At 49.4% G+C, this 284,160-nt stretch overlaps 9 protein-coding genes across 12 annotated transcripts in view; 7 read left to right on the forward strand and 2 right to left on the reverse strand.

Moving 5' to 3' along the window:
* Positions 1 to 4,820: 4,820 nt before the first annotated feature.
* On the forward strand, positions 4,821 to 52,223 carry LOC120395007 (caspase recruitment domain-containing protein 8-like). The gene is made up of 16 exons (XM_039519178.1): positions 4,821 to 4,898; positions 14,443 to 14,514; positions 14,887 to 14,952; positions 17,634 to 17,705; positions 22,023 to 22,061; positions 22,961 to 23,014; positions 23,921 to 23,974; positions 33,330 to 33,389; positions 36,992 to 37,074; positions 37,439 to 37,503; positions 38,314 to 38,537; positions 42,553 to 42,809; positions 45,043 to 45,171; positions 46,026 to 46,167; positions 47,676 to 47,717; positions 51,709 to 52,223. The coding sequence occupies exons 1-16, from the start codon at positions 4,889 to 4,891 to the stop codon at positions 52,005 to 52,007; spliced, it is 1,668 nt and encodes a 555-aa protein (XP_039375112.1). The 5' UTR covers positions 4,821 to 4,888; the 3' UTR covers positions 52,008 to 52,223.
* Positions 52,224 to 70,666: 18,443 nt separating this feature from the next.
* On the forward strand, positions 70,667 to 124,128 carry LOC120395008 (NACHT, LRR and PYD domains-containing protein 1-like). Its single transcript, XM_039519179.1, has 21 exons — positions 70,667 to 70,736; positions 70,860 to 70,999; positions 71,817 to 71,827; positions 84,711 to 85,057; positions 85,638 to 85,833; positions 88,599 to 88,664; positions 93,488 to 93,553; positions 93,932 to 94,023; positions 95,159 to 95,212; positions 97,847 to 97,897; positions 102,646 to 102,696; positions 103,780 to 103,845; positions 104,063 to 104,122; positions 107,519 to 107,601; positions 107,967 to 108,031; positions 108,836 to 109,059; positions 112,368 to 112,624; positions 115,177 to 115,305; positions 116,109 to 116,250; positions 121,288 to 121,329; positions 123,680 to 124,128. Exons 1-21 carry the CDS (start codon positions 70,667 to 70,669, stop codon positions 123,934 to 123,936), a joined length of 2,469 nt encoding a protein of 822 aa, XP_039375113.1. The 3' UTR covers positions 123,937 to 124,128.
* Positions 124,129 to 128,086: 3,958 nt separating this feature from the next.
* On the reverse strand, positions 128,087 to 131,535 carry LOC120395009 (NACHT, LRR and PYD domains-containing protein 1b allele 2-like). The gene is made up of 5 exons (XM_039519180.1): positions 131,299 to 131,535; positions 130,669 to 130,794; positions 130,174 to 130,315; positions 129,635 to 129,676; positions 128,087 to 128,621 (listed from the first exon to the last, which is right to left on the reverse strand). Exons 1-5 carry the CDS (start codon positions 131,533 to 131,535, stop codon positions 128,365 to 128,367), a joined length of 804 nt encoding a protein of 267 aa, XP_039375114.1. The 3' UTR covers positions 128,087 to 128,364.
* A 1,402-nt stretch (positions 131,536 to 132,937) lies between these two features.
* On the reverse strand, positions 132,938 to 146,635 carry LOC120395026. The gene is made up of 9 exons (XM_039519202.1): positions 146,248 to 146,635; positions 140,594 to 140,803; positions 139,040 to 139,102; positions 138,256 to 138,465; positions 137,316 to 137,477; positions 134,782 to 134,850; positions 134,455 to 134,517; positions 133,891 to 133,947; positions 132,938 to 132,989 (listed from the first exon to the last, which is right to left on the reverse strand). The coding sequence occupies exons 1-9, from the start codon at positions 146,516 to 146,518 to the stop codon at positions 132,964 to 132,966; spliced, it is 1,131 nt and encodes a 376-aa protein (XP_039375136.1). The 5' UTR covers positions 146,519 to 146,635; the 3' UTR covers positions 132,938 to 132,963.
* A 1,909-nt stretch (positions 146,636 to 148,544) lies between these two features.
* Positions 148,545 to 166,216, forward strand: LOC120395010. Its single transcript, XM_039519181.1, has 11 exons — positions 148,545 to 149,415; positions 150,333 to 150,415; positions 151,603 to 151,664; positions 153,087 to 153,328; positions 153,665 to 153,927; positions 155,505 to 155,630; positions 161,493 to 161,634; positions 161,931 to 161,972; positions 162,240 to 162,408; positions 165,392 to 165,705; positions 166,080 to 166,216. Exons 1-11 carry the CDS (start codon positions 148,545 to 148,547, stop codon positions 166,214 to 166,216), a joined length of 2,451 nt encoding a protein of 816 aa, XP_039375115.1.
* On the forward strand, positions 166,217 to 166,551 carry LOC120395027 (apoptosis-associated speck-like protein containing a CARD). Its single transcript, XM_039519203.1, has one exon. The coding sequence runs from the start codon at positions 166,239 to 166,241 to the stop codon at positions 166,539 to 166,541; it is 303 nt and encodes a 100-aa protein (XP_039375137.1). The 5' UTR covers positions 166,217 to 166,238; the 3' UTR covers positions 166,542 to 166,551.
* Positions 166,552 to 182,597: 16,046 nt separating this feature from the next.
* On the forward strand, positions 182,598 to 247,272 carry LOC120395019. Of its 4 annotated transcripts, none has more exons than XM_039519188.1 (19): positions 182,598 to 182,914; positions 189,712 to 189,954; positions 190,861 to 191,109; positions 198,928 to 198,981; positions 199,270 to 199,431; positions 207,566 to 207,778; positions 208,964 to 209,017; positions 209,598 to 209,822; positions 214,674 to 214,877; positions 222,432 to 222,494; positions 223,433 to 223,489; positions 224,001 to 224,080; positions 230,392 to 230,456; positions 231,584 to 231,807; positions 235,440 to 235,693; positions 239,302 to 239,430; positions 242,714 to 242,855; positions 244,631 to 244,672; positions 244,968 to 247,272. In XM_039519188.1, the coding sequence occupies exons 1-19, from the start codon at positions 182,632 to 182,634 to the stop codon at positions 245,222 to 245,224; spliced, it is 3,000 nt and encodes a 999-aa protein (XP_039375122.1). In that variant the 5' UTR covers positions 182,598 to 182,631; the 3' UTR covers positions 245,225 to 247,272. The 4 variants fall into 4 exon arrangements, 3 of the variants coding, with proteins under 3 accessions (XP_039375122.1, XP_039375123.1, XP_039375124.1); XM_039519189.1 differs by having other exon boundaries at positions 222,441 to 222,494; XR_005592461.1 differs by lacking the exon at positions 244,968 to 247,272 and having other exon boundaries at positions 242,763 to 242,855.
* A 7,338-nt stretch (positions 247,273 to 254,610) lies between these two features.
* On the forward strand, positions 254,611 to 267,306 carry LOC120395022 (caspase a-like). The gene is made up of 3 exons (XM_039519198.1): positions 254,611 to 254,998; positions 265,084 to 265,389; positions 267,074 to 267,306. The coding sequence occupies exons 1-3, from the start codon at positions 254,722 to 254,724 to the stop codon at positions 267,109 to 267,111; spliced, it is 621 nt and encodes a 206-aa protein (XP_039375132.1). The 5' UTR covers positions 254,611 to 254,721; the 3' UTR covers positions 267,112 to 267,306.
* A 7,232-nt stretch (positions 267,307 to 274,538) lies between these two features.
* LOC120395011 overlaps positions 274,539 to 284,160 on the forward strand; it is a 57,936-nt gene continuing 48,314 nt past the window's right edge. The window contains exons 1-3 of the mRNA XM_039519182.1: positions 274,539 to 274,625; positions 279,786 to 280,028; positions 280,437 to 280,761. Coding sequence (XP_039375116.1) covers positions 280,479 to 280,761 — 283 coding nt within the window. The 5' untranslated portion in view covers positions 274,539 to 274,625; positions 279,786 to 280,028; positions 280,437 to 280,478. The remainder of the gene's footprint in view (positions 274,626 to 279,785; positions 280,029 to 280,436; positions 280,762 to 284,160) is intronic.

Raw genomic sequence — 284,160 nt, forward strand, 5'->3', positions numbered from 1 at the left:
GCAAGTGACCGTGGGGAAATGCCCCGAGCACACGTGCAGCTTTGAGAACAGTCACATGTGGGAGAACGGCTTGGTTCAGTGCCTGCCCTCCCTCTTCCTGTGCACCAGGCTTGGGGAACTGGGTTCTAACCTCTTTGCAACAGTTTCCCAGTGAAGTCCTTTAGGCTCTTAGTTCCCTTAGAGAAGGCAACCAAACCAGGGCATGATGCACTGAGAGCATCATCACCAGTGGCTTACATTTGTCCATTACATCTCTGCCACCATCTCCTCCTGCCCCTCCCCTGGGTTTTTAATGTAGGGCCAGAGAAGCAAACAGGATTGCATGGCAGCCTAGTGATAGCTCAAAGGGGAGCAGTGTTTGCTGTAAATCATAGAAGATCAGGGTTGGAAGGAACCTCAGGAGGTATCTAGTCCAACCATCCCTGCTCAAAGCAGGGCCAATCCCCAGACAGATTTTTGCCCCAAATGACCCTCTCAAGAATTGAACTCACAAACCTGGGTTTAGCAGGCCAATGCTCAAACCAGCAAGCTATCCCTATGGGACTGAAAATTAGCTTGCTGGTTTCCTTTCAATCTGCATGAGTTTTGCCTGAATAAGACCTGAAGTGCTCAGCATCTCTGAAAATCAGGCCCAGAATGATACTGACACCTCTGCCCTGGGCCAGAACTGTCTGAGTAAGGGGCTTCAGCAGTGATTGGTGTGGGGCAGAGTAAAGCAACCAGGACCGTCATGACAGAGGCTGGAACTCTGTCCTCACCTCGCACCTGTGGGGAAGACAGGCCTTCAGACACCCCCTCCCACCTGCATTGCACTTTCCAGCGCAGGAGCAAGGAACCATTTCACACCTGAAGCCCAGAATGGGAAAGTAACTTGCCTGAAGTCATCCAGTGAGTTGGTGGTAGGGTGGAGAATAGAAGCCAGATCCTGACTCCCAGCAATGTGCTCTGACCCCCAAAACCCCCCTTCCCGGATCCATGGTTTGGGGTGGGGTGGGGTGGAGGGTGCAAGGAGGGACTCTAGCCACATGCAGGAGACCCAAGGCCATTTATTTTCATTAAATATGTAGACTAAATAATGAAATTAATAAATTTTCAAGCTAAGTGTGTATTAATTCTAATGAACATTGCTACATTATGCAGTATTCATTTTGTAAAGTTTATAATAAGCGATGCTCCGGGGGGAAAAGAGGGGGAGGGGGGGCACAAGGTGGAAGTTTTGCCTAGGGTGCAAAATATCCTTGCACCGGCCCTGAATATGGTGCATTCAGAATCACTCAGTAGGGGAATAGTCTTATGTGTAGAGTGATATCACAGACATGATAGTCTCCCTTTCCCAGTGTTGTTAGATGTTTGTCTGCGTATGTGTGTTGGGAAATTTATGATCATTTTCAGTTATTTGGTGTTTTAGCTTTAATTATTTTTTTGTGTGATAGCACACTTTTTTTGAATGGCATGTGCACCAAACTGGAGAGGTGGTGGTTTTTACATTATATGTTTGCTTGTTTTGTGATTGCAAAGCAGTAGCCCCTGCCCACGGGCCATTGGATGGTGGCCAGCCTGGGTCATTTTATGTGTTCCCAATGCAGTATCCATTCCAATTATTCCATGTTCCATCTTTTAATTTGGCGAGGGTCCCCTGTTTTTATTTTTGTCCCCATCCTGCAGGCACTATAAAAGCACTTGAAGTCTGGTGTTGAGTAACAGGGGATGGCAATTTTTTTTTGGCAGGTTTTTTTACAGATAGTTCTGATTTTTTAAAAAAATTTATATATATATATTTTTTAATTCTCCTGCTTTATCTGTTTGAGCACATCATGTGTCTGGATTGCCTGCTGCCCTGCTAAAAGAGCTTAGGCTTTCTAGTGCTCAATAGACTGGGATGCTTCTTCCAAAGCCTGGGTTACCTCTTCTATTTCCCTGTGTTTTTCCATTACTTGCCTCACCAGTAGTGTGGCATGTTGTTGTTTAAGCCATCTTACTGCCATGGCCATTGTGACGGGTTCAGTCACAGAGATCCCCTTGGGACTGTCACCTGTGTTCTGAAATTACCTCTGAGCCTGTTTTCCCTGCCAACTTGGGACTCCAGAACCCTGCCTTGTTGAGCCAGACACGCCAGCCTGCTGCAACACAGACACAGGGTCTGGCCCATGCTCCCAGAGCTGCAGACTTTAAGTAAAACAGCTCAGCGGTTTACCTGTCTCCAACACCCAGACACCCAGCTCCCAAGGGGATCTAAACCCCAAATAAATCCATTTTACTCTGTATAAAGCGTATACAGGGTAAATTTGTAAATTGTTCACCTTCTAGATCACTGATAGAGAGAGATGCACAGCTGTTTGCTCCTCCACCTACTCTGGGTTTAATAATAAACAAAAAATTATTTTATTAAGTATAAAAAGTAGGATTTAAGTGGTTTCAAGTAATAACAGCACAAAGTAAGTTACCAAGCAAAAGAAAACAGAACACAAAAGTCTAAGCCTAATACATTAAGAAACTTATTACAGGTAAATCTCACCCTCAGAGATGTTCCAATAAGCTTCTTTCACAGACTAGACTCCTTCCTAGTCTGGGCCCAATCCTTTCCCCTGGTACAGTCCCTGTTAGTTCCAGCAGACATCTCAGGTGGTAAGCAGGGGTCTTCTCATGACTGGCAGCCGCCTTTGTCCTGCTCCACCCTCTTTTATAGCTTTGGCACAAGGTGGGAATCTCTTGTCTCTCAGGGTCCCAGGGGCGGCTCTAGGCACCAGCAAAGCAAGCACCTGCTTGGGGTAGCCCATTTGCAGGGGCAGCAGCCTGGGAGCTGAGAACCAACAGGGGGCTCTGGGAGCTGTAGTTCCTTGGTTAGCTCCCTGCCTATAGAGCCAGCCCTGGAGCAGGGAAAGAACTACATTTCCCAGCATTCCCTTGGCCACTACCAACTGGAAAGGAAGGAGGGGAACCTCATGCAGCAGCATGCTGTAAGTGCTGTGAATGGTAGGGAGACCATATTTTAACATTCAAAAAACAGGACACTCCAGGGGAGGGAAGCCCCAGCCTACCACCATCCACTCCCTCCGACTGCCCCCCACAGAAACCCCAACCCATCCAACTCCCCCCCCCCCGCTCCCTGTCCCCTGATCACTCCCTCCCGGGACCCCTGCCCCTAACTGGCCCCCCAGGACCGCACCCCCTATCTAAGCGCCGCTGGTCCTTGTCCCCAACTGCCCCCTCCTGAGACCTTCCCCCCCAGGACCCCACCCCCTACCTGTCCCCTGACAAACCCCTGGGACTCCCATGCCTATCCAACCGCTGCCTGTCCCCTGACTGCCCCCCCGAACCTCTGCCCCATCCAACCCCCCCTGCTCCCTGTCCCTTGATTGCTTCCCCCAGAACCCCCGATCCCGTCTCCCACTTCCCAGCCCCCTTACCGTGCCACTCAGACCAGTGTGTCTGGCTCCACGCACTGCCAGACATGCTGCTGCATACATGCTGCCATGCTCCCCCCGTGGAGCCACAGCCCGTCCCCCCCCGCCGCCATCCAGCACCTGCCTTCCAGATTGAACACCTCAAAATTCAGGCGAGCTCAAGCTCAGTTTGGGCAGCTGTTACTTCATTTCTCCCAAATCAAATATACTGATCCACTGTAACTTGCTGTAGAAAAAGTAGGATAACATTGAGCAAGAAATGCTTCCCAGTGGTTATTAGGATTGGAATTGCTATTTTCAACAGCCATTACCTTTTTTGTTTGTTTGTTTAAAAGGAAGACAGTGATATTGCATTGGCAAATTCCCCATAGAAACAAAGAGTGGAACAAAAGAATAATAAAGGCACCTCAACTTTTCCTCATTTATGTAGGACAGTTTTATAATATGCATCCAGATATCCTCCAGTCACACAAGCTGAAAATTGTTCCACTTTACTGCAGCTCTGTAACCATATGGGAACCAATCCTGTCTGTGTTTTGTGCATGTCTAAAATTCCTGCTGAATGACCCGCCCTGGGAGTGAGTTACCAGTGACCCAGGGCTGTGGTGGAAGGAGGGTGCAGGTGGTGGTGGGGGAGAGCCCAGGGCTGGGGCGGCAGGAGATGTGGGGGAGACTCTGGGCGGGGTAGCCCAGGGCTGGGGTGGCAGCGGGGTGGGGAGAGGGCACTGGTGGGGGAAGGGGTAGCCCAGCGCTGGGGCGGCAGGGGGTGGGTGGGGCGAGCCGACGGCTGGGGCAGCAGGAGGGTATGAGGGGGAGCCCAGGCCTGGGACGGGGGCAGCCAAAAATTTTTTTTTTGGTTGGGGTGGCAAAAAACCTAGAGCCAGCCCTGCTGGGTCCCCACCCCTCCTTCTAAATGGAAAAGTACCAGATTTAAGATGGATTGAAGTATCATGTGACATGGTCACATGTCTCTGTAAGACCCCAAGTCTCCTTTCTTCCTAGGTAGGTTGGCCCACATGTACACAGGAAGGCTTTCAGGTAAATAAACCATTTACAAGCAATTGCCCTAGTTAAAGGGAGCCATCAAGATTTTAAACCACCGATAATGGCCCACACTTTGCATAATTACAATAGGACCTCAGAGTTATACTTCATATTTCTAGCTTCAGATACAAGAATGATACCTGCATACAAATAGGAGGAATATATTCAGTAGTTTATAACTTTTGTTATTGATGAGTGTGGTTCTGGCCTAGTTCAGCTTATCAACTAACCAAGGCCCACTGAAAAATTTACTGGCTGGGGTAGATAAGACAGCTGTGTGACCTTGCTAGATAAGAGAATGCTTATAGAGGCTTGGAAAAAATGCTTACAGACACTTTTTAAAGTCACGTATTCTTTTTTGTACTAAGCGTGAAGTTATGAAGAAGTAACACTTGTTCTTTGTTTTGTCTGCTGGGAACAAATGTTGGGAAGGTACAGTGATGACGCAACGTAAGTGATGACGCGACGGAATAGCTAATAAAAAGCAGTTTGAATTTGTGAAGGGGGGCTGGTTCTGTATGGAGTGAGATGGGCAGTTCTCTGTTGTAGGCATGCTACAATAAAGAACTTGATAGTGGCAGGGCCGGCTCCAGGCACCAGCTGAGCAAGCTGGTGCTTGGGGCGGCAGATTCTAGGGGGCGGCTTCCGCCCATTCCTAGGGCAGCACGGCCGCTTTTTGTTTTTGTTTTTGTTTGTTTGCTGCTCTGGCCGCCCTGTAGGGGGTGGAGGAGGGGAGCGCCCTGCAGCAAACTCGGCAGGGCAGCCCGCATCCTTCCCTCCCTGCCTACCGGAGCAGCGCGGAGCCCTCCCGCAGGCGTCGCGGCGGTCCGGTTGCGGGGTGAGCTCCCCGCTGAAGCGTTGGCCGCCCCCTTCTCTCTCCCCCCTGTCCGTCCCCCTCCCCCCCACTAGACCGGGCGTGCACTCTGCAGCACAGGGAGTCCCCCTGCACCCTGGCTCCGGCCGCCCTGAGGGTTTTTTCTGTTTTTTTTTTCCCCTGCTTTGCTAGCCACGCCGTTGTCCCTCCCCCCACCCACTTCACCGCTTCAGCCACGCCGTGTTTTTGTTTTGTGTCCCCCTCCCACCCCGCAGGTTTTGCCGCGCTGCAGGGTTTTTTTTCCTCCTGCTTTGCTGCTCCAGCCATGCTATGTTTTTTTTGTTTTTTGTCTCCCCCCGCCCCCCGCTTTACCGCTCCTGCTGTGCTGCAGGTTCCCTCCACCCCGCTTTGCCGCGCTGTGTGTTTTTTTTGGGGGGGTTCCCCTGCTTTGCCGCTCTGCCGCCCCCCCCCCTTTTTTTTTTTGGTTGGGGCGGCAAAAAAGCAAGAGCCGGCCCTGGATAGTGGGATTCTTGCTGGTTGTTGCCTGTCTCTTTGCGGTCGGACAACGAAACCTGAGCCGTCTGGGATAAGAGAGATCCCCAACATTATGATACCTTACAAGAGACCTTTTGCATAAGGCATAGTCCGGTTACATTATATTCACACTCATAAGCATATTTCCATAAAACATATGGAGTGCAACATCACATCCATTAATTACAATATTCTACATTTTTTACTTTTGTTATTGTTTTTCAAAGTTTCAGTTTCTGCCATTGCTTTACATATTCTACTCCATATTTCCCCAGTTTCTTTTTTAAATTCATATGGTCCCCCCCCGCTGGCAATCCATCGGGTCCAAATTTCATCCAACTCTGTGGGGATTGGCAGGGAGTGGATAAGAGAGTTCCCTAGCTTGTGGTTTTTCTGTCACATTAGATTGTGATTCCTACAGAGGACAGTTTGCTTACTTATCAGATTAGTGGTCATGGGCCACCAGTGTGGTTAGATGTTTGGCTGCATGTGTGTGTTCTTCTTGTGTGCTGCCCCAGCTCTATGCAGACAGCTGGCACAGCAGACCTCCAGCAAACGGCCCAATGTCTACAAGATCTATTAAGGTATGAAGGCATCAAGCCAGGTTTATTGTTGACAAAGCACGATAATAGCACCAGGCAGACTCTACAAGGATAGTAAGACACGTATGCCCATGACAATGGATGCAGATCAGTGAATTGTAGGACTTTCTATCCCCTTCTTGGCTGGACCAAACCACTTTTTTAGAAATACCTTCTTATACCCTAATACAAACCAGTTGCGTACTGCTTCTCTGACATAGTTAGTTACTGACCCCTGACATCACTAGTTATTACCCATTTTATTGTACATGTTGGTTTAATTAAAATATTTTTATTTATTACTTAGGAGGAGTCAGTGTGACTTATTTTGGGGGAATGTTTTTGTACCATTTTTAATATTGAGATGTTTTGGTACCACTCTTCTGAAATGTGTTTGCATAAGTACTTTGTGCCTAGCACTTCTTAAAATGTGTGGGGTTTTTTGTTGTTGTTTGTTTTTTTTGCAATATTGGCCCTATTTTTGCCAGATTCTGTGAACTTGTGAGCAGGCAGAGCCTGGTGTTTGTTGCAGCCCGATTTTTGCTAACTTTTCTTTATATCGCTTGCCAACTACTTTAGCTCAGGCCTTATACCAGCCCTCTGATACTAGGGGTATGGCTACACTTGAGAGTTGCAGTGCTGGGAGTTACAGCGCTGGTCGTACAGCTGTGTAGGGAAAGCGCTGGTGTGTGGCCACACTCACAGCTACCAGCGCTGCAGTGTGGCCACATTTGCAGCGCTGTTGGGAGTGATGCATTATGGGCAGCTATCCCAGCGTTCAAGTGGCAGCAACGTGCTTTTCAAAAGAGGGGGGTGGGGGGCAGTGTGACAGGGACCGGGGGGCGGAGAGAGAGAGAGTGGATTTTTGGAGCCGACACTGTGTATCAGCTCCCTGCCTTGCAAAATCAGAAAATTTCCCCGACCCCTTACTCTTAACTGCAAACAGCCTGCAGACCAGATAAGCAGCTGCTCCAATGGACTCCCTTTCTCCCCGCTGTTTCTCTCATCAAGCAAAAAAGCAAACACTCATCCCCCTGCCTGCCTGATTCACAGCGGTTCTCTCATTTGATTGTTCACAGTTACAGATTGATCACAGCAAACAGGAGCTGTTTGTTTTTTTAGATAAGCAGCTCCCGGAGCCCTGAGTTCACAACAAAACAAAGAGAGGCTGCATAACAAAACAAAGGGAGTAATTTAGTTAAAAGCATTCTGGGATACATCCTTATACCCTGGAGGCCAATAACAGCGCTGGTGTGTGGCCACACTTGACGACCAGCGCTGCAGCACCAGCACTGCAATGCTTATACCCCAAGCAGACACAGGTGTACGGCCAGCGCTGCAGCCAGGGAGTTGCAGCGCTGGATGTGCCCTGCAGGTGTGGACAGTTCTTCTTCGAGTGATTGCTCATATACGTTCCAGTTAGGTGTGCGCGCGCCACGTGCACGTTCGGAAGATTTTTACCCTAGCAACACTCGGTGGGTCGGCTGGGCGCCCCCTGGAGTGGCACCGTTATAGCGCCAGATATATACCCCTGCCGACCCATCCACCCCTCAGTTCCTTCTTACCAGTCATTGGAACAGTGGAGCGCGGCTTAGCTGACCTCCACTTCCCTAGCTACTCGTAGTTTCTCTCAGATATAGTTCAGATTTATATAGTTGTAGTTAACTTTATTTGTTTGTAGTATAGTTAGTGTATATAGTTCACAGGGGTTCGGGGCTTATCCCCTTCCCCGCACCCGGTGCCGGGTACTATGCCCGGGTCACAGGGTTTCACACTGTGCTCGGCCGGCCACAAGCCGATGCCGACAAGAGATAATCTCCTAAGTGCCTCGAGGAATCTCACCTAACAGATAAGTGCCGCATTTGTAAGGCCTTTAAGCCGAGAACAAAAGGGGAGCGGGACTTTCATCTCAAGCAGCTCCTGAGGGAGGCAGCTCTTACTCCTCCGCTCTCGGCACCGAGCGCTGGTCAGTCTTCAAGAAGCGCTCCCTCGGCACCGGATCACCGGTACCGCCAAGGCCTCTCGACACCGGCCGTCGCTGGCTTCGACGTCCGTTCGGCACGGATCCCTCTCCTGGAGGATGAAGAGGCACAAGACTTCTGCTGCGTCCGAGCCGCCTGCTCCGCAGCCCAAGCGCTATACTAAGTCGGACCGCCCGGCACCGATATCTGCCGCGGCACCGACAATATCGGCACCATCGACTCTGGCCACGCAAGAGCCATCGAGTCCAGTGCCTGAACGCTCCCCGGTACGAGCCGTGGTTGAGCTCACTATTAAGCTGCGTCAGAGCTGCCTGCTCTGCAGCCCAAGTGCTATACTAAGTCAGACTGCCCGGTTCTGATACCTGCCGCGGCACTGACAATATCGGCACCGTCGACTCCGGCCACGCAAGAGCCATCGAGTCCAGTGCCTGAACGCTCCCCGGTGTGAGCCGTGGTTGAGTTCACTATTCCCTCCATGCCAGAGACATTTCCACGGCGAGGGAGTTGATTGCAATGACAGCGCCTGCGCTGCCTCTACCTCCGGCACCGCCGGTGCGGGTTATATCGTCGCTCAGCAAGCCTGCCTTGATCAGACCACCCTGCGTCTGCACCGCAGAACGGCACCGTTCACGATCGCGGTCCCACGGATGTTCTTGGTCCCATCACTGAGCCAGGTGCCGACGCCGCTCGCAGTCCTGGCACCGTTCTCCATTTCGGTACCGGTCGTACTCGCGGCACCAATCAGCATCCCGTTCGCCGACCCGGTACACTCGGCGCCGATCCAGCTCCCGGCACCACTCCAGGCACTGGACTCCCGTAGCCACTCCCGACGTCGGGCCTCGAGATCTCAGTCAACCTCCCGGCACCGCTCCGGTCGCAGGTCCCGTTCTCACTCCCGATACCGGTATGCCTCCCGGTACCGATCCCCGGTGCCGCATCGAGCGACGTCAGCTAGAGACGGAGACTCTGCCCAGGGCTTTTTAGCTCCTCCATGGCCATCCATTTGGATGTGCACACCAGAGTCTTCCAGGTGCCCCAGGCCCAGGACCCTGACCCCCATCAGTGGCCACCCTGTACATCTTGGGCGTGCCATCAGGCCAAAGGCCTACCTGTGATCCCATCTCGCTCTGTTCCGTCAGAGTACTGGGTGCCAGAGGCGACAGTTAGCCTCCCCCCTCTGACCGGTATGGAGGAAGCCCCGGTTCAGCCACCGGATTCCCACATCCCACCGGATCAGGAGGTCATCCAGGAGCATGAGCCCACACAGGACCCGCTTGTCCCCAGCCTTTCTTCTCCCTCCTCCCCAGATGAGGCAGTGGCAGGAACGTACTCCTCGGGTCCTCCTCTAATCGACTTGGGGGCCCATCAGGACCTCCTGAGACGGGTGGCACTAAATATGAATCTCCAAGTGGAGGAAGTCTCGGAGATACAGGATCCGGTCGTAGATATTCTGTCGGCTGACGCCCCCACTAGAGTGGCCCTACTGTTCATTCGGACGATCCAGGCCAATGCGGATACCATCTGGCAGCCTCAAGCCACTATCCCGCCCGCAGGCACGGGAGTCGAATGCATGTACATGGTATCCTCCAGGGGCGACGGGCACCTATATGTACATCTTTCCCCCTGCTCCCTTGTCGTCCAGTCCGTCAATGAGACGGAACGCCATGGCCAGCAGGCACCAGCCCCTAAATCCAAGGAGGCTAGGCGAATGGACTTACTGGGCCATAAGATGTACTCGGCAGGTGCCCTGCAACTTCGCGTAGCACACCAGCAAACCCTGCTTAGCCACTACTATGGGCGGCGGTGGGCAAATTTACGGAGTCGGTTTCTCAGAACTCCCATCAAGAGTTTCAGAGTAGCAGCCGTGTTAGTCTGTATCCGCAAAAAGAACAGGAGTACTTGTGGCACCTTAAAGACTAACAAATTTATTTTAGCATGAGCTTTCGTGAGTTACAGCTCAGCATCCGAAGAAGTGAGCTGTAACTCATGAAAGCTCATGCTAAAATAAATTTGTTAGTCTTTAAGGTGCCACAAGTACTCCTGTTCTTTCATCAAGAGTTTGATGCCCTCCTGGAAAAAGGGACGAAGGTGGCGAGAGCTCCCCTCCAGGCCTCGTTGGATGTAGCTGACTCCGCAGCCATGACTCTGGCCTCGGGTGTTGCCACGAGGCGCATTTCATGGCTCCAGTTATCGAGCCTTCCCTCGCAGCGGCTGCACACTATACAGGACTTGCCCTTCAATGGCAAAGGCCTGTTCTCAAAAAAAAAACAAAAAAAAACACCTGATCCTAGGCTGCAAGGCCTAAAGGACAGCAAGGTCACTATGCTCTCCCTCTCGGCATGCACACGCTGGTGACTCAGCGCCGCCCTTTCCGCCCCAGCCTCACCGCCTAACCCTGCGCCTAGACAAAGACAGGACTTTGCCAGCAGGCGTCGCTGAGGAAGTCTTAGGCGTCGGTCAGGACCCCAAAGGGGCCAAAATCAGGGTCCTCCTAACCACCCAATCGGGCCAAAGCCTATCCCTCCTCGTCCCTCTTAGGCACCCCTCTCGCAATCAATTCCTCTTGAAAGAGGTGTGGACGCTCCTCACCATCGGAGCTATAGAGGAGGTTCCAAAGGACGAAAGGGGCAAAGGGTTCTACTCCCACTAATTCCTAATCCTCAAGGCGAAGGGAGGTCTCCGACCTGTCCTAGACCTGCGGGAGCTCAACAAGTTCATGATAAAGCTGAAGTTCTGCATGGTATCCATGGGGACTGTCATCCCATCCTTGGATACCGGAGACTGGTATGCCGCCCTCGATATGAAGGGCGTGTATTTTCACGTCGCCATTTATCCTCCACACAGAAGGTACCTCCGGTTTGTGGCCAACCGTCATCCTCTCCAGTTTACGGTCCTCCCGGTTGGCCTCTATACAGCCCCAGGTGTATTCACAGTGTTTGGCTGTAGTCACCGCCTCTCTCCGCCACCGTCGGATACACGTTCTCCATATCTAGACGATTGGCTCATTCGAGGGACCACCGGGGCCCAAGTTACCAGTCATGTGGGCGTCAACAAGGACCTATTCCTGCGTTTAGACCTGATGATCCATATAGAGAAATCCACCCGGATTCCCACACAGGGAACAGACTTAATTGGGGCCATCCTGGACTCCAGTCTCGCCACAGCCTGCTTACCTCAGCCTCGGTTTCATGCAATGGTAACCATTGTACAAGGTCTACGGACCTTCCCAACAACATGGCTGCCTGCACGTTTGTAACCAAACATGCCAGGCTTCGCCTCCGTACACTTCAATCGTGGCTCACCTCGGTGTACCACCCGGGCAGAGCCAGCATGGGCATGATCACCTCGGTCCCCCCCAAAGCGTCCTAGGCTCCCTCGACTGGGAGTCAACATCCTCCCTGGTGTGTGCAGGGGTGCTGTTCCATCCACCTCACCCCTCGGTGTCCCTCATGACGGACGCCCCATTTCTCGGCTGGGGTGCTCACCTGGGTCAGTTTCGCACTCACGGCCTTCGGTCGGCTCAAGAGCTGGCCTTGCTCATCAATGTCCGGGAGCTGAGAGCAGTCTGCCTTGTGTACCAGGCATTTCAGCAGTACCCGCAAGGCTGTTATGTCTCGGTGTTCACAGACGACACAATGGCCACGTGTTACATAAACAAGCATGGAGGAGCACGGTCCTCCCCTCTTTGCAGGGAGCTATCCAGCTCCGGGACTTCTGCACAGCCCAATCGATGGACCTGGTAGCGACCTTCCTCCCAGGGGTCCGGAACACTCTGGCGGATCGCCTCGGCAGATCCTTCCTGTCTCTCAAGTGGTCAATTCCTCCGGACGTTATCCATTCAGTTTTCCGGAAGTGGGGCTTTCCCCACATAGTCCTCTTCGCTCTCGCGAGAACAGAACGAGAGAGAAGTTCTGCTCATTCCAAGGCCTCTCCCCGGGCTTGATCTTGGATGCTTTTCTGATGCCGTGGACGAGCCGCTGGTCCACAGGGTCCTGCTAAAACTCCGCAGGGACAGAACGTGCCTGATCATGATCGCTCCAGCGTGGCCCAGGCAGCACTGGTACACCATGTTGCTAGACCTGTCGGTAGCCAACCCAATTCCCCTGCCTCTTTGCCCAGACCTCATAACGCAGGATCACGGCAAACTTCACCACCCATGCCTGCTGCGGGACTAAACCAATCCAAGTTCCGTTGTTCTGCCTCAGTTCTACAGGATTCTCCTGGGTGGTAGGAAATCTTCCACTCCGTTAATGTATCTGGCCAAGTGGAAGCGTTTCTCCTGCTGTTACGAAACGCACAATGTTTCTCCCACCGAGGTTCCGATCCATTCCATCTTGGACTACCTCTGATCTTTCAAACAGCAGTGCCTGGCGCGGTCATCATTAAGGGTACACTTGGCAGCCATCTCTGCCTTTCACCCAGGGGAGAGTGGCCGCTCCATATTCTCACACCCTGTGGTTTCTACGTTCCTCAAGGGCTTGGAGTGTTTATACCCCCAGGTTCAGCGCCCTGCCAAAACCTGGGTCTTCAACCTGGTTCTAACCAGACTTATGCCTGCCCCATTCGAGCCACTGACGACATGCTCGCTGATATACCTGTCCTGAAAGACAGTTTTTCCTTGTAGCCTTTGCATCGGCCAGACAAGTCTCCGAGCTTCAGGCTCTCACGGTGGACCCACGGTATACTGTGTTTCTCATGGACAAGGTGCAGTTGTGCCCACGTCCGGCTTTCCTCCCCAAGGTGCTGTCGAACTTTCATATCAACCAGGATATCTTCCTTCCGGTCTTCTTCCGAAGCCACGCTCATCGCGAAGGGAGCACATTTGCCCTCCCTAGACGTCCGTAGGGCGCTCGCTTTTTATATCGAGCGGACAAAGCCCTTTCGTACGCCCCAACTCTTCGTCGTATTGGCCTATCTGTCTCCTCCCCGAGGTTTTCATCTTGGGTGACGTAGTGCATTTGCACCTCCTGTGTCTTGGCCCATGTTCCATCGAGCCATCTTACTGCACGTTTCAACAGGGCTCAGGCTTCTTCTGCTGCCTTCCTGGCTCACATACCCTTCCAGGGGCTATGTCGTGCACTTACCTGGTCCTCGGTCCACACCTTTGCCTCATTGGTCCAACAGTCCAGAGATGATGCAGCCTTTGGCTCAGCAGTTTGCATTCTGCAACATCTCACTCCGACCCCACCGCCTACGTAAGGCTTGGGAATCACCTAACTGGAATGCATAGGAGCAATCACTCGAAGAAGAAAAGACGGTTACTCACCATTGTAACTGTTGTTCTTCGAGATGTGTTGCTCATATCCATTCCAGACCCGCCCTCCTTCCCCACTGTCGGAGTAGCCGGCAAGAAGGAACTGAGGGGCGGATGGGTCGGCAGGGGTATATATCTGGCGCTATAGCAGCACCACTCCAGGGGGCGCCCAGCCGACCCACCGAGTGTTGCTAGGGTAAAAATCTTCCGACGAACGTGCACGCGGCGCGCGCACACCGACTTGGAATGGATATCAGACACACATCTCGAAGAACAACAGTTACAATGGTGAGTAACCGTCTTTTACTAATTGCAGCGCTGGAAAGCCTCCACCAGCTCTGCAACTCTCAAGTGTAGCCATACCCTAAGGCTTATATTTTAGGCTCTCTTCCTACTACACCCATTACACATGAGCTGACTGTGTGTGTGCACATATGCACCTCCTGCTGATACCTGCCTACCCTGAGTATTCACACTGGCCTCTCTACCAGACTGTCTGAGCACCTGACAACCTCTATGTGTGTGTCTAGCACACTCTGCTGAGCACAGTTCTGCGAGACAACCTCTCTTTATCGCCCCCCATAGCCCTGTGAGACAGGGCGGGACTATTTATTGTCCCCATTGTGCAGATGGGGATACACAGACTTGTCCAAGCTCCGTGGTGGAGTGAAGAATTGAACCTGGTCCTTCCAAAGCTGCACCTAGTGCTCTAACCACTAGACCTTCCTTCCTATGAGCCTCTCTGTTCAGTCAGACCGTGTGTCTGTGCAGTGCCCCATGTGCAGAGCTGCCCTGCTCTGTGTGACTGACCCTGGCTTTGTCTCTGTAGCAGCCTGTGCGACATCAAGGAACAGCTGGTGGAGGAATTTGATTTGCTGCTGCCCCTCAGCCACAGATGAAGGTGAGTGAGGTCCAAATTTGCCAGGGATCATTAGTAGGCGCTGCAAGGCCCTGACTGAAGGGAAGCAAAACCCAGGAATCAATTCCTTTTATCTAACACTGAAAGGGTGTGTCTGTGTGGTGCCCCGTGATGAGCAGAGCTCTGCATAACTCAGTGTGTGTGCACGAGACGAGGTGGGTGAGGTAATATCTTGTATTGGACCAACTTGTGTTGGTGAAAAAGATGAGCTTAGGAGCTAGACAGAGCTCTTCTTCAGACATGTGTTCCTTACTCACGTGTGTAACAGCCTCTGCTGAGAACAGTTCTGTGTGTGTGTGTGTGGGGGGGTGCCCCCTGCTCTGTCTGACTAACTCCTTGCGTTTGTCTCCCTAGCACCCTGTTCATGTTTCAGGAACAGCCGGTGTGGACTTTGCAATTGCTGTCTGTCCTCAGAGTCAGGTGGGTGAAATCTAAATTTCCATGGGGTACTGACCGGGCACCGCAAAGTGCAGCTGGAGGGAGTCAAAACTCAGGCCTGGATTCCTTTCCCCCAACAGGCTCGGGCTGTATCCTCGGTTGAACATCCTTTTTTCCCAAATATTCATATTGTTGAGTAGCAGAGTTCCTGCCAAATGAGAGCCAGGGACAGAGGGCAGGTGTGTTTGGAGAGCTTAGAGCCAGATTCTGATCTTGGTGGCACACAAATCCAGAGTGACCCCTGTGTAAATCGGGAGCTACCCCACTGACGTCAATGGAGTCAGGGCTGGATTCTTATCTCGGTGACCACTGTGTAGGAAGAGAGGAGCAGCAGAGCCTTTTGAAAGGAGGACAGAAGGAAGGTGGGAGTTGCCGGCCCTTTGAATAAACAGGGAAGGATTAGGGGCAGTAGAGCTACTATGCAAAGCTGTGGCCTTGCATATGGCTGGACTCATTAAGTCCCATCCTAAGCATCCTGTTTCACCTTGACATCCTCCAGGAGGGGCCAGGATGGTTAACTTTCCCCTCCATTGGCCTAACAAAGGGGTGAGTTCTTCCCTACACAAACCACAGCCACTGACCTTCAGTGAGGACAGCATGTAATTTAGGCTAAGGAGAAAAACAGTACAAGGAAAAACAAAAGTAAAGTCTCTGTAATATTGAGCGAGCGAGAGCGCAGTGTGTCTGTCACATTCTGCACTGTAACTCAAACACAAAATGGCAGCCCTTAACCTTTACAGCACAAAAAATACCTGTAGGAAATAAACAGTTGTAATGTAACAGTTTGAAATGTCACTTGCCCCCATAGCTGGTTTAATAGCAGAGCCTCAGGAGAGAATAAACCCGTTTTACATGGGTGGCAGGTTTGTAGAAATTTTGGTGGTGCCCAGAACTCGCCCCCTTCAACTCTGCCCACCCCAAACTCCACCCCCACCTGCCTAAGGCTCTGGGAGGGGGGTTGGGTGGGGGGAGGAGATCTGGAGTGCAGGTCCTGGGCTGGGGATTAGGGTGCAGGAGGGGTGCAGGGTGCAGGCTTTGGGATGGAGTTTGAGGGCAGGAAGGGGTGTGTGGGAAGGGGGAGGGGGTGAACGCTCTGGGAGGGAGTTTGGGGATAGGAGGGGGTGTAGAGGAGAGGGCTGTGGGGCTGAGGATGAGGGGTTTGGGGTGTGAGAGGGGGCTCAGAGCTGGGGCAGAGGATTAGAGTGCAGAGGGATGAGGGTTGGGGCTGAGGATGAGGGGTTCATGATGCAGGAGGGCTGGGGTTCAGGGTTGGGGCAGAGGATTAGGGTGCAGGGGGATGAGGGCTCTGGCTGGGGATGAGGAGTTTGGGGTGTTGGAGAGGCTCAGGGCTAGGGTGGAAGGGCAGGGTAAGGGCAACCTGCCTTGCCATTAGTGATGGGGGTCACTAGGACCCTGGGGCAGCAGAGAGCAGTTGCTGCCAGGAGCGGGCTCTGCCTAGGAATGTGCTCCTCCGGCAGCACAAGCAGGCATGGAGAGGCGCGTGCTGCTTTCTTTCGGGCAGGGATGCACGCGGTGGGGAGCGGTGGGGGCAGGTGGAGCCAGGGCCCGCTCCAGGCAGGGACGGCGGGGCTGGGGAGACCCACAGGGGACGGGGCCTGCTCAGGCAGGGCTGGGGGAGAGACCCAGCTCCAAATATTGCTGGAGCAGAGTCCCTGACCCTAAATATTGCTGGAGCTCGGGCACCACAAAAAAATATAACCCGCCGCCTAAATAGTGTACCCCCGCTGAGATCGATGCTAGCGTCTGTTTCATTAGGTCCCCTGGCTGGGACTGTGAAGACACGATGGTGGCAATTTTGGGAGAGAGAGACACATCTGACTTCTGAGTGTCAGCGCCCCAGGCCGGGAATGTCTGTCTAGCAGCGCTTCCTCTCCACAGTGAAGGAGACAATTAGAGTTCCTATTAGAAGACTGATTTTATTAGTTCTTCTGTTCCCCTATGGTTCATTTAGCATCACTTAGTGGGGAAACAGTCTTATGTGTAGAGTAATATCACAGACATGATCATCTCCTTTTCCCATTTTCTCTCACAAACACACACACACACAGACTTTGTGTGTTCACACACGCACCTTCTGCTGTGAGCGAGATGTTCTGAGTATTCACACTGGCCTCTCTACCGCATTATCTGAGCAAGTCACAATCTCTATATGTGGGTCTAGCAGCCCCTGCTGAGCACGGCTCTGTGATGTAGCAGAGCACTGAGCCTGGTTCTTCCAAAGCTGCAGCTAGTGCTCCGAACCACTAGCCCCTCCCTCCTATCTAAGATCCTCTCTGTTCAGGCAGAGCGAGTGTCTGTGCAGTGCCCTGTGTGCACAGCTGTCCTGCTCTGCGCGACAGACCACAGACGTGGGAACTAGCGGTGCCATGGTGATCCAGCTTCCCCAGTGTTCACACAGGGCTCTGCTCCTGGCCCCACACGAGGAGTCCCAGCTGCTGGCTCTGCACCCACCCCCAGCTGTGGCTCCAGCCTAAACCCCCTTACACCTGTCCGGGTCGCCCCCCGTCCTGGAAACACCACTCTGCTTCTGGCCCCAGCTCTGAGCAGGGGTGCAGACAGGGGTAAGGGGCCTGGCTTTCAGCATCTCCACTATTAAAAGTGTTCCAGCGCCACTGTGACTGACCCTGGTTTTGTCTCTGTAGCAGCTGGTGTGACATCAAGGAACAACTGGTGGAGGAATTTGATTTGCTGCCGCCCCTCAGCCACAGATGAAGGTGAGTGAGGTCTAAATTTGCCAGAGATTGTTAGCAGGTGCTGCAAGGCCCTGACTGAAGGGAAGCAAAACCCAGGAACCAGTTGCATTTCTCTAATCTAGAAAAGGCATGTGTATATGGCCCCCTGGTGAGCAGAACTCTGCATAACTCAGTGTGTGTGCACGAGACGAGGTGGGTGAGGTAATATCTTGTATTGGACCAACTTGTGTTGGTAAGAAAGATGAGCTTCGGAGCTAGACAGAGCTCTTCTTCAGGCGTGTATTCCTTACTCATGGGTGTAACAGCCTCTGCTGAGAACAGTTCTGTATTTGTGTGTGTGTGTGTCGGGGAGTGGTGGTGCCCCCTGCTCTGTTTGACTAACTCCTGGGGTTTGTCTCCCTAGCACCCAGTTCATGTTTTGGGAACAGCCGGTGTGGACTTTGCAATTGCTGTCTGTCCGCAGAGTCAAGTGGGTGAAATCTAAATTTCCATGGGGTACTGACCAGGCACCGCAAAGTGCAGATGGAGGGAATCAAAACTCAGGCCTGGATTCCTTTCCCCCAACAGACTCGGGCTGTATCCTCGGTTGAACATCCTATTTTCCCAAATATTCATATTCTTGAGTAGCACAGCTCCTGCCAAATGAATGCCAGGGACAGAGGGCAGGTGTGTTTGGAGAGCTTAGAGCCAGATTCTGATCTTGGTGGCACACATGTAAATCCAGAGTGACTCCACTGACATCAATGGAGTCAGGGCTGGATTCTGATCTTGGTGACCCCTGCGTAAATCTGGAACTACCCCACTGACGTCAGTGGAATCAGGGCTGGATTCTGATCTCGATGACCGTTGTGTAGGAAGAGAGGAGCAGCAGAGCCTTTTGAAAGGACGGAAGGAAGGTGGGAGTTGCCGGCCCTTTGAATAAGCAGGGAAGGATTAGGGACAGGAGTGCTACTGTGCAAAGATGTGGCCTTGCATATGGCTGGACAAATTAAGCCTTATCCTAAGCATCCTGTTTCACCTTGAAACACTCCAGGAGGGGCCAGGTTGGTTAACTTTCCCCTCCATTGGCCTAACAAAGGGTTGAGTTCTTCCCTACACAAAACACAGCTGCTGACCTTCAGTGGGGACAGCATGTGTAACTTAGGCTAAGGAGAAAAACAGAAGAAGTAAAAACAAAAGTAAAGTCTCTGTAATAGAAAGTGAGGGAGAGTGCAGTGTGTGTGTGTGTGTGTGTGTGTGTGTATGCGACCCACTCTGTCACATTCTGCACTGTAACTCAAACACAAAATGGCAGCCCTTGACCTTCACAGCATGAGAAACCTCTGTATAAAATAAACAATCGGGCCAGCTACTGACCTCACTATTAGTGTAAATCGGACCCTTATTGATTTCAGTTCAGGGCACCCAAATTTATACTGTAGTACAGGCCTGCACAACTTGTAAGCGGCGAGGCCATATTACTCCAAAGAAAACAGCTGAGGGCTGAACCCCAGCGCTGCCCAGCCCCCCTGAAATACTCCTCCCCCTACCCCCATCGCCCACCCTGCAAAAACAAACTCTCCTTCCCCAGAGCTGCCCCACCAAAACAGCGGTATTGAACCTTGGTAATATGTTATAGCGGGCCCCTAAGGTAGTATAATTAAGGTAAAAGAAAAATGTCTTTTTGCTAGAAGTAGAATAAGATCTTCCCCAACTGCCCTGTTGAATGAATAAGGTGTGACTGAGGAAGGCGTGGAAGGCAGCACCTCCAGACAGCTGCAACCCTTGTAGAGGAGATGGGAGCCAGACCAGATCAGTAAAACAGGTCAGCCACTGACTCCTCGCCGCCTACTCACCCCCGCCCCTCCTGGCTTGCCTACTCAGCCCCCACCACTGCCTGCCCTCCCGCCCGCCTCCTCAGCCCCCAACCCCGGCTCACCCTCTGTGACGATGCGGTTCTGGCAGGACCCAACTGAGAGTGTCAATTCAGGACCAATTGCTCAAACAGGGCAGTCACAGCCCTAGGCTGGGGTTTTTCCACCTCTAAGGCAAACCAAACCAGCCAGACAAAAGGGACTTCGGTTTCACCCCACTGGCTAACCACAAGTCACACAAGCAATTCCCTTAGACACTCCAGTCTCCCAGTATCACCACCAGTGCACTCGTCCTGGGGATGAATGGTTATGAAAACCAACACCCCAATAAAAGAAAAAGGTTCTCTCGATTCCAAAGAATCAAGCCCCAGACCCAGGTCAATATACACATCAGATCTTACCCACAAATCACGCTGTTGCCAATCCTCTAGAATCTAAAATCTAAAGGTTTATTCATAAAGGGAAAAAGGTAGAGATGAAAGCTAGAATTGGTTAAATGGAATCAATTACATACAGTAATGGCAAAGTTCTTAGTTCAGGCTTGTAGCAGCGATGGAATAAACTGCAGGTTCAAATCAAGTCTCTGGAGTACATCCCCCGCTGGGATGGGTCATCAGTCCTTTGTGCAGAGCTTCAGCTTGTAGCAAAGTCCCTCCAGAGGTAAGAAGCAGGATTGAAGACCAGATGGAGATGAGGCATCTGCCTTATATAGGCTTTTAAGAACCTCTTTGTCCTTACTGTGGAAAATTACAGCAAAATGGAGTCTGGAGTCACATGGGCCAGTCCCTGCATACTTTGCTGAGTCACAAGGCGTGTCTGCCTTCTCTCCATGGGTCAATTGTGTAACTGATGGTCCTTAATGGGCCATCAAGCAGACTAGGCAGAGCTAACACCAACTTGTCTGGGATGTTTCCCCAGAAGCACAGCACCAACTTGAAATACAGACAGTATAGAGCCAATATTCATAACTTCAACTAAAAATGATACAGACATACAGACAGCATAATCATAACCAGCAACCCATAACCTGGTCTTAGACACCTTCTATGACCCCCTTTACTTAAGATTTGCAACCAAGGTCCTGTACAGGACCTTGGTTGCAACCCATGTTCTATATGGTCCCAATTTATATCAATAACGTCACACTCCCTCACCCTCCACTACTGTCCGCCTGTCTCTTCAGCCCCCCTCCTTCACCCGCCGCTTGCCTACTCACCCCCCACGGGCCGCACTGTGAGCAGGGCCGGCTCCAGACCCCAGCGTGCCAAGCGAGCGCTTGGGGCGGCGTGCCGCGGGAGGGTGGCAGGAGGCTTCGGTGGACCTCCTGCAGATGTGCCTGCAGAGGGTCCGCTGGTCCCGCGGCTCAGGTGGACCTCCCACAGACGTGCCTGCGGAGGGTCCGCTGGTCCCACAGCTCCGGTGGAGCATCCACAGGCACGCCTGCGAGAGGTCCACCGAAGGTCCAGCGGACCCTACGCAGGCACGTCTGCAGGAGGTCCACCTGAGCCGTGGGACTGGCAACCGCCAGAGCACCCCCCACGGCGTGCCGCCCTGCTTGGGGCGGCACAAATCCTAGAGCCGCCCCTGACAGTGAGCCCACCCGGGCCGCATGTTGTGCAGGCCTGCTTAGTAGATGAGAGTTGAATCTAGCCCTGACTCCATTGGCTTCAGTGGGGCCACTCTGGATTTACATTCGAGTAACTGAAAAAGGAATCTAGCTTTGATTCATATGACTTTGTGGAGTCACTCCAGATTGACACCAGTGTGACTGAGACATGAGTTTAGTCCACAGATTTTAAAATTCCATTAATTTCTTCTTTTTCCTCCCAGAATCGTCAACACCACAGTCAATGAAATATGAGTTTAGAACAGAATGTATAGAGCTACAAAGAGGTGGGTTGTGCTGATGACAGCTCTACTCTGGGAAGACATTTCAGAAAACTTTCAGATTTTACTGCATTCCCTGTTTTTCTTTTCCTTACTGAAAATGGCCAACATGAGAGATTTGCATAACAAATAAACACCTTCAGCAACATTTGGAGCTCCAGTACTCCAGTGTAAATCCAGAGTGACTTCCTAAATTTGATGGCATTAGGGACAGTTTTAAACCATGGTAATAGTGATCAGAATCTGACCATCATCATACCTTTGATTTTACTGGGGTCAATCTGGATATACTAGGCTCACTGAGATTGGAATCTGGCACTGTTTCCACTGGTGTCAGTCGGGTCACTCTGAATTTACACGAGGGTCACTGAGATTAGAATCCGGCCCTGACTCCATTCATGTCGGGGTTTCCTCCTGATTTTCATGTTGTCTCAGAAGTCAGATATTGGCTCACATTAATCTTGTGCCTTGATTCTGAGTAAAGTCTCCATAGTAGAAAGCGAGGGAGAGCGCAGTGGATTGACACCAGTGTAGCTAAGACATGAGTGTGGCCCACAGATTTCAGAACTCCATTAATTTCTTCTCTTTTTCCTTCCAGGACCGACATTGGTATTTGAAAACTTGCCCCCATCAAGAGGTGGGTTGTGCTGATGACAGCTCTGCTCTGGGAAGACATTTCTGAAAACTTTCAGATTTTACTGCATTCCCTGTTTTTCTTTTCCTTACTGTAACCAGAGAACATGAGAGACTCCCATAACAAATAAACACCTTCAGCCACATTCAGAGCTCAAATACATCAGTATAAATCCAGAGTGACTTCCTGAAGTTAATAGAGATAAGAACAGATTTACACCATGGTAATAGTAATCAGAATCTGACCATCATACCTTTGATTTTACTGGGGTCAATCTGGATATACCAGGCTCACTGAGATTGGAACCTGACACTGTTTCCACTGGTATCAGTCGGGTCACTCTGAATTTACACGAGGGTCACTGAGATTAGAATCCGGCCCTGACTCCATTCATCTCGGGGTTTCCTCCTGATTTTCATGTTGTCTCAGAAGTCAGATATTGGCTTACATTAATTTTGTGCCTTGATTCTGAGTAAAGTCTCCATAATAGAAAGCGAGGGAGAGCGCAGTGTGTGTGTCTGTGACCCACTCTGTAACATTCTGCTCTGGAACTCAAACACAAAATGGCAGCCCTCAACCTCTACAGCATGAGAAACCTCTGTGGAAAATAAACAGTCGGGCCAGATTCTGATGTCACATATAGGATTGTAAATCTGGCCCTTACTGATTTCAGTTCAGTCCACCCAAATTTATACTGTAGTAAATGAGATCTGAATGTAGCCCTGACTCCATTGGCTTCATTGGTGCCACTCTGGATTTACACTGGAGTCACTGCAAAAGGAATCTGACTTTGATTCATTCGACTTTGTGGAGTCAGTCCAGATTGACACCAGTGTAGCTAAGACATGAATTTAGCCCACAGATTTCAGAACTCCATTAATTTCTTCTCTTTTCCCTTCCAGGATTTATTCAGATAGCCGAAGACATTTACTTTCCTCCGCTGGAGACAACAGGAGGTGGGTTGTGCTGATGACAGCTCTGCTCTGGGAAGACATTTCAGAAAACGTTCAGATTTTACTGCATGTCCCATTCCGCTTTTCCTTACTGTGACCGGCCAACATGAGAGGCTCCCATAAGAAATAAACACTTTCAGCCACATTCAGTGCTCAAATACATCAGTATAAATCCAGAGTGACTTCCTGAAGTTAATAGAGATAAGGAAAGATTTACACCATTGTAATAGTGATCAGAATCTGACCATCAAACCATTGATTTTACTAGGGTCAATCTGGATATACCAAGTGCACTGAGATTGGAACCTGACACTGTTTCCACTGGTGTTAGTCGAGTCACTCTCTGAATTTACACAAGGTTCACAGAGATTAGAATCCAGCCCTGACTCCATTCATGTCGGGGTTTGCTCCTGATTTTCTTGTTGTCTCAGAAGTCAGATATTGGCTCACATTACTTTTGTGCCCTGATTCTGAGTAAAGTCTCCTTAATTAGAAAGCGAGGGAGAGCGCTCTGTGTGTGTGTGTGTGTGTGACCCACTGTCACATTCTGCTCTGGAACTCAAACACAAAATGGCAGCCCTCGACCTCTACAGCATGAGAAACCTCTGTGGAAAATAAACAGTTGGGCCAGATTCTGATGTCACATATAGGATTGTAAATCTGGCCCTTACTGATTTAAGTTCAGTCCACCCAAATTTATACTGTAGTAAATGAGATCTGAATGTAGCCCTGACTCCATTGGCTTCATTGGTGCCACTCTGGATTTACACTGGAGTCACTGCAAAAGGAATCTGACTTTGATTCATTCGACTTTGTGGAGTCAGTCCAGATTGACACCAGTGTAGCTAAGACATGAATTTAGCCCACAGATTTCAGAACTCCATTAATTTCTTCTCTTTTCCCTTCCAGGATTGCTACCATTTGATGATGTCTCTTACTCTTCTTGTCTAGAGAGAACAGGAGGTGGGTTGTGCTGATGACAGCTCTGCTCTGGGAAGACATTTCTGAAAACTTTCAGATTTTACTGCATGTCCCATTCCGCTTTTCCTTAGTGTGACCGGCCAACATGAGAGGCTCCCATAACAAATAAACACCTTCAGCCACATTCAGAGCTCAAATACATCAGTATAAATCCAGAGTGACTTCCTGAAGTTAATAGAGATAAGGACAGATTTACACCACAGTAAAAGTGATCAGAATCTGGCCATCATACCATTGATTTTACTCAGGGCTGCCCAGAGGGGGGGACAAGCGGGGCAATTTGCCCCAGGCCCCGCAGGGGCCCCCACGATAGTTTTTTGGGGCCCCTGGAGCGGGGTCCTTCACTTGCTCTGGGGGCCCGGAAAACTCTTGCGGGGCCAGGGCCCCCGGAGCTTCTTCCGCTCCGGGTCTTTGGCGGCGGTGGGCCCTTCCGCTCCAGGGCGGAAGGACCCCCCACCGCCAAATTACTACCAAAGCGGGACCCGCTGCTGAAGTCCTGGGTCTTTGGCGGTAAATCGGCGGTGGGGGGCCCCCCGCCGTGGGTCTCCAGGGCACTTCGGCAGCGGGTTCCAGAGCGGAAGGACCCCCCGCCACCGAATTACTGCCAAAGTGGGGGCCCCCCGCCACCGAAGATCCCAAGCCCCCTGAATCCTCTGGGCGGCCCTGATTTTACTGGGGTCAATCTGGGTATAGCAGGCTTGCTGAGATTGGAACCTGGCACTGTTTCCACTGGTGTCAGTCGGGTCACTCTGAATTTACACGAGGGTCACTGAGATTAGAATCCGGCCCTGACTCCATTCATGTTGGGGTTTGCTCCTGATTTTCTTGTTGTCTCAGAAGACAGATATTGGCTAACATTACTCTTGTGCCTTGATTCTGAGTAAAGTCTCTGTAATAGAAAGCAAGGGAGAGTGCAGTGTGTGTGTCTGTGACCCACTCTCACATTCTGCTCTGGAACTCCAACACAGAATGCAGCCCAGGACAAGTGTTCCCGGGTTGCATCCTGGAACTGGAGTACCTCTGAGCCCTCTGTCTCACCAGCCTGGGCTCCCTCTCGCACTGTGATGCTGTGACAAGCTGCGGGATCTCTCCTTGTCCTGCACTCACACAAACATTCAGAGGCGGGGACACTCCTCACTGAGTTACATGAATGCTCTTGCCAGCCACTCATGAAACAACAATAGTGGGGCTCCAGCCAATTTCCCACAGCTCCCTAGCCTTGCAACCCTGAACTGTACTGTCCTGCCCTGGTTAGAATCCTGACCAATGTAAGTTTGTAACCCAGTCTGCCCCATCCCTCAATGTGGAGAGGACATACACAGGTTTTTGTTAACTCAGCTAAGATTTTGTCATGCACTTCAGTCACACCACAGTGTTTTACGTAAAATCTAAAACAGATTTATTAACTACAGAAGGATAGATTTTAGGTGATTATAAGTGATAAGTGTACAGAACAAAGTAGATTACCTAAGAAGTAAAACAAAATCACAATCTAAGTTCTATGAACTAGACAGGATTTGAATCAAGCAGCGTCTCACCCTGATGGTACAAACAGCTCACCAATCTTCCATACACAGGCTGGGATTCCTCCTTTCCTGCCTTGGACCACTTCCCCCAGTTCACTCTTTCTTTCTGAGCTGTTTCCAGGTGTTGAGTTGTGGCAGGGGCATGAGGCCAAGTGATGAAATCACTTCCCCCTGTTCATAGAATCATAGGACTGGAAGGGACCTCAAAAGGTCATTTAGTCCAGTCCCCTGCACTCGTGGCAAGACTATGTATTATCTAGACCATCCCTGACAGGTGTTTGTCCAACCTGCTCTTAAAAATCCCTGATGATGGGAGATTCCACAACCTTCCTAGGCAATTTATTCCAGTGTTTAACCACCCTGACAGTTAGGAAGTTTTTCCTAATGTCCAACCTAAACCGCCCTTGCTACATCCCAAGACCTCATTAGCTTTTTTCATGGCCATATCACATTGGCGGCTCATAGTCATCCTGTGATCAACCAATACTCCGAGGTCCTTCTCCTCCTCTGTTACTTCCAACTGATGCGTCCTCTGCTTATAACAAAAAATCTTATTAATCCCTAAAAGCATGACCCTGCACTTTTCATTATTAAATTTCATCCTATTACTATTACTCCAGTTTACAAGGTCATCCAGATCTTCCTGTATGATATCCTGGTCCTTCTCTGTATTGGCAATACCTCCCAGCTTCGTGTCATCCACACTTTATTAGCACATTCCCACTTTTTGTGTCAAGGTCAGTAATAAAAAGATTGGTCCCAAAACTGATCCCTGAGGAACTCCACTAGTAACCTCCCTCCAGCCTGACGGTTAACCTTTCATTATGACCCATTGTAGTCTCCCCTTTAACCAGTTCCTTATCCACCTTTCAGTTTTCATATTGATCCCCATCTTTTCCAATGTAACTAATAATTCCCCATGTGGAACCGTATCAAATGCCTTACTGAAATCAAGGTAAGTTAGATCCACTGCATTTCTTTAGTCTAAAAAATCTGTTACCTTCTCAAAGGAGATCAGGTTGGTTTGGCATGATCTACCTTTTGTAAAACCATGTTGTATTTTGTCCCAATTACCATTGACTTCAATGTCCCTAACTACTTTCTCCTTCAAAAATTTTTCAAAGACTTTGCATACGACCAATGGCAAACTAACAGGCCTGTAGTTACCGGATCATATTTTTTTCCTTTCTTAAAAATAGGAACTATGTTAGCAATTCTCCAGTCATACGGTACAAACCCTGAGTTTACAGATTCATTAAAAATTCTTGCTACTGGGCTTGCAATTTCATGTGCCAGTTCCTTTAATATTCTTGGATGAAGATTATCTGGGCCCCCGATTAGTCCCATTAAGATGTTCGAGTTTGGCTTCTACCTCGGATGTGGTAATATCTACCTCCATATCCTCATTCCTATTTGTCATCCTACCATTATCCCTAAGCTCCTCATTAGCCTCATTAAAGACTGAGGCAAAGCATTTGTTTAGATATTGGGCCATGCCTAGATTATACTTAATCTCCACTCCATCCTCAGTGTTTAGCGGTCCTGCTTCTTCTTTCTTTGTTTTCTTCTTATTTATATGGCTATAGAACCATTTTCTATTGGTTTTAATTCCCTTTGCAAGGTCCAACTCTACATGGCTTTTGGCCTTTCTCACTTTATCCCTACATGTTCTGACCTCAATAAGGTAGCTTTCCTTGCTGATCCCTCCCATCTTCAACTCCTTGTAGGCTTTCTGCTTTTTCTTAATCACATCTCTGAGATGATTCCAAGTGATAACAGACAAAACAAAGTGAATTACCAAGCAAAATAAAATAAAGCAAGCAATTCTATGCCTAATACAGTAGGAAAACTGAATACAGATAAAATCTCACCTTCAGAGATGTTTCAATAAGCTTATTTTACAGGCTAGCCTCCTTCTAGTCTGAGTCCAGCAATCACTCACACCCCTGTAGTTACTGTCCTTTGTTCCAGTTTCTTTCAGGCATCTCATTGGGATGGAGAGGCTATCTTTTGTGCCAGCTGAAGACAAAATAGAGGGGTCTCCAGGGCTTTATATAGTTTCTCTTTTGTGTGTGGAACCCCCTGTGTAGAATCCCCTCTACAAGATGGAGTTTGAGTCACATGGGCAAGTCACATGTCCATGCATGACTTAGTTCTCTACAGGAACCTTCACAGGAAAGCTCAGATGTGGACTGGCATCTGTCAAGTTCATTGTTAGCTCAAGTGCTTCTTAATTGGACACTTACTGAGAATAGTCTATTCTCAGTAAGCTGACCAACTGCTTCACTGAGGCTACTTAAAATCAAACAAGTACATAGCCAATATTCATAACTTCGAATACAAAAATGATATATGCATGTAAATAGGATGACTATATCCAGTAGATCATAACCTTCACAGAGATATGTTACATGGTATATCTAGCATAAAACATATTCCAGTCATGTCATATTCACATCTATAAGCATATTTCTATAAAGCATTATGGGGTGCAGCATCACGGGGGGCTGAAAATTGGACACAATACTCCAGATGTGGCCTCACCAGTGCCAAACAGAGGGGAATAATCACTTCCCTCAATCTGCTGGCAATGCTCCTACTAATGCAGCCCAATATGCTCTTAGCCTTCTTGGCAGCAAGGGCACACTGTTGACTCATATCAAGCTTCTCGTCCACTGTAATCCCCAGGTCCTTTTCTGCAGAACTGCTGCCTAGCCAGTTGGTCCGCAGCCTGTAGCAATGCATGGGATTAGTCTGTCCTAAGTGTAGGATTCTGCACTTGTCCTTGTTGAACCTCATCAGATTTCTCTTGGCCCAATTCAATTTGTTTAGGTCACTCTGGACCCTATCCCTACCCTTCAGAGTATGTACCTCTCCACCCCCTATCTTAGTGTCATCCACAAAATTGCTGAGGATGCAATCCATTCCATCATCCAGATTATTAATGAAGATGTTGAACAAAACTGGCCCCAGGACAGACGCCTGTGACACTCTCCTTGATACCAGCTGCCAACTAGACATGGAGCCGTTGATCACTACCCATTGAGCTCAATGATCTAGCCAGGTTTCTATCCATCTTATAGTCCATTCATCCAGCCCATACTTCTTTAACTTTCTGGCAAGAATATCGTGGGAGACCGTATCAAAAGCTTTGCTAATGTCAAGGACTATCACATCCACTGCTTTCCCTTCATCCACAGACCCAGTTATCTCCTCATAGAAGGCAATCTGGTTGGTCAGGCATGACTTGCCCTTGGTGAATCCATGCTGACTGTTCCTGATCATCTTCCTCTCCTCCAAGTGTTTCAAAAGGGTTTGCTTGAGGACCTGCTCCATGATTTTTCAAGGGACTGAGGTGAGATTGTAGTTCCCTGGATTCTCCTTCATCCCTTTTTTGAAGATGGGCACTATATTTGTCTTTTTCCAATTGTACAGGACCTGCCTCATGAATTTTCAAAGATAATGGCCAATGGCTGTGCAATCACATCAGCTAACTCCCTCAGCCCCGTCAGATGCATTACATCTGGTCCCATGGACTTGTTTATGTCCAGCTTTTCTAAATAGTCCTTAATCTGTTCTTTCACCGCTTAAGGCTGCTCACCTCCTTCCCATATTGTGATGCCCAGTGCAGCAGTCTGAGAGCTGACCACCTCTGTGAAGGCCGAGGCAAAAAAAGCATTGAGGACTTCAACTTTTTTCACATCATCTGTCACTAGTTTGCCTCCCCCATTCAGTAGGGTCCCCCACTTTTTCTGACCTTCTTCTTGTTGCTAACGTACCTGTAGAAACCCTTCTTGTTACACTTCACATCCCTTGCTAGCTGCAACTCCAATTGTGCCTTGGCCTTCCTGATTACACCCCTGCATGCTCGAGCAATATTTTTATACTCCTCCCTAGTCATCTGTCCAAATTTCCACTTCTTGTAAGCTTCCTTTTTGTGTTTAACCTCACCGAAGATTTCACTGTTAAGCCAAGTTGGTCTCCTGCCGTATTTGCTATTTTTTCTGCACATTGGGATGGTTTGTTCCTGCACCCTCAATAAGGCTTCTTTAAAATCCAGCCAGCGCTCCTGGACTCCTTTCCCCCTCATATTAGCCTCCACAGGGAAACTGCCCATCAGTTCCCTGAGAGAGTCAAAGTCTGCTTTTCTGAAGACCAGGGTCTGTTTTGTGCTGCTCTCCTTTCTTCCTTTTGTAACGAAGAAAAATATTGTTGAAAAGGAACCTCTAGATATTGAACCTGGCCCTGGTTGCTGCTGGGTCGACCTGAGAGTAGGATTACATGTATAGCTACATTCAAGCTGGAAAGTGCAATTTCCAGCTTGAAGGCATGTACTCACTTTAGCTCTGATCATGGTGTTGGTTTAAAAATAGCAGTGTAGCCACAGTGGTGCAAGTGGCGGGACAGGCTAGCTTCCCTGAGTATATATGTAGGGTCTCAAATGGGAATGTATTCGTGGCAGCTAGCCCCTTCCACCGCTGCTACACAGTTATTTTTAGTGCACTAGCTCCATTAGTGCTAGCATGAGTGTGTCTCCTCAAAATGCAAGTTCTGTCTCCCAGCTGAAATACCTGTAATCTCTCTCCATAAGGACATTTCACAGAGTTTGATTGCAGGGGGAGTTCCTCTTGTTCTGCCTGTAACACACTAAAGCAGGGGAGGTCCTGGTGGCATAAAAACATTTTATGTCAGATTCTGATGTCAGTGACTCCAGTAAAAACCTGGAGTCACCTTACAGTAACTTTGATCAGAATCTGGCCCTGACTCCACTGACCTCAGTGGGGTCCTTCCAGATTAACACGGGGGTCAATATGATCTGAATCATACCTACAGACTTGAGTAGATAGACTGCCATTGCAGGAAAGTAACCGAGCTCTGACTTTGCCCCCTCCCCCGACTCTGCGGCTTATAGATAGATCTACCTGTCATGTGTGACACACTTTCCAATTTAGCATAATTCAGCAAAGTGTTGACTGTAACTATATCGATACAAACCAGGTTGAAATTGGCTGCGGAGCATCCACACTGGGTGGGAAAAAGCTCATTTTAAATAGGGTTTTTAAACTGATTTAAAGTAAAGCTGTTGTAGCATTGAATGTTGACAAGGCCTAAGGGAGTGTAGAATTCTTATGTGCTAGTGTTCTATGTCTGCTGCTGCTTCGAGTGATTGCATATCTGCATGCCACTCTTGGTGTGCATGTGCCCTGAGCACAGTGGTTGGAAATTTTCTCCTCAGTGGTACCTGTTGGGGCAGCTCAAGCACCCACTGCTGCCACATGCCGCTGGCACCGGTATTACGCATGTGAAATCTCTCTCGAAGAAAAAATGGTTACTGACCTTTCGTAACTGTTCTTCGAGCTGTGTTGCACATGTGCATTCAGTGACCTGGCCTCCCACCCCTCTGCATCAGAGCTTCAGGAAAGAAGGAACTGAGGGGGCGTACAGTTGGCTTGGTACTTTATACCAGTGCTAGCAGCCCCAGTGGGCACCACGCAGGGAATACATTCCGTAAACTGAGCGCAGGGTGTGCGCACACCAAGAGTGGAATGCATATATGCAATACATCTCAAAGAACAACAGTTACAAAAGGTCAGTAACCCTTTTTTTTCCTGTCTACAGAATAATTGACAGTGCTCAGGCTGCTGGTGTCCTTTGATCACTGCCCACCGGGCTGACCAGGATTTTCTCCTTGTTCTCCCCTATTTGTACCTGTTGCTCCTGTCTTCTACTCAGCTTGTCAGCTCCTTGGGGTGGGGACTGCCTTTTTATTCTCAGCATTGTGAAGTGTTCGCTCCATTCAGGGTCCAAGTTCTCCTCCAGGGAGAGCGCCACAATTTCACGAGGAAGTCTCCTTTCCCTTCATGCTTTCTCCCATGCTGCCTCTCAGGCTTGGGAGGAGCTCCCATAAACATCTGCAAACCTATCTTGTTATTGTTGGTAAGGACGCATGGCCGTCCCTCCTTGTCAATTTCTGAGGCAGGCTATGTCTCTTTGCAGTCATGCCCCTGTCGTGGCACGCACTCAGAGGGGAATTAGCTGTCTGTAAAGCTGAGGCTGCCCAAGGTGGGCCAGGCAGCAACGAGCCTAGGCGCCAGGCCCTCAGGAAAGGTGGGGCAGAAACAGTCGGTTGGCTCTGGCCTGCAGTCAGGGCAGAGCAGCCAGAAACAGTCAGGTGTCCTGGCTTTGGTGGACTGCCAACAAACACAGGCCTTGCAGCCTAGAGTGGGGAGGCTGCCACCCCAGGGTTAGGGTGACAGGGGGTAGGGGGACCCGGGCGCACCCTATTCCACCAGATGCCAGCCCAGGGCCCTAACAGTGGCAGAGTGCTCCACCACTGGGTCAGCAGGGATCCACCGGCAACAGGCTGACCTAGTATCAGGCCAAAGCCCAACCAGACTGTCATCTAGTTCCCCTGGGCTTCTTCCTACTTTCCCCTTGATGGTTACCTCCGTTCTGCGGGTGTGCTCCGTCTCCCCGTGACAGGTGGCCAGCGGCAGCCCCAGCATCTCCTCCGTGTCTCGGTTGACCAGCAGCTCTGGCACGTCCTTGGTACAGCTGGGGTCCTTTTCAGGCTCCAGCACCAAGTGGGATGCGTCCGTCTCCCTCAGCGGCTCCAGCTCAACTGAGCTTCAGGGCTCGCATTTTATACTTCCACATCCTATCCTGCCCCTAAGTCTCCAGTGGAGTGGGTATGGTCTTCCTAGCTCTGCAACCCAAGGGGTGGGTTGTGGTCCCTCCTTGTCAATCTCTGAGGGAGGTCACTCCTCCTTGTCACATTGTCATAGACCAGGACACAAGCAGTCAGGCCTAGTAGTCACAGCTGTAGTTGTCATACCTATTGGTCAGAGTGGGAGTCAGGACGCAGAGCTGGAGACGGAGTCAGGAGTCAAGCCAAGGGTCAGACCTTGAGTCAGTAGCTAGGGGTGGGTCGTAGAAGCAAGAATCAGGTACAGGCCAGGGTCCAGTACAGCAGCCAGACAGGGCTTCACCTATTTGCTCCTATGCCTCCTTCTGTCTTAAATAGTGGGTGTGAGCAATCAAAGAGAGTGGACATCTCCTCCAAACGGGAGCTTACTGGGCGCAGTGATGGTTGACCAGCCCACGTTCCTTGCAGTGACTTACAAGCGGCTGGGTGGTGGCTGTGATCTGCGGACACCCAAACCTGGGACTGACCCCTCACAATTATTCTTTTTTAAAACTCTCATTTGCCATGATGACTATGTAAAACTCAACAGCAGCGAGGCTGCTGCTGGGCTGAGACTGCAACTTGTGATGCTAATCAATATTGCCTCATTGTTTACTTGTTCTCCCCTGTCGGTCTGTCCGTCTCCACCTGGTGTCTCTTGTCTTAGATTATTAGTTATTTGGGGCAGGGACTGTCCTTTTGTTCTGTATCTGCATAGCACCTAGCACAATGGGCTCCTGGGCCATGACTGGAGCTCCTAGGTGCTACAGTAATACAAATAAATAATAATAATAATAGTAATAATAATAATTATACTTTGCCCAGGTGTAAATGATGACAGGAGGCGCAAAGTGCTGGAGAATCAGCTCCTCTATTTAAATTTAAGCCCCACTGTTCCAAAGGAGCTAGAGATTTTGGGAGCTTCCATTTTTGACACACCACAAAGAGCCCTAATTTTCATGGGGCAGGTGCTCCTCACTTTTTGACTATCCCCCTTTAATGTATGTCAGGCTGGGCACCCTGGAAATGTGAAGCATGTTGTGGACATCACTGGTCACTATGGGAAATCTTGTTCTTCAATTGAATTGCTGTGTGTTTATTAATAATTCCTTCCTCTCACTCTCAGAAATCACCTGTGAGAAGGTGCAACCTCTTTCCACTGCTCCCGTGGCAGAAGGAGCCACAGGTGAGCAAGACTGACCTTACCAGGGATGGGAGGGGTATTGATGACATCTCACGGGAGGTTGTATGGAGGCCAGTGCTCTGTCTCCTCTGGTTGACCTTACAGCTCTGATCACGTCCATCCTCTAGTCAAGATCCCTTCACTGACTCCCATTTGCCGCCTGTATCATACTCAAGGCCTTGATTCCGCAAAGCACTTATGCACATCTTTAGCATTAAGCACACGAGCAGCCGCATTCACTTAAAGTTAAACCCAGGCTTAAGTGTTTTGCTTAGTCAGAGACCAAATCACCTTCCAAGTTCTGCCCTGGTCACCATTCCCCCTCCCACTGCTCCACACAAAGTATGTGACTATTAGGGCTGTCAGAAATTGGATTTTTTATTTATATTATATAATAATAATTAATATTGGAAAAAGTGTCTGTTTCCTGTGGAAATGTTTGTTTTTTCATAAAAAATCATAATGCCTGAAAACTGAAAAGTTTTGGGGTTTGGCCAAAAACAAACATTTCACCCAAAAACTGTAATATTTTGATTCTGAAACGCCACTGCTGTCCCTCATGGGAAATGTAGTTTGGGTGTCTCATGCTCCCATTCTCATCTGTGGGCCAGGTCCCAAGGATGGACTACCTCTCCCATAATGCACCACCTCGCTTTGCCCAGAGGCGAGACCATGGTGCATCATGGGAGATGTTGTCCAACCAAACAGAATAAATTGTCTCCTGCCCTTTTTGGCTTCTTTAAAACAGATAAAAGGAGTCTGAAAGGGTTTATTTTTCATTAGCTTAGTTTTCTGGATTATTTTTTGCATTAGAAACTCCAACCCTGTTTACATTGCAAGATGTCATGGTGACTGGAGATCTAATGAAATGATGACGGCATGTAACAAGATACCATAGCGATGGGCATGGTAATAGAATAGAACAGGTTTGAAATTTGGTAGGTGAAAGAGAAGCAGCTAGAGTATGAACAGGATTGATTCTGGGCTTTTATAGACCTAGAGAAGGCAGACAATACAATGGACAGAAGGATGTTCACACCAGTGCTGTGGAAATAGGGAGCATCCGAGGACTTAATAACGCTGGTGAATGCCCTATATAGATCCCCTAGAACAGTGATCTGAGCATGCTTTGGAATAACAAGCTCCTTCGAAGCATAGCGTGACTGCACAAGGGGTTGTCCCTCAGTCCACTGCTGGTGGATTACATCAGCAGGAAGATTTCAGTGGGGAAAAAACAAGAAGCTGCCATAAAGAGATGACATACCAGTAAGATGTAGAGGAAATTGTAAACCAGAGGTATGACCAGCTAAGATGTTATGGGATGAAAATAAGCATGACTACGGCTGAGGTCATGTGGATTGATAGAGATGCCAAAGGGAAGCTGGATATGGAGATTAATGGAATGAGACTAAACTAGGCTGATCAGTTCAAGTATCTTGGTGACTGGGTCACAAAAGATGATAAGACTGAACATGAGATGCAGCTGAGAGTGGGGAGTGCTGGAAGAGTGCGAAATAACACATCAGTTGTTGTGTCTGGCAAATGTATACCACTGAGACAAAAAGCCCAGCTGTACAGAACAGCGATGTGCCCCGCAATGCTGCACAAGGATAGGCAGTAAAGAGACGGCAGGTTAAATGCCTACAGGGGTTGACGCTGAGATGTCTTTTTGCAAGAGTAAAAAGAGGTCTACGAAGAGACAGATTTTGAAATGAAAGCATTAGGATAGAAGTGAAAGTCTGACGTGGCAGACAAAATGCAGAAGCACGACTTCACTGGTTCAGACACACACAAAGGATAAAGAGGACCTAGTGAAGCTAACACCCAGGAGAGGATTCTTTTAGAATTATTTCAGGGTGTCCGCAAACATGGACAAGGATGATCCAGTGGATACAGTGTATTTAGATTTTCAGAGAGCCTTTGACAAGGTCCCTCACCAAAGGCTCATAAGCAAAGTAAGCTGTCACGGGGTAAGAGGGAAAGTCCTCTCATTGATAAGTAACTGTTAAAAGATAGGAAACAAAGGGTAGGAATGAAGGTCAGTTTTCAGAGCGGAGAGAGTTAAATACCAGGGTCCCACAAGGATCTGTACTGGGACCAGTGCTGTTCAATATATTCGTAAATGATCTGGAAAAAGGGGTAAACAGTGAGGTGGCAGAGTTTGCAGACAATAGAAAATTACTCATGATAGTAGTCAGCTTTGGACTTAACTAAGAGTTACAAAGGGAAGTCACTAAACTGGGTGATTGGGCAACAAAATGAAAGATGATATTCAGTGTTGATAAATGCAAAATAATGCACATTCGAAAACACAATCCAAACTAGAGTTACAAAACGATGGGGTCTCAATTAGCTGTTACCACTCAAGGAAAAGATTTTGGAGTCATTGTGGATAGTTCTCTGAAAACGTCCACTCAATGAGCAGCGGCAGTCAAAAAAGTGAACAGAACGTTACGAACCATTGGGAAAGGGGTAGATAATAAGACAGAAAATATCACAATGCCACTAAATAAATCCATGGTGTGCCCACACCTTGAGTATTGCACGCAGTTCAGTTGCCCCATCTCAAAACATAGATATGTGAATTGGAAAAAGTACAGAGAAGGACAACACATATGATTAGCGGTATGGAACAGCTTCCATATGAGGAGAGATTTATATGATGGGGCCTGTTCAGCTTAGAAAATCAACAACTAAGGGAGGATAGGACAGAGGTCTGTGAAATCATGAGTGGTGAGGAGAAAGTGAATAGGCTAGTGTTATTTACCCCTTCACATAATACAGGAACCAGGGACCGCTCAATGACATTAATAGGCAGCAGGTTTAAAACAAACAAAAAGAAGTACTCCTTCACACAACATACAGTGACCTGGTGGAACTCATTGCCAGGGGATGTTGTGAAGGCCAAAAGTATAACTGGATTCAAAAAAAGAATAAAATAAGTTAATGGAGGATAGGCCCATCAATGGCTATTAGCCAAGATAGTCGGGGACACAACCCCATGCTCTGGATTTCCCTAAACCTCTGACTACCAGAAACTGGGACTGGACAATGGGGGATGGATCACTCGATAATTGCTCTGTTCTGTTCATTGCCTCTGAAGCACCTGGCATTGGCCACTGTTGGAAGACAGGGTATTGGGCTAGATGCACCATAGGTGTGACCCAATATGACCATTCTTATGAAAGAGAAGCTGAGAAAGTAATGGATGGATTTAATCAAAGAAGGTGGATGTTAGTGTTGCCTTGAACAGACAAAGCTGGTGGAAGCTTGCACGACTTGACTCCAGATGATGGATAGAATAGACTAGAATGAAGGTAGGAATAGATTAGAATAGAACCACAAGAATCAAGTCAGCATTTGACAGAGGAAGAAATTTTCAGACTGTTTGAAATAGTTTGTTTGACTGTTTTTCTTAATCCTCATTTAATTGCAGTGCCTAATAAACAGTTGACAGAAAGCAAGTCTGTATTAAAGATTCAAACACGTGTGCTCACAGCACACATTCACTAAGATTGCCACATTTTACAAGCCCAAAGAATGATTGCATGAGAGAAAAAAAAGTTATACTTGAGATGTGTTAGATGAAATATTTTCCCCTGTAGGAGGAGTAGAGGTGAACATCAGAGAAGATTCCACAGCAGGTCAAGGAAGAAAGGACAAATGCAAGTTATGTCCAACAGAGGAGGTATCTGTCCATCTCCCTCCCTAGGTTCATCCAAATCCATCCATCCCTAACCTCTGTCTGTCCATCCATCCATCCATTTCTCCCTCTATATAATCCCCACAGTCCTTCTGGCGTGCTGCTAATCACCTGCTCCCCCAAACTAGGATCTCTTGGTCACCTGGGGAATACCCCATGGGAATGACTGAGCGTGAAGCTAGAATCCAGCTGATCATGGAGTCCCCTGTGCCAGCCATGCTGCCAGGGTCCCAGGCCACGGAAACAGCTCCAAGCTCCTGGCCACAGCTGCCCAGGTTACCTCCTCACAAGTGCTGTGCAAGGGGAGATCCCCAGGGAAGCTGCCTTAATGCCTGTTCCTGTGTTTTAGGATCCTCCACAAGAAATGAACCCAGAGATTTTCCAGGGCCCAGATGGGAACCAGGAGACATACAGGTGGGACCTGGGGCTGGGAGTTCAGTGTCACCCCCTCTGCAGGAGCCTGTGTCTGGGAGCGCAGGCCAGCTCCTATTGCACTGAGTGTGCAGTGTCCCGTGGGGAAGGGCTCCATGTAACAAATACAATTACTACAATAGACTCAGCAAAGCACTACTGAGTGTGTGGATGAGGCTGCTCCTCCACTGGAGAGGATCTCTCTAGTTGAGAGGGACGGAAACTTGAGTTCGTAGTGCCATCCCATAACACAGGGCTGTAACCCCCTGCAGACTGTGCCAGGGTGGGGACGAGAGCCTCCCTTTGTTACACGAGGGAGCTATGAATTCTCTCACTGACTGTGGGAGGGGAGTGAGGTCTAGCAGCTTAGAGTGGTAGGGCAACAGTCAGGACACCGGGGTTCAATCCCTGGCTCTGGGAGAGCAGTGGGGGCTAGTGGTCAGAGCTGGAGGACATGAGTCCTAGGTGACATTGACAGCTCTAACACTGATTAGCCGTGTGGCCTTGGTGACAAGTCATTTCCCCCTTCTCTGCCTCAGTTTCCCCATCTGTGAAATGGGGGTAATGTTACTTACCCAGTGGGATTTATGTTGCTTAAGTCATGATCACATGTAAAGCCCGTAAGTCCTTTGATGGTGGGTGCTAGGCAGGGGAGAGGGGTGTTACTAATTTCACCTATTTCCCTTTCAGTTAGAAAGTCTGGGATAAATAGAAGTGATGCCACCCGTTTTGAGTGAGATCAGGAGCTGGGAGGATCCATCTAGCACTGCTTAACCTTGCTCTTCCCTCTCCCTTTCTCCCCGTGCCATGCAGGGTTCACCTCCCTGGGGCAGGCTCGTTCCGTTGCTCTGAAACTGAACTGGGATTTGAAGTGAGGGCAGCCGTGACCGTCCAATACAGATACAACTCCTGGGATCAGCATCTGAGAGAATGGAGCACTCCTGAATGGTTGGTGATTGGCCCTTTGTTCAACATCCAGGCAGAACCGGCCACGGCCGTGGCAGCCGTTCACCTCCCACACGTCCTGTGCCTGGCAGGTACGGTAGCTAAGAGCTATAAATGGCTTCCATGCCCTGACTGACCCCACTGTCACCACTACATGTGCTGCAGGCAGCTTATTTATTGATTTTTAGTGTGGTAGCACCCAGAGCTGCTGGTCGGGATCAGGGCCCTGTGGTGCTGGGTGCTGAACAAAAACACAGTCTTTGCGGACACAAACACTAAATCAGCCTGTCCAGTTAACCTTGTGTTGAGGGACGTAGTTTGTATTTTTAATTAGGTCAGAGCAACAAAGTTAGTGCTCTCGGCCTGTCCCCTCAGCGCACGACAAGCTGCCCATTGCTAACAGTCGGCAGTTTAATGGTCACTATCTCGAACCAGGGGTTGCTAGAGTGAGAAGAGTGAGCTGCCATGACTTGAGCTAAAGAGGCAGGCTCTGCCCTTGGACCTGTAGTCGACTCGTACACTCTTTGGATGGGGCACAGAGGGGGCAGCATGACCCACACTGACCAGTGGCTCTGTGTGCATGGCGTTAGGATGTACAGTAAGGCCAGTCTTGTTTCTGCCTGTAAGCTTGTGTAACCCTTCTGCCCCTCTGAGTTGGCAGCAACAAGGGCCGGGTTCAGTATCCAGGGGTTCCGTTTCAATAACGCAATGCAAAACCGGCTCGAGCCCCCACCCAGTGACCTGGGACAATTACCTACCACCCTCCCGGGCGCCTCCAGGAGGCAATACTTCCCCACTCGCAAGCGCGAAGTCTGAGTGTAGCAAAATCCTTTTAATAAAGGAGGAACAAACCAGAAGCAAAACCCCCCTCCAAGTACATTTGGCACTGTCCTTAGGGTCTTAAGTCCAATCACCCCAAAGTCCAACAACCCAAAAGTCTCAGTCTCTGGTCAGTGCCACCCCAGAGTTCAAAAGTTTATCTGCAGAGTTCCCCCCCCCCAGGTGGAAATGGGGGGAGGGGTCGCACACACAGGGTGCTAAGGGACACCTTACGTGGGCCAGGGCCGACTGCCCTGCTTCTCCGTGGAGTTCTGCTGCAGCCTTCACCAGTACTGGCTCCACACCACCAGCTGTGCTGCTCCTCCAGCAGACCCGTGAACCACGTCAGCCGTCCCCCACAAACCGCTCCACACTGCTCACTGTTCCATGGGCTGCTCCAACGTGCTGCAGACTGCTCCACTCTGCCAGCTGCTTGGTGATAGATCTTCAGGCTCTCCCACTACTTAACACAGCACTCAGTGATTTCCGCTCAGTAAGCTTAGTTCTTTTAGTGACTTCAGCTCTTAGTGATTTCAACTTGTAGTAGGAGAGCCCCAGTGCCACATGGCCCAATGTGAATTCAGGTCAGCAACCTCTAGATAGACTCCTAAAGGATTCAAAATTAGCTCTGCTCTTTAACAGTGGAGAGAGGAGGAAGTGCAATTGGTGTTCCAGGCCCTCAAAAGGGGCCCATACCATCAGGTACACACACCAGTCCCCACCCTCTCTCCCTTCACTGGGTTTTGGAACCCATGTCCCTTGGCTAGCAAGTACTATTTAATGTAGGTTGAGTCATTTCTGTCATAAAGCAGTCTCATAGTTCCTCATTCACATAATTAAGGTAACAGCCCCTTTTTTTCCTTCCTGCCCCAATAACAAGGAAATTGGGGATTCCACAGTGTGAAAATAACCATCCCATGCTGCTGTGTGTTATGCTAAGTGGAGTGGGTTTTCCAATGCAAATGTACATTCCTAAAATTCCTTTGCCCACTCCTCATAATGTACCACCAGATGTCAGGGTAGATCTCATCCTGACTCTGCTTACACTTGTGTGGCCGTCCCTTGCTGTCAGTCTCTGAGGGAGGCCACGCCTCTGAGGGAGGCCACGTCATGCACCTGGAACAAGGCAGAGTAAGCGATCTAGGGGCTGTGGGAAGGATGAGCACCAAGCAATCTAGCGTCCAAGCTCAGAGGACAGTAGACCAGCCCAGGTCTCCTGGCCTAAAGTGTCGAGGCTGCCACTCCAGGTGGTAGGGGGACCAGGACCCACCCGACTCCACCGGGACCCAGCCTAGGGTCCTAGCAGTGGCAAAGCGATCTGCCACTGGGTCAGCAGGGATCCAGCTGCAACAAGCTGACATAGCCAGTCATGTAGCCAGACAGTAGTTGGCTGCTCGTGGGCTACTTACTACCCTCCCTGCAGGGTGTACACTGCCATTGGCAATCGCAACCGCTCCTCTGTGTCAGGTCACTTGGGTGCATCCTTGGGACAGCAGAAGTCTTCTGAGGGCTCCAGCAGCTGGCTGGAAGCATCTGTTTCCCTCAGGGGCTCCAGCCCAACTGAGCTACAAGGCCCACCTCTTATACTACCAGTTCCTGTCCCACCCTTCTGCTTCTGGCGTGGTGGCTGAGGCCTTCCTGGTTACTTTCTTGCCTACTTTGCATGGCCAAGTTGTTACCGCAGTTTGAAACTCTGTCCCTTACACTGCGGTCATGAGGTTTCAGAGTCAACATCTCCTTCAGGTGAATTGGGGCAGTTGGCACCTTTCCAGGGGCCAAGATTTTCAGAAATGTATGTCTAAAGTTAGATTCCTAATTCCATGTTTAGGCAGGGCCGGCTCTAGACCCCAGCGCGCCAAGCACGCGCGTGGGGCGGCATTTTCCCAGGAGGGCGGCAGGCGGGTCCAGCGGACCTTCCGCAGCCATGCCTGCGGGAAGTCTACCGGAGCCGTGGGACCAGCGGACCTCCCGCAGGCGTGACTGCGGAGGGTGCGCTGGTCCCGCGGCGCGGGTGGACCTCCCGCAGGCATGACTGCGGACGGTTCCCTGGTTCCGCGGCTCGGGTGGACCTCCTGCAGGGATGCCTGCGGAAGCTCCACTGGAGCCGTGGGACCAGCGCACCCTCCGCTGGCACGTCCCCCGGAGCCGCGGGACCAGTGCCCGGCAGCACGCTCCCTGCGGCATGCCGCCCTGCTTGGGGCGGCCGGATTACTAGAGCCGCCCCTGTGTTTAGGCACCCAAACAAGTGGCCCCCTTTTCAAAGGGCTGAGCGCATTGACTTCCATGGGAGCCGTATGTCTGGAAATCAGACTGCTGATTTAGGTTCCTTAAATTGAACTGGGGATGTGCTGTATGGAACTGGGCATTGCCTGGCTTTTGTAAGTTTCTCGGTTCCTTATTGCAGAGAGGTGTTAACTGAAAATCTCCTAATTTTCTAACATTCCCAACACAGGCTCCAAAGCCATGGGGAGGAGGTATCTGTGCTCTGCATCTGCAAGCTTCATTGCTCCCTGAGAATATTTTTTTGTAAATGAATAAATGTAAATATTGAAAGCGAAGAGAATCACAAGGTGAAAGAAACAATTCTGACACTGACCTTAACACCCAACGTACTGCTATATACAAGTAAACCCCATTAGCCTCCTCTTTGCTGTTCAGCAGTTCTGTGTTATCCCTGTTTTCCAGATGGAAAACTGAAGCTCAGAGGCCCAGCTATGTCCTGGATGTAGAAGAAATTTTTATCTGAACTTGGGTTTATTGCAGGACTATGAAAATGAATGTAATCCAAAAATATCAACATTCTGTGTTACTGGACGTTGAAAGGGGAAAATATTTGTTGATAACAGCTTGAAGGGTGCATTTTTTCAGCTCTCTGATATTTTTGCAAGAATACCGTTTTTGTCTTCCAGTCCCATCGCACTGGAAAGGATTGCATGGGGTTACATTGTAAAATAATTTTCTTTAGTTGAAGCCTGTTTAATCCTGCAGCTGGCACCAGCTAATGGACTAGATGCCTTTATAAAATAAGACCTTTCCAAATATGTCATACTTAGTTTAAAAGGTTCTTAACAGGGGGCAGAGTTAAGGGTGATTGGCAGCTGGTAACTCCGACTGTCCCCAGTTAATGGACTGTGTGGATGAACAGTGTGTTAAGGCTGGCATAAGGACTGTGTGTCACATTAGTTTGTGATTTCCATGGATTTGTGTTTGGGTGGATTTGACGACTGTTTAATGGTGATACCCTTGTGAACCCTTGTAATCACAAGAATTCTCTGTATCCACTGACAGGGGGACAGGCTGACATTTCTCAGATGCGAATCGCCCATTTCACTGATGTGGGGATGACCCTGGAGGAGCCAACGGGGGTGAGGCCGTTCCACGCTGTGCTGGAGAACCCCAGCTTCTCCCTGTATGGAGTTATTTTTATCTGTTCTGGATTCCTGTCTATTCCAGTTCACTCCATGATGCTGATCTACCAGGCACTCTGGGCTGCAGACACAACCCTTCACCTCTACCTGATCCCCAATGACGGCTCGCTAGAGAAGGTAAATGAGAACCTCGAACAGCACTGGGGGGAGCCAGGCTCACCAGCCACCATGGAGCAGAGACAAGGGGAAATCTCAGGGCAGGGCGGGGGGGGCTGTTGTGAGAGAACTGAGTCCCCAGTGCTGGGTGAGGCAGGAGTACAATCTGGGGTAATAATCCTGCAGTGGAAAGGTCACTGCCTGTTAGAGTGCAGGGCTCTGCACTTCTGACATTCACCTCCTAAACCAACTCGGTGTCCTGGCCATTTGGACTCCTCATTCCCTCCCTCGCTCCCTGCTCGTTCGTTAAAGGGTTTTTCCCCTGGTATTAATCCCTCTCTCACTATATATGTGAGCTCCTGAGTATTCACTCCTCAGGCATATTTTTCTTTTACCTTTTTATATTTGCTGTGTGAGCCTTTATATTCTGATGCTGGCTGTCCGGCCCCTCCCTCTGTTTCCCTTCATTTCCCAGGCCCCAATCCTGCAAACACTGCTGCTGCATGTGCTTTACGCCTGTGAGGGGTGCCATTGAAATCAATGGAGCTGTTAATGGCAGTAATGTTCAGCACGTGTGTATGTGTTTAGCAGGATCGGTGCCCCAGCTGCATGGAGACATAAGGGCAAAATTGTCCCAGAGCCAGAAAATCCCACCTGTCCCACAGGTCTCTTGTCTCTTCTTTCCTTTGCAGGAACTCAGTGTCATTCAATGGCAGTCACCCTGCAGGGTAGGGGGCTCTCTAAGCTTCTGGCCCCACGTTTTTAAGGTATTCAGGTGCTGTTGAGCTCAGCGATCTCGAATCTAAGAATTGTGCTGTGGAAGGGTCACAGCTCACTGGAGTGTAAGGTGCTGGACAGCCGCCTTTCATGTCCTATACCAGCCCTGTACCTTGGCCATTTGGGCTCTTTGTTCCCACAGCCCCCACTTGTTTCTTCCCCACCCCTCTGTTGACAGTAGATGGGAATAAGACTTCTGAGTACCTAAATCCCTTTTGAAAATGTTAGGCTCCTAAATCAGCTAGGCATGGCTATGCTGAGCAGAGCAACGCCTAAATATCTTTACACACGTGGGCCTTGTGCTGGAGTCCCAGAGTTCAGTGCCCTGGGGTCTTGGGACCATTTTCCCTGCTGTGTTGATAAAAAGCCTCTTCTGTGTGAGGGCTGCCGTGCAATGAGAACTGGGGCTGCCTGCAGAGCGAATCAGAAAATCTTTTCTTTTGTCTTGGAGGAAATTTTGATTTCTTTGGCAAAAACAAAAAACAACAACAAAACCCAAACCAACAACTAAAAGTATTTTTTCCATTTTTTGGCAACTGGAAAACATTTGGCTTACCAAACTTCAGTTTTCTGACAAAATCACCTATTTCAAAAGAAATTTAAAGTTAAAAACCCAATTTTCTGTCAAAAATAGAAAGTTGATGGAAACACTTCTACCAGCTCTACTCCCAGCATCTCCAAACCAACTAGGCGGAAGCAAGGGGGAGAGGAGTAGTACGTGTGTGTGGTGTGAAGGGGTAAACTCATGGAAGGTGGCACCTCCTTGTGAGTGCTCAGGGGATCAGCTCTCAGGTGGTCTGGTGCCATCTCCCATCAGTTACTCAAGCTGTGACCCCCTCCTCTTCACAATTCAGGGTGGTCCTCCAGCCAGGCCACTGTATTGTCCTCCCCTTTGGGGTAACCAAGCCTCTTCAGACCAGCTGTCCAGTTGCCATCTCCAATGCTCCTATGCCACTCCCTAGGGGCTGGTAGGGGAACCCAGACCTGCCCTCTACACTGGATTCCAGACCAGGGACTCTATAACCAGCAACGAAGGTTTGCGCAGTCATACCCCTTGCTGCTGTTTCCCTGGGTGGCTTCCTACCCAGTCCTCTCAGGCTTCCTTTTCCTCACTACTCCTCTGGGATTGACTCTTCTTCCAGAGCTAGAACCCTGGGGCTCATCCTCCCTCTTGGGTTTTTTCCCTCCCCTCCTCTCTGCTCCCAAAGAGCGACTGCAGGTTCTCTTCCTGCAGCCTCTTTCTGCTACAGACTTCCTGGCTGTATAATGCAGCCTACTCCTGCCCAGCTGGGCTTCTTGTTCAGTTAGGTTTGGCTCTCCCTCCAGGTGCAGCCAGTTACCCTCATCGGCCCCTCAGACCCACATTAACCCCTTCAGGGCTTGTGGGGGGTGGGGGAGGGTACACACCCCATTACAGGAGGAGGGGACGGGTTGATGATTGTATCTTCCAGAACTGATGGTTCTTGAATTTTTTCAGGCAATCAGAAAACACGAGGAGAAGCACCAGTCAGTTTCTGTGGACAAATCTCCTCAAACCAATGGGCCCCTGTACTTTGGCACTGATTATACGGTGTGCTGCTCTCCAGAGGCAGAGATAACACCCAAAGTAGGTGACATGACAAAGGCTGGGTCTTCACTAGAAATGCTGCAGCGGCGCTACTCTAGCGCTTCAGTGTGGATACTCACTGCAGTGTTGGGAGGTTACTTAATCCACCTCCCCTAGAAGCATTTACTAGGTCGATGGAAGAATTCTTCTGCCAACCTAGTGCTGCCTACATCGGGGATTAGGTTGTCTTAACTATGTCATTCAGGAGTGTGGATTTTTCACATCCCTTAGCGACAGAGATGGGTTGAGCTAACTTTTTAGTGTAGACCTGGTCTTATTTATTCTGAGGTTCATAAAACATTTGCCCAGCTAGGAACTCCCTGGGTGCAGGTATGATCTAATTAACCACAAAATATAGTGTTGGCAAATCTCAGCCCCGACAGACACGCCTGGCACATCTGCCCAGTTGATCTCACATGTTTCACCTTTCTCAGAATAACTGCTGAGTGGGAGTTTAGGGAGAGAGATCCCATCTGAAATAGCCAGGGCCAAACTACACAGGTCTGTAGAGAGGGGATCACCGTGGAGATGTCCCACATATAAGATGAAAAGCCTTGGACAAACACAGATGGAAAAGAGCGCGGCTGCATAGCTGTGAAACAACTGCCGTGCACCACCACTGAGGCAGCTTCATTTCAGTGCTGGGTGAGTGATCCCTGCTCAGTTTGGGATTAAAGTGCTAAATGCAGTAAGTGAAAGATATTATTAATAATTCATTAACTCCTAATTAATATGGTAAAGCTGTCCTGGTGTGTCCAGCTGGATCACTCATTAGGATCCACATGCCTTATTCCTTCCTGCCCTGCTGGCTCAGGTGAGGTCTCCCCTGATGCAACTCCTTGTCTTTGCCTCAGAAACTGACATTTTCCTATACAAGTTGGGAGAATCGGCAGCCCTTCATTGAAGTCTTCATCGAGGAAATGAAGAGGAGTGTGCAGCTCAGCGTGACAGAGAGCTCATCCGATGAACCTCGCTGGGAGGCCACATTGAGACCAAGTAGGCCCAGTGGGATGCTGTATTCTCTCATGGGAAGGCTTCATAAAACCCTCTTGGTGTTCCCAGCAATGAAGTTCACAATTCAGTCACAGAAAGGTTTTTGCCCAGTTCTCGTTGCAAGGGGATTCACTCCTGTGGGGTTTGGGTGCTTTGTACAACTCAGCAGCTCCTAAGCGTGGAAACCTGAAACCTTTTGTGGTGCTGAGAGTTCTGCAGGAACAGAGCTTCAGTCGGTGCAAGTCTGAAGGGTTGGTGGCAAATAACCTATGTTTAACAGCTGTTCTGAAAATTGGGGCTGCCTTCCAGTTCATGGTCTGAGTAGCTGTCTGTGGGAATGGCCTTGGGAGACATCGGCGTGCAAGACACCTGACTGCAGGGTGCTCTGTGCCTCTCCTAAGAGTGGGCCAGGCAAATCGTAGAAAGAATTGTCAAACTCAGCTTCACTAGGGACTTTAACAGTCTTTTTTCCCATGTGTTTGTACAGTGCCTGGCACAATGGGGTTCTGGTGCATGACTGGGTCTCCTAGATGCTACCATAATACACCTAATAAATAACATCCAGAGCCTAGCACAATGGGTCCTGGGCCATGGTTGGGGCTCCTGGGCACTACCACAATTCAGATAATTAATAATAAAAAATGGGGAAAATACACTACAATTTAATATCCATTAAGGTGTTATAGTTGTGGTACAATGGGTTTCACATGTCGTTATGAAAACAATGTACTATGGTGTTGAGTGGTGGTAAAGTATCAGAGGGGTAGCCATGTTAGTCTGGATCTGTAAAATCAGCAAAGAGTCCTATGGCACCTTATAGACTAACAGACGTATTGGAGCATGAGCTTTCGTGGGTGAAGACCCACTTCGTCGGATGCATGGTGTTGAGTGGTGGTAAAGGCAGCCATCAGAGGTAGTGTTTGCAGAACCATCAGAGATCACTGGGGATACTTAAGTATTCACCTTTGTTCCTAACAGCAGGTACAGTTGAGACTGTTTTATGGTTGTTGCATTTGATTTTTTTGTTGTTTTTCTTGAAAAAGAAATAAGGAACATTTTCTAAAAACACGACCATATTGGAGACAATGGACCACAGTCAATGGTGACATAAGTGCTGTTGTTCAGTGACATGTCTGTGGATGCCATATCAGTGTGTGTATGTTTTTACATTTCCACTATTTGGTGTTCTGGGGCGGGGCAGGGACCCAGTGCAGCTGTCTGTCTAAGAACAGAGACAATGCCATGCTGGACCAGCCCATTGGCCTGTTGAGTCCAGTATCTGAGTACAGTCATTGACAGCCAGTGACAGATGCTTCAGAGGCAGGTGCCAAAGAGGTGAAATCTGAATAAGTCATTAACTGTTGTATTATTCTCTCAGCAATAAAGATAATCACACTGTCATGTGACTGGCTTAGCCAATCAGATCTGAATAGGCCCTGCGTAGCGTCACTGGAGCAGCAGGAGCAGAAAATTATGAAAAAAGTTAGTTTCATCCTTTTTCCCTCTTTCAGAAGATGTTAAACGTGATGCATCGTCAGGAGAACACCACGCAGGTCAGTTGTCCTTCAAGTGATTGTGCACATGTACATTCCACTGCAGGCGTACGTGTGCCCAGTGTATGCAAGTCAGAGACTTTTGCCACCAATACCACTAGATGACACAATCACCCCTGCTCTCACCGCTTTTAGATGAGGCCATAAAAGGAATGTGTTTGCCACCTCCTTCTCCATTACTGCTTGCCGCCCGTGGCGAGAGCTGAAGCTTCCTGCAGCATTTGCTTCAGTTAGCCAGTGTTTCAAATTCCTATCATGTATATAGTTATAGATTGCAATATGTACATGAAATACTACGGTGTTTTGGTAGCCGAGTTAGTCGTAGGATATTAGATAGACAGGATGGGTGATAAAAGATATTACCTCAGTTGCCTTGTCTCTTTAATGTGTATAGTTAGTTTGTTGGTGGATTTATTGTGGGAAAAAAAACAAGACTAGACAATGGTCCCTCCCCAATCCAGGAAGAGATTCTAATTTAGAGCAAGCAGGGGGAAGGGAGTCAGGGACAGGGACATCAAGGAGGGGAATTCCCTATGGAAGGAACAGAGGCCTGGAGTAGGGAAGGTATCACAAGGAAGAGAGGAAGAAGGTAGAGGTACCAGGGAAGGGAGGGGTCACAGTTCTGGGATTAACTGCACCACTGTCCCCTCCATGGTCTGCCCAAGGGCACCCTTTTAGGGCTCAGGTCTCCAGCCATCACCTCTCTGTGGGTGAAGACCTGAATCCCTCTCCCCCCAGACCAGATTAGTCTTGCAGTCACTCTGTAATTCACTTTGATTATCCCAGCAGGTCTGACCTTAGTCTCTGCTGGTCTGCTCTCTACCAAGGGCAGAGACCCCATGACAGAGGCCAGCAAGCTTTTACAGAGCACAAGACATTTATTTCAGGACAAAAGCATTACAGAGAAAATAGATGTGCTTGGTAGAATTTTATTTCTGTTCATTTTATATAATGTGAGATTATGCGGTGAGGGAAGGGGTATCAGACAGTAATTATTTAATATAATAATTGGAGATATACCTATCTCCTAGGACTGGAAGGGACCTTGAAAGGTTCACTAGCAGGACCAAGTACTGATTTTTGCCCCAGATCCCTAGGGGGCCACCTCAAGAATTGAACTCACAACCCTGGGTTTAGTGGGCCAATGCTCAAACCACTGAGCTATCCCTCCCTGCAAATGACTGCAGACATTGAGAATCAAAAAGTTGAAGTTTTATAAACATTAAAACAAAGTGTCAACTTCACATGCCAAAATATATAAAGTAAACATCCTTAAAACAAACTTTAATAAGTTCTCATGTGGTATTTTTAGGGCTGTTGATTAATCGCAGCTAACTCACGTGATTAACTCAAAAAAATTAATTGTGATTAAAAAAATTGTTAAACAATAGAAATCGATTAAATATTTTGGATATTTTTCTACATTTTCATGTATATTGTATTCTGTGTGGTAATTGAAATCAAAGTGTATGTTGTTTTTGACTACAAATATTTGCACTGTAAAAATCATAACCAAAAAAAATAGTATTTTTCAATTCACCTCCTACAAGTAGTGTAGTGCAATTTCTTTATCCTGAAAGTGCAACTTACAAATGTACATTTTTTTGGTTACATAACTGCACTCAAAACAAAACAATGTAAAACTTTAGAGCTTACAAGTCCACTCAGACTTCCTCTTTGTTTAGCCAATCGCTAAGTCAAACAAATTTGTTTACATTTACAGGAGATAATGCTGCTGCCACCTTATTTACAATGTCACCAGAAAGTGAGAACAGGTATTTGCATGGCACTTTTTGTAGCTGGCATCGCAAGGTATTTATGTGCCAGATATACTAAACATTCATATGTCCCTTCATGCTTCGGCCACCATTCCAGAGGACATGCTTCCATGCTGATGATGCTAATTTAAAAAAAAAAATGCATTAATTAAATTTGTGACTGAACTCCTTGGAGGAGAATTGTATGTCTCCTGCTCTGTTTTATTTGCATTCTGCCATATATTTCATGTAATAGCAGTCTCATATGATTACCTAGCACACGATGTTCTTTTTAAGAATACATTCACTGCAGATTTGACAAAACTCAAAGAAGGTACCAATGTGAGATTTCTAAAGATGGCTGCAGTGCTTGTCTCAACCCAAGGTTTCAGAATCTGAAGTGCCTTCCAAAATCTGAGAGGGACGAGGTGTAGAACATGCTTTCAGAAGTCTTAAAAGAGCAGCATTCTGATGTGGAAACTACAGAACCCAAACCACCAAAAAAGAAAATCAACCTTCTGCTGGTGGCATCTGACTCAGATGATTAAAGTGAACATGCATTGGTCCGCCTTGCTTTGGACTGTTATCGAGCAGAACCCATCATCAGCATGGACGCATGTCCCCTGGAACAGTGGCTGAAGCATGAAGGGACAGATGTACCTTTAGTGCATCTGGCACATAAATATCTTGTGACGCCGGCTACAACAGTGCCATGAGAACACCTGTTCTCATTTTCAGGTGACATTGTAAACAAGAAGTGGGCAGCAGTATCTCCTGCAAATGTAAACAAACTTTCTGAGTGACTGGCTGAACAAGAAACAGGACTGAGTGGATTTGCAGGCTCTAAAATTTTACATTGTTTAATTTTTAATGTAGTTTTTTTTGTACATAATTCTATATTTGTAAGTTCAACTTTCATGATAAAAACATTGCACTAGAGTACTTGTATTAGGTGAATTGAAATATTATTACTTTTGTAGAAGCAGCAAAGAATCCTGTGGCACCTTATAGACTAACAGACGTTTTGCAGCATGAGCTTTCGTGGGTGAATACCCACTTCTTCGGATGCAAGCAGTGGCATCACCCACGAAAGCTCATGCGGATTCTTTGCTGCTTCTACAGAACCAGACTAACACGGCTACCCCTCTGATTATTACTTTTGTTTTTTTACAGTGCAAATACTTGTAATCAAAAATAAAAATAAAGTGAGCACTGTACACTTTGTATTCTGTTGTAATTGAAATCAATATATTTGAAAATGTAGAATGCATCCAAAAATATTTAAATTAATGGTACTCTATTATTGTTTAACAGTGCAATTAATCACAATTAATTTTTAATTACACGATTAATCATGATTCATTTTGTTAATCGCTTGATAGCCCTAGTATTTTTCTTATTTTGCCTATCCATAATTTTCAATTATTAGCGATGGTAATATTTCTTGATCATTTTTTGTGTGTGCGGTGAAATCACTGATAAAAATTGAATCCTTCCAAGCCTAAACACAGATCACAAAACAATAAACATTGTCCATACACACTAGCTTACTACGTTTCACACGTCTTCCACACAGAGACCCTGGCAGCGTCTGGCCCTTCCAACCCATCCAGCAGTGCTTTGCCCTTCTTGGTTAGCATCTCATGTCGGTTTCTGTATCAAAGCCTGGGCCCTCTCAGCCAGTTGTGGTGAACCCTTTTTACCACAAACTTCCCTTTGTCTTGTGGGCTTCTTGAACCCAGTGCATGCAATTCCCTCCAGTGGTGGTAATTCTCTGGAGATTTTACTTGTCCCATATGGTCTGCAACAGACTTCACTGATTTCACTTCTTGGGCAAAGCTTTTCCCATGGAGCTAGAATACAACTCCTAACTCATGAAGATACATGTAACACCTGTACACAAGTCTGACTAATCCTGGTGCCTGTAGCATTTGGCACAGCTCCATATAACAGTCTTTTGAAGTTTCCATCCTTCCAAAGCCTCACATCTGTCGTAGGAGGGATCCGTGGAAGGGGGAAGTAGAGGCATGGGGTGGGGAGTGAGAGGGAAGGGGAGGCCAATGGGATGAGGTAGAGGCAGTGATGCTCTGAGTACAGGGCAGAGGGCACTCGGATTGAGAGGAGGTACCAAGGGTTGCAGGTAGACAAGGGAAATGCAAGATGCGAGAAAGAGAGCGGGGAATGGTACCTGGGTGGGGAGTGGCTGGACTGTACTTTGCTGGCTTATGTTCTAGGAGGCAGCACAGGGAAGACAATGAGAGATCACCTCCTGGACACCCTGAAAAACCTCCGAAAGGGAGAGCTGAAGGAGTTCAAGAGCAAACTGACTGACATTGAGCTGGAGGAGGGATACGACCACATACCGCGAGGCCACCTGGAGAGTACAGAGCCTGTGGAGATCCTTGACCTGCTGGTCAAACATTATGGAAATGATTATGCGGTGAAGGTGACCACGATGGTGCTGGAAGCCATCAACCAGAGAGCCCTGGCAGAGAGATTGAGAAGTGCAGTGAGGTGTAGCCTAAAGGATTAATCTGCGTGCTTGCATAGCTATATCTTTTCTTATAAATTGAAGTATTTGATGTATTGTAATAAGTTTACAGATTATTAAAATAAGTTTGGCTGTAATGCAAGAGAACTACAGGCCAAAAACCTGTATGTTAAGCTAAGGAAAAATTAGCATATCTATATTAAGACCTTTTACCCAGAAAGTAAAGTTGACCTACATCTTGTTACCTAAATAAATAAGTACCCGGGCATATGTCTAAGAACTTTTATCCAGGGCCGCCCAGAGGGGGGGGGGGGCAAGAGGGGCAATTTGCCCCAGGCCCTGAGCCCCACAGGGGCCCCCACCAGAGTTTTTCGGGGCCCCTGGAGCGGGTCCTTCACTCGCTCCGGGGGGCCTCGAAAAGTCTTGCGGGGCTGGGCGCAGGAGCTTCTTCTGCTCCCGGTCTTCGCCGGCGGGGGGTCCTTCCGCTCCGGGGCGGAAGGACCCCCCGCTGGCGAATTACCGCTGAAGACGGAGTGGGACCCACCGCCGAACTGCAGCCCGGTCTTCGGCGGTAATTCGGCGGCGGGGGGCCCTTCAGTTCCGGGACCCGCCGCCGAAGTGCCCCGAAGCCCCGCGGCGGGGGCCCCCCTCCGCCGAATTACCGCCGAAGACCGGGCTGCCCTTCGGCGGTGGGTCCGGCTCAGCGGTAATTTGGCGGCAGGCGGGGCCCCGCCGCGGGTCTTCGGGGCACTTCGGCGGTGGGTTTGGAAGGGCCCCCTGCCGCCGAAGACCCCGGGCCCCCGGAATCCTCTGGGCGGCCCTGCTTTTATCTAGACCAATAGACAGTGGAGAATGGCATGGGGGGGGGGTTTCAATTTGTACCCACAGACTTAACAGGTACACCACAAGGAAACTTATGTGCCTATGTACATGTCATCAGTATGCACAAACATACTAGCCTATGGGGTAAGTGTACCCTAACATTTCTGTGAGTGAGGAATGAAATGTGGGCATCGGAGGAAGGATTTCTGGCATTTGTGCCTTATAAAAGAGGTGACCTACCTCACTAGAGTATTCTTCTATTTCTATTCTGTCTCTATTCCTCTTTTTTTCCCTATTGTATTCTATCTATCTACTATATTAGGCTGTACTTGTTCTTCTTAAACTTTCTAAATTCCAAGGGGACTAGGCTAAGCTTGGTTTCCCTAAGCTTTTATTCTTAGTTTGTGTATTAGGTTTTGATTTTAAGTTTAAGTTAGCCAAGTAAACCCTAATTTAGCTTTGATAGCTCTTAGCATTAGATTCTGCATCTCTCACTCAAGAATTGAGAAACGTGAACCACGAGGCTGGTCCTGTGTCTCTTACCACCAGGTTATCGGGGAAGGGTGTGAGTATATTAACCAAAGTTTTGTGTCATATCATACTATATTACCATATGTATCTTTTGAGTAGTAGAAATGCAATTGTGACTTTGTAACTGATTATTTTACCATTTCATTACTATTTCATTGATTTTAATAAAAAATCTTTAAGGCTATATCTGTCTCAGTGTAAGCTTCCTGTCATACCCCCAAGGGTCCTTTGTAAATTCTGTGGAGCCTGATTTGGGACAAGAACTTTTATCTTCTGATCAAACAGACTGGTGAACCTAAAACCCGTACTATCCAAATTAATATTATTAACACCCTAAATCAGGCTACAGAGGGCAGGTCAGGAATTGAGCCAGTGGGATAAGATCAGCTTCCTCCCTACAAGGGGATCGTACATCTCCATCTCTGCCCTCCCTCTGCATTCCTGATTCTGAGCATCATCCCAGCTAGGTGTTCATACATCCCAAGGCCAGAAGGGACAATTGTGTTCATATACAGGAGGCTAGACTATAACACAGGCCAGAGAACTGTCGCCAAAGAATGCCTAGAACAGAGCTTTTACAAAAACATCCAATCTTGATTAAAAATTGTCAGTGATGGAGAATCCCCACGACTCTTGGTAAACTGTTCCAATGATATAAACTCCTCCCTCTCCATATGCAGGAGCCACTGGGAGCCAGATTCAACTCGATTCCTTTCAGAGTTCCTGGTTTTCTGAACCTTAGACTGAGGTGTCACTTTCATTCTCTCTCTGTGCTCCTTTCCCCTGAACCTTTTCAGCCCCTACTCCTGTCTGTGATCTACAGTTTCATCACTTATTTTATTTCCCCTCCACTCTCACTTTAATACATGTTGTCACAGAGCCAGTTGGGCGCCCCCTACCAGCCTGCTTTGAGAGGAATCCAAGCCTCTGCTGCTCTGGATCTCCAGGGGTTTCAAGCTGCCGAGGCCTGCAGTCCAGCTACTGCCCCAATCTTGGGGTCTGTAGGCATACTCTTCGGGTGCAGATCTGCTGTCCAGCACCCTGTCCTGAGAACTGGAACCTGCTGTCTCTCTGCCTTGCCTGGGGCCCAGCGCTGACACTTCAGATGTCCCCACACAGTTTTTGTCTGGTGCCCCAATGCTGCAGAAGGGATTTGCCAGGGCCCCAAAGGAGTGAAGAGTGATTTCTGGTACATTTAGTAGACATGGAAATGTTTATTGTTTTGCATATGTTGTCTCTGGTTGGTCTTACCCTGAATAAATGTGTTTAATTTGAAAGAGCTGTTTGGTTCACTGGCAAATCATTGTCATTGTGTAACCTTTGGGTGGGCTAGAGTTCACTTCATTACACTTCTCCAGTGCCTAACCCCCCCTCCCCAACTCCCATAGAAGAGTAGCTGGAGACCCAGCATTCAGTCTCTAAGGATTTTCAGCAAGGATTGCACAGGGTTGACCTCCCCACATTCAAGTCCCAAAAGGAACTAAAGTAATGAATTTAATTAAAGAACTTTATAAAATCTTATGACAAAGAAACAAACAATCTAATTTTTACAGCATGACACGGCTATATTATAATTCACGGACATTACCTTCACAGTTATTCAGAAACATAAAGAAAACAAATGAAAAGCTGAACAGTTCAGTCCCCACAGAAATACAGTGAGAAGAAACTGAAAGTTCCCAAAAGCTTAGGTTTTGTGCACCTAAGTCTCAGTTAGAGTCTTTGATCACCAAATCTATACAGTCTGCTGGGTCTAAAACATCATCTTCCCTCCCCTTGCTTGTAGGAATCTTCAGCTGGAGTCCATCCAGACTCTTCCTCTGCTGAAATCACTGCTCATGGGTACAGTTTAGATGTATGAGAAATAGTTCTAGCCCTCTGGTGGGAAACAGGCTGGCTTACCAGCCCCACACTGCATAGGGCATGTACACCACTTCCCCTGTCTGTTGGAACCTCCTCATTTATAGCCTGTTCTGTGGTCTCCGAGTGCCTTCTGCACTGGTGAAGCTGGGGGTGGGGTAAACAACATTTTCCTCACAGTGAATCACAGGGATCAGTGTGTGGTTCGTGCAAAATTAATCAGTTGGACTGAACCACTATGAGGCTGTTGAGAGAGCGATGAACAAAGAAGGTTGCCACTGTATTATCAGGAACATGGAATTAGGCTCCTCATAGAATGGCTGAGGGCCTGACCCAAAGCCCATTGAAATCAATGGAAAGACAACACAGGAAGGGAGGGGTGCACAGCTGTGACTGACATGGGGGCTCCAGTCCCAACGAGGGCCCAGCTCTGCTCCTGGACTCCCAGCTCCCATTCCCAGAAACCCCAGCTCCGGCCCTCCCCATGCAGCCAGCTCTGGGCACAGCAGTCTTCCACTGCCCCTGAGCCCACAGCATCTGCCTGGGGCAGCCTCCCCCTGCCACTGCCTGGGACCCTGCAGCCAAGGCTCCTAGCACAGGCACAGCCCTGCCAGGGTCTGCAAGCCCTGAGCCCTGGGGAGCCCTTCAAAGCCCCCTGGCACCCAGCCCAGCCCCTGATTGGCTGCTCCAGACTCCTTTATGCAAATAAGTCCCCATCCCCTGAAGCAAACAAGGGCCCAGGTGGCCCCTTGGGGGGAGGGAAGCTCAGAATGTCCCTGAGGTGACAGTTAAACTGACATAGCTGACCCCCAGGGGAGCAGGGGGGAGGTTGAGCTCAGGGACTCCCTCAGGGGCTAGGGGGGGTTTCAGAAGGGGGCCAGGGAGGAGCTTGGTCGGCGGGATCATTGGGAGCGGGGAGGATTTGGGGGGGTCAGTTGGCTGAGGGGAGCTTGGGAGGGGTGTTAATTGTGAAGGGTGTGTTTTGTAGGGTTCCCAGCTGCCTAATCCGAAAAATGCAAAAACACTTGCCCTGCCCCTTCTCAAAGGCCTCACCCCCACTCACTCCATCCCCACCCTCACTCACTTTCACCGGGATGGGGCAGGATGCAGGCTCTGGGTTGGGGCTTAGGAGTTCGCAGCGTGGGAGGAGCTCTGGGCTGAGGCTGGGGAAAGGGGTTAGGGTGCAGGAGGGGCTGAGGGCTGGGAGTTGGGGTGCAGGAGGGGCTCGGTGCGGGAGGGGGTGTGGGTTCTGGGAGGGAGTTTGGTTGTGGGGGGGCTCAGGGCTGGGATGCAGGAGGGGGTGCAGGGTTGCGTGCTGTGACTGGGTGGCACTTAAATGTATAGATTTAAAGAAAACCCTGTTACAAGAAAATACAAAACTGAGACTAGCAAAATAGAAATGACTCTGTCCCCATTCCTACGTTTACAGAAAAGTTGGTGACTCCGACTAGTTGAGACAATTTAACTAGAACAGTTTGGCTAAAATTGAAACCAGATTCAAAGCACAGAATTAAAATAGAAATTGTTATTTTCCCCTCTCAATTTTCCCTGGCTATAATTAACGCTGCCAGGGCTTCCCTGTTGGAGGGTAACATTATCACTAAACTGCTGCAAAATGCTCCAGGGTTAAGTGCACCAGCCTGCTTCCTGCTCCTGGGCTAAGCTTCTCCCAACTCATACAGGGCACATGGCCCTTTGCAAAGCAGCTCCCCTGACTGCTCCCCCTCATGGAGTCTGACCTCAGCAACGGGGAACCTATTGGAGCAGACCCAAAACTACCACACCCAATTCCAGTAGCTTCTGGAGGTGGAGGGCTAAATCTGCCCAGCAACAATGACCCAGACACAATTCACTCCTACCCTCCCCAAAGAGGGTCTCTTAAAGAGATATTCACTATTAGACACGGATTACAATTGCCGTTGGAGAGAAATTATAGAGCAGGGGCTGTCTATTCATTAGAGCTGCTTGGGATAGTCACAGTGAACTGGTCTGGAGGGTGAGGCATGTGGTTCCCTGTCTAGAGAGAGGTGATGGCTGGAGGCCTGAGACCTTGAAGATCAGGGCCGCCCAGAGGATTCCGGGGGCCCGGGGTCTTCGGCGGCAGGGGGCCCTTCCGTTTCTGGACCCGCCGCCGAAGTGCCCCGAAGACCCGCGGCGGGGGCCCCCCCACTGCCGAATTACCGCCGAAGTGGGACCCGCCACCGAAGCGCAGCCCGGTCTTCGGCGGTAATTTGGCAGAGGGGTGCCCCCGCCGCGGGTCTTCGGGGCACTTCGGCGGCGGGTCCCGAACGGAAGGGCCCCCCGCCGCCGAATTACCGCTGAAGACTGGGCTGAACTTCAGCGGCGGGTCCCGCTCCGTCTTCGGTGGTAATTCGCCAGCGGGGGGTCCTTCCGACCCGGAGCGGAAGGACCCCCCGCCGGCAAAGACCAGGAGCGGCAGAAGCTCCTGCGCCCGGCCGCACAAGAGTTTGCCGGGCCTCCCGGAGGGAGTGAAGGACCCCGCTCCGGGGGCCCCGAAAAACTCTGGTGGGGGCCCCCGTGGGGCTCGGGGCCTGGGGCAAATTGCCCCTCTTGCCCCCCCCTCTGGGCGGCCCTGTTGAAGATATCCCTTGAGCAGACCATGCAACGTGCCAAAGGTGCAATTATCTTGCAGCCGTGACACATGTGAGCTCTATTTCCATATTTAAGAAGCAATAATGACACTGCTGATCATTTGGGAAAGTTTCTTCCCCCTCTACTGTATAAGTTGCTTTAAACAGTTCTGGCCAAGTAACTCCTCTGGTAGCTCACCTGAACATGTCACCAACTCACAGTGATCCAGTCTCTCTTTCTCTCTCTGCTGTAATCCAGTCTGTTGTAACTCTGAATGTTCTCGTTATCTAGATAAGGGATCAACCCTTTTTGAATTTTGCTTAGCTCTTGGTCTCAATGGCATCTTGTGGCAGTGAGTTCCACCGGTTACTGGTGCATTAAAGAGAACAGAACATTCACCACCTCTGAGAGGTTATTAGAAGGGATTTGAATATGTGACCACTTAATACCAATGATGACACTTTCCTCTGCTCCACTCTGCTTGAACAACAGCAGGTAAGGAGAACCGTTTGAGTGTTAAGATGCTTTGGGCGGGAAGGCAGGGGCAGGGAGAGGGAGGGAAATTAAAAGGAAGACCAAAGCCATAAAATGCCAGATGCAGTACAGAAGCAGATGGAGACTGTCCCTACCTCAGAGCGGTTATAATGTAAACAGGGCTGAGGCCCAAGGCAGCAGTAAGAGAGACGCAGGTTTCATACATTCCTAGAGAAGGTTGCAAGCTGGAGACTTCAGAGCTATGACAAAGAGAGAAAATGCACAGCCAGGAGACAGTATTCATAAGTCATGTATTAGATCCTGCCTAACAGTCATCACTATTCAGTTTCCCATGGGGGTCAAGGTACAAGGGGGTGTTAAGAAGGGACAGGAAAGGGAGCAGGACAGTTAGTGGCCAGGTGAATTACTTAGTGGGGAGGGCATTCAGGGCATAGGGAGCAGCATGGCAGAAGGTGTGAGCGTGCTTGTGGGCAAAGCAGGCAGACAGTGGAAAATGAGGGATCACAATGGGCTGAGATGAGTCATTTATTTCTCCCAAATCCCCAATTGCATTTGAGACTTCCCCTCAGACCCAGAACCAGCATTTAACAGAACAGACCATTTCTGCTCTTTGCAAACCTGACAGTTAAGAGGGCACCGATCCTACTTTCATTTAATTTCAGTGGATTCCTCCTGATTGATCATGGGGGGAGGAGAATCTGGCCCTAAGAATCTCTCCTGCACTCTGCCCAAAACAGCCATCTTCCGCAACCCACATCCAGCTCTATATAGTAAAGTTTAACCCCACCACACCCTGTAAATGTTGCCTTCAGACCCAAGCCCTGGCACCTCCATCTCCCAGGCAAACAGAGATTGTGTTAGCTCCCTAGCCCTTATTTCAGAAGCAATAATGACCCCACTGATCAGTTGGGAAAGTGTCACACGCACACACACATGCACAGGGAGACACACACACACACAAATATTGTCTTTTTAGCCCTAGCTGCCAATCAAAGTGTTCAAAAATACCCCCTCGGCCCTATACATAGGGTGACCAGACAGCAAGTGTGAAAAATTGGGACAGGGGGTGGGGGTAATAGAAGCCTATACAAGAAAAAGACCCCAAAATTGGGACTGTCCCTATAAAATCAAGACATCTAGTCATCCTATCCATACATTACCTGGACACCTCACCATTCAGTTTCTCTGACTTCTCTTTCCTGCCATGGATTTCTCTTTGTCAGGTGGGAGTTCTCCCAGGGCTTGGTGACTAGCTGACTGACTGCACACCAGTCCCTATTTTGGAGAGGCAAGGGTTTAACCCCAGGGGAGGGACCATGCTTAGCACTAGGTCAAGCCTTGTGTCTGTTGGGAGCAAACCCTTGTTACTATCAGAGTAAATTCCAGGGGCAGACCCCTAATTCAGGCACAGGTGTCCCCACTCCACCCCACCCCACTGCACACTAGCTAGATTCAGTCCCCATGTCTGGATAGACATGGTCAGCCTATCTGCCCAACCAGCTGCTCTAGGCAGTGCAAACCCCTCCTCTCCATCCAAGCCTGTAGCTAGAGTGCAGCATGCATGCAGGGGGTTGGGGAAAATGGCCCTGGGTTCAGGTGCATCACTCTGTGGCTAGTTCAGGTTGCTGGTTGCAAGCAGCAGCCTTTAGTTGTTGTAGTTTGCTGCTGCTGCTGCTGCTCCGGCTTTCCAACCCCATGTCCTGCCTATTCATTGGCCTTGTGGTGAAGTGACTCCCATCACCTGCAAGGCAAGGGGAAGAACCCCAATTAGGCATGTTCCACACCTGGGAGGTGATTAATGAATTGCCTCCTGGCTAGAGGAGGCACAACTAGGCTTTGTGAGGGGCTGGAGGAGGTCCATTGAGGAAGAGTGACCCAGGAGAGAGGAGCTGAAGAGAGTTCCCTCTCCCTGGAGAATGGGCTAGTAGCTTGGGGTTGGCTGTGGCTGGAAAGTAGAGTTACAGAAGTAAGGTTAACTCCTGTGGTGGGGCCCTTGAGTGGAGGGGACTCCAGAGCTAGGGGCTGTGAGGATTAGGGAATGAGACAGAGGGCCGTGACGGGGTGGAAGGCCAGTTTTAGTGGTACTTGGACTCCCAGCAGGGGAAATCTGGGGGAGGGGGGCAACACCCTGACAAAAGGGAGGAACTGAAGTCAAACCCAGGAGGGGTGAGTTTTTGTTTTTTTTTAATACCAGCTGGGATTTTGTTACCCTGGTAGTGAACTGAACTGAAGTGTTACATGACTTGAGTGGAGGGCGGAGCCACAGAAGACCCCAGTGAGGGCATTGTGGAGAAGGTACCAGCTGGGACTGGTCATCACAACCAAGCATGTGGCCACTGGGGAGGTTGTGAGACAAGAAGTTACCCATGTCTGGGCATGATGGATTGCCCTACAGGTAAGACAGTCCCCTTATGGGGCTAAACCCTCCCAGATGGTCTGCAGCCAAGCTCATTGACCTTGTTTTGGAGTGGTGTGCCCTCCCTGCTATCAAGGTTTATATACATATATTTAGGCCCTACCAAATTCACGATCCATTTTGGTCAATTTCATGGCCAACATAGTGAATGCCAGTGAAAATGAGTTAGGATCAGAGGCTAAAATAGGGAAAGAACAAGTTGAAAATTACTTAGACAAGTTAGTTGTCTTCAAGTCACCATGCATCCTAGAATACTCAAGAGCTGACTGAGGCAATATTTGAGCCACTCATAGATCATAGAGATCATAGAATCATAGGGCTGGAAGGGACCTCAGGACGTCATCTAGTCCAACCCCCTGCTTAGCACAGGGGTGAGCAAACTAAGGCCCGTGGGCTTCATCCAGCCCAGCAGACCTTTAAATCCCGCCCTCGAGCTCCTGCCAGGGAGCGGGGTTGAGAGCTTTCCCTGTTCTGGTGCTCCAGCCAGGGAGCAGGGTTGGGGGCTTGCCTTGCTCTGCTCTGTGTGTGCAGCAGCTCTGCATGCCTCCTGGAAGCAGGGATAGCCAGGGGGCTCCGCACACTGCCCCCACCCCAAGTGCTGGCTCTGCAGCTCCCATTGACTGGGAACCATGGTCAATGGGAGCTGCAGGGGTGGTGCCTGTGGACAGGGCAGCGCACGGAGTGGCATGGCCCCACCTTTGTGTGGGAGCTGGAGAGGGCATGGGCCACTGTTTCCAGGAGCAACTTCAGGTAAGCGCCACCCAGATCCTGCACCCCTGAGCCCCCCCCCATACCCCAACCCCCTGCCCCAGCCCTGATTGACTTCCAAACCCTTTGATCTCAGCCTGGAGAACCCTCCTGCACCCAAAGCCACTCATCCCCAGCCCCACCTCAGAGTTTGCACCCCCAGCTGGAGCCTCATCCCCCCTTGTGCCCCAATCCCCTGCCCCAGCCGAAAGCCCCCTCCCGCCCTCCGAACCCCTCCATCCCAGCCGGGAGCACCCTCCTGCACCCCAAACCCCTCATACCCAGCCCCACCCCAGAGTTTGCACCCCCAGCCAGAGCCTCACCCCCACAAGCACCCCAATCCCCTGCCTCAGCCGACCCTTCATACAATTTCCATACTGATATGTGGCCCTCAGGCCAAAAAGTTTGCCCACCCTGCACTAGTAAGTCTTTTTGAAAAGTCATGGAAGACAGGAGAGATTCCAGAAGACTGGAAAAGGGTGCCACGTGCCAAGATATCTTCAGGGGCCCCCGCATTTAACACAGCTCTCAGTGATTTCAGTTGTTATTGGGGAAGCCTCACTGCTGGTGCACACTGGGCAATTTCTTGCAATAGAGACACTGTCCTAAACTAGATCTAATATTTAGGCCTAGGTATCAGTGTCACGGAGTGTCGGGGATTCAGAGCCTTGCACCCCTCTTCCTGGGATTCACAGTGGCTCTCAGCCAGCCAGTAAGATGGAAGGTTATTGGACATGTCATAAATAAACAGATCAGGGTTAAGGTCTCTTTTACCTGTAAAGGGTTAACAAGCTCAGTAACCTGATGAACACCTGACCAGAGGACCAATCAAGGGACAAGATAATTTCAAATCTCTGTGGAGGGAAGTCTTTGTCTGTGTTTCTTTGTTTGGAGTTAGACTCTTTTGGGATTTAAGAGAGGCCAGTCATATCCTTCAAGTTCTCCAAGTTTCCTGAAATAGCCTCTTCTATTCAATATAGTGAGTATTAGTTAAAAAGGCGGATTAGTCTTTTGAGTTACTTTCTGTATTTGCAATTGTGTGTTTGCTGAAGGAAATTCTTTAATTCTGTTTGCTGTTACTTTGATATTTCTGAGGAGGAGGGAGGGGGAAGTCTCTCCAGGTTTATAAGTCAGACCCCTGTAATATTTTTCCATCCTGGTATTACAGAGATAGTGTACTTTCTTTCTTTCTTTCTTTTAATAAAATCTTTTCTTTTTAGAACTTGATTGATTTCTTCCCTTGTTTGGATTTTCAGGGGAAGGGGAGGGGGAAGAGTGAATCCCTCTTTGTTTGATTCAAGGCATTTGAATCCAGGTATCTCTCCTAAGCACTAGGAGAGGGGAGGGAGGAAATGGTTTGTTTTCCTTTGTGTTGAGATTCAAGGTGGTTGGATCTGTGTTCCCCAGGGACAGGTTGGGGGAACAGGGAGTGTGTCAGACACTTAAAAACTGATTGGTGGCAGCGAGAACCAGATCTAAACTAGGATTTTAGTTTAGGGGAGTCCATGCAGGTCCCCATCTTGTGAACCCTAAAGTTCCAAGTGGGGAATAAACCTATGACAGGACAATAGGAACTCAGTCTACAGCAGAACTTGTAGGCACAACCAGGACCCCTCAATCAAGTCCTTCTGGGGGTTCAGGGTGCTTAGACCCCAGCTTGGGGTTCCCTGGATTGTACCACGCAGCCCAAACTGAAAACAAAAATCCCTGCAGCAGCTGTCTTCCCCCTCCCCTCTGCTCCTCCTCCCTTTGTTCAGTCTCCCTAGGCAGACAGTGTGAATTCTCCCAAGCCCTCTTCTGGCTCAGGTAGATTTCTTCCCATCCCCAATGTAACCTCCCTGCAGCATTCCCAGGTCAAATCCACCCTGCTCGTCACATCTCTCCCCCCTTGGAGACTGAACTGAGCGGGGTCACTCTGCCCAGTGACCTGGGGAAGTTCAGGGCCCCCTCTCCGGGACAATGCGTCCGCTATCAGGTTGGCACTTCCCTTCACATGGACCATGTCCATGTCATAATCCTGCAGGAGCAGGCTCCACCTCAGGAGCTTGGCATTGGCTCCTTTCATCTGGTGCAGCCAGGTCAGGGGAGAGTGGTCGGTGTACACAGTGAAGTGTCGCCCAAAGAGATATGGCTCTAGTTTTTTAAGGGCTGACATCATAGCCAGGCATTCCTTCTCGATGGCCACATAGTTCTGCTCCCAGGGTAGCAACTTCTTGCTCAGGTACACAATGGGGTCTCTCTCCCCCTTTTCATCCTCCTGCATTAACACCGCCCCCAGTCCTGTGTCTGAGGCATTGGTGAACACCATAAAGGGCTTGTTAAAGTCTGGGTTTGCCAGAACTGGGCCACTGACCAGAGCCTCCTTCAGCACCCGGAGAGCTTCCTGGCACTCCTCGGTCCAGACCACCTTGTCTGGCTTCCCCTTCCTGCACAGCTCAGTGATGGGGGTGGCTATGGCACTAAAGTGGGGCACGAATCTTCGATAATACCCCGCCATCCCAATAAAGGCCTGGACCTGCCTTTTGGTTTGGGGAGCAGGCCAGTCTCTGATCATCTCCACCTTGGCTGGTTCCGGCTTTAGGCAGCCGCTCCCCACCCGGTGACCTAGGTAGGATACTTCAGCCACCCCCACCTTGCACTTCTCAGCTTTTATGGTCAGCCCGGCCTCCCGGAGCTGGTCCAGCACTTGTTTAACCTGGAACACGGGGTCCTCCCAAGTCTGGCTAAAGACACAGATGTCGTCAATATACGCCATGGCAAAACTCGCCATCCCCCTCAGTAGCTGATCCACCAGGCGCTGGAAGGTGGCCAGCGCTCCCTTGAGGCCAAAAGGCAGGGTCAGGAACTCAGAGCTCCAGAGGAGTGATAAAGGCCGATTTTAGCCTGGCATCTGCATCCAGTGACACTTGCCAGTAGCCCTTTGTAAGATCCATGGTGGTGAGGTACCGAGCGCCTCTCAGCTTGTCTAGGAGCTCGTCAGGCCTGGGCATGGGGTAGGCATCAGATACAGTGATGGCATTGAGCTTCCGATAGTCCACATGGAACCGGATCAACCCATCCTTTTTGGGGACCAGTACCACCGGCGAGGCCCAAGGGCTGGAAGAAGGCTGGATCACCCCCAAAGCCAGCATGTCCTTGACCTCTCTTTCCAGGTCCTGAGCAGTTTTCCATGTGACTCGGAAAGGGGATCATCTTATAGGAGGATGTGACCTGGTCTCCACCCGGTGAACAATCAGATTAGTGCATCCAGGCTAGTTGGAAAACAGCTGTTGGTACAGATGCAGCAGCCCTCTGATCTCAGCATGCTGGGCTGGGGTCAGCTGATCAGAGAGGGAAATTGCTTCCAGGGGGGAACCAGCTTTTGTCCCAGCGAATAGATCTACTAAAGGGTCATCTCCCTGCTCCTCCCAATGTTTACACACGGCCAACACCACATTCCTCCTGTCATAGTATGGCTTCGTCATATTGACATGGTACACCCGGCGGTGGTGCGCCCGGTTCGACAGCTCCACCACATAGTTTACCTCATTTAGTTGCTTGACAACCTTGAAGGGCCCTTCCCAGGCGGCCTGGAGTTTGTTCTTTCTCACGGGGATGAGAACCATCACCTGATCTCTGGTGGCAAAGGCACGGGCCCGTGCTGTGCGGCCATACCAGACCTTCTGCTTCCTCTGGGCTCGGGCCAGATTCTCACCGACCAGGCCCATGAGCTCAGCCAGTCTTTCCCGGAAGATCAGGACATACTCCACCACCGACTCTCCATCGGGAGTGGCCTTCCCTTCCCATTCGTCTCTCATCAGGTCTAGGGTCCCCCTTACCCATCTTCCATATAACAGTTCAAAAGGTGAAAAGCCGGTAGTCTCCTGGGGTACCTCCCTGTACACGAACAGCGGGTGAGATAAGTACTTGTCCCAGTCCTGCGGGTGCTGGTTCATAAATGTTTTTAGCATCCCATTGAACCATTCCACCAGCCCATTGGATTGGGGGTGATACGCTGAGGCCCAGTTGTGCCGGACCCCACATTTCTCCCACAAGCACCGGAGCAGGGCCGACATGAAGTTGGACCCTTGGTCTGTTAAGACTTCCTTGGGAAACCCCACTCGGCTGAAAATGGTCAGCAGTGCATCTGCCACAGTGTCTGCTTCGATGGACAATAAGGACACTGCCTTGGGGTAGCGAGTGGCAAAATCTACCACCACCAGAATGTATTTCTTCCCCGACCGGGTCGTCTTGCTGAGAGGTCCCACTATGTCCATAGCCACCTTCTGGAAAGGCTCTTCCATGATGGGCAAAGGCCTCAACGCTGCTTTCCCCTTGTCCCGGGCCTTCCCTGCCCTCTGGCAGGGGTCACAGGATCGGCAATACTGTCGGACATTAGCGAAGATCCCAGGCCAGTAAAAGTTCTATAGCAGCCTCTGCCTGGTACTCTGGATTCCCTGGTGCCCTACGAGAGAGATGTCGTGGGCCAGGTACAGTAGCTTGTGGCGAAACTTCTGGGGAACTACCAGCTGCCTCCTGATCTCCCATGACTCCACTTCCCCTGGGGGAGCCCATTCTCAGTACAGGAACCCCTTCTCCCACAGGAACCTCTCCTTGCAACCTCTCCTCATGGTCTGTACCGCACTGAGGTCAGCCAGGTCCCTTGGCTTCCGCAAGGTGGGATCTCTCTGCAACTCGGTCTGGAACTCAGCAGCTGGGACAGGGATGTGCACCTGCTCTCCCTCGCTGGCTGGGGCTGAGGCTGCAGCCTCTCTGAGTTGTGTCCTTGGGCATCCCCTCCCCACCGGGTTAGGGTCCTGTGCCTCGGGTGAAGTACCCTCCCCAAGGTCCAGGCGCACTGCCCCTTGCCGGCTCTTGCTATGGGTCACAACTAGGGCACCCTGGGGGTTGCTTGGCCAGTCCTCCAGGTCCACCCCCATTAACACCTCAGTGGGCAAATGCGGATGTACTCCCACGTCTTTGGGGCCCTCCTTGGCCCTCCACTTCAGGTGTACCCTTGCCACGGGCACCTTGAATGGGGTCCCGCCCACCCCCATCAGGGTTAGGTAGGTGTCGGGCACCATCCGATCTGAGGCCACCACCTCGGGCCGGGCCAGCGTCACCTCTGCACCCATGTCCCAGTACCCACTGACCTTCCTCTCATCTACCTCCAGGGGAACAAGGCACTCTCTCCGGAGGGACAGCCCCGCGCCCACCCTGTAAACCAAAAGCCTGGAGTCTGGAGCATCCAGCCCCCCAGAGGAGCTGACCTGGGGCCCTCCTCCCTCCTTAGCAGGTGGTACGCTGCCAGCCCCCCTTTTCTGGGAACGCTGCCCCTCGTCCGGCTGGGCCTTTACCCAATCAACCCTCTGTGGGTTGGGTCTGCTCAGTCTGTCCCTGAGCTTGGGGCACTGGGCCTGTATGTGGCCTCGTTGGCCACAGTGATAGCAGCCCTTGTCCTGTGGGTCCCCTCGAGTGGGTTGGATGGACCTGACGCTGGATGTTCCCCTTTGGTGGGGGTTCTTCATAGGTCCCTGCTGGGAGGTCCCATGGTGACTCTCTCTCTGCATTGAGGCAGGCCTGCTCCTTTGAGATTCCTCCTTGTTATCCCCTGCCCGACTGTTCACAATCTCGTCAGCCAGCTGGCCTGCATGCTGCGGGCTCTCTGACTTTTGGTCCATCAACCATCGCCTCAGGTCAGGTGAGCACTGCTCATACAGGTGCTCCAGTATGAATACGTCAAGCAGGTCCTCTTTAGTTTGGGCCCCAGCTGTCCACTTGCGGGCATACCCCTAACCTCTCCACAACGTCTGCAGCGGCAACAGATCAAAGAGCTGTGCACTCGCTTCACCCCCTTGTTCTCAGCCACCCCAGGACGGACTGAACGGGCATACCACTCCATTGACACAGGGTAATGCTCACCCAGTTAGAGCCCCACCCCACCGGGAGTCTCCTCATGCCCAAGCTGCTATAGAACGGGAGATCCAAAGCATGCTACAGATGGGTATAATCCGCCCCTCTAAGAGTGCATGGGCATCTCCAGTGGTTCTCAAAACCAGATGGGGAAATACGCTTTTGCATGGACTACCGTAAACTAAATGCTGTAACTCGTCCAGACAACTATCCAATGCCACGCACCGATGAGCTATTGGAGAAATTGGGACGTGCCCAGTTCATCTCTACATTAGACTTAATCAAGGGATACTGGCAAGTATCGCTAGATGAACCTGCCAAGGAAAGGTCAGCCTTCATCACCCATGCAGGGGTGTCTGAATTTAATATGCTTCCTTTCGGGCTGCGAAATGCACCCGCCACCTTCCAAAGACTTGTAGATGGTCTCCTAGCAGGATTGGGAGAATCTGCAATTGCCTACCTCGATGACGTGGCCATTTTTTCTGATTCATGGGCAGAACACCTGGAGCACCTGGAAAAAGTCTTCGAGCACATCAGGCAGGCAGGACTAACTGTTAAGGCTAAAAAGTATCAAATAGGCCAAAACAGAGTGACTTACCTTGGACACCAGGTGCATCAAGGAACGATAAATCCCCTACAGGCCAAGGTGGATGCTATCCAAAAGTGGCCTGTCCCAAAGTCAAAGAAACAGGTCCAATCCTTCTTAGGCTTGGCCGGGTATTACAGGCGATTTGTACCACACTACAGCCAAATCGCTGCCCCACTAACTGACCTAACCAAAAAGACCCAGCCGAATGCAGTTCAGTGGACTGATGAGTGTCAGAAGGCCTTTAAACAGCTTAAGGCGACACTCACGTCTGACCCTGTGCTAAGGGCCCCGGACTTTGACAAACCATTCCTAGTAACCACCGATGCATCTGAGCGTGGCGTAGGAGCAGTTTTTTAATGCAGGAAGGACCGGATCAAGAATTCCATCCTGTCGTGTTTCTCAGCAAGAAACTGTCTGAGAGGGAAAGCCACTGGTCAATCAGTGAAAAAGAATGCTACGCCATTGTGTATGGCCTGGAAAAGCTACGCCCATACGTTTGGGTAAGAATGGTGTCCCTAGCCTCTGTTCATCAGAGGATGGAGATGGATGGCAGGAGAGAGATCACTTGATCATTGCCTGTTAGGTTCACTCCCTCTGGGGCACCTGGCATTGGCCACTGTCGGTAGACAGATACTGGGCTAGATGGACCTTTGGTCTGACCCGGTACGGCCTTTCTTATGTTCTTATGTTCTTGGGGACGGTGTTTCCAGCTACAAATTGACCATGCTACGCTAAAGTGGCTTCATACTGCCAAGGGAAACAACAAAAAACTTCTTCGATGGAGTTTAGCTCTCCAAGATTTTGATTTTGAAATTCAACACATTTCAGGAGCTTCTAACAAAGTAGCTGATGCACTGTCCCGTGAAAGTTTCCCCTAGTTGACTGGTTAAATTAGCCTTAAAATGTAAAAAATCTTGTAGTTTTACATACTTAGTAGTATATGTAAAGGTGCATGTGTTTTATTAATCTGCTTATTCTAAAGTTCTAGGAAGAAATCACCGCCAGTGTGGTTCCACACTGTCTGAGATTTGGGAGGCGTGTCATAAACAGTGTGGCAAATTGCCGGTACTGTTATGCTGGGTCTCGCGCTTTCTCTTCTTTGGGGAAGGTTCAGGGCGCCATTGCTTGCCTCTGAACCGGTATGTTTAATTACCCCACTAGTGTCCTTGAGGAGTGGAGTGGAGAGGGAGGGACCTGGGCCCGCCCTCTTCTCCAGGTCCCAACCCAGGGGCCCTGAGGTTAGTGGTGAACCACTTGAACTGGGCTACTTCCCTCTCCGGCCCTTCAGCTTGTGGAGGGGCTTCTTGCCTTCCTTCTACACAAGCCAGTTGCTCCTTACCTAGGGTTTTTTGGACTTCTCAGCCCACCGCAGCACTCCTCCAAACTTTCCTTTTGTCTCTCTTCAAAACTGTTCTCTGCTTCAACTCCTTCAAACCACTCTCTGCTCCAACCAAACCTTCCTGCTCAACACCCTTCCCCACCCACCCCGTCTGACTGAAGCAGGGGTTTATATCATGTGACTGACTGCTGGTGCTCTAATTGGCTTCAGGTGCTCTAATTGGCTTCAGGTGCTCTAGTTAATCTATAGCAAACCTTCCTCCCCTTGCAGGGAATAAGGCTCTCTGCTAACACTCTCCTGCTGCCCTCTGGCCATGCTGTATCACAACAGATAGTTAAGGGTTAATGCCTCTTTTGCCTGTAAAGGGTTAAAAAGTTCACCTAGCCTAGCTGCCACCTGACCAGAGGAACCAATGGGGGAACAAGATGTTTCAAAAGGAAGGAGGGAAGTTTTCCTTTGTTTAGAGTTTCAGTTTGAGCCGGAGTGAAAAAGATCAAGGAGCCAGCCTCTTATCAGAGTAGTAAGTTTTAGAAAGGGATAAATAGGTTTATGTTTATTTTCTTTGTAACTTGTCTTGGTACCATTAAGGGAATTATCAAAATTTGGGTATTCTTGTGTGTATTACATTTTTGCCCAGGGGAACGTCCTCTGTGTTTTGAATCTGTTGTCTGTGAGACTAGCTGATATGCTAATCTCTCCCAGAGGGTTTTCTTTTACCTTTCTTTTCTTTTATTAAAAGCCTTTTTTCTTAATACCTGATTGATTTTTTCCCCTTGTTTTTAGATCCAAGGGGATTGGATCTGGACTCACCAGGAATTGGTGGGGAAAGGGAGGGGGGATGGTTAAATTCTCCTTGTGTTAAGATCCAAGGGGTTGGATCGGTGTTCACCAGGAACTTGGTGAAAAAGCCTCTCAAGGCTGCCCGGGGAGGGGAAGGTTTTGGGGGGACAGAAAGTGATCCAGACACTGAAATTTCTGGATGCTGGCAGTGTTACCAGATCTAAGCTAGTAATTAAGCTTACAAGTGTCCATGTAGGTCCCCACATCTGTACCCTAAAGTTTAGAGTAGGGGAGGAACCTTGACACCTGTCAACTAGAGGAACCCATAGAAGAGGAAGAATGACCCACAGAGGAAGACATTCAGCCTCTTTGCCTATCTCTGCCTCCTCTCCAGAAAAGAAGAGAGCCCTGAGGGACACCAGTGGAGAGCTAGAAAGGGCCCATCAATGGAGAAGCCCAAAGAGAGAACGAGGAGAGATCAGAGTCCCTGAAATGGGTGAAGGGAAGAGGGGAGTGTGATGGATTGGGCCAAATGAGACAAAATGATCCATCGTGGTCCATGGGCTTTGTTCCTGTCTGCCCTACAAGGTTGCCCCTAACAGGCCTCTCCTTCCTGCAGGGAGCAGGCATTCTGCCAAATGAACACCAAGCTGGAGCAGCCACACCTGGAGATCTACAGCCGGCATATGCAGGCCTCAGTGAAAGCAGGTAGGTTGAGCTCAGCAGGGTCACCACTAAGTCCCTTGTCTGCAGCCACCGAGGGGTTCATGGAATGGCTCTTCTTCTTACCCAGAGAGCCGAGTTGTCAGCTTCTTCTCTGTGGCAGTCCAGGACTGGCCACAGAGAAGACTGGCAACCCACTGCTCCAGGGGACAGAAGACCCCCGGGAGAGACCTGAGGAAGAGCTGCCTGACCATGAGCTTGTGAACCAGACCCCAACAGTGATGGAGCATCGCCAGCAGAAACTGGTGGTAACAATTTGAAAGTTGATTCTTTTTCTCGCTGTGAACATTCTATTTTTTCCTCCTCTATGGTTACAATGGGGAGTTCCAGCTCCTTCTTCTTCAAAGGAACTGGTATCTCCCATGTTTTGCCAGCTTCTACAGTGGACAATTTGGGTGGGGAGTTTTATTCTAACTTTTTACATTCCCTTTTGGCTGGGGTAGGCACCTGCACCTTATGAAGGCCTGGCCTTGGCAGGTTTTTCTGTGTGTATTCTAGTTTTGGCCAAGCCTCTTGGTTTAAAATGGGCATATGGGAATCAGAATGAAATATGCCATTTGTTCTCTTCATTATTGGTCCTGGCTTGGTTGGTTTAAAGGCATTAGAATCATCTGTTGGGGTTACAAGCTTCAAGGACTTTTGTCTCTCATGGCAAGCATCTATACTTAAGATTGCCTCCCTTAATGCACCTGCAGCAAGTTTTATAGTTCCCTGAGTTTCTTCTAATAAGTGGCACAAGCTTGGATGGGCCTGCAGCACTTCCTGATTTTTCCTCCTTCCTCCACTTTTCCTGTGACTGAAGCTCTCTTCCCTTGTTCTCACGACAGCTGCTAATCTCTGTCTTTTCTATCTTCTGTTCCAACCATTCAACATCTAACTTTTGATCTGATGTTTCCTTAGGACTTCCTGTTTGTCTTTCTTCTTTCCGTTCTTTACTGCTGACAGCCTCTTCAAATCCACCTTGTGCTTCTACCGCTCGACCTTCTGTGTCTAGCACTTCCTCTTTTTCTGACTCTCCAGAGCATTCAGTTGTCCCTTTCTGCTCTTCTTCCTGTCTGCATTTAGCCATTTACTGGGTAAGTGGTGGTGAGGGTCTATATCCTAATGCTGGCTGGTCTTTCCCAGGTCCCACCGTAGCTACCGGGCTTTGGGAAGTTGGGTCATCTGGTACTGTATTAACAACATGTACAGGTGGCAGCTGCATCTCTGTACACATATTGTCTTCATTCTACCTCTAGGACATCTTGGGCTTCCAGTCCAGCCTCACCTTCTTTATTTACTACCTGATGACACACGTCCTCCAGAATATCACAAATTTGTTCTAATGCTTCAATTCTCTGTACTAATTCTGCTATTTTCACTTCTTGCCGAAACAAACATTCCTGCCCCATTGTTACCCAGCCTCTCTGCATTGTAATTTCATAACCAGCTCTTTGTAATTGCTGCTTATGGCAAGCCAGTTCTTTTGCAAGACCAACTCTCTGATAAATAAGCACTGAATTTATTTCTAGTTTCTGACTAAGCTGTTCTCTCAACTTCTCATGCTCATCCCTTTCTCCTGGGCTAAGGCTTGTTATGCCTGATCTTGCTGCTCTATTTTCCTCCTCAACTTTAATTTTAAAATGTTACCTGCAATATATAAACAATCCATAGCTTATTAGTGATGGTTGACCATCTGCCTCTCTATGCTGTGCCAGATAGGGTTTCTACCCATACACGAGTGATTGGTCCCTCACACACAACGCCCTGGGCTCTTGGAAATCAGGACTCATTGCCAGGGAGACAGAGGTGGGGATGCAGAAAAAGGAAAGACAGATACAAGAGGATGGGGAAGGAAGAGAAACAAAAGGCAGGAATAAAGGATAGGTTTCAGAGTAGCAGCCGTGTTAGTCTGTATCTGCAAAAAGAACAGGAGTACTTGTGGCACCTTAAAGACTAACAAATTTATTTTAGCATGAGCTTTCGTGAGCTGCAGCTCACTTCTTCGGATGCATAGAATGGAACACACAGACAGGAGATATTTATACATACAGAGAACATGAAAAGGTGGAAGTATGCATACCAACAGGAAGAGTCTAATCAATTGAGATGAGCTATCATCAGCAGGAGGAAAAAAAACTTTTTGAAGTGATAATTAAGATGGCCCATAGAAGGTGTGAGGAGAACTTAACATAGGGAAATAGATTCAATTAGTGTAATGACCCAACCATTCCCAGTCTCTGTTTAGGCCACAGTTAATTGTATCTAGTTTGCATATTAATTCGAGTTCAGCAGTTTCTCTTTGGAGTCTGTTTTTGAAGTTTTTTTGTTGCAAAATTGCCACCTTCAAGTCTGTCACTGAGTGGTTAGAGAGGTTGAAGTGTTCTCCGACTGGTTTTTGAATGTTATGATTCCTGATGTCAGATTTGTGTCCATTTATTCTTTTGCGTAGAGACTGTCCGGTTTGGCCAATGTACATGGCAGAGGGGCATTGCTGGCACATGATGGCATATATCACGTTGGTAGATGTGCAGGTGTACGAGCCCCTGATGGCGTGTCTGATGTGATTAGGTCCTATGATGGTGTCACTTGAATGGATATGTGGACAGAGCTGGCATTGGGCTTTGTTGCAAGGAGTTGATTTTCCCCACTAAGCGATGCTGAACGTGATAAGTCACCTTGCAAATAATCAGTCATACTAACTTTGATGGACTGCCCTGGGGTACAGCCTGGAACTGGGGTATCACTCAGCCCTTTGTCTTACCAGCCTGGGCTCCCTCACTCACTGTGATGCTGTGACAAGCTGCAGTGCAGGCCACTCCCGGTCCTGCCCTCACACCAGCATTTACACAGGCAGGGACACACCCAGCTGCGGTTACATGAACGCTTGTCCTCAGACACTCATGAACTAATAATAGAGGCATCAGACAGTCACACCCTTCCCCCAGCTCCTGAGCTCCCCAGCCTAGGACCCTGAGCTCTACTCTCTTACCCTGGTCATAAGCCTGACCAGTATAAGTTTAATACCTAATCCGCCCCTCTCCCAGAGCGGAGTGGACATGCACCAGTTTTTGTTCACTGGGTAGATTTCCAAAGCACTCCCAGAAAAACACACTGTTTTAGGTAAAAATATAAAACAAAGGTATTAACTACAGAAAGGTAGATTTTAAGTGATTATAGGTAATAACATACAGATCAATGTTGGTTACCTAAGCGATAAACAAAATCATAATCTAAGTTCTAATAATTAAACAGGTTTTGGATCAAGCAGTGTCTCACCCTGATGGTACAAACAGTCACTAATCTTCCATACACAGGCTGGGTCTCCCTTCCCCAGTTCAGCCTTTGTTCCTAAGGTGTTGTCAGGTGTTTTATACAGGGATTAAGGCCAAGTGCTGATGTGACTTCATCTCTTTTATAGCTTCTTCCATCTTCCTGGAAAGATCTTTGCTTGTGACGTGGGGGGGGGTCCACCCCCAATATCCCCTCTGGTCAAGCATCCTCTATTGCCTCCATGCTCCCTCTGGAAACAATTCCTGAGATAGTCCTTCAGCTTGTGGATTCCCTTTAATGGGGCCATTAGCACTGTCTAGCTTCTTCATTGTTGTACCTGAAAGGCTAGTTGTGGGTGTTTTCAACTTTACAACATATTTCAGTAACACACACATTGTTTCCAAAAGATTTGGCAAAAATGGGAAGCAATCTTTATTAAGAACCCCCTGTCCCTGGAAATTTCCACTACTTGCATCCGAAGAAGTGGGTATTCACCCACGAAAGCTCATGCTGCAAAACGTCTGTTAGGCTATAAGGTGCCACAGGATTCTTTGCTGCTTTCCCAGGTTGTGTCCCTTGAATTAGTGTCTATCACCATGGATGGTTAATTATAATAAGACACTAAAGATAGTTAGGATGCAAACAAAACAAGGGCTTTATTTACAAAACACTTCGTAGTTAACACCCCAAATAGGTATGAAGCCAAGACCCAGAACTACAAATGTGGTTACAAATACTAACAGAACTGTTCACTTCACCACTCTTGCCCAGGAACTATAGGGAACCGAACCACAACCACAAGTCACAGGTGACCAACAAAACAGGAACCAGAGTGAGGACAACGGCGAAGACTACAGGAACAAGGTAGATGTCAGGAACAGGTATTGTCTGATCTTCTTTCTTCAGATCTTCTTTGATGGAACCGAATGCAAGCACGGGCTGCCACTGGGGTACTGTGTACTGTGGAGAGCCCTTAAGTATCCTTCTATCGCTTGGCAGATTTTCTCTGAGGTCAGGTAAACCCTTCCTGCCTTCTCTCCTAGGTTTCCCGCCACTATCCCTTTTATCTTAGGTTTGTCCAATCAGATGCAAGGGGTAACAAAGAAGACATCGTGAAGGTGAAAAATATGGAGGGTAACAACAAAACAAAACCCTGAAAACAAACATAGCAAAACTTCATAATTTCATATACAGGGACAGCACATACAGTACAACAGGATATTAATATTCAATGGATCAAGACTTTTAGAATGATACCTCACAAGGCATCCTTTATACAAAACATCAGTACTATATGATGATCCTATCATAATCATAACACTGTGGTGAATGTGGGGTGCAGAGTGTCTCACCTCCTCCGTTAGTTTACTGCAGGAGTGTTAGTCACTGACTAATGCGGAGGCAGTGGGCGTAAGGTCGTCTTTAGCTTTTGACCGTACAATTCCCGAGTGTTGCTAACCATTGTAGTGTAACCCACAGGTGTTCTTGTAGAGTTTTGCGTCCCTTTTACCATTTTGTAAATCAGCCTCGTGATCTTAAAAGTGAAGAAGTGTGCCTCTTCTGGGTTGCTAGAAAACATCTCTTTGTATATATGCAGCATGGTTAACCACTGTGCCTTTCCAACTGGTGATCACTTAATACAGATATTCATCAATGCCAGGGGGTGATGTGCCTCAGTTTCCCCTTTCACACAGCAGCCCAGGTTTATTATGGTTTCTCTGCTGTGACCAGCTTTAAGTCTGTTTACAGGAATTAGCTGAGAAGCAGTATCGTTATAGGGCTTCCTAGATTCCACTCCTAGCATGTTCAAAAGCTTTTTCCAAAAATCATGAATGTTACACCTTTTCACTGAATTTACCATCAGTACCAAATTCTTTCTTATAAGGTTTGCCATTAGCGACAAACTTTGTATCATGAGATTTAAGAGTAATGCCAAATCTTTTCTCCCGGGTAGGTGTTTCCAATTAGTTCTATCATACCACGCCTTCTGCTTGGAGAGTTTGGTTTGCTCAATACCCATCGTGTCTTTCAACTCCTCCCTGAACCTTAGCATGTGTTCAGTTACTGGTTTTTCTTTCCCCTTGATGTGTCCCCTTCAGTGTGGGATCTCAGTCTAAGGTTATCTTTGGGGTCTTGGTATTCCAGGGTCTGGTGAGGAAAGGACGTAAGGGGACTTTGCAAGTTGGCCAGCCCTCTGTGGAGCTGTATCTGAACATCAGGGTTATGCCCAGGCAAAAAATCCCCTCCCCGCCCCCCGGTTTAGCTGTGATCTCTACTCACTCCCAGCACTGGGACATTCCTCTCCCCCCTTTTCCTCTAGAGCAGCGGTTCTCAAACAGGGGTCCACAGACACCACTTCAGGGAATCCACGAGTCATGTCTGAGGATGCTGGCCCTGCTGATCAACTCTCCCTCCCTCCTAGTGCCTCCTGCACACCGCAAACAGCTATTCAGCAGCGTGCAGGAGGCACTGGGAGAGACAGAGAGGAGCGGGGATGGGGTGCACTCGAGGGAGGCAGCAGAAAGAGGCGTGGAAAAGGAGGGACGAGGTAGAGTGGGGGGGGGAGGCGGTGGGGTGGGGGTGGGGCCTTGGGGAAGGGGCAGGGCCGGTGCAACCATTTAGGTGACCTAGGTGGTGACCTCGGGCACTAGGATTTGGGGGGTGCCATTGTCTTCGGTAGCGACTGTGGGGGTGCAGGGAGGGCCGCCTGCAGCAAGAAGGGGGGGCATGCAGGGGAACTCCCCGCTCCAGCTCACCCCTGCCCCGCCTCCTCCCCGAGCACGCCGTGGCTGCTTCACTTCTCCTGCCTTAGGTGCCGCACGCCGGGGTGGCGGGAGATGTGAAGCAGCGACGGTGTGTTCGGGGTGGAGGCGGAGCAGGGGTGAGCTGGGGTTGGGGGGTGCCTCAGGGCAGAGGGTGGAGGTGGGGAGCTGCCACAATGTGGGTGCCTCAGGGCGGAGGGGGAGCTACCGTGGCGGGGGGCGCCTCAGGGCGGGGGTTCAGGGACGGGGGAGGGCGCAAGGTGGAAGTTTCGCCTAGGGCGTGAAACATCCTTGCACCGGCCCTGGGAAGGGGTGGAGTGGGGGCAGGGCCTGGGGCTGAGCAGGGGTGGAGCACCCCCAGGGAAAATTAGAAGCTGGCTTGGAGGTCCGTGAAAAATTTTGAAATCAAAATGGGGGTCCTCGGGTTGCTAAAGTTTGAGAACGGCTGCTCTAGAGGCTTGTGATCTGTGCTCTCTGGGCTAAGACGTGTGTCTTGAATCTTCTCTCAGCTGCTTTCTGTGATTCACCAGGCCATGGGATGATTCCCTGCTCCCCTCTGTCAGATGAGTCATAATTTATAAGCATTTTCGCACACAGGATCTCCACTCTGTCTTAAAGAGACAGAGTTAGTTTCCACAAGCATGTTAGGAACAAAGTCCTGAAAAATTGGGATCTGGATTGGTGCCCCCCTCCATCACCCCTCTCTCAGTCCCTGAGAGTTCAGTTGAGTGACTGCTTCCTCTGGGAGGTAAGTTACAAAGTTCCTTCTCAGAACCTGAGCCATAGTTTGGGTGTCTGGATGCACAGAGGCTGAACCAGCCACTGTGTTCTGGTATCTGCCCCCCCCCTGTGATCAGCAAGATTTTCCTGTACCTCCACTATTCCTTCGCTAGCTTCCTTCTCTGTGCCCCCCTCTAAGACACACACCTCTGTGATCTCTGGAGTGGGATCCGTCCCCTGTCCAGCTGTGGAGGGCTAACAGCCTGGACAGTTTTTCTCACTGACAGGCAACACACTCCCCTCCCCGCTGAGGAGACTCTGCCTTCAGCTTCAGGGCAGGAGCTAGACTCAAGTACCCTCACCCCTGGAAGCACGCAGCTTCCCACTGCTGCAGAGGAATCATGGAGACTTTCTCCCATTCCTTCAGCGGTTCCTGGGACTTTTCCCTTTTCCTCTGGGGTCCCAGCATAATTCTTCTTCTTGCTACAGGCAAATACCTTAGCCTGAGCTAGGCTGAAAAAAACCTTCCCAAGTAACATGTGCACTGGGATGTCTTCTGTTACCCCCACAATGAAATCGCTTTCCAAACCTTCCCACGCCACATGGACTCTAGCTAGTGGCACGGGGAATTGGGGCTGGGCCATCCCCTTAATCTTTGCCATTTGGCCAGGTAACATGTTGGCCTTTGGGACCACACTTGATTGAACCAGAGAAATCAGGGCCTCTGTGTCCTTCCAACCCAGGCGTTCTCTGCCCTCAATCTCAACAATCTTAATGGGCTCAATATCTGATTTTGCAGAGATTAATTCCACAAAACCAATATGATAAGTCTCAACTGCCTGAGAGGCTGCTATCCTGAGCACAGAAACATTCACATGGGGTACCTGCTGCTTGCTCCCTCCCAGCAGAGGGTATTTATTCCTCAGGTGACCCGTGGATTTACAGGGATAGCACCTTCTGGGCCCTCCTGTTTTTATGGGAGATTTGGGATGGGGATTAGAGGAATGGTTTGGGAGAGGTGAGTGCCCAGCCTTCCATCCACCCTTTTTCTTCACGGGTAAAATGGGAACCCTGCCTCCCACCAGGTTTAAACCCCTCTCCCTGTGCTTTATTTGAAATAGATGCTTGTCTGCTCAAGAGCATCAGCTAGAGCAGCCATCTCATCCATTTGTCACCTTTTTGTCCCCTAGGCACTGTTTCACAACATCTTTACATTTGAACATAAGAACGGCCATACTGGGTCAGACCAAGGGTCCATCCAGCCCAGTAGCCTGTCTACCGACAATGGCCAATGCCAGGTGCCCCAGAGGGAGTGAACCTAACAGGTAATGATCAAGTGATCTCTCTCCTGCCATCCATCTCCACCCTCTGACAAACAGAGGCTAGGGACACCATTCCTTACCCATCCTGGCTAATAGCCATTAATGGACTTAACCTCCATGAATTTATCCAGTTCTCTTTTAAACCCTGTTATAGTCCTAGCCTTCACAACCTCCTCAGGTAAGGAGTTCCACAGGTTGACTGTGAGCTATGTGAAGAAGAACTTCCTTTTATTTGTTTTAAACCTGCTGCCCATTAATTTCATTTGGAGGCCCCTAGTTCTTATATTATGGGAACAAGTAAATAACTTTTCTATATTCACTTTCTCCACACCACTCATGATTTTCTATACCTCTATCATATTCCCCCTTAGTCTCCTCTTTTCCAGGCTGAAAAGTCCTAGCCTCTTTAATCTCTCTTCATATGGGACCCATTCCAAACCCCTAATCATTTTAGTTGCCCTTCTCTGAACCTTTTCTAATGCCAGTATAGTTTAGGAAATGCTCCTGAGCAACAAGGTTAAACATTCCTTCAAAGCTTGTAACCCCTTTTCCCCTCACCCACTTTTCATCAAATCTTTCATTTGTTTTACATAAGCCACATTACTCATCCCAGCCCCTTTCTTAGGATTTCTAAATTTCACCCTATATGTTTCAGGGGTAATCTGAAATTATTTAAAAACCATTTCTTTGAATTTATAATAATTTAAAGCATCCCCTATTGGCACCTTATTGAATATATCCAGAGCTTTACCAGTTAACTTTGCAACCAAAGTTGCACGGCTAGTTTTTGAGCCTTAACTTCTTTGTCAGCCTCTATCTGGTGGAGTTTCAGAGCTCTTTGATGTGTTAATTCCATAGTTTGCTTCTGTGCCTCAATTTCCAGCTGTTTTAAACGCCAAAAATTGTTGGTGATCTTTTTCTTTTTCTTTTGCCTGAAATCTGAACAGCTCTAACTTTGCAATTGTTTCACAATTTTCAGACATCTTGCTGCTTCTCTGTCCATACGTCCCTTTCCCAAAATAAGCAAACAGCAAATAAACTGGTAACCTCTTTGACTGATCTCTAGCCACCACACGTAAATCTCACTTAAAACCTCTATACTTGTGTATGAAGTGTAAATCTTACTCAGAACAAGAAGTTATGCATTACACTTTGCTTGCTGCACCACTGTGACAGACTGCCCCGGTGTGCAACCTGGAACTGGGGTAACAATGAGCCCTCTGTCTTACTAGCCTGGGCTCCTTCATTCACTGTGATGCTGTGACAATCTGCGGACTGCTTTGAGTCCTTCCCTCACACCAGCATTTACAGAGGCAGGGATGCACCCAGCTGAAGTTCCATTAATGCTTCTCCTCAGCCACTCATGAGCTAACAATAGAGAGGCTTCAGACAGTCACCCCCCCTGTGATGGGTTCGGTCACAGAGACCCCCTTGGGATTGTCACCTGATGTACTGAATTTACCTCTGAGCCCATTTTCCCTGCCAGCTTGGGACTCCAGAACCCTGTCTTGTTGAGCCAGACACACTAGCCTACTGCAACACAGACCCAGATCTGGTCCATGCCGCCAAAGCTGCAGACTTTAACCAAAAAACTGCTCAGCAGGTCACCTATCTCCAGCACCCAGACACCCAGTTCCCAGTGGGATCCAAACCCCAGATAAATCTGTTTTACTCTGTATAAAGCTTATACGGGGCAAACTCATAAGTTGTCTGCCCTCTATAACACTGATAGAGAGAGATGCACAGCTGTTTGCTCCCTCAGGTATTAATCACTTACTCTAGGTTTAATAATAAACAAAAGTGATTTTATTAAGTATAAAAAATAGGATTTAAGTGGTTCCAAGTAATAACAGACAGAACAAAGTAAGTTACCAAGCAAAATAAAACAGAACATGCAAGACTAAGCCGAATACATTAAGAAACTGATTACAGGTACATCTCACCATCAGAGATGTTCCAATAAGCTTCTTTCATGGACTAGACTCCTTCCTAGTCTGGGCCCAATCCTTTCCCCTGGTACAGTCCTTGTTAGTTCCAGCAGGCATCTTAGGTGAAAAGCAGAGGTTTTCTCATGACTGGCACACCTTTTGTTCTGCTCACCCCCCCATTTATAGCTTTGGCACAAGGCGGGAATCCTTTGTCTCTCTGAGTCCCCACCCCTCCTTCTAAATGGAAAAGCCCCAGGTTTAAGATGAATTCCAGAATCAGGTGACACGTTCACATGTCCTGTGAGACCCCTATTCTCCATTTTTCCAGGGCTGGCCCGCATGTACCTGGCAGGTTTGCGAGTAAACAGAGCCATTTACAGTCAATGGCGCCTATTGACTAGAATAATCAAGATTCTAAACCACCATTAATGGCCCACACTTTGCATAATTAAAATAGGACCTCAGAGTTACACTTCACATTTCTAGTTTCAGATACAAGAATGATGCATTCTTACAAATAGGATGATCACAGTCAGTAGATTCGCAAAAAGAACAGGAGTACTTGTGACACCTTAGAGACTAACAAATTTATTTCAGCATGCTCACTTCTTTGGATGTGTGTTCCATTCTATGCATCCGAAGAAGTGAGCTGTAGCTCACGAAAGCTCATGCTGAAATAAATTTGTTAGTCTCTAAGGTGCCACAAGTACTCCTGTTCTTTTTGCAGATACAGACTAACACGGCTGCTACTCTGAAACTCAGTCGATTATAAGCTTTGTAATGATACCTTACAGGAGACCTTTTGCATAAAGCATATTCCAGTTACATCATATTCACACTTATAAATATATTTTTATAAAGCATATGGAATGCAACGTCACACACCCCAAACCCCAGCTCCCCAGCCTAGGACCCCAGAGCTGTACTGTCTTGCCCTGGTCAAAAGCCTGACCAATATAAAATTAATACCTAGTTTGCCCCGTCTCAATGTGGAGAGGACATGCACCAGTTTTTGTTCATTGAGAAGATTTCTCAAGCACTCCCACAAAACACACTATTTTAAGTAAAAACATAAAACAAATTTATTAACTACAGAAAGAGAGGTTAAGTGATTATAAGTAATAACGTACAGATCAAAGTTGGTTACCTAAGCAATAAACAAAATCACAATCTAATTTCTAATAACTAGGCAGGTTTTGGATCAAGCAGTGTCTCACCCTGATGGTACAAACAGTCCACTAATCTTCCATACACAGGCTGGGCCTTCTTTCCTGCCTGGGACCCCCTTCCCCAGTTCAGGCTTTGTTCCTAAGGTGTTGTCAGGTGTTTTGCTGTATGGGGATTAAGGCCAAGTGCTGCTGTGATTTCCTGTCTTTTATAGCTTCTTCCATCTTCCTGGAAAGATCTTTGCTTGTGACGTGGGGGGTCCACCCCCCATATCCCCTCTGGTCAAGCATCCTCCATTGCCTTCCGGCTCCCTCTAGGAAGCCTCAATTGTAAACAATTCCGGAGGTAGTCTCTCAGTATGTGGATTCCCTTTAATGGGACCATTAGCACTGTTTAATTTCTTCATTGTTGTACTTGAAATGTTGGTAGTGGGTGTGTTCAACTTTAGAACATATTTCAGTAACACACACATAGCAAAACTTCATAACATCACATACAATGATAGCACTTACAATCCAGCAAGATATTAATGTTCAAGAGATCAAGACTTTCAGAATGATAGCTCACGAGACATACTTTGTACAAAACATATCATGACTATATGTTAATCATATCATAAACCTATCACTGTGGTGAATGTGGGATGCAGAGTCACACTAACCAAAACATTAGATTCTACATGTGACAGGTTGGATCAGAGAAACCCCCTGGGGGCTGCCAACCGATGTGCCAAGACTACTTCTGCCCCTGCTTTCCCTGACAGCTTGGGACTCCAGAACCCTGCCTGCATGTGCCAGCCACAAACACAGACCCAGGTCTGAACCGCGTCCCACAAACTGCAGGCTTAACTGAAAGCAGCTTAAGAAGTGTTCTTGTCTTTAACACTCAGATGCCCAGCTTCCAATGGGGTCCAAACCCCAAATAAATCAGTTTTACCCTGTATAAAGCTTATACAGGGTAAACTCATACATTGTTCGCCTCTATAATGCTGATAGAAAGATATGCACAGCTGTTGCCCCCGCCCCCCCCAGGTATTAATACATACTCTGGGTTAATTAATAAGTAAAAAGTGATTTTATTAAATACAGAAAGTAGGATTCAAGTGGTTCCAAGTAATAGCAGACAGAACAAAGTGAATTACCAAGCAAAATAAAACAGAACACGCACGTCTATGTCTAATACAGTAAGAAAACAGAATACAGATAAAACCTCACCCTCAGAGGTGACCCAGTAAGCTTCCTTTTACAGACTAATCTCCTTCTAGTCTGGGTCCAGCAATCACTCCCCCCCCCTCTCCGCCCGTGGTTACTGTTCTTTGTTCCAGTTTCTTTCAGGTATCCTTTGGGGGTGGAGAGGCTCTTTTGAGCCAGCTGAAGACAAAATGGAAGGGTCTTCCAGGGGTTTAAATAGACTTTCTTTTGGGGGTGGAGACCCCTGTGTAGAATTCCAGCTACAAGATGGAGTTTTGGAGTCACATGGGCAAGTCACATGACTCAGAACTTACAGGTAGCAGGCATGGTTCACATGCTACCTTGAACTTCCTCATGTAGACTTCTTATGTGGATTGGAGCCTTCCAAGATCCATTGTCTGTTAAAGTGCTTCTTGATTGGGCACTTAACTTGCAAATTCCTTTCTAAAGAAGCTGTCCAAATGCCTTACTAAGGTTATTTAAAATCAAACAAGTATACAGCCAATATTCATGACTTTGAATACAAAAATGACACATGCATACAAATAGGAGGAGTAGATTCAGTATATCATAACATTTGCAGAGATATGTTACATGGCATATGTAGCATAAAACATATTCCAGTTCTGTCATATATACTTTCATAAGCATATTTCCATAAAGCCTTATGGGGGTGCACCCTCACACCCTCCTCCTGAACTTACTGCCAGAGACTTGGACACTGTCCATGGTGGAGGCAGTACATGTAAAATCTGTTTGTCTTTGGTCACACTCTCTTTCAGTACCTTTAAACCATATGATGTCATTCCTAAGTGTTCTAGCAAGTTTTGGGGTTCCTGGTCCCTGGATGCCTGAAAACTGGCTGGGGTGTAGTATCGCTAACAGAATGCAGACAGCAATATCTGTTAAAATGTAGGTGTTTTGGCATTTAGCCACCAATGCCATGAGGCAGCGTGCCTCAGTTTCTCCTTCCACACAGCAGCATTGGCCTGTTATGCTTTTGCTGCTGTGCCTAGCTTCCAGTCTGTTTACAGGTGTAGGCTGAAAGGTAACATGCTTGTGGGACTGTTTTGTCACCATCCCTAGCACGTACAACAGTTTTTCCCACAAACCAGGTATGTCCCCCATCTTTAAAGGGTTTACCACTAGTATTAATTCCTTTGTTTTAACCCATAGATGAAATAGCAAAAAACACAAGATTAACAGCAAATCTACGGTGGACAGGCTTTGCTCACACAATTTAGCATGTTTAGCGTCTACTGCATTTTCCCATTTATTTGTGCCCCCTGGTAGACACTCTGCTGCAGATTCTTCTGCCTCTTTGGAGAAGGCTTTTAATTCAGGCATGTGTTTGGAGCTTTGGCAAGGAAAGGGTGCACTGCAACCGTGCCTGCCCTCGGCCCCTAAGCCAGTCTCCTTGTGATTTCTGAAAACCTGCTCCTGATTCCAGCAAAGAGCTGTGTAGAATCCTAACGTATATCCTGGCCAACAGCCCATGATTAAAATTAAACTTTGCAGTTTTACAGACGGAGTCTGGCATTCATAGGCTATTTGTCAGGGGTTTCCTATCACTCAACTTCCTGACTCCTCTGCACACAATTCTTGGTACTCGTTGCAGCCACATTCACAGATTCCTGACTCTCTCTGCTATCCAGGCCCGTGTGATCAGCTTTGTCCGAGGAGCCAGCATGGAGAGGCCGAGGAGAGATCTCCTGCTGGAGACGCTGGAGCAGCTGGAGGAGGAGAAGCTCTGGACATTCAAGGACAAACTGAGTGAAATCGAGCTGAAGGAAGGATACGGACGCATCCCATTAGCGAGACTAACACATGTGGATCCCCCAGCCCTCGCCGACCTGTTGCTCAGCTCCTACGGGGAGGACTATGGCATGGAGGTGGCTGCAGAGGCTCTGAGAGCCGTCAGCCAGGGAGACCTGGCAGAGAGACTCGTTGTCCCACCGAGAGCTGGTAAGGAATGAGCTGGGGAGGGGAGCTCAGATCCCAAGGGAGTCCCAGTGCCTCTGTCCTTGCTCTTTCACATTGCTGTGCTGGAAACTAGCTAGAGAAGGGACCATTCCCCACCTGATCAGAAGCATTAGAAATTCCAGGGGCTTGCTGGGACAGGGAAATTCCAGGGACATATTTCTGTTTGTCTGTCCAACTCTCTGTCTAAACACTTGCGCGCAGGGGGGGGGGGGAAGTATACACTATTATTTCCCAGGTTTATAAGAAATAGCCAAAGAGCAGTGAGCTTTCAGTGGTCCAGGACTTGTGTCTAATAGCCAGAAGGAGGCTGAGACTGCAAATCCATGCTTCTCTGTGGCTGGCTGAGATCAGAGCCCCATCGTGCTGGCCAGCGCACAGGCACCTAACAAAACAGTTCCTGCCCTGAAGAGCTCACAGAGTAAATGGACCAGGCAGGGAAAGGAAAGATGATTTCCCAAGTGGAAAAATGAGGCTGTATCTATCCTAGGCAAATGCAGGCTCCAGAGCCCCATTGACGCTGCTTCCTCAGGGATAGCTATTGTATATGTGGGGCTCATTGTAGGGGGACTCAACCGAGATGTAGGCTCCATTGTGCTAGGCACTGCCCTTACACAGAGTAATGCCTCGGCCACGCTGCAGCGGCACAGCCATGGTCCTGCAGCTGTGCTGCTCCAGCGCCAGAGTGTAGCCACTGCCTGCATCGGCATAAAGGGCTTTCCTGTCGCTATAGTTACTCTGTCTCTGAGAGACAGTAGCTAGTTTGAGGGAAGAACTCTTCCATTGACCTAGCTGCGACTCCACTAGGGGTTGGGTTGTCCTAACTCTGACCCCGAAGACGTGACATTTTTCATAGCCCCGAGTCATAATTAGGTTGATGTTTTCGCTTTAGCGCTTTAGGCAACACCCATTTTTTTGCTTTTATTTTACCTGGGTGTTGGCCACGGGGAGAGTATTTTAGTTCCTTTGTTTTTTACTTCCCTAATTGTGTTTGCATCTTATTTACAGGGGTCCCTTTCTCTTGTTTGACAGCAATATTTATTATTTTTAATTTACTTATATCGAGGCATATTTTTACCTTTATTTTTATACCAGGCATTTTTTTATTTTGCAACGTTTGGAGGCAGTGCTTGTAACACAATTTGATTTAACATTTTAAGATCCATTTTTCCTGCTCTTTAACATAATACATGTTTGAATTTTGTTAGCCAGCTTAGTAGGAGCTTTTTTGATATTTTTATACTTTTTAAAAAATGTGGCTAACTCACAAGATCGCTTGAAATGCTTTTGAGCCGTACATTTAGCCATTTGAGTAACATGATTGTTAAAGCCAATAGTGTGACTATTTAATGGTTCTAGCAAAGTTTGCACTAGCATTGGTTTTTGTACAATGTTAATGCCCACTGCATTTAACAATCGTGTACAGTTGTGTAACGATGCCAAACACTTATTACAATTTTGAGATGGGAGAGGTGGACCAAAAGCTTTACTAGGGCAGTTAATTTATTGATTTTTAAGGCACTGGGTCTGGCTGTTAAACCACTAGCCCGAGGTGGGTGAGGTGTGTAGTGGCCATACTGAGGCACAATATTTCCCCTTTTTTTCATGATTACTACTGAGCGATGGCCCTTTCAAGTTGTTTTTTAATTTTTGAGTTCTATGGGGTTTTTTTTAATAGTTTTAATCCACTTTGAATTATTTGAGGAGTGACATCAAGGGTGAGTTGAGGTATTGGTGAGGTGCTGTGCTTCATTTTCAATTTGGGGCTCCCCTTCTCTTTACCTGGTGTTCCCGTTTTAACAGGAATTGACTTAGGTTTTGGTGAAGGTTTTTTAAAAACCTGGTTCTTATTATAAGGTGGTGGTTGTGAAGCAGTAGCCCCTGCCCACGGGCCATTGGATGGTGGCTGACCTGGGTCATCTTACGTGTTCCCAATGCAGCATCCATTCCAATTATTCCATGTTCCATCTTTTAATTTGGCGAGGGCCCCCTGTTTTTATTTTTGTCTCCATCCTTCAGCCACTATAAAAGCACTAGAAGTCTGGTGTTGGGTAACAGGGGATGAGTCTTTCTTTCTTTTTAGTTTTTTACAACCGTTTCCAGTTTTTTATTCTCCTGCTTTATCTGTTCGAGCATATCATGTGCCTGGACTGCCTGCTGCCCTGCTAAAAGAGCTTGAGCTTTCCAGTGCTCGACAGCCTAGGATGCTTCATCCAAAACCTGGGTTACCTCTTCTCTTTCCCTGTTTTTTTTCCCATTACTTGCCTGGCCAGTAGTGTGGCACATCTTAAAATGTGTGTGTTTTTTGCAATAATATGCCAGATTCTGTGAACTTGTGAGTAGGCAGAGCCTGGTGTTTGTTGCAGCCTGATTTTTGCTAACTTTGCTTTATATCGCTTGCCCACTACTTTAGCTCAGGCCTTATACCAGCCCTCTGATACTAGGCTCTGTTCCTGCTACACCTATTACACATGCGCTGACTTTGTGTGTGCACATATGCACCTCCTGCTGATACCTACCTACCCTGAGTATTCACACTGGCCTCTCTACCACACTGTCTGAGCACCTCACAACCTCTCTGTGTGTGTCTAGCACTGTCTGCTGAGCACAGTTCTGTATGACAGCCTCTATTTATCCTCCTCCCCCATGGAGATATACCTATCTCATAGAGCTGGAAGGGACCTGAAAGGTATTGAATCCAGCCCCTGCCTTCACTAGCAGGACCAAGTACTGATTTTGCCCCAGATCCCAAAGTGGCCTCCTCAGGGATTGAGCTCACAACCCTGGGTTCAGCAGGCCAATGCTCAAACCACTGAGCTATCCCTCCCCCATAGCCCTGTGAGACAGGGCAGGGCTATTTAGTGTCCCCATCATGCAGATGGGGATACACAGACTTGTCCAAGCTCTGTGGTGGAGTGAAGAATTGAACCTGGTCCTTCCAAAGCTGCACCTAGTGCTCTAACCACTAGACCTTCCTTCATACCTAACAGCCCCTCTGTTCAGTCAGACCGTGTGTCTGTGCAGGGCCCCGTGTGCAGAGCTGCCCTGCTCTGTGTGACTGATGCTGGGTTTGTCTCTGTAGCAGCCAGTGCGACATCAAGGAACAGCTGGTGGAGGAATTTGATTTGCTGCCGCCCGTCAGCCACAGATGAAGGTGAGTGAGGTCCAAATTTGCCAGGGATCGTTAGTAGGCGCTGCAAGGCCCTGACTGAAGGGAAGCAAAACCCAGGAATCGATTTCTTTTATCTAACACTGAAAGGGTGTGTCTGTGTGATGCCCCGTGATGAGCACAGCTCTGCATAACTCTGTGTGTGTGCACGAGACAGGTGGGTGAGGTAATATCTTGTATTGGACCAACTTGTGTTGGTGAGAAAGATGAGCTTAGGAGCTAGACTGAGCTCTTCTTCAGACGTGTGCTCCTTACTCACGGGTGTAACAACCTCTGCTGAGAACAGTTCTGTATTACTGTGTGTGTGTGTGGCGCCCTCTGCTCTGTCTGACTAACTGCTTGGGTTTGTCTCCCTAGCACCCTGTTCATGTTTGAGGAACAGCCGGTGTGGACTTTGCCATTGCTGTCTGTCCGCAGAGTCAGGTGGGTGAAATCTAAATTGCCATGGGGTACTGACCAGGAACCGCAAAGTGCAGATGGAGAGAGTCAAAACTCAGGCCTGGATTCCTTTCCCCCAACAGGCTCGGGCTGTATCCTTGGCTGAACATCCTATTTTCCCAAATATTCATATTGTTGAGTAGCAGAGCTCCTGCCAAATGAGAGCCAGGAACAGAGGGCAGGTGTGTTTGGAGAGCTTAGAACCAGATTCTGATCTTGGTGGCACACATGTAAATCCAGAGTGACCCCACTGATGTCAGCGTAGTCAGGGCTGGATTCTTATCTCGGTGACCACTGTGTAGGAAGAGAGGATCAGCAGAGCCTTTTGAAAGGAGGACAGAAGGAAGATGAGAGTTGCCGGCCCTTTGAATAAGCAGGGAAGGATTAGAGGCAGGAGAGCTACTGCGCAAAGCTGTGGCTTTGCATATGGCTGGACACATTAAGCCCCACCCTAAGCATCCTGTTTCACCTTCACACCCTCCAGGAGGGACCAGGTTGGTTAACTTTCCTGTTCTTCCAGCTAACAAAGGGGTGAGTTCTTCCCTACACAAACCAGAGCCACTGATATTTATTGGGGAAAGCGTGTAATTTAGGCTAAGGAGAAAAACAGAACAAGGAAAAACAAAAGTAAAGTCTCCTTAATATTGAGCAGGTGAGAGCACAGTGTGTGTGTGTGACCTACTCTGTCACATTCTGCTCAGGAACTCAAACACAAAATGGCAGCTCTCAACCTTTACAGCATGAGAAACCTTTGTAGAAAATAAACAGTCAGGCCAGATTCTGACCTCACTTGTAGGAGTGTAAATCTGGCCCTTATTGATTTCAATTCAGTCCATCCAAATTTATACTGTAGTAAATGAGATCTGATTCTAACCCTGACTCCATTGGCTTCAGTGGGGCCACTCTGGATTTACAGTGGAGTCACTGAAAAAGGAATCTGGCTTTGAGTCATTCGATTTTGTGGAGTCAGTCCGGATTGACACCAGTGTGACTGAGACCTGAATTTGGCCCACAAATTTCAAAACTCCATTAGTTTCTTCTTTTTCCTGCTAGAATCGTCAACAACACAGTCAAGCAAATTCAAAATTAGAGCACTATTCCCAGAGCTATCAGGAGGTGGGTTCTGCAGATGGTAGCGCTACTCTGGGAAGACATTTCAGAAAACTTTCAGTTTTACTGCATATCCTGTTCTGCTTTTCCTTGCTGAAAATGGATATGAATAAGATAATCATATTCAACAAACCATAACGTTTCCATTGACACCTCACGTGACATACTTTGTACAGGATACATCATAATTATATCACCATGATAGATGTGGGGGTACCAGGCTGTTGCTTTGGGGTAGAGAGCATCACAAAGCCATCAACCTTTACAGGAAACACCTGTAGGAAATAAACAGTTGGGCCAGGTTCTGACCTAATTTATAGGAGTGTAAATCTGGCCCTTATCGATTTCAGTTCAGTCTCTCCAAATTTACACAGGGGTAAATGAGATCAGAATCCAGTGGGGCCACTCTTCATTTACACTGTAGTCCAGAAAAAAGGAATCTGACTATGATTCCATTGACTTTGTGGAGTCACTCTGGATTGACACCAGTGTAGCTAAGACCTGAATTTGGCCCACAGATTTCAAAACTCCATTAATTTCTTCTCTTTTTTCTTCCAGGATTGTTATTACCAGAGTTAAGAGAATACCGTTTTGGAAACAGAGTTCGATATGATATATCAGGTCCCCGAGCTGGGACTGTGAAAACGCGACCGTGGCCATTTTGGGAGAGAACGACACGTCTAACTTCTGAGTGTAAGCTCCCCAGGCGTCTGTCTAGCAGCGCTTCCTCTCCACAGTCAAGGAGACAATTAGAGTTCCTATTAGAAGGCTGATTTTATTAGTTGTTCTCTGCCCCTATGGTTCATTTAGCATCACTCAGTGGGGAAATACTCATATGTGTAGAGTAATATCACAGACATGATCATCTCCTTTTCCCATTACACACGTGCTGACTTTGTGTTCACACACGCACCTGCTGCTGTGAGCGAGATGTTCTGAGTATTAACACCGGCCTCTCTACCGCATTATCTGAGCACCTCCCAATCTCTGTGTGTGGGTCTAGCAGCCCCTGCTGAGCACGGCTCTGTGCTGTAGCAGAGCATTCAGCCTGGTTTCTTCCAATGCTGCAGCTAGTGCTCCGAACCACTAGCCTCTCCTTTCTACCTCAGAGCCTCTCTGTTCAGTCAGAGCGAGTGTCCGTGCAGTGCCCTGTGTGCACAGCTGTCCTGCTCTGCGTGAGTGACCACAGACATGGGAACTAGCGGTGTGGGGGTGCTCCAGCTTCCCCAGTTTTCACACAGGGCTCTGCTCCTGGCCCCACACGAGGAGTCCCGGCTGCCCCCCCCCCCCCGAGCTGTGGCTCCAGCCTCTGCCCCCTTACCCCTCTCTGGGTCCCCCCCCATTCCAGAAACACTGCCCTGCTCCTGGCCCCAGCTCTGGGGATGAGGTTGGGGGTGTGAACAGGGGTAAGAGGCCTGGCTTTCAACACCCCCACTATTAAGTGTTCCAGCGCCACTGTGACTGATGTTGGGTTTCTCTCTGTAGCAGCCAGTGCGACATCAAGGAACAGCTGGTGGAGGAATTTGATTTGCTGCCACCCCTCATCCACAGATGAAGGTGAGTGAGGTCTGCATTTCCCAGGGATTGTTGTTAGGCGCTTCATGGCCCTAACTGAAGAGAAGCAAAACCCAGGAACCAGTTCTATTTCTCTAACCTAAAAATGGCGTGTGTACGTGGGCCCCTGGTGAGCAGAGCTCTGCATGACTGAGTGTGGGGGTGTGGGACAAGGTGGGTGAGGTAATATCTTTTATTGGATCAACTTGTGTTGGTGAAAAAAATGAGCTTTGGAGCTAGACAGAGCTCTTCTTCAAGCGTGTGTTGAACATCCTATATTCCCAAATATTCATATTGTTGAGTAGCAGAGCTCCTGCCAAATGAGAGCCAGGGACAGAGGGCAGGTGTGTTTGGAGAGCTTATAGCCAGATTCTGATCTTGGTGGCATACATGTAAATCCAGAGTGACCCCACTGACGTCAGTGTAGTCAGGGCTGGATTCCGATCTCGGTGACCCCTGTGTAGGAAGAGAGGATCAGCAGAGCCTTTTGAAAGGAGGACAGAAGGAAGATGAGTTGCCGGCCCTTTGAATAAGCAGGGAAGGATTAGGAGCAGGAGAGCTACTGCGCAAAGCTGTGGCTTTGCATATGGCTGGACACATTAAGCCCCACCCTAAGCATCTTGTTTCACCTTGACACCCTCCAGGAGGGACCAGGTTGGTTAACTTTCCCATTCTTCCAGCTAACAAAGAGGTGAGTTCTTGCCTACACAAACCAGAGCCACTGATCTTCATTAGGGAAAGCATGTAATTTAGGCTAAGGAGAAAAACAGAACAAGGAAAAACAAAAGTAAAGTCTCCTTAATATTGAGCAAGTGAGAGTGCAGTGTGTGTGTGTGACCTACTCTGTCACATTCTGCTCTGGAACTCAAACACAAAATGGCAGCTCTCGACCTTTACAGCATGAGAAACCTTTGTAGAAAATAAACAGTCAGGCCAGATTCTGACCTAATTTATAGGAGTGTAAATCTGGCCCTTATTGATTTCAATTCAGTCCATCCAAATTTACATGGGGGTAAATGAGATCTGATTCTAGCCCTGACTCCATTGGCTTCAGTGGGGCCACTCTGGATTTACATTGGAGTCCAGGAAAAAGGAATCTGACTATGATTCCACTGACTTTGTGGAGTCACTCTGGATTGACACCAGTGTAGCTAAGACCTGAATTTGGCCCACAGATTTCAAAACTCCATTAATTTCTTCTCTTTTTTCTTCCAGGATCATTATTACCAGAGTTAAGAGAATACCATTTTGGGGACAGAGTCCGATGTGATATATCACGTCTCCGATCTGGGACTGTGAAAAGACAACCATTGCCATTTTGGGATAGAAAGACACGTCTAGCTTCTGAGTGTAAGCTCCCCAGGCGTCTGTCTAGCAGCGCTTCCTCTCCACAGTCAAGGAGACAATTAGAGTTCCTATTAGAAGGCTGAGTTTATTAGTTGTTCTGTGCCCCTATGGTTCATTTAGCATCACTCAGTGGGGAAATACTCATATGTGTAGCCTAATATCACAGACATGATCATCTCCTTTTCCCATTACACACATGCTGACTTTGTGTTCACACACGCACCTGCTGCTGTGAGCAAGATGTTCTGAGTATTCACACTGGCCTCTCTACCGCATTATCTGAGCACCTCCCAATCTCTGTGTGTGGGTCTAGCAGCCCCTGCTGAGCACAGCTCTGTGCTGTAGCAGAGCATTGAGCCTGGTTCTTCCAATGCTGCAGCTAGTGCTTCGAACCACTAGCCCCTCCTTCCTACCTCAGAGCCTCTCTGTTCAGTCAGAGCAAGTGTCCGTGCAGTGCCCTGTGTGCACAGCTGTCCTGCTCTGCGTGACTGACCACAGGTGTGGGAACTAGCGGTGCAGGGGTGCTCCAGCTTCCCCAGTTTTCACACAGGGCTCTGCTCCTGGCCCCACATGAGGAGTCCCGGCTGCCTCCACCCCCCAGCTGTGGCTCCAGCCTCTGCCCCCTTACCCCTGTCGGGGTCCCCCCCCCCCCCGTTCTGGAAACACTGCCCTGCTCCTGGCCCCAGCTCTGGGGATGAGGTTGGGGGTGTGAAAAGGGGTAAGAGGCCTGGCTTTCAACACCCCCACTATTAAGTGGTCCAGCGCCACTGTGACTGATGCTGGGTTTGTCTCTGTAGCAGCCAGTGCGACATCAAGGAACAGCTGGTGGAGGAATTTGATTTGCTGCCACCCCTCAGCCACAGGTGAAGGTGAGTGAGGTCCAAATTTGCCAGGGATCGTTAGTAGGCGCTGCAAGGCCCTGACTGAAGGGAAGCAAAACCCAGGAATCAATTTCTTTTATCTAACACTGAAAGGGTGTGTCTGTGTGATGCCCCGTGATGAGCACAGCTCTGCATAACTCTGTGTGTGTGCACGAGACAGGTGGGTGAGGTAATATCTTGTATTGGACCAACTTGTGTTGGTGAGAAAGATGAGCTTAGGAGCTAGACTGAGCTCTTCTTCAGACGTGTGCTCCTTACTCACGGGTGTAACAACCTCTGCTGAGAACAGTTCTGTATTACTGTGTGTGTGTGTGGCGCCCTCTGCTCTGTCTGACTAACTGCTTGGGTTTGTCTCCCTAGCACCCTGTTCATGTTTGAGGAACAGCCGGTGTGGACTTTGCCATTGCTGTCTGTCCGCAGAGTCAAGTGGGTGAAATCTAAATTTCCATGGGGTACTGACCAGGCTCTGCAAAGTGCAGATGGAGGGAATCAAAACTCAGGCCTGGATTCCTTTCCCTCAACAGGCTCGGGCTGTATTCTCGGTTGAACATCCTATTTTCCCAAATATTCATATTGTTGAGTAGCAGAGCTCCTGTCAAATGAGAGCCAGGGACAGAAGGCAGGTGTGTTTGGAGAGCTTACAGCCAGATTCTGATCTTAGTGGCACACGTGTAAATCCAGAGCAACCCCACTGACGTCAATGGAATCAGGGCTGGATTCTTATCTCGGTGACCCCCGCCCAGGATATTTCTGGAACTACCCCACTGACGTCAATGGAGTCAGGGCTGGATTCTGATCTCAGTGAACACTGTGGAGGAAGAGAGGAGCAGCAGAGCCTTTTGAAAGGAGGACAGAAGGAAAATGAGAATTGCCGGCTCTTTGAATAACCAGGGAAAGATTAGGGCAGGAGTGCTACTGTGCAAAGCTGTGGCCTTGCATATGGCTGGACACATTAAGCCTCATCTAAGCATCCTGTTTCACCTTCACACACTCCAGGAGGGGCCAGGTTGGTTAACTTTCCCCTCCATCCGGCTAACAAAGGGGTGAATTCTTCCCTACACAAACCACAGCCACTCTGGGGATAGCATGTAATTTAGGCTAAGGAGAAAAACAGAACAAGGAGAAACAAAAGTAAAGTCTCTGTAATAGAAAGTGAGGGAGAGGTCAGTGTGTGTGTGTATGTGTGTGTGCGCCCGTGTGAGAGAGAGAGAGAGAGAGAGAGACACTCTGTACTGTAACTGAAACACAACATGGCAGCTCTCGATCTTTACAGCATGAGAAAACTCTGTAGAAAATAAACAGTCAGGCCAGATTCTGACCTCACTTATATGAGTGTAAAAGTGGCCCTTTTTGATTTCAGTTCATTGCACACAAATTTATACTGTAGTAAATGAGATCTGAATCTAGCCTTGACTCCATTGGCTTCAGGGGGGCCACTCTGGATTGACAGTGGAGTCACTGAAAAAGGAATCTGGCTTTGATTCATTCGACTTTGTGGAGTCAGTCTGGATTGACACCAGTGTAGCTAAGACACGTTTGGTCCACAGATTTCAGAACTCCATTAATTCCTTCTCTTTTCCCTTCCAGGATTGCGATCGCTCGATGGAGGCCTTTACCCTTCTTTCCTCGTGAGAGCAGGAGGTGGGTTGTGCTGATGATAGCTCTGTGCTGGGAAGGTATTTCTGAAAACTTTCAGATTTTATTGCATGTCCCATTCCACTTTTCCTTACTGTAACCGGCCAACATGAGAGGCTCCCATAACAAACACACACATTCAGCCACATTCAGAGCTCAAATACATGAATATAAATCCAGAGTGACTTCCTGAAGTTAATAGAGGTAAGGACAGATTTACACCACAGCAACTGTGATCAGTATCTGGCCATCATATCACTGATTTTACTGGATATTCCAGGCTCACTGAGATTGGAACCTGGCACTGTTTCCACTGGTGTTAGTTGGGTCACTCTGAATTTACATGAGGGTCACTGAGATTAGAATCCAGCCCTGACTCCATTCATGTCGGGGTTTGCTCCTGATTTTCATGTTGTCTTAGAAATCAGGTATTGGCTCACATTACTTTTTTGCCCTGATTCTGAGAAAAGTCTCCATAATAGAAAGTGAGGGAGTGCAGTGTGTGTGTGTGTGAGTGATCCACTGTGTCACATTCTGCTCTGGAACTTGAACACAAAATGGCAGCTCTCGACCTTTACAGCATGAGAAACCTCTGTGGAAAATAAACAGTCGGGCCAGATTCTGACCTCACTTATAGGAGTGTAAATGTGGCCCTATTTGATTTCAGTTCAGTCCACCCAAATTTATACTGTAGTAGATGAGAGCTGAATCTAGCCCTGACTCCATTGGCTTCAGTGGCAGAGCCGCCTAGAGGATTCAGGGGGCCTGGGGTCTTCGCACTTTTGCGGCAGGTCCCAGAGCGAAAGGACCCCCCCGCTGCGGGTCTTCGGGCAGGACTTGCCGGTACTCCAGAGTCCTGTGGAGGGAGAGGGGCCTCATCCAGAAAAGGCGTGGCCTCTATCGGAAGAGGTGGGGCCTTTAAATCCCCAGGCTTTTAAATCAGGATTTAAAGGGCTCGGGGATTCAGCTGAAGCTAGGAGATGGACCCTTTAAATCACCACCGGAGCTACCAGCTGCAGAGGCGGCTGGGAGCCCGGGGTTTGGGCAGGGGCGAAAGTAATTTACATTTCTTACCCATATGGTCCAATCGCAAGCAACCCACCTCTCCTACATACTTCATGGGTCCCCCCCACTGCATGACATAGATAGAGAAAATAAAGCTACTATTACTACTACCAGTCCTGTCTGTAATAAAACTTTACTATTGGAATAAGCCTGAAAAAGTGAAAACTCACTGTCACCTTTTTCTCCGTGTCTTCCCTCCTCCTCCAGCCAGGCTGCGGACACTAGGCTCCATGCTTTCTCCCTGCCTGGCACTGAGCAGCAGCTGCAGGGGCTTCCCTCTAGCTTGCAGCAGGGAGACTGGCTGAGGGAGGGAGAAGCCTGCCTCCTGCATAAGAACAGTTTAAACTCAGCTATTCCCTGCATGGTTCAGTAACATTTCAAAGAGGATCTGCAAGCAGTTTGGACATCACAACCATGATCCTCTGCTGGGAAGGGAATGGGATAGATTTGAACTTGGAAATGGTTCCTGATTTTGATTGTGTTTTTTTGCGTATAGGAGATCCCCTCATCCCGGGGGCAGAAAAGAACTGCCCCTGCCATGGTCACACACACCCTCCCCCACCCCCAACAACAACTGGGAGTGAAATTAACAAGGATGCCAGAAACAGCTTCTAACCCTGGGGGCTGAACTGCGCAGGGAACAGCTGAGTTTAAACTGTTCTTATGCAGGCAGCAGCAGCAGGCATCTCAGCTAGTCTCCCTACTGCAAGCTAGAGCCTAGAGGAGAACCCCTGCTGGGGCGGGGGTTGTGGGGAGGATGAATGCAGAGCCTTGTCTGCAGCCTGGCTGGAGGAGGAGGAGGGAAGAGCCGAGAAACCAATGTGACAGTGAGTTTTCCCCTTCCACCTGCTTTTATTAGCTCTGGATTTAAGCTGTGCAGCCAAATGCTTGTATTTGTGGTGTATATTAGTATTGGAGAGATCCCCTCATCCCGGGGGCAGACAAGGACTGCCCCTGCCATGGTCAAACACACCCTCCCCACTCCCCCAGCTACTGTGAGTGAAATTAACAAGGATGCCAGAAACCACTCCTAACCCCCAGGGCTGAATCACTCAGGGAACAGCTGAGTTTAAACTATTCTTATGCAGGGGGCAGGCTTCTCCCTCCCTTAGGCAGTCTCCTTTTCTTATCGGTCCTCCTCCGTACTGGCCTGTACCTGCTTACTTTCACCTCTGTCTTTGGGACACTTTGGAGGTGGGTCCCGGAGCAGAAGGACACCCCCCGCCCCTGCCAAATTGCCGCTGAAGACCCGGAGCGGAAGAAGCTCCGGGGGCCCGGGCCCCACGAGAATTTTCCGGGGCCCCCAGAGTGAGAGAAGGACCCCACACCAGGGCCCCTCGAAAAACTCTCGTGGGGGCCCCTGTGGGGCCCGGGGCCTGGAGCAAATTGCCCCACTTGCCCCCCCCTCTGGGCAGCCCTGTTCAGTGGGGCCACTCTGGATTTACACTGGAGTCACTGAAAAAGGAATCTGGCTTTGTGGAATCACTCCGGATTGACAACAGAGTGTCTGACACCTGAGTTTGGCCCACAGATTTCAGAACTCCATTAATTTCTTTTCTTTTCCTTTCCTTACAGAATCGTCAACACCACAGTTAAGCGAATACGATGATGAAGAGCCACCAGGAGGTGGGTTCTGCAGATGATAGCTCTGGTCTGGGAAGATATTTCAGAAAACTTTCAGATTTTACTGCATGCCCTGTTCTGCTTTTTCTTACTGAAAACGGCCAATATGAGTGATTTGCATAACAAATAAACACCGTCAGCCACATTCGGAGCTCCAGTGTTAATCCGGAGTGACTTCCAGAAGTTAATGGCATTATGGACAGATTTACACCACAGTGACAGTGATCAGATTCTGATCATCATACCACTGATTTTTACAGGGGTCACTCTGGATATACCAGGCTCACTGAGATTGGAACTTGGCACTGTTTCCACTGGTGTCAGTCGGGTCACTCTGAATTTACACGAGGGTCACTGAGATTAGAATCCAGCCCTGACTCCATTCATGTTGGGGTTTGCTCCTGATTTTCTTGTCTCGGAAATCAGATATTGTCTCTCATTACTTTTGTGCCCTGATTCTGAGTAAAGTCTCCATAATAGGAAGTGAGGGAGAGCGCAGTGTATGTGTGCGTGACCCACTCTGTCACATTCTGCTCTGGAACTCAAACACAAAATGGCAGCTCTCGACCTTCACAGTATGAGAAACCTCTGTGGAAAATAAACAGTTGGCCCAGATTCTGACCTCACTTATACGAGTGTAAAAGTGGCCCTTTTTGATTTCAGTTCATTGCACCCAAATTTATACTGTAGTAAATGAGATCTGAATCTAGCCTTGACTCCATTGGCTTCAGGGGGGCCACTCTGGATTTACAGTGGAGTCACTGAAAAAGGAATCTGGCTTTGAGTCATTCGACTTTGTGGAGTCAGTCCGGATTGACACCAGTGTGACTGAGACCTGAGTTTAGCCAGAGATTTTAAAACTCCATTAATTTCTTCTTTTTCCTTCCAGCATTGCCAGCACCACGACAATATCATTTTAGAAGAAGACGCCTAAAGCGACACAGAGGTGGGTTCTGCTGCTGATAGCTCTGCTCTGGGAAGACATTTCTGAAAACTTTCAGATTTTACTGCATGTCCCGTTCTGCTTTTCCTTACTGTAACCGGCCAACATGAGAGGCTCCCATAACAGACACGCACCTTCAGCCGCATTCAGTCAAGTACACCAGTGTAAATCAACCACAGTAGCGAAGCTGTGGTGGCAAGGCATTCAGGAGGAGCTGGCAGTCTGAGTATATGAGGCACAACTCAAGGTAGCTGTGCCTAAGATCTCAGTGGTGTTTTGGACACCAAAATTGGAGTAACTGAGGAACAGCCCAGGGTGCCTGTGGCCCAAGATCCCAACTGATACTGGAGTCCAAACCTAGAAAACATGCTAACTAGATGAGTATGCCTACCCACGCTACAATCATGCCTTCGCTGTGCAGTGAAGACGCACACTATGTATCTGTGCAGTGCCCAGCACAAGGGGGTTCTGACTTCAGCTGAAGGGTCTCCAGGTGTTACTGTAGTATAAATAATGAGTCAAATCCGCTGACGATTGCAGCACTCTCTCTCTGCTCCTCTGTGGACAAAGGAGGACGCATGCTAGAAACTGCATTAATGAGAAAAAGAGGCACCAAAACCCGTCGCCAAAGTCCATGATGTTGGAATTCGTAAGCGAGTGATATTGCACGGCCTGAACAAGGTAACCTAGGCAGTGTCTATCCTAGGCAAATGCAGGCTCCAGAACCCCATGGACACTGCTTCCGCAGGGATAGCCATTGTATACATGGGGCTCATTGCCTAGAGACCTCACCCGAGATGCGGGCTCCATTGTGCTAGGCACTGCCTGTACACAGAGTAATGCCTCGGCCACGCTACAGCCGCTACAGCGGCACAGCCATGGTCTTGCAGCTGCGCTGCTCGAGCACCAGAGTGTAGCCACTGCCTGCATCGACAGAAAGGTGAAAGGTGGTAGCTAGTTCGACGGAAGAACTCTTCCATTGACCTAGCTGCGACTCCACTAGGGGTTAGGTTGTCCTAACTCTGACACTCAGGACATGACACATTTCATAGCCCCAAGCTACATAGTTAGGTTGATCTAATATTTAAGTGAAGACCTATTCCTGCCCCGAAGAGCGTACAGTGTAAACTGGCCACATGGACAAAGGAAGGATTATCCTCTCCATGTTACAGACACAGCCAGGTGAAGTGATTTGCCCCCAGGGGCTCTAAGGAAGAGCTGGAAATTGAGCCCAGGGCTCCTAAATTAACTAACTTTCTACATCCCACGAGGGGTTTGAAATGTAACTTGCCCCCATAGCTGGTTGAATAGCAGAGCCTGGGGAGAGAATCAACCCGTTTTAGTGCTCCCCTGCTCAGATCCATGCTAGCGTCAGTTTCATTAGATCCCCTGGCTGGGACTGTGAAGACACCACGGTGGCCATTTCGGGGGAGAGAGAGAGAGAGAGAGAGACACACACACACATCTGACTTCTGAGTGTCAGCGCCCCAGGCCGGGAATGTCTGTCTAGCACTGCTTCCTCTCCACAGTGAAGGTGACAATTGGGGTTCCCATTAGAAGGCTGATTTTATTAGTTGTTCTCTGCCCCTATGGTGCATTTAGAATCACTCAGTGGGGGAAATAGTCTTATGTGTAGCATAATATCACAGACATGATCATCTCCTTTTCCCATTACACACATGCTGACTTTGTGTGTTCACACACGCACCTGCTGCTGTGAGCGAGATGTTCTGAGTATTCACACACGGCCTCTCTACCGCATTATCTGAGCAAGTCACAATCTCTGTGTGTGGGTCTAGCAGCCCCTGCTGAGCACGGCTCTGTGCTGTAGCAGAGCATTGAGCCTGGTTCTTCCAATGCTGCAGCTAGTGCTCCAAACCACTAGCCCCTCCTTCCTACCTCAGAGCCTCTCTGTTCAGTCAGAGCGAGTGTCCGTGCAGTGCCCTGTGTGCACAACTGTCCTGCTCTGCGTGAGTGACCACAGGCATGGGAACTAGCGGTGTGGGGGTGCTCCAGCTTCCCCAGTTTTCACACGGGGCTCTGCTCTCGGCCCTGCATGAGAAGTCCCAGCTGCTGGACCCGCCCAGACCCCCCGCTGTGGCTCCAGCCTCAGCCCCCTTACTCCTATCTGGGTAAATCTAAATTTCCATGGGGTACTGACCAGGCACCACAAAGTGAAGATGGAAAGGAATCAAAACTCAGGCCTGGATTCCTTTCTCACAAGAGACTTGGGTGTATTCTCAGTTGAACATCCTTTTTTTTCCAAAACATCATATTGTTGAGTAGCAGAGCTCCTGCCAAATGAGAGCCAGGGACAGAGGGCAGGTGTGTTTGGAGAGCTTAGGGCCAGATTCTGATCTTGCTGACACACGTGTAAATCTGGAACTACCCCACTGACATCAATGTAGTCAGGGCTGGATTCTGATCTCAGTCACCCCTGTGTAAATCTGGAACTACCCCACTGACGTCAATGGAGTCAGGGCTGGATTCTGATCTTGGTGACCATTGTGGAGGAAGAGAGGAACAGCAGAGCCTTTTGAAAGGAGGACAGAAGGAGGCTGCAAGGGGGGGGGGGGGGACTCCTGATTCATACTGAGAAAGCAGGGAAATTGGCTAGTTATCTTAGGGTGCATGTATACAAACGCAATAAGCCCGGGAAACAAGCAGGAAGAATTGGAAGAACTATGATGGCACAGTCGAAGAACTATGATGTGATTGAAATAACAGAGACTTGGTGGGGTAGCTCACATGACTGGAGCACTGTCATGGATGGGTATGAATTGTTCAGGAAGGAAAGGTGCAGGAGTTGCTCTGTATGTAAGAGAGCAGTATGATTGCTCAGAACTCTGGTATGAAACTGGAGAAAAGCCCATTGAGAGTCTTTGGGTTAAGTTTAGAAGCGAGAGGAACAAGGGTGATAGCGTGGTGGGCGTGTGCTATAGACCACAGGACCAGGAGGATGAGGTAGATGAGGATTTCTTAAGACAATTAAGTAAATTTCCAGAACACAGGCCGTGGTTCTAATGGGGGACTTCAATCACCCTGCCATCTGCTGGGAGAGCAATACAGCAGTGCACAGACAATCCAGGAAGTTTTTGGAGAGTGTTAAGGACAACTTCCTGGTGCAACTACTGGCGGAACCAACCAGGGGCTATTTTCCTCTTGATCTGCTGCTCACAAACAGGGAAGAATTGGTAGGGGAAGTAGAAGTGGGTGGCAACCTAGGCAGCAGTGACCATGAGATAGTTAAGTTCAGGATCCTCACAAAAGGAAGAAAGGAGAGTAGCAAAATACGGACCTTGGACTTCAGAAAAGCAGACTTTGACTCCCTTAGGGAACTGATGGGCAGGATCCACTCGGAGGCTAATATGAGGGGGAGTCCAGGAGAGCTGACTGTATTTTAAAGAAGCCTTATTGAGGGTGCAGAAACAAACCATCTCAATGTGCAGAAAGAATAGCAAATATGGCTGGCGACCAGCTTGGCTTAACTGTGAAATCTTTGGTGAGTTTAAACACAAAAAGGAAGCTTACAAGAAGTGGAATCTTGGGCAGATGACTAGGGAGGAGTATAAAGATATTGCTCAAACATGTAGGGGTGTAATCAGGAAGGCCAAAATACATCTGGAGTTGCAGACAGCTAGCAAGGAATGTGAAGGGTAACAAGAAGGGTTTCTACAGGTATGTTAGCAACAAGAAAAAGGTCAGGGAACATGTGGAACTCTTACTGAATGGGGGAGGCAACCTAGTGCCAGATGATGTGGGAAAAAGCTGAAGTACTCAATGCTTTTTTTTGCCTTGTTATTCACAGACACGGACAGTTCCCAGGCTGCTGCACTGGAAGAATCAGGAGGAGGAGAAGGTGAGCAGCCCTCTGTGGTGAAAGAACAGGTTAAGGACTATTTAGAAAAGCTGGACATGCACAAGTCCATGGGTCCAGATCTAATGCATCCGAGGGTGCTGAGAGAGTTGGCTGATGTGATTGCAGAGCCATTGGTCTTTCCACACCAAGAGTGGAATGCACAGGTGCAATACATCTCGAAGAACAACAGTTACAAAAGGTCAACCTTTTTTTTTCTTGTCTACAAAATAATTGACAGTGCTCAGGCTGCCAGTGTCCTTTGACCACTGCCCACCGAGCTGACCAGGATTGTCTCCTTGTTCTCCCCTATCTGTACCTGTTGCTCCTGTCTTCTACTCAGCTTGTCAGCTAGTTGGGGTGGGGACTGCCTTTTTATTCTCAGCATTGTGAAGTGTTCACTCCATTCAGGGTCTAAGTTCTCCAGGGAGAGCACCACAATTTCACGAGGAAGTCTCCTTTCCCTTCATGCTTTCTCCCATGCTGCCTCTCAGGCTTGGGAGGAGCTCCCATAAACATCTGCAAACCTATCTTGTTATTGTTGGTAAGGACGCATGGCCGTCCCTCCTTGTCAATTTCTGAGGCAGGCTATGCCTCATTGCAGTCATACCCCTGTCGTGGCACGCACTCAGAGGGGAATTAGCTGTCTGTAAAGCTGAGGCTGCCCAAGGTGGGCCAGGAAGCAACGAGCCTAGGCGCCAGGCCCTCAGGCAAGGTGGGGCAGAAACAGTCAGTTGGCTTTGGCCTGCAGTCAGGGCAGAGCAGCAACAAACAGGTGTCCTGGCTTTGGTGGACTGCCAACAAACACAGGCCTTGCAGCCTAGAGTGGGGAGGCTGCCACCCCAGGGTTAGGGTGACAGGGGGTAGGGGGACCCGGGCCCACCCTATTCCACCGGATGCCAGCCCAGGGCCCTAACAGTGGCAGAGTGCTCCACCACTGGGTCAGCAGGGATCCACCTGCAACATGCTGACCTAGTATCAGGCCAAAGCCCAACCAGACTGTCATCTAGTTCCCCTGGGCTTCTTCCTACTTTCCCCTTGATGGGTACCTCCATTCTGCGAGTGTGCTCCGTCTCCCTGTGACAGGTGGCCAGCGGCAGTGCCAGCAGTTCCTCTGTGTCTCGGTTGACCAGCAGCTCTGGCAAGTCCTTGGTACAGCTGGGGTCCTTTTCAGGCTCCAGCACCAAGTGGGATGCGTCCGTCTCCCTCAGTGGCTCCTCAGTTTTCGACTATCCTCCTTTAATATGTGTCAAGCTGGGCACCCTAGAAATGGGAAGCATGTTGTGGACATCACTGGTCACTATGGGAAATCTTGTTCTTCAACTGAATTGCTGTGTGTTTATTAATAATTCCTTCCTCCCACTCTCAGAAATCACCAGTGAGAAGGTGCAACCTCTTTCCACGGCTCCCACAGCGGAAGGAGCCACAGGTGAGCAAGACTGACCTTACCAGGGGTGGGAGGAGTATTGATGACATCTCACAGGGGGTTGTATGGAGGCCAGTGCTCTATCCCTTCCGATTGACCTTACAGCCCTGATCACGTCCATTCTCTAGTCAAGATCCCTTCACTGACTCCCATTTGCCATCTGTATCGTACTCAAGGCCTTGATTCCGCAAAGCACTTATGCACATCTTTAGCATTAAGCACATGAGCAGCCGCATTCTCTTAAAGTTAAACCCAGGCTTAAGTGTTTTGCTTAGTCAGAGCCCAAATCACCTTCCAAGTTCTGCTCTGGTCACCATTCCCCCTCCCGCTGCTCCACACAAACTATGTGACTCTTAGGGCTGGTCAGAAATTTTCCATCAAAGCTGATTTTCAATATAAAATTGGGTTTTTTATTTATATGATATAATAATAATTAATATTGCAAAAAGTGTCTGTTTCCTGTGGAAATGTTTGTTTTTTCATAAAAAAATCATAATGCCTGAAAACAGAAAAGTTTTGGGGTTTGGCCAATAACTGAAACATTTCATCGAAAAACTGTAATATTTTGATTCTGAAATGCCACTGCTTGGCCTCATGGGAAATGTAGTTTGGGTGTAATTTTTCGCATTAGAAACTCCAGCCCTGTTTACATTGCAAGATGCTGTGGTGACTGGAGAACTAATGAAATGACGGCATGTAACGAGATGCCATAGCGATGGGCGTGGTATTAGAATAGACTAGAACAGGTTTGTAATTTGGTAAGTGAAAGAGAAGCGGCTGGAGTATGAACAGGCTTTTATAGACCTAGAGAAGGCAGACAATACAATGGACAGAAGGATGCTCACACCAGTGCTGTGGAAATAGGGAGCATCCAAGGACCTAATAACACTGGTGAATACCCTATATAGATCCCCTAGAACAGTGATCTGAGCATGCTTTGGAATAACAAGCTCGTTCGAAGCATAGCGTGGCTGTATAAGGGGTTGTCCCTCAGTCCACTGCTGGTGGACTACATCAGCAGGAAGATTTCAGTGGGGAAAAAACAAGAAGCTGCCATAGGGAGATGACATACCAGTAAGATGTGGAGGAAATCGTAAACCAGAGGTATGACCAGCTAAGATGTTATGGGATGAAAATAAGCATGACTACGGCTGAGGTCATGTGGATTGATACAGATGCCAAAGGGAAGCTGGATATGGAGATTAATGGAATGAGACTAAACCAGACTGATCAGTTCAAGTATCTTGGTGACTGGGTCACAAAAGATGATAAGACTGAACATGAGATGCAGCTGAGAGTGGGGAGTGCTGGAAGAGTGCGAAATAACACATCAGTTGTTGTGTCTGGCAAACGTACACCACTGAGACAAAAAGCCCAGCTGTACAGAACAGCGATGTGCCCCGCAATGCTGCAGAAGAATAGCCAGTAAAGAGACGGCAGGTTCAATGCCTACAGGGGTTGACGTTGAGATGTCTTTTTGCAAGAGTAAAAAGAGGTCTACGAAGAGACAGATTTTGAAATGAAGTGAAAGTCTGACGTGGCAGACAAAATGCAGAAGCACAACTTCACTGGTTCGGACACACACAAAGGATAAAGAGGACCTAGTGAAGCTAACAACCAGGAGAAGATTCTTTTAGAATTCTTTGAGGGTGTCTGCAAACAAGGACAAGGATGATCCAGTGGATACAGTGTATTTAGATTTTCAGAAAGCCTTTGACAAGGTCCCTCACCAAAGGCTCATAAGCAAAGTAAGCTGTCACGGGATAAGAGGGAAAGTCCTCTCATTGATCAGTAACACGTTAAAAGATAGGAAACAAAGGGTAGGAATGAAGGTCAGTTTTCACAGCGGAGAGAGTTAAATACCAGGGTCCCACAAGGATCTGTACTGGGACCAGTGCTGTTCAATATATTCGTAAATGATCTGGAAAAAGGGGTAAACAGTGAGGTGGCAGAGTTTGCAGACAATAGAAAATTACTCATGATAGTAGTCAGCTTTGGACTTAACTAAGAGTTACAAAGGGAAGTCACTAAACTGGGTGATTGGGCAACAAAATGAAAGATGATATTCAGTGTTGATAAATGCAAAATATTGCACCTTCGAAAACACAATCCAAACTAGAGTTACAAAACGATGGGGTCTCAATTAGCTGTTACCATTCAAGGAAAAGATTTTGGAGTCATTGTGGATAATTTTCTGAAAACGTCCACTCAATGAGCAGCGGCAGTCAAAAAAGCGAACAGAACGTTACGAACCATTGGGAAAGGGGTAGATAATAAGACAGAAAATATCACAATGCCACTAAATAAATCCATGGTGTGCCCACACCTTGAGTATTGCACGCAGTTCAGTTGCCCCATCTCAAAACATAGATATGTGAATTGGAAAAAGTACAGAGAAGGACAACACATATGATTAGCGGTATGGAACAGCTTTCATATGAGGAGAGATTTATATGATGGGGCCTGTTCAGCTTAGAAAATCAACAACTAAGGGAGGATAGGACAGAGGTCTGTGAAATCATGAGTGGTGAGGAGAAAGTGAATAGGCTAGTGTTATTTACCCCTTCACATAATACAGGAACCAGGGACCGCTCAATGACATTAATAGGCAGCAGGTTTTAAACAAACAAAAAGAAGTACTCCTTCACACAACATACAGTGAACTGGTGGAACTCATTGCCAGGGGATGTTGTGAAGGCCAAAAGTATAACTGGATTCAAAAAAAGAATAAAATAAGTTAATGGAGGATAGGTCCATCAATGGCTATTAACCAAGATAGTCGGGGACACAACCCCATGCTCTGGGTTTCCCTAAACCTTTGACTACCAGAAACTGGGACTGAACAATGGGGGATGGATCACTTGATAATTGCTCTGTTCTGTTCATTGCCTCTGAAGCACCTGGCATTGGCCACTGTTGGAAGACAGGGTATTGGGCTAAATGCACCATTGGTGTGACCCAATATGACCATTCTTATGAAAGAGAAGCTGAGAAAGTAATGGATCGATTTAATCAAAGAAGGTGGATGTTAGTGTTGCCTTGAACAGACAAAGCTGGTGGATGCTTGCATGACTTGACTCCAGATGATGGATAGAATAGACTAGAATGAAGGTAGGAATAGATTAGAATAGAACCACAAGAATCAAGTCAGCATTTGATAGAGGAAGAAATTTTCAGACTGTTTGAAATAGTTTGTTTGACTGTTTTTCTTAATCCTCATTTAACTGCAGTGCCTAATAAACAGTTGACAGAAAGCAAGTCTGTATTAAAGATTCAAACACGTGTGCTCACAGCACACATTCACTAAGATTGCCACATTTTACAAGCACAAAGAATGATTGCATGAGAGAAAAAAAAGTTACACTTGGGATGTGTTAGATGAAATATTTTCCCCTGTAGGAGGAGTAGAGGTGAACATCAGAGAAGATTCCACAGCAGGTCAAGGAAGAAAGGACAAATGCAAATTATGTCCAACAGAGGAGGTATCTGTCCATCTCCCTCCCTAGGTTCATCCAAATCCATCCATCCCTAACCTCTGTCTGTCCATCCATCCATCCATGTCTCCCTCTATATAATCCCCACAGTCCTTCTGGCCGTGCTGCTAATCACCTGCTCCCCCAAACTAGGATCTCTTGGTCACCTGGGGAATACCCCATGGGAATGACTGAGCGTGAAGCTAGAATCCAGCTGATCATGGAGTCCCCTGTGCCAGCCATGCTGCCAGGGTCCCAGGCCACGGAAACAGCTCCAAGCTCCTGGCCACAGCTGCCCAGGTTACCTCCTCATAAGTGCTGTGCAAGGGGAGATCCCCAGTGGAGCCGCCTTAACGCCTGTTCCTGTGTTTTAGGATCCTCCACAAGAAATGATCCCAGAGATTGTCCAGGGCCCAGATGGGAACCAGGAGACATACAGGTGAGAGCTGGGAGTTCAGTGTCACCCCCTCTGCAGGAGCCTGTGTCTGGGAGCGCAGGCCAGCTCCTAGTGCACTGAGTGTGCAGTGTCCCGTGGGGAAGGGCTCCATGTAACAAATACAATTACTACAATAGACTCAGCAAAGCACTACTGAGTGTGTGGATGAGGCTGCTCCTCCACTGGAGAGGACCTCTCTAGTTTAGAGGGACGGCAAGTTTGGTTCATAGTGCCAGCCCATAACACAGGGCTGTAACCCCCTGCAGACTGTGCCAGGGTGGGGACGAGAGCCTCCCTTTGTTACATGAGGGAGCTGTGAATTCTCTCACTGACTGTGGGAGGGGAGTGAGGTCTAGCAGCTTAGAGTGGTAGGGCAACAGTCAGGACACCGGGGTTCAATCCCTGGCTCTGGGAGAGCAGTGGGGGCTAGTGGTCAGAGCTGGAGGACATGAGTTCTAGGTGACATCGACAGCTCTAACACTGATTAGCCGTGTGGCCTTGGTGACAAGTCATTTCCCCCTTCTCTGCCTCAGTTTCCCCATCTGTGAAATGGGGGTAATGTTACTTACCCAGTGGGATTTATGTTGCTTAATTCATGATCACATGTAAAGCCCATAAGTCCTTTGATGGTGGGTGCTAGGCAGGGGAGAGGGGTGTTACTAATTTCACCTATTTCCCTTTCAATTAGAAAGTCTGGGATAAATAGAAGTGATGCCACCTGTTTTGAGTGAGATCAGGAGCTGGGAGGGTCCATCTAGCACTGTTTAACCTTGCTCTTCCCTCTCCCGTTCTCCCCGTGCCATGCAGGGTTCACCTCCCCAGGGCAGGCTCGTTCCGTTGCTCTGAAACCGAATTGGGATTTGAGGTGAGTGCAGCCGTGACCGTCCAATACAGATACGACTCCTGGGATCAGCATCTGAGAGAATGGAGCACCCCTGAATGGTTGGTGATTGGCCCTTTGTTCAACATCCAGGCAGAACCGGCCACGGCCGTGGCAGCCGTTCACCTCCCGCACGTCCTGTGCCTGGCAGGTACAGTAGCTAAGGGCTTGGCTACACTTGCAGATGTGCAGCGCTGGGAGTTACAGCTGTGTTTGTGCAGCTGTATAGGGAAAGTGCTGGTGTGTGGCCACACTCACAGCTACCAGCGCTGCAGTGTGGCCACATTTGCAGCATTTGCAGCGCTGTTGGGAGTGGTGCATTATGGGCAGCTATCCCAGCGTTCAAGTGGCAGCAACATGCTTTTCAAAAGAGGGGGGTGGGGTGGAGTGTGACAGGGAGCGGGGCAGAGAGAGAGTGGATTTTTGGAGCTGACACTGTGTCAGCTCCCTGCCTTGCGAAATTTGACCATTTCCCCCACCCCTCATTCACTCTTAACTGCAAATAGCCTGCAGACAAGATAAGAAGCTGCTCCAACGGACTCTCTTTCTCCCCCCCCCCCCCCGCTGTTTCTCTCCTCAAGCAAACACTAGCTGTAGACATTCATCCCCCTGCCCGCCTCATTCACAGCAAACAGGAGCTGTGTTTGTTTTTTAGATAAGCAGCTCCCAGAGCCCCGAGTTCTCAACAAAACAAAGAGAGGCATCATAACAAAACAAAGAGAGTAATTTAGTTAAAAGCATTCCGTGATATCTCCTAATACCCTGGAGGCCAATAACAGCGCTGGTGCGTGGCCACACTTGACGAGCAGCGCTGCATCACCAGCGCTGCACTCGTTATTCCCCAAGCAGACCAGGTGTACAGCCAGCGCTGCAGCCAGGGAGTTGCAGCGCTGGATGTGCCTTGCAGGTGTGGACAGTTACTAAGTTGCAGCGCTGTAAAGCCTCCACCAGCGCTGCAACTCTCCAGTGTAGCCAAGCCCTAAGAGCTATAAATGGCTTCCACTCCATGACTGAGCGCACGGAGCTTGGGACCCCACTGTCACCACTACGTGTGCTGCAGGCAGCTTATTTATTGATTTTTAGTGTGGTAGCACCCAGAGCTCCTGGTCGGGATCAGGGCCCTGTGGTGCTGGGTGCTGAACAAAAACACAGTCCTTGCGGACACGATCACTAAATCAGCCTGTCCAGTTAACCTTGTGTTGAGGGACGTAGTTTGTATTTTTAATTAGGTCAGAGCAACAAAGTTAGTGCTCTCGGCCTGTCCCCGCAGCACACGACAAGCTGCCCATTGTGAACAGGATGGAGGTTTGATGGTCACTATTTTGTACTGAGGGCCTCTAGCGTGAGAATAACGAGCTGCCATGACTTGAGCTAATGAGGCAGGCTCTACCCTTGGACCTGTAGTTGACTCGTTCTCGTGGATGGGGCACGGAGGGGGCAGCATGACCTCCACTGACCAGTGGCTCTGTGTGCATGGAGTTAGGATGTACAGTGTGGCCAGTCTTGTTTCTGCCTGTCAGCTTGTGTCCGCCGTCCCTTGCTGTCAGTCTCCGAGGGAGGCCGCGCCTCTTTGCTGTCATGCACCTAGAACAGCAGGGGGGAGTTAGGTGTCTCTGGGGCTCAGACCCTCAGACAGGGCAGAGCAGGGAATAATCTATAAACCCAGGCCCTCAGCAGGGTGGGGCACCAAACAGCCTACGGGGCTCTCGCTCTCAGGCAAGGCAGAGCAAGTGGTCTAGGGGCTGTGGGAAGGATGAGCACCAAGCAATCTAGCATCCAAGCTCAGAGGACAGTAGACCAACACAGGCCTCCTGGCCTAAGGTGGCGAGGCTGCCACTCCAGGGGGTAAGGGGACCGGGACCCACCTGACTCCACCAGGTCCCAGGCTAGGGTCCTAACAGTGGCAGAGTGCTCTGCCACTCGGTCAGCAGGGATCTAGCTGCAACAAGCTGATATAGAGTCAGCCAGCCACGTAGCCGGACAATAGTCGGCTGCTCCTGGGCTAATTCCTACCCTTCCCGCAGGGTGTATCTGAATCCCGGGGTCATCCTCCATCTCCCCAGATGGCAATCCCAGCAGCTCCTCCGTGTCTGGCAGTTCTGGTCACTTGGGTGCATCCTAGGGACAGCAGAAGTCTTCTGAGGGCTCCAGCAGCTGGCTGGAAGCATCTGTTTCCCTCAGGGGCTACAGCCCAACTGAGCTACAAGGCCCATCTCTTATACCATCTGTTCCTGTCCCACCCTGGCGTGGTGGCTGAGGCCTTCCTGGTTACTTTCTTGCCTACTTTGCATGGCCAAGTTGTTCCCGCAGTTTGAAACTCTGTCCCTTACACTGCGGTCATGAGGTTTCAGAGTCAACATCTCCTTCAGGTGAATTGGGGCAGTTGGCACCTTTCCAGGGGCCAAGATTTTCAGAAATGTATGTCTAAAGTTAGATTCCTAATTCCATGTTTAGGCACCTAAATAAGTGGCTTCCTTTTCAAAGGGCTGAGCGCATTGACTTCCATGGGAGCCACATGTTTGGAAATCAGACTGCTGATTTAGGTTCCTTAAATTGAACTGGGGATGTGCTGTGTGGAACTGGGCATTGCCTGGCTTTTGTAAGTTTCTTAGTTCCTTATTGCAGAGAGGTGTTAACTGAAAATCTCCTAGTTTTCTAACATTCCCAACACCGGCTCCAAAGCCATGGGGAGAAGGTATCTGTGCTCTGTATCTGTATTGCTCCCTAAGAATATTTTTTGTAAATGAATAAATGTAAATATTGAAAGCGAAGGGAATCACAAGGTCAAAGGAAAAATTTCTGACACTGACCTTAACACCCAGTGTACTGCTATATACAAGTAAACCCCATTAGCCTCCTCTTTTCTGTTCAGCAGTTCTGTGTTATCCCCATTTTCCAGATGGAAGACTGAGGCTCAGAGGCCCAGCTATGTCCTGGATGTGGAAGAAATGTTTATCTGATTTTGGGTTTATTGCAGGACCATGAAAATGAATGTAATCTGAAGTTATCAACATTTTGTGATAACTTGAAAGTTGCATTTTTTTTATATTTTTGGAAGTGTACTGTTTTTGTCTTCCAGTCCCATCGCACTGGAAAGGATTTCATAGCGTTACATTGTAAAACTGTTGTCTTCAGATGAATGCTGTTTTATCCTGCAGCTGACACCAGCTAAGGGACTAGATGCCTTTATAAAATAAGACCTTTCCAAATATGTCATACTTAGTTTAAAAGGTTCTTAACAGGGGGCAGAGTTAAGGGTGATTGGCAGCTGGTAACTCCGACTGTCTCCAATTAATGGACTGTGTGGATGAACAGTGTGTTAAGGCTGGTATAAGGACTGTGTGTCACATTAGCTTGTGATTTCCGTGGATTTGTGTTTGGGTGGATTTGACGACTGTTTAATGGTGATACCCCTGTGAACGGCATGTAATCACAAGAATTCTCTGTATCCACTGACAGGGGGACAGGCTGACATTTCTCAGATGCGAATTGCCCATGTCACTGATGTGGGGATGACCCTGGAGGAGCCAACGGGGGTGAGGCCGTTCCACGCTGTGCTGGAGAACCCCAGCTTCTCCCTGTATGGAGTTATTTTTATCTGTTCGAGTTGCCTGCGAATTCCAGTCCACTCCCTGGTGCTGATCTACCAGGCAGTCCGGCTTGCAGACACAACCCTCCACCTCTACCTGATCCCCAGTGACCGCTCGCTAGAGAAGGTAAATGAGAACCTCGAACAGCACTGGGGGGAACCAGGCTCACCAGCCACCAGGGAGCAGAGAGGAAGGGAAATCTCAGGGCAGGGCTGGGGGGAGTTGTGAGAGAACTGAGCCCTCAGTGCTGGGTGAGGCAGGAGTACAATCAGGTGTAATAATCCTGCCGTGGAATGGTCACAGCCCGTCAGAGTGCAGGGCTCTGCACTGCTGCCATTCACCTCCTAAACCAACTCGGTGCCTTGGCCGTTTGGCCTCCTCATTCCTTCTCTTCCTCCCTGTTGGTTAGTTAAAGGATCTTTCTTCTGGTATTAATCCCTCCCTCAATATATGTGAGCCCCTGAGCATTCACTCCCCTGGAGTGTTTTTCTTTAACCCCTTTATATTCCCTCCATGAGCTTTTATATTCTGATTCTGTCTGTCAGCCTCCCACCCCCATTTCCAGTAGAAAGTTCTTCTTTCAGCCGTAGATTATTGAATGTAAACACACCAAAACAAAACACGGATAATGACGTGACTGTACAATGGGTCCCATATATCCCCCCGTACCTGTAAAATCACAGGTCGACTCAGCCAAGGCCCCGCTCCTGCATGTGCTTTATGCCTGTGAGGGGTGCCGTTGAAATCAATGGAGCTGCTAATGGCAGTAATGCTCAGCACGTGTGTAAGTGTTTAGCATGATTGGGGCCCCGGCTGCATGGAGACATAAGAAAATCCCACCTGGCCCACAGGTCTCTTTTCTCCTTTGCAGGAACTCAGTGTCATTCAATGGCAGTCGCCCTGCAGGGCAGGGGGCTCTCTAAGCTTCTGGGCCCATGTTTTTAAGGTATTTAGGAGTTGCTGCACTCAGGGATCTCAAGTCTAAGAATCTTGCTGTGGACAGGTCACAGCTCATCGCATTGAAAGGCGCCTTCCATGTCCTAAACCCAGAGCCGGCTCCAGGCACCCGCTGAGCAAGCAGGTGCTTGGGGCAGCCAAGGGGAAGGGGTGGCACGTCGGGCTCTTTGGTGACAATTTGGCGGTGGGTCCCTCAGTTCCTCTCACAGGGCAGGACCTGCCGCCGAACTGCCGCCAAAGAAGAAAGCAGCACGGTGGAGCTGCCGCCGATGGCGATCGCGGCTTTTTTTTTTTTTCTCCACTTGGGGCGGCAAAAACCCTGGAGCCGGCCCTGCCTAAACTAGCTCAGTGCTTTGGCCATTTTGGCTCCTTATTCACTCCCCCAGTTATCATTTGTTTCTTCCCCACCCCTCTGTTTACAGTCAATGGGTTTAAGGCTTCTTAGTCCCTAACTCCCTTTTGAAAATGAGTTAGGCTCCTAAATCAGCTAGGCATGGCTATGCTGAGCAGAGCAACGCCTAAATATTTTTACACACGTGGGCCTTGTGCTGGAGTCCCAGAGTTCAGTGCCGTGGGGTCTTGGGACCATTTTCCCTGGTGTGTTGATAAAAAGCCTCTTCTGTGTGAGGGCTGCCGTGCAATGAGAACTGGGGCTGCCTGCAGAGCTAATCAGAACATTTTTTTCTTTTGTCTTGGGGGAAATTTCGATTTGTTTGGCAAAAACAACAAAACCCCCAACAAAACCCAAACTTACAACAACTAAAAGTTTTTTTCCTTTTTTGGCAGCTGGAAAACGTGTGGCTGAAGAAAATTCAGTTTTCCGAATTTTTTTTTTTTTTTAAAGAAAGCAGACTTTCTTTTCGTGAAATTTTCATTTATTTGAAAACTGAATTTTGATGGAAACATTTCTACCAGCTCTGCTTCCAGCATCTCCAAAGCAACCAGACAGAAGCCTGGGGGGAGAGGAGTAGTGCGGGTAGGTGGGTGGGTGGGTGTAAAGGTGTTCACTTATGGAAGGTGGCGCCTCCTTGTGGCTACTCAGGGGATCAGCTCTGGCACCCTCTTCTGACGGTTACTCAAACTATGACCCCTCTCTCTCTCTTCATGACTCAAGATGCTCTCTCTTTGTTACTCAACCCTCTAGCCAGATCACTATATACCCATTTGTGGTAACCAAGCTTCTTCAGACCAGCTGTCCGGTTGGCTTCTCCAACGCACCTGTGCCACTCCATAGTGGCTGGGAGGAGAACCTGCGCCTGCCCTCTACTCCGGCTTCCAGCCCTGGGACCCTATAGCCAGCAGTCAATGTCTGCAGAGTCCTATCCCTTGCTGCTGTTTCCCTAGCCAGCCTCTTAGGCTTTCTTTCCCCCACAACTGACCCTTCTTCCAGAGCTAGAACCCTGGGGCTCATTCTCCCTCTTGGGTTTTTTCCCTCCCGTCCTCTCCGCTCCCAAAGAGCGACTGCAGGTTCTCTCCCTGCAGCTTCTTTCTGCTACAAACTTCCTGGCTGTATAAAACAACCTACTCCTGCCCAGCTGAGCTGCTTGTTCCTGGCTTCTTGTACCTGGCTCTCCCTCTAGGTGCAGCCAGGTACCCTAATCGGCCCCTCAGGCCCACATTAACCCCTTCAGGGCCTCTGTGGGGCAACATACCCCATCACAGGGGAAGGGACGGGTTGATGATGGTATCTTCCAGAACTGATGGTTCTTGAATTTTTTCAGGCAATCGGAAAACACGAGGAGAAGCGCCAGTCAGTTTCTGTGGACAAATCGCCTCAAACCAATGGGCCCCTGTACTTTGGCACTGATTATACGGTGTGCTGCTCTCCAGAGGCAGCGATAACACCCAAAGTAGGTGATATGACAAAGGCTGGGTCTTCACTAGAAATGCTGCAGTGGTGCTGCTGTAGCACTTCTGGGTAGATACTCACTGCAGTGTCAGGAGGTTACTTAATCCACCTCCCCGAGAAGTAGTAGCTATGTCGATGGAGGAATTCTTCTGTCAACCTATCTACCTAGCACTCCTATACCAGGAGTTAGGTCAGTTTAAATATGTTGCTTAGGCGGGTGGGATTTTTCACATCCCTGAGTGACATAGCTGGGTTGAGCTAACTTTTTATTATAGACCTGGCCTTATTTATTCTGAGGTTCATAAAACATTTGCCCAGCTAGGTGGGTGCAGGTGTGATAATTAACCACAAAATATAGTATTGGCAAACGTCAGTCCCGACAGACACGCCCGGCACATTTGCCCAGTTGGAGCCTAAGGAGAGAGATCCCATCTGAAAGAGCCAGGACCAAACTACACAGATCTGTAGAGTGGGGGAATCACTGTGGGCGTGTCCCACATATAAGGGGAAAAGTTGAAAATCTTTGGACACAAACAGATGGAAAAGCTGCACTGCTGTGAAACAACTGCCGTGCACCACCACTGAGGCAGTGCTGGGTGTGCGATCCCTGCTCAGTTTGGGATGAAAGCTCTGAATGCAGTAAGTGATAGATATTCTTAATAATTCACTAACACCTAGTTAAGACGATAAAGCGGTCCTGGTGTGTCTGGCTGGCTCACTGATTAGGATCCACATGCATCACTCATTCCTACCCTACTGGCTCGGGTGGGGTCACCCTGATGCAACTCCTTGTCTCTGCCTCAGAAACTGACATTTTCCTATACAAGCCGGAAGAATCGGCAGCCTTTCATTGAAGTTTACATCGAGGAGATGAAGACGAGTGTGCAGCTCAGCGTGACAGAGAGCTCGTCTGATGACACTTGCTGGGAGGCCACACTGAGACCAGGTAGGCCCAGTGGGACGCTGTATTCTCTCATGGGAAGGCTTCATAAAACCCCGGCGTTCCCGGCAGTCAGAGGAGTATATCATGAGTGTATTGAACCAGTTGCCAATGTGCTGTCACCCGTCTCTCTGGACAGAGATGATCCTCACCCAAACATAACCCATGTTCTAAACGTCTCTTAATGGGGCCTTTATTGCCAGTCCACAAAGCACTCGGGATGTGCAGTCAGATCCTGAAGGACTCTGGGGATGCCCGAAACCTTTGTAAGATCAGGGGGTTCTCCTCACCGGAAGCTTTAGCCCTGGACTGAAGCACATTCCTGCAGAACTCGTAGGCTTCACAAGAGCATAGATGCAAGTGGAACTGAGTGGCTAGTTGATTTTTAGGTTCTGTGGTCGAACAAATCCAAATGGGTTTGTTTTGCATTTCCTCCCAGTTTTTTCACCTGAAACGATTTGCCGAATTCAACCTGCAGTCACAAATGGTCTCAGAGACCCAAAGAGTGCATTTCCCAGTGGCATTTCTATTCAGCAGAAATGTTTTTGCCCAGCTCTTCTTACAAGGGAGATGCTCTCCTGCGGGGTTTGGGTGCTTTGTACAGCTCAGCAGCTCCTAAGCGCGGAAACCTGAAACTTTCTGTAGCTCTGAGAGTTCTGCAGGAGCAGCTTCTGTCGGGTGTAAGTCAGGAAGGTGGGTGGCAAACGACCTATGTTTTACAGCTTTTCAGAAAATCAGGGCCGCCCTCCAGAGCATGGCCAGAACAGCCACAGTGGCAGCTGTCGTTGGGAATGGCCCTGGGAGACATCGGCGTGCAAGACACCTGGCTGCAGGGTGCTCTGTGTCTCTCCCAAGACTGGGCCAGGCAAATTGTAGAAAGAATTGTCCAACCCAGCTTCACTAGGGACTTGAACTGGGTGACAAAGCCCTTTGGGGCAGGGATGTTCTTTCTGTTCTCTGGGGTGCCTAGCACGACTCTAATACACCTAATAAATAAAGTGCAGTGCCTGGCACAATGGGGTCCTGGTTCTTGGATGGGGCTCTTGTGTGCTATCATAATTCAGATAATGAATATTAAAAAATGGGGAAAATACACTACTATTTGGTATCCATCAAGGCGTCATTATAGTTGCGGTACACTGAGTTTCTGTGATAGGGTCATGTGGCGGGGCAGTGACTCACTGGCATAGTGCCTCCTGCTGGTCATCCTGGGAATTAGCTCTTCCAGCCCGGAGCGCCCTCTGCAGGGCAGTGTCTCGCCTGCCCCTGGACCCATGTCCTTCCCAGACCCCAGTGCCCTTTACATCAGGGTTCTGCCCCCCCCCACAGCAACCCACAATCTCTGGGTCTCCCCTCCCAGGGGAACCCCCAACCCTCTATCCCCACCTTGCCTCAGTGGCTACTGCCAGTCATCATTGAGCCCCTCACTCCCTGGGGCAGACTGCAGTCTGTAAACCGCTCATCATCGGCAAGGGGGTTAGGACCTGCTGCCCCTCCGCAGCCCCAGTACCTTTTTGTAGGCCTTTAACGAGGCCGCAGCCTGGGGTTTTGCTAGGCTGGAGCTTCTCAGCTTCCTCTGCCCTTCCCCGGCCCTGCCCCACCGTAGGTACCCTTCCCAGCTCCCAGGCAGCCAGGTCCTTCTCTCTCAGAAAGCTAGAGAGAGAATGCCTTCCAATCGCCGGCCCTCAGCCCTCTTATAGGGCCAGCCGTGGCCTGATTGGGGCGTGGCCCCACCTGTGACTGCTTTCCCCCAATCAGCCTAGCTTTTCCCCCACCTCAGCCCTCTCCCAGGGCTGTTCCAAGCCCTTCAGGGCATGAGCGGGGTGACCACCCTGCTACAGGTTCCCAGGGTGCAACCTGAACAGTGGGACTGCTAAGCCCTCCCCAACCCACCAACCTGGGCTGCCTCTCACACTGTGATACTGATGTCAAGCTACAAGCCACTGAGAGGCACTGCACTTACACAGCCATCCACACACCCGACTGAGTTACAGGAACGATCTCCCAGCCATGCATGAACCATCAAGAAGGAGGCTCCAGCCAATTCTCCCCAGCTCCCCAGCCTTGCACCCCAGAACCGTACCATCTTGCATGGGTCAGAAGCCTGGCCAGTGCAAACGCGTTAGCTAGTTTGCCACTCCAACAAAAGGGTAGTGGGCTTGCAACACCCCTCGTTAACCTGAACTAAGATTTCCCCGGCACTTCAACCCAAACACACTGTTTTAGGTAAAATGTAAAACTGATTTATTTACCCCAGAAAGATTTTAAGTGATTATAAGGGGTAGGTGTAAAGATCAGAGATAGTTACCTTAAGAAAATTAAAAGTAAACACACTTTCTAAATCCTAAACTTTTAGGTCATGTCTACACTTGCAAGCTGACAATGGCACGGCTGTACCGATACAGCTGTGCCACGGTGAGCACGCTCCTCTAGCCGCATTATGACAACAGGAGAGAGCTCAACAAGCAGTGGTAGCTGTGTTACCAGGAGAGCATGTCCTGCCGACATAGCACTATGCACACTTACGTCGCGTAGGGGGGTATTTTTTCATACTCCTGTGTGACAAAAGCTTTGCCGACATAAGTGCAAGTGTAGATATGGCCTTAGTCTAAGCAAGAGTTGAATCATACCGTTTTTCTCACCCTGACAGATGTTACAGGTCCTCAATACACAGGCTGGACGCCCTTTCACCCTGTGACCAAACTTCCCCAGTTCAAAGCCTTTGTCTTGACATGTGGGGGCAGGGGAAGGGAAGAGAAGCCAAAGGATGATGTCACTGTCTCCCTTTTATATTTTCTGCCAGATTCCTGGAAAGATCTTTGCTGTGACGGTGTACGTGCCTCTGCTGAGAAGTCTCTAGTATAGTGGATTGTGTGTTGATGAGTCATTAATGTTGTCTGGCTATTGATGACTACTCTTTTGTGGTAACTGGTAGGCGGGTTGTGGGTGTGCCCAACCTCAGAATGTATTTCAGTAACACACATAACAATATTCCATAACATCACATCCAATTATAGTACATACAATCCAGCAGGGTATTAATGTTCAACAGATCAAGACTTTTAAAATGATACTTCACAAGGCATCCTCTGTACAAAACATCATAATTATATCACCATGCTGAATATTGGGGATCCAGGTTGCTACTTTGAGGTACAGAATGTCACAATTTCACATGTTGTTATGAAAACACCCTATTCTGGTGCTGAGTGGTAGTAAAGGTAATCATCAGTTGGTGTTGGTCCTGCTTTGAGCAGGGGGTTGGACTAGATGACCTCCTGAGGTCTCTTCCAACCCTAATCTTCTACAATTCTATGACCAGGGGTAGTGGATGCAGGACCACCAGAGATCAAAGGGTGCATTTAATTATCCACCTTTGTTCCTGACAGCAGAAGTTGAGACTGTTTTGTGACTGTTGCTGCTGGGTTTCTTTGTCATTTTCTTGAAAAAGTAATAAGAAAAAAGATTTAAAAAACAAGAGCCCATCGGACACCAGAGGTCACAATCAGCTGTGACAAAAGGGCTTTTGTACAGAGACGTGTCTGTCAAGCTTTTCCTGCAATGGATCAAGACAATGAGTACCTATCTCAGGGCAGACTGTTAAGATACAGGGCACAAACCCCAGATTGGCTGCGACTTCTATCCTTAGATTTCACCTACCAGTTATGAAATGTAAACTCCTCAGGCGCTATACAACCTAACCATGGAGTCACAAACAGTCCCCTTGGGTCCTCCGATCTCCTAGGAAGCCCTATCTTTGTGATAGATAGTCCCTCACAACATAAATCGCAGTAATATTCACTGTAGTCCCAGTCCCAAAGGACCACTTACCCTGGTCAATTGCACCATAGATCTCACACCAAAGATGACTCTTGTAGCTAATCCTATAATAAACTATCTAAAGAGTTATGAAAAAGGAAACAAGAGAATTATTTACAAGGTTAAGCAGGCAAACATATACACACACACGCATGAATTACCATCTTAAGTTTCAAGAAGTAATAGAAGTTTCTGTAATAAGCAAGCTCAATATGTCCTTTAGGCCTGGTCTACTCTGGGGGGCGGGGTGTCAATGTAAGATATGCAATTTCAGCTACGGGAATACCATAGCTGAAGTCAACATATCTTATTCCGACTTACCTCCCGTCCTCACGGCATGGGATCAACGGCTGCAGCTCCCCCGTCGACTCCACTATCGCTGCTCGCTCTGGTGGAGTTCCGGAGTCGACGGGGAGTGCGTTTGGGGATCGATATATATTGATCCCCAATACCCGATACGGCGGGTAGTCTGGACGTACCCTTAGGCTAACTCAGGCTAAAGAGTGGGGATCTTTTGCTTATGCCTAGAAAACCTTGCCTTCAGCAGTCCAAGAAGCATACAGATACAGTTCCTCCTTGTTAGGGTTTTTTCCCTTTCCTTCCTTCTGCTTCGAGATGCAAACTCAGAATTCACTCGCATCTCTCTTCTTCAGGGGTGGGGGGAGCAATCAAAAAAGTCTTTTGTCCTCTTTAATGTTCCACGATCATTCATCTGGTGTCAATGGGGCTTCCTTTTGGACTTTCTGTTGGAGGACAGCATTTCACTGAAATATTCCTGGTGCCCAGGCACCATAGGCCCATAGGATTCACCACCCACAGCTGAGTCCCAGGGTGCCTGTGGTAATTTGCACTCACTTGAGGTCAGATCAGTGCACATGTTTTTACATTTCCACTATTTGGTATTCTGGGAGCCGGGGGAGGGACACAGTGCAGCTGTCTGTCTAAGAACAGAGGCAATACCATGCTGGATGAGCCCAGGGGCCTGTCAAGTTCGGTACAGTCATCAACAGTGGTCAATAACAGATGCTTCAGAGGCAGGTGCCAAAGAAGTGAAATCTGAACAAGTCAGTAACTGTTGTATCCTTCTTTCAGGAGCGTCACACTGTCATGTGACTGGCTTAGCCAATGAGATCTGAACAGGCCCTGTGTAGCGTCACTGGAGCAGAATAAACAGAAAATTACAATAAAAGGTTGGTTTCACCCCCACCTTTTTTTTTCTTTCAGGGGATGTTAAACGTGCAGACCCAGCAGCAGAACAACACACAGGTCAGTTTTTCTTCAAGCAATTGCACACACATGTACATTCCACTGCAGGTATATGTGTGCCCAGTTCACTTGAGCCAGAGACTTTTGCCAGTGTGTGATTGGGTGTACTTGCCCCGCACTGGAGATGAAGGGGTTAAGCCAGCACACTTGGTGGCAGAAGCCACACCCCCGCACTTCTGCTGGTCATGCTCCAACTGCTGGTGCAGTATAAAAGGGAGCAGCTGGGCTCAGTCTGGGCTGACTGCTGAGGAGAAAGGATGAAACTCACCAGCTCCAGCTGAGGAACAGCTGGTATCCCAGACCGTGGGAGCAGGAGACACCGATACCCAGACAGGCGCCCAGTTACCTGTGGACGCCCCAGGGAGATTGCAGTTACCGGGAGCAGCCCGGAGACTCCGAAGATGCCCAGACTTCAATTGCAGGAGTCATGGTAGGAAGTAGCCCAAGGAGAGACTGGTGGCTTGGCTTGCCAGGATTGCATATGCTTGTAAGCAGAGTCAGGGTGAGCTCTACCCTGACATCTGGTGGTGAATTGTGGCGAGTGTGGAAAAGAACTTCAGGGGCTGGTCTTGTTTGCATAGGCACACCCACCCCACCTAGCATGAGCCGACAGCAGCCCCAAACAGTCACTTTGGCTGCTGTGGGATACCCAGTTTCTATTATTGAGGCAGGAACAATAAAGTGTTGTTACCCTGATTATGTGAATCAAGGCCAGTGGAACTATTTTATGACAGAGGGACTCATTATCAACTAAGTAGCAGTCGCTAGACAAGGGACATGGGTTCCAAAACCCAGTGAATTGAGAGAGGCTGGGGACAGGTATTTGTACCTGATAGTATGGGCCCCTTTTGAGGGCCTGAAACACCAATTGCACCACCTCCTCTCTCCAGTGTTGAGTAGCTGAGCTAATTTTGATCCCATTAAGAGTCTAGTTACAGGCTGTGGAACTGAATTCACTTTGGGCCAATGGTGCACCAGCACTGGGGCTCCCCTACTACAAGCAGAAATTACTAAGAGCTGAAATTGCTAAAGAGCTAAAATTACTAAGAGCTGAGTGCTGTGTAACTAGTGGGGCAGCCTGAAGATATATTGCTAAGTGGCTGGTAGAGCAGTTTATGGGACAGTTGGAGCTGCCCATGGGACGGCAAGTGGAGTGAAGTGGTGCAGAGCGGAGCAGTTTGTGGGATGGCGAGAGCTGCTCACAGGACAGCTGGTGGAGTGGAATGGCTCATGGTGCAGCAGACCCCCATGGAGAGGCGGGACAGTCAGCATTGGACCACATAATGTGCCCCTTAACACCCCGTGAGCCCCTTTCTCCCCCCCCATTTCCACCTGGGGGGGGCGTGTAGATAAACTCTGCAGATAAACTTGAACTTTGGGGCTGCACTGACCAGGGACAGAGACTTTTGGGTTGTTGGACTTTTGGGGGGATTTTTGGGCTGCTGGACTCAAGAGACTCTTGGGGTGTTGGACTTTTGGGACTTTGGGGTGATCTTTTGGGTGGTTGGACTTAAGACCCTGAGGGGAAAAGGACACTGCCAAACTAGCTTGGGGGTGGGTCTTTTGCTCATGGTTTGTGTTATGAATCCTGTTTGTGGTGTTTCCCCAATGTAATGCCACATTGTTTCCCTCTTTTATTAAAAGGATTTTGCTACCCTCAGACTCCGTGCTTGCGAGAGGGGAAGTATTGCCTCTTATACGCACCCAGGGGGTGGTATGTAATTGTCCCAGGTCAGTGGGTTGGGGCTCAAGACGGTTTTGCATTGTGTTATTGAAACGGAACCCCTGGATACTGAACCCGGCCCTTGTTGCTGCCAACTCAGACAGGCAGAAGGGTTCCATGCCAAATAATAAATTATGATAAACTAAATTCATTCTGTTATAAAATGTAACCAGATTAGCCTTCACTTCCTGTCCTAAACTGTGTATGTGCGCGGGGAAGAGGCTAAACAGGTGCTGTGTCCCACACCAGAAACCGCTGTGTTTCAGTGCTTAGTGAGTGATCCCTGTGCAGCGTTGCTATGTGGCTGCGAATCAGCTGCTGTGCCCCACCCCAGAGCTGTAATCCATGTCAATACAGTCTGTAATGGCATGGAGATCTGTCATGCTGAAAATTACTAGAGGCATGTCAGATATCCTAGAATATTAGGGTTGGAAGGGACCTCAAGAGATCATCTAGTCCAAACCCCTGCTCAAAGGGGGACCAATCCCCAAATAGCCCCCCTCAAGGATTGAACTCACAACCCTGGGTTTAAGTAAGCCAATCCTCAAACCACTGAGCTATCCCTCACCACAATGATGATAATCGATTCACAACTTTTGGGTGTGTCTCTTTCTCTACCCTCCCCAGAGGACTGTTTTGTTGACCGGTACAGAGAACAGCTGATCCAGCGGGTGACGGCAGTGGATTGCATCCTGGATAAATTGCATGGCTCTGTTCTAAGTGGAGAGCAATATCAGTGGGTGAGATCTGGGAGCACCAACCCAGAGAAGATGCGGAAGCTGTATGAACTAGTGCCGAGCTGGGACACGGCATGCAAGAACCAGTTATATCAGGAGCTGAAGGCCACACATCGACACCTCGTTGATGAGCTAGAGGGGAAATAGTGGGGAGTACCCAGAAGCCATTGCTACCAGCCATCCTGGAAGCTATTCCTGCGTCTCCTGATTCCAAAGAGTTTCCTGGACAGTTGACAGCTGATGGACAATGATACAAAATAAAACCTACTAGATGACTCTGGTTTAATGCTAACCAGCAGATGGCGGACTGGGAGCTCTTTGGCGTAGCTCGTCTGATTTCTCCCCGTAGATTTTCAATGAAATGAAAAGGGGGAAAAACATTTAGGTCAAAATTATCTCTGGAATATTTTTGATTTTTTTCAATGGAAAATGGAAACATTTTGATTCAGAAATGCTGCCTCTGTGCCTCATGGGAGTTGTAGTTTGGGAGCCTCATGCTCCCAGAGGCGGAGAGTGCCTGGTGGTTCTACATCTCCCATGATGCGCTGTGGTCTCCCCTTTCGGGAGCTGTGCATCTGGGGTCCTTAGCCATGGAGCATCTTGGAAGATGTAGTCCAGCTGATGAGCCCGGCCCACCCAGGAGAATGTGGCCACGAGGGAAATAGACAAGACAGAGGAACAGAAAGAGACAGGAGGGGCTAGATTCATAAAGAAACTTTTAGGGGCCTAGTGGGGGATTGTGAATCCCAGAGGGGCCTGATCCTGGGATTTGGGTGCCTAACATGGCAGGTAGGCACTTTATCTATATAAGAACGGCCATACTGGGTCAGACCAAAGGTCTATCTAGCCCAGTATCCTGTCTTCCAACAGTGGCCAATGCCAGGTGACCAAGAGGGAATGAACAGAACAGAGAATCATCAAATGATCCAGCCCCTGTCGCTTATTCCCAGCTTCTGGCAAACAGGAGCTAGGGACACCATCCCTGCCCATCCTGGCTAATAGCCATTGATGGACCTATCCCCCATGAATTTATCTAGTTCTTTTTTGAACCCTGTTATGGTCTTGGCCTTCACAACATCCTCTGGCAAGGAGTTCCACAGGTTGATCTAGTGCAGTCTGAACCTGACTCCAGTCTGTAGTGTGGGAAGTGCTTGTCCAGCTCGCTCCTTGCTGTGGGGTTGTGATAGCACAAAAACTCGCTGGCACTCAGGAGAAAGGGGCTCTGCCATGGTCTGATGCTCTGACTTTTGGTGAGTGCCTCAGTTTCTCCATGTAGATGGAGTGTAATCTGGGTACAGTTGTGTAAAATATAATAAAAGCAGTGGAAGGGGTGTTGGGCAAAAGAGAAGTTTTGTGTGTGAATCCTTTTGTGTAATTATGTGAGATTTTAAGGACCTAAACCAGGGGTGGGCAAATTTTTGACCCGAGGGCCACATCGGGATTGCAAAGCTGTATGGGGGGCCGGGAAGGGAAGGCTGTGCCTCCCCATACAGCCTGGCCCCTGCATCCTACGTGCCCCCCCCCACTTCCCGCCCCCTGACTGCTCCCCTCAGAACTCCCGACCCATCCAACCCCCCTGCTCCTTGTCCCCTGACCGCCCCCTCCTGGGACCTCCGCCTCTAACCGCCCCTTCCTGGGGCCCCACTCCCTATCCAACCCCCCCGGCTCCCTGTCCCCGACTGCCCCAACCCCTATCCACACCCCTGCCCCCCAACAGGACCCCAGGACTCCCAAGCCTATCCAACCCCCCTGATCCCCATCCCCGACCACCCACCCAGAACCCCCAAACCCTTCTGCTCCTCGTCCCCTGACAGCCCCCTCCCAGGACCCCCCATCCCTAACTGCCTCCCCCCAGGACCCCATCTCCTCCCTGTCCCCTGACTGCCTCGGCCCCTATCCACACTCCTGCCCCCTGACAGTTCTCCCGGGACTCCCACACCTAACCACACCCCACCTGTCCCCGGACCGCCCCCGACCTCTGCCCCATCCAACCGCCCCTGCTCCCTGTCCCCTGACTGCCCCCCAGGATCCCCTGCCCCTTATTCAACTCCCCCGCTCCCCACCCCCTCACCATGCTGCTGAAAGCGGCGGGAGCTCGCAGGCGTGTGGCTCGGCCGGAGCCAGCTACACCCCCCAGAGCACCGGCAGTGCAGTGAGGTGAGGCTGCGTAGGAGGGGGTCTGGCAGGGGAGGGGCCGGGAGCTCACCTCTGATCTAAACCAACACTCCTGGTTTGTAAAGTCCTGTTTGTAGGTTTAAGATGAATGGGTTTGGTTTTGTTTTTAAATAATGCCACTAAAAATCCATTTGAATCTTTCATTCAAAGTTGCAAAATTGACAGATACTTTTTACCAGACACAGGTAACTAGTCTTGGTGGCGATGATATTTAGCATTTAACCCTTAAGATACCTCAGTGCTTTATGAAGTTTACTATGTTTTTAAATAAAGACCGAAGTCGTGGCTGTGGTGGGAGGCAGCCGGGGCCGGGGGATGGGGGAGACATTCTGGGTCTTTTTTTGTGTGCGCACAGGAAAAAAAAGAGAAAGGAAAGGGGAGAAGTGTGGGGGACACTGCACCCTGGGGTGGCTCTGGGGGATCAGACTGTCTCTTTGGGGGTGCATGAGAACTCTGTGGGCACGGGGGAGGCAATTGCACCTTGTGTGAAAGTTGATGTGGCTAATATAATGTTGCAGAGTTGAACTGTGGAGGGAGGTGCATTTCCCCAGGACATGTGCAGTGTATATTGTAGAAGGGGTGAAAGAAACGCAAACAAGAGCTGTGTGTTTTAGAAGCAGGAGTTAAAAGTGAAAAATCATCAGAACTCTGGTAGAAGTTAATTGTCTCTCTTTTAAGGCAGAGGACTAGTCTACACTGGCAAGGCTAAAGTCCAACATCCACCTTGATTGAATTGACCTCGTTAGCACTACAAAAATTTAATATTCCCTCGTTGATATTCACCCCTTCTTCTCAACTGTTGGGAATGGGCCACATCCACCTTAATTGAATTGGCCTCGTTAGCACTGACCCCCCCCATTTGGGAAGGCGACTCCCATCTTTTCAGGTGCTGTGTATTTATACCGGCCTACTGTATTTTCCACTCCATGCAGCTGATGAAGTGGGTTCTAGCCCACGAAAGCTTATGCCCAAATCAATGTGTTAGTCTCTGAGGTGCCGCAAGGACTCCTCCTTGTTTATACTGAAATGTGTAAACAAGGGGAAAAGACACCGGGGTGTTGATTCCGCCTAGTCAGCTGGATTTGTTAGTACAGTGGGAACCGAGAAGTGCAGGTAAAGTGTGACCTGGGAGCACACTGGAAGACTGTCTCAACCCCTATCTCAAGGCAAAGTCAAGCAACCAGTCGGGAGGGGCAAAGGGGGGAGGTATAAAACACTAAAAGACCAAAGAAATGTCTGTCCCTGACCGGGGCACTGCCTCACGCCTGACCCCTCCCATGGGGTGGGATGAAGACCCCCACACTCAAAATGGAGCATGCCCCTAAGTTGTAAGGGGTGGGACTATGGGCCTGCATTGCAGGTATGTTTGGGCCTGCTAAGGAGGAGGAGGTGGGAATTGGGGAACAGGAATGGGGACACAGGCAAAGCTCTGCGGTGTCAGAGCCGGGAAGGGGGACACGGGGTAAACGCTCTGCGGTGTGAGGGCTGGGGACGGAACAGCGGGAAACAGACTCTGCCGGCGTGTAGAGCTCTGGATACGCTTGTTTGGAACTAACCCCACTAAGCATCGCATTGTCTGCGCTTTGGACTTCTGGTCTTTTGCTGCTTGCTGTCTGTGACAAGAACCAGGGAAGTGGGAGGGTTGAGGGAGAGCCCTCTAACACCTTCCAGCCTGGGACCAAACTTCCCTCAGTTCAAAGGGCTTCTCTTCCAGATGTGCTTCCGGGGTTTGAGATGGGGAGGGGGGAGAGGCCATGTGATGATGTCACTTCCCCACGTTTATACTTTCTTCCAGCTTGATGGAGAGATCTGTGCTGTGACGTGGGGCTCAGGCAGTCCCCATTGGCCAAGCAGTCTCCATTACATACCTGCCTTCTCAGAGAAGTCTCTGGAATAGTGGGTTGGATGTTGACGAGCCATTAATCGGCCATCTGGCTATGGATGGCTACTCCTTCGTTATAAGTGAAAGGGTGGTTGTGGGTGTGCCCAACCTCACCACACATTTCAGTAACACATTCAGCAGTACTTCATAATTTCCCATACAATGATAGCACACACAATCCAACAGGCTATTAATGTTCAGCAGAACAAGACTTTTAAAATGATACCTCACAAGGCATTCTCTGTACAAAACGTATAATAATTCCATGACTGTGGTGAATACAGGGGTTCCAGGGTGCTGCTTTTGAGGTACAAAGTGTCACAGCCAGGAAAGGTTTTAAGGAAGCAGAATGGATTTCCCAGTTGGGGACACTGGGTTTCACCCACCATGGGCAGATTAGTGCAGAATTGTCAAGGAGGAGGGTCTTGCACCTTCCTTTGAAGTAGCTGGTACTGGCCCCTGTCACAGACAGGACACTGAGCTAGATGGGCCCCTGGTGTGAGCCAGGGCAGCCAGTCTTACGGCCCCTTAAGCTCTCGGATGAGGAATTTCTGCTTGGCCTCCAGCACCTGGTAGAGCTGGTCCTTGCAGGCCCGGTTCCAACTCGGGAGCAGGTCGAAGAGCTTCCGCATTTTCTCCGGGTCCGTTCTCTCGGCTCGGATGCTCTGGTACTGCTCGTCGTCCAGCACGGTGCTGTACAGTTTATCCAGCACGCCGTCCACTTGGCGCACCCGCTGGATCAGCTGCTCTCGGTGCTGGTCGATGAAATGTTCTCCTGAGGGGAGAGAGAGAGAGAAGAGAATTGCTATTTCTCAGCATGCCGTGGAACAGTCAGACCTTCCGTTTCTCTAGGGCCTAATGGATTCCAAGCTTTGTACAAGATTTACAGGCTTCTGATGCAAGCATCCCATCACTCATTGCCACGGATTGCTCCCCCAGCCCTGAATTGCAGCTACCTCTGGGGTGGAGCACAGCAGCAGTGCTACAAAGGGATTGCTCACTGAGCACTGAAATGCACCTGTCTCTGGGGTGGGACATGGCAGCTATTTAGTAACAGTAGTGCACAAGGATCACCCCTGAAGTGCTGAATTCCAGCTGCCTCTGGAGTGGGGAAGGACAGAGAACAGGGGCTAGAATCGATCTTGCAGGTGAGTGCCCGAAACACTGTGTTATTGAGTCTTTCTCGTGGTCTCTCTTTGGTCCAATGACTATTCAAGTATTTTATAGACAATGGAACAGCTTCAACCAGAGACTAAAGGCTTCCTCAGAATAGACGGTAGCTTGGTGCTTAGGGTGCCCCACTGGGATGTTGGAGACCTAGGTTCAAATTCTTCCTCCAGAGCACAGATTTTAACCAAGGTCTCCCCATCCCAGGTGAGTGCTGTAACACTAGGTATAAGGGCTTAGAGCCCCACCCCTAGTTTGTGAAGCCAGCCCTGCATTTCCTTTGCTTTATTAAAAAGAGCTGAAATCAAAACGTTTCAATTTCAGGTCAAATGAAACATTTAATTCGACCCGATATGAATTCCACCCCCACCTGGCCAGGTTTTCAGAGCTGCCAAAGCAAACAAACAAATCCATTATTCATGATCCAGAACAATCTCGCAACTTTCCAAGGTGGAGAGTCCCCAGGCTCCAGAGATTTCAAGACAAGTCGACATGCTGGGAGGATCAATAACGTGGACACCAAATGATCACAAAGGGTCACAGGGGCTTTCACAAGCATTTTGTGTCCAGAAGTGCTGGGATTGGAGAGCAGGTTTTGCGGCTCAGTGAATCCCTACTAACCTGTCTGCATTTGGGCAGATGAAACACAGACCATCACGTCTTCTGGAAGAGAGAAGGGAAGGGGAGTCAGGGGGCTGGAGCCAAAGGGTTTTGATTAATGCTGCTGGTGGTGGTGGTAACATCCCAGCGGGGACTGTTCAAGCTGATTGGTTAAAGTCACATTGTAGTTAATGTTTTTGTTGCCACCATGTTGCAGCAAAGCATCCATCCATCGCTAGCCCCTAGGGTGCTGGTTTATTTAACTAGCTACATCTCCGGATCCTCATATGCTGATCTGGCTAATCTAACTAATCGTATTTCACTGGCTGCTGGTCCATCTATTCATCTGTCTATCCATCTCCATCCACAACTATCCAGCCCTCCATCTCCATATTCACCACTCTGTGCATCCATCCACCCACCCACATGCACTTACCCATCCACCCCCAGACACACCCATTCATGCCTCCATCTGACCATTCACCATTCCATCTCTCCACCCATTGCCCCCCATCCCCCTCACACACTTCTGTCCCCATCTCCTGCTGGGCTGAGCCTACCTGGTCTCACCAAGGCCTTCCAGATCGGTTCCCCTTCTATCTTTTCCAGCAGGCTGAGCTGCAGCCCCTCCTGCATGTCCCGGGTGTAGATCTCCAGGTACGGCTGCTCCAGCTTGGGGCCCAGATAGCAGAACTCCAGCTCCTGATGGGAAGGGAAGATGGTCCATTAGGAATGACCCTGCCTGAGCCAGCAAACCCTCCCGAGCTCCCCCCTACACTTCATTTCCTGCAGCGCAGTGAGGGCGCGCCATGCTGGGGCATCAGGTCAGCATTGGTTGTGAGGGGAGAGCGCCCTACTGAGCCTTTCCCTGCTCCCTACAGCACAGTGCCCCCCAGTGCCACCGTGAGGTACTGAGGTAAAAAATGGCTGTGAGGGGACAGTGCCCCCTACTGAGCCCCTGCCCTGCTCCCTGCAGCACAGCGCCCCCTAGGGCAACATTGGGACCGAACAGAGTAAGGACTTGAGGGGCTGGTGATTTTAAGCCTGTCACTCACCTCAGGTATCACCTCAAGCTGGGATGAGCTGGACACCACACAACAGGAGCCAAATTTCAAGGGCTTGGTCCTGGAAGGCTTGTGCACACGCACCGAGGGGCATTTGGACTCATGGTCACTAACGGCCTGTAGGGCACAAGCAGAGCCATGGCTGGGGGATACAGGCAGAGCCCTGTGTACAGGTTCCTGCCATCAGGGTCCTGCTTCCCCTGGCCTTCCCGCACAGCCGCCCCCAACGCGAGGGAAAGGTTGGCTTGTGTTAAGGCACTGGGCTGGGACCCAGGGGAGCCGGGTTCAGCCCTTGGCTCTTCCACAGACTCCCTGTGTGGCCTTGGGCTAATCTCTCTGGGCCTCAGTTTTCCATCTGTGAAATGGGATGAATAATCCTCCATTGATCTATTTAGATTGTTAACTGCTTGGGGCAGTGACTGTCTCCCTTGATGGGTCAGTGCAGTGCCTGGCACAAGGAAGGCCCAGGTCTGGGTTAGGGTCTATGCAGCGCCTGGCACAATGGATTTCCTCTGCTGCTCTGTGGGCAGTGCCTGCATGCCCTGCTATCTGCTTTCCCACACTCTAGGTTGACTGGTGGCTCTGGCTCCCCCCGGGTGTGTGCGGGCGGTTCCCGGTTACCTGTCTCAGGGAGCGGTCGTTGGGGATCAGGTAGAGGTGCAGGGTTGTGTTCGCAGCCCTGAGTGCCCGGTAGAGCAGTGCCAGGGAGTGGACTTTTGCCTGGCATTTTGACTGTATTTTCCTCCAGAGCACGCCCAGAGGGGAGAAGCTGGGGTTCTGCAGCACGGCGTGGAACGGCCTCACCCTCGTTGGCTCCTCCAGGGTCATCTCCCCATCAACAAAATGGGCGATTCGCATCCGGGAGGCATCAACCTCTCCCCCTGTGGGTGGATTATACAGCAAACAAAGGTGAAGCGTGGATAGGTAAGCAGAGTGGCCAGGTGGGAGCTGTCCCTGGCCCTGAGAGGGGAGTGGAATCTAATGTGTTGGAGAAGTGAAGGCTGGGACCCAGGACTCCTGGGTTCTGTCCCTGGGAGAGGAGCACAGGCTGGTGGGTGAGAGCAGGAGCTGGAGGCCAGGATTATGAAGATCAGGAGATGCTCTATGATTAGGGCTGTTTCAGGCTGTGATGTAGCTAAAACCCTGATTGGTCTAAGATTACAACTCACAGTGTCACCGTGGGTCCGACTCAGGAGACGGTGGTTATGGGTCAGTGTGAGTCTGGGTTCAGTGGCTGGGTTTCTAGGGTTACCATTCCCACGGTGATTGCAAGCACACCGGCACCTGGGATTGCCATTACCACGCACAGTTATTGCTACATTGATTATTTCCAGCCATACCCGCGAGGCACAGGAAGTGTGGGAGGTGAACGGCTGACACGGGCCCGGCCGGTTCCACCTGGATGTTGAACAAAGGGCCGGCCACCATCCATTGCTGCTTCTCAGATGCTCTTAGATGTCGATCCCAGGAGTCATATTCGTACTGGATGGTCACAGCTGCCCTCACTTCGAACCCCAGTTCGGTTTCAGAGCAAAGGAAGGAGCCTGCCCCCAGGAGGTGAACCCTGCACAGTGCAGGGAGAAAAGGGTTAAACAGCACTGGCTAGAACCATCTCACGTCCTTTTCCAACTGACCCCAGGTGCCCTCACATTTATCCCCTTAACTCTGCCTCCAGCTCAAGCCTGTGCTTCAATATCAGGGTTACTCTGTAACCAACAACTGAAGTTGGGTGACAGTGAGAGCAGTTGGTCCCTCCGAGGAGCGAAGGAGAGTCAGACTAAATGAGTGGATTCATTATGCTCCTCCATGACCTCCCTGTCACATATGGGAACACTGTCTCCACATTTGGGGAAACTGAGGCACGAGAGGAGAAGTGACTCGTCCTAGGTCACTCAGTGAGGAAGTGACAAAGTTGAGATTAGAACCCACGTCTCCTCAGTCCCAGCTCCCCTGCTCTGACCCACTTAACCCCCACTCCCCTCTCGCTGCTGGGGCTAGAACCCAGGAGTCCTGATTCCCAGCCCCTGCCCCTCAGCTCTGACCCAGTAGACCCCACTCCCTTCCTAGAGCTCTCAAGACTCCTGGTTCATTCACCCCCTGCTCTGCTCTACCCACCCACACGAGCATCTCTTTACATGGAGCCCACCCCTATGGGACGCTGCGCACTCCCTGTGATAGGAGCTGACCTGTGCTCCCAGACACTGCTGCGGAGAGGGGTGACACCGAACTCCCAGGCCCAGCTCTCACCTGTACGTCTCCTGCTTCCCATCTGGGCCCCGAACAGTCTCAGGGTGTATTTCTTCTGGAAGATCCTAGAACACAGGAACTGGCGTTAACTCAGCCTCACTGGGGATTTCCCACTGCAGAGCCCTTTGCGGAAGGAACCTGGGCAGCTGTGGCCGAGTGTTCAGCTGGGGGCTGTTTCTGTGGCCTGGGACCCTGGCAGAGTGGCTGGCAGGGGGGACTCTGTGATCAGCTGGATTCCAGCCCCACAGTCCCCAAGGGTGTTTCCCAAGTGGCCGAGATGCCCCAGCCCTGAGCACTGGTGAAATACTCAGAGGTACGGCTGAGGGGAGGGAGAGAAAGAGAGAAGGGAAGAGGTGGTAGATGGACAGACAGACAGACAAGGATCTGAGTGATCCCACAATTCCTTACCTCCACTCTGGGACACAAGTCACATTTGTCCTGTCCCCAGGGGTCTCTGCTGGGATCCTCACTTGGGCTGGTGTCTCCTGCAGCTGAGAGAGGGAAAGGCGCTTTCACATCTCACATTCTCCCAGTGTTGAATAAGGAGCCCCCATCCCCTGTGCAGAGCAATGGGACCTGGGCATTTCCATCAGCAAACTCCCCTGCGGATGGGTCTGTTCTGTGTGTCTGCCCGGCCCTGCTGCTGCCGCTCTGCGTAGAGTGCGGGGCTCGCAAGGCCCGTGGGGAGGGCTCTACGCTGGGTCAGAGGGTGGGGTGGGAAAGACGGGGTCAGGGAGGGGGATCAGGGCATAAAGGGGAGAGGACCGGGAAGGATGTGGGGGAGAGGAGACCCCAGAGCGATCCTGCAGACAGTGGAGATTAAACCTGATGCAGGTGCTGGGGGCAGAGAGAAGGTCTGATCAGGGGATGGTCAGAGCCACAAGTGGACATTTGGTTTCTCTCCGCTCCACCAGAAGCGAGGCCCTTCAGACCACCCGCCACCTGGTCCATTTCACCCTCACTCACCGGCAGCCCCAGCCGCAGCCCCAGCAGAGAGAAGCAGGGTCTGTTCGCAGATGATCCCTGGGGAGGGATGAATTTTAATAATGTCAATAATGTTGTCATCATCTATTTCCAAGGCCTCTTCCATCCCCAGCTGCTTTCCAGGGATACATGTGCAGCCACCTCTGGGGTGGGACACAGCAGCTGTGTAACTGCCTCACAGCAACACTGCACAGAGATAGCATCTCCAATGCTGAAGCACAGCCACCTCTGGTGGGTGAGAGCTGTACAACATCGTCGCACAGGGAACGTTCGCTGAGCAGTGAAATGCAGCTGCTTCTGGGGTGGGGCGCAGCAGCTTGCTAACAGCCGCACGGTGACGCTGGGGGTTAGGGGCCGGCAGTGAAGGAGACTCCTGAACCTAGTGGACTCAGTGGCTGTGCACAGGCCTAGTTGCTTGTACAGAATTATGGTTGCCAGGAATACGGTGGCCCCAGTGGCCCTGGGAGGGCAGAAGAGCCTCTGGATGTGATGGGCCAGTGCGTAGGGTAGAAGCTGAGGAGCAGAGCTATGATCGGTGCCGCCCACCTTCAGCTTCAGCTGTCCCTGCCGCAGAACTAGGGGGGGTCTCATCCTCTTCATCGAAAAATCCTGCGGGGCAAAACAGAGGGAAAGGGCCAAAATGCTGGAAAAATTAAGCCACATTCTGACCTCAGTGACCGTGGTGTAAATCCGGAGCGACCCCACTGGTGTCAATGGAGTCAGGGCCGGATTCTGATCTCGCTGACCCCAGCTTCCCTTAGGGGAAAGTCCAGCAAGGCTGCGGTGAGACACAGCCCCCGGCGCTGTCATTGGCCACCCTGCAGCGAGTTCCCACTGGGCCCGTTCCATCCCTCTGGGCAACGCCGGACTCACCTGCTGATGCCAATGCTGGGGTTTCATCAAAGATTAAAGCACAAAACTCTGTCTCGTGACTTTCACGTCCTGTGGATGAGAGAGACCAGTAGTACTTGGCTGTTCATCAGTAGATCGCAACGACTTCACTGCTTAGCTTGCCAGCCCTTTGGGGGTGGGACTGTCTTTTTGTTCTGCGTCCATACAGCACCTAGCACAGAGGGATTCTGGGCCAGGACTAGGGCTCCAAGGAGCCAGGATAATACCAATAACAAAATACATCAGTAGAGCTCAGGGGGGAAAATGACAGAAATGGATCAACCCCCGCCCTTGTTCTTCATGAAATTAATAGAGAGCAGCTTTAAAACAAACAAAAGGAAGTATTTTTTTCACACAACACACAGTCAACCTGTGGAACTCCTTGCCAGAGGATGTCGTGAAGGCCAAGACTATAAAAAGATTTTAAAAAGAACTAGATAAGTTCATGGAGGACAGGTCCATCAATGGCTATTAGCCGGGATGGGCAGGGAGGGTGTCCCTAGCCTGTTAGCCAGAGGCTGGGAATGGGCGACAGGGGATGGATCACTTGATGATTACGTGATGCTCATTCCTTCTGAGGCACCTGGCATTGGCCGCTGTTGGTAGACAGGATACTGGGCTAGATGGACCTTTGATCTGACCCACTATGGCCGTTCCTATGATCTTGTGTTCATTCAAACTCAAAATGTTGTTGAACTTTGACACATTTTATCCAGCAGGACTTTTAGTGCTGACCATGACCCTGACGCCAGTTGTTTGGTTGAAAACCAGAAAAAAGCTGTAATGGCAAGAGCTTTTCTGATGCAACGTTTTTCTGTCGAGTGATGCCCGTTCATTGGAACTGAAATTGCGCAGATTTTGGCACCTTTTTGGAAGGAGGACGTGGAGGAAGAGGCTGAGGTCTGAGTTTCAAGCAAAATGGAAGGTTTGCAAAAATTTCCATTAAGGGAGGTTTGGCAAAAGATTTTGGATTTGGTTCCGATTTGGAACGGAAATCAAGGGTCAACCTCATGCAGAATTTCACAAAATGGACATTCCCATTTCCAGCTGGTTCTAATGATGGCTTTAAAAAATTCTTCCATTTTTTCTGGTCAAAATGCCAAGTAAATTTTTAAATCCAAATTTTGAACTCTGGAAAAATTCTGACCGAGCTTCAGTTGAGTGATTAAAGCTGCGGCTCTCAACATTTTGAGACTTCTGTACCCCTTTCAGGAGTCTGATTTGTCTTGTGTACCCCCAAGTCTCACCTCACTTAAAAACTACATCAGACATAAAAATACAAAAGTGTCAGCCACTATTACTGAAAAATTGCTGACTTTCTCATTTTTACCATATGATTATCAAATACATCAACTGGGGGGATCCTTCCTGGCCCTTGCGGGCAACCAGCTGAAGTCCAAAAGCATGAGATTGGATTCAAGTCAGTGTCTAACTGTGGAGGTAATTGGCTGGGACAATGAGGTCAGCCGCCCGGGGCGTATGGGGGGACTATGACTGGGTGGGAGAGAGGCAAACGGCCAATCAGAGCAGAGGAAAGAATATCCAGGGTTGACCATGTAGCAGGCAGATGCCACTGACATGGGGCACTGGTGGTGACCAGGCTTGGGAGCAACTGCGGCTACATGTGAAGGGATGTGATGTTATCTGATTGAAATATGAACTGGGGACATTGGTTTTAAGAACCACTTATCCCTATATGGAGTGCTGCTGGTGGTGATACAGGGAACTGGAATATCTGAGGGAATTGCTCCTCTGACTTCTTGATAGCCAGTGCGATGAGACAGAAGTTATTTTTGTGGGTGCTGGTTGGGTGTATCTTATAAGTGGAGGGCCACCAGTCTTGGGCTGGGCCTGTCCTGTTTCTTGGCAGTTCGTCCTGAATTGGATACTCTCAGCAATGTCCCCACTAGAGCACATCTGTTTACTGGGGGTCATTCCTGTCTTCAGAGCAGGCTCCTCAGCTGAGCCCGGCCCCTCCATCTGCTCCCAGGATGGGAGGGGGAATCTATGCCTTTAAAGGGGAGCCCTCCAGAGCCCATTTGGCTGCAGGGACCTTGTGCCCCAGACATAGGCGCTGACTCTGTGGGTGCTCTGGGGCTGGCTCACCCATGGAAAAAAAATAGTGGGTGCGTAACACACCCACCAACCAGCTCTGCCCGCTCCCTCCCTGCGCCTCCTGTCCGCCACTGATCAGCTGGACCAGAGGAGATCCCGCTGCCTGTCATGGGCTGATGGCTGGAGAGGTGGGGAGTTCACTGATCTGGAGGCCCTGTGCCCAGCTGGGTCACTCTGAAAGCAGAGGGAGAAGAGGAGGTGGCATAGTTGTCTGTGAGGTGGTGTCCAGCCCTCGGGGATCCACCCCACTTTGTCACCGCTTCACCCACGGATGCAGTCACAAGACACCCAGCTCACGCCCCTGGGGATCTGGGGCAAGAATGGGGCAGACTCAGGGGCCCAGCTTGTCTGGTATCCCACCCAGGGGAGCTCCTTGCCCAGTAACTGCTTTCCCAACATACCTGACCTCCCACCGAGTGCCTCCAGCTGAAGGGGAGCAGGTTTCTTTTTCTTCCCTGTCATCTGTGTGACTTTTCCCACGGCCCCAGGTCTCTCTGACATGCTGGTATAAATAGACTCCTCCTGCGGGTGCTGCACAGTGCTCTCGGAGCCTTGGGGGAAGGCTGCTTCCACCGCAGGGTTCAGGCAGAGAAAGAGAGAGAGAGAGAAAAGCATCAAAGAATGGGCCCATCTAGCCCGGCCTCCCGACTCCTCCCTACTGCCCTGAATCAGACCCCTGGGCCCATCCAGCCCCCTGCAGCAGAGCAATGGGCCCATCTCGCCTGGTTGCCCCTGCCAAGACCCAGCGAGTCCCACCCTGGGATGCTCACTGCTCAGACGCTGCTTTTCCAGCACAGCCTCCAACCAGCCCTAGAGCTCTTTCCACGACGTCCACCCCTGCGTGTCGTCTTCCAGGCCACCAGCCGCAGCTGGCGGGGACATCCCCATGCACTGTTATAATGGGCCATCCCCCTCCTCCCCGTCATTCTCCTCCCCCGGCTCCTCATTCTCCTCCGCCTGGGGACTAGCCCCACCGCTCTGGTTGTACAAGGGGTCCAGGTCTGTAGCTGGGTCCCGAGAGAATGAATGCATCAAGCAATAATCCCTTCTAGACCGGTATCCCTCCCCCTGCCCTCCCAGATTAGACCAGCGGGCCCATCTAGCTCAGTCTGCCATCTCCTGACCCCCAAACTTCCTGCTGTCCTCATTTGGAGAGGGGCATGATGGATGCTTAGAAGACACACAGCAATGCCACACGGCACCGAAATGCAGCCTCCTCTGGGGTGGGGCACAGCAGCTGGCTAACAGCCGCCCAGTGACAGGGTACCGACAGGAGTTCGGGACAGGAAGTGAATGAGAATCCTGAGCCAGGAAAACCGTGCCCTGGCCAGCTGCACTCACTGCCTGGGGCGGCCTGACGCTGCTTCCCCTTCTTGCCCGTCAGCTTCCTGAGCCACTGCGGAGGTGTAGGTAGAGTCATGCTGGGGAAGATGCTCTTCATCCTCACTGTGCGTCCTGAAAATCTGCTCCTCGCGGGCACCACCAACCCCATATCCCGCAGCACGTTGGTGTTAGAGGGCTGTGAGGCAGGGCCCTGTTCCCTTATGGGGTCTGGAGGGAGACATAGACGGAGCGCGTCACACACACCGCCCAGTACCTTCCCCCAGCCCCCGACTAATGGCTCACCTAGCCTGGGTTCCCACCCTGCCTCTGCTGCCCCAGATCAGACCCCTCGGCCCATGTAGTCCAATATCCCTCCCCGCTTTTTTTGCTGTCTTGATTCGGTGGGGTGTGATGACTGTTTAGAAGCCACGCAGCAAAGCCACACAGCATTGAAATGCAGCTGCCTCCAAGGCGGGGCAGCTAGTTAACAGCCTCACAGCAATGGTGCACAGGGATCGCTCACCTGCTGCTGAAATGCAGCCACCTCTGGGGTGGGGCGCGGCAGCTGGCTAACTGCCGCACAGTGACCGTGCACAGCTTGGCGTTTGGGACAGGATGTGAACGAGAAGCCTGAATCCAGTCGATTTTAGGCTGTACGTAGGCGTAGTTACTTGTACAGAGTTGTGGGTGCCGGGAGTAAGGTGGCCCTGTTAGTACTGTGAAGGCAGACACACTTTTTGCTGCCATGGGTCAGTGTGTAGGTGAGGCAGACAGAAGCAGGGCTATAGTCAGCGCTACCCACCTCCTGCCGCCTCTGTCCCTGTACTAGACTTGGGGGTGGATCGAGTCTCTTCACTGAAGGATCCTGAGAAGAAAAACAACAAGCCACTGAATATCTACTGAAAAATGGGAGCCAAATTGTGATAGCAGTGACCCTGATGTAAAACCGGAGTGAATCCACTTTCAGCAATTGCGTCAGGGTTGGATTCTGAGCTTGATGACCTCGGGGTAACTCTGGAAGGATCTGGTCCCAAGCAGGCAGGGCCAGGTGGGCATTGCCTGGTCTAGGGTTACCATACGTCCGTATTTTCCTGGACATGTCCAGCTTTTTGGTTCTTAAATCGCCGTCCGGGAGGAATTTTTAAATATCTAAAAACGTCCGGGATTTTGACATTATTATTTTTCCCCCAAGAAGAGTTGATCATTCAAGAACAAGAGCGAATGTTGACCACCTGAGAAAGAAAGTGAATGCGGATCAGTCGCGCGAGTGCCGGCTTTTTCCCTCTAGCTCCCAGCACTTGCACCGCCAAACAGCTGTTTTGCGGGGCTGGGAGTGGGGGAGGAGGCGGGGAATGCGGCGTGCTCAGGGGAGGAGGCGGGGTCAGGGTGGGGATTTGGAGAAGGGGTCCAATGGGGCAGGGAGGGGGCGGAGTTGGGGCGGGGACTTTGGGGAAGGGGTTGGAATGGGGGCGGGGCCGGAGGCTCCCGTGGAGTGTCCTCCGTTTTGAATGTTCAAATATGTAACCCTGGCCTGGTCCTCACCCCCTTTCCCAGTCACTGCTGCAGGGCAGCCTGTGTCTCTCTCCCTGGCCCATGGGGGAGCATCCCCCCACCAGCGCCTCCCCCTGGTTCCCCACAGCTAACTGATTGGTGCCATCGGCTAGGTCGTCTAGGCACTGATGCGGTCGCCTACAGGCATCACTTTACAGCCGGTCAGGAGTTTTTCCATGAGACCCTTTTTTCCCAGTGACAATAAAGCCTTGTTTGTTAGTAATGAGAACTGCCAGGTTTTCCGGTTCGAACTGTCTCTCCGTTTCCAAATCTTAGCTAATTAGACTTTCAAAAAAAGGAGGTGGGGCCCACCCACTCGAAGAGCAAGAGGAATCCAAACCAACCTGAAATGTCCCGAGGGACCTGAACGGAAAAAGTGTTTGGTTTTTCACTCTGCAGACATTTTTGAGATTTTGCTGTCTCATCCCAATGGGGACGGGAAAACGTACTCGACGGCTGGAAAATCTCCAGGGGATGGGAAAACCGTGGCCTGGCCAGCTGCACTCACCGCCTGGGGAGGCCTGATGCTCAGGGCCGGCTCTAACATTTTTGGCGCCCCAAGCAAAAACAAGGAGCGCCGCCCCCCCTCCGAGCGTCACACTGCCCAAGGCCCCGCCCCCTGACCGTCACCCAAGCCCCGCCCCCCGAGCGGCACCCCGCCCAGTCCCCACCCTGAGCATTGCCCCGCCCACGTCCCCGCCCCCACCGAGCACCGCCCAAGTCCCCGCCCCCACAACACGGCACCACGCCTCCTAAGCCCCGCCTCCCCCCAGCGCCGCCTGGCCAAACAAAAACAAAAACAAACCCCGGGTGCCGCCCCCTCCCAAGGTACCGCCCCAAGCAGGTGCTCGGTATTCTGGTGCCTGGAGCCGGCCCTGCTGATGCTGCTTCCCCTTCTTTCCTGTCAGCTTCCTGAGCCACTGTGGGGCCAGAGGCAGGCGGGGGAAGGATTTTGCCTTGTCCAACTCAAACTCTGAAAGACTCCGCATCAGCAGCTCATCGAGGACCTCAGAGCCTACAAAGAGTCCAAGAAGGTGTGTGTCATACACAGGGCCTAGTACCTGCCCCCCATGCACCCTGAGGCCTGATTGGCCCTCTAATTAATGGGCCCATCTAGCCTGGGTTCCTGCTCCCTCCCTGCTGCTCCAGATCAGAGCCATAGGCTCATGTAGCGTAGTATCCAATCCCTCCCCCTCCCACACACACTTCCTGCTGTCTTGATTTGGTGGGGTGTGACAGCCACTTAGCAGAGACACAGTGATGCTAAACAGCATTCGAATGTCGCTATCACTGAGGTGAGGCTGCTGGTTAACAGCCACACAGCAATGGTGCACATGAATCACTCATCTTAGGTTAGCAACAAGAAGAAGGTCAAGGAAAGTGTGGACCCCTTACTGAGCGAGAGAGGCAACCCAGTGACAGAGGGTGTGGAAAAAGCTAATGGACTCAATGCTTTTTTTGCCTCTGTCTTCACAAACAAGGTCAGCTCCCAGACTGCTCCACTGGGCAGCACAGTATGGGGAGGAGGTGACCAGCCTTCTGTGGAGAAAGAAGTGGTTCGGGACTATTTAGAAAAACTGGATGAGCACAAGTCCATGGGGCCAGATGTGCTGCATCCAAGGGTGCTAAAGCAGTTGGCGGATGTGATTGCAGAGCCATTGGCCATTATCTTTGAAAACGTATGGTGATCAGGAGAGGTCCTGGATGACTGGAACAAAGGCTAATGTAGTGCCCATCTTTAAAAAAGGGAAGAAGGAGGATCCGGGGAACTACAGGCCAGTCAGCCTCACCTCAGTCCCTGGAAAAAATCATGGAGCAGGTCCTCAAGGAATCAATTCTGAAGCACTTAGAGGAGAGGAAAGTGATCAGGAACAGTCAGATTCACCAAGGGCAAGTCATGCCTGACCAACTGAATTGCCTTCTATGATGAGATAACTGGCTCTGTGGATGAGGGGAAAGCAGTGGATGTGTTATTCCTTGACTTTAGCAAAGTTTTGATATGGTCTCCCACAGTATTCTTGCCAGCAAGTTAAAGAAGTATAGGCTGGATGAATGGACTATAAGGTGGATAGAAAGCTGTCTAGATCGTCGGGCTCAATGGGTAGTGATCAATGGCTCCATGTCTAGTTGGCAGCTGTTTCAAGTGGAGTGCCCCAAGAGTCGGTCCTGGGAATGGTTTTGTTCAATATCTTCATTAATGATCTGGAGGTTGGCGTGAACTGTACCCTCAGCAAGTTTGCAGATGACACTAAACTGGGAGGGGTGGTAGATATGCTAGAGGGTAGGGATAGGATACAGAGGGACCTACACAAATTAGAGGATTGGGCCAAAAGAAACCTGATGAGGTTCAACAAGGACAAGTGCAGAGTCCTGCACTTAGGACGGAAGAATCCCATGCACTGTTACAGACTAGGAACCGTGTGGCTAGGCAGCAGTTCTGCAGAAAAGGACCTAGGGGTTACAGTGGATGAGAAGCTGGATATGAGTCAACAGTGTGTCCTTGTTGCCAAGAAGGCTAATGGCATTTTGGGCTGTATAAGTAGGGACATTGCCAGCAGATCGAGGGATGTGATCATTCCCATCTATTCAACATTGGTGAGGCCTCATCTGGAGTACTGTGTCCAGGTTTGGGCTCTACACTACAAGAAGGATGTGGAAAAATTAGAAAGAGTTCAGCGGAGGGCAACAAAAATGATTAGGGGGCTGGAGCACATGACTTATGAGGAGAGTCTGAGGGAACTGGGATTGTTTAGTCTGCAGAAGAGACTAATGAGGGGAGATTTGATAGCTGCTTTCAACTACCTGAAAGGGGGTTCCAAAGAGGATGGATCTAGACTGTTCTCAGTGGTAGTAGATGACAGAACAAGGAGTAATGGTCTCAAGTTGCAGGGGAGGAGGTCTAGGTTGGATATTAGGAAACACTATTTCACTAGGAGGGTGATGAAGCACTGGAATGGGTTACCTAGGGAGGTGGTGGAATCTCCTTCCTTAGAGGTTTTTAAGGTCAGGCTTGACAAAGCCCTGGCTGGGATGATTTAGTTGGGATTGGTCCTGCTTTGGGCAGGGGGTTGGACTAGATGACCTCCTGAGGTCCCTTCAAACCCTGATATTCTATGATTCTATGATCTGCTGTTGAAATGCAACCACCTCTGGCGTGGGGTGTGGCAGCTGACTAACAGCTGCACAGTGACAATGCACAGAGCAAAGTTTGAGACAGGATGTGAGCGGGAATCTTGAATCAAGTAGATTTTAGGCTGTACATGGGCCTAGTTACTTGTAGAGCGTGTGGCTGCCAGGAGTAGCACTGGGAAGGGGGACACATTTTTGCTGCAGTAGGCCAGTGCGTATGTTAGATGGAGAAAAGCAGAACTCCCCTGCGGTCACTGTGTGAGCAGCAGAGCTAGGGGTGGATTCAGCTTCCACTGATCAATCCTGAAAAGAAAAACAAAATGCGACTGACATTCTGAAAAATGTTAGCCAACTTCTGAGCTCAGTGACCCCTGGTGCGAATCTGGAGTGAGCCTCCTGGTGCCAATGGTGACAAGACTGACCTGGATTCTGATCTCAGTCACCACAGTGTAAATCTGCTGAGTGGAGGTTGCAGGGCGTGATGGTGGGGATAGTGGTGTGGAGAAGAGGTTGCATTGGGCAGGTGGGTGGGTTGTGGTGGGCAGAGTGCAGGTGATGGGGCGGGTTGCAGTAGGCAGAGTGCAGGTCACTCTGGGGTGATGGGGGGTGTAGGGCAGACTGGACGTTGTATGGCGTCACACAGACCTGGTGGGATGTGTGATGACTGGAATATTGCTCTAGAGGGGTTTAGCTTGTTCAGGAAGGCCGGGCAGAGAAAAAAGAACGACAGGGTTCCATTGTACATCAAGAGTGTATACACTTGTTGTGAAGTCCAGAAGGAAGCGAGAGGTAGAGGAGCTGAAAGTCTCTGGGTCAAGATAAAAGGGGTACAAAGTAGAGGTGATGTAGGGGGTCTTCTATAGACCCCCAGATTAGGAGTAGGGGGTGGATGAGGCATTTCCGGAACAAATAACAGAAATACCCAAAATACAGAACCTGGTAGTCATGGAAGACTTGAACTCTCCAGCCAGCTGTTGGAAAAGTAATACAGGAAAACACAAGCTGTTCAATAAGTTCTTGGCATGTATTGGGGAAACTTTTTGATTCAGAAAGTGGAGGAAGAAACCAGGGAGACAGCTGTTAGAGACTTGATTCTGTCCAACCAGGAGGAATTGGTTGTGAATCTGAAGGTGGAAGGCAATTTGGGTGAAAGCGGCCGTGAAAGAATAGATTTCACAATCCTAAGGAAAGGAAGGAGCGAAAGCAGCAGAATGAGGACAATGGACTTCAAAAAAGCCGACCAACAAACTCAGAGAACTGGTAGGTGAGGTCCCCTGGGAAGAAAAGCTAAGGGAAAAAGGAGTTCAGGAGAGCTGTCAGCTTCTTAAGGAGACCGTATTAAAGGCACAACTATCACGATGAAAAGAAGAGAGAGGAAGAACAACAACAGACCATTATGGCTTCAGGAGGAGGACTTGAATGACCTGAAAATCAAAGAGGAATCTCACAGAAAGGAGACAGATGGACGAATTGCTACAGAGGAGCGCAAGCATGTAGGGAAACAATCAGAAAAGCTAAGGCACAAAATGAGTCACACCTGGCAAGGGACATAAAAGGCAGAAAGACAAGGTTCTTAAGAAAGACGAAGGAAAGTGTAGGTCCTCCAGTCCGTGGGGAAGGAGAACTCATAGTGGATGGCATAAAAAAGGGTGAGGTGTTTAATGTCTATTTTGCTTCAGTTTTCACTAAGAGGTTAATGGTGACCAGATACTTAACACAATTAATATTAACAGCCAGAGGAAATGACCGCAACCCCAAATAGGGAAGGAAGCACTTAAAGAATAGCTAGATAAGTTTCAGGTTTTCAAGTTAACAAGGCCTGATGAAATTCACCCTAGGGTACTTCAGGAACTAGCTGAAGCAATCTTGGGACCATCAGCAATTATCTTTGAGATGCCCTGGAGGACAGGTAAGGTTCAAGAGGACCGGAAAAGGCCCATCGCAATACCTGCCTTTAAAAAGAGGTGCAAAGGGGACCTGGGAAATTATAGAACTGTGATACCTAGAAAGAGACTGGAGCAAATTATTAAACAATTGGTTTATAAGCACCTAGAGGAGAACAGGGTTATAAGGACTAGCCAGCAGGGATTTGTCAAGAACAAATCATGACAACCCAACCAAACTTCCTTCTTTAACAATATTACTGACCTAAACAGCTGTGGGGGAAGCAGGCAGCCATGATATATTTTGTTTTTAGTACATCGTTTGATAAGGTCCACATAACATTCTCATAAGTGAACTAGGGCTAGATGAAACTACTATAAAGTGAATGCACAACTGGTTGAAAGACCTTACTCAAAGAATAGTTATGAATGGTTCACTGTCAAACTGGCAGAATGTATGTAGCGGGGTCCCGCAGGGGTCTGTCCTGGGTCCTGTTCACTATTTTCATTAATGACTTGGATGATGGAGTGGAGAAGATGCTTAGAAAATCTGCAGATGACCTCAAGCTGGGAGCATTTTGGAGCATGGGATTAGAATTCAGAAGGGCCTTAACAAATTGGTCTGAAAGCAATAAGATGAAATTCAGTGAAGACATGTGCAAAGAAGTACACTTTGCAGGGAAAAGTCAAATGCACAACTACAAAGTGGGGAATAACTGGCTTGGGTGTAGTACTGCTGGAAAGGATCTGGCTGTTATAGTGGGTCACAAATTGAATACGAGTCAACTCTGTGATGCAGCTGTGAAAAAGGCTAATATTCTGGGGTGTATTAACAGGAGTGCTGTGCGTAAGACATGGAAGGTAACTGTCCTGCTCTACCTAGCACTGATGAGGTCTCAGCTGGAGCACTGTGTCCAGTTCTGGGTGCCCACTTTAGGAAAGATTAGGACAAATTGGAGAGAGTGCATGGGAGAGCAACAAAAATGATCAAGTATCAGAGGGGGAGCCGTGTTAGTCTGGATCTGTAAAAGCAGCAAAGAATCCTGTGGCACCTTATAGACTAACAGACATTTTGCGGCATGAGCTTTCATGGGTGAATACCCACATCTTCGGATGCAAGAAGAAGAAGTGGGTATTCACCCATGAACGCTCATGCTGCAAAATGTCTGTTAGTCTATAAGGTGCCACAGGATTCTTTGCTGCTTTTAAAAATGATCAAAGGTTTAGAAAACTTGACCTACAAAGAAAATTTAAAAAATGGGGCATGAGAAAAGAAGAGTGAGGGGGACCTGATTACAGTCTTCAAAGATGTGACGGGCTTTTATAAGGAGGACAGAGATCAGTTGTCTGTGTCCACCAAAGACAGGACAAGAAGTAATGGGCTTAATCTGCTGCAAGAGGCACTGGGGACCCACTGGGTCAGGTCTCTTCCTGCCTGGTAACTCACCAGCTGCGCTTGAGACATCTGTTGCCGCTTGTTCTGCACTGCATAAAGCCTGTGCTAGTAAAGCCAGCTGCAACCCGTACTCCTCCCCGTAGTAGCTGAGCAGCAGCTCGGCCAGGGCCCCCGGATCGGCTCTCTCCAGCAGGGCCTGGGGGATGCGCTGGTATCCCTCCTTCAGTGGTATTTTGCTCAGCTTCTCTTTCCATCTCTGGAGCTCGTCCTTCCCCAGCCCTGCCAGGGTCTGCAACAGGCGGTGTCTCCCCGTCCCCTCCATGCCGTCTGCGGCCCCCTGGGAGGGCAGCGGAGCCAAGCAGAGAAAGAATCAGGAAGCTGCACCAGGCAGTGCTGGAAGCGATTGCTCCACTTTAACCAACCCCGTTGCCACAGACCCCTGCTCCTCCGGCCTGTTCCGTTCTCTGCTCCCCACAGCGCAGCCTGATGGCTCTGCTCTGCTCCCGCCAGCCCCTCCTCCTGCCACCAGCTGGAGAGGAAGATCGCAGCCCCCTTTGCACACGCCTGATGCAGCCTGGCCAGAAGTTAGGGCTCTTCTCTGTCCACGCTGCCTGCCAGCGGCTACAGCAGCTTAAACCAGCAGGAGGAACCGATCCAGTGATCCTAAAGGGAAAGCAGATTTAGGACAGGATTCAATAAACCCCGAATCCTGCTGTGACTCCATTAACATCAGTGAGGTTATTCTGGATTTATACTGGGGTCACTGAGGTCTGACTCCATTGGCATCTTGGGGCCACTCCAGATTTACACTGGAGGCTGCACAGTCACATAAGAAGGAAAAATTCTTACCCTGAACAGCAATAGACAAAGGATTATCGTCTCCAGTGTACAGGTGGGGAAACTGAGGCATCCGGAAATTCCCACGTGCTAAGTGGGCTGGTTCTGGGATACTGAGAAGATGACCCCCAGCTCTGGTATTTCCACCATCCTTGTGGATCCGGTCTGCTGACGCAGCGGATTTAGCTACTGCAAGGGTGAAGACTGTCTGTACAGGAGGCGGGGCCTTTTCAGGCCCCAGATGGTGGAACTCACTGCCCCTGGAATGAATTGCTAGCACACACCCCACTGCTGTCCAGCCCTAGTGCATAGTGAACAAACTCCTGCAGTCTTCACTGACAATTTCACATCACTAGGGCCCTACCAAATTCACAGTCCACTTTGGTCAATTTCACGGTCATAGGATTTAAAAAATAGTAAAATTCATTATTTCAGCTATTTAAATCTGAGATTTCACGGTGTTGTAACTGTAGGGGGGGTTGTGGTGGTGGGGGGAGGTTTGCAAGGTTATTGTAAGTGGGGGTCATGGTATTGCCACCCTTACTCCTGTGCTGCTGCTGGCAGCAGCGCTGCCTTCAGAGCTGGGCGGCCGGAGAGCGGCAGCTGCTGGCTGAGATCCCAGCTCTGAAGGCAGTGCCGCTGCCAGCAACAGTGCAGAAGTGAGGGTGGCATGGTGTGGTATTGCCATCCTTACTTCTGCGCTGCTGCCTTCAGAGCTGGGGACCTGGCCAGCCGTCACCGCTCTCTGGCCACCCTGCTCTGAAGGCAGCGCAGAAGTAAATATGTCAATACTACAGCCCCCCTACAATAACCTTGTGACCCCTCCCCTCCCGTGGCAGCACGTTGATGTGTGAGTGTGGTCACGAGAGCTCTCCCAGGGCTCCTGGTAATCCACCTCCACAAGAGGAATAGCTCTGAGCACTGGGAGCCTGTCCACACTGGCACTTTGCAGCGCTCAAACTTGCTGCACTTGAGGGGGGGCTTGTGATTTTTCACACCCCTGAGCCAGCAAGTTGGAGCGCTGTAAAATGTAAGTGTAGACAAGCCCCAAGTCACTGCTCACTCTTCTTTCTGATCCCCTAAACAGATTAAGCTCTTTAAGTCTCTCACTCGCAGGCACTTTCTCCAGCCATTTTTGTGGCTCGTCTTTGTACCTTCTCTGATTTTCCAACATCCTTTTGGAAATGGGACCTCCAGAACTGGACCCAGCACCCCAGCGTTGGCCTCCAGTACCACACACAGAAGTAAAACCACCTTCCCGAATTTGCTGCCTGAAGAAGAGAGAGGGTGGTCCACGTGTGACAGCTGTGGGTCACGTTGCTTCTTGAATGACTGGATACCATGGTGAAGAGGGCGGGATTAGAACATACAGAAAAGAGAGGGCGGGGCTAAGGGACCTTGTCGAGGGGGGTTGGCCTTGTAGCTCCTCCCCTTGCTTTCTGAGCATCAGTGCCTCAGCTGCTGATGCAGAGGCATCTTCCTGCTCTTGTCTCTCTGCTGTCCCAGATCCAATGGAGAAGACAGGCAGGCAGCACCTGCTGGAAACCCTGAAGGAGCTGGGGGGCCGGGAGCTGAAGGAGTTAAGGGCCAAGATCAGTCAGGTCTGGCTGAAGAGGGGGCTGGAGGGCTGGGGGCTGCTGAGCGGAGCAAAGCCCTTCCACCCCTCTCTATGGCTGACGGTGGATGCTGGGCTGGAGGTGACGGTGGAGGGGCTGAGAGCTGTGAACCGGGGCGATCTGGCAGAGGAATTGGCTGCATTACTGGACACTTACGAGGAGCAGCACCGGGAGCAACGACCAGCCGCCTCCAGAGCCAGAGGCCGCCTGCTCTGCACCTTGAATGAGCTGGGGGAGGACGAGCTTGGGAGGTTCAAGGTCAAGCTGGCTGATATGGGGCAGAAAGGGGGTTACAACCCCATCCCCTGGGGCCGGCTGCAGAGAGCAAAGCCTGCAGAGGTCGCTGCGGAACTGATCAACCACTACGGGGTGCGCTGTGGCTTGGAGACGGCTGGGGAAGTGCTCAGGGCCATCAGACGGGGGGAGCTGGCAGGGGGACTGGCCGAGGCTCTGGAGACTTACGAGGAGCGATGCAGGGAGCAGAGACTGGCCCTCTGCAGAGTGAGAGAGATGCAGGCACGAACTGTGGGCAGCTTGTGCGAGGAAGATCTCAGGAAGATCCAGGAGAGAGCGGCCGAGACCCATCCACAGAGAGGCCCTACGGTTAACCCCTGGGGAGGGCAGGAGAGAGCAGAGGTCATGGAGCTGATTGAGGAGCTGGTCAGCACCTACGGAGAAGGCCATGCTGTGTGGATGACCCAGGAGATGCTGAGAGCCGTGAGCCAGGGACCCCTGGCCGAGCGACTGGCTGAGGCCACCGGGATCGGTAAGGGAGATCTGCCCCCACATCCCAGCTCCAGAAAGGCCCTTTCCCCATCGCTAACTGGGAGTGATGGAGGTGCCAGTTGTTTGCAGCTGGGAGGCTGGTGCCAATCCCATCCTGTTTTGCTTTAACCCCTTTCCCCGCGCTTGGCTTTTCTGACCCGTGCGATGCAGATTTCACTGTTGCTTCTCTTCTGAAAGTGGACATTTCCCCATACTCTGCACCCAGAGTCACTCTGCAAACTCTGCTTCCCCTTTTATAGTTCCTGCAATTGCTCTGTTGCCAGGCAGAGGGTTGTTTGCTGGGGCTTTCCTGTGCAGCACAGAAGAATCCCAGCCACAGAGACGGTGAATTGGCTAGAAATCAGATTAATGGGGGATTTGTGCCATTGACTTTGATTGGCTTTGGATCAGGCCCTGAGTGATTGACTGTGTTTTTAACTGTTGGCTCTGCCAGCAGGGGCCGGTGTAGGGATCAGGGCAGGAGCACTGGCTGAGGATAGCTCTTGGCCAATCCAGCCCTGGCCTCTGCCAGCAGGGGGTGCTGTAGGGACCAGGCAGGAGCTCTGGCTGTGGGGCACACCGGCTATGTTTCTGCCAGAAGGGGGTGCTGTAAAGACCAGAGCAGGATCGCTGCCTGCTGGGGGGCGCTCTGGCTATGCTGTCTCCAAGTCCGGCCTCTCCCAGCAAGGGGCGCTGTAGGGACTAGGGCAGGAGCACTGCAGGCCTGTCCCCTCCAGTCCCAGCCTGTCCCATTGTATAAACTGGAAACCCTGCCCCATGGAGGCGCTGTGGGTCAAGCTGTATCATAGCTGCTCAGGCTGCTCCTTTCCTATGGCGTCAGCACGGCAGCCCGGATGATGATCCCACTGAGCTGGGCCTGGGGATGGGCTGAGCTGAACTGATGTTTCCTCTCTGCAGCAGGAGATGGACCCAGCGGGGAGGACCTCACCCCGGACCTCTCGGGGAAGCAGGAGAAATGCACGTGGTGTGTGACAGAGGAGGTAGGGATGGGGACCTCACACTCCCTGCTGGGGTATTCTAGCGCCTCCAGCTGGTCGTTCAGAAGAAGTTACCTGGCTGGGTTGGTGCAGTGCAGTCTGGAGAGGGGAAACAAGACCAATCAGTGGGATCAGAAACTGATCCGATACTAGGGTGTTTGCGGGAGAGAGGAAATCCACATGGGCTCCTTCATTCACTGATTTCAAAGCATTTTAATAATTCTCACCTCACTACTCATTCCTTCTCCATATCGCCGCATGGGTAACTCCCGCCTCTTCCCTCACCTTCCTATTCCAGGATCTAGTGGGTTAAAAGGGGAGTCAGGACTCCTGGGTTCTAGTCACAGCTCTGGGAGGGGAGTGGGGTCTCTGGGTTAGAGCAGGGAGGGGGCTGGGAGTCAGGACTCCAGGGTTCTAGCTCTGGCTGTGGGAGGGAAGTGGGGGCTAGTGGTTAGAGCTGGGCGAGGCCTTGACATTAGGGGTGCTGGGTTTTATCTCTGGCTTTGGCAGGGGAGTAGGGTGTAGATCAGGGGTTGGCAACCTTTCAGAAGTGGTGTGCCGAGTCTTCATTTATTCACTCTAATTTAAAGTTTTGCGTGCCAGTAATACCTTCTAAAAAAGTTAAAATGTCTCTTTCTACACATCTATAATATATAACTAAACTATTGTTGTATGTAAAGTAAATAAGGTTTTTAAAATGTTTAAGAAGTTTCATGTAAAATTAAATAAAAATGCAGAGCCCCCTGGACCAGTGGTCAGGACCTGGGCAGTGTGAGTGCCCCTGAAAATCAGCTCGCGTGCCACCTTCGGCACCCGTGCCATAGGTTGCCTACCCCTGGTGTAGGGGATGAGGGTGGAAGCTGGGAGTCAGGACTCCTGGGTTCTATTCCCAGCTGAAATTAAGTACCTTCTTCAGCCAACTGAACAGGAGCAATGGTTTGCAAAACTCTCCCCCTGAGCTCCTGTGTGTGTGTCTCTGTTAACTGGGGAACCCCCTTCCCCCCAGGGCAATGACTGACTGTGCCACTGGATTCCAGCTCTTCAGGAATCTGCTCTGCCAGCCACGTTGCCAGGGTCTCAGGCCAGGGAATCAGCCCCCACCTGAACACTTGCCCACAGCCGCCCGGGTTCCCTCCTCTAAGAGCTCTGCCCCCAGTGGAGCCACCTTAACGCCTGTTCCGGTGTCTTAGGACCTGCCAGAAGTGACGCCAGAGCTTGTGCTAGAGTCCGAGGGGAAGCCCAGATCCTACAGGTAAGAGCCTGGAGCCTTCTCCGTAAGACACTAGATGGGGACTTAGGAGACTGGAGTTTAATTCTTGCCTCTGTCACAGACTCCTCGACCCCTTGGGCCAATCATTTAATCCAGGGGTTCTCAACCTTTTGCTTTCAGAGGCCCCCACAATGTGCTTCGAAAACAACATGGCCCACCTGCATATCCAGTAGACTTAAAGCCAGGGCCCGCGTTAGCAGGTAGCCAGCAGGGCAATTGCCTGGGGTCCCGCACCACAGGGGGCCCTGCAAAGCTAAGTTACTCGGGCTTCGGCTTCAGCCCCAGTCCCCGGCGAGTCTGACGCCAGCCCTGCTCTCTGGTTTATTTTGGCAGAGCTCCTGAAACCTGTTCACAGCCCCCAGGGGAGTCCCAGGTTGAGAACCACTGATTTAATCCTCCCTGGGCCTCGGGGACCCATCTGTAAAATGAGGAGAACTTCGTTCTCTGGGGCAAGGACTGGCCCTTGTGATGTGTTTGTGTGGCGCCCTACACAAGGGGGCCCTGATCTCAGCCGGGGTCTGTGACGCGCCCGGCACAAGGGGGCCCTGATCTCAGCCGGGGTCTGTGCAGCGCCCGGCACAAGGGGGCCCTGATCTCAGCCGGGGTCTGTGCAGCGCCCGGCACAAGGGGGCCCTGATCTCAGCCGGGGTCTGTGCAGCGCCTGGCACAAGGGGGCCCTGATCTCAGCCGGGGTCTGTGCAGCGCCCGGCACAAGGGGGCCCTGATCTCAGCCGGGGTCTGTGACGCGCCCGGCACAAGGGGGCCCTGATCTCAGCCGGGGTCTGTGCAGCGCCCGGCACAAGGGGGCCCTGATCTCAGCCGGGGTCTGTGACGCGCCCGGCACAAGGGGGCTCTGATCTCAGCCGGGGTCTGTGCAGCGCCCGGCACAAGGGGGCCCTGATCTCAGCCGGGGTCTGTGACGCGCCCGGCACAAGGGGGCTCTGATCTCAGCCGGGGTCTGTGCAGCGCCTAGCATAAGGGGGCCCTGATCTCAGCCGGGGTCTGTGACGCGCCCGGCACAAGGGGGCTCTGATCTCAGCCAGGGTCTGTGCAGCGCCTAGCATAAGGGGGCCCTGATCTCAGCCGGGGTCTGTGACGCGCCCGGCACAAGGGGGCCTCTGATCTCGACTGGGGTCTGTGCAGCGCCCAGCACAATGGTGCATGGATCTCAGCCAGGGTCTGTGCAGTGCCTGGCACAATGGGGCCCTGATCTCGGTGGGGGTCTTCGCGACAACCGGCACAATGGGGACTCCGTTCTGATCTGAGTCTCTATGCAATGATGCTCACACAGACAATGGGGATTAACACACCTGACTCCAGCTGGTGTCAGTGGGAACAGGAGGTTGGCTAGTCCCATCTCACACTGATTAATTCCCCCTCTCCCTTTCTCTCTGCGCCGTGCAGGGTTCACCTCCCGGGGCCAGGCTCCTTCCGCTGCTCTGAAACCGAACTGGGGTTCGAGGTGAGGGCAGCCGCGACCGTCCAGTATGGATACGGCTCCTGGGATCGGCATCTGAGCGCAGCTGAGAAGCAGCAATGGATGGTGGCCGGCCCTTTGTTCAACATCCGGGTGGAACCGGCCGTGGCCGTGGCAGCCGTTCACCTCCCGCACTTCCTGTGCCTGGCTGGTACGGCGAACAAGAGCAGTAAGTGAGGTCTAAGCTTTGACTGACAGCTGCGATCCCCATGGCAGACACAGACACAAAGGGGCTGGAGACAGAGCTCAGTGCAGAAGCAGGACACTGATCTCTCTGTCTGTGTATCTAGATACCTTCCATTATAACCCTCCCAGAGTCAGGGATGGAACCCAGGAGTTCTGGCTCCCAGCCCCCCCTGCTCTAACCCACTAGACCCCACTCTCCCACCTGAGCTGGGGGTGGAACCCAGGAGTCCTGACTGCCACGCTCTGCTCTGCCCTCTGTGGGCGTGAGGAAGCGGTGAAGCAAATTGGAGCCTCCTTTTCCCTTCTCCTCCCGTGACAGGCAGAGATGCTGTTCTGTCCCAGATGCGAATCGCTCACTTCGTTGATGGGAGGATGACTCTGGAGGAGCCAACGCAGGTGAGGCCGTTCCACGCCGTGCTGGAGAACCCCAGTTTCTCCTTCATCGGGGTGCTCTGGAAACCCATCTATGCCGTGTTTCCGTTCATACCCATCCACTCCGTGGTGCTGATCTACCAGGTAGTCAAGGCTGCAGCCATCACCCTCCACCTCTACCTGATCCCCAACGACCGCTCGCTCATACAGGTAACCGGGAACCGACCACACAGCAGGGGTGAGCCAGAGCCACCAGCCATGGCAGGGCCCATAGGGATTGAGAACTCCCAGCGGGGCAGGCTGCTCTTGTGAGACAACTAAACAGACATCTGGAGCTCTCAGCTGAGTCAAACCTAGAGGGAGTCCGGCTCCCTGAGCATGTTTTTCCAGCCTGTTATCTGTTCACTGTGTCAGTGACCGGGTTGTGAGTGGTCAGGCCTAGTGGTTAGAGCAGGAGTCAGGCCTAGTGGTTAGTGGTAGCCAGGACTCGGCACCCGGGGTCAAAGCTGGAGTCAGGAACCAGGAGTCGGAGCCCAGGTCTGAACTGGAGTCAGAGGCCAAATGCCAGAGCCTGGCCCAGAGCTGAATTCAGAAATCGCAGCTGCAGATTAGGACTGAGTTACTTGGAATAAGGTAAAGCTGGAGGCACTGCCAGAGTAAGGCTGGGAACAAGCAGGCTCAGGAGCTATTGCAGCCTTCGGGAAATGCTTTGAGCAGCCATTGAACTGCTGTGTCTGCTGGGCTTAAGTGCCGGTCTGCTGATTCTTCCCACCCATCAGGCGGTATGGCCAGTCCAGCAGCCTGCTCAGACCAGCTGGGCTCATTAGGTTGCCTGCAGACTGGATCTGCAGCAGGCCCCGAATTTCTGAGACCCTGTGAGCCTGAAAATTGTGGGTGGGGATTTCAAAGTGCCCAAGTGACTTAGAAGCACACATCTCATTGACTTTCAACCACACCTGGGATTTTCCGAACGGTGTAAGTGAATTAGGCACTAGAACTGGTTGGAAATTTTCCAACACAGCTCAGTAGAGTGCAGTGTTTCACTGCATCTATCGCAGATTCCTTGACTCTTCCATCCAAACACCAGCAGGTTTCCATTCAGCCACAGCAGTGGTGAAACTGACAAGAATGTCAGTTGTACACATTTCGGGGGATTGTTCCTTCACAAAGCTTTTCAGTGACTTTGGTTTTGAGCTGATTTGATCTGATTTGGAACAAAACCAAATTCCGAAATCCCGAAACTTTTTGCAAACAGAACCCTCAACATTTTAGCCTTTTCTGTTAGGCGTCTCACTCCCATATGAAATCAACGGGAGGTAGCCTCTTAAATCCCTTAGGAGCTCAGGAAAATCCTTTCCTGTATTCAGTCCTCCAGGATCCCTCTGATCTTCGAGGGTGAACAGTACCCAAGTCCTATGTTGCTAGATGGTCTTTACAGCCATTTCCAGGACCCGCTGGAATTCCATCACAAGATTCTCTCTCACCCTTCCATCTTTGAGGGTGAAGGAGGGTCCGTGACTTGGTTGCCTCATGGGTCCTGTTAGATCCCCTTGTGTTCGTAAAATCCTGCTCTTAAGAACCACAACCCTTGCCCAGCATATGCAGAGACCTTGAGTGCTGGCATCTGGATACCATCTTCCCTAGCTTGGTGACAAGCACCTTTCTGCTGTGTGTGGCGATACAGGACTTCCCAGTCCAGTGGGAGGATGGAGGAAAGAATTGGGCTGTTCCCCATATTTTTTCTGTTGGCCAGTATCTCCTGGAAACACCTGTTTGAACTCTTATAGGCAGTGGAAGAAGAGGAGAAAAAGCACCAGTCCATACAGGTGCTCAAGCCCCCTCAGACGAAGCCCCTCTACTTTGGCTCTTGTTACACTGTGTGCAGTTCACTGGACTTAGAGGTAACCCCCGAGGTGAGTGACATTTAGCTATAAGTCTAAAGAGTGAAAACCACTGGCTGCGGGATTAATAGACTTAACAAGAGCATGTTGTTAGATCTCACCCCAGATCCCTCCTTACTACAGCTGGTTGAAAATGTTCTGGTGGAGCAGTTTTCCATCGGCGGATGCTGACTGGACAAAATTGGGACTATGTCCATATCAATGACTTGTCATTGCAATGATTCTTTTCTATAACATCAGAACATTTGATTTTGATTTTTCATTTTGAAATGTTTTTCATTTAGCAATTTATATTATATTATTATAGTAAATTAACACTTCCCTTCCTGACTCCTTTTCCCGTTTACACAGGGAAATTCTTCAGCTCTCCTTGCATGGCATGCGCTTGCAGGTCATGGGTTCCACTCCTTTTCTCTTTGGACGTCTGTAGACAGAGTCTTTCCAGCCTATCCTCAGCCTCCCTTGTCCTTTCTTGCTGTTCTCTTCCTAACATGCTTTCTTTGCTAGTTGTTCTTCTCCCATTCTTATCACATGTCCAACCTACCTGAAAAAGCAGCAAAGAATCCTGTGGCACCTTATAGACTAACAGACGTTTTGCAGCATGAGCTTTCGTGGGTGAATACCCACTTCTTCGGATGCAAGAAGAAGTGGGTATTCACCCATGAAAGCTCATGCTGCAAAACGTCTGTTAGTGTATAAGGTGCCACAGGATTCTTTGCTGCTTTTACAGATCCAGACTAACACGGCTACCCCTCTGATACTTGACAACCTACCTGAAATGTGCACTTTGCAGCCTATCGCTGAGAGTCCCAAATTCATCTTTCTCCTTATTTCTTCCATGCACACCCTGTCTACCCTCCACTTGTCTCCCATTGTCCTCCGTGTATTATTTACTACTACCTCTATCTTCTTTTCCTCCATCTCCATAAGTCCCACCATTTCCAAACCATACAGCAGTTAGGGACAAACACGCAGAATACACTTTTCCTCTGTGTTTGTTACATCACTGCTGGTCCCTCAGTGTTCCTGCCACTTTTTTCACTGCTGCCCATGCACACTGGGTTCTTCTTTTCAAATCTTGAGATCTCTCTCTGATGGCACCAAGTGTCCTTCCCACCTACACAAACTCTTCTGATTCAGCTTCTCTCCCGAAACTTCAATCAACAGCTCTTGCTTCCACCTTCCCTGTGTAATTTCAGTTTTCTTTGTGTTTACCTTCAAACTAGGGTCTTCAGACACAGATGCCCACCCTGATACCATATTTACCAATTCCAAGTTCAGCCAGAAGGGCCAGGTTGTCAGCATACATTCGTTTTCTCTGTGTCTACACAAGCTTGGTTCTCCTACTGATTAACTCCACAACTAGAATGGAGAGAAGTGGACCCAGCGCCCTGCCTTGTCTCAGTCTCACATCAAAACTCTCAGAGTTACCACCTTAACTCCTGACCCTCACTACAGCTCCTCTAGCAGCTCTGCTTTTTGAGGTCCCTCTCCCGTCCAGCTCAATACTCCAAACACCATCTCCCATGGAACCACGTCATGCTTTTCAAGACCAATACATTTTACGTCACAATGATGACTTCTAGTTACTGTTCTTTCAGACTTCTGTCTCATTGCAAATATTGCGTCTCCTTCCCCTTCTAAAGCCATGTGGCTCCTCTTCTATATTTTCCTCCACCTTCCACCTCAGCCTTGCCTCCAAATCTCTCGCAAGGACTTTGAGAGGTTGGCTTAGCAGGGTGATGCTCTAGTAGATGTTGGATTATTTGCATCACCCTTACCCTTCCGAAGTGTTGGGAATTGGGATGTAGGCAGTCCAGCCTGCTGGTCAGAGTGGGAGTCAGGTCTAGTGGGCGGATGCAGCATCCAGATGGAGGAACAGAAGCGGGGGTCAGAGCCAAGGGTCAATCTAGGGTCGGAGTCAGAAGTCAGAGCTGGGGATCAGAGCCAGGAATGGTAGGTCATGGCCAGGAGCGAGGTGTAAGGGCAGGAACCAAAGGAGAGGCAAGAGTCAGGCATGGAACAAGAAGCAATGGTCTCAAGTTGCAGTGGGGGAGGTCTAGGTTGGGGATATTAGGAAACACTATTTCACTAGGAGGGTGGTGAAGCACTGGAATGGGTTACGTAGGGAGATGGTGGAATCTCCATCCTTAGAGGTTTTTAAGGTCAGGCTTGACAAAGCCCTGGCTGGGATGATTTAGTTGGGGATTGGTCCTGCTTTGGGAAGGGGGTCGGACTAGATACCTCCTGAGGTCTCTTCCAACCCTGATATTCTATGGAGAAGGAGCTAGGTGGTAGCTAGGAGCAAGGGTAGGGGTGAGGCAGGATGGGAGCAGGAGTCAGGAAGAGGGTTGGAAGCTCATTGTAGGAGGCAGACAAGAGCTGGTTTCAAAATGGCAGCAGCAGGGAGTCTGTGCAGCTCTTGGGTTCTAGACCCACACCCTTGGATCGTTACACAGAGGCACAATCAATCCCATTCTCCAGTCATCTGGTATCCTGGCTTGTTCCGAGTAACCAAAGAGTAATCTATGAAGCCGCTTTACTCCAGTATCTCCAGCTGCCTTCATCATATCAACAGTTTCTCCTCTTCACCAGCTGCTTTACCATTGTCCTTATCCAGTGCTGCTTCTAACTCCTCTACAGAGATTGATACCCTCTGAGGCTTGCCCATAGCTGCTGGCAGTGCTTGCCCTCCCAGCAACCTCGTCCCATTTAACAGCCTCTGGAAATAGCTCTAGTACCTTTTTTGGGGTCATCACCTCACAGATCCCATCCTTCACGCAGAAAGATTTCTTCACATCTTGTGTTACATTGTTCCTCTTTTTTTACCAACCCCAAAACCAATTTCCTGCCATCGTCCTCCTCCAGTTTTCTGTAATATTCCTCTTCAGCGTTCATTCTTGATTTAGCAACTGCCCTTTTAGCCTCCTTTTTTGCATTTGCAGTTTTGATGGTCTCATTATCACAGGCTGCTTCCTCAAACTCTTGGAACAATTCTTTCTTTTTAACTTCCCTTGTACATCAGATTTCCACCACCGGCTTGGTCTCCAAAAGCACCCCATTTAACCGCTCGTTCTGCCTTGTTACCTCTGCCACCTTAATGAAACATTTGTTAGTTTGAGGGAATTCTGCGCCAAAAATTGAAAAACTCTGCGCCAAAAAAAACCCCCTGCACATAATATTTTCAAATTCTGCATATTTCATTTGTCAATAAATAAATGTGGAGTCTCTAGCATGGCAGTGGGGAGCACAGGCCACTGACTGCACAGAGGTGGGAGATCACCATGGAGTCCCCTCGCAGGATATGGATTAAGCGGTGAGGCTGCACCCGACCCTGACACAGCACAAGGGCTGGGCCTGCCCCAGAAAAAACCCAGGGCCCTGCCACTCCACACCAGGTGCACCAAGATAGCAAGTGAGAGGAACAGTCACGGACGCTCAGCCCTGGCCCCTATCCAGGTGTGGGGCAAGCAGACTCAGGCCAGCAGGATCCAAGTGTGGAGGGGCTTAGTGTGGGGTGAGAGGGTTCTGTGTGGGGCAATCTGGGTGCAGGAGGCTCAGTGGGAGATGTGGATGCACAGGAGGCTTGCGGGGGCGGTGCAGGAGGAATGGGACTCTGCATGGGGGTCCCGGTGAAGGTGGTTGGGGCTCAGTGGGGGGCTCCAGATGCTGGGGGAGTGGGGTTTGGTGGGTTGGGGGTCCAGATGCAGCTGGTTGGGGCTCAGTGGGGGGGGGATCTGGGTGCAACAGGCTTGTTGGGGCGGTCCAGGTGCACAGGGGGGGTGTTGGAGTGGGGCTTGGAGTACAGCGGGCTCAGTGGAGGGTGGTCTTGGTGTGGGTCTGGATGCAGGGGATTTGGGGCTTGGTGGGGGGCTCTGAGTGCAGGGAGCTCTGGGTGCAGGGGGTGAGGCTCGGTGGGGTGGGGGTTTGAGTATGAGGGGCCCAGATGCAGGGGTTTCGGTGGGGGAGGTTCTGGATGCGCGGCGGGGGGGGAGGCTTGGCATGGGGGTCTGAGTATGAGGGGTCTAGATGCATGGGGGTTGGATGGATAGGGGAGCATTGCCCCATACGACCCCTCCCCCTGTGGCTGAGGAGCGATGGGGGCAGGAAGCAGGTGTGTGTGTGTGTGTGTGTGTGTGTGTGTGTGTGTGTGTGTGTGTGTGTGTGTGTGTGTGTGCGCGCAGAGATTCCTGTAGCTGGAGGAGGTTTCTGGGGATGCATCTGACCCAGCCCCAGCCATTCCTTCCAGGGGAAGAGGAAGCTAGCAGTTGAGCCCAGCACAGGGTAGGAACTACCAGCTGGGGCATCCTCAGCCCCGTCTCACCCCCGCCAGCTGCTCCGGGCACCTGAAACGACATGCCCACACTGCTAGAGAGGGGACACGTCATCGATCTTGTGGCTTCCCTTTGCTTCCTGGCCAAAAAGTTTGTTTTTTTTTGCAGAGAAGCAATGAAATCTCTGGGGGACATGAATTCTGCACTCACACATTTCATTGCCTGGGAAAATCTGAATGTCAACATTTCTTGCCGATTCAGCACATTTCCAAGTCATAGCATTTCCCACTCCATGCAAATTCTGGTTCCTGCAGAGCTCTGCCTGCTGCATCCCACATGGTCGCCCTTTCCAGGACAACAGCTCAGAGGAGAGCGGCTGCCTCTAATGCAGCCATGTCTGAACCACACTGAAAAGGCCTCTGGATATGTCTGCACGGCAGTCATGGGGCGTGATTGCAGCTTGTGCAGACGTACCCAAGCTGGCTTTAATCCAGCCCGCTCAGGGGCCGGAGCAGTGACGATGCAGCTGCACGAGGCTCAGCACAGGCTGTACAAACCTGCCCAGAACCCTGGGCAGTTACTTGCAGGCTTGTCTGCGTGCTGTGGCTTCACTGCTCCGGAGCCCAAGCTAGCCAGATTAAAGCTAGCGTGGGTAGGGGTGATCACACCCAGTGACTGCCGTTTAGACCTACCCGTAGGGCTCACCAGTTGAACGTGAGCTCCCAGTGCAATGCTGTAGCCGACAAGGCAAACGTGATCCTTGGAGATCTGAGCAGGGCGTATCCAGTGGGCGTTGGGAGGTGATATTGCTTCAGTATACGGCGTCAGTGAGACCATTCCTGGAGACTGTGTCCAGATCTAGCATCCACACTTCCGACACTTCCGAAAGGAGGCTCGGGCAGAGCGGAGGTGGGAAGAGGCAGGGCGAGGGTGGGGAGGTGGAGGCAGGGTCTGAGGCTGATCAGGGGGTGAGCAGCCCGGGGAAAGGAGGAAGCCAGAGCCTGTGCATGGGATATGCCCCCAGCTGTCTGAGCCCCACACATGGGTGAGCACCAGAGAGGACACGGTGACTTGGTGCCAGAGGGTGGCCATGCCCAGTGCTTGGGGCAGGAGTCAGGCTGAGTGGTCAGAGCAGAAAATCAGCAACCAAGGTCAGAGCAGGAGTCAGGAGTCGGAGCTGGGCGGGGCATTGCAGTGTGGCAGCTCACATCCGGGCTAGGTTAACCCTGTGTTCGGACCCAGGTGCCAGTCACCTGAGTTCACTCTGCAGCACAGACATGCCCAGAAGGCAGAGCGGGGGTTTGGGGACAGGGAAGAGGGGCCTCGTTAAGGCAATCTGCAAAAGGCTTGGCTTCTGTCCAAGGAAACAGGATAGGGACATACTGCAAATAAACAAATGATGCCAAAAATTGCTCCATGTCACCGATTTCTCATCCACATGGAAACCACTTTACCGCAGAGACACCCATACATTATTATTTAGCTGCTGCCAGCTAATGAATTAGGCAAAGACCTCAATGAGTTATTTAGGACGGGTGCATCCCTGCATTGCGGGCTCAGGTGGGGTCTCCCCTACAGCAATGTCTTGTCTCCACACCAGGAAGTGGACTTTCGCTACATGAGTCCAGAGGACCAGCAGCCGTTCATGGAAATCTACACCAAGGACATGAGGGAGGGACTCAAACTCATCGTACTGATGAAACGCTACGGGGAAGTTGTCTGGAAGGTCTTGGTGAGACCAGGTGAGGACCGTCGTTTTGGTCTGTGTTTATACAATGTGAAGCACAATGGGGTCCTGAACCCTGACTTGGCCTTTAGGTGCTATGGTGACACAAATGATAAATAACAGAGTATTCTTTCAATGGGTGGGGTATTCCAGCTGTAATGCCCCTTGGTACTCCAATCACTGGGGCTCTCTGCACCATCATATGTGGCCATTCAGACCTGAAAGTGCTCGCTGTGATGTGAAGTGTCTGATCTAAATGGGAAATGATTGTGATGGACAGGTTGACTGACCTTCTCTTTGTTTCTCTCCTAGAGGACGTGATGCTTTCGGGTTCATCCTCTGAAAAGTTCAAGGGTCAGTTCTTCTGGGAAAGATCCATGGGTGAATCAGTGGCAAAAGCAGGAAGAGAACCTGGGAATCCCCCCTATTCTAACCCACCAGACCCCATTTCCTTCCCAGAGCCAGGGGTAGAACCCAGGAATTCTGACTCCCAGCCCCGCTCACTCTAAACCACTAGACCCCCCTCCCCTCCCAGAGCCTAGTAGAGGGGGAGCTTAGAAACCTGATTTAAACCACAGATCTCCTAACTAGGAACGTTAAATTTAACCCTCTGTTTTCCAGGGCTTCGGAAACTGCTCCCTGAACTGAAACAAGGGTTTATTGGACTATGCAGCCAGAGAGAGCTCAGAGTGTCACCCCCAGCTGCCTGGAGCTCACCGGCATGGCCTGTGGACGAGGAAGCAGAGGGAGAGCCAGGCAGCGGTGCTACACTCAGGACAGTGGCTAACGAGTGAGCAATGAGCAGCTGAGACGAGGGTGAAATTGACACCCAAAACTGGGCTACGCAGGAGGTCAAACTAGATGATCAGAATGGTCCCTTCTGGCCTTATCTATGAAACCACATTGCTGCTGCTCCTGAGATGAAGTTATTATCCCAGGCAAAGGGCCTATGTGGTGGCTCCCTTACAAACACTCTCTTTCAGCATTTTTACATTTATAGGCCAGAACGAACCATTCTGATCTAGTCTGACCTCCAACCGGATCTCAGCCGGTGATTCCTGCATCCAGCCCTATAACTCCAGTGTTTGAACTAGAGCTTGTAAGAGACTCCAGAGATAGGTGTAAAGATTCCAGGTGCTGGAGAATCTACCACAGCCCATGGGGAGTGGCACCAATTGTAACAGGTGTTGTGGTTGTACCTAGGAGCTTAGCCATGGCCCACCCCTCCTAGCACGTGGTGCTGGGAGAACCCATTATGTATTTTTTTGGAGTAGAGCTGGGTGGGAAATGGTTTTCCCATCTTGTAAAAAATTTCAAGATAGCAGCAAATTTCCCCATTCCAAATCGGGATGAAAAGTCAAATCTTGAAAATTTTCAAGAACCGGAAATCTGAAAAAAAAAAAAAAAAAAAAAAAAGATTGGTTCAGATCAACCAGAATGCTTTGTTTCAATTGTGACTCTATCTATCTAGCTTCAGTTTCAAACTGAAATGTCATTTTGAACCAGAAAACCAGAATTTTTTTCTTTTAAAAGATGTTGACATAAAATGTTTCAACAATTTCAAAACTTTTCATTGACATTTTTTTTCGAGTCACTAAAAGTCATTCAAAAATGTTCCCGCAAAAAGTTTTAGTTTCAAAGATATGGCTGTCACAGTTCAGGGCAAATGCATCCATAACCCTCCCCCACATGGTCCCTTAGGGGCACCCACCCCTAGGGTCCTGGCTCCCCGGCCTTCACCTCCTTGGGCAGAGACCCGTATCGCTCTCCCTCCTGAGTAGGATTTTTCCAGGCTGTGCAGTTCCCTGCCCACACTGCGATATTCCCAGCAAGCCTGTCTGCCTAAACAGGCCAGCGTCTGTGCTTTGCTTTCTCCTCAGAGGCGATGAACAATGTAATTGCCAGCAGTTATAAGTTACTACACAGCCCTTTATAAGCAAGCACATTTATTCTTAAGGTGAAAGCATTACTGCACCGACATTAAAATCAATCCAAGTTCCTATATGCAGGCTACAAGCTTCCCAGAAGTTACCCATTAGTCTTATGGGGCCTCAGTAGGCCAAAATCCTTCCAACCTCTCCCAGCCCTCTTGGACTGACGGTCCTGTCTGTTTGCTGGATCAGGAAGAAGGCCCTGAGTCAGTTTGAAGTCAGGCTATTTATCCAACAGTCCTTTCTTTGTCTGTTGGGCTCGGCATAGACCAGTCCGAACTAGTCTATGGCAGCCTCTCCAGGTGCTGGTGCCTCACTGGAGGTAAATTTGCCTAATCTTCCCCCCCTCCCCTCAACACACACACTGTTCTTAGTTCCTGGCAAGACTGTGGTTAGCCTCTCCCATGGAATTACATACGTTCTCTGGTCCACAATGCCACATAATCTTAGACCAGTAAACGCTCCCAGAGACAGTGCAGGAAATTGCCAGATCTGTCACATCAGCACTTTTCAATTAAAAAAACATTTTCTCTAAACGTTCCTGATCATCTGGTCACGGACCAGGAGCCCAGTGCACTCAGGATTGTACAAACCTGGGACAGCTTCCTACCCCAAAGAGTAGCTGAACATCTAGATAAGGGTCTAAGAGTTAATTCCCTTTCCTGTTAGAAAACATTGCACTTCCCTTCCTGTTTGCATTTGTCCAGTGTCAGCGTCCAACCACAGGGCATGGATGGCAAGGACAGAGCCAGGCTCAATTTCCTGCTCTGCCACAGACTTTCTGCATGACCTTGGGCCAATCACTTAGCCTCTGTGTGCCTCAGTTCTCCATCTGTTCAATGGGGATAAATAGTCCTGCCCTGCACCACAGGAGTGTGTGTGGATAAATACATGGAAGATTATAAGGCACTCGGATACTATGGAGATGGTGCCAGATAAGTACCTTAGATAGATAGAGCATAAGAGGGTCAAAACACTCTAGTTCAAATAGGAATTAATCCAGGGACGTTCTACAGCCTGTGTTATTCAGGGGTCAGATTAGAAGATCTTGATTATGGTTCTTGCTGGCCTTAGACTCTATGAATGAATATTTATCAATTTCTTGATGGGTGGAAACCCTGAATGAGCAGAGAATCTAAAAGTAAAATTTATTTTGGAAAGCTGGAAAAGTTAAATATTAAGGTTGGATTTAAAAAAAACAGTGATTTTTTTCCCACCACTCAGGAATTGCCAGAATGGGTCAGACCTGAGGTCCATATAGTCCAGTGTCCTGTCTCTGAGCGTGCTGGTGCCAGATGGTTCAGAGGAAAGCATAAGACCCCGCAGTAATAGATGCGGAGTAATCTACCCACCACCTTCCGTCTCATCCTGGTCTGTAATAGTGAGACATCAGCTTAAGTCCTGACGCACAGGGTTTGGTGTCCCTTCCAAAATTGTTCTCAGTTACGATAACTGGATATTCTTGATTGCAGTGGTGTTGTATCCCTGTTGGTCCCACGAAATGAGAGAGATAAGGTGGATGAGGTCATATCTTTTATTGGACCAACTTCTGTTGGTGAAAGAGACAAGCCTTCAGCTTCACAAGACCTGAGGAGCTCTCTATGGCTCGAAAGCTTGTCTTTTTTACAAACAGAAGTTATTACCTCACTCATCTTGTCTCTCCGGATATTCTTGTTATCTATCTAAAAGGCCAGTCCCTTAGTGAATCTTGTTAAATTCCTGACCTCACTCAATGGCTAATTACTCGTTATGTGATTAAATCCCTAGATACCAGCATATCTGCAGGGAACTACCACACATGCAGTTGTCTTCTTGTACAGATGTATTTCCATTCCATTCCAGGCACTGTGACTGGCCAGCAAAGGTGTCGAGTGGGGGCTCCTGGGAAGTGATCCAGCGGCTGAGAAGCGAGTTAACGACAATCCTCCAGAGCGATGCAGAGGCTGTGGTCAGCGCTGCCGACGCCCACCTCCTCCTCACGCAGGGAGAGTACCTCGCCCTGAACCGGCTGGAGGATCCGGAGATCAGAGTCGCCACACTGATTGATATGGTGCTGTCCAAGGGGGACCAGGCCCATCAGCTGTTCCTGGACTGTCTGAGAAACCTGTTCTTCACCTTCCCTGCCCTGGAGCCTATCGTCACGGGGTTACAAACCGGTGAGATTCATCAGTGGCACTTATATTTTTTATTAAGTTAAAAATAACATGGGTTTCTATCTGGGCCAGATTTAGTTTCCTGTGCTCTGCCCTTAAGAGGACAGACTTCCCATTGACCTCAGAGAACCTGAGTCAGGACGCTGAGGGCTTGAGTTAAGGCTGATTAAGACCTGCAGTTTTGCCTGAACACCGTAGCATGGTGAAGGATGCGTGGGAAATAAAGGCCCCTCTCTGGGTTGCTGCAGCCCCGGGTAGCCTGTTTCCTGCAGAAACAGCTCCCTCAAGTGGTAGAATGTTGAAACTGCAGAGAGAGAAGCCACTGTTGTGACTGCAGAAAGCTGGTGGGTCCCCCTCCTTTGTGGTTTGCCTGTAAGCCCAAAAGGCACCAGTGGCTTTTGTAATGGCTTCTTCTGGTCTCCTCCTACAGGCTTCCAAGCAGATGTGGCTATCCCCAGGCCCGGAGCACAGACAGGAGGCCCAGCCAGTGCTGAAGGTGAGATATGGAGCTTAGGCACTCCAAGGAAGCAAACGGCATGAGACACTGTATCAGTTCATTGCCTTCTGGTGTCTTCTCTGCAGGGGAACATTTTGTGGACCGGCACCGAGCAGAGCTAATTCAACGGGTCTCTATGGTGGATGGGGTCCTGGACATGCTGTGTGGCACTGTGCTGGATAACGAGCAGTACCAGAGCATCCGAGCCGAGAGAAGCAACCCGGAGAAGATGCGGAAGCTGTACGAGCTCATGCCGAGCTGGAACCGGGTCTGCAAGGACCGGCTGTACCATTCACTGAAGGCCAAGCACAAGTTCCTCATTGAAGAACTTGAGGGGAAATGAACGCAATAAACTGTCCCTCCTCTGGAGCCGCTGTGCCTAGAGTCCGTTCCATGGCTCTCAGGAGTCCAGTTCTGGTTCTTCTCCCTCTTCACCCAGGATCCATTGTGGTGAGGCTCCGGAATCAGGTCCTTCAACCTGCCAATCAGTGCTTGTCTGGTCTTTATCCACCCCACTATGCACATCCTCTGTCATCGTCATAGCTGGGTCTCCAACAAGGGGGCTCCATCCGTGCCCCTCCCGCCGGCCTCTCCTCAGGCTGAACTTGGGTGGAGAGTCCATCAAAGGTCCCAGTTCCCTGCTCACCTTCCTCGGCAACGGCACCAGCAGCACCATCTCTGTTCTCTGCTATATAATGGCACATGCCTCAAACCCAAACACGGTGCGTACTCTGGGAGTTCCCTGAGCCTCCCACCTCCTCCCCTCCTCCAACGCCCTCGGGACATTCTGTGTGGGAGGGTTTATCGATCCAGGAAGCCGATTAACTAGAACTCGACGTAGTTCACTTGGAAAGTGAGGCGCTCACCCTCACCTTCACGGAAGCTGGACAAAACAGGGACTTGGGGTGTTGTTTTTTTTAAAGAATAGTTGATGTATTTTTGTTAGAGAGAAAAAAGTCATGAATTGGGGGTGGCCACCACAGACATGTGACTTGGACTAAGGTGGGCTGCAGAGCACGGGATCAGCAGATGGGAGGGGAAATGGAACACAACGACTGGCCTTTTCCCAGCTTTCTGGGGTGGCGATGGGCCCTGGGACCTGCTCCGTTGGGAAATGGAAGTGGTTCTGCAATACGCCCCAAAGATCATCTCTGGGCCAGCCCCTCCTGCTCTCAATGTAGCCAGATCAGAGGGCAGGGGCAGCTCTGGGCATGGAGAACTAGCTGCATGAGGACAGGGGCTGCTTTCCCCTCCTTAAGACCTGTTGCCATCCCATCTCAGAGCCAGGGAGAGGAACCAGCGGTATGTCTACACAGCGGCTGGGAGCATGCCTCCCAGCCCATGTCAGCCGTTTCGGCTCCTGAATCAGTTAGTCAGCACAACGCTGAGCGTAGCGTTGTCAGTTGGCTGCGTGCGTGTGTTCTCGCTGTGTGCTTTTCTGGCTCGGGCCAGATAGCCAGCACAGCAGACCTCAGTCAAACTGCCCCAAAAGAGCACAGACTCGGGTCAGTGGCGAAGGTGCTCGGCCAGGTTTATTGCCAATAAGGCATGGAACTAGCACCTGGCAGACTCTACAGGGCCAGTAATACATGGATGCCTGTGACAACAGACTCAGCTCAGGCAGTGGTGGGACTTTCCACTGTCTCCTCAGCTGGACAAAGACACTCCTCCTGTGACCTCTCTTTTATACAGATACAAACAAGTTACCTAGTACCTTTCTGATGTGGTTAATGACCATCTTACACCTTGTACATGTTGGTTCAGTCAAAACATCCCCATCTGCTATCCTGCCATCCTGACCTTCTCTTCGGGAGGGTCAGTGTGTCCCTGTACCATTTTCAGGGAGTGTGTTTATACCACAACGGTATTCTGGTACTACCCTTCTGGACTGTGTTTATATGAATACCTAGTGCCTAATACTTCTTAGGAGTGTCTGTGTTTTAGCAACGCCAGCCATATTCTTAGCAAGTTCATGTACCGGACAGTGAACGCGTAAGATGGCATATGCTTTAGAGCAGGGCCTGACTCTTGCTCATAACCTTACTCTTGCTGATTTTGTTCAGGCCTTATGTCTGGTACCAGGCCACGTGTTTCAGGCTCACTCTCTTTCTACTACATTTGTCTTTTTATGGGGAGGATGTTTACCCATCATCCCGGAAAAGCATAATGCATGGACCGAAGATGAACAAATGGGCTAAACACTGTTATATGGCCAAATTTCATGACCATCCACATATTCATGCCCCATCTGTCCTTTGGTCTGCACATTCCCTCATACAACCAACAGACAGATTTTAGTTTCCAATTGTTTTAAGTGCCTCATGGTGGGCCTGGGAACATTAGGTCCAGGACTTTGAGGAATGTAGTTATGCTTGAGACTTGGAAAAACATTCTTATAAGTATAATGAATATAAATGATCGTTTGTAACTGTAAGTACATGAGTGATGATAATTAATATATGAATAATAGATATAGTAGGTATATGTATATGGGTATTGTAGCAGGGTGGTTATTCTGCCCTTTAGGGCTTAAAACAACCCAGGAGAAGGCTGTGGCTGGGGCACGAAGCCTGGGCTGATTGGGGAAAGCAGGCTCAGCTGGGGCCATGCCCCAATCAGGCCCAGCTGGTTCCATAAGAGGCTGTGAGCCAGGAGCCCAGTCAGTCTCTCTCTGTCTGTAGAGGGAGATGGGCCTGGCTGCAGGGAGCTAGACACTGGATACCTGAGTGAAGCAGGGCTGGGGAAAGGCAGAGGAGCTGGGGAGCTCCTGCCTGGGAAGCCCCAGGCTGAGGCCTAGCATAAGACTAACTGGTCCTGGGGGTTGCAGAGGACAGCCCAGGGGTAGGCCAAGGCAGCAGGTCCAAACTCAACCGTGCTAGTGCTGAGTGGCTGATACTGCAGCCTGCCCCAGGGTGTGGGGCTAGACAATGACTGGCAATAGCCATATACTGAGGTGAGGTGGGAATAGTGGGTAGAGGATTCCCCAGGGAGGGGAGACCCTAAAACTGAGGGGTTACTGCCAGGGGGCAGCACCCTAGGTAAAAGGGCACTGGGTCCTGGGAGGGACATGGCGGCCAGAGGACAGGCAGATCATCAGCCTGTAGAGAGCACTCCAGAGCTGGAAAGAGCTAATTCCCAGAAGTCACCAGCAGGAGGTGCTACGGGGGTGAGTCTGCTCCTCTACAGGTATATATATGAATAATATATGTATTGTGTATATGTCCCATAAATGCCATCCAAGCATCCCATATAAAAACACATTACATGACATAAAAATGCCCAGCAAACATTAATAATCATATAGGTACAAACATTTAAATCTTATTCATTACCATGGCAGTGTTAATAGCTAAAGCCATGCCTTGTCCAATCAGGAAGTATAATCTAGCCTTTCTGGTTAGATACTGCAGGACAAGTCTACACTAAAACAACGAGGAGTCCGGTGGCAGCTTAAAGACTAACAGATTTATTTGGGCATAAGCTTTTGTGGGTAAAAAACCCACTTCTTCAGCTGCATGGAGTGAAAATTGCAGATACAGGCATAAATAAATATTGGCACATGAAGAGAAGGGAGTTACCTTACAAGTAGAGAACCAGTGTTGAAGGCCGATTCACTCAGGGTGGATGTGGTCCACTCCGAGTAACTAATGAGGAGGTGTCAATACCAAGAAAGGGAAAATTGCTTTTGTAGTGAGCCAGCCACTCCCAGTCTCTATTCAAGCCCAAATTAATGGTGTTAAATTTGCTCCTCCCAGACTCCTCGTTGTTTTTGTGGATACAGACTAACCCGGCTACTCCTCTGATACTTGGTCTACACTAGAAACGCTACATTGACACAGTTCTAGCGCATCTGGTGAAGATACTCTATGCTGACGGGAGGGTGCTCTTCCATCAGCATAATCAGGCTATGTCAGTGGGAGAGCGTCTCTCGCCAACATAGCGCTGGTGTGGACAGTGCTTAGGTCACTGAAACTTGCATTACTCAGGGGGTGTGTCTTTTTCACACCCCTGAGCTACGTAATTTGCATCGATTTAAGCGGTAGCGTCAACCAGCCTGCGGCTAGCAACACATTCCCATTAGGGCAATTACAGTAATTGCCTGTATTACCATGAACAGCAGGCTGAGTGTTCTAACTATTGGGTGCAGGGTAACATCCTCTAGAATTGCCCACCAGGGTGTTTGAACTTCTCTTTGTACAGTCATTAGTTCTTTGATTTGCTGTTGGGTTAGATTAGCTAAAGCTTCTTTGGTTCTTGTTACCAAATCACGCATATCCAATGGCAATTGCACAAGTCGGGGGGGACCAGTTTGACCAGTAAATCATTTATGTCACCAGAAGGAGTGGTGAGTTGACAGAGAGTGCTCGCGCCACTTGTTGGCCAGAAATCATAAGCTCCAATCTGGACTATGCTGGTTAATTGAAACAGGTTTGGAAATTACAAGCTGCACAGTGGGATAATGTTTCACATATTGTTTATCAAGTTTCCCAGACTATTAGCATAATGTACTTCAACTGGGGCTTGGCTCCACCTTGGGAGAGCCACTATGATATAAAGACTCTTAGTGTTACTGTCCACGCCTGAAACCCTATCACATAGCAAACTGTAAGGAATCTGAGCTGATATTTTCTATACCCTGTTCCTGTGCTTGTTTTACAATAGCTGTGCAGTTTAAGAAGTGTGGCCAATTTTGTAGTCTAATTTGTAGCAAACTTTGTTTGATTATCTCAATCACTCTACCTCTGTAAGCCAGAGGCCATTGCCGATGAAACAGTATTATTCTCCAAACTATTAATAATTGAAAGGATAGTAGCATTGAGATGTTCAAATCCTTGAGCAATTAGATGTATATTCTCAATGGTGAGTGAATGTTGATTTAGCAATAGGCTGCTAATACCTCCCCCAGTTTTCACTGCTTTTCCTAGTCCATTGATGGTACTGTTTATTTTAAGATTAAGACTTTCAATATCTGTTGAATTTCATATGGGCATGCCAAGGCTTGAGCCTCCAAACACTGTGGCTACATCTACACTACCACGGTAAGTTGACCTATGCTACGCAACTCCAGCTATGTATATTCACGTAGCTGGAGTTGAAGTACCTTAGGTTGAGTTACAGTGGGGTCGATGGAAGAAAATCTCCCATCAACTTACCGTACTCTTCTTGTTGGGGGTAGAGTACAGGGATTGACTGGAGAGTGATCTGCAGTCAATTTGGCGGGTCTTTACTAAACCTGCTAAATCGACTGCCGGTGGATCGATCTCAGAGCATCGATCCCCGCGGTAGTGTAGACCTGCCCCGTGTCAATGACACCTCATTTTCCCCCCAAACTTGTTGTTTCATTAAAGGATTTTGGAAACCATTCCAAAATTGTAATTGTACTTCAATTTCTGTATTAACAGTAGCAAGGTAAGGTCGGTGTCCTGGTTGGGCAGATACCTGCACTTGATAAATACGTCTGCAAATATCTGAGGACATTGTCCAAGTTCCTGTGTATGTACCCGTATCTTCCAACTGGAGATAACTTAGACGAATGGACGCACTCCATTTATTCTCTAAATCTGTAAAAGTTGCTCTATTTGACCATACCCCATATGTTCTAACAACTCTTCTTATCTAGCTAATTATTATAGTGACTGCTTTAAACCAGTCAGTCCATACCTCAGCCTTTTCACCTGGGTACAACTGAATGTTACATGGCAGAATAAGGTTACCCCCAACTCATGCATTATTTGATGTTCCACTATTTGCTGCATTATTTGTAAAGCTCGTTCCTTTTCTGGAACTTCTACTTCTTGTTCCCTAATCTGTGGGGGTTCATTTCCAATGGGAGCTTTAATTTCAGGTGTGTTAATATTTTCCACCAAGGAGTGATCAGTGTTAGGAGCTAACATAAGGGCACAATGTCCTGATCACAATTAATAACATCATCAACTTTTGAACAACATGCATAGTCCCCGTATCTCTTTAGTCATCATCAAGTTCTTTTTCAATTTCACCAAACAGCTTTGTTGATTTCTTGATTGGGAGCTTTTTGGCAGGACTCACATCTGCAGTAGTCCATCCCCAGGCCATCTTTATGGGTAAGGGTGAGTCTCTGAGGGTATATTCCAACTGCTTCAAGGAATCCTGTGGCACCTTATAGACTAACGGACGTTTTGCAGCATGAGCTTTCGTGGGTGAATACCCACTTCGTCGGATACCCACTTGCATCCGACGAAGTGGGTATTCACCCACAAAAGCTCATGCTGCAAAACGTCCGTTAGTCTATAAGGTGCCACAGGATTCCTTGCTGCTTTTACAGATCCAGACTAACACGGCTACCCCTCTGGTACTTGATTCCAACTGCTGTCTTCCTTCTGTTTTACATATGAATTTAAACCATTCCTGCAGGATAAGCTTGGCTTGTCACTCCTAGTACAGTGGGGTTGCTCAAAACCTCCGCTCAAAGCCTCTTGGCTACAAGATGTTTGATTCAATCTCTTGGTGTTGGAGAATCCCTCTGCACATTGGATCAGTGCCACTGCACTCAATAGTCCATGTATGCAGATTGGCTTTATGATCTATAAAAACATAAGAACAATCGCTTCTCGGGTTTTTTTTTAAACAGCAAATATATTTGTGCAATTAAATTTGTGCTTACATATTAGCCGCTTTTTCTCTTGGGTTTGCTTATGAATCCATTTTCCGGCCAGTAATCTATGTCCAACACAAACAAGATTTCCTGATCAGTCTTGGGATTTCCAAAAAGACATCTTGTGTTTGGTTGAATGGTAGGCCCTGTACTTGTCCATCTGATCCTTGGGCCCCACATGCAAAGAGTTTCTTTCCCTTCTTCTTCTACTTTCCAAATGGATGTGTATCTAGTATTTCACCAGATAGCAATTACATTGATCTGTCCCACTGCACCTAATTATCTGACTGCATAAAGCCTGCTCAATTCAAATCTTTTCATTTGCTTCCAGGCTATTTATATTAATGCCTGGGGTGTTGACTCGGCTCGGAAGTCCAAGTTTAGGTAGATTTTCATCATTCATTTGAAATGATTCCCTTTTGCTTACCTTAAACAAAAACGAGGAGTCCTTGTGGCACCTTAAAGTCTAACAAATTTATTTGTTAGTCTCTAAGGCCTGGTCTACACTAGGGGGCGGGGGATCGATTTAAGTTATGCAACTTCAGCTATGTTAATAACGTAGCTGAAGTCGACATACTTAGATCGATTTACTATGGTGTCTTCACCATGGTGAGTTGGCTGCTGCCCCTCCCCCGTCGACTCCGCCTGTGCCTCTCGTGGTGGTGAAGTACAGGAGTCGACAGGAGAGGGCTCGGGGATCAATTTATCGCAGCTAGACTAGATGTGATAAATCGACACCCCCGCTGGATCGATCGCTGCCCAGCGATCCGGTGGGTAGTGTAGACATACCCTAAGGTTCCACAAGGACTCCTTATTGTTTTTGTTGATACAGACTAACAAGGCTACCCCTCTGAAACCTGTTACCTTAAACAGTAATCCTTTAAAAATCTATTGGGAGGGGCGGGGGGGGGAGCACAAAACATGTAACATGCAGTTTAAATTTTGTATTCCTTCAGCTGCATGGCATGTTTTCACTCAGGCTGGTCTTTCGCTTTACTTGGTGGAAATAAAAGTCTCACTTTATCTATAATTGGCCACGGATGTGGCCATTCCCCTTTTGGAATTTTTTTTCTTGGGTGATGGTTCAATCTTAACCATTACATGGTTTCCTATTTGCCACGGTTTGATATCACTGGTCTCATCAAACACTAGATTTGGTTGTTGCTGTTTAGCAGCTGCTTGTTGCTGCGGCAGCTCCCTGGACTGTACCCAACCAGGACTGTACCCAACCAGGTGGTTGTTGCAAGTGTTTTTTATAGTCTCCCAGTCTGGAGGATACAATAAATGTTCACATCTGGGCATAGGTCTCCCAAACAATATTTCATAGCAACTAAATCCTGTTGTGCAATTTGGGCGACTCCAGATTCTCATAAGAACCTAGGGGAGCACCATATCCCAGTTTGTTCCTAATTCATTCCACACTTTGGATAATTCAATGTGGAGAGATTTATTCATTCTTTCTACTTGACCTCCAGCGTGGGGGTGGCATGGGATATGTAGTGGCAAAGGAACACCAGCCCAGGTGTCCATGCTTCAGTACCCTTCCCCAATAAAGGCCGGTCCATTATCAGAATCAATACTAGCAGCAAAGAATCCTGTGGCACCTTATAGACTAACAGACGTTTTGCAGCATGAGCTTTCGTGGGTGAATACCCACTTCTTCAGATGCAAGAAGAAGTGGGTATTCACCCACGAAAGCTCATGCTGCAAAACGTCTGTTAGTCTATAAGGTGCCACAGGATTCTTTGCTGCTTCTACAGAACCAGACTAACACGGCTACCCCTCTGATACTTGACAGAATCAATACTGTGTGGTAAACCCCATTTAGGAAATATCTCTGTTATTAAAACCTTAGCAGCTGCAAGATAGCTTTCCATTCTAGTGGGGAATGCCTCCACCCACTTGCTAACACTGTCCACAATAGCAAACAAATACATCTCTACCTCAATATAACGCTACCCGATATAACATGAATTTGAATATAATGCAGTAAAGCAGCGCTCCGGGGTGGGGCTGCGCACTGTGGTAGATCAAAGTGAATTTGATATAACGCAGTTTCACCTATAACGCGGTAAGATTTTTTGGCTCCTGAGGACAGTGTTATATTGAGGTAGAGGTGTATTTGTTTTTTCTTGGTGTGGTGGGCAGTGGGCCCATAAAATTCACCTGTAAGAGTTGAAAAGGACCCTTTAAAGCCTGATGCATTTGTTCATCTCACCTTTTTCTTCTGGCCAGGTCTTGTTTTGCATGTTATACAGCTGTGCATATGTATATTTAAATCTTCTTTTATCCCATGCCACCATCCCACATTTTAAGTTTTTCCAGTGCCTCTTCCAACTTGGGATGTCCCCTTACTAACAGAACAATGGATCCATCCTAGGATCAGGTGATGCATTTACTGAGGTATAACTAGGACCTACTCATTATCTGGTTTTGCCGTATTTAAACTTTCTTCCTTTTCTATGGGGACCCCCTGCCATTTGAAGGACATTCTACAACCCATTGCTGTATCAATTCATCTTTTCCTTGAATGTCTTGCAATATTTGCAGCCCCTCTTGATTTCTCTTATTTATTTTTTGTTCTTCCTTTGCTTGTGCCTGGGTAGTTACCGCCACGGGCACAGCCTCCCAGAGCATACCAATAATTGCTGGCTTCCTTGGCAAGTTTATCAGCCTGTTCATTTCCTCATTGCAGCAGACCTTTTCCCTGATGTGATTTTATTTTGACCATCTTAATCTTGTTATAATTTGCTGCCAAATGTTCCACCCTTTCCCAGAGGGCTTTGTGTTTAATTTCAGTGTTCCAGCATGGAAAGTAAATGGTACCCGCATCTACATAATCGGAATCAGTTCCAAGAATTCTTTGTTTGTTTTCCTTTTGTTTGTTTCAATACTTGTACTACCGCAGCTACTGCTGCAGATTGAGTTCCTCCTTTTTCCAGTTGATACTGAAAATATTCTTTTATGTGCATGTCTCCCGTAAGGCATACCCCTGTAAATTCTGTAACTCGCTTTCTTTCTGCATAATATGAGCTGCCATCCACAAACCAGATTGTTTTCCCAATTAGCTGTTCCCCCGGAGTTGCCTTAAAGATAGGGGGTGCTTTAAGAAAATAACCTCAAATGTATTACTGTGGTTTTAAACTGGAGCTTGACTCATTATTTTCACACAGCTGGGGTTGGCAGTACTGCTAGAAGTGAACAACGGTGGCTGCCACCGGGGCAGAAGGGGATACAGGGTGGTAAGATAATAGATTGCATAAGTGAAGTCATTTTTTTCCCTCCTCCTCCCCTGCCAACTGCATTAGAGGCTTCCTCACAAACCTGCCTCATGCCAGAAACATCATGTAATAGAAGGAACCATTTCCCCTTTCTTTGCAAGCCATGAAAGAAAGAAAGAGGGGGAAAAAAAAAAAGCTGCCCTGGTCCCAAACCACAGATCCCCTCTGCTGATTTCAGTGGATTCCTCCTGATTTACAACAGGGGGGAGGAGAATCTAGCCCTAAGAATCTCTCCTGCCCTCAGCCCACAGCAACCGTCCCCCTCACCCCACGTCTGGCTTCATAAACTAAAATTTACCCCCCCCCCACCGAGTAAACATCCCCCATAGAGCCAATCCCTCCTGCCCTCGTGCCTCCATCCTGCCGGCACCTCCCTGCCCCAGCAGCCTCCCCAAGGTGCTGCGGGGGGAGAGACGCAGAGCCTGGGGAGGAGCCTTTCCAGACCCACTGGCCCAGGATCTCTCCGCCCTGATGGGCAGGAGCTGCCAGAGGGGGCAGGGGATTATCCAGGGCCCTTTACAGCCCCCAGGCCAGCCCTGATTGGCCGCTCCAGCATCCTCTAGGCAAATGAGCCCCCACCCCCATCCCCCGAGGCTAACGAGGGCCCAGGTGGCCCCGAGGGGGGAGGGGAGCTCGGAATGTCCCCAAGGTGACAGTTAAACTGACACAACGGACTCACCCCGGGAAGGGTTGAGTTGAGGGGGACACTCAGGGGAGGGGGGGGGGCTGTTTGCGCTGCAACCTCTGCCCCTGCTGAGTCCCTGCCCCTGGGGAGCTGCTGCCCCATCCCCTCAGGCCGAGATGTGGGGGAGGGAGCCTTGAGCAGCCTGAGGGAGGGGGCCGGGGAGTCCCAGTCCTGGCCCCTCAGCAGTAGGAGGGGAGAGGAGCCTGGTGCTGGGACCCTTGAAGAGCCGGAGCTCCCAGGTGAGATACGTGGGGCGGGGAGTTAGTGGACACTTCGGGTACGTCTACACTGTGCTAAAAACCCACCGAGTCGCTGAGTCGTGACTTGGACTCGTGGGCTCGGGCTGGAGTCAGGGCTCTGAGACCCTCCCCTGCTGTGTGGGCTCGGGCGGGAGCCAGGCTCTGAGACCAAACGTCTACACTGCACGTCTATAGCCCTGCAGCCCCTGCCTCGCAAGCCGGAGTCACCTGACCCACCCAGGGCCTTTTACTGGCATACAGACCAATGCTGAGGGAGCTGTGTCTGCCTGGCACAAAAACTGGAATCAGCTGCACCAGAAAAAGGCCCACGTATTCCGCACTAAGGCTATGTCTACACTGGCACTTGAACGACAAAAGTTTTGTCATTCAGAGGTGTTAAACCACCCCGCCCCACCCCCCGCAAAAGACAAAAGTTTTGCCATGACAAGTGCCAGTGTGAACAGCGCATTGTCGGCAGGACAGCGCTCTCCTGCCGGGAAAGTGAATGCGGCTCATTGGGGGCGGAAGTATTTTGTCAGCATAAGAGCTGATAAACAGCGGCTATACCGCACAACTTTTAGCAACACGGCTGGGTCAACACAGTTATGTTGCTGAAAGCTGCATAGCATAGACAAAGCCTAAGAGTGTCCACATGAGGCATTACACCAGTATCACTATAGAGTGGTGAACTCACACCTTGCCTTGCACCAGGATTGGTATAATAGAGTGAATTCATACTGGATCTTACCCTGTTATAGTGATACCAGTGTGAATTCTCACTGTACCTTACACCAGTATCACTGTAACAGAGTAAATTCACACCTTACATTACAATGGTATCACTGTAGTGGGGTGAATTCACACCTTGCCTTCCGTAATGCACTCTCTCTGAGCCTGAGCTTGATATGTGCTGCTGAACCTGATGACTTATCTCTGAGCCTGATTAACTGAGGGCTTCATCTCAATCAACCAGGGCTCAGCCAATCCACAGGCAAACATCTATCCAGGTGACCCCAAGGCGCGCGCTCTCTCTCTCTCTCTCTCTCTCTCTCTCTCTATATATATATATATCTTTATCTATATCTATATATATGTGCTCAGTGTTATTACCCTGCTGCAAGTATTTCCTGCTGCTTGGTGGTTTTGACAGACCGCCCCAGCCCCAACCCCAACCCCATCCTGCATCTGCACCTGCTCCTGCTTCAGCCCAGTTTCAACCCTGCTCTTGGTTCCTGATTCCTGCTCAAGGCAGGTGGGGAGAGATGGTCGGGAGATGGCCCGTGCGCTCTGAAGGCAGGGGGTAGATGGTCAGAGGGTGACCTGTGTGTCTTGCAGGTGCGGGGAAACAGTCGGGGGATGGCCTGCGTAAGGGGGCTGTGGGCCCTTTAATGAAACTTAGTGGGGGGTTTTGGTCACCCTCTCCCAGTACCAAAAGAAAGGGCAAGGGCTGAAGAGAAATCGAGACTCTGGGGACCGTCAGTCTCAGGATCAATGGAGAAAGGCTAATGTTCCAGCTCAGCCTGATTGACAGGGCAGGCAGGCCAATGAGGGCGTCAGGAGCCCGGGGTCCTGTCCTCTGTGTGAGCTGGAACTGCCTCAGCCAGAGCTGGTCAGAGTTAAGGGGAGAGCAGCAGCAGCCTGGGCTAGGCTGGAGGCAGAGCAGCAGCAGCAAGAGGCAGAGGGGTCAGGGCTGAGGAGCTGGAGCAGCACAGACCAGTTGTGCTGACGGGGAGCGAGGGCTGAGCTACACCAGGGAGCTGTGGGCCCAGAGCTGGGATAGCTGATGCCAGCCATATCACAAGTAACACTGCAGCCAAGCACAGTGAGTCGCTGGGGAGAGCGAGTGAGGGGCCTGGGCAGAAGGCCCAGTGCAAGGAGATGTCTTTGAGAGGGTTTTGAAGGCCGGAGTTGGAGGGGGGACATAAACCTGACAGGAGGGCCAATACTGGGGAGAAGGATCCTGGCACCTAGAGCCTGAGCGGGTGTGGCCACCACCACAGCAGGTGTCTGACCCATGGTAACACCTCAGCACAGCCAGGGCCTGGGAGGGAGGCCTGGGATGTGTGAGGAACAGACTGTGACCTTTCCTTAAGTTGCGGAGATGGCTGCTTGTGGCATTCCCTATAGGGTGAGGTCCCTTGTTTCTTTGACCTTTTCCATTTTTTTCCTTTATTTTTCTTACCGTTTCTGTTTAATAAATTGTATTTGGTTTGAACTTAATGCAGTGATAAGTGGGTCAGGGAAGCAGCTAGTGTGAAGAGAGCACCCTGGATTGGGGACACCCTAGCTCCTATCCTAAGTAGCCATCAGGAGGATGGGGGAGAAGCTTCAAGTCTTGTCAGGGTTATGAGGACTCTGCCACACAGGAGAGTGGTAGGGGAGTCCTTGAGGACAGGCAGGCCTCTGTCCTCCCTCTTCTTGGGAGTGTGTGTAAAAGAATATTTCACTGCATCAAGTCTCCTGCAGCATAACTCCTCAGTATGTTATGTCGGAAGAGCTGCCTTGTCTAGTCACTGAGATAGGGACATCTCACGGGATGGAAGCATTAAGTCTTTGGCTCTTAACTTCTTGATAGAGGATTGTAAAAAATAGAGTGAGGTCATTTTGCAGCTTTATTTACTGTGCTAACAATGTAGCATCCTGACATTGATACTTCTGCCTAAGTGACCTGTGGGTTGGATTCATTGTAGTGGGACACGGGACATGTGGAGGCTAATTTAAACTCTTATTTCCTTAGGGTTTGCCTTCAATATACTTCTATGCCAGTGCGATCTCTGACCATTACAGTTCATCAGCTCAGCAGGGAGGCACAGGCAGCAATGCACTTGTCCTGTTGCCTTGACTGCAAAAGGTTCTGATCAAAGGCAGTGTAGATTCCAGCAAGCTCCTGGGGTAATACCTCATTGGAGATGAAATGGCTTCTCTTTACTGAGACAAATTATATGGAATCCAAAAGGCATAAGAATAAGACCATCCTAGTGCATTAACATGATTACTTTTTCTTGAAATGCACTTGCAATGTACTAAAATAACTTCGAAGATTTTGAAGCAATTTGCAGCTTTCAGGATAGTGCATTCTCCTTACTATTAATACTGTAATTTTCCGAGCCCTAAAATTACCTTTTGATGGATTTGTTTGTATTTTCAGCCAATCCATTGGTTTGTGGTGGTATGGGCTGGTGAAGCTACATTGTATGCCCAATTTTTTTGCGAATCTCCAGGTTATACTGAAAGAAAATAAGTTATACCATAAAATTTCCTTTGGACAGGTATGGTGGGTAAAAAGAGACCAAAGAATAAAAAGTTATAGCAACTGTGATAGGGCGACCAGTAGTGCTATTTGCCAAAGTTGAGTGGCAGTTAGAAACTTGTCAGCAAAAATACCCATAATGAAAAACTCACAGGTCAGTGAAGCCCATGTTCACCATCGACTATCTGTGACCTGAAAGTGTGGTTGAAGACATAGTAAAAAACAACCTTAGAAATAAGTATTTACCTCCTTATTGAATTCTGACCTACGATCTGTCAGTATACGCTGTGGACATCCAAATCGCATAATAATTTTGTACATTTCGTTTGCCACCACAGATGCCGACTTATTTAGAAGTGTAAATACTTCAACCCATCTTTTAAGATAGTTTGGAAGGAAGGTTAAAAAAATTTCTGAAGAAATTTAGTAGATGTCTCAGAGTCCAAAATTCATCTTTATGCTTGTCAAGGTGGTATCCAGATTTAATTCCTTTCTCACTTTCTGGCAATGCAGACATCATGAAACCTAGTTTAGATGGAATAATAAGATGACTAAAATTCTTGCATGAAAATATTACTTCAAGGGAAGGGATTGTACATTTTACAGCAAAGGTATAATTATTGTTCTTTGCAATGTAAATGTAAATTTTGCATTTAAAATGTAAATGACATATTGCAGGATTTAATTTTATTCCAGTACAGACCCAATTGGCGATGGTTTTTGTCATCCCAGGCCAATAGTATCTTGTGCTCAGGGCCATTGTTGGTTTGACTGTTCCTTGATGTCCACCCCATGGACTGTCATGATACCGTTCAAAGAGTTGTAGGGCTTGTTTCATGGTATGCATGACAACCTTTCTTCCTTTGGCAGAATGGAAAAGTGCCCCCTCTGATAATCAGAGAAGATGGGGATGTGATGCTGACATCACCTGCTGCACTTAAGCCATGATCAGATATTTTCAAAGTCATAGTTTCATTATAAGGCATATGCATATAAAAGATATCTGAATGCAGAATGGGTCATCCTGCCTTTGGTAAGGTGGGGCGGGATCAATATCTGACTATAAGCAGATGTTGAAAAAAAATAAACTAAAAGTAATTGCTCAGTGAACATAAATGGACTGTTTGTAGGATACACTGGATAACATACTTAGGAAATACAAATACGTTTTAGGCTTTTCTGGTAATATTTACATTTCATGCACTTTTGTCAGGTAACTGAGAAATACATTGCTATAGTGCCTACATATGTATGTAGGCAAAGGAGATTTTCTTGGAAATGTGAAGAAAACTGTGATCCTAATCCTGGTCCCAGAGAAGGTAAATTTAACACTTCAAATAATCCCCGTGTTGGAGGATCAGGACCACCAAGTACATGCTGAAGGGTCCGTTGTGTTATGTGTCTTTATTACATGAGAAAAAGAACCTTCCAAAGAAAAGTTTGCAGCAAATCGACACAGGTTATTATTGGTTTATTCATTCCTTCAGGAGATGTTACGCCTCTTATTTGTGCATTTAAGAACGGAGCCCTGGGAAGCCCATGCTGAGAGGTACTGTCTGAGGGGAAACAAACAAACAAACAAAACCCCTCTGTCCCCTCCCATTTTTGCAAACACTGGTGTCTCAGTCCACCAGGGTAACTTGCCCCCTTTGCCCCTGCCTGTGCCAGGGTTTTGCCCTCTGTCACCCTCTGCAGCGCCTCACCCCTGGGTTTAACCCTGGCTCTTTCCCTCCATCCCTGATTTTACCCTTCAGCCCCTATCCTAACCCAGGCTCCAGCTTGACACTTCCTCCCAATCCTAGTGAATTCCCACCCCCTGCTCAGATCCTGGCCACCCCCCTCCGATTGGCTCCCTTTGGCCTCTTTTAACCCCTGTAAAACGAAGTCTGCAGCAGGGCTGGCTCTGGCTTTTTTTTAATTTTATTTTTTATTATTTTTGCCACCCCAAGCAAAAGAAAAAAAAGGGCAGCCATGCTGCCCTAGGATTGGGTGGAATGCCGCCCTGTAGAATCTGTCGCCCCAAGCAGGAGCTGGCTTGGCTGGTGCCTGGAGCCAGCCCTGGTCTGCAGAGTCTTATGCCAAGTGATGGGAGGGTGAAGGGCAGTGGCGTTAGCAGATGTTACTGAGCCTGCTCAGCTCCTGTGCATGCCGACTGCACCCTAAGTAGCAAATTCATGCATTTTCCAGCTGTTGCTGGGCATGCTCAGACCACTCCAGCAAACCAGGAGGGGAACTGAGCAATGCGTAATTTCCTGCTGCTGGTTTCTGTCTTGGATGCAACAGCCCTTCTCTGTCTCGGCAGTTCCTGTCTCCTTGATGAACCATCTCAAGTGGTGCTGGCAGCATGGAGTGGGCCGAGAGTCAACTGCTGGAGATCCTGGGGGAGCTGGGAGAAGGGGAGCTGCAGAGATTCAAGGACAAACTGAGTGAAATACAGCCCAAGGAGGGATACCAACATATCCCCTCTGGGAGCCTAAGAAATGCGGATCCTCCAGCCCTCACGGACCTGCTCCTCCTCTTCTATGGGATGGACTATGGGGCGGAGGTGGCTGCGGAGGTGCTGAGAGCCATTGACCAAGGAGCCCTAGTAAAGAGAATTGAGAGACTCATTGATGCACTGGAATGTGGTAAGGAATGAACCAGGGAGACTGGCCCCCAGGCTGTCTCCTTCCCTGCAGCCTCCCTCTACAGGTGGGATACTGGTTAGAGCTGTTTGCAGTGCTGTTGTCACCCTGTTGGTGCCAGGGCATTAGAGACACAAGGGTGGGGCTGAGGTAGTATCTTTTATTGGACTAACTTCTGTTGCTGAGAGAGACCAGCCTTTGAGCTGCATGGAGCTGTTCTTCAGCCCACAGCTCTGTGGAGCTTGGAAGCTTGGCTCACTTAGTTGGCCGCAGAATTTGTCCAATAAAAGATATTAACTCCCCCACCTTGTCTCTGTCATTAGCTAGAGCAATGGTGGGTGTGTGTGGGAGGGGACGGATACCCTCTCAGCAAAAGAGGTTCTGGGGGAGGGAGGGCACAAAGAAACTGGGATCCTGTGGGTCCCACAGGACCTGCTGCCATAATAGCAGGAGCCGGATAAAACTGGAGAGGGTATTGCAGGGCGGGACAAGAATAGCCTTCCTGTGCTGCAAACAACATGAACTCCCCAACCAGCAGCTGCTGCCTGGGAACTGCCTTCAGCAGTGACACAGGAGTAAGGGATTTTTTCAGTTTACAAGTAAAGGGGGGAGGGGACAAATGGGGGGGATGGCTCCCAAACCTTCCTGGTTTACCTACCACCCTCTCAAAAACTGGTGGGTGAAGTGCCACATGCAGATTTCTCCTTTTTGTGAACATTTGCAATCTTAACAAGTTGAATTAAAGTATCAACAGATCCCTAGTAAAGTAAGTTTTGATTGTGGCCGGTGGAGTTCTGCCTGGGGAAAGGTTTCAGAGTGGCAGCCGTGTTAGTCTGTATCAGCAAAAACAACAAGGAATCCTTGTGGCACCTTAGAGACTAACAAATTTATTTGGGCATAAGCTTTAGTGGGCTAGAACCCACTTCATCAGATGCATGGACTGGAAAATACAGGAGCAGGTATAAATACATAAAAAGATGGAAGTTGCCTTACCAAGTGTGAGGTCAATCTAAGGAGACAATTCAATTAACAGTAGGATACCAAGGGAGGAAAATTAACTTTTTTTGTAGTGGTAATGAGAGTGGGGAGAGTGAGAAGAGGAGGGAGTTTGGTCAGGGAACTCCAGGGGGACAGTTAAGAATGGACATTTTTGAGCTGGTCAGGAATTTTGTTTGTTTGTTTGAAATAGGGAAATGTCAATTTCAAAAACTGAAATTGTCAGGAGCTGATTGATTCTGATAAAACTTTCCTCAGGGCAGGTTTGTCAGGTCCAGCCTGGGATTTCTGCACAGAGAGAGACCCAGCCCAGAATAGCCAGGTGGTCAAGGCACTCGCCTGAGTCAGGTAGAGCAGGGACTTGAACATGAGCCTCCCCCTTCCCAGGTGAGTGGCCTGACCACTTGGCTGTTGGCTACTCCGGGATGGGTTGCTCTTTCTCCCCCATCCCCCCGGTTTGTGCTGAAACCCCTTGAAATGTCTCAGTTCATTCTGATGCAGAACAGGAAACTTTTGAAACCACAGAAACAGTTTCCAGCCCAGCACTAAGGAAGTGAGACTGAGGGAGGTGATACCGGCTGGAGGGCAGAAAGGGCTCTGGGGTGTGTGTGTGTGAGTGGGGGAAGGGCAGGGAGGGCTCAGAGGAGAGGGATAGAGAGGTGGGGGTGTTTTGGCTGGAATTGGGGTCTTTATTGGGGAATGAGGCAAGTTAGAGCTCCAAATCACCCTTCTTTCAAGACTTCAATTTCCCAGTTCCCCTCAGATTCCCTCTCAGCCAGCGAGATCTGCCAGTCCCACTGCTACCCTGGCCTCTCTGTAGAGTCTTTCCTTCAGATCTGCTCCTACTCTGCTCTCACGATTTCTCCCTCTTGGGTATGGCTACACTTGCAGCTGTACAGTGCTGCTGCGGGAGCGCTCTGAAGTGCGAGTGTGGTCGCGGTGCCAGCGCTGGGAGAGCTGCAGGTACTCCACCTCCCCAAGGGGATTAGCTTACAGCGCTGGGAGCTGTAACTTGCTGCACTCAGGGGGGTGTTTTTTTGCACCCCCGAGCGAGAAAGTTGCAGCACTGTAAAGCACCAGTGTAGCCAAGGCCTCAGTTGAGGAGCCCCACAGCTCTCCTCCATGGGGCAGACAGTGTGTGATTCAAGCAGGCTGCCTCTCTGCCCTCTCTCCTTTAACCTGGGGAAATTGCAATCGTTTTCTCTCTGCTTTGGGGAAAGAAGCTGCAGTGATTTACAGAAGAGTGGAGGGGAGCTAACTCCTGGCCCCACTCCATTAGTATCTCACACAAAGGCAATTTTAATTCAATCAATTTAGCATGTGCTAAGTACACCTTGCCTTGGCTTGACTAGAACTTCAGCAGGCATTGGTCAGATCGAGCTAGCTAACGTGCTCTAACACACCTTTAATTCCTAGTCAAGACAGGGCCAGTGGGAGGGGAAAGAACAGGGATCCCTCCATCTCAGGGATTCCTAACAAAGAAACTCCCCCCTCCCATTCCCAGCTCGGCAATCTCCTGGGCCCTTTCCTGCGCAGAACCAGCAAAAGGGACAGGAAAACAAACACACATTCCCAGAAGATGCATTGCTCATGCACATTACTTTTCTGCACATTTTGATTCCTGTGATAACGCGCTCTTCTGGAGTGTGGTGTGCAGTACTGCTCACCCCTTGTCATGAGGGAGGTTGCAGACTTCGAGGGACTTCAGAGAAAGGTGATAGGAATGATCGAGGTTCTGGAAGGCTGGACAGGGACTGCTCACCTTACAGAGGTGACTTGTTCACTCTACAAAACAAGGAAGGGGATAGAGAAGAGTGATCAGGGGTGTCTGTTCTCCCTCTGTCACATCTGCTACTGCGGGATTCTCACATCTTCCTCTGCAGCATCTCATCCTTTCCACTCCCAGAGACAGGACACTGGACTGGTAGGACCTAGGCTCTGATCCTGTCTGGCCATTTCTGTGTTCCTAGAGCTTGGCATCTGTTGGTTGACATATGTTTGAGTGATTGCATGTGCCCATACCACAACAAGTATGTGTGTGCCCAATGCAGTTTTTGCTGGAGACTTTTTTCCCCTCACTGGTACCCATCAGGGTGGCACAAATGTCCTCTGCCACCTCACACATCTATGTGCAGGTATAAAGGGCAGTATTGGTTGAGGGTCTGAATGTCCTTCCCTTTCAGACAGTACCATCTACAGATGCTACCCCACTATTTGGCCATCGACTATGTCCATTCTACTCTACATGGATGTCAATCATGATCGACCGTTGGGTCTTACAGGTCCATACAATTGGGCTATGCTATCCCCCTTCTCTCCTCCCCATCTACCTTACCCCCCACCCCATCCCTCTTCAGGGGCCCTTCTCACTAGCATCTGCTGTGAAAGGAAGTGAACTATCTTCTCCAGCTTGGTGCTGTGGGATCTGTACCTCTGCAACACAGGGGAAAAGGTTTCCATTCCCACTACTTTCTGACCCAGAAGAAAATTGGAGGATAATGTCCCATTCTCGACCTACCTCAGGAAACACAACCAATTTGTCTGATTCCAGAGGTTCAAGATGGTCACTCTAGGCATGATTTTTCTGGCGCTGGAACAGGGGGACTGGTTTTCAGCCCTCGACCTACAAGACTAAACTGAGAGGAGTGGTAGATATGCTGGAGGGTATCAAATAGTGATAGGATATAGAGGGACCTAGACAAATTAGAGGATTGGGCCAAAAGAAATCTGATGAGGTTCAAAAAGGACAAGTGCAGAGTCCTGCACTTAAGACGGAAGGATCCCATGCACTGCTACAGACTAAGGACCAAATGGCTAGGAAGCAGTTCTGCAGAAAAGAACCTAGGGGTTACAATGGACGAGAAGCTGGATATGAGTCAACAGTGTGTCCTTGTTGCCAAGAAGGCTAACAGCATTTTGGGCTGTATAAGAATGAGGGATGTGATCATTCCCCTCTATTTGACATTGGTGAGGCCTCATCTGGAGTACTGTGTCCAGTTTTGGGCCCTACACTACAAGAAGGATGTGGAAAAATTGGAAAGTCCAGGGGAGGGCAACAAAAATGATTAGGGGGCTGGAGCACATGACTTATGAGGAGAGGCTGAGGGAACTGGGATTGTTTAGTCTGCAGAAGAGAAGAATGAGGGGGGATTTGGTAGCTGCTTTCAACTACCTGAAAGGGGGTTCCAAAGAAGATGGATCTTGACTATTCTAAGTAGTACCAGGTGACAGAACAAGGAGTAAGTGGGGGAGGTTCAGGTTGTATATTAGCAAAAACTTTTTCACTAGGAGGGTGGTGAAGCACTGGAATGGGTTACCTAGGAAGGTGTTGGAATCTCCTTCCTTAGAGGTTTTTACGGTCAGGCTTGACATGCCCTGGCTGGGATGATTTAGTTGGGGATTGGTCCTGCTTTGAGCAGGGGTTTGGACTAGATGACCTCCTGAGGTCCCTTCCAACCCATATATTCTGTGACATGTACTTTCATATTACTGTACATGCCACTCACAGATGATTCTTCCATTTCATGATAGGTAATGACCACTATCAATACAGGATGCTCTCCTTTGGTCTATCTACTTCACCTAGGGTCTTCTCCAAGACCCTCATAGTTGTCACAGCACACCTTCGGAAACAGGGAATAATGATTTTTCCATAGCTCAATGATTGTCTCCTGAAAAGACCTACACAGATCCCTGCCTGCATGGTTTTCCATAAAGACAAAGTTTACCTTCACCCTCACCCAAAATTCCTTACTAAGGTGGTTCCAATTTTCATCAAGCAATTTACATACTTACTTCCTTTCCAAAGCTCATAAACATAAAAATGAGGAAAAGTTCCACATTTAGATATTGGAAGAGCTTTTGCGTTTTACCTTGATCTAACCAAGCCACTAAGATCTCCCTTGCAACTGTACACTGTGGTTTCAGACAGAATGAAGGGCAGTCCAGTGTCCTCACAAAGAATCTCTTCTTCAATTTCCTCTTGCATTTGTTCATGCTACCATGTGGCTAATGTGACTCCCCTGAGTAAGGTATTCGCCCAGGCAACCAGGACTCATGCATCTTCTGCAGCCTGTCTCGCTCATGCTTGGCCATCTGTAAGGTGGCAGCTTGGTCATTAGTCCATACATTCACTCTCATTATGCCATCTCTCAGCAGTCCAGGGATGAGGCCAGAATTAGTTGTGTGATTCTCCAATCCCTGTTCCAGTAGCCTCCGAGCCACCTCCAGTTTGCACTGCTTGTGAGTCACATGTAGTGGAATGGGCATGTGCAGTCACTTCAAGAAATGGTTACTGACTGACTCATACCTGTTGTTCTTTGAGATGCGTTGCCTGTGGCTATTCCACAACCTGCCCTCCTTCCCCTCTCTACACTTATCTCTCCGGGAAGAAGTAACTGAGGGAGTAGGGGATGGCTCCACCCTTTGTACCCGCATATAGTGGTGTGAGGCCGCAGAGGGTGCTCATGCTATCCTGACAGGTACCGCTGAGGGAAAGAATCTTTGACAGCTGAGTGCCCATAAACCTACAGTGGAATGGACATGTGCAACACACCTCCAAGAACAACAGTTATGAGAACATTATTAACCTTCCATCTTTCTGCTTCTCTCCTTTCATTCCTTTTATTCTGTCTTTCCCTGTGCTATGTTCTTTCCCTCCTACTCCATCTTTTCTGTCTCTTTTAGGTGTTGGCAGAGCACAAGTCACTTAGTATCTCGGCATTATCAGATTCTCTCTCCCCATCCCCAGTAATGAATCCCTGATTCCCAGACCTTTGTTCCCATCCAACCTTGATCTTTCCCTCTCTCTGCACTCACCCCTCTATCCCCATCTATTCACCCTACCAAATACCTACACAACCCCGCCACATTCCTACCGCTCTCCTCAGCCAAATGTCACACCCCTCTCACTCCCAGCACAGACACTGTTCCCAGCATGTCCCTCTATGTGGTCAGGAGCTGGGGGAGTGACGGTGACTCCTCAATGCATAATCGATCCTCAAACCCTGCTCAGGTCTCTAGCTAAACAGCAGCAAAAGCAACCAAAAAAAGGTGAGGGTGAGGATGGTCTGGGAACCAGAGAACGTCCCTCTGGATGGCAAGGATCTTAGACCCTAGACTGGGGGTTCCCTGTGTCTTCATAGCCAACCCAAAACTGAAACCAAAACCCCTCCAGCAGGCTCTCTCCCGCTCCTTCTCTCCCCCTTTTCCTTTTTCCAGTTTCCTGGGCAAAGGTGTCGCCTTGCCTCACCCCCTTCCTGGCTCAGGTTACAGGCTCAGGTACCTTCCCTCAATTAAAGTCATCCCCTGCTCGCCCATCCCCCATGCAGACAGTCCCAGTAAAACTAGACTACATTCCCAGGTCAATCCGCCCCGCTCCCTACTGCCTCACAACCCCCTTAAAAGTGTGCATGGCTGCCTAATTCTGTGTGTGTTTGTGTGTATATGTGTCTCCTCTCTGCTTTGTGCCCACCCCCAGGAGGAGGTAGCGCTGCAGCCTCTGGTCTTCCTCCTCCCCTGCAGGATCTGATCCCGGCCACATCAAAACAGCCAGAACCAGCAGTGGGGGGAGGGAAACAATCAATGGTTTGGTCCAGGTGAGCATTAAGTGGGGATTCACAACAGGAGGAGGAAGCTTTAGAGGAAAAATCCTTTTAATTGTTTCCTCCCCAGCCACAGAGGAGGCAGAGTTGGGGGAAAGGCATGATAAGTTGGGAGGACGTGACTACCCCATCCATTGCCTGTGCCACAAAACACGTTCCCTAAAATCATTAGTTCAGGATTTATTTTTAATGACTCCTCAGAGAAATATTATTTCGAGTGGCAGCTGCAGCAGCTACGGCAGCATCACTTCGCAAGAGGAGGTTTCATGTATGTGAAATGCACACTGAACGATGAGCAGTACCAGACAATCAGAGCTGAGAAAACCAGCCAGGAGAAGATGCGGAAGCTGTACGAGCTGGTGCCGAGATGGGACAAACAGCAGAAGGACCGGCTCTACCAGGCACTGAAGGAAACAAACAGAGACCTGGTTGAAGAGCTGGAGGGTAAATAAATGACATCAGGGAAATCCGCTTCCCATGCTCCCCATCATGAACCCTGATCCCATCCCGAGGGCGACACTAGATCACCTCTCTGGCTGTTTATCCCTCGCCCAGCACTGCAGCATCAGAGCTGGGCACAGATTATTACAACACCCTCACAGCAATATAATATGCAGTGAGTCTATGGGAGCGTTTGCCCCCATGTCTGAGATTACTTGGTGCTGTCGGGTCCATTCCAGACAGAGCCGGCTCTGGTTGCACAGTGTAGAGCTGGGCTGCACATTGCCCTATTGGCTGGGCCTCAGTTCCACTCCCCTTCCCATCCATAGGAGCTACACACCCACTCCTAACTGCGGGATTGCGTCCCTGGGGCTTGCTTTGGCTTGTTATGTAGGTTGGGGTATTTGTAACACTCAGTCAGATTCTAACCCCTCCAGAATATGGGAGGGGGTGAAGTTTGGCCCAGGCCAAAACCCCAGATCCAGTCTCTTTAACCAAAGAGGGCAGGGGTGTGAAGTAAATCGGGCAGTGTGGGGTGGAACTAGAGTAAGTGGGGGGTTGTATTTACCTTCCCCTTCCTCTCTACCTGGGACCACCTACCTTCTTTGTTGGATAAGTGACATTTGCCCCCATCCCTGCTCATGCCTCTTTCAGGGTCTGGATTCCTTGTGGTGACGAAGCAGGTGAGGGGAGAGAAGGAACTCCTGGTCCCAGAGAGAGGGGCAGGGCCCGCCCAAGGGTGGGGAATCACAGAATTGCTCTCCATGTGACCCTGGGGGACAATTCACTCTGGGAGAGGTTTTCAGGGGCAGGGAGGAGGTGGAGCCAAGGCCCTGCATGCCCCCCACTACTCTGTGGAGCACTAAAATCAGCAATTGCCATTTATCTTAATGAAATGTCTCTCTCCAGGGGGACACTTTGTTGACCGGCACCGAGAGAAGCTGATCCAGCGAGTCTCAGAAGTGGACAAAGTCCTGAAGCTACTTCGGGGGCACACGCTAACCCCTGAGCAATACCAGAGCATCAGCACCGGGAGATCCAATGTGGAGAAAATGCAGAAGCTGTATGAGCTGGTGCCGAGCTGGCGGAGGGAGCAAAAGGACTGGCTCTACCGGGTTGTGTGGATAACAAACAGAGCCGTTTTTTATGAGTTTGCAGGTAGATAACTATAATCTCTTTCCTCAAGGCAGAGTTTTCAAACTGTGGGGCACATTTCTCCCCCCCACCTTGGGAGGGTGTGAAGGGATATTTGGGGCATGAGTGGCAATGCCAGGGGGCTAATGCCAGTCCCACACTGACTCACCTCAGCAGGTACACCCAACCTGTGGGTTAGTGTCAACATCTGCCATGACTGCACCGATTTCTGCTCCCCGGCAGCCTCCCAGTCCAGCGCTGGCCACCCTGAGAATCCAACACGGGAGGGGCAGGCATTGACCCTGCCATAGCAACCGCAGTTACCCTTCTCTACTGGGGAGGCCACCAGGGACTCTGCAAGTGGAAAGTGGCACCACAGGTCTAGTGACTGTCCTGCCACCAGAGCCCCTTGCCCACCCGGCCCTTCACCTCAGCTCCAGGGCACAGAGCCCTGTCCTCTGCTGGAAAGAGCCTGTGCAGGGCAAGCAGATGGGGCTGCGCTCAAGTGCCAGGGACAGTAGCGAACTCTGTTCCACAGGGAGCCAATGCTAAGTGGGTGCAGCTGTCTGCTCCCCTCCTGACCCTGGACTTTCAGCTCAGCCCTGCTTGTTTCCCATAAACACAGTCAGTGGTTTCCCCAGGAATTGAAATTAGGGGGGGGTGTTTGAATTTACAGGGGGGGTGTCAGGACCAATGAGATATATAAAAAAGATATGAATAAAGTAAATGTTTTGTTAGGATTATGCAAATTTAACATAAGAATAATGCAAGTTACACCAAAACACATAACAGGTCTAGATTTCTAAAAAACCATACATTTAAAAAAAAAGTATTGAATTTAAATTGACTTTTGAAAAGTAAGCCATCATAGGGTAAGAGGGAAGATCCTCTCATGGATCAGTAACTGGTTAAAAGATGGGAAACAAAGGGTAGGAATAAATTATCAGTTTTCAGAATGGAGAGAGATAAAAAGTGGTATCCCTGAGGGGTCGGTACTGGGACCAGCGCTGTTCAACATATTCATAAATGATCTGGAAAAATGGGTAAACAGTGAAGTGGCAAAATTTGCAGATGATACAAAACTATTCAAGATAGGTAAGTCCCAGGCAGACTGCGAAGAATTACAAAGGGTTCTCATGAAACTGGGTGACTGGGCAACAAAAATGGCAGATGAAATTTAATGTTGGTAAATGCAAAGTAATGTACATTGGAAAACAATCTCAACTATACATACAAAATGAAGGAGTCTGAATTAGCTGTTAACACTCAAGAAAGATCTTGCAGTCATTGTGGATAGTTCTCTGAAAACATCCACTCAGTGTGCAGCGGCAGTCAGTGATTCCCAACATTCTGTTTGCTTTTTTAAAAAGAACAGGAGCACTTGTGGCACCTTAGAGACTAACAAATTTATTTGAGCATAAGCTTTCGTGGGCTACAGTCCACTTCATCGGATGTAGCCCACGAAAGCTTATGTTCTTTTTGCAGTACAGACTAACATGGCTGCTACTCTGAAACCTTTGCATTTTAAAGAAAGTGATAGATAATAAGACAGAAAATATCATATTGCCTCTGTATAAATCCATGGCACATGTACACCTTGAATACTGTGTGCAGATCTGGTTACCCCATCCCAAAAAAGACATACTGGAAATGCACAAAGTACAGAGATGGGCAACTAAAATGATTAGGAGTATGAAATAGGAGAAGAAATTAAAATGACTGGGAATATTCAGCTTAGAAAAGAGATGACTAAGGGGGGATATGCTAAAGGTCTATAAAATCTTGACTGATGTGAAGAAAGTGAACAAAGTAAATGTTTTGTTAGGATAATGCAAATTTAACATGAGGAAAATGCAAGTTACACCAAAACACATAACAGATCTAGATTTCTAAAAAAATATATAATTTAAAAAAAAAGTATTTAATTTAAATTGACTTTTGAAAAGTAAGCCATCATAAGGTAAGAGGGAAGATCCTCTCATGGATCAGTAACTGGTTAAAAGATGGAAAACAAAGGGTAGGAATAAATTATCAGTTTTCAGAATGGAAAGAGATAAAAGTAGTATCCTGGAGGGGTCAGTACTGGGACCAGTCCTATTCAACATATTCATCTGGAAAAATGGGTAAACAGTGAGGTGGCAAAATTTGCAGATGATACAAAACTATTCAAGATAATTAAGTCCCAGGCAGACTGCGAAGAGCTACAAAGGGATCTCACACAACTGGGTGACTGGGCAATAAAATGGCAAATTAAATTCAGTGTTGATAAATGCAAATTAATGCACATTGGAAAGCAATCTCAACTATACATACAAAATGATGGCATCTGAATTAGCTGTTAACACTCAAGGAAGAGATCTTTGGAGTCATTGTGGATAGTTCTCTGAAAACATCCACTCCATGTGCAGCAACAGTCACAAAAGCAAACAATGTTGGGAATCATTAAGAAAGGGATAGATAATAAGACAGAAAATATCATATTGCCTCTATATAAATCCATGGTATGTGCACACCTTGAATAGTGTGTGTAGATCTGGTCACTCATCCTAAAAATATATATATTGGAATTGGAAAAGGTACAGAGATGGGCAACTAAAATGATGAGGGTATGAAACAGGAGGAGAGATTAAAGTGACTGGGAATTTTCAGCTTAGAAAAGAGATGACTAATGGGGATATGATAGAGGTGTACAAAATCTTGACTGGTGCGAAGAAAGTGAATAAGGAAATTTTATTTAATTCTTCACATAACACAAGAACTAGCAGTCACCCAATGAAATTAATAGGCAGCAGATTTTAAAAAAACAAAAGAAAGTATTTCTTCACACAATATAAAGTCAACCCAGGGAACTCTTTGCCAGGGGATGCTGTGAAGACCAAAACGATAACAGGATTTTAAAAAGAACTAGATAAATTCCTGGAGAACAGGTCCATCTGTGGCTATTAGCCAGGATGAGAGGGATGCAACGCCATGCTCTGAATGTCCCTAGCCTGTTTGCCAGAAGCTGAGAATGGGCAACAAGGGATGGATCACTTGATGATTCCCTGTTCTATTAATTCCCTCTGAAGCACCTGGCCTTGACCACTGTTGTAAGACAGGATACTGGGCTATATGGACCATGGGTCTGACCCAGTATGACCATTCTTATGTAAAAATTAATTATAATAAAAATGTTTAGTACAGAAACTCCCCAACATAATGACCTCCCAAGATAGCAACAATGTGAGATAACAACCTTGGCAAATATTGCATTTTAAAAATCTTGGCCTACTGGGAAACATATTTATATAAGTTTCCATTCCCAGTCACAAATCTAGCATTCTGGAGCAAAGTGACTAAAATATAGTCCAACAAACAAATGTTTATTTAACATGCCCCTCGCTTTCCCCTCCACCACTCCACTCACCGGTGTTGTCCTTGGTCAGTGGAGACTCAGAGTTCAGAGGTGCTTTCACGTGAGTACACCTTCCAGGTGGGGGACAAAAAGGCACAGTTTGCTCTGGCCACGGCTGTTCGTTGTGCCACCGTTCACTCCACCACTCTGTTGCCAATGGCCCTGCACAGTCACCTTCTGCTGTCACCTACCACTGTGACCGCTGCGAGTTGGTCTCTTGAGGTTCCACCAGCTCTCAGTGATTTCAGCTGAGCTCTCAGTGCGAGAACCTCGCTGCTAGTGCAGTCTGGGCTGTCTCTTACACAAAAACACTGTCCCCACAGGAACACTGTCCCCACAACAGGACTAAGCACTTAGACCTGATTGTCAGTGATTTCAGCTGCAGTGGTCACTTAACAGAACAAAAGACTATCTATTGGAGCCTAATCAGCTCTGTCTTTAAACAGTGGAGAGGGACAGGTCCCCACCCTCTCTCTTGATGCCTTCAAATCATCATAGGCTAAGCACAGTTCTACTGCCCTTTACTCATACAATAAGAACAACATTTCATTCCTTTCCCCCCCACATTCAAGTGGTTTGTAATCCAACCCCAGCCAAAATCTATCACTTGGACAACACAGCTCTGTTTGCTGCATACCTAGGTAGATTAGGTGTGAATGTAAATATAATCTGGCCCTGAAGCCTTAGCCCCCAGCTCATCACTAGCTGTCAGGGAGAACTCATTTAGACTTTGCTTACAAATCAGCATTTGAAATTATTAGGTTGGCCAACATCACCGAAATGAATGCACTGACATCATAAAAAAACAGCTGTATAAGGAAGCTAGTCTATGTTCATACTTTTCAAATCTATTATACTTTTTCAGATACACATATTTTATCATACACTATATAAGCTTTTAAAGTGTGTATTAATGTTTCAGTTTAAATTCAGATTTCCAAACAGTCACTAAATTGGTATGTAACTAGCTCACAAAACTAGGGGGGGTGTTGGGAAAATTCAGGGGGGGTGTAGGGAAATCACTGAACACAGTGGTGGGTAGGGGACAGACAGGGGTCTGGGTCATAGAATCATAGAATCTCAGGGTTGGAAGGGACCTCAGGAGGTCATCTAGTCCAACCCCCTGCTCAAAGCAGGACCAAACCCAACTAAATCATCCCAGCCAGGGCTTTGTCAAGCCTGACCTTAAAAACCTCTAAGGAAGGAGATTCCACCACCATTCCAGTTCTTCACCACCCTACTAGTGAAAAAGTTTTTTCTAATATCCAACCTAAACCTCCCCCTCTGCAACTTGAGACCATTACTCCTTGTTCTGTCATCTTCTACCACTGAGAACAGTATAGATCCATCCTCTTTGGAACCTCCTTTCAGGTAGTTGAAAGCAGCTATCAAATCCCCCCTCATTCTTCTCTTCTGCAGGCTAAACAATCCCAGTTCCCTCATCCTCTCCTCATAAGTCATGTGTTCCAGCCCCCTAATCATTTTTGTTGCCCTTGGCTGGACTCTCTCCAATTTATCCACATCCTTCTTGTAGTGTGTGGCCCAAAACTGGACACAGTACTCCAGATGAGGCCTCACCAGTGCTGAATAGAGGGGAATGATCACATCCCTCGATCTGCTGGAAATGCCCCTACTTATACAACCCAAAATGCCATTAGCCTTCTTGGCAACAAGGGCACACTGTTGACTCATATTCAGCTTTTCGTCCACCGTAACCCCTAGGTCCTTTTCTGCAGAACTGCTGCCCACCCATTCGGTCCCTAGTCTGTAGCAGTGCATGGGATTCTTCCGTCCTAAGTGCAGGACTCTGCACTTGTCCTTGTTGAACCTCATCATATTTCTTTTGGCCCAATCCTCTAATTTGTCTAGGTCCCTCTGTATCCTATCCCTACCCTCCAGCGTATCAACCACTCCTCCCAGTTTAGTGTCATCTGCAAACTTGCTAAGGGTGCAGTCCACACCATCCTCCAGATTGTTAATGAAGATATTGAATAAAACCGGCCCCAGCATTGACCCTTGGGGCACCCCACTTGATACCGGCTGCCAACTAGACATGGAACCATTGATCACTACCCATTGAGCCCGACCATCTAGCCAGTTTTCTATCCACCTTACCATCCATTCATCCAGCCCATACTTCTTTAACTTGCTGGCAAGAATACTGTGGGAGACCGTATCAAAAGCTTTGCTAAAGTCCAGAAATAGCACATCCACTGCTTTCCCCTCATCCTTGGGTCCAGGCACCCAAGACCACCCTAACCACTTCAGGGAGCAGAAGGCTTCCTCAACTGCCACATGGTGAGTACTCGCCCCTGGCAGGTACCAGACACCCCTCATGGGAACAGGGCACCCCTGTCCCCTTAGATGCCTATTGATCTGATCTAGTTCTCATCCTAGCTCCCCAGGGCTGTATATATGTTAATTGTGTCCATGGGTGGATCCATGACAATGGGGGCAGGATGCATTTCTCCCCCACCCCCATGCAGAGCTCAGCAGCTGTCACTCTCACTAGCCTAGGTAATAATTGGAGATATACCAATCTCCTAGAACTGGAAGGGACCTTGAAAGGTCATCAAGTCCAGCCCCCTGCCTTCACTAGCAGGACCAATTTTTGCCCCAGATCCCTAAGTGGCCTCCTCAAGGATTGAACTCACAACCCTGGGTTTAGTAGGCCAATGCTCAAACCACTGAGCTATCCCTCCCACCCCAATGAGGGGATCCAGCCCACGTGGGGGCTCTGAGCTGTAGGTGACTTGCCCTCTCTCACTTGTGCTCTCTGGGCTCAGTGAAGAACCAGGGCCCCGTGTATTGCGCCTCCAAGGCTCACACTATGTTCCTGGGTGAGGGCAGCCAAAGCACCAGGCAGCTGGTGGGCTGGACACCACACCAGAGATTGCAATGCCCCATCGTCTCCTCTCTCCATCTCTGCATAGGCCCAACTTACTAGGGCCATGCAGGGGCAGCAGCATCGTTGCCCCCATGGCAGTGAGCTCCTGTCTCTTTAGCCAGGTCTTGAAGTCTGGAAGGGACTTTGTCTGAGCTTAACCAATGGCTCTGATGAATTGCTGGGGAGAGCCTGTGAGGGGCACTAGGACAGACCATGCTCCCCCAAGGTCAGCCTCAGTCCTAGGGCATCCAGTCCCCCCCCAGCTATGTGGGCTCTGGGCGTCCCCATCTAAGGCGCGAATTCCCCCTCCCACTGAGGAAGTGGCTGGACAGGGCCCCACTCTGTAGACAGGAATGGCCGACCCCCATGTATCCCCAGCAATTTTCCCCATCCCTAGGCCAGCTCTCCCCAGTGCCCAGATGCCAGCAGAATCTGCCTTCCAGATGTCAAACCCGGGATGGTTTTTCCTCTCCTGTGATTGGGTGCTTGCCTCTCCCCCACCTGCCGGTTACAATCCTTGTGCAATCACTGCTAACCTTATTCTCTCGGATTGGCTGTTTGCTCCACCCCATCCCCCCATCACAGCCATGTCCCCACTGCTGAGTTCACTCTCTCTGCCCCCCTTGCTCCTTTTCCTTTGCTGTTACATCCCTCCTCCCTTCCTCACATTTTCTCGCTCCCTCGCTCGTGGACCCATTTGTTCCTGCCACCCCTCTGCTTTGCCTCTTCCTACCACTGCTCCACCTCTTCCCCAAAGCCCTGCCCCCGCTTGCTCATGTCTGCCTGCTTCCTCCCCTCCCCTGTTGCTCATACCTAAGGCAGGAAAAAAATGAGGTGTAGTGGTGTGTGTGTGTGTGTGTGCGCGTGTGTGTTGTGCTGGGGAGTATAGTGTAGAAAGGGATGGATAGCGGGTGAGTGCTAGACAGCCATGTAACCTGATTCTAGCCCCTCCAGAATTTGGGAGGCAGGATGGAGTTTGGCCCTGGGCCAAAACCTCAGATCTAATCTTTTTTTACCAAAGAGGGCAGAGGTGTGAATTAAATCAGGCAGTGGTAGGTGGTGTCTAGAGTGAGTGTACCTCCCCTTGCTCTCCACCCTTGAGCTCCTACCATCTTTGCTGGATGAGCAGCATTTCTCCCCATCCTTGCTCATTTCTCTAACAAGGTCTGGATTCCTCCTGCTGAAGAAGCAGGTGAGGGGAGAGAAGGGACCCTTGGTCCCAGAGAGAGGAGCAAGGCCTCCCCAGCAGTGGGGAATCACAGAAGATTAGGACTGGAAGGGACCTCATCATCATCTATCTTCTAGTGCAGTCCCCTGTACTCAAGGCAGGACTAAGTCATAACTGGACTATCCCTGACAGGTGTTCATCTAACCAAAATATGAGAGCTGGATTGGGGGGCTCCCATGGGCTAGGAGAGGAGGCCAGCAAGATCCCAGGGTGTGGGGTGGCCCCTGACAGCAGGAAGATCATCCCCCAGTTTGACCCCTTGGCACTAAGACCTCTTCTGTTCCAGTGAGTCAGCCCTTGTGCTCTCCCTCTCCCACTTACTCTCTCTTGCAGGTGTGGGTATCCGAGCGCAGAAGCCGTCCACCAGCACCAGCCCTGGAGCTACACGTGAGTTATAAATCAGCCAGCGGGATTAACTCTTAGTGAACCACACTGTGGGGCTGTGCAGGGGAGGAGGCTGCACCATGCACATGGACAGTGGGGTCAGCACATCCCCCTGCTCGTTGGGAAGGGCGGGTGAGTCGAGGCACAGTTTGTCCAGGAGCTCCCCCGGGGCAGGGCAGCGTTGCCCCACCCCAGCTCAGGGCTCTGGCCAAACAGCCCTAGGTAGAAGCTGAATGAGCCTGGTACCCAAACCCCGTGTTTCAGTGGGTGTTTTTATGTCCCTCGGTTCAGGGGAACATTTTGTGGAGCAGCATCGGGAGCAGCTGATTCAACGCGCCTCTTCAGTTGACACAACCCTGGATGTGCTGAAGCGGAGCCATTACACGTGGTTCCAGGAGCAGCCATATGTGGTGATGCACGCACCATATGAAAGCTCCACTGAAGAGCTAGAGGGTAAAGTCAAATAGGGGAAAAATAACTTCCCACTGCACTCCAGGGGCTGCACCCCAAGCCCCTCCCACCAGGGTCACTAGCTGGGGGTTGCCAACTCCCCCGGACCAGATGCCATTTTGTGGCAACGGTGTCCCCATTTTCAGCAATGGCGTCCGGTCCGGGAGCGTTGGCAAACCGATCACTATCTCTGCTCTAGGCTTTTACCCCACTTGCTGGGACTCAACACTGTTTTTTAAGCAGCTGGGTGGTGCCAGGGCAGGAGCTGCAGCTTTAACTCTTCAGTGACCAAACTAGTGACTCTGAAAAGATCCCGAGACTCCATGAAGTCCAGTGAGCCCTTCTGTGCTGCTATTGTATTAAGTGGAAGGTGTCTGGATGCTACTGCGATAGGGGGCAGGCTGAAACTGATGACAGCATAGATCTGCAGAGCTGCCCTGAGTCAGGTTAAGCAGGAGGGGGTGTGGCAGAGAAAAAGCCGCTTCCCCACACCTGCGGGGGATCCATAGGGGAAAGCCACTCTGCTGAGCTCCTGGCTGTTGGCACAGCTGATGGCACAGCAACAGGAGATCAGGTCTGAGCTCCACCCTCAGCTCTTCCTACTCTGGTTCTGACACCCTCGGGCCGGCTTCATCTGTGGACCGGGTCCCTGCAAAGATGGCAGAGGGAGCAGTGAGGAAGGGATCTGGGGGTTAAATCCAGCTTGCAGGCTGTATGTTGGACACCACTGCTCTGTGCCCTTCTGATCCAGCGAGTGATGCAATCCAGAGTCCTGTCGTGGTTCCCAACTGCCAAAGCCTGCTGCCTTCATTTCTTGCTTTAAATTTGTGCAGTGATGGTAAATGTTTTTCATGTTCCACCCCAGAGGCAGCTGCATTTCAGTGCAGAGCAGGTGATCTCATCTGTACAGCTTGGAAAGTGCTTGGGGATTGCTGTGGGTGAAAGGCACCGGAGGGATGTTTTGTTTTGAAGAACTAGATTGTGTCCCGTCCCTGCTGGTTGTGTGTGTTTGGGGGGAGGGGGGAAATGGAGTGGGGGCCGGACACACAGAGGAGCCTTGTCCCTTGTGTGCCATGTGCAAGGACTGGGGACGGGTACAGCCCCAGCACTCCAGGGAGCAGAGGGGCAGCTCTCGGTGTGACCCTGGGGGACAATTCACCCTGTCACGGTTTTTAAGGGGTGGGGAGGAGATGGAGCCAGGACCTGTGCACCACCCACTGGCCTGTGGAGCACTAAAATCAGGAATTGCCATTTATTTTTAAAAAGTCACTTTCCTCAGAGCAGAGATTTTCAAACTGTGGAGCAATCTCCCCCCCACACTCAACTCAGCGGGCCACACAGTTTGTGGGTCAATGTCAACATCCACCGCGACTGTTCCCATTTCTGCACCTGGCAGCCTCCGTGCCCAGCGCTGGCCACCCTGAAAACCCGAGGGAGGAGGGGCCAAGGGACGGGTATTGTCCCAGCACTAGCAGCTGCAACAGCCACCACCTCTATTGGGGAGGCCACCAGGGACTCTGCAAGTGGAAAGCTGCAGACGGGACTAGTGACTGTCCTGCCACCAGAGCCCTTTGCCAACCCCAGCCCTTCACCACAGCTCCAGGGCACAGAGCCCTGTCCTCGGCTGGAAAGAGCCTGCACAGGACAAGCGAACGGGGCTTCATTTAAGGGCTGGGATCAGCAGGGAACTGTTCAGCAGCTGTCTGCTCCCCTCCTGACCCAGGCCTTTCAGCTCAGAGGTTTGTTTTCCATGAGCACAAGGGCAGGTAGGGGGACAGTCAGGGAGCTGAGTGTAGACAGCCAAGACGACCCTACCACTACAGGGTCCAGTTGCCTTCCTCTAGTGCAACACAGTAAATACCTTCCCCCAGCAAGTACCAGGCACCCCTTGTGGGTACAGGGCACCCCTTTCTCCTTAGAAAAAGGTGGTGGTGGAGTGGGGGGGAATTTGCAAGCAATATCAGCAAAGAATCCTGTGGCACCTTATAGACTAACAGACGTTTTGCAGCATGAGCTTTCGTGGGTGCATCTGACGAAGTGGGTATTCACCCACGAAAGCTCATGCTGCAAAACGTCTGTTAGTCTATAAGGTGCCACAGGATTCTTTGCTGCTTTTACAGATCCAGACTAACATGGCTACCCCTCTGATACCTGCAAGCAATATGAATCTCCAGAGGGGCTGAGCAAAAAAAAACAACAACAAAAACCCCAGTTTGGGAACCTCTGAGTTGGAGAGTTGCAGGCTAGTGTGCTGTAGATTTATACCCATTTGCCAGGCACCAACTGGCCATCTAGACAAGCCCTTTAACTTGTGTATTGGCCCACTGCAGCCAAAGGTGCTTCTTCCCTCACCGTACCAATGGGGCCCATGTATTTGCTCTTTATTCAGGACAACCCCAGTTTGATAGAAGTAATGAGGGTTGTGCTCAGCCTCAAAAACTGGTTGATTCACGCTTGGCTTTCACTCCCTGCAGTGTCGCTGCGTGGCTATTAGCCAGCTGCCATGTCCCATCCCAGACTTGGCTGCATTTCAGCACTGGGTCAAAAGCAAGTGTGTGTGTGGCAGGAGTGGGGGGAACAGATACTGGGCTAGATGGGCCCATGAGTCTGATCTGGGGTGGCAGGGAGCAGGTGGGATCCCAGATTAGATGGGCCTATTGATCTGATCCAGTTCTCATCCTAGCTCGCCAGGGTAGTGTATCTATTAACTGTGTCCATGACAGAGGGGGCAGGATCCCTTTTCCCCAATGCCCCGTGCAGAGCTCGGCAACTCACTCGCCATGGGCTATGAGCAGCGATGAGCACTAAAATCTTAACAACCGGTTCCCTATAAAAAGTTCTGATTTAAGGGATGTGCCACAGCATGTATTTTTTGTACCAATAGGGTTACCATACGTCCATATTTTCCCGGGAGGAATTTTTAAGAACTGAAAAGCGATTTAAGAACTGAAAAGCCTGACATGTCCAGGAAAATACAGATGTATATTAACCCTACCTAACGTTCTTTTTTAAAAAGATGGAGCTGAACTAGAAATGAGCTCCTTTTCACGTGTGGGTCCCCACCACTCCTTTGGGGTGTGCTCGGGTGACCAGATGTCCCAATTTTATAGGGACAGTCTCAATTTTGGGTCTTTTTCTTATATAGGCTCCTATTACCCCTCACTCTCTGTCCTGATTTTTCACACTTGCTGTCTGGTCACCCTAGGGTGTGTACGTGTGGGTCCCAGCTGCTCCCTGCCCCCTCTTGTTGAAACAGGTGTGCAGGGTTAGTGCCCTGAGAACTGCAGGGCACCAGTGGACATGGGGCTGGCTGCAGACAGGGGCGTGGAGCAGGGCTAGCTGGAGGCAGGGAGCGTGACACGGGCTGGCTGCAATAGGGGCTGGCTGTGGGCAGGTGATGCAGACCGGGGCTGGCTGTGGGCGGCTGTGGGCAGGTGGTGGCTGTGGGCAGGGGGTGGCTGCAGGTAGGGGGTGTGGCCGGGGCGGGCAGCTGTGGGCAGGGGGTGGGCAATGGCTGGCTGCGGGCAGGGGCTGCAGGCAGGGGCTGGCTGCGGGCAGGGGGTGGCTGCGGGCAGGGGCGGGCAGCTGCGGGCAGAGGGGGGGCAATGGCTGGATGCGGGCAGGGGTGGCTGCGGGCAGGGGGTGGCTGTGGGCGGCTGCGGGCAGGGGCTGTGTGGTGGGGGGTGTGCAGGCAGGGGTTGGCTGCGGGAGGGGGGGCTGCAGGCAGGGGGTGGCTCTGGGCGGCTGCAGGCAGGGGGAGCGGGGGAGGGGTGCAGACACTCCCACGGGGGGAGCAGCTGGGAGCAGCCCGAGCAGCAGGACGCAGCTGGGGACCCACCAGGCAGCAGCGGGAGCCCCAGGGCCAGAGGTCCAAGGAGCAGCAGCAACAGGGCCAGGAGGCAGCTCACATGGCTCCTGCAGCGCAGCGCCCCCCCGGTGGTCGGGAGGAAGAATTACAGGCTTCCCGGCCAGAGCCCATCAAAGCTTCCCTTGCAGGGAAGCCAGTTAACTAGCGGTTCTAAAACCACTTCTAAATTTAACAACCGGTTCGTGTGGATCGGTGCGAACCGGCTCCAGCTCACCCCTGGCTATGAGGGGATCCAGCCCATGGGGGATTCTGGGGTGTGGGTGACTTGCTTTCTCTCATTTGATCTCTGGGCTCAAGGAAGAACCAGGGCCCCATGTCTCAGGCCTCCAAGGCTCACACTATGTTCCCGGGTGAGGGCAGCCAAGGCGCCGGGCAAGCTGCTGGGCTGGACACCACACCAGAGGTTTCAATGCCCCATCCCCTGCTCTCTCCATCTCTGCATAGGCCCAACTTACTGAGGGCCATGCAGGGGCAGCAGCAGCATGACTTCTATGCTCTTGAGCTCCTGTGTCTTTACCCAGGTCTTGAGGACTGGAAGGGACTTTGTCTGAGCTTTTCCAAAGGTCCTGATCAATTGCCGGGGAGAGCTAGCTGGGGGTGCTGGGATAGACTGTGGTTCCCTAAGGACAGCCTCAGGCCTAGGGCATCTGGTTTCTCCAACTATGTGGGCTCTGGGGATCTCCATCTTGGACCCTGTTTTCCCCCTCCTGCCCTGGAAGTGGCTGGAGGGGTGAGGCCCAGCTGGGCACCCCACTGCAGAGACAGGAACAGATGCTCCATCTGCGTCTCCAGCCATTTCCCCCATCCCCAGGCCAGCTCTCCCCAATGCCTGGAGGTCAGCAGAATCTGCCTGCTACAATTCAAATCCTGGATGTTCCTTCCTCTCCTCCGATTGGCTGTTTGCCTTTCCTTCTCAGCCAACCACCATCCACCCCACCCCCTGCTGCCAATCTTATTCTCCCTGCCAATTGGCTGTTTGCCCCACCCCATCCCCCCATCACATTCTTGCCCCCACTGCTGAGTTCTCTCTCTGTGCCCCCCCCATGCTCCTTTTCCTTCGCTGTTACATTCCCTCCTCCTTTCCTCATATTTTCTCGCTCCCCCGCTCTAATGGCCCCATCCGTCCTGCCATACTCCCCTCATCGATCTCTGGTAATTGTAACTCACAAGAGAGACCCATCCACCACATGTTTTTTTGGCTAACACTATGTCTACATGAACATAGGGTGACCAAATGTCCCAATTTTATAAGGACAGTCCCGATATTTGGAGCTTTGTCTTGTATAGGTGCCAATTACCTCCCCACCCCGGTCCCGATTTTTCACACTTGCTGTCTGGTCACCCTACATGAACACTTAGTTTGCAGCAAGCTGGGATGTAAATCTACCCTGCACTACCCTGCAGTGCACTCTGTGTGCATGTGGACCCTGCTGCTGTGCACTAAAAGTTCCCTAGTGTTCAGCAGCAGTATCCACAATGACACTCAATGCAGGGTAGATTTAAACCCCGGCTTGCTGTGAACTAAATGTTTGTGTAGGCAAGTCTCAAACTAGAACTTGGTTAGTGTTTTTCAGATTTCAAATTTTTAATTTCAAAATTTACTCCCAATTTTAATGAAAGAAATTGCGGGAAATGTTTTTTTTTTTAAAGTATGGACTAGCAAAAATAGATCAAGAAAAAAACAAACCTCTTTTTAAAACTTTGACTATAAAGCTTGTGGAAATGTGTCAGATTCTAACAGTTTTTTGAATTTTATTGAGGAATCTGGAGGAAAATTGGACCATTTTTGCAATTTTATTCTCCTGGTTTTTGACTGGCTGAATTCAGTATGGATGCTTTGTACTTGATGCCTTTGGAAAGATGTTGCTCGGAAGAGGTACAGGAAGTGCTTCTAAATAGTAGAAAAGCCTTCCACTAGGAGAACTTACCTGGCAAAATAGAAAAATTTCTCCATCTGGTTCCTGAAACAACAAGGTTGGCTGTTAGTTCCATCAGGGTTCATCTAGTGGCTATCTTGGCTTTCCACCCTGCCGTGGGTACGGCCCTCCTACTTTTTCCATCCCAACGTCTATCAGGTTTTTAACAGGTCTGGGCAGGTCATACCCACAGGTAAAGGACACAATTCTACCGTGGGGCTTGAACATAGTACTAGCAAACCTGATGGATCCCCCTTTGAGCTGCTGGTGTCCTGTTTGCTGCTAAACCTGTGTATGAAAGTGGCCTGTTTGATAGTGATTATTTCAGCCAGGAGAGTTGGGGAAATATGGGCTCTGATAGCTAAACCTCCCTACATAGTTTTCTATACAAAGTTTACCTTCAGCCTCACCCAAAATTCCTTACTAAGGTAGTTTCCAATTTTCATATTAATCAAGCAGTTTACTTACCTGCTTTCTTTCTAAAGCCTCATAAACATAATGATGAGGAATATTTGGATATTGGAAGAGCTTTGGGGTTTTACCTTGATCTAACTAAGACATTTTGATCAACCTTGCAACCGCTTATTGCGGTTGAAGGCACAATGAAGGGCAGTCCAATGTCTTCCCAATGTGTCTCTTCTTTGATTTCAGCTAGCATTTTTTCATGCTACCACTTGGCTAATGTGACTCCCCTGAGTAGGGTGTTAGCTCAAGCAACCAGGTCTCATGCAGCTTCTGCAGCCTCTCACTCATGTACCTATCTTGGACATCTGTAAGGTGGCAGCTTGGTTATAAGTCCATATGTTCATTTCTCACTATGACATCTCTCAGCAATCCAGGGACGATGCCAAATTTGGTCGTGTGATTCTCCAATCCCTGTTGAAGTAGACTCCAAGCTCATATCCAGTTTGAACTGCTTGCGAGTCACCAACAGAGGAATGGACATGTACTGTCACTTGAGGAGGAAGAAATGGTTATTAACCGACTTGTACCTGTTGATCTTCGAGATGTGTTGCCCGTGGCCATTCCACGACCTGCCCTCCGTCCCCTCTCTACAGGAATCTATCCAGAAAGAAGTAACTGAGGGAGGTTGGGGGCAACTCCACCCTTTGTACCTGCACATAGTGGTGTGAGACTACAGAGGGTGCTCATGCTATCCTGGTGGGTACCCCCGAGAGAAGAATTTTTGACAGCTGTGTGCTAGATGCACATAAACCTGCAGTGGAAGAACTTGGGTAACATATGTCCAAGAACATACAACAAGGTTAATAACCGTCTCTTCCCTCTTTCTGCCTGTCTGCCTTCATTCCCCTTATTCTGTCTTTCCCTTTGCTGTGTTCTGTCCCTCCTTACCCATTTTTCTGTCCCTCTCAGATATTCACAGAACACAAGTTACCTAGTATCTCAGCACTATTTCAGATTCTCCCTCCTCATCCCAGGTGATCAGTGCCTTATTCCCAAGCCCTTTGTTCCCATCCATCTCAAACTCTCTCTTTCCCCATTCTAGGTCTCTCCCTCCTCTGTCTCCACAGCCCCCTCTATCCACACTCATCCACCCTACCATATATCTACTCACCACTTCCTCGATCCCCCCACATTCCTTCTGCCCTTCCTCAACCAAATGCCACAAAAACCTCACTCCCAACACAGACAGTGTGCCCAGCATGTCCCTCTGTGTGCTGAGGAGCTGGGGAAGTGATGGTGACTCCTCAAGGCACGATCTATCTTGGGACTCCCTCTTCGGCCAAGACAGTTTTACCCCAAGCCCTGCTCAGGGCTGCGGCTTAACAGCCCCAAAAACGATGAAAAAAAGGTGAGGGTGGACCGGTGGAGTCATATTTGGACTGAGAGATGGTTTGGGGCACACAGAGCAACAAGTATCCACTCGGGACTTCCCTCACTCCTCAAAGTACTCTTAAATGTGTGCATGCCTGCATAATTTCTGTGTGTGTGTGTGGGCTCTGGGTCTCCTTCCTGCTTTGTGCTCACCCACCAGGAGGAGGCAGTGCTGCAGCTCCTGGGCTGACCCCTCCCCTGCAGGATCTGTGCTGCCTGCCACATCCCAAGAGCCAGCACCAGCAGTGTGGGGAGGGGAACAGACAATGGTTTGGTCCAGGTGAGCATTAAGTGGGGATTCACTACAAGAGGAGGAAGCTTTATGGGGAAAACACTTTTCATTGTTTCCTCCCCAGCCACAGAGGAGACAGAGTTGCGGGGGTGGGGGGATAAGTGGGGAGGGGGAACGTGACCACCCCGCCCTGTGCCAGGTAACACATGATCCCTAAAAACATTAGTTCAGGATTTATTTTCAATGACATCTCAGAGCTACATTATCCCAATTGCCTTCAACAAGAATCAAAGCGACGTACTGGCAGAGGTGGATACCTTTGGAATCGGCCGCACATACTGAACGATGAGCAGTACCAGACAATCAAAGCTGAGAAAACCAGCCAGGAGAAGATGCGGAAGCTGTACGAGCTGATGCCGAGCTGGGATGAACGTCAGAAGGACCGGCTCTACCATGCACTGAAGGAAACAAACAGAGACCTGGTTGAAGAGCTGGAGGGTAAATAAATGACATCAGGGAAATCCGCTTCCCACGCTCCCCATCATGAACCCTGATCCCATCCCGAGGGCGATGCTAGATCACCTCTCTGGCTGTTTATCCCTCGCCCAGCACTGCAGCATCAGAGCTGGGCATGGATTATTACGCCACCCCCACGACACTATAATGTGCAGTGAGCCTGTGGGAGCGTTTGCCCCCTGGGCTGAGATTATTTCAGTATTTGGTGCTGCCGGCTCCATTCCAGACAGCGCTGGATCTGGTTGCACAGTGCAGAGCTGTGCTGCTCATTGCCTGATAGGCTGGGGCTCAGTTCTGCAGGCAGCTCCCATTCCCATCCATGGGAACTACACATGCACTCGTCCTGGGTGGATCAGGACCCCGGGTACTTCAGCTTGTTATGTAGGTTTGAGGTATTTGTAACCTCAGTTCTGCAGGCAGCTCCCATTCCTGTCCATGGGAACGACTCACCCCCCCAGGAGGGGGGGGGGGATCAGGCTCCTGGGGGTTGCTTTGGCTTGTTATGTAGGTTGGGGTATTTGTAACCTGCCGTCAGATTCTAACCCCTCCAGAATAGGGGAGTGGGTGAAGTTTGGCCCAGGCCAAAACTCCAGATCCAATCTCTTTAACCAAAGAGAGTGAGGGGGTGAGTTAAAAAGGGCAGTGGTGGGTGGTGTCTAGAGTAAGTGGTGGGGTTGCATGTACCCCCCACTGCTCTCCATACTTGAGCTCCTACCATCTTTGCTGGATGAGCAGCATTTCTCCCCATCCTTGCTCATTTCTCTAACAAGGTCTGGATTCCTCCTGCTGAAGAAGCAGGTGAGGGGAGAGAAGGGACCCTTGGTCCCAGAGAGAGGAGCAAGGCCTGCCCAGCAGTGGGGAATTGCAGAAGTGTAGGACTGGAAGGGACCTCATCATCATCTATCGTCTAGTGCAGTCCCCTGTACTCAAAGCAGGACTAAGTCATAACTGGACCATCCCTGACAGGTGTTCGTCTAACCAAAATATGGGAGCTGGATTGGGGGGCTCCCATGGGCTAGGAGAGGAGGCCAGCAAGATCCCAGGGTGTGGGATGGCCCCTGACAGGAGGAAGATCATCCCCCAGTTTGACCCCTTGGCACTAAGACCTCTTCTGTTCCAGTGAGTCAGCCCTTGTGCGCTCTCTCTCCCACTTGCTCTCCCTTGTAGGTGCCGGTACCCCAGCACAGGAGCCGTCCACCAGCACCAGCCCTGGAGCTACACGTGAGTTATAAATCAGCCAGCGGGATTAACCCTTAGGGTACGTCCAGACTACCCGCCGAATCGGCGGGTAGCGATCGATTTTCCGGGGATTGATATATTGCGTCTCATCTAGACACGATATATCAATACCCGAACGCGGTCCCGTCGACTCCGGAAGTCCACCGGAGTGAGTGGCGGTAGCGGAGTCGACGGGGGAGCCGCGGACGTCGATCCCGAGCGGTGAGGACGGGAGGTAAGTCGGGATAAGATACTTCGACTTCAGCTACGGTATTCCCATAGCTGAAGTTGCGTATCTTACCTCGACACTGCCCCCCAGTGTGGACCAGGCCTTAGTGAACCACATTGAGGGGCTGTGCAGGGGAGCAGGCTGAACCATGCACATGGAGAGTGGGGTCAGCACATCCCCCTGCTCGTCGGGAAGGGCGGGTGAGTCGAAGCACAGCTTGTGTGAGAGCTCCTCCTGGGGCAGGGCAGCTTTGTCCCAGCTCAGGGGTCCGCTAAACAGCCCTAGGTAGAAGTTGAATGAGCCTTGCAACCAAATCCAGTGTTTCAGTGGGTGTTTTTATGTCCCTCGGCTCAGGGGAACATTTTGTGGAGCGGCACCGGGAGCAGCTGATTCAACGCACCTCTTCAGTTGACACAACCCTGGATGTGCTTCATAGGTGTATACTGTGCCCTCTTCCACCACCAAGATTCCAACAAGGAGGGGCAGAAATGTGGCCGATGCGGTTGAGGAGTTCGGGCTGTAGCCTGTCGTCCCTGAAGCTGATGACAGCAAACAAAAGCCGCACTGAAGAGCTAGAGGGTAAAATCAAATAGGGGAAATATAATTTCCTGCTGCACCCCCAGGGGGCTGCACCCCAAGCCCCTCCCACCAGGGTCACTAGTTAGGGGTTGCCAACTCCCCCGGATCAGATGCCATTTTGTGGCAACGGTGTCCCCATTTTCAGCAATGGCGTCCGGTCCGGGAGCGTTGGCAAACCGATCACTATCTCTGCTCTAGGCTTTTACCCCACTTGCTGGGACTCAACACTGTTTTTTAAGCAGCTGGGTGGTCCCAGGGCAGGAGCTGCAGCTTTAACTCTTCAGTGACCAAACTAGTGACTCTGAAAAGATCCCGAGACTCCATGAAGTCCAGTGAGCCCTTCTGTGCTGCTATTGGTATTAGGTGGTAGGTGTCTGGATGCTATGGCGATAGGGGGGCAGGCTGAAACTGATGACAGCATAGATCTGCAGAGCTGCCCTGAGTCAGGTTAAGAAGAAGGGGGTGTGGCAGAGAGAAAGCCGCTTCCCCACACCTGCGGGGGGTCCATAGGGGAAACAGCCACTCTGCTGAGCTCCTGGCTGTTGGCACAGCTGATGGCACAGCAACAGGAGATCAGGTCTGAGCTCCACCCTCAGCTCTTCCTACTCTGGTTCTGACACCCTCGGGCCGGCTTCATCTGTGGACCGGGTCCCTGCAAAGATGGCAGAGGGAGCAGTGAGGAAGGGATCTGGGGGTTAAATCCAGCTTGCAGGCTGTATGTTGGACACCACTGCTCTGTGCCCTTCTGATCCAGTGAGTGATGCAATCCAGAGTCCTGTCGTGGTTCCCAACTGCCAAAGCCTGCTGCCTTCATTTCTTGCTTTAAATTTGTGCAGTGATGGTAAATGTTTTTCATGTTCCACCCCAGAGGCAGCTGCATTTCAGTGCAGGGCAGGTGATCTCGTCTGCACAGCTTGGAAAGTGCTTGGGGATTGCTCTGGGTGAAAGGCACCAGAAAGATGTTTTGTTATGAAGAACTAGATTGTGTCCCGTCCCTGCTTGGTTGTGTGTGTGTTTGGGGGGAGGGGGGAAATGGAGCGGGGGCTGAACACACATAGGAGCCTTGTCCCTTGTGTGCCATGTGCAAGGACTGGGGACGGGTACAGCCCCAGCACTCCAGGGAGCAGAGGGGCAGCTCTCGGTGTGACCCTGGGGGACAATTCACCCTGTCACGGTTTTTAAGGGGTGGGGAGGAGATGGAGCCAGGACCTGTGGACCACCCACTGGCCTGTGGAGCACTAAAATCAGGAATTGCAATTTATTTTTAAAAAGTCACTTTCCTCAGAGCAGAGATTTTTAAACTGTGGAGCAGTCCCCCGCCCTCGTCCCCCCTCCCCGCCCCCGAGAGGGGGCATGGAGAAATGTTCGGTGGAAGGCAAACGGTGATGCTGTGCAGCTCATGCCAGCCCTGCGTGGCAGGGCCAGGGTCAGCCCAGCAGCAACACCTCCACCTCCTGACTCACCTCAGCAGGACACACTGTTTGTGGGTCAGAGTCAACATCCACCGCGATTGTTCCCATTTCTGTTCCTGGCAGCCTCCGTGCCCAGCGCTGGCCACCCTGAAAACCCGAGGGAGGAGGGGCCGAGGGGCAGGTATTGGCCCAGCACTAGCAGCTGCAGCAGCCACCACCTCTATGGCCCGGTCTACACTGCGGGGGGGGTCGAACTAAGGTACGCAAGTTCAGCTACGCGAATAGCGTAGCTGAACTCGAACTACCTTAGTTCGAAGTACTCACCCGTCCTGACGGCGCGGGATCGAAGTCCATGGCTCCCCCATCAACTCCGCCACCGCCGTTCGCGGTGGTGGAGTTCCAGAGTCGAAGGGAGCGCGTTCGGAGTTCGATATATCGCTTCTAGATGAGACGTGATATATCGAAATCCGAGAAGTCGATCGCTACCCGCCGACCCGGGCAGGTAGTATGGACGTGCCCTATTGGGGAGGCCACCAGGGACTCTGCAAGTGGAAAGCTGCACACAGGATTAGTGACTGTCCTGCCACCAGAGCCCTTTGCCAACCTCGGTCCTTCACCACAGCTCCGGGGCACAGAGCCCTGTCCTCTGCTGGAAAGAGCCTGCACAGGACAAGCGAACGGGGCTTCATTTAAGGGCTGGGGTCAGCAGGGAACTGTTCAGCAGCTGTCTGCTCCCCTCCTGACCCAGGCTTTTCAGCCCAGTGGTTTGTTTCCCATGCGCACAGGGGCAGGTAGGGGGACAGTCAGGGAGCTGAGTGTAGACAGCCGAGACGACCCTACCACTGCAGGGTCCAGTTGCCTTCCTCTAGTGCAACACAGTAAATACCTTCCCCCAGCAAGTACCAGGCACCCCTTGTGGGTACAGGGCACCCCTGTCCCCTTAGAAAAAAGTGGTGGTGGAGGGCGGTGGGAGAGGGGGAAATTTTGCAAGCAACAGGAATCTCCAGAGGGGCTTAGCCAAAAAAAAAAAAAAAGTTTGGGAACCTCTGAGTTGGGGAGTTGCAGGCCAGGCACCAACTGACCATCTAGACAAGCCCGTTAACATGCGTATTGGCCCACTGCAGCCAAAAGTCCTTCTTCCCTCACCGCACCAATGGGGCCACTGTATTTGCTCTTTATTCGTGACAACCCCAGTTTGATAGAAGTAATGAGGGTTGTGCTCGGCCTCAAAAACTGGTGGATTCACACTTGGCTTTCACTCCCTGCCATCAATTCCCTTTTGTGCAGTGTCGCTGCGTGGCTGTTAGCCAGCTGCCACATTCCATCCCAGACGTGGCTGCATTTCAGCACTGGGTCAAAAGCAAGTGTGTGTGTGGCTGGGGTGGGGTGAACAGATACTGGGCTAGATGGGCCCATGAGTCTGATCTGGGGTGGCAGGGAGCAGGTGGGATCCCAGATTAGATGGGCCTATTGATCTGATCCAGTTCTCGTCCTAGCTCGCCAGGGTGGTGTATCTATTAACTGTGTCCATGACAGAGGGGGCAGGATCCCTTTTCCCCACTGCAGGGCTGCCCAGAGGATTCAGGGGGCCTGGGGCAAAGCAATTTCAGGGGCCCCTTCCATAAAAAAAGTTGTAATACTATAGAATACTATATTCTTGTGGGCAGTGGCCTAGCCAGGTTCTAACATCAGGCGGAGCGAACACACAGAAAAAGGCACCACCCAACATATCAAATTACTAATTACATCCACTCCCTCCCACTTCTTGCGCCCCTCAGAACCCCCAACACCCCACCCTGCTCCTTGTCCCCTGACTGACCCCTCCTGGGACCCCTGTCCCTAACTGCCCCCCTAGAACCCTACCTGTCCCCTGACTGCCCTGACCCTTATCCACACCCCTGCCCCCAGACAGACCGCCAGGACTCCCACACCTATCCAACCACTCCCCGCCCCCTGACAAGACCCCCAATATACACCAAGACACACCCCGTAATCCAAAGTGTGTGTGGGGGGGCACGAGGGACCATGCACAGCTCCTGCCATTGAGGGTACATGGGTAGCTGCTTCTACCCTAGCACCTGGATTTAGTGTGTAGCCAGAAGCCTTTGCGAGCAGGCAGAGGGATACTGCTAGCAAAGAGAGCACTTGATTTTAGAGTCCGATCCAAACAGACCCAGCAGAGAACGCAAGAAAATATCCCTGCCTCTGCCATCCCAGCACAGAGCCCATAAAAAAGAGAGACAGAGACATGCTTAATACAGTGCATGGGGTGGAGAGGGAGTGCAGACAAGGACGGGGCATTGAGAAAAACCACAGAGACGGAGAGGAGAAAGTAAGGAAGGAGGAGAAGCCAGGAGGCTGTGTCTCTGAAGGGAAGGCCAGGGGGAGGGGCGTTCGGATACAGCATATTAATAAGACCCTTGCAAACACAAGGGAAAGAAGCAGTGAAGGGATTGCAGAGGACAAGCAGGGCTACTACTCACTCAATCTCCCCTGTGGGGCCCTGTGGCATTGGGTAGCAGGACATGAAATGAAAATCTCTTAACCACACAGAATTGTTAACTGCTCCCAAATCCTTTTGTGCCATGGCTGCAAGCTTAGAAGAGCTTAAGCTGTGAGATGCATGGACTTCCTGAATAAATATCTCTTGTGCGGTGCCTCAAGCAGGTTTGCAGTGTATGACCCAGACAAAAAGCCCAGCAGAAAAAGCTTGCAACTTCCCCAACTCTTTCAGCCGTGTTTGGGGCCTTTAAATCACTCAGGCTGCATCTTCCAACTAAAATGTATTAATACAGCTCAGGCAAGCAGGCTGGGGGCCGTGCAGGCTGCACGGGCCAGCTGATAGCACTTCCCACTGAATGCTGGTTTTATATGCTTGTGTTTTGCTGTTGGAGAGGCCCAGACTTCCTCCCATCTATCCCCCACTTGCTCCCTGACTGCCCCAGCCCCTCTCCCCACCCCCCACGAACCATCCACCCCTCCCCCTGCTCCCTGACTGCCCCCGGGACTCGTGTCAGCCCACAGCCCCTCCCCCACAGCATGCTGAGGCAGCACGAGGGGCGGGTCTGGCTGCTGGAGGCCCAATGGGAGCGGCTCAATCAGGCCCCGGCAGCCAATCAGCAGTGCCGCCCTCTGCGGGCGGGGGGATACCGGACCTTTCTACCTTACAAATTCCCGCTAAGGCTACTTTGGGGGAATGTGGATGGGGGGAGCGGTGGCCCCTCCCCCCGGTTCCCCCCCAGCTGTGCTCCTGTTGTGGGGGCCCCTGCAAGACTCGGGGCCTGGGGCAAACTGCCCCACTTGCCCCCCGCTCTGGGCGGCCATGCCCCACTGCCCCATGCAGAGCTCGGCAGCTGTCACTCGCCATGGGCTATGAGGAGATTCACCCATAGGGGGCTCTGGGCTGTGGGTGACTTGCTCTCTCTCATTTGCTCTCTAGGCTCCATGAAGAGCCAGGGCCCCGTGTGTCAGGCCTCCCAGGCTCACACTATGTTCCCGGTTGAGGGCAGCCAAGTCACTGGACAAGCTGCTGGGCTGGACACCACACCAAAGATTGTAAAGCCCCTTCCCCTCCGCACTGCTCGACATAGGCCCAGCTTAATGAGGACCCCGCAGAGACCGCAGCCGCATGACTTTTATGGTGGTGAGCTCCTATCTCTTTAGCCAGGTCTTAGGATTGCTAGTGACTTTTTCTGAGCTTAACAAAAGGCTCTGATCAGTTGCTGGGGAGAGCCAGCCGGGGGCACTGCAACAGACTTTGGTTCCCTATGGACAGCCTCAGTCCTAGGGCACCTGCTTCCTCCAACTATGTGGGCTCTGAGGATCTCCATCTTGGACCCAGTTTCCCCCTCCTGCCCTGGAAGTGGCTGGAGGGGTGAGGCCCAGCTGGGCACCCACTCTGGAGACAGGAATAGATGCCCCACCTGCGTCCCCAGCCATTTCTTCTTCGAGTGATTGCTCCAATGCATTCCAGTTAGGTGTGCGCGCCGCGCGTGCACGGCATCTCGGAACTTTTTTCCCTAGCAACCCCGGCGGGCTGGCTGGCGCCCCCTGGAGTGGCGCCGCTATGGCGCTAAATATATACCCCAGCCGGCCCGTCCGCTCCTCAGTTCCTTCTTACCGCCCGTGACGGCCAGTTGGAACTGTGGAGTGCTCTCTGTCCTCCACAACCCTAGCTCTCGCTACTTTTTCGTGTACATAGTTTGTTTAGTGTTAGTATAGTTAGTTCAATAGTTAGTTAGTTAGTGATTTAGATAAGGATAAGGGGGGTAGTTCCTCCCTTTCCTTCCCCGGTGCGGGCTCATGCCCAAGGCACTGGGCTTTAAGCCCTGCGCAGCGTGCCAGAGGCCTATGCCGGTTGGTGACCCCCACGACTCTTGCCTCCGTTGCCTGGGCGAAGGACACCGCACGGACAAGTGCGCTATCTGCTCGGCTTTCAAGCCGCGGACCCGTAAGGAGCGAGACATTCGCCTCAAACAGCTCCTTATGGAGGCGTCCCTCCAACCCCCGGCACTGCCCGCGCCGGCACCGAGGGCTCCATCGGTGCAGAGTGCACCCGCGGCACCGAGCCATTCCGGCACCGCGGCCCCGGTGCCTAAGCCGGCGGCCAAGAAGACCCGGCGCCGCTCGCTTTCGCCTTCAGGAAGTCAGCAGCTGGCGAAAGCAGTGGCACTAGCCCGCACGGAGGACGCCGCGAGAGTGGCTGCGACCGTGCATAAAGCGTGCCCTGGCCCCTCGACTCCGGCACCGCAAGCGCCGTCGAGTCCGGCATCGCCGCGCTCCCCGGCACCGACCGTGGTGGAGCCAAGGCTGCCGTCAACGCCGGAGATGTTCTCCTCCGCGCGTGAGCTGATCCGGCTCATAGAGGCACCGAGCCTCCAGCCCCCGGCACCGCCGGTGCGGGCTGTTGCATCCGTGGGGAAACCGGCCAGAATGACACGGCCACCCCCTCTGGACGAACGGCACGGAAGGCGCTCCCGGTCCCGGTCCCGATCCCGGTCCCGCCGCAGGTCGCCGTCCCGTCGTTCGGGATCTCGACGCCGCTCCTCATCTCGGCACCGAGCGCCATCCCGATGCCGCTCCTCATCCCAGCACCGGGCACCATCCCGTCGCCGGTCTGAGTCCCGGTACCGTTCTCAATCTCGGTACCGGTCGTACTCCCAGCACCGGTCCAGATCCAGGTCACCGTACCGACGGTACCGCCGGTACCGCCGGAGATCTCCATCCCGGCACCGTTCACGACACCGCGACTCGCGAAGTCCTTCCCGGCACCGCAGATCCCGGTCCCGGTCGAGCTCCCGGCGCCGGTCGAGCTCCCGGCACCGCGGTGGCCGACGGTCGCGATCGCCGTCCAGCCGGCGCTACTCATATCGACCCTCGGCTCCGTCGGCGGAGGGACTCCCGCCCTCAGCAGTTCCATCCCTCGGCGCCTCGGCACCGCCTTGGCCATCCCGCCCAGCATCGGTGGCCTCCGGTGCAGACGAGACCGCCCATCAGTTGCCGACCCCGCATGGACTCCATCACGAGCAGTGGGGCTACTGGGTCCCCTGGGCGCATCATGAGTCGCAGGGCACCCCTTTTCCTTTGCGGGATGGGACCGCCGGGACCAGAGTCCCCGAGGCGACAGTTAGCCGACCGCCTCCCTCTCCTCCGCACGAGCCCCCCGCCCCTACGGACCGCCAGTCAGCCACTCCGCACGACAAAGCGGAGGCTCAACCACCAGCCCCGGTGCCAGAACCAATCGGGCAGGGTGTCTCTTCATCGTCCTCGCCGGACGAGGCGGTGGCAGGTGCTGTGGCCAATGAGCCCCCGCCCATTGACCTTCGGGCCTTCCAGGAGCTGCTTCGCCGAGTGGCGGCGGCCATGGGTCTCCCCGTGGCGGAGGTCCAAGAGGATGAGGACCCCATCACCAATGTGGTGGGCGCGGACTCTCCCGTCCGAGTGGCATTGCCCTTCGTGCGGACAATTCAAAAAAACGCCACTACGCTCTGGCAGACCCCCGCTTCTATTCAACCTACAGCACGCGGGGTCGAGCGTAAGTACTTAGCCCCCCCAACGGGCTACGAGTACCTCTACTCGCATCCTACTCCGGACTCCCTGGTCGTTCAATCCGTTAACGACCGTGAGAGACACGGCCAACCTGCCCCAGCGCCCAAATCCAAGGACGCCCGCCGCATGGACCTGCTCGGCCGTAAGGTCTACTCCGCAGGGGGCTTACAAATGCGGATTGCGAACATTATGGTCCTTCTCGCCAGGTACGTCTTTGATATCCTGACGTCCCTGGCGAAGTTCACGGAGCTCCTGCCTTCAACATCTCGTCAGGAGTTCTCGGCCTTGTTGGAGGAGGGAAAGAGGTCCTCCAGATCCTCTATTACGGCCGCCCTCGACGCCGCGGACTCCGGGGCTCGGACCTTGGCATCTGGCGTGACGATGAGGCGCATCTCCTGGCTGCAATCCTCCACCCTGCCGCCGGAGGTGCAGTATACTCTCCAGGACCTCCCTTTCGACTCCCAGGGTCTGTTTTCCGAAAAGACGGATTCTCGGATCCAGACCCTGAAGGACGGTCGCATCGCCATCCGTACGCTCGGGATGCACACGCCGGCGACACAACGCAGACCCTTCCGGCCGCAACCCTCCCGCTACCAACAGCGCTATCGGCCGTATGCTAGCCGGCGACCGGCCCAGAACCGCCGTCGCCCGTCGGGCAATCGGCGGAACCAGGGGCAAGCCTCGTCCAAGGCTCCCCAGGGGGCCAAGTCCGCTTTTTGATGGGACGCTCGAGGACGGCCCATCTCTCTCCCTACCGGATCCTTCCCCATTATTTTACAACCGCCTTTCCCATTTCTTTTCGGCGTGGTCCCATTTGACATCGGACAACTGGGTGCTGCAAACAGTCCAGTCGGGATACCGCCTTCAATTTGTTTCGCCCCCGCCTTCCCACCCACCCTCCCTGTCCCTCTTCAGGGACCCCTCTCACGAGCAAGTCCTCTTGCAAGAGGTCCAGACTCTGTTGAGCGTGGGTGCCATAGAAGCAGTGCCTCAAGACAGGCGGGGCAGGGGATTCTACTCCCGTTATTTCCTTATCCCCAAAGCGAAAGGCGGGCTACGTCCTATCCTGGACCTTCGCGAGCTGAACAAGTTCCTGCTCAAGCCCAAGTTTCGCATGGTCACCTTGGGGACCATCATTCCCTCCCTGGATCCGGGAGATTGGTTTGCCGCCCTCGACATGAAGGACGCTTACTTCCATGTCGCCATCTATCCTCCTCATCGACGTTACCTCCGATTTGTGCTCGGCAACGCCCACTACCAGTTTGCGGTGTTGCCATTCGGTCTCTCCACCGCGCCGAGGGTATTTACCAAATGCATGGCGGTGGTCGCCGCAGCTCTCCGCCGTCGTCAGATCCACGTGTACCCATATCTGGACGACTGGCTGGTTCGCGGGCAATCTCGACAACTCGTGATGGACCAGATGGCAGAGATCCGGTCCCTCTTCAGGCGGCTCGGCCTCCTCATCAACGTCGAGAAGTCCACTTTGATCCCTTCTCAGCGCGTGGAGTTCATCGGAGCGGTCCTCGACTCCACCATAGCCCGGGCCTGTCTCCCTCGCGCCCGCCATCAAACGATGGTCACCCTCATCATGGACCTAGTCACCTTCCCGACCACGACGGTGCGCTCCTGCCTCCGCCTCCTGGGCCACATGGCGGCTTGCACGTATGTGACCGCGTACGCGTGGCTCCACCTCCGCCCGTTCCAGTCCTGGCTGGCGTCGGTGTACCGACCACATCGAGACCCGCTCGACATGGTGGTGACGGTCTCCAGAGCGACCCTCGAGTCACTCCGATGGTGGCTCGACCCGGAGATCGTGTGTGCCGGGATCCCGTTCCACCCTCCGCGCCCATCCGCCACGCTCACCACGGACGCCTCGGCACTCAGTTGGGGGGCCCACCTGGGCGATCTCCACACCCAAGGCCTCTGGTCGACCCAGGAGCTCGCCCTGCATATCAATGTCCGCGAGCTGTGAGCGATCCGTCTAGCCTGCCAAACTTTCTGCCCCCATTTGCAAGGCCGATGTGTGACAGTGTTCACGGACAATACGACAGCAATGTTCTACGTGAACAAGCAGGGCGGAGCGCGCTCTTCCCCCCTCTGCAGGGAGGCGATGCTCCTGTGGGACTTCTGCGTGACCCACTCCATTCACCTACAAGCGTCCTTTCTTCCAGGAGTGCAGAACACCCTGGCCGACCGGCTCAGCAGGTCGTTCCTCTCACACGAGTGGTCCCTCCGTCCAGATGTCGCCCACACAATCTTCCGGAGGTGGGGGTTTCCCCAGATAGACCTATTCGCCTCCAGGGAGAACAGGAAGTGCCACCGGTTTTGTTCGTTCCAGGGTCGCTCGCCAGGCTCCCTGTCCGACGCCTTTCTCTACCCCTGGACGGATCGCCTCCTCTATGCCTTCCCTCCAATTCCGCTCGTGCACCGAGTGCTCCTGAAGGTTCGGAGGGACAGAGCCCCCGTCATCCTCATAGCGCCGGCCTGGCCGCGGCAACACTGGTACACCCTTCTGCTCGAGCTCTCCGTTCGGGACCCCATCCCCCTTCCGTTGTGGCCGGACCTCATCACCCAGGACTTCGGCAGACTCCGCCATCCGAACCTGCAGTCCCTCCATCTTACAGCTTGGTACCTGAGTGGTTGACCCACGCAGAGAGGGGCTGTTCTGCGGCAGTTCAGCAAGTCCTCCTTGAAAGCCGCAAGCCTTCCACGCGCTCCACTTACCTCGCGAAGTGGAAGAGGTTCGCGCTTTGGTGCGATCAGCGATCTCTGAATCCATTCGTAGTTCCGGTACCTACCATCCTCGACTACCTTTGGCACCTTAAGGAGCAAGGTCTTGCAGTCTCCTCATTGAAGGTTCACCTCGCGGCAGTGTCCGCATTTCATCCATCGCTGGAAGGTCGGTCCATCTTCTCCAACCAGATGGTTTCCCGCTTCCTTAAAGGCTTGGACCGCTTGTACCCGCCGGTGCGGCGTCCTGCCCCGACCTGGGATTTGAACCTCGTCCTGGCCAAACTGATGGGTCCCCCCTTCGAGCCCTTGGCCACGTGTTCGCTACTCTACCTCTCCTGGAAGACAGCTTTCCTTGTCGCCATCACATCCGCGAGACGAGTTTTGGAGCTTCGAGCACTAACGGTGGGCCCACCTTACACCGTCTTCCATGCAGACAAGGTACAGCTTCGGCCACATCCGGCCTTCCTCCCTAAGGTGGTATCGGCCTTCCACCTCAACCAGGAGATCTTCCTCCCGGTCTTCTTCCCGAAGCCGCATGCCTCGCCTCGGGAACAACAGCTTCACACCCTGGACGTCCGCAGGGCGCTTGCCTTTTACATCGAGCGGACGAAGCCTTTCCGGCGTTCGACCCAGTTGTTTGTCGCCATCGCCGACCGCATGAAGGGTGAGCCGGTCTCCTCCCAGAGAATTTCGTCCTGGGTGACTGCGTGTATTCGGACCTGTTACAAGCTTGCTCGCGTGCCGCCATGCCGCCTCACCGCTCACTCGACAAGGGCGCACGCCTCATCGGTTGCCTTCCTGGCCAACGTTCCGATCCAGGACATCTGTCGAGCGGCCACCTGGTCTTCAGTCCACACCTTTGCCTCCCACTACGCGTTGGTGCAGCAGTCTCGAGACGACGCAGCCTTCGGCTCCGCGGTATTACACTCCGCCACGTCTCACTCCGACCCCACCGCCTAGGTAAGGCTTGGGAATCACCTAACTGGAATGCATTGGAGCAATCACTCGAAGAAGAAAAGACGGTTACTCACCTGTAGTAACTGTTGTTCTTCGAGATGTGTTGCTCCAATCCATTCCAGACCCGCCCTCCTTCCCCACTGTCGGAGTAGCCGGCAAGAAGGAACTGAGGAGCGGACGGGCCGGCTGGGGTATATATTTAGCGCCATAGCGGCGCCACTCCAGGGGGCGCCAGCCGGCCCGCCGGGGTTGCTAGGGAAAAAAGTTCCGAGATGCCGTGCACGCGCGGCGCGCACACCTAACTGGAATGGATTGGAGCAACACATCTCGAAGAACAACAGTTACTACAGGTGAGTAACCGTCTTTTCCCCCATCCCCAGGCCAGCTCTCCCCAATGCCTGGAGGTCAGCAGAACCTGCCTGCTACAATTCAGACTGTGGATGTTCTTTCCTTTCTTCTGACTGGTTGTTTGCCTTTCCTTTCCAGCCAATCACCGTCCACCCCACCCCGTTCCCCCATCACAGTTTTGCCCCCACTGCTGAGTTCACTCTCTCTGACCCCCCCGCTCCTTTTCCTTCGCTGTTACATACCTCTTCCCTTCCTCATATTTTCTTACTCCCCACTCCATCAGTTCCTGCCCCCCCATCCATCTCTGATAATTGTAACTCACAAGAGAGGCCCATCCATCACTCACAGTCCCTCACTTTGTTATAGAAAGAATATTTTTTCTTGGCTAACACTAGGGTCTTGTCTACATGAACACTTAGTTTGCAGCAAGCTGGGATGTAAATCTACCCTGCACTAGCCTGCAGTGCACTGTGTGTCCATGTGGACCCTGCTGCCGTGCACTAAAAGTTCCCTCGTGTGCAGTAGCAGGGTCCACAATGACGCTCAGTGTGGGTTAGATTTAAACCCAGCTTGCTGTGAACTAAGTGTTTGTGTAGGTGAGTCTCAAACTAGAGCTTGGTGAGTATTTTTCAGATGTCAACATTTTAATTTCAAAATTTACTCACAATTTTAATGAGAGAAATTTTGGGAAAAATTTTTTGAGTCACGAACTAGCAAAAAATTTGTCAAGAAAAAAACACCTTTTTTTAAAAAAACTTTTAATTTTTTTTTAAACCAAGTTATTACTATTAGAATTGTGAAAGCACCTATAGGTGCCCAATCAGAGATCAGTCACTAAAAGGCTGGTTGAAATGTGTCAGATTCTAACAATTTTTAATTTTTTAATGAAGCTGGAGGAAAATTCAGCCATTTTTGCAATTTCATTTTCCTGTTTTTTGACCGTCTGGATTCAAAATGACTGAAGTAAAAAGGTTAAATCTGACTTGTATTGTAGATCTCACTGAGATCCAGACATCAATCCCAGTTTGAAAAAAAAACACTGGTTTCCTTTATAAAGTGCTATGAGACCAAATGAGGAAAAATGCTTTATTGCTCTTTCTCTCACACATAGGACATTTAGGTCACGTGGAAGTTCCTCATCAAATTTCCATTGAAGAACTGACATCAGCATCAGGTGAGTGAGCACAATTGCCCAGGCAGTTGGAACATGCCCCAGTGGAAATTCACTGCAGGATTGGACAAAAACAGTTCCAGGCCTGGGTGTGACAACACTGTTGCTTCAGGGGCTTGGGCTAATATTCTAAAGTCCTTCTGGATTTTTCCCTAAGGAAGGTGCCACATGGTGCTGGGATTGGATCTGTTTTCCTCAGCCTGGATTAGACATGGGAAGTATCCTGGATTTCACCACCTCTGACTTCTTAAAATACCAGTTTTCAAGCTATTCACTCCTCCTGTATGAGCGCAGAGCTAAGGTGATTTGGGGATATCTTGAGTGACCCCACTAAGGTCAACAGAATTAGGACCAGGTTCTGATCTCAGTGACCCTGGGGTTAGTCCCTTTGGAATCACTCCGGAATTGTATCACTGTATCTGAGATCAGAATCTAGCCCTGACTCCATTGTCATCAGTGGGGTCACTGTGGATTTACATCAGGGTCATTGAGATCAGAATCTGGCTCAGATTGTTTGGAATTTTGTCAGTTTCTATTTTTCTTTTCAGGATTCACCAGTGAAAAGTCTGAATCCGACTCTAGTTCTGCTGCAGGGATAAAGGGGGCAGGAGGTGGGTAGAGCAGAATATAGCTCTGCTCCTCTTTATCTAACATGCACACTGGCCCATTGCAGCCAATGGTGCTTCTGTCTTCACAGGACCAGTGGGGCCCTTATTTGCTCTTTATTCCCAACAATCACAATGCTATAAAAGCGGGTGGCCTCAAAGTCCTGTTGATTCATGCTGTGTTTTCACTTCTTGTCCCAAGCTCCTATTTGTACAGCTGTTAGCCAGCTCCCGTGTCCCACCCCAGAGGTGGCTGCCTGTATATTCCTTGAAAGCAATTGACATGGAAAGGGCTGAGGAAAGATGACAGTTTGTTAATAATTCATCCCTCCCCAGGGATTATCTGCCAACAAACCCTCCTACCCTCCACTGGTTCTGTGGCAGGAGCTGCAGGTAAGTGAGGTTGAAACTGACTGGGAGGTGGGGAGGGGGTGGTTTGATGGATCTCGCTCATGGTGGAGCAGAGAGCAACCAAACAGTTCCCTTGGCCTCAGCTCTGACCATCCCCTGATCAGACACTGCCGCTGCCCCCGTCTCCTGCATCAGGTTTAATCTCCAGTGCCTGCAGGACCTGTCTGGGCTCCCCCTCCCATCAATCCCCCAACCCACATCCTTCCCTCTCCTCTTTACATCATGATCCCCTTCCCTGACCCTATCTGTCCCACCCCAGCTTCTCCCGCAGTGCACAGCTCTTCCCACAGGCCTCATGAGCCCAGCGTTCCCTACACAGCAGAAGCTTTGGAGTTGGGTAGACACACAGAACAGACCCCTGTGCAGGGCAGATGGTCAATGGAAACACCCAGGTCCCATCACTCTGATTCAGGGATGGAGTTGGGGATGGGGCTTGTTTGGTGCTGCAAGAATGTGACACATGACAGGGCATTTACCCCCCTCTCTGCCACAGGTGAGACCAGCCGGCGTCAGAATCCCACTGCCTGCCTCAGGGGGCAGCACAAATGTAACTGGTGTGCCAGAGAGGAGGAGGTGGGGCTTGTGGTCTCTCTTTCTCTCCCCATCCCCCACCCTGTTTGTCTGTTGGGCTATTGACCTCCCTTGAAATTTGTCTCTCTCAACTCTACCCCTGAGAATCTTCTCCCTGCCTATTCAGACCTGGGGCATCTCGGTCACCTGGGAAATGCCCCAGCTAATCACTGGTTCCCTCTGCCAGCCACACTTCCAGGGTCCCAGGCCACAGAAAAAGCCCCCAACTGAGCACTTGCCCACAGCTGCCCACGTTCCTTCCTCGCCAGAGCTATTCACTGACCAAAAAACCCTACCTGAACACAGAATCAAGGTTTCGCAGTGGTATTTCGTGCCCTTTCAGCATGCCAAACTCAGCAAAACTCAAACTTCAAAAAACCAGAAAATACAGCCTGAAGGTACCTGCCCGCACAACCTTAACTCCACCCTTTTTGGACACTGTCCCAATATGCCCATATTTGCATTCTGCCTTTACTGACAGTGCACATCACATATGTAGCACTGAGGCAAACACCCTCTCTTTGTCAAGGTAGAATTTCTTTTTGGTAAGAAAAGAACCAAACACCAACAGGTGTCAGACCCAGGTCTACAGGGGAGCAGCCACCCTCCACCTGACAGCCTACTGATGTTGGCTTACCTAGGACCCATGAAGCTCAGTTCTAGCGTGAGGCTCTGCCCCTGAGATCCAATTAGCAGTGCCCCAAAACTGCAGACTGGCCCAGTGGCCCTACTTCAGCCAGCAGCAGGAACAGAAAGCTGAATGACTGGGCTCCACTCTGCAATGTTTACATTGTGCTTCTTGATTTCCTGGCAGCCAGATCCAGCTTGAGTCTTCATATCTGGCTTATGATTTCTGACCTCCAGTTTGTCTCCTGCTTCTGATCTCTTGGTATCCTGACCCAGCTGGCTCATGCCTCCTGTCTTGTGACTGTAGCTCCGACCATTAGGTCTGGCTGCCCACCACCCAGCTGTCACAACTGGATTTAACAGGAGCTGCATGCACCTGCTCAACACTCAAACACTGAGCCTGCTCCCCAGAAACAACCCCCCACTTTTACAATTCCTTCACTCCCTCTGTTACATCCCTTACTCACAGGATTCCATCTATCGCTCTGCTTTCACTTACCCTTCATTTAACACAGACTATTCTCATATCCCACCTCACTGCTGACAATCCCCATGGCAAGAAGACCCGTGTCCTGCCAGTGATATATCCTCAAGTTACACATGCACCTATTTCCTTTGAGCACACACCAGGGGCTCATACCCACATCTCCTCATATCAGTCACACCAAGCTGCTCCAGCTAACATCTCCATCATTCAATACAGCTACATCTAACAGTGAATGTAGCTGAGTGCATGCAGACAATTGCTAGTGGCTAGTGTCAGCTCCAGCATGACAGAGTTAAGGTTGTGTATGTATTTACTTTAACTCTATATTTTCTGCTTTGCAGAGACTTGAGTTTTGCTGAACTCAACATTCTGCGAGAGCATGAGATGCCACCAGGCAATTTATGCTCTGCATTATTGTAGGCTTTTTTTTTGAGAATTACCTACTTTAAAAAAAAAAGAAAAGAAAGAAAACAGAAATATTGTAGGAGTCAGTGCTCACTTAGACAGTTGTTCAGCATGCCTAGGTTTGCAGTTGATACAGTACTAGGAGTAGGTAATAACAGAAAAGACCCAGCTTTTATACAACACTTTTCATCAATAGATCTCTATGATCTTTATTCCAATATCCGCATTACACAGATGGGAAACTGAGGCATAGAGCTGCAATGATTTATCTAAAGTCATCCAGCGGGCTAGTGGCAGAGTTAGGAATAGTTTCAGTCCAAGGGTCTCTCCACGAGGCCACACAGTTGCTCTGTGATTCCTCAGTGCTTCTGCTCCCCACTGTACATTTTGTTATAGTGGAAGGGGGATAAAGGCCATGCTGTGAAATGTTTGCAATGTGCAGTTGCTAACAAGGGTCGGTGAGAGAAATCTCAGCCATGGTTTGTGTCCCAAACCTAGGCAGTTTTATTCCATGGTTGTTACAATAACTTTAAGCAGCTGAGTGGAGAAACTGGGCCCCTCTCCTTTTCCAGACTCTGCACAACCATTGTCCACTACTTCTTGTCCCATCACTGTTGCCAGCTCACACTTCCCATCCCATTAAGACGTTAGTTGCACTGTAGAAGCCATTAACATGAAAGAAGTTGCTCCTTCCTGTCTCCTGACCTGTGCTGCTGTGTGAACATACCACAAGCAGCAGCTCGCTCTAGGGCCATACACTACCCATTTTAATGTAGCCTGAGCTTGCCCCCCAACCCGTCCCACACACATATTTCAGCCAGGCTTCCCAGCCGTACCTCAGGCTCACCCAGTTCATCCCCCCCCCGCCAACTGGACCCTTTCCCCCACCCACTCTGTCACCCACAGAGGGACAGAGCTCTCCATATCCCTGCTTACAGGGAAGGGGCAAGAAGAGGGGCTGATACACCCTGAGAGTGTGACGGGCTTCCCCCTGGGATGCAACCTGGCACTGGGGTATTGCTGAGCCCTCTTTCTTACCAGCCTGGGCTCCCTCTCACACTGTGAGAAGCTGCAAAGCCCTCCAAGCTTCCCTCACACAAACAGCCACAGCTAGGGACCGCACCCAGTTCCATTAGTAAATGCTCTGGACAGTCACTGCATGAACCAACACTAGAGAGGCTCTAGCCAAAATACCCCTAGTTCCCTAGCCTAGGATGCTGGAGCTGTCCTGTCCTGTCCTGCCCTGGTCAAAAGCCTGACCAGTATATAAGGTGTTACTCAGTCTGTCACTTCTACAAAGCAAAGTGGACATGCTCCAACTTTTGTTCCTGAGCTGAGATTTTTCCCCAAGCACTACACTCAAACCACACTGTTTTAGGTAAAATGTGTATATAGATATAGATAGATAAACTACAGAAGGATTTTAAGTGATTATAAGTGATAGCAAACAGATCAAAGTAGATTGCATTTTTGTTTTATGTGCTAGGTAATCTAAGGCTAATATACTAGATAGGATTTGAATCAAGCAGTGTCTCACCCTGTTAGATAGTATAAAGAATCCATCAAGGTTTCATACACAAGCAGACTTCCTTCTTTCCTGCCTGGCATGAGCACTTCCCTAGTTCAAAATCTTTGTTCTTCCAGCGCTATTTACAGGTGTTGAGTTGTGGGAAGAATGAAGCCAATTGGTGATGTCACCTCCCCCTTTTATAGCTTTTTCCATATGGTGGGAACCTCTTTGTTCCAAGCCAAGTTCCCACACAGTTTGTGGAAAAATACAGGTACCAAAATGGAGTTCAGTATCATGTGATCTCATCACATGCCCTTGCATGCTTTGAGTCATGGCAGCCATTATTTACAGGCTAAGTGAAGCATCCACAGGTGAGGATAAGCTTTTGCTTGGCCCATTTTCTTTGTTCATGAGCCATTCAACTTGAATATTCCATTCACAATGTGCTGGCCAGACTGGATGCAAATTACCCTCTGGGTGTTACCACAGGAGTGCAAACATTTGAAATACAGGTACATAGTCAATATTCATAACTTCAGATACAAAAATGATAAATTCATACAAATAGGATAATCATATTCAGCAAACTGTAACTGTTCTATAGACACCTCACATATCTTATATACAATGCATCATAATGATATCCAAATCTTATCAATATAATGGCTATGGGGTGCACTGTTACAGCCCCCCATATCCTGGCTCCCACATGGGGGCCGATTAGGGGATAGCCCCCTGGGCCCAGCTTACGTGGGGACAAGAAGGGTCTCAGACACCTCCAGAGGGGCAGTCCCCCTGAGAGCCTGGTATAGACACAGAACCAGGGAATATGGGGCTGACAGGTGCCTCCCATCTTTCCCCTTCACTCTGCCATCCCTCCATGTTAACCCCCCACACTGCTCCACTCCTCATCCCACTCCCCATGACCTGAGCATGCCAACGCCTCTCCCCTTCCCTACCACCCATCCACCTTTACCCCCTCCTCATAATGTCCTTTTCCCTCACTGCAGCTCCACATCCTCCTCTCCTCTACTACCTTATGCTCACTCCCCAGTGTTTGTATGTGTGACTTATTTTCTTTTAAAAATAGCGTGAACAGCTTCTGAATGTTCTTCTGTACTCAGATCAGTTTTGCCCATCAAAAAACCAAACAAACGAAAAACAAACAAACAAAAAAACATTTGACAGAGGCAGATTGTAGCAACATGCCTCCTTTTTTCAGATTTCTGCTTATGGTTGTAGTTAAACACAGTACCTAGGTACACCAGCGATACGTTCCCTGAAACATCGCCTCTTGAACTACGCAGGTCTTTGAATTGTGGTTCACTATCAACCTCTTGGTCTCTCTCTCTGCCCATGCTCAGTGTAATCCCTTTAGCTCATGAGCATTAAGCATGCCCCTAAAGTGAGAGTTAAACTCTTTTGCTGCTAATGTTATGACTTTTGTACCCTGTAGCAGGGCCCATTCCATGCTCCTGGCTTTTAGCACCACAAAAACCACCCCGACTTCACTGGTTGTGTGTCCACACCACATTTATTTATGTTCCCTCCACCAACAACTTTACAGTCCCAGGCAGCAATGCTGTTTGCAGTGTCCCCTGGGCTTTCTGTCCTTCCCCTTGACCTAAGAGAAGCAGAGCTCTCCCTTCTCTGAGGTCTTTGTGAAACTGGGCAGCTAGACATCTCTCCTCCCTTCGTTTCCTTCTGTGCCTTTCTGATCAGTCTTGAATTGATGGGCTAATTGGCTCTTTAGTAATCACAACTCATGCTAAAATAAATTTGTTAGTCTTTAAGGTGCCACAAGTACTCCTGTTTTTTTTACAACTAATTAGATAATTAGTTTTCATTACCCCAGTCTGTCTTCTCCAGGGGAACTAATAGGTGTCAGAGTGATCAGAGCCCTGCTCACCTGTGAACTCCCAGCACTCAGTCGCGCTCCCACATGAGCTATTGGGTGACAATCACTCTGTGGGTAACTCTCAAGTGACTGAGACCCTTGTGTAACGATCCTGGCCTTGGTTTGAGTCTTATCTCTGTGTGTGTGTGTGGGGGGGGGGAATACATGGATAGAATTAATGAGCTATAGGCAAACCATTGTTAGGGGGCTGTATCTTAGGAACCTATGGTCAATTGGATCACTAACCATCTTCAGAAGCAGCAAAGAATCCTGTGGCACCTTATAGACTAACAGATGTTTTGCAGCATGAGCTTTCGTGGGTGAATACCCACTTCTTCGGATGCAAGCAGTGGAAATTTCCAGGGGCAGGTGTGTGTATATATAAGCAAGCAAGAAGCAGGCTAGAGATAACGAGGTTAGATCAATCAGGGAGGATGGGGCCCTGTTCCAGCAGCTGAGGTGTGAAAACCAAGGGAGGAGAAACTGGTTCTGTAATTGGCAAGCCATTCACAGTCTTTGTTTAGTCCTAAACTGATGGTGTTAAATTTGCAAATGAATTGGAGCTCAGCAGTTTCTCTCTGGAGTCTGGTCCTAAAGTTTTTTTGCTGGAGGATGGCCACCTTAAAATCTGCTATTGTGTGGCCAGGGAGGTTGAAGTGTTCTCCTACAGGTTTTTGTATATTGCCATTCCTAATGTCTGATTTGTGTCCATTTATCCTTTTCCTTAGAGACTGTCCAGTTTGGCCGATGTACATAGCAGAGGGGCATTGCTGGCATATGATGGCATATATTACATTGGTGGACGTGCAGGTGAATGAACCGGTGATGGTGTGGCTGATCTGCAATTCATTTGCAAATTTAACACCATCAGTTTAGGACTAAACAAAGACTGTGAATGGCTTGCCAATTACAGAACCAGTTTCTCCTCCCTTGGTTTTCACACCTCAGCTGCTGGAACAGGGCCCCATCCCCCCTGATTGATCTAACCTCGTTATCTCTAGCCTGCTTCTTGCTTGCTTATATACACACACCTGCCCCTGGAAATTTCCACTGCTTGCATCCGAAGAAGTGGGTATTCACCCACGAAAGCTCATGCTGCAAAACATCTGTTAGTCTATAAGGTGCCACAGGATTCTTTGCTGCTTCTACAGAACCAGACTAACACGGCTACCCCTCTGATACTTGTAACCATCTTCAGCCATCACTCCCACAAGGCACACCAAATTTCAAGGCAATCTGAGTAACCATGTAGATTTTAGTGGATTTAGAAGACTCAAGCTTAAACAGAAAGCTGGTGTAAACCTTAGCTAGAGCAGTCCTGACAGTCCACTATAATCTTGTGGGGAATCCCCTACAGGGCTCAGTTAATGCCTGTTCTTGTATTTTAGGATCTTCCAGAAGAAATAAAACCAGAGATTATTCAGGACTTAGATGGGAACCAGGAAACGTACAGGTGAGAAATGGGGCTGCGAGTTTGGTTTCATCCCCTCTGCAGCTATCTGCATCTGGGAGCGCAGGTCAGACCCTATCACACAGGGCACAGCGTCCCATGGGGACAGGATTAATATAAACAGATACAGTCAATACAATCAGTACAATAAAAAGAGTAAAGCACTATTAAGTGTGATGTAGATCAGTGGTTCTCAAAGCCGGTTGGCCGCTTGTTCAGGGAAAGCCCCTGGCAGGCCGGTTTGTTTACCTGCCGTGTCCTCAGGTTCGGCCAATCGCGGCTCCCACTGGCCATGGTTCGCCACTCCAGGCCAGTGGGGGCTGCGGGAAGGGTGGCCAGCACATCCCTCAGCCTGTGCCGCTTCCCGCAGCCCCCATTGGCCTTGAGCGGCAAACCGCAGCCAGTGGGAGCCGTGATAGGCCGAACCTGCGGACGCGGCAGGTAAACAAACCGGCCCGGCCCGCCAGGGGCTTTCCCTGAACAAGTGTCGGACTGGCTTTGAGAACCATTGGTGTAGATCAGGCTGACTCCTTCACTGGAGAGGACCCATCTATTTTATTGGAGAAAACACTTTAGGACATTCTACCAACTCATAGCATAGGGTGGGGGATTCGAGCCTTTGTATGTTATAAGAGGAACCTCTGAAATGTATTAATGACTGAGAACAGGGGTCTAGTAGGTCAGAGCAGGGGGACTGGGAATCAGGACTCCTGGGTTCTAGGCTTAGCTATAGGAGGGACTGGTGTTGAGAGCAGAGGAACAGAACTCCTGGATTCTGCCCCTGACTCTGCCACTGATTGTCTGTGTGCCCTTAATAGCAACTAACTGCCCCGCCCCTGTGTTCCTCAACTTCCCCCTCTGCCAGATTTTACATACCTATCTCCCAGTGACATTTACAATGATTAATTTATTAACAACTGTAAAGCACTTTGGAGTCCTTGCACCTTAGGTGCTAGAGAAGGGAAAAGGAGTTTTACTAACTTGCCCCATCTTCCTCCTCATATATATATATATATAAAGAAAAGACCATGATAATGGAAGTGGTACCACCTGTTACAAGTTAGAATCAGCCCAGCTTTTGGTCTATCTAGCATTGTCTAACCCTGCTCTCCCCTCCCATTGTCACCCAGGGTTCATTTCTCTAGGGCAGGCTGGTTCCGTTGCCCTGAAACTGAACTGGAATTCGAGGTGAGGGCAGCAGTGACCATCCAATATGGATACGGCTCCTGGAGGCAGCATCTGACTGAATCGCAGGAGGAGCAATGGATGGTGGCCGGCCCTTTGTTTGACATCAGAGTGGAACTGACTGAGGCTGTGGCAGCCGTTCACCTCCCGCACTTCCTGTGTCTCAGAGGTACGGTGTGACTTTAATCACCATTGTAATAGTATTAACAATAAGGGTAATCTTGATTGTAACCTTAAAGCTGAGTGGCCCAGTGAATAGTGCCCAGGAGTCAAAATCACACTCTTAAAGAACATCATAATCACAGCTATTAATATAACGACATGTTAAAAGAATGTTAAGGTTGCAAAGTCGAGAATTCAAAATTTAGGAAATGCTGGAATTAAGGCTGCCTATTCAATCTTAATTCAGCCCCCTCTGTGACTAACTGTTAGCAATAATAGGTTGTCATCTTCTATGTGGATCAGACACTAGTGGGGGATGGGGACACACACTTATCCCAGGGGTATCACAACGATTTGCTGACAGCTGAAGAATGTTGAGAATTGGGAATATAGGATTACATTCCAGGCTCTGGAGGGGAGTGTTGGCTTCTGGTCACAGACCTTTCTGCCCCCGTCCCTCCCAGCCTGTCCCTGTTCCAGTCCTGTCTCTCCACCCCCCTCCAAATACTTGTTTCAGTTTCTTTGCCTAGCCAGACCTAGTCTTTTCCACCTGCCCCCCAGATCTGTTCCCCCTGTCCTCCACTACCTGTTCCCATTCCCTGTGGCCCACCCTCAGGCTCCCTATCCCATCCTGCTCTCTCTGCCTCTCCCCCAGATCTGGCTTTTGCCCCTTTGATTTCCAGACAGAAGGCCTCCTCCTCTGCAGTGCCTGGATGCCTACAAGGGGGCGTTGATAGCACAAGAGAGACAGGCTCCCTGCTCTCAGTTCTGGTGACATAGTTGTCTTTGGCTATTGAGAGGATCAGTTGCAGGGAGAGCACAGCTCAGCACCTGCAGCCCCAGGTTGGAGCATGCTCAGTGCAGAAGAGCATAACGAGTGGGATCTCACAGAGATCAGTTCTGGGTCCAGTTCTGTTTGATATCTTCATCAGTGATTTAGTTGATGGCATAGAGAGTACATTTATAAAGACTGTGGATGATACCAAGCTGGGAGGGGTTGCAAGTGCTTTAGAGGATAGGATTAAAATTCAAAATGATCTGGACAAACTGGAGAAATGGCCTGAGGTAAATAAGACAAAATTCAATAAGAACAAATGCAAAGTACTCCATTTAGGAAGGAACAATCAGATGCACACATACAGAATGGGAAATGGCTACCTAGGAAGGAATACTGCAGAAAAGAGTTCTAGGGGTCATAGTGGATAATGAGCTAAATATGAGTCAACAGTTTGACACTCTTGCAAAAAAAACTATCATTGTTCTGGGATGTATCAGCAGGAGCGTTGTAAGCAAGACACTAGAAGTAATTCTTCTGCTCTACTCAGCACTGATTAGGCCTCAACTGGAGTATTGTGTCCAGTTCTGGACATCACATTTCAGGAAAGATGTGGACAAATTGGAGAAAGTCTAGAAAAGAGCAACAAAAATGATTAAAGGTCTAGAAAACATGACCTATGAGGGAAGATTGAAAGAACTGGGTGTGTTTAGTCTGGAAAAGATACGTCTGAGAGGAGATGTGATAACAGTTTTCAAGGACCTAAAAGGTTGTTACAAGGAGGAGGGAGAAGAATTGTTATTCTTAACCTCTGAGGATAGGACAAGAAGCAAAGGGCTTAAATTGCAGCAAGGAAGGTTTAGGTTGGACAGTAGGAAAAACTTCCTCACTGTCAGGGTGGTTGGGCGCTGGAATAAATTGCCTAGGGAGGTTGTGGAATCTCCATCATTGGAGATTTTTAAGAGCAGTTTGGACAAACACCTGTCAGGAATGGTCTAGATAATACTTAGTCCTGCCATGAGTGCAGGGGACTGAACTAGATGACCTCTCGAAGTCCCTTCCAGTCCTATGATTCTATGACTCATTGGGGTTAGCTGGCACACTCTAACGAGTTTCTAGTGAACATGTACAAGGTGAGATGCAAACTCAGCCAAACTTGGGTGGATTTTCACAGGAACAGCATAAAGCACAACCCTGGCACATATGCAACCCCCTGCCAAATTTCAAGCCCATTCTGCTAATCATGGAGCTTTTTGAGCTTCACAAACAATAAGAATATTTTTAACACTGGCAAAACAATGTAATTTCTCCTTAATTTTATTCTTAGAAATGGCTGAACCATTTTTTTCTGAAATTAAGAAAATAAAACAAAAACCCCATCCATCTGAGGCAGGGACCCGGCATGGGAAACTTCAATCCAAATGGTTAAAGTTTGTCAAAGTTATAAACAATTCTAAAGAGTGTGATGGGTTCGGTCACAGAGACCCCCTTGGGACTGTTACCTGATGTGCTGAGTCTACTTCCGACTCCATTTTCCCTGCCAGTTTGGGCCTCCAGAAACCTTCCTTGTTGAGCCAGATACTCAAACCTGTAAGAGGATCTTACATTTCCCATTATAAGGCAACCTTAGCTTAGCACAACCTACACCGCTGTGTTCTGCTAACACAGCCGATTTCATCCAGCTCTTTCATCTCTCGAAGTAATTTACAAAGAATGACTGGACTGTGGGTTTTGGTTATGCTCCAGGAGTATAGATCTTATAGGACTCTGCTCCCATTTCCAGGATCAGGACAGACTGCCTGGATATCCGGGGGTTAATATGTAGTCAGGCAAGCAGTGGGCTGAGATGTCCTTGGGAGTTGGGGGTCATGGCAAGCAGTGGAGGGAAGGTGCCAGAGGGACCTTGTGAAGGTCAATGCAGAATCCAAGTAACCCCTAAAGCTACGGGGATGGGTGTTTCCAGAACTCAGGTGGACAAACTGCCTTTCTGAGAGTAAGAGAATGAGGACAGGCTGTCATAGGTTTATTCCCCACTTTGAACTTTAGCGTTCACAAGATGGGGACCTGCATGGACTCCTCTAAACTAAAATCCTAGTTTAGATCTGGTTCTCGCTGCCACCAGTCAAGTTTTAAGTGTCTGACACACTCACTGTTCCCCCAAAAACTTCCCCTGGGGAACACAGATCCAAACACCTTGAATCTCAACACAAAGGGAAATAATCCATTTCCCTCCTCCCCTCTCCTAGTACTTAGGAGAGATACCTTGATTCAAACTCCTTGAATCAAACAAAGAGGGATTCACTTTTCCCCCTCCCCTCCCCTGAAAATCCAAACAAGGGAAGAAATCACTCAGGTTCTAAAAGAAAAGATTTTATTAAAGAGAGAAAAAAAAGTACACTACCTCTGTATTACCAGGATGCAAAAATACAGGGTCTAACTTAGAAGCCTGGAGAGGCTTCCCCCCACCCCCTCCTTCCTCAGACGAATCAAAGTAACAGCAAACAGAAATAAAGATATTTCTCCAGCAACCACACAATTGCAAATGCAGAAATCAAATTATAAGACTAATTTGCCTTTCTAGTACTCACTATACTGGATAGTAGGAACTACTCCAGGAGAACTTGGAGACATGTCTGGCCTCTCTTAGATCCAAAGAGAGCACACAACTCAAACAAAGAACACAGACAAAGCCTTCCCTCCACAGGGATTTGAAATTATCCTGTCCCTTGATTGGTCCTCTGGTCAGGTGTTCATCAGGTTACTGAGTTTGTTAACCCTTTACAGGTAAAAGAGACTGTAACCCTTAACTATCTGTTTATGACACAGGCTAACGGAGCTTTGTTTGCTTTGTGACCCACTGGCAGATGCTGACAATTCCCGGATGCAGATCGTCCATTTCATCAATGAGGGGATGACCCTGGAGAACCCAACACGGGTGAGGTCATTCCACGCCGTGCTAGAGAACCCCAGCTTCTCTCCAATTGGAGTATTTTGGAGGAGGGAGAATTCTGATCAGCAAACTCAGCTCCATTCCATTGTACTGCTCTACCAGGCAAAAAGGATAGTTAATCTAACCCTCCACCTCTACCTGATACCTGATGACGGCTCACGGGTCAAGGTAATCTATAGTGTGCGCCTTATGGGAACACAGACTTACCCTGTTACAGTTTAACTCTCTCAGGGGCAACGAGGCTTTTGTGAAGCACAGAACACACATGGGTTTCAGTGGTAGCCGCGTTAGTCTGTATCAGTAAAAAAAAAAAAAAAAAAAAAAAAAAGGAGTCCTTGTTGCATCTTGGAGACTAAAAAAATTTATTTGGGCATAAGCTTTTGTGGGCTAGAACCCACTTCATCAGATGTATGAAGTAACACTTTGCCCAGAGAGTAACTCATTGCTCTTTCACATGGTCATACAAAGCACAAGAGAGCACAGATCATATAGAAAACAATAAACATCTTAGCTGCAGTGCCCCTCACTAGCTCACCCTTCCCTTGGGAGACCGTCTGGGCTCAGGAAAACAGACAGGTCTTGCAGCTGCTCTGTGCTGGGTGGCTTCTCCCTCATCAAGGCTTCTTCCTCAGCTCATGTGACCCTTCCTCTTTCCTTCCCAAAGGTTCCTGTGGGTCTCCCTAGCTTATATGCTGCCTTCCAACATCTGCTTTTCTTTGTTCTGTTTCCTGGTAACTTTCAGCTGCTTCAAAAACTGCCCCCTCAGACAGAGGAGGAAGTATCTTTTCTCTTGGGATGAAGTTGCTCTTTCACATAACTTTTGTGCTGTCATAGCACCATCATTCTCCTTAAGTACCTTCCTACTGTATCTGTTCTAGGAGGATCTGACTCCACCCTGCTAGCCCTTGGTGGGTCCACACACAGGGTGGTATTGGTGCTGTCACCGTTTTCCACAGTAACATTTCAGAATAGCTCCATAATATCAACCAGAATTCAAAAGTTGTACACACAGAGCCCCCAGCTTGTCACAACTCTCAGGGGGTGAGCTGGCCATTAACAAGGGCTGGGGCCCACCTCTCCAGGTGAATGGAATTAAGAGGAGAGTCACTAGACAGAGTCATGTGACCAAATAAGGCCTGTTAAGGAGGATAAATGCAGTCTTTGGGCAAAGGGGAAGCAGATCATGGAGACAGAGCAATACAGCAGTGCACAGACAATCCAGGAAGTTTTTGGAAAGTGTAGAGGACAATTTCCTGGTCCAAGTGCTGGAGGAACCAACTAGGGGCAGAGCTCTTCTTGACCTGCTGCTCACAGAGACGAGTTAGTAGGGGAAACAAAAGTGGATGGGAACCTGGGAAGCAATGACCATGAGATGGTTGAGTTCAGGATCCTGACACAAGGAAGAAAGGAGAGCAGCAGAATACGGACCCTGGACTTCAGAAAAGCAGACTTTGACTCCCTCAGGGAACTGATGGGCAGGATCCTCTGGGAAAATAACATGAGGGGGAAAGGAGTCCAGGACAGCTGGCTGTATTTTAAAGAATCCTTATTGAGGAACAAACCATCTCAATGTGTAGAAAGAATAGTAAATATGGTAGGTGACCAGCTTGACTTAACAGTGAAATCCTTGCTGATCTTAAGCGCAAAAAGAAGCTTACAAGAAGTAGAAGATTGGACAAATGACCAGGGAGGAGTAAAAAATATTGCTCAGGCATACAGGAGTGAAATCAGGAAGGCCAAATCACACTTGGAGTTGCAGCTAGCAAGAGATGTTAAGAGTAACAGAAGGGTTTCTTCGGGTATGTTAGCAACAAGAAGAAAGTCAAGGAAAGTGTGGGCCCCTTACGGAATGAGGGAGGCAATCTAGTGACAGAGGATGTGGAAAAAGCTAATGTACTCAATGATTTTTTTGCCTCTGTCTTCACAAACAATGTCAGCTCCCAGACTGCTGCACTGGGCAGCACAGCATGGGGAGGAGGTAACCAGCCCTCTGTGGAGAAAGAAGTGGTTCAGGACTATTTAGAAAAACTGGACGAGCACAAGTCCATGGGGCCGGATGCACTGCATCCGAGAGTGCTAAAGGAGTTGGCAGATGTGATTGCAGAGCCATGGGCCATTATCTTTGAAAACTCATGGTGAACGGGGGACGTCCCGGATGATTGGAAAAAGGCTAATGTAGTGCCCATCTTTAAAAAAGGGAAGGAGGATCCGGGGAACTACAGGCCAGTCAGCCTCACCTCAGTCCCTGGAAAAATCATGGAGCAGGTCCTCAAGGAATCAATTCTGAAGCACTTAGAGGAGAGGAAAGTGATCAGGAACAGTCAGCATGAATTCACCAAGGGCAAGTCATGCCTGACTAACCTAATTGCCTTCTATGATGAGATAACTGGGTCTGTGGATGAGGGGAAAGCAGTGGATGTGTTATTCCTTGACTTTAGCAAAGCTTTTGATACAGTCTCCCACAGTGTTCTTGCCAGCAAGTTAAAGAAGTATGGGCTGGATGAATGGACTATAAGGTGGATAGAAAGCTGTCTAGATCGTCAGGCTCAATGGGTAGTGGTCAATGGCTCCATGTCTAGTTGGCAGCCAGTATCAAGTGGAGGGCCCCAAGGGTCGGTCCTGGGGCCGGTTTTGTTCAGTATCTTCATTAATGATCTGGAGGATGGCGTGGACTGCACTCTCAGCAAGTTTGCAGATGACACTAAACTGGGAGGAGTGGTAGGTATGCTGGAGGGTAGGGACAGGATACAGAGGGACCTAAACAAATTAGAGGATTGGGCCAAAAGAAACCTGATGAGGTTCAAAAAGGACAAGTGCAGAGTCCTGAACTTAGGACGGAAGAATCCCATGCACTGCTACAGACTAGGGACCGAATGGCTGGGCAGCAGTTCTGCAGAAAAGGACCTAGGGGTTACAGTGGACGAGAAGCTGGATATGAGTCAACAATGTGCCCTTGTTGCCAAGAAGGCTAATGCCATTTTGGGCTGTATAAGTAGCAGCATTGCCAGCAGATCGAGGGACGTGATCATTCCCCTCTATTCGGCATTTGTGAGGCCCCATCTGGAATACTGTGTCCAGTTTTGGGCCCCACACTACAAGAAGGATGTGGAAAAACTGGAAAGAGTCCAGCAGAGGGCAACTAAAATGATTAGAGGGCTGGAGCACATGACTTATGAGGAGAGGCTGAGGGAACTGGGATTGTTTAGTCTGCAGAAGAGAAGAACGAGGGGGGATTTGATAGCTGCTTTCAACTACCTGAAAGGGGGTTCCAAAGAGGATGGATCTAGACTGTTCTCAGTGGTAGCAGATGACAGAACAAGGAGTAATGGTCTCAAGTTGCAGGGTGGGAGGTTTAGGTTGGATATTAGGAAACACTATTTCACTAGGAGGGTGGTGAAGCACTGGAATGGGTTACCTAGGGAAGTGGTGGAATCTCCTTTCTTAGAGATTTTTAAGGTCCGGCTTGACAAAGCCCTGGCTGGGATGATTTAGTTGGGAATTGGTCCTGCTCTGAGCAGGGGGTTGGACTAGATACCTCCTGAGATCCCTTCCCGCCCTGATATTCTATGATTCTATGACTCTAGGGAGAGTAGACCTGGGACTCATTGCTCCATCCAGAGCTGGGGGGTTGGTAGTGTGTTGGAAGAGCCCGAGGAAGAAGCCAGGTATTCTAGATTACGGGACAGACAACTGGGGAACCAGGAACCTAACAGCTCTGGCTGAGGTGCCTCTGCAGTGTTTTCTTTTTGTATCATGACACTGCTTATGTTTCACAGGCAGTGAAGGACTATGAAAAGGAGTGCCAGTCATGGTTTGTGTCTAAGTCTCATTTCACCGCTAAACCCTTGCGCTTTGGCTCTCTCTACATTGTGTCCAGTCCATCGAAGATAACAGTAACACCCAAGGTGAGTGAAATTATGGAAGTGAACATAGAGTTCTGGAGCACTGGGTTGCAGGGATCTGGGCAAAGCACTCTCTGAATCAGTGCTGACCCCAATGCTCAATTATGGCACGAGGGGGCCTGTGCTGCAGGGGGTGGGGTGGGGGGCTCAACAAGGGACACTCTTCTCTGGAGTCAGTGCTGACTGCTGTGCCCCAGCACGGAGCTAGGGGGATGCTGTGCTGCAGGGAACAGGGTAGGGGACGCACTCCCCTCGCAGTCAGTGCTGGCCCCAATGTGCCATCACAGCACTAGGGTCGCTCTGCAGCCCGGAGTGGAGGGCGGGTTAAGTGGATAGAGCAGAGTCCTGGATGTCAGGATGCTCTGGTTCTGTCCACTCTATCTGGCTGTGTGACTCAGCTTTCCCATCTGTAAAATGGGGATAATGATACTTACCCTGCTTACTAAAGAGCTTTGGGATCCATGGAAGGAATGAGGAGTGACAAGTGCATAGTATTAAAATTATACTGCTGATGAAACCAATCACTAAGACCTAGTACTGAACAGTGGTGTGAGACACTCAGTGAATAATGCACAGACTGCCAGTTGGTTCCATGTTATAGCTGCTGAACATTTGCAAACATATTCACGGAGTTGGGGGCAGGCTGGAGAATGTTTTGTTGAAGCAAAAGTCTTCTCTGATCAGCTCTGACTAACACGCCTCGCCCCCTTTTTCAGCCCTGCTTACTTGGGGTGGAGGAGGATGAGCATGATGGGTGTCCCATCATCCCCCCCCCCCCACACCCCAGCATGCCACCTGGAACTGGGATACCACTGAGCCCTCTGTGTTATCAGCCTGAGCTCCCTCTCACACTGTGCTACTGTGACAAGCTGCGGAGCACTCCTGGTCCTGCACTTCCACCAGCATTCACACAGACCAGGACACACCCAGCTGCAGTTCCATGAATGCTTTTCCTCAGCCACTTTGGTCCATCTTTCCTTTGTCAGATCTTTTACAACCTGGGAAGGCTAGTGTGCTATTTTTATTACTGATACGCTTTTCAATTTTAGAGCTTTGTTTTTTTGATCCACATCTCCTTGGCCACCTTCATTCCTTTCTTGATCTTTCTGCTGATTGCTCTGTATTTATCAGATCCCTTGGTGCTATTCTTGTCTCGCTTGAGTTCTCTTCTAATGTCACACATTTGCAGTATTTCATTTGTGATCCAAGATTTTGTCGTCTTATGATGTTTCCCAAGGATGTCCATTGCTGCCTCATTTATTACAGCATTGAAATTGCTGGTCATTGTTTCTACATCTTCCTCTAAAGCAAGCAACGGGACAAAATTTCCACCGATCATTGCTTGGAATGACTCTGCAATGCTTCAGTCTCTGAATCTTTCTAAGTCAAACTTAATTCTGGTGAACTTTGGCCTGACGATTTTCCTTAACTGCAGCTGAAGTTTAACATCAGAAGGTTGTGATCACTTCCAATATCGGCATGGGGGAAGCTCCTTGTTTTTGGTTTGTTGATCCCAGAATGAAATCGGTTTTGCACCATAATGTAGTCAATCTGGCTGTGGTGTCAACCATCAGGTGCATGCCACGTTCAGCGTCTGGATGTTTTATGTGCTCCTAATGTGTTTGCAAGAACCAGATTGTTATAACTGGCAAATGCCAAAATTCTCACTCCTCTCTCATTGGTTACCACATTACAGAAAGGGCCACATTAAGCTTGCCAATCTGCCAGTGCATCAGTACCCACTTTAGCATTCCAGTCTTCCTGTACAATCAGGATATCTTTCTTGTGTACCTTATCGATGATATCTTCACGTTGATTGTAAAAATCTTCTTCAATTTGCTCATTGTCATAGTCTATTGTAGGGGCGTAGACTTGTACCATTGTGATATTAAACAGGACTGCCGTTAGATGGATGGAGATAAGCCTGCTGGATATTAGGCAGCATTCTGATACTGAATTCTTGATATCTTTAAGCACAAGAAATCCTGCGCTGTTGATATGTTTGTCTTCTCCACTGTAATAGAGCACATGGCCTTCTTCTGTTAGTATCTCTCCAAAGTTCTTCCATCTCTGACTTCAGAGATTCTTAGGAGGTACCAGGTGTATTGTTCCATTTCATATATGAGTTCAAGCAGTCTTCCTATTTGTCTCAATGTCTTTACATTCCATCTATCAGAGGGGTAGCCGTGTTAGTCTGGTTCTGTAGAAGCAGCAAAGAATCCTGTGGCACCTTATAGACTAACATTCCATGTGGCTATGGTGATGTTATCTCTTCAACGGATCCTCTTTGTTGGGGTTACACCAGTAGTATACTTATCGCATCCAAACTGCTGGGAGACGGATGGCGCAGTGATTATTAACCAGGGCTGTGACCAGTCTGGTTGACTTGCTCATCATACGGTGTGTCTTGGGGAAATTTCTAACCCGGCAGAGCCCATCCCTCTCCAGACAGCCCCCTTTTAGTCTCCTCTTGCAACACACAGGAGGAGCAGTGGGCCTATTCTGTCCCTGGACCCACAGGGGGAAGGAGATAACCATAAGGAATAAAACAAAACTGCAATCTAAGTTCTCTAACCTGGGTAAGATTTGAATCAAGCAATGTCTCCCCTTATTAGATAGTACAAACAGTTTGCTAAGCTTCCATCCACAGGAAGCTTCCTTCTCTCCTGCCTGGGAACCCCCCTTCCCCAGTTCAGTCTTTGTTCCTAAGGCGTTTCCAGGTGTTGTGTCATAGGGGAAGTGAGGCCAAGTGATGATGTCGCTTCCACCTTTTATAGCTTCTTCCATGTGGAGGGAATTCCATTGTCTCAAGCAAAGTTTCCAGCACAGTTAGTGGAAAAATACAACCACAAGATGGAGTTTAATATCACCTGATCTAGTCACATGCCGTTCTATGAGTCATGGCAGCCATTACTTAGACATTGCCTGAAGCATCCACAGGAAAGCGTATCAGGTGAGGCTAAGCTTTTCTTGTCTTTGCTGGTGAACCATTAACTTTGGATAGTCCAGTCACAATGTGCTGGCTACCCATGAGCAAACACATTTGAAATACAGATGCATAGACAATATTCATAACTTCAGATACAAAAATGATACATGCATACAAATAGGATAATCATATTCAGCAAGCCATAACTTTTTTCCATTGACACCTCACATGACATACTTTGTACAAGATACATCATAATTATATTATAACCATATCATCATTGTGTCAGTATGGTGAGTATGGGATGTAGAGTGTCACAGGAGGTCACCCGTAATATAGCCCTTGGTTTTCCTGCAGGAACTGCCATTTTTGGATAAACCTGCAGAAACTTTTCAACCATTCACAGAGGTCCACACCATGGATGTGAAAAAGGAGCTGGAGCTCAGCCTCGTGGAAAAAAAGGACGGGAAGCCAATCTGGGAGGCTGTTATCAGACCAGGTAGGCTTAGCCTGGCAGGGGGAAATATTTGTGTAGGCAGCCCCTAGCCAACAACTGTCACGATGGCTGGCACATACCTTCAGTGCACACTGAGGCAGGAAGTGTGTGAGGCGACTGGCAATTAGGTGGGAGAGGCAGCAAGGTGAAGAACTAAAGATTATTGCCCTAAATCTGTGGCTGAAGACAGCTTCACTGCTGTCCTGCTGCTGCAAACCGTGAACACCTGGAATTGTACGGTGACTGCAGGGATATAGCACTCACCTTCTGCTGTGGGCAACCCCAGGAATGAAGAAAAATCCCTTGTAGCTGTAAAGTGCATAGGACTGTTGCTAAATGTATAAACAATTGTTGGCCTACACTTGTGGTTCGTTATGAAAAATATTCAAGAGCCCAAATAACCCAGCTTAGCCAAATATTTATTGTCTAAAGACCATTCAGTGCACAAAAGAAGTCATACATATCCTTTTGGGAGGCGATCTCACAGGGTTGACCTTACACAGTGGGTCGTATGACCCCATCTTGGTCATAGTTATAGTATGGTTGTTTATAAGTGAAAAGCACTGCTTATTTCACCAAAAGTTTAAGTTTAACCCACTAGTTTGTGCCAGCTTTGTCTGTAAACTTCCCTGTAACTTTCCCATATCTTGGTTTGAACACATTTTAAACCATTGTCCATGAAAGCACCTGCTAAGATTGCACTAGGATATAGAACAAATATATCTTGCCTTTGACAAGTTCTCTATTAGTTTTTGCCAAACACTTGTTACAAGGTATTGTGGGAGACACAGCTTAGCATGGGTGAGCAGAGCAGAACTCTGGGAAGAACATAATCCATTTGGTTAACAGAACTGCCCCCATGCAATATAAATACTCACGACCTGGCTATTAGGGCCCATCATGATACATACTTGAGCAGATCTGATTCCTACCAGCAGAGGGCATGAGAGCACAAAACACACTAGTCGGTGCACTGTCCTATATAAGACAAAGCCCTGACTATCAGGACTGTCGCTATAAAATTGGGACATCTGGTCACCCTACAGCAGTGGTGCTCAAACTTTTTCAGTCGCACCCCCCAACCCCATCAGTAACTGAATCTGCCCGTGCCCTCCCTCCATTACTGCACAGCCAAGGCTTCCTCAGCAGCAGAGCTCGGACTAGGCAGAGCTGGGGGTGGAACTGGGGATGGGGAAGGAGCTGGGGCTAGAGGTGGAGCTGGTCTGTGGGTGGAAAGGGAGTGAGAGCCGAGCTGGGCCTGGACCCAGAGCAGGACTGGGGCTGCGGGGAGAAGTGAGGCTGGGGGTGGAGTGGGGCAGGATGCCTGGCTGGTACTCCCTCCATGCCTCTTGTGGTGGCTGGCACTCCTTCCCCTCTGCGTGCCCCCCAAACGTTGCTCCATGCCCTAGGGGGTTGCGCCCCATAGTTTGGGGACCTCTGCACTACAGGATGGGGACTGGCGTAGTCATATCTTTAGGCCACCTCAATGTGGAGTGAAGTTTTCCAAATTCAGACTCAGCAGCTTCGGCACTTCCCTTTCTCTGAAAACCGGGGACTCTGTACGAGAGGGATCCTCAGGGATAGAGCTCAGCCCAGATTCTGATCTCGAAAACTCCACTCACATCAAGTGGAGTCATGGTTGGATCCTGATCTCAGTGACTCTGGTGTAAAATGGAGTCCTCAGCGCCTCTCAAGCCAATCAAGTGTAAAATGTCACCACGTGACATATGAATGAAAAGTAAACACCGGCTAACTCCCTTTTCCCCTTTTTCTTCCAGAGGACCTGGCACCTTCTGTTTCATCCATTAAGATGCAAATAGGTGAGTAGGGATTCACAGAGCTGCAAATGCCAGTTTCTAAATCCAGTTATTCTCTCAAACAGGCTGATTTCTCCTTTCTAAAGCAAAGAAATCAGGTGGAGAAATCCCTATTAAGGTCTTGTTCACATGTTGTTCAGCATTGCTACCCCAGAGGTGGCTGCATTCGGGCACAGGTTGAGCAATCCCTCTGTATCCAGACTGCCAAGTGCTGAGATGAAACTCACTAGGGAAATGTAAAGATTTATATTAGCAAACATACTAACGCACCCCAATTCATTCTCTCTCTTCCACTCAGATACACATTTTGTTGACCAACACCGAGAACAGCTGATTAAGCGGGTGACTGCAGTGGACGGCATCCTGGATTCACTGCATGGCCTCGTTCTGGATACTGAACAATACCAGAGTGTCAGAGCCGAGAGAACCAACCCAGACAAGATGCGGAAGCTGTATGAGCTGGTCCCGAGCTGGAATTCAGACTGCAAAGACAAGCTCTACCAGGGGCTGAAGGATAAACACAGACACCTGGTTGAAGAGCTCGAGGAGAAATAGATGGAGGGAGCTCTCCCCCTTCTCAGGGATTGTTTATTTGATTAATCCACAGGTTTTTGGTGTGAATCAGGTAACTCACAATATGCAAACCGCAATCATAGTGTGCACATGGGACACCTGTTCCATGCTTCAATTTGCATCGTGTGTACACAGCAGAGGCTTGCTGTGTACTAAACGTGCTGCATTCTTAGAGGGTATCCGACACCTCTTTGCCTTGGCGCTGAGCACTGTGCATTCTGTGATTGTTCTCGCTGTGAATTGTGGGATGCAAAGCTGAAGCTGGCCAGGTTCAATTTTTAAAAAAATGAAAAATCCCATAGCTCTGTGCCATATGCTGGCGACCTGGAATTCACAGATGGTGCTTGGGTTATTGTTCAACTGAATGAATTTGGCTTTGGACGTTGCCTGCTGCACTACCGCGCACATGATAATAGAAAACAGGTTGCTGGAGCAGCTTCACAGCATGCAGCGCCATTTCTGGGTGCAGGAAACCAGCACAGACCAGTGGGAAGGGATTGTTCTGAAGACTTAGAGTGACCACCAGTGGTGAGAGAAGTTCTGGATGGGGAAGACAACTCTTTTTTGAGGTAGCACTGTAACCCTGGAGCTGCAATGGCACCAAGATGTGGACAAGCAGGTTGCCATTGCCATCTGGAATCTGGCCACCCCTAAATAATGCCAGTACATAGCAAACCGATCTGATGTAGGAAAGTCGATTGTTGGGGCTGTTGTCATGCGGGTGTGTGATGCCAAGGAAAAGGTACTGTGGCACCAGATTCCAAAGCTTGGTCACACTCAGGAGATTATTCATGGCTTTGCATACTGATGGCATTCCCAAACTCCATTGGAGCAATTGATGGATCCTGTGTGCCTAATATTTGCCTCCCCTCCTCCCGAGTGCAGAATTTATAAACAGAAAGGGGATTCTCTATGGTGCTCCAAGGCCTGGTTGACCTCCTGGTATGTTTACAGACATGAATGCAGGGTGGCTGGATCCATGGCAATAGGATCTTTTCGACTTCAGGCCTATTTATCTTATTGGAGAAAGGACTGCTTGCCCCCAGGAACACTATGGACATTGCTCCAGTTATCCTGGGAAACCCAGTTCATCCTTTGCTTCCCAGTTAATGAAGCCATTCACAGGCCGCTTGGACTGTTCAACTCTCACCTCAGTAGTTGCGGAATGGTAGTGAACTGTGCATTTGGTCATTTGAAAGAGAGGGGGCGCTGTTTGTAGAATAGTCTGGAAGCAGTAGAAAAAAAGCATTCCAACGATTATAGCAGCATGTTATATTTTGCACAATATTTGTGAGGGGAAGGGTGAAGGCTGTAGCAATGGATGGGAGGCTGAGGCGCAGAGACTTGTGCAGAGGTCTGAGCAGCCAGCAAGGCTTCCCACAGAAAATGGAAACAGCTGGGGCAATATTGTCAGGGATGCCTATTTACTCTCATCTTGAGTTCAGCCCTGCTAATGTACAGCCATGCATCCAGCGGTCAGCCTGTGAAGAGGAGTTGGGGGAATGAACTGTGAGCTGTTCAGTTTTGTTTATTGGTGGTGGCAGAGGGACATTGGGGCAATCCTTGTTTTACCTTACGTCTTTGCCTGTACCCTTGGTAAAACCCTGTGAATTATTTCAGTTTTCCAGCTTTTCTGTGTTAATGCATTGAGTCAGCATGACTGAATTTTTAACACAGAAACAACAATCAATTGTGTAAAACAAAAATAAACCTTTAATTGAACTGACAACTTGAAAGAAACCTTTAATTAAATCAAAAGTCTATCAAAAAGCTCCTAGTGCAGATAGAACAGAACAGTGGCAGGGGTGCTTAAAATCACAGGCAAGTGCACACCTCACCTCTGCCTCTTGTTTGTGGGACTTCAGGTGCTCAGGGGTGAGGCTCCACGTTATCTGGGGCACTGGATGGCTCAGGAGAGCTGGGTTCCTGGTTCTCAGTGCCCTTTCACTAAAATGTCGTGTCTCATGATCCCCCTGCTAAAAATGAATATTTCCAGGGATTTCTCCTTTACCTGAGTATAAATTATAAAAGCAGTGATCTTGGAAATATAAAATTTGTTTTTATAACATGCTTATTGCACAGTATTCATTATTTATCATTACTGTATTTTTATTACATTATGAAAATGGCACCACTCTTCCAAGATCTCACTTTCGTAGCTTGTATCACTTTGAATAAGCCTGTTATAAGACCAGGCTCCTAGGTTTCATCAAGGAGTATCAGATGTGAAACAGCATGAAGGTATTTAAGGAGCCAACTCACAGAGTTCCTCCTACACAAGCATTCAGGTCTTGAACAGTCCAGGCAAACAACACACGTTACAACAAAGCTTAAACTTGTTCTTCATAATAATTTTAAAAACAATCCTAGCTGCCTATTTAATTTTAAAAACAGCAAAAAATATCCACCTCCTTTTCCATTTCTTATAAGGAGTCCTGAAGTTTAAATCTCCTCAGTGTGAAAGATAATGCTTGCTTTGATCTGCTTAGCTCTTGGAAGTCCAGGGGCTCCGTGCTGCCCGAGGTCTCTAGGGAGAGCTCTGTCCGCCATTAGGGAATTTTTCCCTGAGAACCCCCTGTAACAAACCCCACTTCGGGAACTACTGCTCTATCAGTGTTACAGAGGGTGGACAATTTATGAGTTTACCCTGTATAAGCTTTATACAGAGTAAAACTGATTTATTTGGGGGTTTGGATCCCCTTGGGAGCTGGGTGTCTGGGTGCTGGAGACAGGTAACCTGCTGAGCTGTTTTCAGTTAAAATCTGCAGCTTTAGGGGCATGGCTCAGACCCTGGGTCTGTGTTGCAGCAGGCTGGCGTGTCTGGCTCAGCAAGGCAGAGTTCTGGAGGCCCAGGCTGGCAGGGAAAATGGGCTCAGAGGTAATTTCAGCACATCAGGTGACAGTCCCAATGGGGGTCTCTGTGACTGAACCCATCATAGGGTGTGCAGGAGGGCAGGGGCAGGGGCGGGCTGGTGTGAGTGGAGCAGTTAGTTTGGTAAAGGGGGGGCTGTCAAGTGGGGGGCTCCAGGGGGTCAGAGTTGAGGTTGTGAGGCCTGCTCTGTGGTGTACGGTAGATGTGGGGGGAGCTGGGAGGGGGAAGGAAGAGAGTCTGTCCTGGTAAGAGATTAACTCTTTGTTTTCCTGCTTCTGCGGGATTGTGTCAGGCCTGTGATCTGCATAGCGACCTTGGCTGTTCAGGGCAGTTTTCTGTGGGTTCATTAACATGGAACTGTTCGGTTGGTCAGTAGGCAGGATTTTAAACCTGATCGAGACAACTGACAGCCGCGTGGCTGTCCCCTTTCTTTATTTAGTGGTTGCACCTATGTCCTGGGGCCCCAATTCAAATCCAGCCACAGGGGGACGGGCAATAGGACACAGGGCCTTTTCTCCTCTAGGGGTTGCTGACTCTGCTCAGACCTCAGGGTTGAAGACTGGCTGGCTCAGGGGGGTGAGGCCCCAGAGTTGTGGGGATTGGCTGACTCAGAGGTTCAAGCAATGGGACCTTTTACCAACTAAGCCACATCGGATCCAGTGAGTGACCCATAGCGGTTACTGTCCCTTGGCTGTCCTACAGCCTGCAATGGTGATGAATCTGCAAGGTTTCCTTGTTGTCCTAGTGGAGAAGGGTCCCCTAGCCCCACATGACTGGTCCCATTAGAGCCCATTGCATGCTGTTGTGGCTGAACAAGCCATGAATACTGAACTGCCAGCTCACAGCAGAGTGTCAGGTCCTTCTAGGGCAGATTGGAGTGGGGCAGCGTGTGGGGACACAGTGCCCTGCTCAAGGACTCTGGGTCGATAGCAATGTGGGATGGAGGTTGGCAGTCTGTCCCCCCAGCAGAGCTACACTACTCAGGAGCACAGAACACCATGGGGCTGAAATGCTCAAAGCTTTTTATTGACAGACCCGTAGCAGAGCAGGCAGGATAGAGCTGGATTGGGAGAGGGGAAGGCTGCATGATAGGTGACAGGAGTCACAGCAAAGCAGGCTCTGGAAAGACAGTAGGGTCGGGTGCCTCATGTACATGAGGATGCCCTAGGAGAGCCTCTCTCCTCGGCACAGGTTGTGGGCTGGACACAGGGTGGTGAGAGGTTGCTTGGGGGAGTTCTTATATCGTCTCCTGCTGAGATCTGATCATGATCTACATTGAGGGCAGCTGCCTAGGAACACAGGAAGTTAGATGAGAGAAGCTGCATGTGCCCTTACACTCTGTCATCAGTGCCGCATGATGCCCATCTAGGGTGACATTTTGCATACATTAGAATATTTGTATAAATTCCCACACACCAGAACAACATTTGCCTCCCCAGTTCAAAGCGATACTGTGACAAACTCACAATTGGGTAGATAGATGACTACCTCTGCGAGGAGCCTTGTCTGTGCGATGGGTGCATGTGAATGACTTTGTCACACATTTCTGTGCCATACGTCCAGTATTGTTCCTGTCTTCTAAGGTGACCAGTTTTGTGTGTGTGTGTGTGTGTGATACTCACGTAAACTCTTTGTGTATCTATGTGTTTAAATAACAAAATCCTGCATATATAGTGTAACCTCCCAAAATATAATCATTGCCAATTATCAGCTTGGGTATAATATCCTTTTATCTGTGTAGATTGTTAGGTCTGTGGGGAAGGGACTGGCTCTCGCTATGGGTATGTCCAGGGCCGGCTCCAGACCCCAGCGCACCAAGCGCGCGCTTGGGGCGGCGTCCCACGGGAGGGCAGCAGGCGCCTCCGGTGGACTCCCGCAGGCGTGCCTGCGGAGGGTCCGCTGGTTCCACGGCTCCAGTGGACCTCCCGCAGACGTGCCTGCGGAGGGTCTGCTGGTCCCACGGCTCCGGTGGAGCATCCGCAGGCACGCCTGTGGGAGGTCCACCGGAGCCGCGGGACCAGCGGACCCTCCGCAGACACGTCTGCAGGAGGTCCACTGGAGCCGCAGGACCGGCAACCGCCAGAGCGCTCCCCGCGGCGTGCCGCCATGCTTGGGGCGGCGGAAATCCTAGAGCCGCCCCTGGGTATGTCTACACTGCATTGTAAACTCAGGGCTGTGGGACCCAGGCTTGTGAGCTCAGTGTTTCCAAGCTCACACTTGAGCATCCACGCTGCATATAAATTTAGGATTATATGGGCACGGCTGGCCTTAGGGAAAATGGGGCCCTGGATGAACTTGTATTTTGGTGCTCTCAACGCTTTCTTCAATGCCCCAGAGCTCCATAAGCCTGGACAGCCAGCTCAGTCCCCTCCACCACCCACCACAACTTGTCCATGACTGATACACTCCATGGATGGAAAGATCAGCACCGTGCCCTGATCCTCTAATGGCCCCAAAGACACCCTGCCCCAGAGACCTCAGGTCATTTACTCCAATCCCCTGCTCAAAGCAGGACCAACCCCAACTAAATCATCCCAGCCAGGGCTTTGTCAAGCTGGACCTTAAAAACCTCTAAAGATGGAGATGCCACCACCTCCCTAAGTAACCCATTCCAGTGCTTCATCCCCCCCCCCCCATCTATGTTCTCTTGGTTGCAGTCCTTGTGGCTCAGCTCGGGCTCGGAGCAGCAGGACTCCAGCCGGGAGTGGGCATTCCTGCGCAGCTTGGGGCTGGAGGGAGACACAGCACGAGGCGGTGTTCCTCATCTTCTTTCGCCGGCTAGCCCCTGCCACCCAGCCGGCTGCTGGAGGGTGCAGGGGGAGCTCGTCACCAGTGGCAGCGCGAAGCCCCAGGCAGCAGCGAAGAAAATAACAAGCCTCACCCATGCCCCTCTCCCCTGCCCCATGTTAGCCATCCACTGAGCCCCCCATGGCCCTGGTTAAATCCCCCCTAGGACCCTGTGTGAGATCTGAACAAACACCGGGACAGGCGTCTGGCACCATGGGACAGCAGTGACCCCACGGCAGGTCCAGCCTTGGCCACGTGTGGAATTTGCCCCGACATGCAGCCCCGTTCTCTGGGCTGGAGCTGCCCCATCAAATAGAGATGTCAAACTATGCCTGCGGATAACACATAATTGAATGGTATCTGGGTATAAAACCGCAGTTCTCACCTACAGAGACGGCACAGGCTGTAGACAAAGGTGCTCTAGTCTATTGGTATTGTCCACGTTCCTCATGTGGCCAAGGTTGCTGTCTGCCATAAATAACTTTATTTGATTAATAGGTTTTTCTGTTATTTGATGAGCCCTTCTGTTAAAATGGTCCTAGTTACACACACAGTAAATGGAAATGATTATGTATGTTTACACATCAGCTCCTTTCAGCGCTGTTACTCGAACATTGAGGAATCATGAGTCAGGCCCACAAATCATCCGCTTGACTTTAAAATGTTATTTCACCATAAAATAATACTTGGTTTTTTTTTTTAAATTTCCATTTTGGTTTTTGAGTCTCCAGGACACTTTCAGGTCAATTGTCAGGCTTGTATCTGTACTTATGAGGTCTAGGAACTTACTTTTCTGAAGTGAAAGCTGCAATTCTTGCATAATGACATGACGCCAGGAACTGGGGCTTTAAGAAGAACACCATCAACGAGATCCAGCTGGCATCAAGGCTTGCTACAAACACGAAAATCGGTAGGGAAAGAACCAGGGAGGGGAGATGAGCCCCCATCTCCTTCCCTGCAACCTCCTTGGCTGCTCTTACTGACCTGCAGGAACCTAGTGAATCTGTTCTCTGCTCCTGTCCAGAGCAGCTATGAGAAGTTCAGTAGCAGGGGGACTCCTTAAATAGCCCAGGATCAGGGGCAGTGAGTTGTATGGGCTTGTGGTGCCTGTGCTCCACCAAAATGAGAGCGTGGGAACCTGACTCCATCAAAGTTCAGGGTTGAGTCGCTTCCTGCCTGTCCTCTTTGCTTCCGGAAGGTGCTGGAAGCCACCAGCACGTCCCGGGGTGGAGGGGGGGTGGTCAGGGCTGGCTTTAGGAAGTGAAGGGCCCAATTCGAATATTTTTGGCCGGGCCCCAGTAGGGATGACTTAAAAAAAAAAAAAAGTAAAAAAAAGCCTTTCATTTCCTAGCAACCGGTTCCCTATAAAAAAGTTCTGATTTAAGGGATGTGCCACAGTATGGATTTTTTTGTACGTCCGTATTTTCTTCCTGGATGGCGATTTAAGAACGAAAAAGCCTGACATGTCTGGGAAAATACAGATGTATGTTAACCCTACCTAAAGATCTTTCTTAATAAGATGGGCCTGAACTAGAAATGAGCTCCATTTCACATGTGTGGGTCCCTGCCACTCCCTGGGGTGTGCTAGGGTGACCAGATGTCCCGATTTTATAGGGACAGTCCTGATTTTGGGATCTTTTTCTTATATAGGATCTTATTACCCCCCACCCCCTGTCCTGATTTTTCACACTTGCTGTCTGGTCACCCTAGGGTGTGCACATGTGGGGGTCCCAGCTGCTCCCTGCCCCTGTCATTGAAGCAGGAGTGCAGGATTACTGCCCTGGGAACTGCAGGGCACCAGTGGACATGGGGCTGGCTGGAGGCAGGGCAGGGGCTGGCTGGAGGTAGGGTCTGGCTGCAGGCAGGGCAAGGGGTGTGGGGTGGTCTGGCTGGCTTTAGGCAGGGTCACAGGTGGGTGCGGCATAGGTTGGTTGGAGACAGGGCAGGGGGTGCAGGGCTGTCTGCGCAGCAGGGGGTGTGGCAGGGGGTGGCTGGAGACAGGGGCTGGTGTGGGGCTGCGGGCAGGGCAGGAGGTGTGGGGCTGGCTGGAGACAGAGGCTGGCTGCAGGCAGGGCAGGGGGTGCAGCAGGGGCTGGCTGCGGGCAGGGGGTGCAGGTACAGGGGGCTATTTAAAGGACCGAGGCAGCTGGAGCCCCGTCCCTTTAAACAGCCCCCGGAGCCCCCTGCTACCCCAGGGCTCTGGGGGCTCTGGGTGCAGGTACAGGGGGAACAGCCCACCCTGTACGGTGAGTGCCTCCTCCTCCTCCCTCCCCCACCAGGGTAGCAGCAGCCGCCCAGGGCTCGGGGGCTATTTAAAGGGCCCGGAGCTCCCCTGCTTCTACTGCCCCGGCCCTTTAAATAGCTGCGGGAGCCCTGGGGAAGCACCAGGGCTCCAGGGGCTATTTAAAGGGCCGGGGCAGTAGAAGCAGGGGAGCCCTGGACTTTTTAAATAGTCCCCAGAGCCCCACAGTCCTACCCCAGGGCTCCAGCAGTTGGGTTCTGGGGGCAATTTAAAGGGCCTGGGGCTCCAGCCCCTGCTGGGAGCTCCAGACCCTTTAAATTGCCTCCTGGGGAAGCTGGGCCACCCCGGTACAGCGCACGTTCTTGCCGGTAGCCGTACTGGGGTTTGGGCGCGGGGCCCTCTTAGGGGCGGGGCCCAATGCAGGGGAATTGGTTGAACTGGCCTAAAGCCGGCCCTGGGGGTGGTGTGGTGTGGTGTGGTGTGTCCGCGCGCTGTCCCCGCCCCAAGCACCGACTCTGCAAACTGCACCCAATGGGAGCTGCAGGGGTGGTGACTGTGGGCAGTGGCACGCAGAGACCTCTCCAGCCGTCCGCCTAGGAGCTGCTGTCAGAGGGGGGTGCGGGTCACTTTTGGGAGTCACCCGAGGTAAGCGCTGCACCCCTCACCCTCTCCTGCACCCCAACCCCTTGCCCCAGCCCAGACCCTGCCCGCAAACTCCCAGAGCCCATCCCCCACCCCCCTGACCTAACCCGCACCATGCACCTGCTTCTGCACCCTAACCCCCTGCCCCAGCCCAGACCCTGCACCCAAACTCCATCCAAGAGCCTGACCCCTCCCCACTCCTGCTCTCAAACTCCCTCCCAGAGCCTTAGGCCTGTTCTGGGCACCACCAAAAATTATACAAACCTGCGGCCCTTGCCCAGGATTTATATCTCCAATCACTTTTGTGTGTTCACCAACTGTGCTCGTCAGCTGCAGCACTTTCACGGTCACCCCTCCCCCCTTCCTCACCGATTCCTCCTCACACTCATCAGTCTGGGGTTGGTTTGCTGACTGGGGGCTGGACTGGAACAGGCCTGGGCCAGGGGACAACAGGGACGGAGAAGGGGCCTGCCACTGCCTGCCATGGTCTGTTAGTTACTCAGAGGCATCTGCCCTGGGCAACCAGAAAGGTGCACGAATGAGAATGAACAGTGATCCCCATCCCCTTTACGGAGACCCAGTGTGTGTCAGGCCACACCACAGCGAGAGGGGGAGCATCCGGCACGCTAGATCACGTTCAGGAATAGCAGACTAAAAACTGGAAAACATTTCTGGATACTTTTTATTAATTTTGCCTAGTGTTAAGGGATGGTTTTGTGGCTAAGGTACTGGATGGGACTGGGGGAGACAGGGGAGAGAGAGCAGGAAATGCCACAGAGCAGAATGTCAGAGTGACTGTGGAGTACATTGTTGGCCCCTCCCATTTCCTGTAGTAATAATCACTTTCTCAGTTGTTCTTTGACTGCGTAGAAGCTGTTTCCTGACTTGCTCTCTGCTCCCCTGGCAGCTAGAGCCGGAGTCATCTGTGAAGGCAGCATGCACAAGACGGTGAGGGATCACCTGCTCTCTGCCCTGGCTAACCTGGGAGAAGCTCAGCTGAAGAATTTCAAATCTAAACTGAATGAAATCCAGCTGGCGGAGGGATACGATAACATCCCGAAGGGCGTGCTGGAGAAAGCAGATCCCATCGAGCTCACTGACAAGATGATCCAGAGTTACCAGGAGATCTATGCAGTGGAGGTGGCTGAGGAGGTGCTGAGAGCCATCAACGAGAGCCAGCTGGCATCAAGGCTTGCTACAAACACGAGAATCGGTAGGGAAAGAACCAGGGAGGGGAGATGACCCCTTCTCCTTCCCTCGCTGGCTGCTCTTACTGACCTGCAGGAACCTAGCGAATCTGTTCCCCGCTCCTGTCCAGAGCAGCTATGGGAAGTTCAGTAGCAGGGGGACTCCTTAAAGAGCCCAGGATCAGGGGCAGTGAGTTGTATGGGCCTGTAGTGCCTGTGCTCCACCAAAATGAGAGCATGGGAACCTGGCTCCACCAAAGTTCAGGGCTAAGTCATTTCGCTACCGGCCATCTTTGCTTCCAGTAGCCGCCATGTCCCGGGGTGGAGGGCGGTGGTCAGGGCCGGCTTTAGGAAGTGCAGGGCCCAATTCGAATATTTTTGGCGGGGCCCCAGCAGGGATGACTTAAAAAAAAAAAACATAAAACATTAAAAAAAGCCTTTCATTTCTTAGCAACCGGTTGCCTATAAAAAAGTTCTGATTTAAGGGAGGTGCCACAGTATGGATTTTTTTGTAGATCCGTATTTTCCTCCTGGATGGCGATTTAAGAACCAAAAAGCCTGACATGTCCAGGAAAATACAGATGTATGTTAACCCGACCTAAAGTTCTTTCTTAAAAAGATGGGCCTGAACTAGAAATGAGCTCCATTTTATGTGTGGGTCCCTGCCACTCCCTGGAGTGTGCTAGGGTGACCAGATGTCCCGATTTTATAGGGACAGTCCTGATTTTGGGGTCTTTTTCTTATATAGGATCTTATTACCCCCCACCCCTGTCCTGATTTTTCATACTTGCTGTCTGGTCACCCTCGGGTGGGCACGTGTGGGTCCCAGCTGCTCCCTGCCCCCCTCATTGAAGCAGGTGTGCAGGGTTACTGCCCTGGGAACTGCAGGGCACCAGTGGCCATGGGGCTGGCTGGAGGCAGGGCAGGGGCTGGCTGGGGGTAGGGTCTGGCTGCAGGCAGGGCAAGGGGCGTGGGGTGGTCTGGCTGGCTTTAGGCAGGGTTACAGGTGGGTGCGGCATGGGTTGGTTGGAGACAGGGCAGGGGGTGCAGGGCTGTCTGCGTGGCAGGGGGTGTGGCAAGGGGTGGCTGGAGACAGGGGCTGGTGTGGGGCTGCGGGCAGGGCAGGAAGTGTGGGGCTGGCTGGAGACAGGGGCTAGCTGTGGGCAGGGCAGGGGGTGCAGCAGGGGCTGGCTGTGGGCAGGGGGTGCAGGTACAGGGGGCTATTTAAAGGACCTGGGCGGCAGAGGCAGCTGGAGCCCCGTCCCTTTAAATAGCCCCCGGAGCCCCCTGCTACCCCAGGGCTCTGGGGGCTCTGGGTGCAGGTACAGGGGGAACAGCCCACCCTGTATGGTGAGTGCCTCCTCCTCCTCCCTCCCCCACCAGGGTAGCAGCAGCCGCCCAGGGCTCGGGGGCTATTTAAAGGGCCCGGGGCTCCCCTGCTTCTACCTCCCCAGCCCTTTAAACAGCCGAGGGAGCCCTGGGGAAGCAGCAGGGCTCCAGGGGCTATTTAAAGGGCCGGGGCGGTAGAAGCAGGGGAGCCCTGGACTTTTTAAATAGCCCCCAGAGCCCCACAGCCCTACCCCAGGGCTCCAGCAGTGGGGCTGGGGGTGCAATTTAAAGGGCCTGGGGCTCCAGCCCCTGCTGGGAGCCCCAGACCCTTTAAATTGCCTCCTGGGGAAGCCGGTGTCAAAGTTAGACTCAGGACTCACAGTTTGTCAGACCACTCTGTTTTATTAGCACAGCGCTCTGCTAATAACACCCAGATAATGTGAGCACCATGCAAGACACAGACTATCTTATTTATACAGATAAAAGGGTGAGAACTTAACAAGGTAACAAAGGAAGCAGAATCAGATAAGTTTACCTGGGCTAGGCATGCATATCTTATTTCCTTACTAACTATTACCCATCTTCTGTTAATGTTTCACCATTAGCACCATTGTTTATGCCTAATGTTTCTTTTCCTGGCACCTGTATTTCAACATTTCTTATTTCTGCTTAAAGGTACATACAACATTTCTTTAATCCATTCTTATTTTTACAATATAATTCATTCTACTTTCACAATCCCTCCTTTTGGTCAAGCTCACGCCATGACCAACATTTTACGGGGTTCCACATATTAACCGTTCTTTATCTCTTTGTTCATCAGCAATATTCAAAATCATCATATTAGCACTCTGTTCTGGGGCAGTCACCTGAGTGGCATGCCTTACACAATTTTGGGTACAACAGGAGACTAACTGAAAACATACAAAAATTATTAGGATTCCAAACAGGATAGTCAGGGCTCCCTGAAACAACCAGTTTCCTATGCCAGAGAATACTTAGCCACTTCCATAAAGAACTTGGCTCTTCATGGGGAAGATATGCGATTTGTTCTAAGTGGCTAGCGTGATCTATTACCTCATTGGTATCGTCAGGTATAAACACACAACATTGTTTTCCAATGAGAGCACAGGTCCCTCCTTTGGCCGCCAGCACTATGTACAATGCCTGACGGTTTTGGAGGGCCACCTGTCGGATTGCCCCTGTTTCTTTGGCCAGGGCTCTTAAACTTTCTTCAGTTTTATTTGCCATTATTTTAACTACTTTCTTTTAACCTCAGGAGCCTTTTTGCCTGGTGTATTACTCCCCCAAGTGGGTTAAAGGAACTGCCAATAGTCTCTTCCCAGGTGTCATTACTGTTCCATATTGTGTTAAATGGACAAGGTCCTCCAGTGAGGTCTGGGGAATTGAGTGGGATAGCCAGGACAGGAACATCAGTTTGAGAGTGGGCTGGGATATGGCTGCAGACCCAGCATTTAGAAATATTAAGGGTCTGAGCTATCCACACTTGCTGCTGGATAAAAGAATTGTCATTGTGGACTCCCCAGACCTTCAGACACCAACAGCCGAGGAACAGGCACCACCAGAGGCGCATGTTGGAGGCAGGGCCCTTCTGGTTCTTGTTATATCCTTGGGGCAGCCGGTGTAGGAAGCAATCACTTGAGGCCAGAGAGCAGGCAGCTAACCAAAACCTCCATTTTATTTACATATGTAGAGAGAGCACCTCAGCCGGTTGAAACCGGTTGAGCTAACCCATAATAATCTAACTCAGTTGCCATAGCAACAAAACCATGACAACCAAATACACAACAGTTCTGACAACCTCAACTGAGGGAACTGTAGTCACAGTTTTATGTCCACCAGGCAGCAGGCGCTAGGCTCACTACTGCTTTTTCTTGGGCCTTGCTTTAGGTAGTCGTCTGCTTCTGGCAACCCTTACGAGAGCGTAGATTGTAAGGTATTGCAGGCTGTTCCTCTACGTCATCTTCTGGAGTCAAAATTGACCTTGCTTGGTCCTGACGTGATAATTGGTTCGCTGGGGGTGGTGCATTCTTACACGGCAAAGCATGTATTCATGCTGCGGATGCCAGACAGTTTAACAGCTGTCTGGGTAGTAAGCAGTGCCTGATGATTCTTTGATAGGCTTTGGCTACACTTACACTTCAAAGCGCTGCCGTGGCTCCCTGTGGGGAATAACGGACAGCGCTGGGAGCCGCGCTCCCAGCACTGGGGCTTTGACTACACTGGCGCTTTGCAGCGCCGCAATTTGCAGCGCTGGAGAGGGTGTGTTTTCACACCCTGCTGCAGCGCTGCAAATTTGTAAGTGTAGCCAAGCCCATACTCTTTAAGTCTTTTTGCTTCTTTCCTTTACTCTGGCTATAACAATGGCCTTCACACCTTATCTTTTCCTGATGCATTCATTCCTCATTCACACAAACAGATTGAGAATACAAACAGTAGTATTTTATATCCAGCAAAAAGGCATTGCAAATTAAACCTTGCTAAGTTTTACGATTAATAACCAAGACAATTTACATTGAGACCCAGGCCTTCAATGTTTCTCTAATTTACTTAACATAGACACAATAGAGAATCCTGTCTCTTACTACCTAAATCTTAAAACAAAGAGTTAGAGAGGGCCCAATTTGTAATGCATATGGGAAAACAGAATCTTATAGTCCCAGAGGGTCATTTCTTTCTGCTATTCAAAAAGGATGGCTAGCAGGATGAAATCAAATTATACGTTATAAAGTCCAGCTCCTACATATCCCCCTTTTGACACTAAGATTATCAATCGCCAGTGTCACTTCTTATGTAGTAAAAATACTGGGAGGTGACTTGGGCCTGTGGCTCTAGCTTTGCATACATTTGTTTTATTCACCAGCATATTTTAAACATTTCAGTTAAACACATACAATTTAAAACCAAAAACAATTAGGGGTAGTAACATTAGTATGCCAGTAGTTGTGGGAGTTCATCCAGATAATATGAATGGTTCTGTTTCCCACATTGTTTTGTTTGTTTTTAGGAACTATGTTACCTTTTTACCTTTTTAAACAGATAATTGGTAACTGTTTGCCATTTAATGCCAAGACTGATAGAGAACTCAGCTAAATCGGTGCTTACAGTAAGCTGAGACTTTTTGGTTGTGGCAAATAGTAAATGTGATTATTGGTAAACACAATACTTACATTACATGTACATTTGTCTACTGGTGGGTTGCTAACACTTTTATTCTTTTAAAACACTTCTTTCCAAGAATTAACACACACATTGCCCATTATACAATACTTTGGTCTAATTATTAATTTTATTCCACATACAGGATCCTAGTGAGATGTCTTTACTACAGGGCTTTGGAGCAACAGGCATGGATAAGCATACCCACTTTTGAGGAGTTCACTTGGTACAACCTCTAGTGTCCAATAGTTTCCCTTCCTCCCCAGCCCACTGGCTTGAGGTTTGAGGTAGCCAGAAGGATCCCAGGTGCAATCTGTGGAGTGGGCTAACTTTCCATATCTTTGCTTCCAGAGCCTGTTGGTGTGCAATTTTAACAATTTCTTCACTTAACAAATTTTGTCTTACCGTACTGGAGACATACTGCATCCAGTTATATTGATAGGTATTAAACAATTATTTTTTTCTTTGCTTTAACAGATGTATTAAAACCTTAATATTTTCTGATATTACCCAAAACATCTTATGTTCTAAATATCTGCATTTTAGTACATTCCATAGCTATTGCAGTATGTTTTTTTTAACTTATTTGTTTTTGTAATAGGTTGTTCTGTAGCTGATATTAGCTTTTTCTGATTTTCTGAAAGACAAAAATAACATTTTTCTACCCCTTTCAGGGTGGCATTGATTGTTGCTTAAAATATTCCTTTCTTTTACAAATACCCTTGCTGATTGCAGGCAAAACAGAGGCATTACCCCCATATTTTCCTGTGGTTTTTTTTTTTTTAATATAGGCAGGCCAGGTTTTAATGGCTTTTACTTTTTAAGGGTTATGGGGAAATTATTTCACTATTTAGTTATTAAATTCATGAGGTGTGTACCTCAAGTTTTTCTTCTTATATAGCAGACCAAGTTTCTAATGTTTTTCCTGCTGTGTTAAGCTTTAAGTTTATTCACAGGTAATAGCTGAGAAGCATCATTACCATATTACCTTAAAGGATTTTTCCAAAAATCATACACACTATACGTTGTTACTGGGGTACTTACTAACATTAAATTTATTTCAATGTTTAATATTAACAATAATATTTAGCATCAAATCTCTTAAAGAGATCTTGTTATACCATCTCTTTTATTTAGGCAATTTCTTTTGTGCTGGCAGTTTTCACCTTCCTTTATCAGTTAGGTAATTTGCTTCAACACAGGCTTGGCTTTTGGATTCAAAGCCATCAGCAGAGCTCAGAGACTCTGTCTTAAAAGGGACACAATCAACTTCCACCAGAGTTTTGATTTCTTTCCACTTTCAACTCCTGCTTACAAAACACACACAGATCTGAAAAAGAAAACAGTCTATTGCGGCTCTTTTTGGAGCCCTAATAGGATTTTAATTCAGTAGCATATTTCATTTGTATTTCTTTTACCCCTTTTTACAATATACACTGCACATGTCCTAGGGAAAAAGCACATTCCTTCTATACTACAACTTTTTTTTTAAACATTAGCCATATCAATTGTTACATACGATGTAACTGTTTCTTTTTTTCTTACAGAGTTTTTATGTACCCTTATCAAAAGTGACAGTCTGATTACACAGAGCCATTTTAAGGCTCAGTATTTTTAACATTGCTTCTTTTTGTTTTGTGCACCTTACCTCTGCTGTTGCTTCAGAGGAGCACTGTTAAATTTTTTTTTTCATTCTTTCACTACAGCTCTTATCTGCTATTGTTACAAAAAAAAAAAAAAAAAAAAACCAACAACAACCAACCAAACAAAAAGACTCCAGAATCTCTCCCTATTCTCCTGATTTTGACTGCCCTATTGCAGCCATGACTTGGTTTTTATTTAAAAAACATTTTAAATTTTATAAAGAATCAAGTTACCCCTTAAGGGTTAAATGCTAAATCCCAAAGCCAAACAACACTAATTACCTGTGTCTTGCAAAAAGGTCTGTCAGGCTTTGGCTACACTTACACTTCAAAGCGCTGCCAGGGCAGCGCTTTGAAGCGCTAAGTGTAGTCAAAGCACCAGTGCTGGGAGAAAGCTCTCCCAGCGCTGTCCGTACTCCACCTCCCTGTGGGGAATAACGGACAGCGCTGGGAGCACGGCTCCCAACGCTGGGGCTTTGACTACACTGGCGCTTTGTAGCGCCGCAATTTGCAGCGCTGCAGAGGGTGTGTTTTCACACCCTGCTGCAGCGCTGCAAATTTGTAAGTGTAGCCAAGCCCTCAGTTTTGCAACTTTGAATTAAGAGTCAAATGAATTTTTAGTGGCATTAAAAACAAAAACAAAACCAATTTATCTTACACCTACAAAACAGGAGTTTTACAAACCAGATGTGTTGGTTTAGATTTTTAGAACTTTACATATTTTCACAGACAAATAGATACATACACATTTTCTTTTCCTTAACATTCCTTTACACTTTTTTTAAATATTTTTTTAACATAGCTCTCTATATATTTGGATTATTTACAGGCATTCTTTTGGAAAAGGGCCCATTTTCCCTTCAGAATGGCTGCCAAGAAACCAAGAATTCTCTCTTTAACATGGTCCTTTTTAACATTTTTTTCACAAAGTTTAACTGCTTAATTCTCTCCAGCCTTTGTAGAGTTAACTTTTCACTCTCTTTCCATAAATCACTTGTTTATCTCCCAAAATGACACCTTTATCACCTCAGATTTCACCATTTTAAGTATTGTTCCAGGGGTTCATGCCTGCACTTACTGCTTTTCTTACTCCTGACACTATGCCCTTAGGGCTTCCAACCTGTTTTTCAGTTTCTTTATCTGTTGCTTGCCCGCTTGTCTGGGCCTGATCCTGCTTTTTTTCCAATGAACCGTTTGTGAGTGATATTGTGGTCACTTCACAATTTTGAAAGAAATGTTCAAGGAAAGGGACCAGGAAGGGTGGGGGCTAGTTGAGGAGCCCCCCCCCCCCTTGCTGAATTGGTAGTGGAACACTAAAGAATCAGTTTTTGAGGCAGACAACAAAGGGGAACAGAACAAGGGGCTTTTTGTCCTTTTTACAATGAGATGGGAGTATTAAGGGGGTTGGATCGATCCAGGGTGGGTTTTTGAGAACGGGGTAAAGGGGAGCGCTCAGTCTGGTGGTGGGAGAGGAGGCTTTTAATAAAGCTTTCAACTTATTATTTGAATATTTGAGAGAGGCGAGTTTTTGATTTTGTCCAGCTATGATTTGCCTCTTCCCACCACTGAATGAAACAATTAACCTCTTCTTTAGCCAATTTAGTTTTAGGTTGGCCGAGTTTGTCCTTTAAGATGTCCACTCGGTCTTGTTCCAAGATTTTAACAGTGGCCACTGAGTTTTGGGATCCCCCTGAGTTAGCCTAGACCATTTTTCCAGAAATTTACAGGAGTCCGGACCCTTCTTACAGGAGTCTGGTCCCATCCTAAATACATAAAATGAGCCAGCGTTCGTTTAGGGAACTGTCCCGACTTAGACGTCTGGTTACCCATACAGGAGGACTTCACACACCAATCGCACAAGAAGGAAATTCGGGTTCGTGAGAGCAATGCCCGGTGCAACACACAAAAGGAGCCCACAGGCTACTGCCTCAATTGCCCTTGCTTTCACACCAAGGGTTTTACCCAAAGTGTGGTGCGGCTGCAATTGTGCAGATTCCACTCACTCAGACCGCAGGGACAGGAACCCCTTGGTTGGCCGATCCCCGGACGGAGATGGCACCCAGACTCAAACACTCCACAGGAAGACGGATAGACACAGAGACAGGACAGTCCTCAGTCCGGACAAAACACAGAAATAATTACCTGACCAGATTCCTGATGTCAGATCCCGGGATCCCTACCAGAACAGAGTGGGAACCAACAGGTTCAATGGCGTAGACTTCACTGTGGTCGTGCACCTTTCTGTTCTGGTGGAGGACCGCTCGGGCCAAATGCCCAGGTGCCGGCTGCCACGGTCGTCCTACAAAAACAGTCAGGAATCACACAGCCCTAGTGAAGACGATTGCCATCTCGGTGGAACCTCCAAATTGTCAAAGTTAGACTCAGGACTCACAGTTTGTCAGACCACTCTGTTTTATTAGCACAGCGCTCTGCTAATAACACCCAGATAATGTGAGCACCATGCAAGACACAGACTATCTTATTTATACAGATAAAAGGGTGAGAACTTAACAAGGTAACAAAGAAAGCAGAATCAGATACGTTTACCTGGGCTAGGCATGCATATCTTATTTCCTTACTAACTATTACCCATCTTCTGTTAATGTTTCACCATTAGTACCATTGTTTATCCCTAATGTTTCTTTTCCTGGCACCTGTATTTCAACATTTCTTATTTCTGCTTAAAGGTACATACAACATTTCTTTAATCCATTCTTATTTTTACAATATAATTCATTCTACTTTCACACCGGGCCACCCCGGTACAGCGCACTGGTTCTTGCCGGTAGCCGTACTGGGGCTTGGGCGTGGGACCCTCTTAGGGGCGGGGCCCAATGCAGGGGAATTGGTTGAACTGGCCTAAAGCCGGCCCTGGGGGTGGTGTGGTGTGGTGTGGTGTGTCCTCACGCTGTCCCCACCCCAAGCACCGACTCTGCAAACTGCACCCAATGGGAGCTGCAGGGGTGGTGACTGTGGGCAGTGGCACGCAGAGACCCCTCCAGCCATCCACCTAGGAGCTGCTGTCAGAGGGGGGTGCGGGTCACTTTTGGGAGTCACCCGAGGTAAGCGCTGCACCCCTCACCCTCTCCTGCACCTCAACCCCTTGCCCCAGCCCAGACCCTGTCCCCAAACTCCCAGAGCCCATCCCCCACCCCCCTGCCCTAACCCGCACCATGCACCTGCTTCTGCACCCCAACCCCCTGCCCCAGCCCAGACCCTGCACCCAAACTCCATCCAAGAGCCTGACCCCTCCCCACTCCTGCTCTCAAACTCCCTCCCAGAGCCTTAGGCCTGTTCTGGGCACCACCAAAAATTATACAAACCTGCGGCCCTTGCCCAGGATTTATACCTCCAGTCACTTTTGTGTGTTCACCAACTGTGCTCGTCAGCTGCAGCACTTTCACTGTCACCCCTCCCCCCTTCCTCACCGATTCCTCCTCACACTCATCAGTCTGGGGTTGGTTTGCTGACTGGGGGCTGGACTGGAACAGGCCTGGGCCAGGGGACAACAGGGACGGAGAAGGGGCCTGCCATTGCCTGCCATGGTCTGTTAGTTACTCAGAGGCATCTGCCCTGGGCAACCAGAAAGGTGCATGAATGAGAATGAACAGTGGTCCCCATCCCCATTACGGAGACCCAGTGTGTGTCAGGCCACACCACAGCGAGAGGGGGAGCATCCGGCACGCTAGATCACGTTCAGGAATAGCAGACTAAAAACTGGAAAACATTTCTGGATACTTTTTATTAATTTTGCCTAGTGTTAAGGGATGGTTTTGTGGCTAAGGTACTGGATGGGATTGGGGGAGACGGGAGAAAGCAGGAAATGCCACAGAGCAGAAAGTCAGAGTGACTGTGGAGTATATTGTTGGCCCCTCCGATTTCCTGTAATAATCACTTTCTCAGTTGCTCTTTGACAGCACAGAAGCTGTTTCCTGACTTGCTCTCTGCTCCCCTGGCAGCTAGAGCAGGAGTCATCTGTGAAGGCAGCATGCACAAGACGGTGAGGGATCACCTGCTCTCTGCCCTGGCTAACCTGGGAGAAGCTCAGCTGAAGAATTTCAAATCTAAACTGAATGAAATCCGACTGCAGAAGGGATACGATAACATCCCGAAGGGCGTGCTGGAGAAAGCAGATCCCATCGAGCTCACTGACAAGATGATCCAGAGTTACCAGGAGACCTATGCAGTGATGGTGGCTGAGGAGGTGCTGAGAGCCATCAACGAGATCCAGCTGGCATCAAGGCTTGCTACAAACACGAGAATCGGTAGGGAAAGAACCAGGGAGGGGAGATGACCCCATCTCCTTCCCTCCCTGGCTGCTCTTACTGACCTGCAGGAACCTAGTGAATCTGTTCCCCGCTCCTGTCCAGAGCAGCTATGGGAAGTTCAGTAGCAGGGGGACTCCTTAAAATAGCCCAGGATTTATACCTCCAGTCACTTTTGTGTGTTCACTGACTGTGCTCGTCAGCTGCATCACTTTCACTGTCACCCCTCCCCCCTTCCTCACCGATTCCTCCTCACACTCATCAGTCTGGGGTCTGTTTGCTGACTGGGGGCTGGACTGGAACAGGCATGGGCCGGGGGACAACAGGGACGGAGAAGGGGCCTGCCACTGCCTGCCATGGTCTGTTAGTTACTCAGAGGCATCTGCGCTGGACACCCACGCGGGGACACAGCACCCAGAAAGGTGCATGAATGAGAGTGGATAATGGTCCCCATTCCCTTTGCATAGACCCAGGGTGTGGCTCGCCACAGCACGGCGAGCAAGGAGCGTCTGGCATTTGGGACAGACTGGGCCTTTTTTTTCTGGAAAATTTCCCACGGCAGCTAACAGTGCAGCAGCAGATTCAGTGTTTTCCACAGCGGGGACAATTTCAGAGGAAACCCCAATATCGGCTGGGTCCCTGCGGCACAATCTGTCCCCAAACTCTACATGGGACAATGTGGCTCTGCAGAGGCTCTATTCAGCCCAGGGGCTCTGTCCCATTCTGGGTTGCAATTCAGCCCAATGGGGGCTTTGTCACCTCCTGCCCTGCAACCTCAGGTGCCTCACAGGGCTTTGCTGCTGTAACTCCCAGCCTGGGCTGCTCGCAAACAGCCTGCAAGTCACCCCCTGAGTGGCTGTGTGTAGCTACTGCCCACAAGCAACACTCCAGTCACACTCTGGGTTCCACCAGCCTTGGTTACCACTTGCAGGGTGACCCCCAACACATGCCCAGTCCTGGATTCTCCCAAAGGATGTGTGTTCTGCACTGTCCAATCTTCTTCTGCACAGTCCAGATATTAGAGGCCCATTGATCTTGTAAGGGATCAATATCCAAGAGTTTGGCACTTGAATGGGTGTTACCAAGCAATTCATTTTACACACAACCATGAATTAGTTTTGAGTAAAGAATGGAATAAGTTTAAGTACAAAGAGACAGATGTTAAGTGAGAAATGGTTACAAGAGAAATAAAGATAAAACACTTTCCAATAGCTAAAACTTAACATGCTAGGCTTGGTTCAAGGTACAGTTCTTACCACAAGTTCCCAGCAAGTTTGCTGAGCAAATTTTCAGGTCAGGATTCCCCTCCCCCAGGTCAAAGGGCATGTGTGTGTGTGTGTGTGTGTGTGTGTGTCTGTGTGTGAGAGAGAGAGAGAGAGAGTGAGTCTTTGCTCCTCACTTTTATAGTCCTGTCCTGCTTTGAAATGCATTTCCTGAGGGTTACTCCTAGATACAGTCTGTAAAAGCAGCACCCTTTAGCAAAAAGGGATCTGATTACAACGTTATTTCTGCTCTATACTCTGAACTCTCTATGTTTGGCTCTATGTTTTCTTACAGCAAATGGGGAGAAGCTACCATTTCTTGTGTATGAACTATAATATACAGATCAGCAAGATAGTTCACTAAATACTTTCATCCCACTATTCTGAACATAGTTCTTCTAACTCCTTTTTCTCTTTCTCAGGTTCTGAGAGCTCTTCAAGCGATGGCGACCTCAGATAATTTCTTTGCATAAGCTGGGCTTCATTACCTGCAATACTCTGTGACTCAACAGCTACTTTCAACTTGCTTTCTATTGTCAGTTACTGAGTTAAATTCCTCTCCAGAAATTTATTCATGATTTACTCATACAATAAGAACAACAACATTTCACACACCCCACCCTCCGCATTCAAGTGATTTGTAACCCAACCCCAGCCAAAGTCTATCATTTGGGCAACACAGCTCTGTTTGCTGCATACCTAGGTAGATTAGGTGTGAATGTAAATACAGTCTGGTCCTGAAGCCTTTTCCCTGCAGCCCCAGCTCATCACTAGCTGTCAGGGAGAGCTCATTGAGCCTTTGCTTACAAATCATCATTTGAAATTATTATGTTGGCCAACAGCATCGAAATGAATGCACTGACATTGTCATAAAAAACAGCTGTATAAGGAAGTTAGTCTGTGTTCATATTTTTCAAATCTATTATACTTTTTCAGATACACATATTTTATCACACACTGTATATGTTTTTAAAGTAAAAGCAGTAAAGAGTCTTGTGGCACCCCTCTGATACTTGTTTTTAAAGTGTGTATTAATGTTTCAATTACAATTCAAATTTCCAAACAATCATTAAATTGGCATGTAACTAGTTCACAAAACTGGGAGGGGGGGGAGGAATTCAGGGGGAGTATACACCCCCATAGGGGGGGTGTAGGGAAATCCCTGTTGGAACATCAGTTCTGAGCCCAAGAAACAAGCACCAACTGGTGGGATCGCATTGTAATGCAGGCTTGGGATGATGAGCACTGGCTGCAGAATGTTTGGATGCACAAGGCCACATGCCTGGATGTGTGTGCCAAACTCGCCACAGCCATGCATAGCAGGGACGCCAGCATGAGAGCTGCACTGACCGGGAAGAAGCAGGTGTCGATTGCACTGTGGAAACTTGCAATGCCAGATTGCTACCAATCAGCCAGAAATCTGGTCTACACCACAGTGTTAGGTTGATGTAAGGCAGCTTACGTCAACCTAACTCTGTAAGCGTCTGGACTAAAATGTTCCTCCCACCGATGTAACTCACCCACTACACCGAGCTAACTCCACCTCTGTGAGAGGCATAGCGCTTAAATCTGTTGTTAGCTCAATGCAGTGTCAGTATAGACACTGTATTGCTTACATCTACTGTTGCTGCCTTTCAGAAACCATCCCATAATGCCCCACATTGGCAGTTAAATTGGTGCAAGTGCTCCTGGTGAGTATGTGCACCGCTGACACAAGAAGCGCAGTGGGACGTGTAAAGCCGATTCAATGACTGCAGTGGCTGAATGCCGCCATAACTTAGTTTGACATAAGTTTGTAGTGCAGACTTGCCCAGAGTATCTCAACTAAATACAAGCTGGAATAGATTGTTTGTTTATCATAAGTAGTTCAACTGGAATGGTCTCCTACCATAGGAGTTAAGGGGGCCTGTTAACATGTCTCAAGTTATATGACAACAAAACAGTGTTAGTGGGTTTCAGACTGTTGTCTCTTTACAACTTTCCTAAGTTACAGTAAAACTGTATGAGTTGATGATTGTGATAGCCCCAAAGCTGTGAGGACACTTTCTGACAGGCTGCAAGAAAAATGTAGTCAGCTCACTTACAATTCTGTGATGTTGTGTGTCTGCACGTGAGCAGAGTGCAGGGCTATCAATACCCCAGAAACATCCACATGTGCCGTGTCTTTTTTTGTTATGGGCATGTTGCTCATAAGAACATAAGAACATAAGAAAAGCCGTACCGGGTCAGACCAAAGGTCCATCTAGCCCAGTATCTGTCTCCCGACAGTGGCCAATGCCAGGTGCCCCTGAGGGAGTGAACATAACAGGCAATGATCAAGTGATCTCTCTCCTGCCATCCATCTCCATCCTCTGACGAACAGAAGCTAGGGACACCATTCTTACCCATCCTGGCTAATAGCCATTTATGGACTTAGCCACCCTGAATTTATCCAGTCCCCTTTTAAACATTGTTATAGTCCTAGCCTTCACAACCTCCTCAGGTAAGGAGTTCCACAAGTTGACTGTGCGCTGCGTGAAGAAGAACTTCCTTTTATTTGTTTTAAACCTGCTGCCTATTAATTTCATTTGGTGACCCCTAGTGCTTGTATTATGGGAATAAGTAAATAACTTTTCCTTATCCACTTTCTCAACATCACTCATGATTTTATATACCTCTATCATGTCCCCCCTTAGTCTCCTCTTTTCCAAACTGAAGAGTCCTAGCCTCTTTAATCTTTCCTCATATGGGACCCTCTCTAAACCCCTAATCATGTTAGTTGCTCTGTTCTGAACCTTTTCGAGTGCTAGAGTATCGGTTTGGAGGTGAGGAGACCACATCTGTACACAGTATTTGAGATGTGGGCGTACCATGGATTTATATAAGGGCAATAATATATTCTCAGTCTTATTCTCTATCCGCTTTTTAATGATTCCTAACATCCTGTTTGCTTTTTTGACCGCCTCTGCACACTGCGTGGACATCTTCAGAGAACTATCCACGATAACTCCAAGATCTTTTTCCTGACTCGTTGTAGCTAAATTAGCCCCCATCATGTTGTATGTATAGTTGGGGTTATTTTTTCCAATGTGCATTACTTTACATTTATCCACATTAAATTTCATTTGCCATTTTGTTGCCCAATCACTTAGTTTTGTGAGATCTTTTTGAAGTTCTTCACAATCTGCTTTGGTCTTAACTATCTTCAGTAGTTTAGTATCATCTGCAAACTTTGCCACCTCACTGTTTACCCCTTTCTCCAGATCATTTATGAATAAATTGAATAGGATTGGTCCTAGGACTAACCCTTGGGGAACACCACTAGTTACCCCTCTCCATTCTGAGAATTTACCATTAATTCCTACCCTTTGTTCCCTGTCCTTTAACCAGTTCTCAATCCATGAAAGGACTTTTCCTTTTATCCCATGACAGCTTAATTTACATAAGAGCCTTTGGTGAGGGACCTTGTCAAAGGCTTTCTGGAAATCTAAGTACACTATGTGCACCAGATCCCCCTTGTCCACATGTTTGTTGACCCCTTCAAAGAACTCTAATAGATTAGTAAGACACGATTTCCCTTTACAGAAACCATGTTGACTATTGCTCAAGAGTTTATGTTTTTCTATGTGTCTGACAATTTTATTCTTTACTATTGTTTCAACTAATTTGCCCGGTACCGACGTTAGACTTACCGGTCTGTAATTGCCGGGATCACCCCTAGAGCCCTTTTTAAATATTGGTGTTACATTAGCTAACTTCCAGTCATTGGGTACCGAAGCCGATTTAAAGGACAGGTTACAAACCTTGGTTAATAGTTCCGCAACTTCACATTTGAGTTCTTTCAGAACTCTTGGGTGAATGCCATCTGGTCCCGGTGACTTGTTAATGTTGAGTTTATCAATTAATTCCAAAACCTCCTTTAGTGACACTTCAATCTGTGACAGTTCCTCAGATTTGTCACCTACAAAAGCCAGCTCAGGTTTGGGAATCTCCCTAACATCCTCAGCCGTGAAGACTGAAGCAAAGAATCCATTTAGTTTCTCCGCAATGACTTTATCATCTTTAAGCGCTCCTTTTGTATTTTCATCGTCAAGGGGCCCCACTGGTTGTTTAGCAGGCTTCCTGCTTCTGATGTACTTAAAAAACATTTTGTTATTACCTTTGGAGTTTTTGGCTAGCTGTTCTTCAAACTCCTCTTTGGCTTTTCTTATTACACTCTTGCACTTAAGTTGGCAGTGTTTGTGCTCCTTTCTATTTGTCTCACTGGGATTTGACTTCCACTTTTTAAAGGAAGTCTTTTTATCTCTCACTGCTTCTTTTACATGGTTGTTAAGCCACGGTGGCTCTTTTAGTTCTTTACTGTTTTTCTTAATTTGGGGTATACATTGAAGTTGGGCCTCTATTATGGTGTCTTTAAAAAGGGCCCACGCAACTTGCAGGGATTTCACTTTAGTCACTGTACCTTTTAACTTTTGTCTAACTAACCCCCTCATTTTTGTATAGTTCCCCCTTTTGAAATTAAAGGCCACAGTGTTGGGCAGTTGAGATGATCTTCCCACCACAGGGATGTTGAATGCTATTGTATTATGGTCACTATTTCCAAGTGGTCCTGCTATAGTTACCTCTTGGACCAGCTCCTGCGCTCCTCTCAGGATTAAATCTAGAGTCGCCTCTCCCCTTGTGGTTTCCCATACCAGCTGCTCCATGAAGCAGTCATTTAAAGTATCGAGAAATTTTATCTCTGCATTTCGTCCTGAAGTGAAATGTTCCCAGTCAATATGGGGATAATTGAAATCCCCCACTATTATTGGGTTCTTAATTTTGATAGCCTCTCTAATTTCCCTTAGCATTTCATCATCACTATTACTGTCCTGGTCAGGTGGTCGATAATAGATCCCTACTGTTATATTTTTACTAGAGCATGAAATTTCTATCCATAGAGAGTCTATGGAACCTCCCTGTTTATTCACCTGATAGCTGAGCAAATCAGGTCTCCAGGGACCTGCGCGTCCCTGACTCCAACTACACCAGGCTTTTCTGTAGGACTGTATGGAGGAAAGTCTGAGGGTGGAGTGACTATTGGGGGAATAGAGTGTGCAGTTGTTCTAGATAATGGCTATCAGGTCACTGTCATCTTCAAACCCTTTTAACAGCAACATCTGCCCCTGTAAATCCTAGATGGATTGTTTGTATGTGGGTTAGGAGAGGACCAGTACCCATACCTGAGACATGTGGGTCACATTTTGGGGTTGTGATAAATGAGGGGGGTGGGTAGCACCCTTGTGTAACTCTCTAAGGTGCCACAAGGACTCTTCATTGTTTGTGCTAACAATGTAGCATCCTGACATTGATACTTCAGCCCAAGTGACCTGTGGGTTGGATTCATTGTAGTGGGACATGGGACATGTGGAAGCTAATTTAAACTCTTATTTCCTTAGGGTTCGCCTTCCATATACTTCTATGCTGGTGCGACTTCCGACCATTACAGTTCATCAGTGAGGCACAGGCAGCAATGCACTTGTCCTGTTGCCTTGACTGAGAAAGGTTCTGATCAAAGTGAGCGTAGATTTCAGCCAGCTCCTGGGGTAATATCTCATTGGAGATGAAAGGGCTTGTCCACCAGCACAAACATCCCTCCTACCACCATTGCTTGAAGATGTACCACTGTCTCCTGCTCCACACCATTGCTCAAGATTGAGAGCCATAACTGAGCTGTTGGTAAAGTGCTCACATGATGTAGGATGATTATAACTGTTGCTACTGAGGATCTCAAACTCAGATATAATCCTTAGTGGGGAAGCAAAGAGTTCTACTGAAAAACTGATGTGGTGTTTTTGGTGAGGTGACTAGCTCTTTAGAGGTTCAAACTTCTCCCACGAACAAACAAATGAGCCAGTGAAGCAGCCTAGCAAAATAAACAAACTACTCTGCTATTTACATTAGGAGGATAACTGACAGCAAGTCAGTGTAAAGATGATCACAGTTGGAAAGATGAGAGTTTCAGTTGATGAACCTGCTAGATAATAGCTGCTGCTGGAAATACATCTGGGGAGTATTCCAGACCGATTAAATTAATCAAGCCTTTGGAGAATTTACAACGGGAATACAGAAAGTTTATAAATTGAGATTCTGCAGAAACGTACAGGGAACTAAGAGCCAGGATTTACACTGACTTGCTGTGTAACCTTGGGCAAGTCACATCACCTTCTGTGCCTCCAGTTTCTCTTCTCAACTTTCAACTACCTCTGGTCCAGGGGTAGCAAAGTGTGACCAAGGGGGTACCTCTGTCGCAATTTTCTGTGAATGTGACAGAGCATCAACTCCAGAACACAGCATGAGAAAGTTCAGAGGTAGCAAACTTTTATGGATGATTGATGCCCTTTCACAATTTGTTGTTACTGTGACATCTCCATTGTAAATGTGGACACAACTATAGAAAGGTATTTTTCTAAATATAAAACCTTTATTATTGTAACAAGATATATAAACAAGAACATTTTAATTTTCATTTCAACAATTTTTAAAAACCAAGCATCTGAACATATTCATAGTTAACACATTTTTTCTTTACTGAAATGTACAGTAATGTTACACTTCTCTACTTCTCATTTATATTTCAGCTGTGTTAAAGGAAGAAAACCAAAATACTTCTCTTAACAAAATAATTATAAAATGTACATTTTAGTTAAATATCTGAACTATGCACACTTGTTGCACCTGTACTCTTTCTTCTCATCAGTCAGGTTTTCTTCATTGGTTCCCTCTGGAAGGCAGGGAACATGTGACCACCTCTTACAAGAGTCACACTGGACCTTTGCTACGTAATAGGTGAGAAAATGAAATCACAAAACTAACAACGGTAGAGATAATTTTAATTAAATGGTAAAACTTACAAAATAATATTTCTTGAACATATAATCATTCCTCAGGATACGAAATACTTGCTACTGTGGAATTATTACAAGAATCCTGATCCTTAGGTTATTATGTTGAGTCAATAGACAACTGGCTACATCTTTGGCCATGAGTTTTGTTCTTGTACTGCAAATAATCATATTCTCCTTACTTATCTGCTCCAAGATATGGTGTATGTTTTTCGTACCATTTTGTGTTTTTTACCACCATGCCATTTTTATTTTCTTTTTTGCAAATCACATCATTGCAGTATAAGCAGTAGTCCTCCATGCTGTCTGAAAAAAAAAATCAATCACATTTAGTCAAATGATGGTTGTGACCAAAACTGTAAATAGACATCTTGATTTATCCATTAGTGTCAATTACTCAAAAAATTAATTGGTTTGCAAATACTTTTTCTTTTGGGGGGGTCATATTTTAAATGATATTTGGAGCCCCAGTCTATGTTTCTCCAAATTTTGGTTTACAGCTGGTGGATATAACGATATTAAAATAGATTTAACTGCTTCATCAATAGCAACCATTCACTCCGGCCACATTTTTAACAGTACGTAAAGATATTACTCATACAGATTCCCGATTAAAGAACCAAATCTGTAACATCTTAATACACCTACAATGGGATAACTCTTTGTGATATGACTTTATTCCACCCTTTCTGTTATCTCCCCATATACTATGGATTCACTAAGTATATGTAATAAAGTTATTACCTGACTCTTTCATTAAAATAATTGCTATGTTTCTTCTAAACATACTTAGAGCCTCCTGTGTGATTTCTATAGTACTGATGTCTTTATGCTTATAAATATGTTTCTGCAAACTAATAACCCTTCTGTAGCGAGGAGGCATGGCCCCACTCAGACGTGGATGAGGAGGGAATGTCGTAAGCCACCAGGTGGGCGGGGCCAAGAGGGTCACGGTCCACATGCTGGAAGCAGAGGGGTGGAACGGGAAGGGGAAATATAAAAAAACAGCCCAGCAGCTCAGTTGGGAGGGAGCAACCGGAGGAGACAGACACTTCTTCCCTGCTGCTGGAGTGGAGCACCAAGGAGAATCACTGTTGCCCCAGGGACGAAGGTGAGATTCCAGGGAGCCCTGATGCTCTTAATGTGGAGGAACTGCTACCGCTACCCTTGGGGTGTATCCCAGGGAGTCTGAGGATGACCCCTGGCCACAGGACATCCGAGGGGGAGAGTAGGAAGCAGCCCAGAAGAACCAGGCAATGGTCTGGGGGAGAGCGAGCCTGAAACAAGGTCAGCGTGTTGTGGGTGGGTCTCCACTGACCTACTGGTGGACCACTCTGCCACTGTTAGGGCCCTGGGTTGGGACGCAGTGGAGTTGGGCAGCCTGCGTCCCCCCTGCCACCTCACCCCAGGGGTGGCAGTACTCCACCTCCTTAGGCTCACCCCTACTAGAGCCCCACAGACTGGGCTGGGGCTATAGCTCTGCCTGCAGGCCAGAGCCTTAACTGCTTGTTGCCTCGGCCCGGTGAACAGACTGCTGCAGCTCTGCCTGATTGCTGGTTGCTGCCCCTCCCTGCTTAACATCTGGGCTGACAGCCTGCTACCACTTTCCCCGGCTACAGGCCAGAGCCCAGATTGTGTACTTCCTGCCCTGCGGGAAGGACAGGCCCCTTGAGAACAGTTAATTTCCCCCTCTTTTTCCCAGCTCAGAGAAGGCTTTAGCAGACCCAAAGTGCGAGAAGGCATGCCGCCCCCCACCCCCTGACTCTGATATAGAGAGACGGCCCGCCAGTCTACAACTTATCATTAGAAAAAACATGCATCATTAACAATCAATACTGAACATTTGGCATTGAATACCTTTAGGACAGTGGTTCCCAAACTGGGGTTTGTGAACCCCTGGGGGGTTGCGAAATGTTACAGGGGGTTCTCGGAGGGGGGGGGGAATTTCCTAATGGCGGACAGAGCTGTACCTAGCAACCCTGGAGCCCCTGGACTTCCAAGAGCTAAGCAGATCAAAGCAAGCATCTCTATCACACTGAGGAGATTTAAACTTCAAGACTCCTTATAAGCAATGGAAAGGGAGGTGGATATTTTTTGCTATTTTTAAAATTAAATAGGCAACTAGTGTTGTTTTTAAAGTTATTATGAAGAACAAGTTTAAGCTTTGTTGTAACGTGCATTGTTTGCGTGGACTGCTCAAGCCCTGAATGCTTGTATAGGAGGAACTCTTTGAGTTGGCTTCTTAAATACCTTCCTGCTGTTTCACATCTGATACTCCTTGGTGAAACATAGGAGCCTGGTCTTACAACAGGCTTATTCCAAGTGATACAAGCTACGAAAGTGAGATCTTGGAAGAGTGGTGCCGTTTTCATAATGTAATAAAAATACTGTAATGATAAATAATAAATAATACTAAATAGTGTGTAATAAGTGTGTCATAAAAACAGATTTTCTATTTCCAAGATCACTGCTTTTATAATTTATACTCAGGTAAAGGAGAATTTCCCTGGAAATATTTGTTTTTAGGAGGAGGTTCGCGAGACTTGACATTTTAGTGAAAGGGTCTCACAGGTTGTTAACGTTTGGGAACCGCTGCTTTAGAATTAGTGATCCACAGTTGTGCCCACTACTTTGTCTCTTGTGTTCCACTATTTTGGTTTTCCAATCCACTGTGAGTTTTCCAGTTCCTTGGTTGATGAAAGACCTGAAATTTAAAGGGAGGCCAGTAGCCGAATGTATAAGAGGATTTTGCTTTTTCTTTCAATTTCTGTACGTGTTTTGTAACCCTTTCTTTTTCTACTTCCAATGACAATGTTCATATATATATCCACTTGGTTTCTTATTATGTGTATCTGAGTCTTATGCTTATATATATCACTTGATCTGCTGTGGCCAGTATTGATACTAACACCCTATGACTCATGCAAAATGCTAATATTTTCTGCCCACGTTCAATGAAGTAGTTAGCCAGGCTCAAATTGCACAAGTTCACTCAATGTCCATTATTAAGCACCGTCAGCGCAAGTGTATGCTGTTTCCATTTCTCTTTGTCTCTATCTGGAAGATACCCTCGTTGTTACAGTTTTTTAAAAACAATTTTCACAATAACACTATATGTGAACTCTGAAAGTAAGTGTCTAAAAAATCACCTCTAATTCCTTAGGAATTTGCTTTGATATGTCATCTCATTACCCAAGGGGTCAATTACTAACAATTCTTTGGTTTCCATTCACGTTTTCTGGAAGTGTACATGCATAAACATAGGTTGTTGGTAATATGATAATTTCAAGAATTTTATAATGATTTTTATAAACATTGCATGCAGATAACATTTGTAATGTCTCACTACCACAAGAGAAAATCATATTGTCAATTCCTTGAATACAACAATGCAGCCTGTATTCTTTACATTTACAGTGCCAACAGAATAACACAGTCTTCGCACTAGCATTTTATTTTCTAAACTGCAGTCCTCAGAATTTCAAGGCTTCTATTACAATTCCATTTTCAGGTATTAAAGTTATTAAAACCCCCCAATATAGGAAATTATATCACTGGTACACAGCTGTATTTGAATCTTATGTATAAATTAAGTGCAGACAATCCCAAAGTATACCAATGGAAAACATCTTAGCACAATAACTCAATGATTTGGTGCATTGAAAGGAAACAATAATATATTACTTTGCAGAATTCCACTCTGTGATCATTGAAAAAAGAACTGAAAATGTAGTTATACTTGCTGGTGAAGTAAAGCAGTCAATGTGGATTATATTGTGTTTCCTAGTTTCAGGACATGCTTACTATTACTCATTCCCCAACATAGCATTGTTTTTGCTGTTTAAGACTGCGCTTAACTGCCTTCCTGAAAATGGGATTTGCCCATGCTGGGCATGAAAGCCTGTCAACATTTACCTTCTCCAGTTTCATTCGTCTTGGTCTTCTTGACAGAGGAATCAATCCAGTCACCTTCCATGTTTACAGCTATTTCAATTACCTCATCACCTAGCCATCTTCCTAGCATCAGGTCACGAAATGCAGTGTCATACAGACCCATTTTTCTTACTTTGGTGTCCAGGCTCCGTGTAACCTTGTGGGTTTGTACAAAATTTACTAGAAAAAAAATGTAACGCATATTATATGCATGGTGACACAATTACCTATTCCTCTGTTTGACCATCATGAATTCTGCCATTCTAACATGGAAACTTTTAACATGCTTCACAAATGGAAATATATTAACAAATTGTTTAAAAACAAATATGTGATAAGCAATAGCTTTTGAGAAACCATTCTTTGTCTTCCCCATCCTCCATAAACATGGCATCAACATGGCTTGGATCGCTGCTTGCAACTTCTGCCACTAGACATTCCTCGTCTTCTGCGCCTGTGACTTCCACCTTTATCACTTTGCTGTCATGAGGCTTGTGAGATACATCACCTCCCATTTCTCCTACCTCTTCTGAGGTGACTGTTCTCCCAGTATCACTCACTGCAGTTTCTATTTCCATGTTTTCCTGCAATCTGTTTTCAGCGCCTAATGTTGGAGGCTCTTTAAATAGTTTTAAGTGGGAGATACTGTACATAAATCCTAGAAGTTTTCCCGAGATGGTTGCCAATGTAACTCTTTCCCCCTCAATAGTGGAGACTTTGTATGGTCCACGGTATGTAGGTTGCAGCAGCCCTCCCTTTCTTGTTTTCCTTCTTGCATTCAGTAACATGACACTGTCCCCAACCTTGAATATTATTTTCCCATGTTTACAAGTCTTAGTTTTGGCATCCTCTATTTGTTGTTTTTCTTGTGCTTTAGAAATATTACTAATAGCCAGTTCAATGTCAGCATCATTTCTATAATTCAAATTTATGCTGTACTCTTTGTAGTATTCTTCACCGAGTTCCTCAAAAGTTGGTGACTTTGTAAACAAATGGAGAAGGAGTTGTACTTGCAAAATGAACAATCACAAATAACATATGCACCTGAAAGCTGATGGTTTTTAAAGACACTTACCCTGTAATTATCTGAGACTTGGTCTGGGAATGTTGCTTCAAAGCCATACAGTAGTCAAAAGGGTGACATTTTGGTTGTTATGTTTGGTTTCGATCACAAAGAAAATGTCACCAAGAAATTCATCCCAATCACTCCCAGTGTCATCAACCAACTTCTGCAATGGTCTGTAACAAATGGTGATGGATTATTGAAGGGGCTATCTTTATTGAGACAAATTATATGGAATCCAAAAGGCATAAGGTGAAGGCCATCCTAGTACATTAACATGCACTGCATTCATTGCGAATTAAAGGCCACATTATGTAGCAATGATAAAAATGGATAATGATAAACAATTATCTTTGACTCTCTCTTTATAAGATTTCTTAAGTTTTTAAAGGAAGTGAAAGAGACTTGATATCATGTATATGCAATCCACACAAGGAACATTCCTAATGCTTTGACACTGGAAGGAAGATTAAAAAAAATTCTGAAGAAATTTAGTAGATGTCTCAAAAGTCCAAAATTCATCTTTATGCTTGTCAAGGTGGTATCCAGATTTAATTCCTTTCTCACTTTCTGGCAATGCAGACATCATGAAACCTAGTTTAGATGGAATAATAAGATGACTAAAATTCTTGCATGAAAATATTACTTCAAGGGAAGGGATTGTACATTTTACAGCAAAGGTATAATTATTGTTCTTTGCAATGTAAATGTAAATTTTGCATTTAAAATGTAAATGACATATTGCAGGATTTAGTTTTATTCCAGTACAGACCCAATTGGCGATGGTTTTTGTCATCCGAGGCCAATAGTATCTTGTGCTCAGGGCCATTGTCGGTTTGACTGTTCCTTGATGTCCACCCCATGGACTGTCATGATACCGTTCAAAGAGTTGTAGGGCTTGTTTCATGGTGTGCATGACAACCTTTCTTCCTTTAGCAGAATGGAAAAATTCCATCTCTGATAATCAGAGAAGATGGGGTTGTGATGCTGACATCACCTGCTGCACTTAAGCCATGATCAGATATTTTCAAAGTCATAGATTCATTATATGCATATAAAAGATATCTGAATGCAGAATGGGTCATCCTGCCTTTGGTAAGGTGGGGCGGGATCAATATCTGACTATAAGTAGATGTTGAAAAAAAATAAACTAAAAGTAATTGCTCAGTGACCATAAATGGACTGTTTGTTGGATACACTGGATAACATACTTAGGAAATAGAAATAAATTTTAGGCTTTTCTGGTAATATTTACATTTCATGCACTTTTCTCAGGTAATTGAGAAATACATTGCTCCAGTGCCTACATATGTAGGCAAAGGAGATTTTCCTGGAAATGTGAAGAAAACTGTGATCCTAATCCTGGTCCCAAAGAGGGTAAATTTAACACTCCAAATATTCCCCGTGTTGGAGGATCAGGACCATCATGTACATGGCTGAAGATTCCCTTGTGTTATGTGTCTATATTACACGAGAAAAAGAACCTTCCAAAGAAAAGTTTGCAGCAAATCGACACAGGTTATTATTGCTTTACTCATTCCTTCAGGAGATGTTACGCCTCTTATTTGTGCCTTTAAGAACGGAGCCCTGGGAAGCCCATGCTGAGAGATACTGTCTGCTCAGAGTCTGGCCACCCCCCTCCGATTGGCTCCCTTTGCCCTTTTTTAACCCTTGTAAAACGCAGGCCGCAGAGAGTCTCATGCCGAGTGATGGGAGGGTGAAGGGCAGTGGCGTTGGCAGATGTTACTGAGCCTGCTCAGCTCCTGTGCATGCCGACTGCACCCTAAGTAGCAAATTCCTGCCGTTTGCAGCTGTCGCTGGGCGTGCTCAGACCACTCCAGCAAACCAGGGGTGGAACTGAGCAATGAGTAATTTCCGGCTGCTGGTTCCTGTGTCAGATGCAACAGCCCTTCTCTGTCTCGGCAGTTCCTGTCTCTTTGATGAACCATCTCAAGTGGTGCTGGCAGCATGGAGCGGGCCGAGAGTGAACTGCTAGAGACCCTGGAAGAGCTGGGAGAAGGGGAGCTGCAGAGATTCAAGGACAAACTGAGTGAAATCCAGCCGAAGGAGGGATACCAACATCTCCCCTCTGGGAGCCTAAGAAATGCAGATCCCCTAGCCCTCACGGACCTGCTCCTCCTCTTCTATGGGACGGACGATGGGGCGGAGGTGGCTGCGGAGGTGCTGAGAGCCATCGACCAGGGAGCCCTAGCAGAGAGAATCGAGAGATTCATTCATTCACTGGAATATGGTAAGGAATGAACCAGGGAGACTGGCCCCCAGTCTGTCTCTTTCCCTGAAGCCTCCCTCTTACAGGTGGGATACTAGCTAGAGCTCAAGTATCAGAGGGGTAGCCGTGTTAGTCTGGATCTGTAAAAGCAGCAAAGAATCCTGTGGCACCTTATAGACTAACAGACGTTTTGCAGCATGAGCTTTTGTGGGTGAATACCCACTTCATTGGATGCAAGTAGTGAAAATTTCCAGGGGCAGGTATATATATGCAAGGAAGAAGCAAGCTAGAGATAACGAGGTTAGTTCAATCAGGGAGGATGAGGCCCTGTTCTAGCAGTAGAGGTGTGAAAACCAAGGGAGGAGAAACTGGTTCTGTAGTTGAGCTGTTTGCAGTGCTGTTGTCACCCTGTTGATGCCAGGGCATTAGAGACACAAGGGTGGGTGTAGCAGGGTGACCACTGGCTCTAGCCCTGGAGGGGTTGGAAAAGCCCTGCAGAGGGCTGGGGCTGGGCAAGGTAAAACCCTGGCTGATTGGAGGAAGTGGCTGCAGCTGGGGCCACGCCCCAAACTGAGCGACAGGGCCTTATAAGAAGGCCAGGGAAGCCAGAAGGATCAGTCTCTCTCTGCCTGTAGAGGGAGATGGGCCTGGCTGCAGAGAGCTAGAAACTGGGTACCTGAGTGGAGCAGGGCTGGGGATAGGCTGAGGAGCTCCAGCCTGGAAAGCCCCAGGCTGTGGCCTAGCAGAAGGCAACTGGTCCTGGGGGTTGCAGAGGGCAGCCCAGGAGTAGGCAAAGGCAGCAGATCCAAACCCACCCTTGCCAGTGCTGAGTGGCTGATACTGCAGTCTGCCCCAGAGCATGGGGGCTAGATGATGAGTGGCAGTAGTCATATACTGAGGCAAGATGGGGATAGAGGGTTGGGGTTTCCCCAGGGAAGGGAGACCCATAGTGGAGGGGTTACTGCCAGGGGGCAGCACCCCAGGTAAATGGGGCACTGGGGTCCAGGGCGGGACACGGGGGGCCAGAGGACAGGCGGATCACTGGCCTGCAGAGGGCGCTCTGGAGGCTGCAATGAGCTAATTCCCAGAAGTCACCAGCAGGAGGCGCTGCAGGGGTGAGTCTGCAAGTCCACAGTGGGAGTGAGGTAATATCTTTTATTGGACCAACTTCTGTTGCTGAGAGAGACCAGCTTTTGAGCTGCATGGAGCTGTTCTTCAGCCCACAGCTCTGTGGAGCTTGAAAGCTTGGCTCGCTTAGTTGGCCGCAGAATTTGTCCAATAAAAGATATTAACTCCCCCACCTTGTCTCTGTCATTAGCTAGAGCAATGGTGTGTGTGTGTGTGTGGGGGGGACACCTGCTGCTATACTAGCAGGAGCAGGCTTAAACTGGAGTGGGTATTGCAGGGTGGGACCAAAAGAATAGCCTTCCTGTGCTGCAAACAACCCCAACCAGCAGCTGCTGCCTGGGAACTGCCTTCAGAGCTAGGCGGGGCTGCCAGCAGTGACACAGGAGTAAGGAATTAATTCAGTTAACAAGTAGTTTGGGGGCGGGGGCAAAATTCCGTGACTGGTAATGGGGGGAGTGAGACTGGAAAAGTTTGTGCGCCACTGTGCTAGAGTAACGGCTCCCAAACCTTCCTGGTTTACCTACCACCTTCTCAAAAACTGGTGGACGAAGTGCCACATGCAGATTTCTCCTTTTTCTGAACATTTGAAGTCTTAACAGGTTGAATTAAAGTATCAAGAAATCTCTAGTAAAGTAAGTTTTGATTGTGGCCGGTGGAGTTCTGCCTGGAGAGAGTTAGAAGAGGAGGGAGTTTGGTCAGGAAACTCCAGGGGGACAGTTACAGGGCACACATTTTTGAGCTGATCAGGAATTTTGTTTTTTTTTTTAAATAGGGAAATATCAATTTCACAAAACTGAAATTGGCAGGAGCTGATTGGTTCTGACAACTTTCCTCGGGCAGGTTTGTCAGGTCCAGCCTGGGATTTCTGCACAGAGAGAGAGACCCAGCCCAGAATAGCCAGGTGGTCAAGGCACTCGCCTGAGTCAGGCAGAGCAGGGAGTTGAACATGAGCCTCCCCCTTCCCAGGTGAGTGGCCAGACCAGCTGGCTGTTGGCTACTCTGGGATGGGTTGCTCTCTCTCCCCCGTCCCCCCGGTTTGTGCTGAAACCCCTTGAAATGTCTCAGTTCATTCTGATGCAGAACAGGAAACTCTGGTAACCACAGAAACAGTTTCCAGCCCAGCACTAAGGAAGTTAGATGGAGGGAGGTGATACCGGCTGGAGGGCAGAAAGGGCTCTGGTGTGTGTGTGAGTGGGGGAAGGGCAAGGAGGGCTCAGAGAAGAGAGAGAGAGAGGTGGGAGCATTTGGGCTGGATTTGGGGTCTTTATTGGGGAACAAGGCATTTTGAGCTCCAAATCACCCTTCTTCCAAGACTTCAGGTTTTCAATTCCCCTTAGATTTCCTATCAGCCAGTGAGATCTGCCAGTCCCACTGCTGCCCCTGGCCTCTCTGGAGAGTCTTTCCCACAGATCTGCTCCTACTCTGCTCTCACAATTCCTCCCTCTTGGTTGAGGAGCCCATGGGGCAGTATGAGATTCAAGCAGGCTGCCTCTCTGCCCTCTCTCCTTTAACCTCTCAGTGGGGAAATTGCAATCGTTTTCTCTCTGCTTTGGGGCAAGAAGCTGCAGTGATTTACAGAAGAGTGGAGGGGAGCTAACTCCTGTCCCCACTCCATTTGTATCTCACACACACAAAGGCACCTTAAATTCAATCAATTTAGCACGTGCTAAGTACACCTTGCATTGCCTTGACTAGAACTTCAGCAGGCATTGGTCAGATCGAGCTAGCTAACGTGCTCTAACACACCTTTAATTCCTAGTCAAGACAGGGCTGGTGGGAGGGGAAAGAACAGAACCTCCATCTCAGGGATCCCTAACAAAGAAACCCCCCCTCCCATTCCCAGCTCGGCAATCTCCTGGGCCCTTTCCTGCACAGAACCAGTAAAAGGGACAGGAAAACAAACACACATTCCCCAGCAGATACGTGGCCCTTACATGTTCCTTCTCTGCACATTTTGATTTCTGTAATAGAGCGCTCATCTGGAGCGTGGTGTGCAGTACTGCTCACCCCTTGTCAAGAGGGAGGTTGCAGACTTCGAGGGGCTTCAGAAAAAGGTGATAGGAATGATCAAGGTTCTGGAAGGCTGGACAGGGACTGTTCACCTCACAGAGGTGACTTGTTCACTCTACAAAACAAGGACGGGGATAGAGAAGAGTGATCAGGGGTGTCTGTTCTCCCTCTGTCACATCTGTTACTGCGGGATTCTCACATCTTCCTCTGCAGCATCTGGTCCTTTCCACTCCTAGAGACAGGACACTGGACTGGTAGGACCTAGGCTCTGATCCTGTCTGG

This window comes from Mauremys reevesii, unplaced genomic scaffold (assembly GCF_016161935.1).
Source record: "Mauremys reevesii isolate NIE-2019 unplaced genomic scaffold, ASM1616193v1 Contig9, whole genome shotgun sequence".
Taxonomy (NCBI): domain Eukaryota; kingdom Metazoa; phylum Chordata; order Testudines; family Geoemydidae; genus Mauremys; species Mauremys reevesii.

What these genes read in the sequence shown, in the direction of transcription:
- LOC120395007 (XM_039519178.1), top strand. An exon ending in TCCGCTGGAGACAACAGGAG is followed by an intron (nt 23,015 to 23,920) that starts GTGGGTTGTGCT and finishes TTTCCCTTCCAG; the next exon opens with GATTGCTACCATTTGATGAT. An exon ending in GGGAACCAGGAGACATACAG is followed by an intron (nt 37,504 to 38,313) that starts GTGGGACCTGGG and finishes CGTGCCATGCAG; the next exon opens with GGTTCACCTCCCTGGGGCAG.
- LOC120395008 (XM_039519179.1), top strand. Translation starts at nt 70,667, where the DNA reads ATGAACACCAAGCTGGAGCAGCCACACCTGGAGATCTACAGCCGGCAT. An exon ending in AATTATGTCCAACAGAGGAG is followed by an intron (nt 107,602 to 107,966) that starts GTATCTGTCCAT and finishes CCTGTGTTTTAG; the next exon opens with GATCCTCCACAAGAAATGAT. An exon ending in GCACGTCCTGTGCCTGGCAG is followed by an intron (nt 109,060 to 112,367) that starts GTACAGTAGCTA and finishes ATCCACTGACAG; the next exon opens with GGGGACAGGCTGACATTTCT.
- LOC120395009 (XM_039519180.1), bottom strand. Translation starts at nt 131,535, where the DNA reads ATGCGAATCGCCCATTTTGTTGATGGGGAGATGACCCTGGAGGAGCCA. An exon ending in AGCTTGAGGTGATACCTGAG is followed by an intron (nt 130,316 to 130,668) that starts GTGAGTGACAGG and finishes CCTTCCCATCAG; the next exon opens with GAGCTGGAGTTCTGCTATCT. An exon ending in GAAGGCCTTGGTGAGACCAG is followed by an intron (nt 129,677 to 130,173) that starts GTAGGCTCAGCC and finishes TCTCTCTTCCAG; the next exon opens with AAGACGTGATGGTCTGTGTT.
- LOC120395026 (XM_039519202.1), bottom strand. Translation starts at nt 146,518, where the DNA reads ATGGAGGGGACGGGGAGACACCGCCTGTTGCAGACCCTGGCAGGGCTG. An exon ending in GCGTCAGGCCGCCCCAGGCA is followed by an intron (nt 137,478 to 138,255) that starts GTGAGTGCAGCT and finishes CGGTGGAAGCAG; the next exon opens with CCTTCCCCCAAGGCTCCGAG. An exon ending in GGCTGCGGCTGGGGCTGCCG is followed by an intron (nt 132,990 to 133,890) that starts GTGAGTGAGGGT and finishes CCTGTGTTCTAG; the next exon opens with GATCTTCCAGAAGAAATACA.
- LOC120395010 (XM_039519181.1), top strand. Translation starts at nt 148,545, where the DNA reads ATGGAGAAGACAGGCAGGCAGCACCTGCTGGAAACCCTGAAGGAGCTG. An exon ending in GAAGGTCTTGGTGAGACCAG is followed by an intron (nt 161,635 to 161,930) that starts GTGAGGACCGTC and finishes TTTCTCTCCTAG; the next exon opens with AGGACGTGATGCTTTCGGGT. An exon ending in CGTCACGGGGTTACAAACCG is followed by an intron (nt 165,706 to 166,079) that starts GTGAGATTCATC and finishes TTTGCCTGTAAG; the next exon opens with CCCAAAAGGCACCAGTGGCT.
- LOC120395027 (XM_039519203.1), top strand. Translation starts at nt 166,239, where the DNA reads ATGAGACACTGTATCAGTTCATTGCCTTCTGGTGTCTTCTCTGCAGGG.
- LOC120395019 (XM_039519188.1), top strand. Translation starts at nt 182,632, where the DNA reads ATGGAGTGGGCCGAGAGTCAACTGCTGGAGATCCTGGGGGAGCTGGGA. An exon ending in AGAACTGACATCAGCATCAG is followed by an intron (nt 222,495 to 223,432) that starts GTGAGTGAGCAC and finishes ATCCCTCCCCAG; the next exon opens with GGATTATCTGCCAACAAACC. An exon ending in GGTGTGCCAGAGAGGAGGAG is followed by an intron (nt 224,081 to 230,391) that starts GTGGGGCTTGTG and finishes CTTGTATTTTAG; the next exon opens with GATCTTCCAGAAGAAATAAA.
- LOC120395022 (XM_039519198.1), top strand. Translation starts at nt 254,722, where the DNA reads ATGCACAAGACGGTGAGGGATCACCTGCTCTCTGCCCTGGCTAACCTG. An exon ending in TGCTACAAACACGAGAATCG is followed by an intron (nt 254,999 to 265,083) that starts GTAGGGAAAGAA and finishes CTCCCCTGGCAG; the next exon opens with CTAGAGCAGGAGTCATCTGT. An exon ending in TGCTACAAACACGAGAATCG is followed by an intron (nt 265,390 to 267,073) that starts GTAGGGAAAGAA and finishes TCTCTTTCTCAG; the next exon opens with GTTCTGAGAGCTCTTCAAGC.